Source organism: Camelus bactrianus, chromosome 3, assembly GCF_048773025.1.
Source record: "Camelus bactrianus isolate YW-2024 breed Bactrian camel chromosome 3, ASM4877302v1, whole genome shotgun sequence".
In the NCBI taxonomy this organism is placed as follows: Eukaryota; Metazoa; Chordata; class Mammalia; order Artiodactyla; family Camelidae; genus Camelus; species Camelus bactrianus.
This window is the reverse complement of record NC_133541.1, coordinates 117,204,817-117,480,591: the sequence shown is the minus strand read 5'-3', so window position 1 is coordinate 117,480,591 and position 275,775 is coordinate 117,204,817. Positions and strand designations below refer to the sequence as shown.

General features: G+C 47.0%; 6 protein-coding genes, 2 non-coding genes and 1 pseudogene across 26 annotated transcripts; 4 read left to right on the top strand and 5 right to left on the bottom strand.

Annotated features, from left to right (window-relative positions):
* Positions 1–52,103: 52,103 nt before the first annotated feature.
* On the bottom strand, positions 52,104–137,589 carry SNAP47 (synaptosome associated protein 47). 8 transcript variants are annotated; one of them, XM_074361084.1, is made up of 6 exons: positions 137,431–137,589; positions 126,377–126,921; positions 95,149–95,639; positions 87,669–87,793; positions 67,941–68,107; positions 63,407–67,408 (listed from the first exon to the last, which is right to left on the bottom strand). In XM_074361084.1, exons 2-5 carry the CDS (start codon positions 126,874–126,876, stop codon positions 67,961–67,963), a joined length of 1,263 nt encoding a protein of 420 aa, XP_074217185.1. In that variant the 5' UTR covers positions 126,877–126,921; positions 137,431–137,589; the 3' UTR covers positions 63,407–67,408; positions 67,941–67,960. The 8 variants fall into 8 exon arrangements, 5 of the variants coding, with proteins under 5 accessions (XP_074217185.1, XP_010951984.2, XP_074217187.1 ...); XR_012505741.1 differs by lacking the exon at positions 63,407–67,408 and adding an exon at positions 70,255–71,894 and having other exon boundaries at positions 67,968–68,107; XR_012505743.1 differs by lacking the exons at positions 63,407–67,408; positions 87,669–87,793 and adding an exon at positions 52,104–52,285.
* Positions 137,590–137,925: 336 nt separating this feature from the next.
* JMJD4 (jumonji domain containing 4) lies at positions 137,926–143,118 on the top strand. The gene is made up of 6 exons (XM_010953669.3): positions 137,926–138,382; positions 138,671–138,836; positions 140,804–140,929; positions 141,273–141,540; positions 142,101–142,247; positions 142,678–143,118. Exons 1-6 carry the CDS (start codon positions 138,118–138,120, stop codon positions 142,978–142,980), a joined length of 1,275 nt encoding a protein of 424 aa, XP_010951971.1. The 5' UTR covers positions 137,926–138,117; the 3' UTR covers positions 142,981–143,118.
* Positions 143,119–154,881: 11,763 nt separating this feature from the next.
* TRNAE-CUC (transfer RNA glutamic acid (anticodon CUC)) lies at positions 154,882–154,953 on the bottom strand. Its single transcript has one exon. It is a non-coding gene; the product is annotated as a tRNA-Glu (tRNA).
* Positions 154,954–155,233: 280 nt separating this feature from the next.
* TRNAL-CAA (transfer RNA leucine (anticodon CAA)) lies at positions 155,234–155,339 on the bottom strand. The gene is made up of 2 exons: positions 155,302–155,339; positions 155,234–155,279 (listed from the first exon to the last, which is right to left on the bottom strand). It is a non-coding gene; the product is annotated as a tRNA-Leu (tRNA).
* A 9,028-nt stretch (positions 155,340–164,367) lies between these two features.
* Positions 164,368–172,852, top strand: ZNF692 (zinc finger protein 692). 10 transcript variants are annotated; one of them, XM_074361078.1, is made up of 12 exons: positions 164,368–164,507; positions 165,190–165,384; positions 165,667–165,698; positions 166,037–166,300; positions 166,830–166,878; positions 166,961–167,086; positions 167,432–167,653; positions 167,741–167,818; positions 167,911–167,989; positions 169,351–169,465; positions 172,077–172,176; positions 172,358–172,852. In XM_074361078.1, the coding sequence occupies exons 2-12, from the start codon at positions 165,209–165,211 to the stop codon at positions 172,653–172,655; spliced, it is 1,539 nt and encodes a 512-aa protein (XP_074217179.1). In that variant the 5' UTR covers positions 164,368–164,507; positions 165,190–165,208; the 3' UTR covers positions 172,656–172,852. The 10 variants fall into 10 exon arrangements, with proteins under 10 accessions (XP_074217179.1, XP_074217176.1, XP_074217175.1 ...); XM_074361075.1 differs by having other exon boundaries at positions 167,429–167,653; XM_074361076.1 differs by having other exon boundaries at positions 164,467–164,600; positions 167,429–167,653.
* On the bottom strand, positions 168,709–182,100 carry ZNF672 (zinc finger protein 672). 2 transcript variants are annotated; one of them, XR_012505740.1, is made up of 5 exons: positions 181,799–182,100; positions 177,898–178,056; positions 177,071–177,174; positions 175,595–175,787; positions 168,709–173,288 (listed from the first exon to the last, which is right to left on the bottom strand). XR_012505740.1 is itself a non-coding variant. In XM_010953654.3 (4 exons), exon 4 carries the CDS (start codon positions 175,544–175,546, stop codon positions 174,146–174,148), a length of 1,401 nt encoding a protein of 466 aa, XP_010951956.2. In that variant the 5' UTR covers positions 175,547–175,787; positions 177,071–177,174; positions 177,898–178,056; positions 181,799–182,100; the 3' UTR covers positions 173,211–174,145. The 2 variants fall into 2 exon arrangements, 1 of the variants encoding a protein (XP_010951956.2); XM_010953654.3 differs by having other exon boundaries at positions 173,211–175,787.
* A 10,462-nt stretch (positions 182,101–192,562) lies between these two features.
* SH3BP5L (SH3 binding domain protein 5 like) lies at positions 192,563–206,285 on the top strand. Of its 2 annotated transcripts, none has more exons than XM_074361070.1 (7): positions 192,563–192,702; positions 193,154–193,762; positions 200,117–200,179; positions 200,339–200,467; positions 202,028–202,189; positions 203,668–203,841; positions 204,406–206,285. In XM_074361070.1, exons 2-7 carry the CDS (start codon positions 193,580–193,582, stop codon positions 204,874–204,876), a joined length of 1,182 nt encoding a protein of 393 aa, XP_074217171.1. In that variant the 5' UTR covers positions 192,563–192,702; positions 193,154–193,579; the 3' UTR covers positions 204,877–206,285. The 2 variants fall into 2 exon arrangements, with proteins under 2 accessions (XP_074217171.1, XP_074217172.1); XM_074361071.1 differs by having other exon boundaries at positions 192,591–192,692.
* Positions 206,286–252,137: 45,852 nt separating this feature from the next.
* On the top strand, positions 252,138–262,376 carry LYPD8 (LY6/PLAUR domain containing 8). The gene is made up of 6 exons (XM_074354508.1): positions 252,138–252,269; positions 254,648–254,757; positions 255,139–255,258; positions 256,966–257,124; positions 258,447–258,581; positions 261,304–262,376. The coding sequence occupies exons 2-6, from the start codon at positions 254,703–254,705 to the stop codon at positions 261,555–261,557; spliced, it is 723 nt and encodes a 240-aa protein (XP_074210609.1). The 5' UTR covers positions 252,138–252,269; positions 254,648–254,702; the 3' UTR covers positions 261,558–262,376.
* A 2,500-nt stretch (positions 262,377–264,876) lies between these two features.
* On the bottom strand, positions 264,877–268,798 carry LOC141575612 (TGF-beta-activated kinase 1 and MAP3K7-binding protein 2-like; annotated as a pseudogene).
* Between the last annotated feature and the right edge of the window lie 6,977 nt (positions 268,799–275,775).

The following is a 275,775-nucleotide window of genomic DNA, read 5'->3' as shown; positions in this document are numbered from 1 at the left end:
AAAATTGGTGGTTTGCTATTGGCATCTAGTGGGTTATCCAGGGGTACTGCTATACATCCTGTAATGCACAGGACGCCCTTCCAGGACAAAGGCTTTTCCAGCCCCAAATGTCAATAATGCTAGGCTCACAGTTTCCATGAGGACCACCTTATTGCAATGGGAAAGAGTTGGAACATATCTTCTCATTGATGAACTCAGTGTCTGCATTGCCTGTTAAGGAACAGAGGGTGAAGCTCTCCACATGTTTGCCTCAAGAACAAGCAGGATGGTAAAAAGTTTTCTGTTATTGTGGGCAAGACTTTCCTGGCCCTTTGGCTTTTCTTAAGGCGTGTGTGTGTGTGTGTGTGTGTGTGTGTGTCTGTGTCTGTGTGTCTGTGTGTGTTGGTGAGGCTTCTCTAACCCTGAGTTAGATACATTGGAGGAAAGAAAACCCCAGGAAACTCCCCACTGGGTTAGTCTTTGAGTTCTGAAGTCCCTAGTTAATCTACTTCCTTTTGTCTATATTTCAAAATCTTCTGATGGGTGACTTGTGGAGTTATGATCAGTGGGAGGAATAAAATGAAATGTAGTCATTCTTGTCTAAACTTTAAGAAATTCTATGTCCTTAATGACTTTTTTAAAAAAAATATTTTTATTTATTTTTTTATTGAAGGATAGTAAGTTACAATGTGTCATTTTCTCGTGTACAGCACGATGTCCCAGTCATGCATTTACATGCATATATTTGTTTCCATATTCGTTTTCATTAAAGGTTATTACAAGATATTGAACATAGTACCCTGTATTATACAGAAGAAACTTTTTAAAATCTATTTTTATATATAGTGGCTAATATTTGTAAATACCAAACTCCAAAATTTATCCCTCCCCACACCCTATCTCTGGTAACCATAAGATTGTTTACTATGTCTGCGAGTCTGTCTGTTTTGTAGATGAGTTCATAGTGACTTTTCTTTTTTCCTTTTTTAGATTCCACGTATAGGCAATATCATATGGTATTTTTCTTTCTCTTTCTGGCTTTCTTCACTTAGAATGATGATCTCTAGGTCCATTCATGTTGCTGCAAATGGCATTATTTTATTCTTTTTATGGCTGAGTAGTATTCTATTGTATAAATATACCACAACTCCTTTATCCAGTCATCTGTCGATGGACATTTAGGTTGCTTCCATGTCTTGGCTATTGTATATAGTGATGCTATGAACCCTTAATGACTTTTAATTTTTTTTCTTTTCTCATCTGAATCTCTTTCCTCCAAATTACTATTTTCAACTTTATTGATTTGGTGATTATTTTCTGCATTTAGGGGCTTTCCCTGAATATCTGGTCTCCTATTTGAAATTATAACTATTGGAATAAAAAGTGATTGGAAACTCTGGGATATGGACATACCTTGTTTACTTTCAGCTTCCTAGTGAGACAACTGGACGAATCATGGGTGAGCCGCTAATGTGACTATCTTTAGGACATCCCTTTTGGGCTTATCAACTTCTCCAGAGGATCCCAATGGTGGGGGTCTTACTGCAGGGTTCTGGAGGCTCAAGGTGAAGGTGGCTGTGTCTTAACATTCTGCATTAAATATTTACACCATCTCCTAACCTTCCAGGTTTGGCATCCAGGGCCCTAAACTAGCCTGAGACTCCTCAACACGAGTGATCTGTTTTACTCTCGGCAGAAAACATAACTCCAGATTTCTTCAATAGCCGGTAAGGTACATTAATCTATATAAGTGGAGTGGGGAGAAGATTTAGGGATAAAACTGCTTTCTCACACAGCTTCCCTCCCAGTATTCCTAGCTTTAGCATTCCTTCCTGTAGTCAGATCAAGACATCCTGTTTTTTTCTTTGTTTCTTTTTTTTTTTTTTGAGAATTCTGTGTTATAGATCATTATATTTTCGGCTTTCTCCATGGCCCACTAAGTTCTTTTTTTATTTTTATTTTATTTTAATAGCCTTTATTCTTTTAGAGCAGTTTCAGGTTCACAGCAGAATTGAGCAGAAAATACAGAGAGTTTGCACATAGCCCTCCCCATCCACACATACATACTCTCCTACCCTCAGCATCCCTCCTCAGTGGCATCCCTCATTTGGTACAATCAATGAACCAACATGGACGCATTATTATCAACCAAAGTCCATAGTTTACATTAGGGTTCACTCTGGATGTCGTACATTCTAGGGCTTTGACAAATGAATAATGACATGTAGCCACCACTATAGTAGCATACAGAATAATTTCATTGCCCTAAAAATCCCTTGTGCTCCATCTGTTCATTCCTCCCTCCCTCCCTCCCTCTCCCCAAACCCCTGGAAACCACGATGTTTTTATTGTTTCTGTAGCTGTGCCTTTTCCAGAATGTCATTTGGTTGGAATCGTACAGTTTGTAGCCTTTTCAGACTGGCTTCTTTCTTTTAGTAATATGTCTTTTAAGTTTCTTCCATGTCTTTCATGGCCCACTAAATTCTTATAGCTCAATTACTATTTACAGATCTGCCATTCAGTTTTCAAAACTTTTTAAATTAAGAAATAAGTTACAAACAGTAAAATGTATCCAATCTTGCAAGTTTTGACAAATGCATACAGTAGTGTTGCAAACCACCACCAAGCTATAGAAAAGTTCCACTGTCCTCACCCGCCACCATGTCCCCTGTGCCCCTTAATTGTCAACCCCTCCTTCTTCGCCCAGTCCCTTTAAATCACTAATCTAGTTTTCCACCCATATAATTTGGCCTTTTCCAGAATGTCACATACATAGTCTTCTAAGTCTGGTTTCCTCTGCTTAGAATAATGCATTAGAGATTCATCCATATGATGGCCAGTGAAACCACTGGGCCTAGAATTTTCTTTTATGAAGGGTTTTAACCAAGAATTCAACTTCTGTAATACATATAGTACTACTCACGTGTTAGGTTTCTTCTCAAGTGAGTTTTGGCACTTTGTATCTTTTAAGGAAAGTGTCCATTTCACTTGAGTTGTTGAATTTATGGCCATAAAGTTAGTAAATATTCCATTATTATTCTTTCAATGCCCCTAGTAATGACCCATCTTCATTCTTGATATTAGTATCTCCTAACTTGGTAGAAGGCGATTGGGATTTTTGTATGCTATTCACTGAATATTCTTCCCATTTGTGATGGTTTCACATTGCTTCTTTTTTTTGTTGTTACTGAGTTGTAAGAGTGCTTTATAAATTCTTGATACAAGTCTACCAGATCATGGTTTGCAAATATCTTCTCACAGCAGGTGGGCTGTCTTTTCACTGTCCTGAATGTGTTTTATGACATAAAAGTTTTTAATTTTGAAGTCCAATTTATCTGTTTTCTTTTGCTATTTGTATCTTTGATGTCACTCTAAGAAACTGTTGCTTAACTTATGGTCTTAAAGTTTTGCTACTGTGTTTTCTTACAAGCTTTTTATAATTTTAACTCTTACATTTAGGTCTGTGATCCATTTTGAGTTTAAATTTTGTGTATGGTGTTAAGTAGGACATCCAACTTCATTCTTTTGCATGTGGATATTCAGTTGTCCCAGCATCATTTGTTGAACAGACTAATCTCTTCTCACTGATTATGTTGGAATCCTTGACAAAAACAATTGACAATAAATGTAAGGGTTTTTCCCTAGACTCTTAATTCTACTCTATTGATGTATATTTCTATCCTTACGCCAGTTTGACATTATCTCAATTACTGTAGGCTTGTAGTAAGTTTGAAATTACGAAATATAAATCCTCCAACTTTGTTTATTCTTCTACAAGATTGTTTTGGCTAGTGTGAATCCATTTCCATATGAATTTTAGGGTCAGCTTGTTAATTTCTGTGGGAAATCCAGCTGGAATTTTGATAAGGAGGCAATCAATCTGTAGATCAAGTTGGAGAGTGTTACCATCTGTTATGGATTGAATTGTGTCCCCCCGCAACAGACATGTTAAAGTCCTACTCCCAGTATCTGGGAATTTGACTTCATTTGGAAATAGGGTCATGGCAAGTGTAATTAAAGTCAAGATGAGGCCAAACTGGAGTAGGGTGGGCCCTTAACCCGGCATAACTTGTGTCTTTATGAGGAGCAGAGAGAGAGGCATATAGGGAAAAGATTTCCATGTGAAGACATAGAGATGCACAGAGAACACGACGTGAAGGTGAAGGCAGAGATTGGAGTGATGCGTGTACAAGAAAAGGAAGGCCAAGGATTGCTGGTAATCGCCAGCAAGTAAGAAAGAGACACGGAGCTGATACTCCCTCAGAGCCCTCAGAAGGAACCAATTCTGCCGATACCTTGATTTTGAACTTCTGGCCTCCAGAACTGTGAGAGAATACATTTCTGTTGTTTTACGCCACCCAGTGTGTGGTACTTTGTTACGGTAGCCCCAGGAAACAAATACAGATTTTGGTAACTGGAGTTGGTCTGGCAAACCCAAAATCTATGAGGCAAGCAGTAGCCTTGAGGCTCTGGCAAGAGCTGATACTGTAGTTTTGACTTTGAACTCTGGGTGGGGAGGTTGGCAGGCTAGAAACTCAGATGGGGTTTCTATGTTGTGGTTTTGAGGCAGGATTCCTTCTTCTTCAGGAAGCCTTAGTTTTTTTGCTCATTAAGTCTTCAATTGACCAGATAATGCCCACTCACATATCAAGGATAATCTCCTTTATTTAAAGTCAATTGACTGTACTAACTACTATATATAAAATAGATTAAAAAAGCAAATTTCTTCTGTATATCACAAGGAACTATATTCAATATCTAGTAGTAACCTAAATGAAAAATAATATCAAAACGAATATATGTATGTATGTGTATGACTGAAACATTATGCTGTACCCCAGAAATTGACACAACCTTGTAAGCTGACTATACTTCAATTAAAAAAGTCAACTGATTGTAAATGTTAATTACATCTACAAAACACCTTTACAGCAATGCCTAAACAACATTTGAACAAACAATTGTAGCCAAGTTGACACATAAAATTCACCATGACAGTCATCCCTTGTTCACTTGGCACCTACACACAGCTCCCAAGCCATATTTAATCTCCAAATAAGGACAATAACAAAGTCACACTTCTGTCTAACCTGATGCAGCCATGCTGAGTATAATTGAAAATTCAGTCGTCCTTTCCCCAGGAGAGAATGCAAAGCCCTGAAGTGATGTTGCCTCTTCTCTTTGGCATCCTATAACACACACACACACACACACACACATGCACGCACACATTCATGACAAAATGAGGAAAAATACTCAACACCTACAGTCCTACTTTCTGCAGATAGTCATGTGGTCCTCGGTGGTATTTGTAACTTCCTTCCTCTAATACTCATTCCATATTCCCTGTGTCCTCAGCAAGCACTTCAAATGGTCATGGTTCTTTACCTCATGAGGTGACTCAGACTTTCATTCCTGAAGGGTCTGGGCCAGTGGTAGTCCTGCCTGAGGTGGGTTGTTGTAGTTTTCCATTGATAATCATGGCGTGGTAATACTGAGAGACACAGTGTGGTAATAATGAGGAAGGGTTCTTCTGGGTCCCAGACATATTCTTCTTCATCTCCATTGTGGAGTAGCAGTCCAGTTTCCCTTTGGTGATTGGGATCAATCATCCCAGCTAGTACAATAACTCTTTTTTTTTTTTTTTTTTTGCCTATTGATTCAGAGGCATGTGGAGCAAAAACTAGCTGGGTGACAGTCTTAAATTCCAATCCAGTGACATCACTGATGTGTTTCCTTATAGAAGCATTTCTTCCTGTGGAACTAAGACCTCTAGATCAGGATTAGGAAACTAGTACACAACCTTAACAATATTTATTGACCCATGAACATCTTTTTATTTATCTAGATCTTTAATTTCTTTCAAGGTTACTCAGAAATCTTGCATTTTTTTTTATTAAATTTATTCTTAAGTGTTTGTTCTTTTTGATGCTGTTATAAATTGAGTTATATTCTTAATTTCATTTTTATTTTATTTGTTGCTAGTGTACAGAAATACAATTGATTGTTGTCTTTTGATCTTATGTCCTGCAACTATTATTGGTTATAGCAGGTTTTTTAATGGCTTCCTTAGGAATTTTGTATATACAAGATCATGTCATCTCCAAGTGTAGATCATCTTTCTTCTTCCTTTCAATCTGGATGAAACTTTTAATTGTCTTTTGTTTCTTTTTCTCACCTAATTTTAAATAGAAGTGGCGAAAGCAGACATCTTTGTCTTGTTTTTGATCTTAGGGGGAAATCTTCTAGCATTTCATTATCAACTATGATGCTACCTGTGGGTTTTTCCTAGATGCCTTTTATCAAGATAAGAAAATTTTCTTATATTTCTAGTTTGTTGAGTATTTTTTAATCTTGAAAGGATGTTGGATTTTGTGAAATGCTTTTTCTGCATCTATAAGATAATCATGTGGGGTTTTTGCTTTTATTCTATTAATACGTTATCTTATGTTTAGTTAACTTTTGGATGTTAATCCAACTTTGCATTCCCAGGACAAACACCACTTGGTCATGGTATATAATCCTTTTATTATGTTGTTGAATTCAATTTAATTTAATAGCATTTTGTTGAGAATTTTTGTGTCTATGTTATAAGAGATAATAATCCATAGTTTTCTTGTGATGTCTTTGTCTGATTTTGATATCAGAGAAATTCTAGCCTCAAATAATGAGTTAAGGAATGTTTTCTCCTCTTCTGTTTTTTGGAAGAGTTTATGAAGTATTGGTATTGATTTTTTCTTCAAATATCAGATATAATTTATCATTGAAGCCATCGGGACCTACACATTTATTAGTGAGAGTTTTCTAAATTACTAATTCAGTCTCTCTACTTGTTGTACATATATTCGTATTTTATATTTCTTCTTGAGTCAATTTTAAGAAATTGTTCAGTTCATACATGCTATCTCATTTGTTGGTGTGGTTGTTCTTGGTTTCCCGTATAATCCTTCTTATCCTGAGTTTAGTAATCTGAGTCTTCTCTCTTTGTCTTTCTTGGTCAGTCTAGCTAAATAACATTGATTCTTAATGGATGACCTATATATTTAAATTACAGCCTAAATGTCCATCAACAGGTGACTGAATAAAGAAGATGTGGTATATTTATGCAATGGAATACTACTCAGCCATAAAATCTGACAACATAATGCCATTTGCAGCAACATGGATGCTCCTGGAGAATGTCATTCTAAGTGAAGTAAGCCAGAAAGAGAAAGAAAAATACCATATGAGATCACTCATATGTAGAATCTAAACAAACAAAAACAAAAACAAACAAACAAACAAAAACAAAGCATAAATGCAGGACAGAAATAGACTCATAGACAGAGAATACAGACTTGTGGTTGCCAGGGGGGCGGAGGGTGGGAAGGGATAGACTGGGATTTCAAAATTGTAGAATAGATAAACAAGATTATACTGTATAGCACAGGGAAATATACACAAAATGTTATGGTCGCTCACAGAGAAAAAAAATGTGACAATGAGTGTGTATATGTCCATGTATGACTGAAAAATTGTGCTGAACACTGGAATTCGACACAACATTGTAAAATGATTATAAATCAATAAAAAATGTTAAAAAAAATTATCAGCAAGAGACAGCTTATAACCATTTTTCCCAATTCCTCAGATTATTCTCTTCTGTTTAATGTTGGGCTATTAATTTCATAACAGGGTTATACAGTGGAATTACTTCATGGGGAACGCATCTGGAATTTTCTCTTAACAATATGATGAATATTATGCATCCATTAATTCCCATTTTAAAGTGTTTTAATGAGAAATACATTGTACATTTAATGTAGCAGCCATCACTTTATTTCTATGGTGATGCAATTTTGATTCTTCTTTCATCCTTTCAATGAGAGGAGAAAATGCACCTGTGTTTCACCTTTTAAGTTTAGAGGGAAATCAGTTCTGTCATTTCAACACACTAGTGGTGTAATTTAAAAGGTTTGCTGCACAGACCTCCTCTTCTCATTTCAAGCTGCGTTACTGGGTTCTCACAAGGTTCCTGTGGATACATGTATAGACCCTATTCATGCGTATGCTAAGGAATCATGGAGTCCTGGTCGTATAAAGTCAAATACAGAAATCCTACTGTCTCTCATTTTGTAAAACTTTAAGGAATCTAGCAGTACCTCAGGGGTAATTATCATGAAGTAAAAACTCTTCTCTCTTACTTCCAGTCCCACCAGTGGGCTTCAGGACCACTGCCCTTTAAGGCTTTCCAGACCCATACCCTACTTTCAGGTGTGTCTGAAATCTTGAACTCTCACTCTCTCTCTCTCAATCCCTCCCCAGACCCCAAGGCTGGAACACTCACTCTTATGGATGGCCCTGACTCCTCAGACAGTCCATGAGATTGACAGAAAACAAACAACAATTTGGAAAAGAAAGCCAATATTATTTGAAAAGACAAGGGCAAGAAAGGGATAGGGAAGAAACCTGGGAAGGAAGGTCTTGTGAAAGGTAAATGAGCCCTTCACATCGTGGTGAAGAGACAAATGCAGTCACTGGGTGTTGAATTTGCCTGCAGGGCCAAGGCCTGCATTTTTAGTGGGTTGGATGGAACAGGTGGGTAGGGCCACAACCCTTGCAGTCACACTGACCCATTCAATGTGGCTGGCAGCATTGAAGAAACATATGGATATAGCATGTTTCCATTTAATCCTTGAGCAATTTGGCCCAGATTTTCATTCCAATTTGTAGTTATTTTCTATAGGTACAGCACCCAGAGGAGAAAGAAGGAGTTTGCTTTGAGCTGGAAAAGAATTGGGCTTTCCTATCTCCCACACCCACAGCTCAGTCTCCAGGATTTCATGGCCAAGTGCTCAGTGATGCTGTGCTGGAAACCAACCAAGGTCTGGATCTGGCCAGTGTATGAGGTGTCACTTTCCATATATTCCTGTCCTAGATACATGTCTCACCTCTCCTCACCTCATCTAACCGGCCCACAGAGTCTAGGGGTTATGTTTCTCTGCATGCAGTGTTCACCAACACTATCCTGCAGAGCTAGAAATCCCAAAGGAGAACTGAGGAAGAGAGGACACTTGGAAGCCCTTTTGCCACAGAACAACAGGCCAGGGTTGCCCATGGCTGCAGTTCCCACACCCTTGGGTCATCTTGATTTTGTAGCCTAGGCTGCTCTCATTAGCTCTAGGCCTCAGGACAGTGGCCTTTCTGCTTGTGCTTCCTTGCTCCAGGTAAATCCCTCCAGAGGCTTTTCCATAATCCAGACCAGAGTGTGGAGTTGTATTCCTGGGGCCAATGACCAGCGTCCCATACTTAGACCCCAAAGCAAGCTACTATCTGGAGAAAACAGTCCCTTAAGAGCTAAACCTCTTCACGATCATTAGCTTTCACCTCTCATTTCTGACACAAAACATCTGTACTATTTGGTGGCACTCACTTCACAAGAAACCCTTTCCCTGTTATCTTGGGACATAGCATGTTACCTTGGACTCTTCTTAGGTGAAGACTATAAAAACTGCTAAAAAGAGCAACAGGATACATGTGAATTTCAATCTCCTAGAAAAATTCTGAATTTATGCCTGTTGGAAAAAGGGCTCAGGGCTAACAGACAAGATAACACTTCCGTTTATTTCTCCAAGCCCCTGTGGAAAACATGAGGTGCAACCAACAAACCAGGAGTACTCATCATTGAGAGCGAAGGACGTAAGGCACGCTAAGGCGACACGCATTCGTGTGCCAAGGCTTATCCACGCACTCATGTTTCATGGTGGAGACGAAGGTGCTTAAATCCTCACTTCTCAAAAATGAACGCGTTATCAAGCACAGCAGCAATCATGGCTGAAGTTGACAGGGATCAGTGCTGAGTAGAGTCAGCTGAGGCGCTCCAAAGCAATGTGAGATAGACTGGTGACAGCACCCATTCCTAGCGCCAATTTCAGAGTGAATGCCCTAGCTTGTTCCCAATGTCAAATAGAACGGGGTGATAGAATCCTTTTCCATTTTCAATTTTAAAGTGAATGTTCCTAGCTTCTCCTCAAAGTCAAATAAAACAATGATAGCATTCTTCCTATTCTTGATTTAAGAGTGAATGCTCCTAGTTTCTCCTCCATTGTCCTATGTGGTGATACTACCCTTTCCTATTCCTGATTTTAGAGTGAATCACTTTGAGCGTCTCCCCAGTGTCAGATAGAATAGTGGCAGCACCCTCACTATCCCTGATTTTAGAGTGAAGACCTTAGCATCTTCCCAGTGTTAAATAGAGCTATGAAAGCATACTTTCCCATCCTGCTTTTATAATGAATGCTCAGAACTCCTCCTCAATTATAATAATGTTTGCTGCAGGCTTTGTTGTTGGTTTTGGGGGGGATACTCTCCATCAAATTAGGAAATTTCCCTTCTGTTTCCACTTTACTAAGATTTTTAGTCATGTATTTATAATGACCATTATTAAATGTCTTCTCTATTGAAATGAGCTGCTTCTTTTTATTCTATTAATGGGATTATTATTCTAATAATGGTTCTATAATTTCTATCATTCCATTCCTGCAATAAATTAACTAAGAAAATCAAAGGCAAAGGAGTGGAAGAGAGTGTCATATGACAAATAAGTGTGTCATGGCCTAGTTTTCCACACTGAAAACCCAGAAGAATCTAAAGACAAGTTATTCTAGTGGTAGAAGAATTTAGAAAATTGGCTGAATTGAAGAACAAATATAAACAATCTTGTGTATATATATATATAAGCAACAAACATCTGGGACACAAATTTTAAAAGTTGACAACATTTAACACACAACAAAAATATTCAAGTATTTTGAATAAACCAACAAAGGAAAGATAAATTATAAAAAATTTTGAGATGTTAAAAACAAATAAATGGTGAGATATCCAGTGTTCATGGATATGAAAGCTTGATGTCATAAATATAATTATCTTCAAAACAATCTACAGATTTAATAAAATTCTAATCCAAATTCTGGCATAATTTTAAAATGTACATTATAAATTTGTTTTAAAAGTACAATTCATGTGGAAGGATAAGGCCCAAGAATAATTTGGCAAATAAATTTCCCCCTTAAATACCAAATCTTATTATGATGCTATAATAATTAAAATTCAGTGGTGCATATACAGGAAAAAAATAGATTGGTAATGGATAATTGATAACTGAGCCCAAGATTAAAGCCTATGAATATGGACCTTTGATACATAACTGAGATAGCACAGGAAATCAGTAGGGAGAGGAAGAGTTATTCAATAAGAAGTTCTTGGAAAAGTGGCTATCCACAAGAGGAAGAGTAAAATAAGAACTCTACTTTATACCTTGTACAAAAAATAAATGTAGAAGACAAGGAAAAGACTTTAAAACGTTTGGTTTAAAATGTGGATGTTTCCAATAATAGCAGACAATGGAGGCAACTTGATGGAGAGAACTAAAATTCATGGCAAAATAGAAAAGATATCTTCATAGAAGCTGAAAATACCTAAAACATGGTGATGAACCACCAGATCCAGGGGCACAAGGAGATTCAGTAAGTTAGGCATTCAAGGCTATTTATGCCTTCAGAAATGGCAGCTAAGTGATTTTGTGTCATTTCTGACAGTAATTTGCAATTAGGGAAACAAAAGTGGGAGACCAGGATTCACCAAGGGTGTAGACCATGGCAAACCACACCTGCTTTGGGCTGAAATAAGAAGGGATTCACCCTAGGAGTGAATCAGCAATAGGACAGCTGCCCAGCCTTGAATCACACAGGTGGTTCAGGAAACCTCAAAACTGAACTTCACGTAAGTTAGCTCCAGACTGACAGTGCACCCTGTACCTAGCAGAAGCAAGCAAAATTCCAATTAGAATAATGATAATATCACTTTTAGCCTTAAATAATTTCTAAAAGTAACATTTAAATATCTTTCCAGCACATAAACAAAGATGATCCGAAACTTGAGACCATATACTATGACTGAGAACCAGAAGAAAAAGAGCCCTGAAGAGAACCCAGGATGGCAGAGTAGGAGGACATGGAACTCACTTCCCCCCATGGACACATAAAAAAATACACCTACATGGGGGAAAATCCTTACTGAAAATTAACTGGAGACAAGCAGAAAAACTCCTGTATAACGAAGGCTGTAAGAAAGATTCATACGGAATTAGATCAGAAGGGAAGAGAACTGATCAGGTCAGGACCTGTAACCCTGGGAAGGACTTAGAAGAAAAGGTGGAGACTCTCCCTGGGGAGTGAAGTGTTTGAGCCACAAATTGGGTACCTGAGCCCAGGGGTACAACAAAGGGAAGATGAACCCCCTTGGCTGGTTGGAGGGCTGGTAGGACTAACCGGAGGGCAGTGGGAAGCCAGGACTCCATCTATGAAGGTTGTACAGACACTTACTTGCTCCCAAAGCAGGGCAGAGAAGGAAGATTGAGACAGAAAGTGTGCATCTGGATAACTTGTTACCTGCAACCACCCCCATGCATGCCCCAGCCTGAGCCAAATGAATGTTCCAGCACTGAGTTCCTCATGTCACAGCTCCACACTAGAGCAAGGGCTACTATGACCAAGGAAAGAGTTCAGTCAGCTGTAAGATGCTGAGGTAGCTGAAACCCTAAACAGTGTCCGAACAGGGAGAGGGCAATCATTACTAGTGATTACATAGATGGATTTCTAAGGGTGCCCAGACCACCACAGCATATACCTTGGCCTTTGCTAAATACCTACATCTACCCTTCTTGCTCCAGCAGTGCTCCCCTCTGTGGCAAGAGTACTGGTGTGGGGAGGGGAAAGGTCACACACTTAAAAGAAACTGAGCCAGCTAGGACCCAACCCTCAGGTCTTCTGCTCTCGCAACTTGAGACCTGATCCATTCCTGATATGGTGGTGACAGCCACTGAGCAGAGGGGAAGACCCGCCTCACACTTGGCTTCAGCCCTAACCCCTCCAACTTGAGCCAAATCTCCTGCTAAGGTGATAGCTTTAAGCACACCCTGTGGGAAGACATGGCTTGTGTTCATGTCAAATCCAGCTCTCCCACTAAAGACAATGGGCACACACAGACTGTATAGGGATCCTACAAGACCACCATAGGTAACTGTGTCACTTAATTTCATAGAGACAGAGAAAAAAAAACAAAAAAACAAAATGAGGAGACAGAGGAACAAATTTGTCTCAATTGGAAGAGCAACAGAAAACCCCTGAAAAAGCAACTAATGCACAGAAAAAAAATTTTTACCAGATAAAGATTCACAGCATTAGTAATAAGAATGATGACTGAGTTAAGGAAAAATAAATTAACACAGTGAGAACTTTAATAAGGAATAGAAAATATAAAAAAAGAACCAAACAGAACTGAAAAATACAGTAACTGAAATAAAAACAAAACACATTAGAAGGAATGAACAGCAGACTAGGTGACAGAGAAGAATGTACAAGTGATCTGGAAGACAGAATAATGAAAATCACCCAGTAAGAACAGCAAAAAGAAAAGCAAATAAAAATGAAGGCAGTTTAAGGAATCTTTGGGATAACACCAAGCATAGTAACATTCACATTATGGGGGTCTCAGAAAGAGAAGAGAGAGAGAAGACATCAGACAATGTATTTATAAAATTATGAAATATTCCCAAGCCTGAAGAAAGAAACACATATTTTAGGTACAGGGTGTACAGAGAGTCTTAAAGAGGATGAACTCAAACAGAACCACACCGAGAAAAATCATAATTAAATTGGCAAAAGTGAAAGAGAGAGTTTTAAAGGCAGCAAGAGAAAAATAGGATCATATACAAGGGAATTACAATAAGGCTGTAAGATGATTTTTCTGCAGAAACTTTGCAGGCTAGAGGGGAGAGGCATGATATATTCAAAGGCCTGGAAGGGGGAAAATTGCAACCTAGGATACTCTATTCAGCAAGACTAACATTTAAATTGAAAAAAAGATAAAGAACTTCTCAGACAAGCAAACACTAAAAGAGTTCATTAATACTAAACCAACCCTAAAACAAACGTTAAAGGGTCTTCTCTAAGTAGAAAAGAAAAGACTGTAAAAATAATTAAGTATCCATAGGAAAGGAAAAATCCCACTAGTAAAGTCTGAAGATCAACCACTTAAATAATTTAGGACAAAGATTAATAGATGAAAAGTTGTAAAATCAGATATAAATACAGTGGGATAAACATGAAGATGTAAAATATAACATCAAAAACACAAAGCATGGGGGAAAGATGTTCTCTTCTGAACTAAAGACACATACACATTGAATATAAGGGGATGGAAAAAGACATTGCATGCAAATAGAAATAAAAAAGTGGGTGTAGCAATATTCAGACAAAATAAACTTTAAAACAAAGAAGGGCATTACATAAGGATAAAGAGATTAACACAAGAAGAAGATATTATACCCAATACAGCAGCACCTAAATATATAAAGCAAATATTAACAGATATAAAGGGAGAAACTGACAGGAATGCACTCATAGTAGAGAACTTTAACACCCCACTTACATCAACAGACAGATCATCCAGATAGAAAATCAGTAAGGTAATAGTGGTCTTAAATGACACAATAGGCCAGTTGGACTTAATAGATATCTGCAGGACATTCCATCCAAAAAGATACATTTTTTCCAAGTATACCCAGAATATTCTCTTCTCCAAGATAGATCACATGCTAGGCTACAAAACACATCCAACAAATTTAAGAGGATAGAAATTATATAAAGCATTTTTTTCCAACCACAAATTGAATTCTAATATAAAACCAGAAATCAGTTACAGAAGAAAAATAGGAAAAGCACAAATACATGGAGACTAAACAACGTGCTATTAAAAAAAAAAAACCAGTGGATCAATGAAGAAATCAACAAGGACATCAGAAAATATCTTGAAACAAATGGAGGGGACAGACAACTTTCCAAAATCTATGGGATGCGGCAAAATCTGTTCTAATAGGTGAGTTTTAGCAATGCAGGCCTTCTTCGAGAAACAAGTAAAATCTCCAATGAACAATGTAACTGAGATCTATACAACACTTCATTCAACAACAGAAGAATGCACATTCTTCTCTAGAACACAAGGCATGATCTCTAGAATAGACCACATGCTAAATCAAAAAATAAGCCTCAATAAATTTAAAGAATTGAAATCATACATTTTATGTTTTTTAGCCAAAATGGAATAAAATCTGAAATGAATAATAGAACAAAATCTGAGAAATTCACAAATATGTGGAAAGTAAATAACACACCTGTAAATAACAAATAGATCAAAGAAAATATGACAAGGTAAGTTAGAAAACTTTGAGATATTTTGAGGTGAATGAAAATAAAGTACAACATCACAACATATCAAAACATGACAAGTAGCTAAAGCAGCTCTTAAAAGTAACTTCATAGAGATTTTTCCAGTCAAGATGGTGGAATGGTAAGACCACAAACTCACCTTTCCTTGTGACTACAATGAAACCACAACTGAATGCTAAACAACCATCCAAAAAAGAAAAAGACTGAAAACTAGCAAAACAGATCTTCTGCAACTGGAATATAAAGAGGGAATCACAGCAGGATGGTAGGAAGGGTGTGCTCAAGATATAATTGGACCCCATACCCCCTATGTGGGCGACCCACAAGCTGGAGAATAGTTAAGTTGCAGGGGCCCTCCCACAGAAGTGAGAGATCTGAGCCCCACATCAGGCTCCCCAGCCCAGGGTCCGAGCATTGGGAGGAGGAGACCCCAGGACATCTGGCTTTGAAGGCCAGTGGGGTTTGGCTCTGGGACCCCCATGGGGCTGGGGGAACTAGAGACTTCATTCACTTGGGAAGCATACACAGAAACTTGTATGCACCAGGTCCAAGGGCAGAAGCAGTGATTTCATAGGAACCTGGGCCAGGCCTGCGTGTTGATTTTGGGTCTTTTGGGAACATGGGGGAACGGCTGTGGCTCACCTAGGGGACATAAAAGCTGGTGGCAGACACTCCAGAAGTGTTCATCTACATGAGCTTTCCTGGAGGCTGACATCTAATTGGATCATTAGCACCAAAACCTAGCATCATCCAACAACCTGTAGGAAAGCCTCAGGCCAAACAACATACAGAGTGGGAACACAGCCCTACCCATCATCGACTTCCTAAGCCACAAAGGCCTCTAGACACAGCCCTACCCACCAGAGGTCCAGGAACAAACTTCACCCAGCAGTGGGCAGGCACAGGCTCCTCCTGCCAGGAAACCTGCATAAGCCTCTAGTCCAGCCTCATCCAGCAGGGGCAGATACTAGAAATAAGAAAACAATAATCCCAAAGCCTGCGGAAGGAATCTACAATCACAGGTCAGACTCTACACTGGGACTGGCTGGACCCTGGCCCTTGGGTGACAAGAGAGAAGTGTACTGCTGGGACACATAAGACGTCTCCCACAGAGGGACAGCCACCTCTCCAAGGTTGAGAAACATAACTAACCTACTTAAAAACACAAATAGAAAAATAGATGATATGAGAGGGCAGAGGAATATCTCCCAGGCCAAGGCACAAGATAAAACCCCAGAAGAAGAAATAAGCGATGAGGAGATCGACAATTTATCTGAGAAAGAGTTTAAAGTAATGATGGCCAGGATGTTCAGAGAACTCAAGAGGGGTACAGATGCACAGAGTGAAGTTTTTAGCAAAGAGTTGGAAAATATAAAGAACACCCAAACAGAGTTGAAGAATAAAATCACTGAAATGAATAAAACACTAGAAGGAACCAGGAAGTGACTAAATGAAGCAGAAGAACAGATCAGTGAGCTAGAAGACAGATTAGTGGAAATCACTTCTTCAGAACAGAAAAAAGAAAAAAAGAATGAAAAGAAGTGAGAATAGTTTAAGACAACTTTGGGACAACAATAAGCACTCTAATATTCGCATTATAAGGATCCCAGAAAGAGAAAGGACCTGAGAAAATTTTGGGAGAGATAATAACTGAAAACTTCCCCAACTTGGGGAAGGAAACAGTCACCCAAGTCCAGGAAGCACAGAGAGTTCCACACAGGATCAACCCACAGAGGAACACACCAAGGCACACAGTCATCAAATTGACAATTAAGGATAAGAAGAAAGCATTAAAATTAGTAAGAGAAAAGCAATAAATAATATACAAGGGAACTCCCATACGGTTATCAGCTGATTTTTTTCAGAAGAAACTCTACAGGCTAGAGGGGAGTGGCATGATATATTTAAAGTGATTAAAGGGAAAAACTTACAACCAAGAATACGCTATCCAGAAAGGCTCTCATTCAGATTTGATGGAGAAATCAAAAGCTTCACAGATAAACAGAAGCTAAAAGAATTCAGCACCACCAAACCAGCTTTACAACAAATGTTAAAGGACCTTCTCTAGTCATCAAACTGTAAGAAAAGAGAACAAAAAGAAGAAAAGACCTACAAAAGAATGTTTTGGCTGTTTGGGGTCTTTTGTGGTTCCTTATAAATTTTGGAATTGTTTGTTCTAGTTCTGTGAGGAATGCCATGAGTATTCTGATAGCAGTTGCATTGGATCTGTGGGTCGCTTTGGGTAGTATGGCCATTTTGATAGTGTTGATTTTTCCAGTCCAAGAGCACAAGAAATCTTTCCATTTCTTTGTGTCATTTCGGTTTTTGGTTTTCAGAGTATAGGTAACCTCCTTGGATAAGTTTATTTCTAGGTATCTTGTTGTTTTTGATGCAATGGAAATGTTTATTCCAATTATAAAATTCTGGTTTTTGAAGTGGAAAAAAAAAGTGAATGAAGGGCTGCAGATGGCAACATACCCTTCTTTCTTATGGGTGAGCTATATTCCATTACATATGTATGTGCTGCATTTCTTTATCCATTCATCTGTTGATGTGTACTTGAGATGCTTCCATGTCTTGGCAATTGTAAATAGTGTTGCTGTTAATAGCGGGGTGTATGTATCTTTCTGAATTAATTCTTATTTTGTGGTTGGCTTTATTCCTTTGATAACTATGTAAGTTTAAAAAGGTAAAGCTCTAAACGTTCTTAGAAACAATGAACAGTACATACATGTAAATTTTTTAAAATATGTGCAGTAAAAAATGTCATATTAGTTTCTGGTGTACAGTATGAATGGACTTGGAGGGCATTATGCTAAGTGAAATAAGTCAGACAGAGAAAGACAAATACTGTAAGATATCACTTATATGTGGAATCTAAAAAAATACAATAAACTAGTGAATATAACAGAAAACAAACCAACTCACAGATGTAGAGAAGGAGCTAATGGTACCATTGGGAAGAGGGAAGGGGGAGGGGCAGTATGGAGGTGGAGGGATTAAGAGGTAAAAATTATCAGGTATAAAATAAGCTACAAGGATGTATTGTGCAACATGGGGAATATAGCCAATATTTTATAATAACTATAAATGGAGCATAACTTTTAAAAATTTGTGACATTATATTGTATACCTGTAACATATAATATTGTACATCAACTATACTGCAATTTTTTAAAAATATGAATAGTAAAAAAATAAACAAAAAGGTAACTTTATAGCTTTAAATGCCTGCATGAAAAAAGCTCTCAAATCAATAATGACCTTAAGCAACAAGAAAGAACAGAAACTAAAACCAAAGCAAACAAAAGGAAGGATATGATAAAGATTAGAGGGAACCAATGAAATAAAAATAGAATATAAAATTGAGACAATCAACAAAACCAAACATTTGTTCTTTGAAAATATCAACAAAATTGACAAATCTTTAGCCACAGTGAAAAAGAAAAAAAAGGACTCACATTACTATAATCAGGAATGATTTACCAAAAAAGGTTCATGGGGAGATATTATGAACAACTGTATGCCAACAAATGAGATAATTCAGATAAAATGGACAGGTTTATCTAAAGACTTTCCACAAAGAAAAGCCCAGAACTAGATAGCTCCAATGGTGAATTCTACCATCATTTAAAGAAGTATTAATATCACTCATTTACAAACTCTTCCAAAAATAGATTTAGAAGGAACACTTCTCAACTCATTCTTTGAAGCCAGTATTTCCCTGATACCAAATACAGACAACACCAACACAAGAAAACCATAGACTGTTATCTCTTATAATACAGACACAAAAACCCTTGGTAAAATAGTGTCAAACTGAATCCAGCAACAAATGAAATGAATTATATACCATGACCAAGTGGGATTTATGCCAGAAATTGGTTAATAGCCCCAAATCAATTAATGTAATAAACCATATTAATAGATTAAGAAAAAAGTCCACATAATAATCTCAGATACAAAAAAAGAATTTCAAAAAATTCAACACCCTTTCATAATAAAATACTCCACAAAGTAGGAATATGAAGGACTTTCTCAACCTGATAAAGAGTGTCTGCAAAAACCTCACAGCTAACATCATACTTAATGGTGAATGACTGGATGATATAAGATTAGGAACACAACAAAGATGTCTGCTCTCACCACTTCTGTTCAGCATTTTGCTGGAGGCTCCAGCCAGGGAAATTAGGCAAGAAAAGAAATAAAAAGCATCAAGATTGGAAAATAAGAAGTACTGAACAATTAAAAATAAAATTAATAAAACAATTCCATTTACAATATTACCAAAAAGAACAAAACACTTAGGAATAAATTAAATAGGAGAAGTGGCTGCTTTGTACATTGAAAGTCATTAAGCCTTCTAGAAAGAATATTTTAAATATCTAAATAAATAGAAAGAAATTCAATGTTCATGGGTCAGAAGACTTAATGTTGTTATGATGCTCCCCAAACTGATCTACAGAGTCAATGAAATTCCTATCAAAATCTCAGCTGCCTATTTTTTTTTTTTTGCAGAATTCAGCAAAATGATCCTAAAATTTATATAAAACTGAAGGATTCAGATTTGCCAAAACAATTTTGAAAACAAAAAGAGCCCCAAAGTTGGAAGACTCATACTTTCTGATTTTAAGGCTACAAAATTACACAAAGACAGTGTGGTGTTGGCATAAGGATACCACACACAAAAATTAGCTCAAAACGATCATAAAAACCTGAATGTAAGAGCTAAAACTGTAAAACTCTTAGAAGAAAACATGAGAGTAAATCTCCATGATTTTGAGTTAGCCAGTGTTTTCTTAAATATGATATAAATCGCACCTCATTTATGGTGTATAATCCTTTTCATGTATTTTCCTTTATTAAATGCTCTTTGGGCTGTGGCAAACTTTTGATTAGTTTCCAGAGTTCTGAGAAAGTTGATTTTGACAACTTTTGATATTGCTTTATAGAGAAGTGGGTTTTCAGGGAGGTATGAGTATAAAGGGGCAGTATTAGAGCTCCTTTGTGGTGATGGAACAGTTCTATACCATGATGGTGGTTATGCGAATCTATTCATGAAATCCAGTTGCAAAGAACTACACACACACACACACGTAGGTTTTTAAAAAGGTGAAAATTGACTAAGGTCTGTAATTTAGTTCTCTGTATTGCATCAGTGTCAATTTTCTGGTTTTGACATTATACTACAATTGTAAAAGATGTCACTCTTATATGAAAGGTAGCTGAGTTACTTTGCACTATAACTGCAGCTTCCCATTAAGTCTATAATCACTTCACAATAAAAAATTAAAAAGTAAACAAATATCTTCCCCAAAAAAAGCATTTTAAAATTCCTATATTATCAGAAAACAAGAAAAGTATTTTTTAAAAAAGAAAGAAAAAAAAAAGAACAGAAAAGTAAAAAAGTAAACAAAAAAGAGATAATTTTTAAATTTCCAAAATATTTAAAGTGTATAAAGTGGCAAAAATTAAAGCACACACTATTGATGGGATTGAAATAGGATTTGGTTGGACTACAGAGAAAAAAGTGATCTGCCATTTCATTACTCAGGCCTGCATGTTACCTACATGTGTGCATAAAATACATAAAATGATTAGTTTTGACTTTGTTTTTGGTTCTTCTCTGTGGGTCATAAACATATAGGCTAATCATTATAGGGAAAAAGTTTAACCTGAATTATGTAAAAACTTGTGCTTAATTTCAAGAACTAAATTAATCCTCCCAAATTAGAAAAAAATATTATTAGGAATGAGGTACCAATAATAACAGAAATCATGAAATGTTGGGGTATAAAGAATGTTGAGCCATAAATGTCATCAGAGATGGCAAATGTTTTTAGCTTTCCTCTTTAATGTTCAATGCCCCACTGCATGCTTTTCAGAGTTCATTGATTGATATACATTTATTTTAATATTTCATTACTACAAATGATGTTTTAGTGAATTTTCTTATTACATCTTCTTATTGTAATAAAATATACATAAAATAAATTTTACCATTTCAGCCATTTATAAGTGTACAATTCAGTGGCGTTAAGTACGTTCACGATGCTGTGTAACTATCACCACCATTTGTTTCCAGAAATTTTTCATCACACCAAGTAGAAACTGAGTATCCATTAAATTATTTCTTGTTACTCACTCCCACCCCCTGGTGACCTCTATTCTACTTTTATGTCTATGAATTTGCCTGTTCTGGGAAGCTCATGTAAGTAGGAGATGATATTTGTCCTTTTGTGTCTGGCTTAATTCACTTAGCATAATGTTTGCAAGATTTATCCATGCTGTAGTATGTGTCAGAATTTCATTTCTATTTAAGGCTGAATAATATTCTATTGAATGGATATACCACATCTTGTTTATCCATTCATCCACTGATGAGCAGTTGGGTTGTTTCCACCTTTTGGCTCTTGTGAATAGTGCTACTGTGAATGAACACAGATGTGCAAATATCTGTCTGTTCCCCTGTTTTCAATTCTGGGCTTATACCTAGAACAGAATTGCTGAATCACAATTCTAAGTTTAGCCTTTTGAGGAACCACCAGACCGTTTTCCACATCAGCTGCACTATTTTATATTCTCACCAGCAATGCACAAGGGTCCCAGGTTTTCCATATCCTCACCAGCACTTGTTATTTTCTGTTTTGTTTTGTTTTGCTTTATTTTTACTTTTTATAATATCCATCCCGATGGGTGTGAAGTGATATCTCATTGTGGTTTGGGTTTGCATTTCCCTAATGACTAGTGATGTTGAGCATCTTTTTCATGTGCTTGTTGGCCATTCGTGTGTCTTCTTTGGAGAAATGTCTCTTCAAGTCCTTTACTAGTTTTTCAATTGGGTTTTTGTCTTTTGTTGTTGAGTTTTAGGAGGTCCTCTGTATATTCCGGATATTAATTCCTAATCAGATATGTGATTTACAAATATTTTCTTCCACTCTCTCTTAAAGAGTCTTTTCGCTCTTTTGATAGTGTCCTTTGATGCACAAATTTTTAAAATTTTGATAAAGTCTGGCAAATGATTCTTTTGAATTTGGATTCTTAGGAAACTTTCATTGCTTCCCACATCCCAGATATATTCCTCAGCCTGACGCACCCTCCTGACTCTGGACTCCTTTCTCCAGCCCACATCCAGGCCTGACTATGTCATTTCTCCCAGTCTCACCCACCACCTCTCCTTCCTCAACTGTTCTCTTTAGCCTACCTCTCCTGTCCACATCTGGGCTATGCCATCCTTGAGGGACTCCAAGGAGACTTCCAAGCCGCTGGCCACTCTGGGTCTCACCTCAGTGGCTTGGACCCCAGCCCTACCCCTGAGTTCCCACCTAGGACTGCACCCCTCACTCCTCTGTGTCCTGGGTTGAGCACATTCCCTCCTGTGGCCCTCATCATCCTGGTGGAGGCTCATCTTTGCAACTGAACCCTGAGCTCTCTGAGGGTAGCAACCTTGGCCTGAGATCCAGGTGTTCTGCAGGACCTCACCCTCTGCTCTGCTTTGTTCCACTGCAAAACACCATGCAGTAAGACCAGCCTTATCAATGGAATGGGGAGATGGCTGGCAGCCGGGCACAGAGAGGGGCATTGCTGAAGATGTCCTACCTTGACAGTGACCAAGTCACCTCCAAAGTCTTCCAGAAAGTTAGGTGCATGCAGCCTGTTGTCATCTGTCATCTCTGAAGGATCTGCAGCAACCTCCCATCTGATTTATTAAAGTTATACAGCTGGCCAGCAAGAGAGCTGCCCCACAAGGACTCATGAGGACCTAATGTAGCATTAGCAGAGAACTTGGGGATCTCAAAGAGCAGGAAACCCTCCATCACAGGTTCTGAGGACTGAAACCCAGCTTTGAATCTCAGGATCTAGGGGTCTAGGAGAATCACACAGGCTTTGAGTCTGAAGTGACTCCCCACTGCCAAGTAGGGAAGCCACCCAGCAGTCCGAGGCACAGGGCTGTCACCAGGCCCATGGTTAGCAACGTAGAGCATCCTTGATTGCTCTCGACCATCAGAGCAGGAGTTGCCTAGCATCTGCACCCATGGAGATCAGCAAAATCCATGAGACCACGTCCTCCTGCAGCCGACACAAAGCAGGAAATACTGCAGTCACATGGCCTGACCCATCTAGAGGGGCAGGGAGTTTCTAGGACAGGACTGCAAGAGGCAGGGAAGGGCAAGGAGTCTAGGAGAGGCCTGGGGAGGCAGAGACTTCTAGAATAGGCCTGGGGGAAGGCAGAAAGTTCTAGAACAGAACTTCAGAAAGCAAGGAGTTCTAGGACAGGCCAGGGAAGGGAGACAGGATGTTCTGGACAGGCACGATTGATACGAAGAGTTCCTGGATAGCCTGGGGTTGGCAGGGAGTTCTGAATTTGCCTGGGAGGGAGTAAGGGAGAGAGAGTTAAGGAAAGAGGTGGGAATTTAGGCCACTTAAGCTCAAAGGATGGTAGGTCCTCTTTGTAACTGCCATGTGGCGACACCTCATAATATTCTTTTATGGGTGAGGGGACCATGGTGAACAGGACTGTGGAGGCTTGAACTCTGAATTTTAGGTTAGCACAGAGGTCTGGGAGGATCTGCTGAGAAGCTCTGAGAGCCGGGAGGCCCTAACTGTGGGTCAGCCAGGAGCTGAGTCAGTACAGAGCACCATGTGCTGGCATCCAGCTGAGCCAGAGCTGCTCCAAGCTGCCCGGCACCTAAAGCAAGTCTGCTGCTGAGGCCGCTGTTGGAGGGCTCCTGCTGCACGTTCGTGGGTCAGGGCCCTTCAGCGGGAGCAGAGCAATGGGCAGACAGCACAGAGCAGAGCTCCTCTCCTCTCAGGCCAGTACACTGAGACCCGGGATCCAGGAGCAGCAGGGGACGGGCACACCCACATCAGCCATCTGCCTTTGAACTTGGGAAAATGGGAGGCAGATTCCTGTGGTCAGAGAAGCGTCGGTCAGTGGACAAGTGGAGACGGCGGCTGGCCCAGCTGACCGCTCCTGGCGCCTTCACCACCGGTGTCCGCCAGGCCTCTGTGTGTCCTGGGAGGTTGGGACCTGGACTGCGGTGATAACAAAACCCCACGACCACAGAGTGATTGTGAGGGCATCTCCTACCCCGAGGGCTGGCAGCGGGACCCGAGAGGCTTGCCGAGGCGCCAGACTGGGTTCTGCACGCTGCTCTGGTCTATGTCCTCTCACCCAGGACACCTGCCAGGGATTCAAGGGAGCCGTCAGTGACCACTGTCCCTAGGGGACTACAGTAGAGCTGTGCTGGTGACCTGTCCCCGGCTGCCCTCCGACCCCTCACCCCGGGACTGGGGAGCTCCTCTGGGCAGGGTCTTACTCCCCTCGCTGCGCTGGCCCCTCCCCGAGGGCGTTCCCGGGATGAGCATCCACTTGGTTGCGGGCAGGGGCCTGGCCAGGTGCACGCAGATGGGAATTCCGGGCTGCCTTCCGGGAGGAGCTGGGTCAGCCAGAGGTCTCAGAAGGCTGCCGCCAGCCCGGCCAGAAAGGCCGGGCAGCAGAGTTCATGGAATGTTCTCTAATCCGCCTCCCGGCCCAGCCAGGGCGGCCACGGATGAGGCACCCCCTCCCCGTGCCTCTCCATCTCCACAGCCTTGCAACTAAGACTGTCCCAGCGTCTCCACGATGAGGGAGAGGCCCCAGCCCTTGCGCCCACCAGGAGGGGAGTATGTGCAGCTACAGGCGGAAATGGATGTGAACCCACTTAGTATACAGAAGGATGCACCACACAACCAACACATCCTTTCACAGATGCTAACTATCCCAGCAACCCCCAAAAAAATCAGTTTTCCAATGCTGCATTCTGGCACTCTCAACACGTATTCCTATGGGATGGATTTTTTTTTTTTTAATGCAATTGCTGGTTGGAAGGTCAGCGTGTTTAAAAGTTGAAGGGCACTGTCAAATTCCCCTAAAAAGACTTTACTAGCTTAAACTCTCACCATTACACTGCCAAGGAGTTTCCTAGAAGAATCTGGGGTGCCTGACAGCACTTGCCAGCAGTGCACACAGTTGCCCATCTCAATGGCCAGCTGATTATCGCATATTATTTTATTTGCACGTTATTATTTTTAAAAAGCTTCATCACTCTAGCTCAAGAGTCAGCCCTCTGGTTTACATCTGCTTTGGGATTGCCTGCCATCTAAGAATGGTTTTATGCTTTTCAGTGAATGGGGGGGGGGGGAAGTAGATTATATCATGACATGTGAAAATTATATGAAATTTCAAATTTCAGTATGCATGAAAAGAGTTTTATTGAAATTTAGTCAGGCTCAATCATTTATGGATCATCCTGGCTGCTTTTCTGAGCCAACCATAGAGATGAGGGTTGTTTCTCTGCCCAGGCCTCTGGCCCTTCAGAGAAAATGTTTGCTGGCTTCTGCCACAGCTCATGAAAACCATGGGAATTTACTGTTGTTTGTAAAGGTGGATCCTTGTGTAAAGGCTGCTTCTTCCATCCCCCATGTCCCTCTCTTGTCCCCTCATCCGTTCCCCATAGGCCTGCTCATTCTAGCCCCACTGACTGTTCGCCACAGGCTTATGCCCCCCTCTCACCCCATCCCAAGTCCCTTCTTGCATCCTTTGTCTTCCTTGGCCATGTTCCCTCCTGCATCCTTCATGTCTCCTTCTGTCCTCCCATGGGCTGCCTCTTCCAATGCCATGACCCGTCTTGCACCCCTGGGCTGTCCCCCCCCAGGCCCTCTCCTCTTACCATCATGTCCCCTTCTACACCCACAGATGTCCCCCATAGGCCTGCTTCTTTCATCCTCTATGTCCCTTCCTCCTCTTCCCACTTGTCCCCCATTGACCTGCTCCTTCCATCCCCCCAAGTTCCCTCCTACATCTCGGGCTGTCCCCACTAGTACTTCACACCCCCTGCATTTATGCCTCTTCCTCTGTTCATCTTGGCCCAGAGTGCCCTGTGGCCCCACAGAACCCCCTTGACTGTTCTTTCCATTTCATGGGCCTGGGTGGGTGGGGCCTCACCCTTGTTTCTGCAGAGCCACCTGGCCCCCAGCTGGCATGGACAGTGCCCCTGGGTGGGGGGACTCAGGCCGTCCCCAGGGATCTGCCTTGTGGGGGCTTTCTCTGCCCCCAGCCCTGTGTTCTGCTGGATATCCTCTCCCAGGAGCCATTCTGAGGATTCCCCACCCCACATGCAGGGCAGTGTGGGCCTCTGTCAGGGTCCATGCGGTGGATAAGCCACAAGGTAGGCTCAGATCAGGCTACCTATAATCCCCTGGAGTTGCTATCTGAGGCCAGCATAGCAGGAAAATGTCGGCAACAGTACTGGGCTTCTGCCCAGGGACCAGCCTACTCACATCTTGGACCATGCCCTCAGTGTCCCCTATCCACCCTTAGACCCCATAAGCTCCATGCCAGACAGACAGACCCAGGACACACCTAGGAGTCCAGGAAGGAGAAGCCTGGCCCTGCAACAGACCCAGAGTGACTGCAAGTGGCTATGGGGTCCTGGGGCCAGGCGTCAGCCCCAGGTGTGGTCATCATTGCCCCTCGGGTCTGATCCATGCCCCTAAGCTCAGAGCCTGGGCCTAGCAGCTCAGTCCTGTCCCCTGCCTAAAGCCTCTGTCAGGCCTAAACCAGGCCATGGGCAGCCTTTCTCTACCTCTCACCACACCACTGTCCCTCATCACAGGCCCCAACCCTTTCCAGGAAAGCTTGGCCAAACTTGAAGCCCCACTGAGCTGTAACTCCATTACCACCCAGGCCCCTGACCCCTGTCCTGGCCCTGTCTAGACACCTGAGTGAGGCCATCCTAATAACTCAGCTCCAGTCAAGCCACATAGGAAACCAAAGATTTGTGAGAAATGAGACATATCTGACCTAAACCACCAAGTTTGGGGATGTTTTGTTATGCGGCAAATTTAACTGATACATAGTTAGTACAAGGTAGTCAGAGCTGGATTTGAGGATGTGTAGGGCTAAAGATCGTGTGGTAGGGTTAGATCAGGCAGCTGGGATAAGCCTGCATTCTTCTACTGCCGGTGGCAGGCTGCTGGGGTTACACTCCCCACACCAAGGCTACCATCTTTCCCAGAAACAATTGTAGCCTGACAGACATGTGAATTATTCCCAATATACAAGGCCTGTGTGCCCCCAAGACCTGGCATGGGAAGAAACACTCCTCACTCCTGAGTGCCCTGGCCAGAGGGGAAGCTATGACTGTACTAAAGGGAAGGGAAGCAAATGAGGGCAAGCCAGAACATCAGGTCTTACCCCAGGGTTCATGGAGACCAGACTGGTAGGTTCTGGGCAAGGAGGGCTGGGTGGGAAGCACACAGATCAGGAGCTGGGTCAGCCTTGTTGAGTGAGGAGCTTTGCCTGGACCTGAGGACAGTTACTCTGGGCAGTGACCTAAAGGAGTAGCTGTCTGCATGCCCAAGGATCCCCAGTTGCTGTCTGTGTGGAGGAGCCCTGGACATGGGTCTGCTGTGGCCCACCTCCCTGGGTCTGAGTTTCCCCAGCTCTAGAAGGAGGGCTACACTGGGACTTCCCTGGGAGATGACTTGAGGATGGAGTACGTGGCCTATGCTCCTTCCAGACGCAGCTTCCCCCTCCCACAGCTGGTTCCCATTAGAGCAGGGCTCAGCTCCCACTGGTTAAGTGAACTTGTCAAGCAAATGAGGAAACCTGATCCTTTGCTCATTCCACATTCCAGCCCTGGGAGCAGGCGGAGCAGCATGCTCCTGTCTCCTCAGCCCTGCCCTCCTGGGTCTTTAGTCTCAACCAGATCCAGAGGGCAGGCGGGGACTCCCAGGAAGAGGAGACTTGGATGTGGCCCATTCCAACCAGAGAGCTATTTGGTGAACCCCCCGTCTCATGGCCTATCTTCTAAGGCCACTGACTTTTGGCTGGAGTCCTGCTGACCTAAAACAAATGGACTGCCAGTTATTTCTCCAGCAAAGATGAGTTTATTTGGGATCAGCAAAGAATTGAAAGTCAGGGTCTGCAACCATGGCAAGCCACGTGCAAGTTCCTGCACAGCCGAGGGAAAGGAAATTGGGAGAGCTATGGTAAACAAGAAGTCTATAGCTTTCCTTTGGCTGAGTCCTTGCCAGGAAAGAAGAAGAGTCTTTCTTCTTCCTATTGGGCTGCGCTATTGTCACAAGGCATGAGAGCCCCCCTTTCTGATCTCCCAGCTCTGTTTGGTTGATATTTCTGTTTATTAATTTTTTTTTTACATTTCTCCCCCTTTGATCAAGATCCTTCTCTGAAAGCATTCCAGATCAAGAGTCAAGTTTTCCGGCATCAGGAGCTTTTTTTCCCTAAGTGCCAGGAAGGACCTTTCCTGGGTGTAATGTTTCACACTGGAGGGAAAGGGCACTGATTGGAAACCTACTGAGGTCACGTTCAAGTAATAAGGAGCTGTAGAAAGGAGAAATCTTGAGCAATTTTTATCAAGATAACAGACCTTGGAGATTATCTGAGTCATTATGTCATGATCAAAGGTTTGGTGACAAACTCCAAACAGACCTGGTCCAGATATCTTAGAAAAGCTGTCTCATCATATATTATCTGCTTCAGTTCCAGGAACTCTTTACTTTCAGGTCACCAGATGATGTGCGGTTCAAGTTAGTGTTTGATGCTTTCTTTGGGTGTGTTATATGAATCCAAGGGTCTATTCCCTGGAATTTGGTGGCACAGCGTTGGTTACAAGTGCCTGATGGGGCCTTTTTAGTGAGGCTAATGTGAGTCTTTCTGGAGGTACATTTTCCAATAGACAGAGTCTCCCTGTTCCAAGGTATGATACTTGAGGTAGTCATCTCTTGAGAATGCAGTGGGAAAAGACTGTGCTACCAGAACATGGTTATTTTTAATAGAAGCAATTAGGTCTTTGCAATATTGAAGTAGCTCTCCTTTTATCAGTAGTGGGTCAAAAGAGGCAGGAGGCGAGTACATTGGGCATCCTGTGACTATCTTAATGGGTGAGAGTTTATGAATTCCAAAAGGAGTGGGTATGAGATTTAAAAGAACCAACAGCAATGCTTTTGGCCAAGGTGTTTGGAAGGCCTCTACAAATTTTCCCTCCTGAGTCTTAATAATGCCATTAGTGTGTTCAACTAAACCAGAGGCCTGAGGGTGGTAAGCATAGTAAAATCCAACCAGTATAGACCTGTCAAAGTACCTGAGCAGTAAGATGGGCTCCTTGATCACTGTGGGTTCCAGAGGAGTTCCCCAGGTAGGGGTAATTTTTTCCAAAAGGGCTTTAGCCACAGAAGAGGCTGTAGCCGGTCTGCAAGGGAAGGCTTCAGTCCACTGTGCAAACATACAGACCATGACTAAAACATATTTATATCCACTAGATGGAGGAAGTCATATGAAATCCATTTTCCAGACCTCAAATTGTCCATTAGGTAGTTTAAAATGTCCAGGAGCGGTACCAACAGGCTTTCCTGGGTTGTGTTTTGGACAAGCAGGGCAAGTGAGGTAGGCAATTTTTGCAGCCCTGTTAATGTTTCCCCACCAACATCGACTCCTGAAGGCTATCATTTTGTCAGTAGACAGATGGTTTCATGCATGTACAGTGGTGACGAGTGGGAATTTTAGAGCCTCTGGTAGGACTGGGCTGTTATTTGGTCGGAACCAGAGTTTTCTCTTTTTATTGAACCAATAATTGTTGGATTTCCAATCTTGTTTTTCCTCTTCTGAGCCCAATTGTTGGGATTCTCTGGCCAGTTTTTCAAAGTTATCATTTGGGGCAATATTCCTTTGGACCACAGCAGAGGTTTGGCTGCAGTTTGTTCCTTTAAGTACAACATTCCTTGCAGGAGTGTCAGTAAGGTGCTTTCCCTTAGCTTCCAGAGAGTGAAGTTTAGTATGCTCCAGAATCTTAATAATAGCTAAAGCATCAGGTAAAATTGTTGTATCCAATAATTCCTAAACATAGGGGCCATTTTAAGTTTTATTTCTACTGGAAGTAAGGAAGCCACATTGCTTCCACCAATATTTCAAAGTCATGGGCTACTCTGGAAGTGTTGCTGAAAATCTGCCTCCCTACCCTGATTACTGAATTGAGACTCAAGGATAGGGTTTTGTACGAAGCAGAAATAACAGCTTTATTTCTTTGCCAGGCAAAGGAGGTCACAGTGGTCTAATGCCTCTAAGACTATGAGTCTGCTGGGGAGAAAAGGAAGGAGGTTTTATAACAAAATTTCAAGGGATGGTGCTGGTTTCCATAGAGATCACACACAGGGTAACAAATTGTTGCAATGTTGTTCTTGATTTTGCAGATGCAATGATCTCCTTCTGGTCCCCTTCCTTCAGCTGGGCATGTTGTTTATCTCTGGACTTGGGAATCAATGACCTGTATCTCTTAATATTCTTGTGCCTGGGACAGAGGGTGCTTAGGAAGGGGGCCTGTGGAAAAGTGCTCTGAAGAAAAACTTGTGCAGATTAAAGTCAGGTTGATATATGTTTCTAGTACCGAGGCAGGCTGAGACCTGGGATCTCTTGCTGCAAAGCTTGCACAGGCTGGGACCTGCATCTCAAGCAAAAAATACAAGGAAACTATAAGGGACTAAAAAATGACTGCATGCATGCACAGCTGGGACGAATTATGGACAACAAGATACAGAAACCAGAAATCCAACTTCCACTTGGGAGGTGTCAGGAGTGAAATCAGGGTATGGCACCTGGTCCCTGCATGTAGCACCATGAAGGCGTTGGGCAGACCACCCAAGCTCCCCACTCCAGCCCAACCCTGGTTGGCAACAGCATGAGAAAAGCCACCTAAACTATTAGACAGGTAAGCAGTTACAATTACAATATGGTCACCAATGACAGAAGCATATCTACCGTCAGCATAAATACTGGCAGTTTCATCGTTGGCTAGAGCGCAAGCCCATGTAAGGGTGTGTTGGGCTGAGGTCGCCATAGGTAAAGATGCTGTCTCAATAATGTAAAAACGAGTTGCAATAGCAGATCCAGCACAATATGTACCATCGTCACCTTTTAAAGAAGAAGCATCAACCATGGACCGTGAGACTCAGCTTTACATGGGGGAGCTTCAGGCAGGTCTTCATGAGGAGTCAGGATGTGGTCCACCAGCATTAAGCCATGGAGGACTTTGTTGGTGATGGAAGAAGAGTAGCAGGGTTAAAGTTACTACAATGTAAAGGTACCACGTGAGGAGAAGCTAACAGAAGGACTTCACAGGTGTGATGAGAATTCGGGAGGACTTCTACTCTATCAGGTACGAAAATGGTTAAAGGGGGTCCACGGTGACCTTTCTCAGTGGCCTTACCCAAAAGGGCGTTGGCAGTTTGGGCTCTAAGGCAAAGTGGGTTATCCCCATGCCACAGGGTCCAGCTGCTGACTACAATACTTTGTGAGTTGACGGTGGTCCCTTTGTTTTTTGGGTGAGAACTCCAAGGGATTGCCTTCCTTTTCATATACAAAAAAGAGAGGGAGATTCTGATAATTACGATGCCTAAGGGCAGGTGGGTTTATCAGACTTTCCTTTAGGGCCTTAAAGGTTATGTTGTTCAGTTCTCCCCCATAAAATTGGGTTGGGGTTGATATTGTTTAGTAAAACATACAGAGGTTTGGCATAAGTGAGGAATTTGGAATCCAGCTTCACCAATAACTAACTAGCCCGAGAAAACCTTGCAGTTGACCCTTAGTTTTGGGTTTGGGGAAACTCAGGATACCATGAAGCCTATTAGGATCTAGGTGTACCCCTTATTCTGATGTCAGATGCCCTAAATATCAAAGCTGGGTTTGGTCAAACGGTAATTTTTCTTTGGTGACCTTACATCTCTTTAAGGCTAAAAGCTTTAATTAATGAGTGGATGCTGTCTCTCTGCGAGGAGGCTTGAGAAAAGCAATAAAGCAGATCATCCACACATTGCAATTTAGTAGAATCCCTACAGAATTTTATATCATCCAGATCAGCCTTCAGGATTCATGAGAAATAAGGACCCTCAGTAAAACCCTGAGGCATTACTGACCAGGTGAATTGTTTTTCTTCCCAAGAGAAGGCAAAAAGGTATTGGATAGCTTTATCAACTGGAGTACTAAAGAATGCACTGTAAAAATCAGTTACAGTAAAGAATTTGCTCCTGGTGGGAATGGATGCTAGTATGAAGATTAGGAACAAAAGGGTGTCAAGGGATTTAACAATGCGGTTTATTGCTCAGAGGTCCTGGACAAACCTCCACCCTTGGCTCTTAGATTTTATCAATAAAACAGGAGTGCTACAGGGGCTAGTAAAAGGAGCAATAAGGTCTTGAGCTTTGTAATCTTCTATTACGGACTTTGTGCCTTAAAGAGCTTCTTTATTTATATTACTACATGTGTACATTCTGGGAAGAGATTTGGAAGGATATATTTGATCTTGATATGAATTTTGCCAAAATCTGTTGGAGATTTTACCCAAAAGTGGATGATAGTTGACTCAATAAGGACAACTGATCACTATTTCCAGTTCTACCATCAGAGACACCAAATAAAAAGTGTCAGAAGGTCATTCAACTCACCTGGTTGGTTTCTTTTATGACCACTGTTTAATTCCAGAATTATTTCATCCTTTTTGGAGAAAGAAATTCCAGCATGATACTTCTTTAAGAAGTCTTTGCCTAATAAATGGGTGGGGGCAGAGGAACTAAAGAGAAAAGGGTGTGGCCCTCCCAGAAGACCTAAACAAAAGGGGATAGGTTCAGAAATAGGAACCTGATGAGGTTCAGAAGAGATCTCCACTATGTGAGCTGTTTTGTTGCTCCAAGTCAAGGGCTGCTTTATAGTAGTGGGTTAGCAGTGAAAGCGTGGCTCTGTTGTCAGTTAGAACTGGAGGAGATTCATCCCTAATCTGGAGAAGTGTTTCTCCAAGCTGATTAGGAGACAAGATCGGGAGGAACCCTCTGTAGTTCCTTGGAGCCTCATCACTGAGAACTGGAGGGACGTTGGAAATGTTGGTTAAAGGGCTAAAGGTGCCTGAAGCACTTAAATTTGTAACAGTCTCTTTTCCAATATTATTGCTTTGCAATAACAGCAGAAATTAGGAGGGTTTTGATTTCCTTTAGGGGCCTTTATTTGCTGGAGTTGAAAATGAAGAATTTTAGCAATCTTCCTTTTTGGCGACTCATCTAGAGTGTGAAAAAATGTGTTTGCATATTAACTAAATGTGGAGTACACATAGTTTCCCATTCCATCCTGGCCTTTTTTAACTAGAAGGGAAAGGCCCTGATTCAGTCATAAATAAACGGAGTTAAAAGCTACCCCGGTGGAATCAACATCTGAAAGAAGACCAGAATTTTTTTTTAAATAATCTGAAGTCAATTATAAAAGTCATGAATATGTTCATTAGATTTCGGTGTATAAGCCTGAATTTTGTTACAATCAACAGGCTTTGGACAAGCCCTAGGAATTGTCCAATAAGGTTGCCGAGTGATTGCCTGAGCCTGATCATATAATAGGTTAGTAGGCCGATCTTCTAGTTGTAATATTAGAGACCTTTCAAGGTTTTCCCAGTTAGCAGTATTCATCTAATACTGGGCCTGGGCTTTACTGACGAGCATATGAATTAGCTGGTGTCAGAGAAGCCAAGTTGGTAAAGTTGAATGACTATATTAACTTCCTCAGAAAATATGTGAGATCTTTCATTGCTTTGGGAGATTCTTTGACCATGGCTTGTAGTTCAGCTTTAGTCCAGAGAATATAAAAAAATTAAGAATTTACCCTCTGGATCCTCAGAAGGCTTAATTTTAAAGAAATGGACTCCGATAAATTCAGAGGAAAAGGGAGTGGAGAGAGTTTCAGAGCAAAATGAAATTCTTTGAGAGAATGAAGCTAAGGGAACTTATTTAAGGGAATCGCCTTAAAATACCAATCGAAATAGGCATTCCATTCAGTTTTGGGAATTTTAGAGCTATGGTAGTCTAATTCAGTTTTAAGAAAATTAAATTTGGGGATTTCAAAATTTCCCATAATGGTCATTGAAATTCTAAATTGCCTTTGGTTAGGTTGATTCACTTATTCAGAACTGTACATGAGGGAGGACTGTGGGGTTTTTTGTTTTTTTGTTTTTAAGTACAAAATCAGCCAAAGTCCTTGTGTGCAGGGGACAACCTCAAAATGTTTAGTTAACTGGGATCCCATTTATCAGAGTTTCTTCTCTAGAGGGAAAGAATAATTTTCAAATGGCCTACACAGATAACAGTTCAAACAGTTTAAACAGATCTGATAGCTCAGACAGCTTGCAACTCAAACAGCCTGCAGGCTTAACACCAGCCACTTCTAAGGGAAGAGCTTGGTACTGGAGAAGCCAGGCTTAAGGCTCAGAAAGGAATGGGCTGAAGGCTGAATTGGCATAGTTCCAATGAACCAGCCCTCTTCAACCACCCCCACCCCTACTTCCAAAGGAATGGGTTGAAGACTAGCCAGTTCCAGGAGAAATAGTCCCCGTTCCAAAGGGAATGGATTGGAGGTTAGCACAGTTCCAGCGCAACACTCTGATTTCAAAATCAGACTGAAGTGCCAAATGAATACTCACATACAGAACAAAGCCTTAACCAGAAAGGACCAAACCTTAAAATAGATCCCAAATAAAACCTGGAGAGCTGCAAAATGCAAAGAGAGCATAAGCTCAGATCCAGGAGAAAAATGTACCTTCAAACCCCAGTGTCAGCAGGAAAAGTAGTGAACTACAATGAAGTCCCACACCTGTTTCCTTACCAACCTCAGAGCCTTCAGGGGACTTTTCTGATCCCCATGTGGGCCACCAAAATGTTGACCTAAAATAGACTGCCAGTTATTTCTCCAGCAAAAATGTGTTTGTTCAGGATCAGCAGAGAATTGGAATTTGAGGTCTGCAACCATGATGAGCCACGTGCCAGCCCCCGCAAGGCTAGGTAGGGGAATGCTTTTATAGAAGGGAAAAGGAAGTTGGGAGGGCTACAGTAAACAAAGAGTCTATGCCTTTTCATTGGCTGAGCCCTTGCCAGGAAAGAAGAGCAGTAGCAGGTCATTAGAGCTCCCTCTTCTGGTCTTCTGACTCTATTTAGTTGGGGTTTCTTCTTTTTTAAAAATTTGGTTTATTTTTTGTTGTTGTTGAAGTATAGTCAGTTTACAATGCTGTGTCAACTTTTGGCATACAGTATAATCTTTCAGTTATACATATACACACATATATTCCTCTCCATATTTTTTTCATCATACATTACTATAAGATATTAAATAAAGTTCCCTGTGCTATACAGTAAAAACTTGTTTATTTCATATATAGTAGTATCTGCAAATTTGAACTCCCAATTTATCCCTTTTCACCTGCATCCCCCCGGTAACAAGTTTATCTGTGAGTCTGTTTCTGTTTTGTAAATAAGTTCATTTCTGCCTTTAAAAAACACCTCTTAAATATATATATTTTATTGACATATTGTCAGTTTACAATGTTGTGTCAATTTCTGGTGTACAGAACAATGCTTCAGTCATACATGAACATACACATTCATTTTCATATTCTTTTTTGCCATGTTACTACAAGATATCAAATATAGTTTCCTGAGCTATACAGCATGAACTAAGTTGTTTATTCTATATATATTAGTTAATACCTGCAAATCTCAAACTCCCAATTTATCCCTTCCCACCCCCTTTTCCACCCCTGGAACCATAACTTTGTTTTCTATGTCCGTGAGTTAGTTTCTGTTTTGTAAATAAGTTCGTTTGTCTTTTGTCTTTCTTTTTTTTTAGATTCCACATATAATGAAATTCCACCATCATATGGTATTTTTCTGGTTTGATAATTTTCTTTTGTATTAGCTTGGTTTCTTTTTGGGTATTGTGGTTACCTTGTTTTTCAAGTATGTTAACCCCTTTCTATATCTGTTTGCTTTAGGTTGGTAGTCATGAAGCCTCAAACACATCCTAAAAAGAGTTAAGAAAAAAAAGGGAAAGAATAGAGAGAAAAAAAATCTATATTGTCTTGCTCTCCTCTCTGAATTTTTATGATTTTGATGTCTTTGTTTTTTTTTAACATCTTCATGTTTATTCTCCTGCCACTCATTGTAGTTATCACATTTCCACTTACGTTTTTCTCATTTCTATAGCTTCCTGCTTCTTTTCTATTTAGAGATGACCTTTCAATATTTCTTTCAGAATAGGTTTACTATTGCTGAACTCTTTTAGTTTTTTCTTGTCTCTGAAATTCTTTATCTCTCCTTCTATTCTAAAGGATAGTCTTGCTGGGTAGAGTATCACAGGCTGCTGCTTTTTCTCATTCGGGACTTTGAATATGTCTCACCACTCCCTTCTGGCCAGCAATGTTGTGTAGAGAAATCAGCTGATAGCCTTTTAGGGGGTTCCCTTGTAACTAACTCTTTGTTTTTCTTTTGCTGCCTTTAGAATCATTTCTTTAACTTTGGCCATTTTAATTATAATATGTCTTGGTGTGGGTCCGTTTGGGCTTATCTTATTTGGGACCCTCTATGCTTCCTGTATTTGGATATCTGTTTCCTTCTTTAGGTTTGGGAAGTTTTCCATCATGATTTCTTCAAATACCTTTTTGATCCCCCTTTCTCTTTCTTCTCCTTCTGGGAGCCCTATTATGCATAGAATGGCACAAATTATATTATCCCATAGGTCCCTTATATTGCTTTCATTTGTTTTCATTTGCTTTTCTGTCTGCTGTTCTGATTGGGTGATTTCCATTATCTTGTCTTCTAAATCATTTATTTGTTCTTCTGCATTATTTAGTCTATTGACTTCTTTTAGTTCAGCTTTTACCTCAACAATTGAGTTTTCTTCTCCTAATTGGCTCCTCTTTATAGTTTCTTTTCCCTTTTTATATTATTCTGCATTTGTATTGATAGACTCATTTCCTTCACTGCTTTTATCACCTCCTTTTTGAGCTTAGGATCTAATAGACTGTATGGTCTATTTCATTTTTTTTTTATTTCAGGGGACTTCTCTTGATCTTTTAATTGGGAGGGGTTCCTCTGATTCTTCATTTTATTTATATTTCTCTGACTCTATGAATTTAGGAGTAATAGTTATCTACTGTGGTCTTGAATGGCTTTTTTTTTTTTTTTCATGTGGGAGCATCCCTGTGTAGACTGTTCATGTCTAATACTTTTGTTGCAAGGGCTGTTTTTTCAGCATGGGTGGTTCCCACAGCATGTGTGCTGGCTATTACCCTTTGATTCAGGGTACGGTTGGTGTTGTGGTGACCAGAGCCTGCCCTGGTTGTTGAGCGGGACCTCCTCTTTTCTCTTTGGTTGTCACAGCCCTGACAGGGGATGGGTCTGTTTCCCTGTTATTAGAATAGAGGCTTCCAGACCCATTTCTGACCTGCATATGGTGTGTGGTAGGTGGGATTGGAAGAGGAGCTGCAGAGTCTCCCTCTGTTGGAGATGTCCACCAGCAAGTGCCCTTGGTGGTGTCATCTGTCACTTGTTATGGGGGCTTACAAAGTACACTTTGTGGATGCTGCCCTTGTCCCTGCTCAGCTGCAGGAATGTTGGCAACCTACCCTGGTGACTTCCAGACTCTGCATCTGCAGATCCACCAGGGCTGATCTACATATGTCAAGCACTAGGACCTGCTATAGTGCACGTGCATTCACAAACTTGGATACACTGTGTGCCACAGTGTCAGCCCAGACCCCAGCCCCATACACAGGCCTGCTGTTAACCCCAGACCTGCCCCCACCATGCACCAGGACTCTGTTCATTTGTCTCAGAGTTATGGGTCCACAAATGCTCCAGCAGTGCAAATCTGCCACTGCCACCTGGGGCTTGAAGCAAATCTCAGTCCTGCCTGAGAAGTCGTGGGACCCCTGGATATGGATTCAAGTTTCAGCCTCATCTCCACCTGGGAGCTGTGCACCAGCTATTTGGCCCCTCCAGAGCAAGCCGAGAAGACCACTGTGTCTGAACCCTGCCCTTCTGCTTGTGAGAACGTGCGCCAACAATGATGCTGAGCAATGCCCTCTGAACTAGTGGAGAGGGTTGTTATGTCTAGGCTGCTTTGAAAGCCTCCCACTACATGCACCAGTAATGGTGCTCTTTTGGGGGGCATGTAGGCTGTTCTGTTCTGCACACACTTCCAGCCCCAGCTCACACCACACTCCAGCCATCTGAGGCTGCCTCTGCATAATCAGCCCCAGCCCTCTCCCCAGGCTCATCCACAGAAGCCCAAGCTCCAGCACCTTGTCCCAACCCACTCCCACCTGCTCGCGTCTCAGTCCAGTGATTGCAGGGACCCTCTGTGCTAGTCTCTCTCAGTTCTGCCTGCCAGGTGGCCACTGCTTTCTATCTGAGCTCCCTTTCTGTCCCTGTTGACCTCCCCACTGGAAAGGGGAGGGGGCTCCCCAGAGTGAGGGCAATTTTCCTCCTTTGCTGCTCCTTCCCCATGGACAGGTCCTACAGCAATTTCCTCCTTTTTTTTTTTTTTTTTTCCTACTTGGTTTTGTGAGAATTTCCTTGTATTTCTAACTGCAAGAGATGTTCTGCCAAAGTTCAGTACATATTCTGTGAGACTTGTTCCATGTGTAAAAGTAGTCTTCGCTGTATTCATCGGAGAGGGTGAGCACAGTGTCCTGCTACTCGGCCATCTTGGTGATCTCCCCCTGAGTTTTCTGTTTATTAATTTTTTAAAATTGAGTTATAGTCAGTTTACAATGTTGTGTCAATTTCCAGTGTAGAGCACAATTTTTCAGTTATACATGAACATACATATATTAATTGTCACACTCTTTTTTGCTGTGAGCTACCACAAGATCTTGTATATATTTCCCTGTGCTATACAGTATAATCTTGTTTATCTTTTCTACATATGCCTGTCAGTATCTACAAATTTCAAACTCCCAGTTGTTTATTAACTTTTTATAGCCCTGAGAGAGGTGGGGCTGCCTTCCCCCCACCTTCCAGGACCAAAGACTACCCTGTCCTCTGATCCTGACTCTGTAGATGGGGCTCCAAGTGATGTGAGAGATATATATCCATCCCCTCATCTTGTGAGGGCTCACCCAGTGAGAAGCTGCCCCAGGACCCCCAAAAGCCCAACCTACTTCTGCCTCTGGAGTTGTAACTCTGAGTGCTGCACACACCCCAAATTTTCACCTGCCCCAGCCTTTCTTTCCTCATTCTGCCAGGCTGGCCTGTGTCTGCCCCTAGCCTGGCCAAACATGAGGCATCATCTCTTTTCCAGGAGATCCAAGCTGTAATGAGCCAGGACCAAGTGTCCTTGCTTCCTGTAGAGCTCCCTGCCCAATCTACCTGGGGGTTGCTGAGTCCTCCCTCCACCACTGTGGCTGCTTGGCATTGCAGAGATGAAAATTAAAGGGACAGAGAAGGTCTGACGCTAGGAAGGCTAGTCCTCAGGTCATGTCCTGCATGCATAGCAGGGATTGTAGCCATGTTCTTCACTCATGTATGGACTGTGTATGGATACCGTGAGTGGGTGGAAAGATTGTGCCTTATAATCTTTGGGGGGGGGGCACCACAAAGGAGCCATTGGTGCCTATATGCTGGTTCTCAGTCCCCAGACTATCCCTGGAGAAGGGGGAGGCTTACACTCATGTCCCTCCAGAGTGCAGGGTCCTCGATCCACTCCCTCTGAGGCCCATGAAGAAAGCCGCCATGAGTCTTCATTCTTTAGAACAGGAAATTAAGCTTGCACCTGGCCAGACATGTTGCCCATCCTCTCAGACCTGGCCTCACTCCTCACTCTGCGACCTCTTAGTGAGGCCTGCTGGGAGAAGAGGGGGTGGGAGCAGAGGGTATTGAGCTCCTTTTCCAAGCTGGGCCTCATGCCCACTGTACACTTCTCCTCATTCCCCACCTGCCCTGGGGCACACCCCTTAGGGCTTCCTCAGCCCAGGGCCTCCTGTGGCTGACTTGGTCTGGCTGAGGAGGAAGCTGGAGACTGCTCCAGATGCTGAGGACACTTCTCCTCCATGACCAAGGGCTCTTGTAGCTGTAAGGGAGGCCCCGAGGCAGCACAGTTGGGTGGCTGGTGGCCCTGGGAGGTCCTGATCATGAGACTCAGGACCCTGGGACAAGAGCCAGGCAGGTTGTGCTGGAGGAGTGGCCCAAACCTTAGCTGAGACCGACAGGGATCCAGGAGGCAGGGCTAGCCTCAGTCCGCCCTGCCCCACACTCTGGAGCCAGCCAGGACCCCTCCTTGAGTGGGACTCTCATGGAGTCTCAGGCCAGCCATGGGGTTCTGTGGTTCCAGGTTACCTGGAACCTGGCAGGGCAGAGTCTCTTGCTCCCAAGTCCCGAGAACTCTTGATTCTCAGCTAAGGGTCACCACTGCCTAGGGATTCTGCTCAAATATCCATCTTTCCTTGGGTACCCACCTGTCTGTCCATTTCATCTGTGCTCTTGGCTTGTCCCTGTTACTGCTAAGACCAATGCCCTCAGACTCCATCTGACCCTGGTCCCATCACCTGGCTCCTAGGAGCCTACCTGCACCAATCCATAGGAATTCTGCTCCACACCCTAGGAGGCCTCACGGATGCTTTAGGATGCCCACCTTGAGGGCTGCTGGAGCCCCTGCCCTTTATCAAACATCTAGGGCATTGGTCCATTCTGGACACCCAAGTAGGCACTCAGGAGTGCACACATGCACACACACTCATACATATGCCCTCACACACTTAAACTCACACACGTGCGCACATACAAATGAACACTTGCATATGCACACACATGCACTTGTATGTGGACTTGCCCAATACACTCACACACTTGTATTCCCACCCTCATACACACGCACTCCCTTGCTCACGCTGGCATACGTGCAGTCACCTGCACACAATACACACATAAGCATTTGTACACATGCATTCATATACATGAACACATACACATTGCACACACACTAGTGTGCTTGCACAATGCAATCACATGCATACGATGCACCCGCACACACGCACAGACACTTGCATATGTGTGCATGTGTACACATATGCACAGATATGCACATGCACTTGCACCCTTGCACACATGTGATGACACTCACAGGAACTCATAAGAATCCAGGTTCAAATGGGCTCTGGCCACACCAGCTGTGCCCACCTTCACCCACACAAGCCATCCTCTTTCCTTCTCTGGACTTTGAGTTTCAGCTCCCACTATACCCTCCCTGTCCCCTCTATACGGTCAGCTGGTGGCAGCCCTTAGGGTCCAGGGCTTTGCAATGCCAAGCCCCTGATGTGATCCCCCATGGCCTTAGCAGTGGTCATTGTCTTCATATGCCTCTTGAGGGCAGGACTGTTCCAGACATATAACCCCACCCAGAAAACGCCTTCCCAGCTCAATCAGCAGTGACTCACCCTGGCTGCAATCTTCCCAGGGTCTCTGTGGGTTTGGGCTCAGGTGGGGCAGGAAAGATGGGCTCAGCCTCAGCCTAGGTCACCCTACACCACAAGCGTGGGCGGCCAGCTCAGGGTCAGACCACGGAAGTGGTCGAGTTGGGAGCTGAGCCCGTGGAGGTGGGTTTCAGAACTGGGTCTTCACACAGGCATACACAGGCTCACCAGTAAGTGCTTCATTCCTAGAGCTGGGGCCACCCCACAGCCCCAGGGCTTTGATGGGGACACACTCCTGACCAAGGTGGCTCACAAATGAGGGATGCTGGGCCTGCGCTCTGGGTCGTGAACATGGAAAAAGGACCCGAGCTTAGCCACACTCAGGAAAGGACCAGCAGCATGGAGATGGGAAGAGGGCAGGAGGATGAGAAGGAACCGGTGCTCCCCGCATTAGTGGGGCATCACCCAGGATGGACACAGGTAACACTGTGGTGGTGAAGGGCCGTCATGGATACCTGCCAGCTGCAGCTGGAGTGGACTTAGAGTGAAGCATCTTGCAGATGGGAAGAATGAGAGTCCTGGTGAGGCTGAGGGAACAGTGGTAGTTCAAACACAGGGCAGTCCCTGGCATAGGGACAGACATAGGACCAATGGGATGGAACCGGGAGTCCAAGGACTCACCAAGCATTGATGGCCGATGGATTTCACCAGGAGTGCAAAGGCCATTTGGGAGAAAGAAGAGTCTCAACAACAAATGGTGCTGGGACAACTGGATAGCCACACACAAAATGGAGCTGGATCCCTATCGCATACCAACCTCCCCCAGTTAACCAAAATGGACTGTAGACTTAAAACTATAAAACTCATAGAAGAAAACGCAGGGGAGAACCTTCATGATCTGGGATTTGACAATGGCTTCTCAGATATGACGCCAAAAGCACAAGCAATAAAAGAAAAACAGACTTCATCAAAATTAAAAATGTTTGTGCATCAGAGGACATTAATAAGGTGAAAAGATCATGTCCAGAATGGGAAAAACTTGCAAGTCCTATATCTGAAAAGAGTCTAGCATACAGAATATATAAGGAATTCTTTCAATTCACCAGCAAAAGGAGAAACAACCCGGCTAAAAAATGGGCAAAGGACTTCAATAGATATTTTAAAGAAGATACACAAATGACCAGCAAGCATATGAAAGACTGTCCATCATTATCAGTCATTAAGGGTGTGTAAATGAAGGCCACAACCAAATACTACTTTGTAACTGCTGAGATGCAGAAAGGAAGCAGAAAATAACAAGTGTCAGCGAGGATGTTCAGAAATGGGAATCTGTGTGCACTGCTGGTGAAAATGTGAAGCGGTGCATCCACTATGGGAAACAGAAGGATGGTTTCTCAAAAAGTGAAGTATAGAATTACCATATGATTCAGCCGCTTGACTCCTAGGGGACGGAGTCCCTAGGGTTGAAAACAGGGACTTGGAGAGGGCAGGTTAAAGGAGGCGATGGGTATGTCAGTCCCAGCCAGCTCAGGGGTTACCCGAGCACAAGGAAAATCCTGACTGCAGAGCCCAGGCCCGACTGCCCTGGAGACAGCGTATCTCCTCGGGCCCAAAACACCCAGAAACCCAAGGCCGGGACTGACTGTGAGCCTTGAGTCCTCCTGTGAGTCATCTCTGGTGGCCCCAGTGGTCCTGAATTACCCTCACAGGGAAAAGAGGGCAAATCCACCCTTCCAGGAAGCAGCAGTCCAGTCCAGTTTGGTGACGCCATGAGGATTTTCTAAATTATGTTTCTCGGTCCACCACGTGGGTCAGAGGAGGCCACATGACAGGCCAGGAGCTGGTCCCTGCCCTCTATTCTCCTGTCTGCTGCCCAGCCTCCAGCCTCCGGCATCTCACCTCTGCTACTCTGCCCCATGGAGCCTACCAAGTGCCCCTCTAGCATCTAGGGACCTGGGCTGGATTCTGCCAAGAGGAACTGGAATTCAGGGCAGCTTCCTGGACCCGGGGCCTGGCCTTCTCTGCCACCTCTGACCAGAGAAGCTCCAACATGTCCTCCTGAGCCAAGGCCCTCTGCCACCCACTGCCAGCCCTGTCACATCCCAGCAGTTTGTCAACACTCTGGGCATCCAGGGTTTCATGGCATGTGAATCAGATCACCCCTTGGTCAGCACCCAGAGTCCGCCCTGGTCAGGAGACCCCAGGTCTCCCTTTTCTCACTGCAAAGAACCTGACTGTGAGTGTGCACAGAGCTCCCACTTCCCATGGGCCTCTGTGCAGGGGTGAGTCTGCCCTTCATCCTGTTGTTCGGGCCCCTCCCAGGACATCGCAGGTAGAATGATATGTAGGTGGAAGCCTCCAAGGACCGCACAGGCAGATCTCAGGTGTCAGCGAGTAGCAGGGACAGGAGTCTGTCTGGAGGGAGAGATTCCTGGGTGGTGGTTGGGGGGCAATCACAGGGGAGAGTTTAGAGCCTCTTGGAGAAGCAGTAAGTGGAGAGGACACTGGGGATGTGGGGAGGGGGTTTGTCTGTTTTAAGGTGGTCTTAGAGCACATGTGCAAACTGATGAGCTGATCCAGGACAGGGGCTGGTAAACCATGGCCCACAGGCCAAGGCTGGCTGCCCCCTGCTTTATAAATGAAGTCATATTGAAACAGCCACATTCCAGCAATTCCACTCCTGGGCATATATCCAGAGAAAAATAAAATTCAAAAAGACACCTGTACCCCAATGTTCATAGCAGCACTATTTACAATAGCCAAGACATGGAAACAACCTAAATATCCATCAACAGGTGACTGGATAAAGGAAAATGGAATACTACTCGGGCATAAAAAAGAATAATATAACGCCATTTGCAGCAATGTAGATGGACCTGAATGTTGTCATTCTAAGTGAAGTGGGCCAGAAAGAGAAAGAAAAATGCCATATGACATCATTTATATGAGGAATCTAAAAATTAATAACAGTAATAATAAGGACAAAATGAACTAATTATTATTTTCATTTCTTGAATATGTGTAAGCACATTTGACTGTCTTTTATGGTTGGATTACCATGTTCTGTTGATTCTTATTTTGTAGTTGGCTTTATTCCTTTGGTAGCTATGTAAGTTTGAAAAGCTAAAGCTCTAATCTGTTCTCAGAAACAATGACCAGTACATATATGAAAACTAAAAAAAATGTGCAGTGTACTGTTTATATGTATTTACATGCGATATAATGTGTGTGTGCAGTCGAACTGTAATAATTCTACATAATAAAACTGAAAAAGGGGTGTAAAAAGAAACAGCCACACCTTTTCATTTCTGAATTGTCGCTGGCTGCTTCTACTCTATAACGGCAGAGTTGAGTATGTACTTGTAACAGAGACCATAATCAGCTGGATTAAAATCACCAGAGCCACTGGGGAGGCTGGGAAAGATTTATACAATCTGCACTGTTCTCATTAAAGGAAACTCGTGGTTGATGGGGCTTGGATGGAAACAACCAAGTGTGACAGCTCAACAGCCTTCAAATTGTCCCTTGGGAGGCCATAGCTGTGACCCAAATCCAACATGCTGTTTCTCGGAGAATGATGTGTACATTACTTCTCCACCTCACCTGGGCTGCTCCACCTCATCTGGGCTACTCCACCTCACCCGGGCTACTCCACCTCACCCAGGCTGCTCCCTCTCACTTTTGCTGCTCCATCTTATTTGGGCTGTTCCACCTCACTCAGGCTGGCAAATGAGGCCCTTACATGCACCTGAGATGAAGCCTCCAGCTCAATCATCAATAATTTTGGAGAAAGTCCTAGATTTTATGGCTTTTACACCCCAGTTGCTGGGTGGGGACAGACAGGCAAGGATTTAAACAAACAGGAGACCCTCAGACAGTATGAGTCCTACAAAGGCTGGCAGGATCCTGATCATGCATCTGTCCCATAAGGATCCTGTTTTACCTGAGTTTTTGCTTCTCTTCCACTCTAGCTCTTCCAGGCTGCCAGATGGCATCTAATCAGTTGAGAATTTGCACCTGTTCTGCTCTGACGTCCCAGCTGTGGTTTCTGTCCCTACCATGTGAATGCAGAGGCTGCCTGACCAGAAAAAAACAAACTCACTTAAATGACCCAAGACGCAGCGGCCCTTACTGACTTGAGAGCCAAGCTGGAAAGGCCCGGAGAGGGAAGGAACTGTCTGGGACCCCATGGCCACAGCTGGGACAGGTCTCTTGGCTGCCAGTCCTTTCTCGGAACAAACAAAGGGCAGAGATGGTGATACAGGGGGTGTCCAGACATGAGCTTCCCAAACCCTCCTCAAAGTACCCTCTCTGATTTCCAAACTGTATCTGGCCCCAAGAGAACAGCCCACAATGATTCAGCTATGGCCCTTGTAAATGCCAAAGCCATAGCATTCATCTGGGGTGTGACAGACACCAGACACGGGCTGTGGGAGCAGAGCACAGCCACAGAGGCCTCAGGAGGGAAGCCTGTTCTGTCACGCAGAGGCACTGACGTGCGCCAGGCATCGCCTGTTGCTGGTCATAGATGCAGCTCCGAGGGGTTCCTGACGGGGGGAGGTTCCTGGTGGAGGGTTCTGTGCCTCACATGGTGATGCCATGCAAAGATCCCAGAACAGGCAACCGGGCATGCAACCTCTCACCTGTGCAATGCAGGATGATCATACACCCCTCAGCCTCGGCACATGCTGAGTGATGTCAGAGCTTTCACTGCATTATCATCATTATGCTTTCTGTTAGCTTCTATCCCTACTTCCACTGATATCACTGTCCTTTTCCCAAATTTTCCTTCTTGTAACTAATCTATTTTCTGAAATATTTTATGCAGCCTTTAGAAGCTGTTCTAAAACCTTTTGGAACAAGGTGCATTGAGTGTAGCCTGTGTACGTGTGCCTGTCTGCATGTGCCTGCATGTTTCCATGTGTCTTCATGGTTCCATGTGTCCGTGTGTTTCCATGTGTCTGCGTGTTTCTGCGTGGGACTGCAGGTCTCCACGTGTGTGTGTCTCCATGTGCATTGCTTGTGCTTCAGTCTGTCTGCACCTGTATGTCTATCTGCCCATGTGTGTGCACACACACTCACATATGAATAAATAACTGCATAATTACATCTGAGTTGGTGGGGGACAAAGTCCCAGAGCAACTTTCCCACATTGGTTTTAGTGGGTTGGCACATGCTTCAGGAGCCCAGCCACGCTGCCATGGAGTGGCCACCAAAGGTGATTGAGACACGACCTCCTCCTCCTGGGCCCAGTTCCATGGGAAAGAAGTTTGTGGGACAAATTCCTGAACATATAGAAATGTTGCACAACATTACAAACGCACCTGACTTCATAGAAAGCCATGAAACTGGCCAGCAGCCCAGGGCAGGCATTGCTCCACAGGGCGAGCGTGGCCAAAGTTCTCCTGATGGTTCTTGCAGTGTGGGCTTTCAGACCCACAAACCCTGTGTCTGCAATCAGAGTTTTGCCTGCAAATAACCTCCTTTTCCTTCTGTAGATTAAAAAATAACTAGAGAAGAAAACAATTTTTCCAATGTTAATTTCTTCTCTTCCTTCCCTTCACAAAGAATATCTACTAACATAGGTTTGAGAATATCACCCCAGGGCGTACTAAAAAGGAAAGTTCCAGAGGGGAGGCACACAGGCTCCCAACCCGTTGGGCACCTGGTGAACACGTGTCTGCATAGTGACCACTGCAAATGGTTCTCCAGGACCAGTTATTATTATAGGAATTGGTGTTCAACGGTCAACTCATGAATAAGATAAAAATTACGACTGAAGAAGAATCCCAGAGAGGAGATCACGGCTTTCCAGCTTGATTTCAAATCAGTCTAATGATACATTTGCTACAGTGGATGAAAAATACTGCCTGCCATATGAGTGAACAAAGTGCGCAGCCACCAAGACTTCAGCCCCTGTGGCCACCCTGCCGCTCCCAGCTCACCGCCTCCGGTGAGCGGGGGGGGGGGGGGGGGAGCTCAGGATGGAGACGAGCAGGCTGCCCTCTGACAAGTCCTCAGCCACGGCAGCCACCTGCAGCGATGCCCCCTGAAAAGATGCAGGCTGGAAAGCATGGGATGCTGGCCCTAGACGGCTAAGGTGCTTATCAAAGGAATGGTTTCGGTGAGCCCAGATTTTTGGATCTTCCTGTACCTAGAAAAGTACTAAATTACTTAACTTGAGCTATCTGGTTTTCTTTAATTAACAGTAATCTTTTGATGTTCTGACTACCTGGTCTTTGTTACAATGACTCTTACGTATCCTGGCTCCTCCCCTGCCTCTTTGGAGCAGCCTCTGCCATCCCAAGCTTTAAGTTCACCAAATAAAACATAACTCTCTCTATATAAAATAAACAACAAGTTTAGCATACTGTTTAGCAGATGGAACTATATTTAATATCTTATAGTAACCTATAATGAAAAAGAATATGAAAAATAATATAAGCAAAACCGAATCACTATGCTGTACACCAGAAACTAATAACATTGTAAATTGGCTATGCCTCAATTAAAAATTAAAAAAAAATAACTCTCAACTTTTCGGTTGTGCAATTTTTTACAGAGGACACTACTACGTATTTAAACTGTGACTTTTACGAAGGTAATCAAGGAAGAGGCTGTTTTACGGTCAGTATCAGCTACCATTTATTTTGTTGGTTGTGCAGCAAATTCAATATTTTGTTTTTAAGCTTGCTTTGCAATATCAAGACACCTTTAAATTAAATTGATCCAGAAGCTCCAGAGAAGGAAAACTTGGCTTGCAAAGCTCAATACAGCTGCTTGCTTTTTAATTATAAATAATAAAAGTCAGCAAGAAGCACCCATCACTTGCAAGGAATCTGGAGCCATCCCTAATCTATGCAGACATTTAGTTCCACTGGTTGTGGGTCATGGAAACACCAGAAGGGTCTAGAATTGCAGGCTGCAGTTAGCACCTGCCCTGCCCCTGCCTCAGAGAAGGACCCCAGACAGCTCTATGTGGAAGGTGGTGCATGGAAAAAAACTGGTTTCTCCTGTGAACTCAGCCTGCCCACATTCATCTGGAAATATGACACAAGCACATATTTACAGGGCCATTTGGCATTGGCCCAGCCTCCCGAGGTGACGCCACCCAGTTTCCTAGTTTGTTCCCTCCTCCACAAAATGGTTAGAGTTCCCTAAGCATTTTTTCTAGTTTTAAGCATTCCATATCCATGTATTTTTTTCTCTGTGTGTATATGTATTTTATTGAAGTATAGTCAGTTTACAGTGCTGTGTCAATTTCTGGTGTACAGCACGATGCTTCAGTCATACATGAACATACGTATGTTCATTTTCATATTCTTTTTCACCACAAGTTACTACAAGATATCAAATATAGTTTCCTGTGCTCTACAGTACGAACTCTTTGTTTATCTATTCTATATATATCAGTATCTGCAAATCTCAGCCTCCCAGTTTATCCCCTCCCGCCCTCCTCCCCCTCTGGTAACCACAAGTCTGTTCTCTATGTCTGAGAGTCTGTTTCTGTTTTGCAAATAAGTTTGTCATTTTTTTAGATTCCACATGTAAGTGATATCAAATGGTATTTTTCTTTCTCTTTCTGGCTTATTTCACTTAGAATGACATTCTCTAGATCCATCCATATTGCTGCAAATGGCATTATTTTATTCTTTTTGTGGCTGAATAGTATTCCATTGTATAAATATACCACAGCTTCTTTATCCAGTCATCTGTCGATGGACAGTTAGATTGTTTCCATGTCTTGGCTGTTGTAAATAGTGCTGCTGTGAACACTGGGGTGCATGTATCTCTTTGAATTAAGGTTCCCTCTGGATATATGCCCAGGAGTGGGATTGCTGGATCATGTGGTAAGTCTATTTTTAGTCTTTTGAGGAATCTCCATACTGTTTTCCACAATGGCTACAGCAAACTGCATTCCCACCAGCAGTGTAAGAGGGTTCCCTTTTCTCCACAGCCTCTCCAGCATTTTGTCATTTGTGGACTTTTGAATGATGGCCATTCTGATTGGTGCGAGGTGATACCTCATTGTAGTTTTGATTTGCATTTCTCTGATAATTAGCGATATTGAGCATTTTATCATGTGCCTATTGGCCATGTGTATGCTTCATTGGAGAACAGTTTGTTTAGGTCTTCTGTCCATTTTCAGATTGGGTTGTTTGTTTTTCATTATTAAGTTGTATGATCTGTTTATACATTCTGGAAATTAAGCCCTTGTCAGTGTCATCTTTTGCAAATATTTTCTCCCATTCCATAGGTTGTCTTTTTGTTTTGCTTATGGTTTCCTTTGCTGTGCAAAAGTTGATAAGTTTAATTAGGGTTCCATTTGTTTATTTTTGCTCTTATATCTACTGCCTGGGTAGACCGCCCTAGGAGAACATTGCTGAGATTTATATCAGATAATGTTTTGCCTATGTTTTCTTATAAGAGGTTTATAGTGTCTTGTCTTATTTTAAGTCTTTAAGCCATTTGAGTTTATTTTTGTCTATGGTGTGAGGGACTGTTCTAACTTCATTGATTTACATGCAGCTGTCCAGTTTTCCCAACACTATTTGCTGAAGAGACTGGCTTTACTCCATTGTATATTCTTGCCTCCTTCGTCAAAGATTGATCGACCAAAAGTTTGTGGATTTATTGCTGGGCTCTCTATTCAGTTCCATCGATCCATATGTCTGTTTTTGTACCAACATCATGCTGTTTTGATTATGTAGCTCTATAGTATTATCTGAAGTCTAGGAGGGTTATTCCTCCAGCTTCATTCTTTTTCTTCAGTATTGCTTTGGCAATTCTGGGTCTTTTGTGATTCCGTACAAATTTTAGGATTATTTGTTCCAGTTCTGTGAAAAATGTCCTGGGTAATTTGATAGGGATCACATTAATTTTGTAGATTGCTTTAGGTAGTATGGCCATTTTAACAATATTAATTCTTCCAATCCAAGAACACGGGATATCTTTCCATTGCTTTAAGTCATCTTTAATTTCTATACCCTCTTGGGTTAGAGCTTTTATCATAATTGGATGTTGAATTTTATCAAATGCTTTTTCTGCATCTATTGAGATGATCATGTAATTTTAGTCCTTTCTCTTGGTGTGTGGTATTACCTTGATTACTTTGCATATGTTGAACCATCTTTGTGTCCCTGGGATGAACCCAACTTGATCATGGTGTTTGATCTTTTTTATGTGTGGTTGGATTCTGTTTGCTAATATTTTGTTGAGGATTTTTGCATCTATGCTCATCAACGATATTGGCTGATAGTTTTTTTTGTTTTTGTTTTTGTTTTTGTTTTTTTTGGCATATACAGTATTTTTATTTTAAGCCAGCACAATCCTTTTTTAGAGAAAGTAAACACAAACCATTAATTAATTGATTGGCATTTTCATTAATTATAGTGGATCCTCCTTATTTGCAGATTCTGTGCTTGTGAATTTTTCTACTTTAAAATCTTGATTTCCTTAAACTTTTTGAAACTTATTTGTCATCCTTCAGCAAAGACCTGAAAACACAGGACTGGAGTTGGGGAGAAATGACTGATCTCCTGGGCAGGATAGTTCTTCCCAGAGGGTGGACTCAGAAATTGTCTGCCCTGTGCTCCGTCTCAGGGTAAGACTGTATGTTTTTGGCTCTCACTACAGCGGGGCCCCTGGCAGCCTAGGGGATGCAACACTCTCCCTCTGGCCTCAACTTCTGTTCCCCTCAGTCAGGTGGTGGGGATTAAACCAGGGGCCTCACTTCATCCTAAATCCTCCTCAGCGGCCTCTCCCTCAGCCCTGTGCAGTGTCATCCGTCACTACAGGAGAAGATGAGCCAGGCTCAGGAAGGGAGGATGGACAGCAGCCTCCCTTTCCTCAGTGGAAAGCTGGCCCAAAGCCTCCTTGTGGCTGCGACAAGGCATCACATACACTGCAGTGGGGATTGGGACCAACGGCAACCGGGGAGGAACTGACCGCACTCAGGGAGGGTGGGGCTGAGAGATGAGGCTGTGAGGGTGATTCTGCCCCTTGGGGTGGGAAGCTGGCTATGGGTCCACCTGCGGAAGCCACCATCCCCATCTGGAGCCTCGGCCTGGGTGAGCTGGTGTAGCTGTCTCATTGCACGTTCCCCCCTCCCAGGTGCCAAAAGCCTGGCCAGCTAGGCGTGGCACCCTACCCTGGGCGGCAGGAGGGTGGGGCAATACTGGGGAACATGGACTCCTGCTGCCCCGCAGAGACCTTGGGGCACCACAGTTCCTGACCTTCCAGGAGAAATCCCATGTCTGATCCAGCCTCCTCAGCCCTTCCAGAGGCCAGAGCTCACCCCAAGTTTCTGTGGGCAGTGCATCAGGAACAGGGCCCCTGTCACGTGGGCCCCTCAAAGCTAGCAGCCAATGAGCCGAAGGGAGCCCCGCAGCTGTGTGCGTCCCATGCCCTTCCCAGCCAGCCCTTGGAGCCCTCTGATGAGCATGTGGTCCCTCTCCCACGGAGGGAGGAAGCTGCTGGAGTGGAGCTGGGAGAGCACAGGAAACTAGTATAGGATGCCCCCACCAAGGATCCGTGTGCCTTGCTTATTTGAGCAACACAGGTGGGAGGTTTAACACTGTGAAGCCACTTTGGCTGATGAATTTCTTTATTGCTGTGCCTCTCCAGCCGGGGAGACCACGTGGACCCTACATTCATTAAGGTCCCTCAGGTCCCAGGATTTGGAAGCACCTTCCTCGTGTTCGTGCCAAAGTCCCACATCCTGGGAATCTCCTCCTTGGGGTGTGAAATGTCCAGGACCTGTGGCTGAGGCAGAAGACCGGGAGAAGAGTAAGAAGTTCATATAGTGTCACAAAAACCTGGTGAAGCAACTCTATTTAGTGTCCAGTGGGTAGGACACAGATTGCTGGCCTTCCATAGTTACTGCTTGCTGTGACCCGTGACTTACACTGATGGGCCACTCAGATGGCATGATGCAGTACAAGGATTCACTGTTGTGGTCGGTCCTGAGGTGGTGCTAATTAACTGTTGCATAGGGAGTTCACAGAGAATGAAAAAGGGAATGATGACTCCTAGTTCCAGTACAACCTGGCTGTCACCAAAAGGAAGACTTCAACATTGCATGACAAGTCCGCATACTTGGATGGGAAGCCAGAGCCCACACAGCATATGCACCATATGCTGGACTGGAGTGGGCAAGGAGCAAGGTTGATCACACACATGGAGACCAAACTCAAGTCCTGCTGAGATGGCAACACTTCTGCCCAGACACAGGTTTCCATCTCCCTAAAAGATGCCAATGTGCAGCTGAGAGTAGTGGCAGCTAAGTGGCTTTGGCACGCCACCCAAAGGAACACCATTCCTTTAACTATCCTGGCTGATAATACTCACATCTCCTAATTCAGGCCCTATAACTAATGTCCTGTGGGTGGAGAGAGTTTGGAGCTGACAGCCTCAGAACCATCCCTGCCTTGGGCTGCATAGCATCTTGCGGAGGGTATGGGGGTACTTCCCGACAACAGAACAGGACATGGGTGGACTCACCCATCAGGAGGCAGAACTCCTAGTCCTGGAACTGGACACCCTGGGCCAGGCTCCTAGCCCACAACAGCACCAAGGGAGCCTGGTGAGCTACTGGTCAGAACATTCTCTCCGACTGGATCCTCTGTTCTGAAGCCAGACCAGCCCTCCGTCTTCTATCTCACAAGGCTGGTCCCACTGTGCCCTTGGATAGCCCCAGGCATGTGTCCCCTGACCAAACCTAGCCCTGGACTTGGGAGGGAAAGAGGCCAGCCCTGGACAGGGCTCCTGGTCAGTCTCCTGTGCAAATCCTGGGGACCAAGGGCTGAGGAGCAGGAGGTTAGGGAGTGAAGAGGCCACAGATCTGCTTGGAAGGTGGGAGCCTCAGCAAGGGGCTGGCAGCCTCCCAAGGTCAGCTGAAGGTTGCCGAGGCTGTGGGCAGCCTGCATGCAGACGTGCTTGTCTGGGAGGCGACACCGCGTGTGCCGGTACCGCTGTATCACCTCACTTATTGTTCCCAGAAACCCCCCTGGGGCTTCGCCGTGTCTCCCTGCCTAGGCCTGGTGTCTGGAGGGTGCGGGTCTTTTGCTCCCCTGGCCCTGGTGCTTACTGAAGACCTCTCTCATAAAGAGAGACCGCTCAGAGTCCACCCTCTTCCCGCCTTCCATACACTTCAGATTTTAGCTGCCGGGAGATGCCACCTGAGCTCTGGACCGGGCCCATCCAGGAGCCAATCCCCTGCTCTCTGACTACTGCCTGGCCCATGCCGCCCAGCCCCTTCTGCCTCGCTGAGGCGAGCAACTTACTCTCACACCTTCCCGGGGGGCTGGAGTGTGGGGTTCTGAGGGTGGGGCCCAGGCATCTCCACACTCAGAAGCCAGCGTGCTCAACAAATGAATGAGCAGAATACTTCTTTCTGCACAAAATGTATCTTGATCGTTTCAGCACCATCCCGATAGCAGGGCTGTATTAAAACGAGCCTCAATCTGTATCTCATTTTTATCAGACTCTAAACATAAGGAAAGAATTAAGCTTTGGAGGAGGTATCATTCCCAAATCTAAGCAGATTTTTGTTTTGGAACTTTCTCCCTTGAAAATCACGAAAGCCAATACTGACAGGCATGCTTTCCTCTGAAATTGCAGCGTAATTTATTTATTTATTCAGGCTATGTGCTCGCTGGGATGGCATCTGGAGATAAACATCTGCTTTTGGTGAGAGACGGGGATTTAGTCATGCCCAGCACATACAGCGAATTCAGCCGTACAAATGCACAAAGTGCCCGTCCCTCTTTCTGAAAGAGACTGGTCAGAGGTGGGTGCCAAGCATGGAGTCCTTCCACAGGGACAGTTGACATCTTCCTGGGGGACCTTACCTGTCCCGGGCATGGGGCCCTCCTTACAGGAAGGGGCCCTAGGACCTCCCACGCCTTCCTCTCCCCAGGACCCTGTCCCAGGCCTTCTGCTTTTTGCTTCTTCGTTCCCATCACTCCACGAGATACTCCCCTGCTCAGGGACACCCCCAAGCTGGGGGCTTCAAAGTCTAGGGCAATAAAAAGTAACTTCTCCCAGCCGCACAGCCCTCAGGGGTCCTCCCCTATACCACCCAACTGGACCTTATGCAATCACGACCCTAAATGGGGTTTGGTGCCAACTGTGTGCCAGGCATGCCCTTTGGGTACAAATGGTACTCCCTTGATCCCTGGTGGGCCTCACTGGAAGGGTGGAGGAGCCCAGCCACAGGAGGTTATAGCTGATGCAGCCAGACCCTAACACGGGCTCCGGCATCACCTCTGGGCCTGCCTAGGGCTCCCTCTGGTCACAGCTTTCCTGCGATGCTGAAAACAGGGAGGGGCAGATCCTAAGATACCCTCAAAATTCCTGCCTTGGTGTACACACGGTCTCTCCCAGTTATTTAATCAAGTGCTAATAAGGTACTGCTGCAAAGGGATTTTGCCAACAGAATCAAGGTCCCAGATCAGGGGACCTTAAGACAGGGAGATATCCAGGTGGGCCTGACCTAATCACATGACTCCCTTTAAAAGCAGTTTTCTCCAGCTAGCTGCAGAAGGGGGGCCTAGATTCACAGCATGCGAAGGATTTGGCTGGCAGCTGCTAGTGTAAAGATGGAGGGAGCCATGGGGCAAGGAACAGGGGTGACCCAGAAGGGCTCAGAGCGGCCCAGCTGACAGCCAGAAAGGAAATGGGGACCTCAGTCTCATGGCTGCAGGGAGCTCAGTTCTGCCAACAACCTGGATACACTTGGAAGAGCCCCAGATGAGCCCAGATGAAGATGCAGCCCAGCCAACACCATGATTTCAGAATTCTGGCCTCCAAACCTGTAAGAGAGTGAATTTCTGTTGTTTCAAGCCACCCAGTTTGTGGTCCTTTGTTATGGTGGCCCCAGGAAACGAATAGAGATGTTATTACCCGGGGGTGGGGTGCCATTCAATAGATGCTTGCAAATATGGAAGTGGCTTTAGAATTAGGTAGTGGCTTGAAAAGTTTTGAGACCCATGATAGAAGCAGCCTAAACTGCCTTGGAGAGACTATGGTATAAATATGGATGTGCAAACCTCTGCCAGCGAGTGCCCAGAAGGAAATGAGTAACATGTTATTGGAAACTGGAGCAAACTTGTAAAGTGGCAGAGAACTCAGCCGGACTGTGTTCTACACAGAACTTGTAAACAAACAAGAGGAGATTTCTAAGCAAAGTTTTGAAGGTGTATCCTGGTTTCCCTTGCCATGTGTAAGTAACATTTGAGAGGGAAGACAGAAATTGAGGATTTGGGAAATTCTCAGCCTGTTCAGACAGCAAAAGATGCTACCATTGGGAGATTCATGGTTAGCAAAGTGTGCACTGGTGAGAAAGCCAACAGTGTGGCTGAAGAGACTGAGGGTGTGTCTCATGGACGCACTCAGCCATCTCAGCAGAAACCAGCCTAGAGATGGGGTTACCCAGGAAAGATCTATGGAGGACCTTCTTGTCTGATGGTGTGGATCTCCATGACAAACACAGGAGACCCACAAGTTTTTGGGAGAATGTTAATCAGCAGAAACACTGCCAGTTTAGACAGAAAGAGACAGAGTGAGAAAGGGCTCTTGGACTTCTGAAATCCTACAGGCAGGAAACAGGCTGATAGTTAATGAGTTGCTGACATGTTCTGTCCTTCAAGAGAAAGAATGACTCCAAGAGTGGAGTCTTGGGCCCAGAGGGCAAAGCCTTGAATCACAGAGGATTATTCTCAGGTCTTGAAACTGAACAGAATTTGCCCTGCTGGATTTTGGTATTGCTTGGACCAGAGACTCCTTTCTTTCCTTCCTTCCTTCTTCCCTCTCTCCTTCCCTTCCTATTTTTTTTTTTAAAGTAATTTTTCTTTCTTAGAGCAGTTTCAGGTTCACAGCAAAATTGAGCGTGAAGTACAGAGAAGGTATGCCCTCTCCCCACAGTGTCTCGCCACTATCAAAATCCCACAACAGAGGGGTACGTATGTTATAATCGATACGCCTACATTGACACATCATTGTCGCCCAAAGTCCATAGCTTACATTAGGGTTCACTTTTTTTTTTAAATTTTATTTTACTGAGTTATAGTCAGTTTACAATGTTGTGTTAATTTCCAGTGTAGAGCACAATTTTTCAGTCATACATGAACATACACATATTCATTGCCACATTCTTTTTCACTGTGAGCTACCACAGATCTTGTATATATTTCCCTGTGCTGTACAGTATAATCTTGTTTATCTATTCTATATATACCTGTCAGTATCTACAAATTTTGAACTCCCAGTCTCTCCCTTCCCACCCTCCTCCCCCATGGCAACCACAAGTTTGTATTCTATGTCTATGAGTCTGTTTCTGTTTTGTATTTATGTTCATTTGTCTTTTTCTTTTCTTTTCTTTTTATTAGATTCCACATATAAGCAATCTCATATGGTATTTTTCTTTCTCTTTCTAGCTTACTTCACTTAGAATGACATTCTCCAGGAGCATCCATGTTGCTGCAAATGGCGTTATGTTGTCATTTTTTACAGCTGAATAGTATTCCGTTGTATAAATATACCACAACTTCTTTATCCAGTCATCTGTCAAAGAACATTTAGGCTGTTTCCATGTCTTGGCTATTGTAAATAGTGCTGCTATGAACATTGGGGTGCAGGTGTCTTTTTGAAGTAGGGTTCCGTCTGGATATATGCCCAGGAGCAGGATTACTGGGTCATATGGTAAGTCTATTTTTAGTCTTTCGAGGAATCTCCATACTGGTTCACTTGATGCTCTATATTCTATGGGTTTTGACAGATGTATCCACTATTATAGTAGATTCACTGCCCTAAAAATCTCGTGCTTTGCCTATGCATCTCTCTCTCCCCTCCCAGTCCCTGGAAACCATTCGTCTTTTTTTCTGTCTCCACAGTCTTGCCCTTTCCAGAACATCATAGAGTTGGAATCATATAGTATGCAGCCTTCTCAGATTGTTTTCTTTCACTTAGTAATACACATTCATGTCTCTTTCATGTCTTTTCATGACTTGACAGCTCATTTCTTTTTAGTGCTGAATGACATTCCATTGTCTAGCTATACCACAGTTCACTCAGTGCTTTGGACAACAGTCATTTATCAGGTATGTCTCCTGCAAATATTTTCTCCTAGTCTGTGGCTTGGCTTCTCATTCTCTTTACATTGCCTTTCACAGAGCAGAAATTTTAGATTTTAATGACGTCTACTTTATCAGTTCTTTCTTTCATGTATCATGACGTTGTTGTTGTATCTAAAAAGGCAACACTACGCCCAAGGTCGTCTAGGTTTTCTCCTGTGTTATCTTCCAGGTATAGTTGTATCTTTTCCATTTAGGTTTATGATCAGTTTTGAGTTAATTTTTCTGAAAGATGTAAGATTCATTTTTTTTGGTGGCGAGAGGTATGTGGATATCCAGTTGTTCTTGGACCATTTCTTGAGAAGACTTTATTTGCTCCACTGTATTGCCATTTGCCCTTTTGTCAAAGATCTGATGACTACATTTGTGTGACTCTCTGTTTCTGGGCTTTCTATTCTCTTTTACTCATTTGTCTACTCTTTTACCAGTGCCACACTGTCTTGAGTACTACAGCATTATAGTAGTCTTGAAGTCAAGTTACGTCGGTCCTTTGACTCTGTTCTCATTCAATACTGAGTCACCCATTCTTGGTCTTTTGCGTCTCTATACGGACTTTAGAATCAGTTTGTTGATAGCCACAGAATGACTTACTAGGACTTTGGAATTGCATTGAATTTATAGATCAAGTTGGGAAGTACTGACATCTTGACAATATTGAGTCTTCCTATCTGTGGATGCCAAATCTCTATTTAGCTCCTCTTTGATTTCCTTCATCAGTTTTTGTAGTTTTTCTCCTATAGATCTTGTACATATTTTGTTAGCTTTTTACCTAAATATTTCATCTGGGGGAGGGGTGCTAATATAAATGACATTGTGTTTTTAATTTCAACTGCCGTATGTTCATTGATGGTACATAGGAAAGTGATTCGCTTTTGTATATTAACACTGTATCCTGCAACCTTGCTATAATTGTCTATTAGTTCTGGCAGTTTTTTTGCAGAGGGGACGTCAGTTCTTTCAGATTTTCTACATAGACAATCATATCATCAGCAAGCAAAAACAGTTTCATTTTTCTCTTCCCATACAGTGTACATTTTATTTCCTTTTCTTGTCTTATTGCTTTAGCTAGGACTTTCGGTACAATGTTCAAAAGGAATAGTGAGAAGGAACACCTTTGCCTTCTTCCTGATCATAGCAGCAAAGCTTCTAGTTTCTCACCATTAAATATGATATTTGCAGTTGATTTTTTTGTAGATGTTCCTTATGAAATTGAGGAAGTTTCCCTCTGTTCCTAGTTTGCTGGGAGTTTTTATCATGAATGGGCATTGGATTTTGTCACATGCTTTTTCTATGGCTATTGATATGATCATGTGATTTTTCTTCTTTAGTCTGTTGATGTGATGGATTATATTGATTGAATTTTGAATGTTGAACCAGTCTTGCAAAAATGGGATAAATCCCACTTGGCCATTGTGTGAAATCAATTTATGTACTGTTGATTTGCTAATATTTTGTTGACGACTTTTGCATCTATGGTCATGAGAAATATTGGTCTGTAGTTTTCTTTTCTTTGAATGCCTTTGTCTGGTTTTGTGTTAAGGAAAAACTGGCCTCATAGAATGAATTAGAAAGTTTGCCCTGTGACCTCACTTCCTTGATGGATCTAGGAAGAGTTGTTGACTTTCAGTTTCTTCAGCCTTTAACTTGTTAGGATGGAGTATCAACTTCCCAGCTCCTCACGTGCCCGATAGGAAACAGTAACTCTTGTGACCCTTCCTAACTTCCATTCCCCAACTCCCTTTGGAGTAGGAACAGTCCGTCACTGGTATCATATGCCTGTCCTACCACTGTGTTTTGAAATCAGAAAATTTGTTTTCTGGTTTCCCAGGTCAGAGATGGAGAGGAACTTTGCCCCAGGATGGATCATACCAAGAGTGTCTCCAATACTGGGATTTAGATGATTCAAGTCATGAGACTGGAGCTGATGAGATTTTGGATTTAGAGCTGTTATGGAATGGGTTGAGACTTGTGGAGATGTTGGGATGGGATGAGTGTATTTTGTATGTGGCATGGATGTGAGTTGGGGACAAACAGAGGGCAGACTGTAACAGGCTGAATTGTTGCTTCCCAAAAGATATGTACAAACTCTAATTCCAGGAACCTGTAAATGTGACCTACTTAGAAAAAGTGCCTCTACATATGCAGTTAGATTAAGAACCTTGAGACGAGCAGATCACATAGAATTATCTGGTGGATGCTAAATCCACTGACAAGTGTCCTTATAAGAAAGAGGCAGATGGAATTTTGAGACAGACATACAAGAGGAAGAGGTGATACACAAATGCAGTGGAAATGAAGAGATGTGGCTTCAGGCCACCAGAAGGTGGAGAGGCAGTACGGATTCGCTCCTAGAGCCTCTGAAAGGAACAGGGTCCTGCGGACACCTTGATTTCAAGATTCTGGCCTCCAGAATTGTGAGAGCATAAATTCTGTTGCTTCAAGCCACCCAGTTTGTGGTATTTTGTCACAGCAGCCCCAGGAAAATCACATCCCCGTTTGCTCTTTTGTACAGTTTGCAGCCAGGCCAGCTGACTCCATGCTGTGAGGTCTAGCTAAGAGTGAAGGGTTGGGTGATGGGGAGACCCCACCCATGCTGAGGACTGCGGACTGTGAGAGCTGAGCAACAGGGAGACCCCACCCATCCATGCTGATGTTCTTGTGCTGGGCAGTGTGACAAGGGAGAGCTGAGCAAGCAGGAGTGGGTGGTGCTGTGAGCAGCTTCAGGCTAGTGTGTGACGCCAGGAGGGCAGAGCGATTACTTCACAGGACCCAGAGGTCAGAGTCGGCTCAAAAAAGATGTCTTTCCTCATGACCTGCATGCTCCAACCAGGGCACAAAGCAAGGGAGGCTTCAGGTTCAGACAAATCCTGATTTTGGGTTAAGCTGGAGGGGTCAGGACACAAGAGTCCCCTGGGCATTTCCCCCTCACCCCCCAACCCCACTCCCATGCCCAGCTATTGCTCCAGTCCCCTCTGTGACCCTCCTGTGTCAGGCAAGGCAACGTCCTGCATGGACAAGCCAATTGTAAGAATGGTAGTCTGTGAGCTTAGCAGGCAGCTGCTGCTTCCAAGAGGAAACCCATTTTCTACGAGATAGGGCATAAATGGGTGGGTCTGGGTCTGCGGCTGGTATCTGCACCCTGAGGAGCCCTGGCTCACCCAGACTGGGCCCCACAACCTGAGACATTCTCCCTTCTCCCCACACTGTCCTCTCTGTGAGCTCTCTCCTCTTTCCTGCGGGCTCACTCGCGTCAGGCAGCCAGGATCTCAGCAGGCCTTAGAGGCTTGAGTGCTGACCCTATGTGGGTGTTAAGTGTTTGTTTCCTCGCCTGTAAGAAGGGTAAACACAGCTCCCCTCTGGGGAGCTTCTGTGAGCACTCAGAGCAAGGCCAGCACACAGGAGCAGACTTGTGTTTTGCTCAAGATGACTCACTTACTGGGCACTTGGGAGCGGGCCCCCAGGCTTGCCCTCTGACCCACCCCCGTCATCTCCATTCCTAATCTTCATTCCCAAGAGGCGCATCTCAACACTACCGTCACATTAGGAAACAAACCATCCCGTAGAGCATCGCTTCCACTGGAAAATGCAGCCCAAGGTCCAAACAGCTGCATCTAAGGGATCTTCCGAGTCTGCACATTCTCTGCTTGTCCTCACCTTCCACGGCCCCCTGCCCCCTTCCAGGGCATCTGCCCCGAAAGCCTCTAAAAAAGGGCCAGCCTCATTAGCCTCTCAGCACCAGATCCACGGGCTAGGCATGGGAATGGGGCAGCCACTACTGGTGGGCAGGGGCGCCCCAAACCGTGGAGGAGGAGGCCCCCCGGGCAGCAGCCTCAGGTTGTCTGTGCATCTTCAAGACGCCTGTGGGGCCTTGGCCCTCCTCCACGTACGGCTGGGTTTCTGCACCCTGCCCTTTACTCATTCTAGGGAACACGCCCCTTTCCCTAACACTCCAGCCTTCAGGAGGGACGGATGGGGGAAGTGAGTTGCCCACTATCTTAGCTCACACTTGCTCCCTCAGGGCGAGAGAAAGGGGCAAAGTCTGTGACAGGAGACAAGAGTGAAATGCAGAGGACCCTAGGAAAAAGTGCTGCTTCAGACCCGGTGGGAGAACGTGCTGGAAAGTCAGTGCGTGCCAGCGCAGCCCAGGAGAGTAGCCACTCGTGATGGGATGATGCGGGACATGGTAGTCCTCGCAAGCGGGAGCCCGGCCCGCAGAGCACAGCCTGGACCCTGGTCCTGCTCATGGCTCCCTGCCCCTGCAGCCGGGGTCTCCTCCCCTGGGCACTGCACGTGGCCCCTGGATGGCTCTCCTGGGTTGGTGAGCAGCTCCCATTGTCTTTGAATCGATACCTTCCCCACTCTGCCCCTGCGGGCCTGCTTCCCTCTGAGGAAGCTGAGGGATGAGACAGAGCAGCCCTTCTGGGAAGCGGGACCACCCCTGCCTTCAGACTGGCTGGAGGACCAGCCCTGTGGCTTTTCACTTTCAAAATGAATCAGGGAAAATTACCTCCTGGGCAAACCCACTGCTATTCCAAGTTTCCAGATGGGTGCCAAAAGCCGGAGATATTATGTGGATATGGAAATCAGTTGCAAATGTGAAAACTGACTGCAATTTGCATGTCTTTCAAGTTTGATTCAAACCCACAGCTAATAATTAAACTGGCAATAGTGAGAGGAGAGGGAGCTCCTCACAGGTGAGGCCAGTGGGCATCAGAGGTGCATCCGTGAAGTGTGGTCTCACACCAGGGTTGATGCCCCAACCAACACAGCTGCCTCCAAGAGGGCATTGCATCAAATCGCAAACCAAACCAGAGCCCCCGCCCCAAGTGACCGCATACAGTGCGGTTTTCTGTGGTATTTGAAAATGTCCGAAGGACTGATTTTTATTTTTCCCTCTCTCCTAAAATGTGTGTGTGTGCTGATTTTGGGGGCCTTCAGAGAAGATGACTTGTGGAAACCAGCACCAGCCATTTCCCATCTCACTCCCCTCTCTCCACTGTCCCCTTTTTCTGCCTTTAAAAGGAACAGGATTGACTTTGTCTCACTGATGCGGGATGTGGGCTTCGAGGCTCTCGACAGCTGAGCACAGTCAGGAAACGAGCTGGCGGATGTCCAGTATTTTTGCTGTAAACATCTTTGCTGTAAGCAGTTCCACCGCACAACTGATTGGCTGTAGGGCAATTTTGCCGTAAGAGATAAAATAACTGTGATTCACAGTAGTCTTTGGGAGGACTAATTATCGATTCTTTAGCTGATTTAGATACAACTTGTTCTCTAATACTTTCTTTACCAAATTTATCATGAGATACTAGAAGCCTAAGGGAAAAGAAGAGTCAACGGCCTCCTAGCCCCCAAAAAGAAATGGCTATGTGATTCCTGATGAGGGTAACTGCTTTTTTTTTTAATTAATTAATTTTTTAAAAGTTTTTTTTGGGGGGGGGGGGAGGTAAGTAGGTTTATTTATTTATTTGTTCTTAGAGGAGGTACTGGGGATTGAACCCAGGACCTCATGCAGGCTAAGCATGCGCTCGACCACTTGAGCTGTACCCTCCCACCTAAGCTTCTTGAAAATGGTGAAAACTTCTTGCTATTTGATAATGGAGTACATGATGTAGACAGAATTTGGGTATTTGGCACAGAATCTGGTTTAGATTATTTGGCAAAATATAAGGACTGGAACACGTGATGGAACATTTAAATGAAGTCCAGACATGTATTACCATTTATACACAATAAATATATTGATAAGACATAGCATCCTTCATCTGCTCATTTTATTTCCAGAGAAATCTGAAGAGACTCAACAGTTTTTTCATATCATAAAGAACTTATATCTGACATTAGATCCTGAATCCTTAATGATCAACTTTGAGAAAGTGTCACTTTCCCTAAGACATACCCAAATACAACCATAACCATGAATCTACACACATTCAAATGTATTCAAACATTTTTCTTTTTTCTTTTGGGTTTTTTTGGGGGGTGGGGGTAGGTAATTAGGTTTATTTATTTACTAATGGAGGTGCTGGGGATTGAACCCACGACCTCGTGCGTGCTCCACAGTCACTGTACCACTGAGCTATCCCCCCCCATCAAACAGTTTTCATATCTCCATTTTTTTCACAATAGACTCTTTTAAAGATTTTGTCATTAATTTCTCATGTTTCATTATGTTCTTTTTGTCTTTTTCATTATGTCCTTTTTCATCTTTTATAGCGAGAATACCAAGAAGCCTCCCAGCCACGAGCCTAGGTTCAGCTCTGGCCACTGGCAGCAGTGCTATGTGACGGGCTCGGGCCATGCTCGGGCTGAGGAGGGAAGGACGCTGCCCTCCAGGGCAGCCCAGGCTGCACAACTCTGATGTGAAACCTCAAAAGGAACACACCCACCTGGGCAGGTGGCTACAGTCACCTGCAGCCTGTTCTCACAACCTGCAAGCTAAGGACATGCCTGAATTTTCAAATGGCTTAAAGAAGAAAATCAAAGCGAGAAAACATTTCACAACACATGAAATACACGTTCTAATCTCACAGGCAGTTTTATTGGGAGCATAGCATGTCCGTCTGCTCAGAAGCCCAGGCTGCCTTCATTTAACAGCAGGCCTGAGACATTTCAACAGACGTCATGATGGCTTGAAAAATGAAGTATTATTTTCTACCTGGCCTTTTATAGACAAAGTCTGCTGACCTCTGCCCTAAACAAATGAAAGATTCAGCCATTTTTGATGAAATGTCAAAGCAGCTTCATTTCAGCTCCATGTTGGTCTCACAGCTGCATCAGACGTGGGTCTTGCATTTTGCCCACCTTTACAGAGTGTAAAACTGAGCTCAAAGCATTTGGTATTTTAGGAAGTGCAAACGCCTTAAGGAGTGACAACAAACTAACAGAATCCATTCCCTCCGCCACAGGTTAAGGGGCAAACAGATTTTGGTGCTGAAATAAAGCACACGGGTGAGCTTGACCCTGTACACAAACCAATCAATGTCAGAGGGCAAGCTCCATAACAGGAAAGTAAAAAAACAAAACAGGAGACACAACAGGTCCTGAGCCAAACACTGGCGATGATGGTGAGACAATGGGATTGTGCGCCATTCCTGCCAGTCTCTTGAGGGTCTGCTCACCTGATGGGATCCACTGGGTTCCAGGCATCGTGACACTTAGTTCCTGGGCTGCCTGAGGATGGCAGGAGATCCCCAGCCTACCTGCTCCTCTCCTTCCCCCGGTATTCCCAGTGTCCGATCCCCCTCGTGCCCCTCCCGTGCCCAGAATGTGGAGGCAGAGCCGGAGCACCAAGAGTTGAGGGAGCGGTGGGAGGTGGAGTCAGTGCACCTGGGCTGGGGACCAGTGTGCTGTGGGAGTCACTGCCTGGCTTTACAGGGTTCTTGGCAACTTTGTTTCAGCCTTAGTGACTAACAGTCTGACAGATGGATTTTCTGCTACTTCCTGGAAGGGGTTATGCTTAAAAAAACTTAACTCTGGGGCCAAGGTTTAAAAAATAGCGTAAAATGGCTCTTGATGGCTTTTTTTTTTTTTTTAACTCTCTTTAAGTCTCCACATAGACAGACCATAGTCTCTAACAATTATTCATGGGAGAGAAAAGTCCTGGAGAATAATCCTGTTGTGGTACAATGTCTTCAGTACCACACACCTGCATGCCCAGAGTGTCGGGGCTTTATGCGTTCCCAAGTGATGGATAAGGAGAAGGTGAGGCCCAGAGCGCTCAGCGCTAACTCACAGGCACAGGCCACCAGCCGGGTCCCACTCCCTGCTTTCTAGAGGCCTGTTACCAGCCGAGGTGTGTGCAGCCCTGATGCCCCATGAGTGCTGGATGGTATCTGTTTTCAGGACAAGGAGGTGCCAACGGGCCACTGAAGGGTGAGCTGAGAACCCCTGAGCGGGGTCTGCCTGGATTCAGAACAGCATTACGAATGGAACAGATTCACTTTCATTTTAGCTGCCCAGGGCTCTCCAAGCTAGATGGAGAGAGAGAGAAAATAGGCCTGGTGGTAGCTAAGTCCCTTGGCCTGTGGATCTTGTCCTGTGTGCTCCTTAGAAACATCTGTGGAGCGTGTGTGCCCACAGAGATGCTGACTGAGGGGCCCGGGGTCGGTGTGTGCACGCACATGTGTTGGTGTCTTCTGAGGCCCTGGCCCGAGCCCAGTGTGTGGCCATGGTGAGAACCAGGCACTCGGCCTCGGGGAAACTTGCTCCTCATGGGCTGCCCCGCCCCCAGCACTGCTCCAAGTTCCACGAGGACAAGGATCCAGCCGCTGCCGCCTCCGGGCATGAGCTCTCGGTAACTGTCCTTTCTGACACATTGTCACATCTGTTGCGCCCTCGCTGCCCCTCCCTGTCAAGGATAAGGAGAAGAGGCCACCCGGGGGCCAGACCGCCCCTGAAATGGGCCTGAACTCTGAGGGCCCCAACCCCTGATGTGCCAGGCACTGTCAAGGGCAGCCGCTCACACGCCTGCATTGCAGTAAGGAACCTTGAGAGAACAGGCCCACCTCTCATTTTGGAGGCTGGTAAGTACAAACCAAATGAGACGAACAGAGACTAGGGATGTAAGTTAGCAAGTTAAAAAAAGAATCAAAAGCCCTTATGAACGTGACTTTCTAGAAGGGCTACTTTCCATGTCTTCTTGGAATAGGTCAGCTTCCCAAGGCTGCACATCCCTAGACGGCCCCAAATTCATGCCCACTGAGAACCTCAGCACGTGCCCTTATCTGGAAATAGGGTCTTTGTAGATGTCATCAAGGTAAGTACCTTGCAAAGAGATCACCCTGGATTAGGTGAGCCCTGACTCCAATGACAGGTGTCCTTACAGGAGAAAGGAGAGGCAGACTTGAGACACAGAGACAAAGGAAGACGGCCAGGTGAAACGGAGGCAGAAATTAGGGTGATGTAGCCACAAGCCCAGGGACACCAGAGGCACCAGCAGCTGGCAGGGGCAGGAAAGAGCCTCCCCTAGAGCCTCCAGAAGGACACAGCGTGCTCACACCTTGACCCTGGCCTCCAGACTTGGGAGAGAGTGCATTCGCATCGCAGTAAGCCCCGTTTGCGGTACTTCGTTAGGGCAGCCCCAGAAAGCTAACACTGCACCTGTGAACTCATTCTTAAAAACATCCAGGGCTTAGGACGCAAGTGGAGCAGTGCTGCGGGGCGGCGCACGGCCTGGAGGCTCCTTCCTGGCAGGGCTGTAGGAGAGGTACTTTAAAGTACCATCTCTGGGAGGTCTCAGTGAGCCCCTTGTGCGTAGTTCTTTGAGGGGCTACTGCAGAGCAGTCTGGGGTGGCCTGTGGTGAGAAGGAAAGGGGATCGCCCACTTCTCCACTTTCCCCTTGTCTTCCCATGAGGGGCTTTCCCAGGGACACACTAAGACACCCCAAACCAAGCGGAAAGCAGCATCAATGCATATCTTCAAAAAATGTCTTAAAATTAGCACTTGTCTTTTGTTTCTGAATAGAAATGGGGCAGAAAAGCAAAAATTACTTTTTAAAATAGGTAGTTTGTACTATTTTCATGTTTGACTAAAAACTGGGCAGTGAAAGAGTATTTATAGGATGACCTTGAGGTGACTGGACTCTCAGCTTTGGTTGGAAGATCACAATATAACCAGACACTGACCTGTCTACCAGAGGGAAATGGAACGAAAGGAAAGGCCGTGGGGTCTAGGCCGAGCGGTCCACGTAGGAGAGGCGGCTCAGGCCTGAATGTGGCCCCAGAGGAGAGATTCTGTTCACACGGGGTACGCCTGCAGTGTTCAGATGGGCAGAGAGTTAGAAATAAGTAGACCGCTTTCACAGAGACAACTCATCCTTTTATGCTTATCAAGAATGGAGAAAGGATGAAAGCGCGGTTAGCTGTGCTGCTGGAGGCCTGGGGTTGTGACCATGCAGTGGCCCCTGAGTACTGGGTGCAGCCTACCCTCAGGGGAAGAGCCACCGTGCTGCGGTGGCCGCCTCAGTAGGGCTGAGCCCCAGATCCGAATGCACATGTGCTCCTGGCTCCCCGCGCAGCCCGAGAGCGCCTTGTGGGAAGGCTGCTCACTGCGTTTGCAGGAAGAACTCCCCTCCTGTAGCTTTACCTTCAGATCCCTTGGTGCAGCCATGATTACCCCAAGCTAAGCTGCCCACCGCCCTCACAGCCGCCTTCCATCCTGAGGCAGCCGTGCACCTCCTGGGACAGGGCCCTTGGAATGACTTCCTGGGGTCTTCATTTCAAGGAAGCATGCAGGGGTTGAGAACAACATATTCAGAGAAGTGATTCTCATTAAAAGCAGTCACCTCTATGGTTTCTTTTCCTCCTATGTTAGTTTTTTCATTCGTCGATTGTGCTTGTCAATGGTTAAGGTTGTCCGGTCCACCGCTGCAGTGAGGTCGTCCAGGGCCTCATCCTGTCTCTCCAGCTCCGTCTCGGCATCCAAGGCAAGATCCTTCAGTTTCTTCAGGATCTGCAAGAGAGGCACAGATGACAGGAAGGGCTGCCTTTTCTTCTCACAAAAACAGAGACTATTTCTTTCCATCAGTTTTACAACACTTAAGAAATTCGGTGACAATGAGGGTGATGAAGACCCTGAGCACAGAGCCAGAGCCTGCGGCTCTGAGCCTGGGTGCGGGTCTCAGCTCGGCCACTTTCTGGCACTAGCTGCTGGGAGATGACGTATCTGCCTTCTGGCCCCGGCTCCAGGTTATCGGCAAGGAGACTGACCACACAGCCCAGGAGGTGCACCCCTCGGGCACTGCTACATCCAGCCCATGGTTCGCTGTTTCACTTGATGCTGACAGCCTTGCTGCGGATGTTACCACATTCATGTGGAATTCCTGCAAACAGTAGCATGGCAGGCTGGCACAGGGCGGAACCAGGGACCTGGAGCCTACAACTTAGATCTGGGTTCCAGCTCTCGCCTAATCACTGTTTTCATTACTTGTCTAAACCCAAGCACCTAGGTGCAGACTAAAGCTGGAAAAACAAAATTGAAAAAGAAAAACAAAATCCTTTTTCTCTGTATGTTTGAAATACTGTATATACAAATACAAAAGGTGGAACAAAACAGCAGAAATAACACAAGGCAATGAAGCAGTTACACGACACAACCCCATGAGCCTAGCGGCAAGTGCTGGGAGACGGCCCTGGGGTTCTGCAGGGAGGAACGGGCAGCACCAGCAGGCACAGACGTGTGGAAGACACACAGAAATGCATAAACCACGGCGATGCCGCAGGGGAGGGTGGTGCAGGGGAGGGTGGTGCCCGCAGGGTGGAGGGCACAGCCAGATCAAGGAAGCTGGATGGCAGCCCCTCGCCCCCAGAGTTGGGACTCATGTCATACTTCATACAGTTCCATGAACTGGGTGAGAGCAGCCATTTTATTACAATCCTTTTGAGACTAGCTGCATTGTGAAATGTGCTTTTAATTACACAGTTACTGAACCTGGGTTTAAAAATTCAATGTCCTTAAGCTGACAGCAAAAAGAAATGATTTTACGAGAAATCTTAGTGACCAACTACTTGCAATAAATGTTAATACCTCTTCTCTTTTAGAGAAAGTTTCAGATCATTGGTTAGATCAAGAAAAAGGCACTGCAGAATCTAAATGATTAAGATGAGCCCTTGGTGCCCTGTTTACTAACTCCCAGTGGATCAACCCGCCTACAGACCCATTCAAAGTCCTCTGTCACATGGGATGGATATCAGTAGTGAACAGCCTGGGTGACTACCACAAAGGACCCCGAGTGCAATCTATTGATAACAGATCATGCTTCACACTGGAGTCGCCCCTCTCCCTAGCAGTTCCCATCAGGTGACACAGGCAAGAAAGCTCTAGGTTCCACCAGGAGGCCTGGGACAGCCCTGAGCAGTGCTACTGCCTGGGAGAGGAGGCCACTCCTCAAGGGGAGTAAAGTGCATCCCATGTGTTGTCTCAGAAGGCATGACAGTAGCCATGTGGTCAAAGGAAAGCAGCTCTGCGAACACAGTCGAAAGGGACTCCTGACCACCTGGCCCACCACCCACTGCCTGGAAGAACTGCTTCGTCTGATTAACAGGAAACAGGATAAAGGCAGGGAGATGGCCCAGAGGATAGCAAGACCAACTCCTTTCCTAAGAATGAAGAGGTTCAAATGAGATCACAAATGTGAACAAGCTGTGAAAACTATACAGCGCTATGTAAGGTGCCACCGCCAAGTCTCAGAGCCCAGCCACGCACCCCCGCTTTGCAGAGGGGGGCATGGTGACGAGGCGAGCTGAGGTCATCCATCCGCAGTTACACGCAAGTTAGTGACAGAGACAGGATTTACCCCCACATCTCTTTCCAAACAAAGCATCACTGCTGGGATCTTTGTCATGAGACAGAAGACTAAGTCCTGGTCCAAGTTAGCAGTCTCAGACACCACCTTTTTGCATCCTCTGGGAACTGGTGGAAACTCCATCAGCTGAGTCACTTGAAAAACTGGACGGAGCTCTGGAAAGTATACTGTGGGGTCAGTCAGCTCTGGAGGGGATGGGCTGGATGACCTAATACAGGAGGTCTTTTCCATCTCTTATTTCTATGATCTCATACGGCTGAGGCCCAGACAGCATAATAAAAAAGTCAGCACTCACCACCACGATAGGCAGGTCGTTCCACGCTGCTCTCTCTGGTCAACTATTCCTTCCTCGTTACCTCCACGTCAGTGTGATAATAGGGCCGTTCCATCAGGAACTTGCACAGGATGTCCCCTGGAAGCCCAGCTCTGGCCACGCAGCTGTGTCTGATCCGACACGCTTGCTTGAGGTCTCTCTCCTGTGCTGGGTGACCGGCTGCACAAACCCCCTGCAGCTCTCTCTGCACCCTCTATGTCCCTGTCAGTCATATCCAAATGTGGTCAAGTTTATTTCCAATTGAACTGTCTTTCTGGACCACAAGGTCCCCAACTGTAAACAATCACCATTTGTACATGTGCTGATGGCAGGAGACAAGTTTTCAGCAAGACAGCCATGTGTTCCCTTTAGGCAGATTGTCAGCTGTCTTGTTCTGTTCCAGTAATAACTGTGCACATAGAAAACTCGGAAACAGAACTTAGAGGAGAAAATAAAAGTCCTCCAACATCCAATTCCGAATTAGTGCCTGTCAGATAAGCAGTGCTGATAACGTGGCGCAGCCTTTCTCATCCCAATGTCCACACACTCTCAGAGAAGAGCAAAACTGGGGATTAAAGCATATGTATACGTGGTTCTGTTTCCTGGGTTCCCATCCCCCAGTTATCCTATAGAAGGGTAGGAGTTATGGGACCCTGAGATGTGCCCTAACTATTCTGTTAATCTTCAATCTAACTCTTTCACAAACAAGGCTAAGAGGGGGTGGGCAACTTGCCCGAGCTCCCGGGGTCCAGCTCCTGGTGCGGCCCTGACGTGACCACTGCATGGACAGCAGATGTCATGACGAGGACGCAGAGGTCACATCACTGAGACACTGACAGAAACTGCACAAGACCCTTAAAAATTGGCAAAAGGGCTCTCACTAGGGATGGGCAGTCTATTCACACACCCAAGGGAGGCCACGCCCCAGAACCTGGGCCAGCTCTTAGAGCCCCGGGCAGCTATGGCAAGGTGTGCCGTGTAAGGAGGGCCACCCCTGTAATTTTAAATTTTCTGATACTCACATTTTAAAAAAGTGAAAAGTGTGATTAATTTTAATAACATAGTTTATTTAAACCAATCAACCCCGTGTTATTATTTTAACATGAAGTCAATATAAACAATTATTATCATTATTATTTATGACTAGTATGAATGTTATACTTAAGGGACATCTTGACTCGGACCAGCTGCTTTTTAAGTGCCCGGAAGCCACGTGTGTGGACAGCACAGGGCCACATGGCCTCACGACAGCACTTCCATCAGGGGCCCTCTGTGTGACTGACCCTGTGTGTCGTACGCTTCCATCAGCGATCTTTCCCTAGAGCAGGAGTCAGCTGCCTCTTCCCCAGCCCAGAGTGGAACAGTGGCCAGAGCGAGACAACCTGCACTCCTGAGTCTGTGCACGGCGCTCACAGTAGTAAGAGGTGTGCAGAGATTCAGTCTGTGAGCTGGAGCGGCTGGCACGCCTGCAGAAGCTGAGCGTTCCACTGAGCGTGCAGTCCAAATAAAGGCTGGTTCCTGTTGAATTTTATTTGGGAAAAGCTTCACCAAATGATGGCCTTAAGAACAGCACTCAGTCTCCGCAGCCTGTTGAGCCCCGCGGTCACCCTGCCAAAGCTGCACTGAAACCAATCAACACGGCGAAAACACAGGTGAGCTCCTTACAGCTACTAAGTCTGCAAAGAAAATCACTGAGTAAACGCTCAGACTACTGGTTCCCCTGGAATATGGTCCAGTGTCTTCTTCCTTTAAGAAAGGGACTGAAGTAATTAAATGGCAATTAAATTAAATCTTGTGCATTCCATATAACATGGGATGGAAGGAATGGAGTATATAAAGTCTGGCCAAAACAGCTGTTACCTCTGTGGCCTGGCATGACAAGCTGTCTCGCCACCAAATGTGCCGTGCCCTAGCCCCGGAACATCAACGGGCCTCGCAGACGAGCCTTCACTCGGCTCCCAGTCAAGGCCCAGGGTCAAAGAGACTCCTCCCCAAGTCTCTACTCCACTAATGAACAGCCCCAGGAGAAGCTATTGTTGCAGCCACATTTGTAACTACACAGAAGTTAGCTGATTAAGAGTGCACTGAGTTTTAGGTGAAGCTAACTTTTATAAAGTCCAAAGAAATGTGCAGTGCACATCAGCACAAGTAAGACATAAAAGCACATGTGCTAGTGCCTCTGGGAGCAGAACCTCGAGGAAAACCACAGACACAGCCAGTGCTTTGCTGCTCAGGGGCCGCAGGCCCTCAACAAAGCCGGTGCAGGAGGCCCGGCCGCCCACAGGCAGGATGCTGGGCTCGCTCACCAGCGTCAGTAGCTGGGAAGGAGGACAGCCGACATGACTCAGGCAGGAAGTGGGGGCACCATGTGGGCCCCAGGACAGAGTGGGGAGGGCCTCCTGCATTGGCCACATGTTATTAGTGACCTCCATCCCTGCAATACCACAGACTCATAACAGCGGCACAAACACTGGGTTGACATAAGAGCAGATATGGGACATCTTAGTCTCCCAACCATTTCCCTTTTGTTTATAAAAACAGAAAAGAAATTATAGAGAAACAGCTCATCCCATAGAGTAGGTCCACTTACAAAACCAGACGTCGTAACTGTCTGCCTCATGCCAGCGACCAAGGTGTAAAAGTCGGGAGCAGAGGCCCCAGCTCTGCTGTGAGCGACACCTCCAGGGGGCTCTGAAATGTCCAGTGTGGGCTCCCACTGTGTCACTGTGTCAGGGAAAGACACAGTCCGCACAAGTGCAGGCCATAACATTTCTGAAGTGCCTGTAGTATGCTAGTTGTTGTCTCAGCTGATAGTCTGAAAACAGAAAATGCCCCACTCTACTTTATGACAAAACTCCAGGATTTAGAGCATTAGAATATTAACATTCACCACCTAAAGTGAGTTGGTATTAGCTAGCCTGTCTGCCCTGATCTTGTTATTAAACTGACCCACTAAAAACCGAAATTTTCTTGCAGTGAGAAATTAGCAACCGTTTAAGAATAGGGCTGGGATAAATCAAGCTGTCTGCAGTTCTACCAGTTGGGGCCATTAATATGCTACAGAGAAGGTGAAGAGGGAAAAATTGGCTCTCTCTCAGCCAAAGCTCTGGAGGCTGTAAAGAAGGTTCTAGGCCACAATCTGTCACATTCAGCACTTACAGAGCCCCCTTGCATCCCCCCTGTCCCCTCTGCTGCATTCCTGGGGGCTCTGAGGTGATCTGTGCATGAACAGGGGCAGTACAGGGTTCTCTTTTAAGGAGCCCCCCGCATGGGGCTCCCCTCCTCATGACCCCCTCTCAGAGCAGAGGGTGGAGGAACTGAGCACAGACTTGCCTTGTGCACCAGCATGTGTCTGCACATCCCAAGTCTGCAGGGGTCTGTTGGCCCTCAAAGTCTGACTAGCCTCCAGTTACAAACAGCCCTGATGGCCCACAGCAAGAGCATGGCCCCTCTCACTCAAGGTCTGGGAAGGGAAAGCACATGTGAGCACCTCCCAGGACTAGAGCGGGGGTCCTGGGAACCAACGTGCCATCAGACCAAAAACAGAGCTTCCCAGTGATGAGAACCACGTCTTTAAGAGGGCAATGGAATCCCAGCCAAGTGAAGTGCTCAAGAAACTGGAGGTTCGTCTTACAATGTGGAAGTAGATGCCTCAGCAGGGACATTCTCAGAATATGGAACATACAGAAAATGCATTAAGTTTGGGGCTCTTCAGAATTGACTGGGTCAACAGACATTCGGGGCCCCACTGATACATTTGTTTAGAACTTGCTATGCGCCAGAATTCTGTTCCATGTGGTACAGGCCTCATCCTCAGGTCATCCCCGTGCAAGCCTCGAGGCAGGACCCTGTTCTGTAAAATATGGCAGTAGCACTTTTTTGGGGAAATGTGCAGTTTGATGAAGGCCACACAGCTAATGCGCCAAAGGCACTTACTGGCCACCAGAAGTCATGCTTCCAACAGCCCTCGGCCCTCATGCTGCAGATGAGGTGGACAGGCACGGGCTGCCCACGGCCACGCAGCTGAGCTGCCTCCCCAACACTGTGTTCACGCATTAAGTCCAATTTTACATTTAAAACCTGCACAAAACCAACGTACCAGTCTGAACCCAAAATCACCTAATACCTGCTATTTTTAAAAGTTAATTTAAAAATGTTGGTAATGGGTAAGATATCTGGATAGAAGATCAATAAGGAAACAGACGGCTTGAACAACACCATAGACCCACCACACCCAACAGCGGACACGGAACAGCCCACCTGCAGCAGCAGCGCACACATTCTGCTCAAGCACACGTGGCACAACCTCCAGGACAGACCACACGGGAGACCACAAAACAAGCCACACGCTTAAAAAGACTGACGTACCAGAAAGCACCTTCTCTGGCCATACTGGAATGAAACTAGAAATCTGGGCAACTAAAAAATTCACAGACATGTAGAAATCAAAAACATACTCTTGAAAAAAAAAAAAAAGAAAAGAAAAGAAAAACACACTCTTAAACAACCAGTGGGTCAGAGGGAAATTCTTTGAGACAAATGAAAAGAAAAACACAACAGACTAAAACACTAGCAAATGGAATCCAAGTAGGATTTATCTCAGAATACAAGGGTAGTTCAGTGTTAGAAAAGCAACTGATTAACACATTATTAGAACAAAGAGAAAAAAAAACACATAATCAACTCACTTGATGTGGAGAAGGCAATGACAAAAGCCAACATCCTTTCATGATAAAAACTCAGAAAACTAGGACTACAAGAGAACTTCTTCAACATAATAACAGGTACTTACGAACAATTCAGCTAATAGCAGACTCAACAGGGAAAGACGGAAAGCATTTCCCCTCGGGTCAGGAAAAGACAAGAACGCCCACTGTCACCACTGCTACACAGTCTGCTACTCACTGCAAGTCCGAGCTGGAGCAATTAGGCAACTAAAAGGAATAAAAGGCACCCAAATCGGAAAGGAAGATACAAAACTATCTCTATTTGTAGATGACATGATCCCATGTAAAGAATACCCCCAAAATTCCACAATTAACATGGAACTAATTAACAAATTTGGTAAAGTATAAGATACAAGATCAACATAAACACACCTGCTCTGTGTTTCCAAACAGCAGCAATAAAGGATCAGAAAAAGAAATTAAGAAAATAATCCCATTTCTAGTAGCATCCAAAAGAATAAAATACCTAGGAATACATTTAACCAAGGAGGTGGAAGACTGAAAATTATGAACTATGCTGAAATAAATTAAAGACTACCTAAATAAATAAAAGACATTCTGCGTTCCTGGATTGCAAGGCAATATTGGCAAGAGAGCAATACTTCTCAAAGCGATATACAGATTCAACACAAACCCTATCAAATTTCCAACAGCTCCCCTGCCCTTTTTCTTCCTCAGAAATGGAAAAGCTGACCCTCAAACTCATGTAGAATTGCAAGGGGCCCCAAATAGTCAAAACAACTTGAAAAAGAAGAATGAAACTGGAAAACTCACACTACGATGTTACAGTAATAAAGACAGTACGGCACCAGCGTAAGAACAGACACACATAGACCAATGGAACAGAATGGGGAGTCTTCAGAGAAACCGAAGGATCTATGGCCAGTGGGCTCTGACAAGGGAGCCAGGTCTACGCAACGGAGCAAGAGTAGTCTGCTCAGTCAGCAGCGTTAGGACAACCGGACACCCACGTGCAAAAGAATGAAGCTGGACCTCACTTCATATACAAGAACTAACTCAAAATGGATCAATGACTTTCAGAAGAAAACACAGGCAAACTTCAAGACCTTGGATTTGGCAATGAATTCTTATATATGCCACCAGAAGCGTGAGCAAGGAAAGCAAAATGGATAAATGGGATTTCATCAGAATTCAAAACTTCTGTGCACCTGTTGTAGTAGAAAGAATGTGACTGGCCTTTGTCCTTGGCTCCTGGGAGATGGACTCTAAATCTTTGGACTCTTCCAAGTGCCTTTGTTACCCATGAGCCCCTGGGACCACATCTGAGTTTAGGCTCCTAGACAGTTTCGGGATGGAAGCTGCCCATGCTTCAAAGACCAGCCATTTGATTGGAGGGTAGGGACTGTGACCTCAGGGGGAAGGAGGGAGACTGGTGACTAAGCTCAGTCACTTGACCAGTGATTCCCACAATCATGCCTACATAAGGAAGCAATAAAAACTCTGGACACTTGAGGCTCAGTGGAGCTATCTGGTTGTTAAACAGGTAAAACCCATTACCTGTAAGACAGGTTAAAAATGTGCCAGGAGGGTGATGTGTCCATTCACTGGGAGAGAGCACAGAAGCTCTGCACCTGGGACCACTCAGACCTCGCCCTCTGGGTCTCTTCATCTGGCTGTTTCCTGGTCTGATTTGGATCTTTCATAATCATGACTAGAATGCTCTCCTGAGTTCTGTGAGTTGCTCTAATGAATGATCAAACCCAAGAGGTGTCATGGGAACCCCCCCCAGATTTGTAAGCAGCTGGTCCGAACTGCAAGTGGCCTTGGGACACCACTGTGTCTGGTGTCTCAAGGAGTCTGTGTTGGGGACTAGGCCGTTTAACGTGCGGGGTCTGCTCTAACAGTGAGTGGTTAGTGCCAGAACTGAATCATGGTATACCAGCTCGGGGCTGGTGTCAGAATTGCATCAAAGGACATTATCAGGAAAGCCAAAAAGAAAAAAGAAAAAAAAAACCTACAGAATGGGACAGTCATTTGCAAGCCAGCTTTAAGGGCTTAATATCCACAATGCAAGGAACTCCTACAACTTAACAAACAAAAAGACAAACAACCCAATTAATAAACAGGGAAAGAACTTGACTACGCATTTCTCCAGACGCACGGATGGCTAATAAGCACATGAAATGATGCTCAGCGTCATCAGCCATCAGGGAAATGCAAGTCAAAACTACAATGAGGTACCACTTCGTATCCACCAGGATAGAATAATTTTAGAATTTTCAAAAGAGAAAATAAATGTTGGCAAGGATGTGGAGAAAGTAGAACCCTCATACACAGCTGGTGAGAATGTAAAATGGTGCAGCTGCTGAGGAAACAATTTGGCAGCTCATCAAAAAGCTAAACAGAACTGTCCTATAGCCGAGCGATTCCAGCCGGAGGTGTACGCCCAAAGGAACTGAAAGCAGGGGCTCAGATACCCGTACATGAACGTGCAGGGCAGCTGTGTTCACAACAGCCAAGAGGTGGAAACAGGCCGAGTGACCATCAATGATGAATGTAAACAAAACGTGTATAACCATCCAACTATTGTTCACGGAATTACGAGTTCAGGTGAGTTGGAGAGATCAGAGGTGCCAAGGAAGGAGGCAGAATGTGGAGTTAGTGCTTCACCGTAACTGAGTTTCTGTTTGGGGTGACGAAACAGCTTTGGAAATAGATGGTGGGGATGGTTGCACACATTTTGAATGTAATTACTACTACTGACTTTTACACTTAAAATAGTTAAAGTGGCAAAATTTATATTATATATATTTTACCACCTAGAAAACAAGGTTGTAATACAAATATGCTGCTACAGCCAGGCACTCAATAACAATACAATCAGACACTTGATTTCAAGATGTGAGGTTCATTTAAATGCTGGTGGAGACCGCAGGGAAATGTTCCAAACAAGAACAAGCCCTCCTCTCGATCAAGATGCCTGAGCGTCTCGTTTTGGCCTCTGGCATCCTACCTTCTGCCCAGCCAGGCAGCGGCTCTGGAAGTTGCTCACTGGGATGCTGGTGTTTTCTGGAACCCCGTCCTTGGCACAAGACCTCAGAGCTCCTTATCTGGCAGCTTCCTCCCTGTCCACAGTTCCCGAGGGCAGCAGAAGAGACGGAAAGCACCCCCGGGATTCATCCACATGGACATCTGGACCTGAAGGGCAGACGCCCCCTCCAGGCAGCGTGGGTTCATGCCACAGCTTCCATGTGAGGGGGTGTGGCGCGTCCGCCCAGCACCTCTCTCGTGGGCAGAGAGCACAGCCCCTGCTGACGGGCCCTCCTACCCCGACAAGCACCGCCCACACACCGTGGGCCTGGGCTGGAGCGGAGACCACAGCCAACATGACGGGAGGCCTGAGGCTGCTGTGGAGCAGAGCTGGTCATCTGGGGCAATCTCACAGGGCAGCAGTGGGAGGCACAGGAAACCACAGCAGGCAGGGCTGGGCTGGGGCACCACGTGTCTGTCCAAGCAATGCTCACGCTCACCAGTGACCCTAGTTAACCAACCGGGCAGACAGGAAAACCATGAACGAGTATTTCAAAGGAAGGCATGGCATATTCCTGCAACTCGGCTTTCATTTCTTTGAGGTAGATTCTACGTTAGATGGTAGGTACTGGAACATGTTACAAGTCAGTACCCTTGTTTCTCTGAGGTAGAGACCCAGGCCGGGGGAGGGGAGCAGCCTCCCCAGGACTGCAGAGCTGCAGGCGGGACCAGTGCGAGGACACACTTCCTAGTCCAGGGCTCATCCCAGGACACACGTTCTCTTACTGAAATGCCCACTGTGTGTGGACAGCAAGAGTTACTAGGAACCTCGTCCCGGTTACCAAGTCTCTTCTTACGGTTTAACATTTAGAAATGACATAGGATATGATGTCAGGAACACTTATTAATAACTCACAATTAAAGTACCATACATTTAAATACATAACCTAGCTCATTGTTAATCTCTGGATGGGTATCAAAGCCGTAAATAAAAACACAACTTTCTAACTGTGCCCCGGAATTAATGAATGAAATAAACAGTCTGAAACAGATTTAGAAGGTAGCAGAGGATAGTAACAGAACCTGAGGAGAACGGGTTAAAATCTGAAATTATCCCACCACTCCCTGCCTAAACTCTTTCAATGATTCTCAACTGCTTACAGCACAAAATCCTGGCAGGAAGGTACTGAAAAGTTAGTGGCCACATCCAGCTCTCTGTCCCCAGACCCCCCCACAGAGCCTGCTCCAACAAAGGTGCCTGCAAGTCCTCCCCGCACTGGTCAGTGGTCCTGCAGGCTGGAATACATCGCCCTTGCCTTTTCACTGTTGAGGGCCTAACCGTATAGCCATCTCTTCTTCCTAAGACACGTCAGTCCTGGAATGTGGCCTAACCCACAGCCACAGGGGATGGCAAGCACCATGGACCCACCCCTTGCTCATGATCTCACGACTTTGTCCTGACAGTCATCAAGGAAACCCAGGTCTGTCATCTCTCCAAACAGACAGTTAACGCACTGAAGCCAGGGCTAAACAATTCATTTATTCAGGTATTTATTTTGGGCCGAAGAGTACTGTTAAACACAATTCTTTTACATAGATTAGTTATGCAAGAAATGACCGATTTTTTTTTTTTCCTGACTAGGAGAGGAGACAGATTAATCAGGACAAATTTAAATACCTGGAAACAGAGTATGGGGGAAAAAAAGCAGAATGGTGGAGTTACTGAAGGTGAAATGTATTCCATAATTTCTAAAAAAGAAAGAAAAAAAGAAAAGAAGGACATGAATTTCTTAAGATAGCTTCACAGCAAGCAGAGAACTGCCCTAGAACTATTTCAGGAAGGCTCCAGTGAGTTTGCCTGTCCACGTGGAGCGTGGCTCCGCTAAGCAAGCAGAGTGGGCAGACACACAGAATCTAAAGCGCAGGGCCTCGCTCATTTCCCCAGCGTGGACAGCTACAGAGACGCCTTTTCGGTAAACCTCTCCATGCCAGCTGACTGGCTATGTTTTCTAGTCAACAAACCTTCTGATTGGGGTGATTGAGTCACCTCATTTTCTTTTCATTTTTGTGCATTTTTGTGTTTTATTGTTTATAAAGGTATCACATACAATATAGGCAGACTAAATGCCTGAATATAATCAAACAGAAAGTTCAAAACTATGACCTAAAAATTTGCCACGAGTCCACACTCTGTGCGTCCCTCTTTATGGGAAATGACGAGAGCGTCCTGTGCAAGCCTCCCCTCACTGCTGTCCCAGAGTTCACACAGCGCTGGTCCCCGCAACCAGGCTGGTGCCTGATAAACCAGGAGATGAGACCTGGGCCAGCTTTTTCTCTGAATCCTTTTGGCTGAAAGAGGGAGGCAGGATGAAAAAAACACCAAACACAGGGCAAGACAGAGAACTGGAGATTAAGAAATCAGGAAGACACTTTACATATTCTAGGGGTGGAGCCTGGCCGCTTGTGTTTGACACTTCCAAATGCTGTATCAAATGTTTGGTAGCCAAAGACTTGGAAACGAAAGAGTAGCAGTTCTGAGGCAGGAAAGGTGAGTGCATCAAACACTGGAAAATGATTCGAGAGACTCTGCCAAACCCATCTCAGGGACTCTGATTCCTCTCCCGGCCGTCCGCACCACGTGCCCTCCCACAGCGGAGGGTGGACGGCCACAGCCGCAGCAGCCGGAGCCACACACCCGCTGCAGGGGCCCAGCACGCAGGGGGCGGCCGCACAGCCCTGAGCATGGCTGTCCCTCAGGGAAATCGTGACTGATCTTCTCTCTGGCACCCCAGATGCAGTTTAGGTCACCGAGACCCATTTCCACATGATGACTTTAATAGCGTCTGCACTGAAACCACAGATGAATGGAGGCAGATTTTCCTGCATTTTCGTTCCCCCCGGAAATTTAGCTCATTCCTACTTAGGCCTGAGCTTCAACTACACAGCTCAGAATTCTTCTCTAAATATGAAACATGTGTTTTACCTCAAAAAGACAATCTCTTAGGAAACCAGGTTCTCCCTGCAGGGAAGGAGAACGAGGCAGCTACCTAGCACGAAGCCCTGCCCCTCCTGTGCATGGGGCTTCCCGGCCCAGCTGCTCAGGGATCACCACTTCCTCTGTCCTGAAGCCAGCATCCTGATTCATGACCACGGCATCCACTGTTCCCAGCATGCAAGCCACAGGGCCCACTAAGACTTGTTGATGACAGTCAGAATCAACCACACAGACACACTCTTTCACGGGAAAGAAGGGCAATCTCAGTGGTCACCGAGGAATCTTATTCTACTCATTGCTGTTGGTGCATTCATCCTGACCCCTTGCATTCCACCATGGCTTTTATGGGAAGGGCACATTGGACATGGTGGTAGAGACTGGGTATTTGAAACTGGAAGGGTCCTCTCCAACTACATGTCCACCATCAGAATTAACAGATAAAATTCCCATATTTCCCATGAAAAAGCCATCATATTGCTTCAGCCTCAACACAGCTCTGGGACACAGAAGAGCTCATCTCAGCCACAGACGCTTTTGTTGGAGGGTGGGGGGTCCAAGATCCTACCAGCCCGAGGCCTATATGCGCTCTCATTCACTCTCAGGAGGACAGGTACATGTGTCTTTATAGTACGAGGGTTTCTCAAGCCCCAACGCAGAGATCTACAGTGTTCTGGAGTCAATAAGCCTATCAAAAGAAGTGATTAGTTATCAGTTGATTTTTCAGTAGAAACCCTTCAGGCCAGAAGGGAGTGGCACCATATAAGGGAAAAACTTACAACCAAGAATACTCTATCCAGCAAGCCTTTCATTTAGATTTGATGGAGAAATCAAAAGCTTCACAGGTAAGCAAAAGTTAAAAGAACTCAGCACCTCCAAACCAGATTTACAACAAAGGTTAAAGGAACTTCTCTAGTCATCCAAGCACAAAAAAAGAAAAAGAAAGAGAAAAAATAAAAGACCTACAAAAATAAACCCAAAACAATAAACAAAATGGCAATAAGAACATACTTATTGATAATTACCTTAAATGTAAATGGATTAAACACTCCAACCAAAAGACACAGACTGGTTGAATGGATACAAAACCAAGACCCATATATATGCTGTCTACAAGAGACCCATTTCAGAGCTAGAGACACATGCAGGCTGAAAATAAGAGGACGGAAAAAGATATTCCATGCAAATGGAAACCAAAGGAAAGCTGGAGTTAGCAACACTTATATCGGACAAAGTAGATTTTAAAATAAAGACTGTTACAAGAGACAAAGAAGGACACTACAGAATGCATAAGGGATCAATCCAAGAAGAGGATGTAATAATTGTAAATACATATGCACCCAACATAGGAGCACCTCAACATATAAGGCAGTTGTTATCAGACATAAAAAGAGAAATCCCTTACACAGTGACCATAGCACAATAATAGTGGGGGACCTAAACACCCCACTTACATCAATGGACATATCATCCAGACAGAAAATCAATAAGGAAACACAGGCCCTAAATAACACATTAGACCAGACAGACTTAATTGATATCTATAGAGCATTCCATCCGAAAGCAACAGAACACACATTCTCCCCAAGTGCACATGGAACATTCTTCAGAACTGACCACATGCTGGCCCACAGAGCTAGCCTCAGCAAATTTAAGAAAATTAAAATCGTACCAAGCATCTTTCTGACCACAAGGCTATAAGGCTAGAAATCAACTACAAGAAAAACACTGCAAAAACTTTAAACACGTGGAGGCTAAATAATATGCTACTAAACAACTAGTGGCTCACTGCAGGAATCAGAGAAGACATCAGAAAATACTTTGAGGCAAATGAAAATGAAAACACAACAATCCAAAACCTCTGGGACACAGCAAAAGCAGTTCTCAGAGGGAACTTTATAGCGATACGTTTACCTCAGGAAACAAGGAAAATCTCAAGTAAACAGCCTAATCTTATACGTAAAGTAGCTGCAAAAGGAAGAACAAACAAACCCCAAAGTTAGTAGAAGAAAAGAAATCATAAGGATTAGAGCAGAAATAAATGAAACAGAGACTAAAAAACAAAACAAAACAACAGAAACTAAAAGCTGGCTCTTTGAAAAGCTAAACTAATAAACCTTTAGTCAGACTCATTAAGAAAAAAAGGGAGGGGGCCCAAATTAATAAAATCAGAAATGAAAAAGGAGAAGTTACAACCAATACCACAGAAATGTAAGGGATCACAAGAGGCTACTATGAGGAGCTAGATGCCAACAAAAAGGACAACATAGAAGAAATGGACAATTTCTTAGAAAGGTACAATTCACCAAGACTGAACCCGGAAGAAATGGACTGTATGAACAGACCAATTACCAGCACTGAAATTGAATCAGTAATTAAAAAACTCCCAACAAACAAAAGTCCAGGACCAGGTGGCTTCACAGTGGAGTCTACCAAACATTTAGAGATGAGTTAACACCTATCCTTCTGAAACTATTTCAAAAAATCGCAGAGGAAGGAACACTTCCAAACTCACTCTGTGAGGCCACCATCACCCTGATAAGCAAAAACAGACAAAGATATCACACAAGAAAGAAAATTATAGGCCAATACCAGTCATGAATATAGATGCAAAAATCCTCAACAAAATACTAGCAAATTGACTCTACAACACATTAAAGGATCACAAACCATGATCAAGTGGGATTTATCCCAGGGATGCAGGGATTTTTCAGTATCCACAAATCAATCAGAGTGATACACCACAGTAACAAGTTGAAGAATAAAAACCATATGATCATCTCAACAGATGAAGAAAAAACTTTTGATAAAATTCAACATCCATTTCTGATAAAAACTCTCCAGAATGTGAGCACAGACGGAGCATACCTCAACATACTAAAGGCCACATATGACAAACCCACAGCTAACATCATACTTAACGGGGAAAAGCTGAAAGCACTTCCTCTAAGATCAGGAACAAGACAAGGATGCCAACTCTTGCCACTTTATTCAATATAATTTTGGAAGTCCTAGCCACAGCAATCAGAGAAGAAAAAGAAATAAAAGGAATCCAAATTGGAAAGGAAGAAGGAAAACTGTCACTGTTTGCAGATGACATGATACTATACACAGAAAATCCTAAAGAAGCAGCCAGAAAACTACTAGAATTTATCAGTGAATTTGGTAAAGTTGCAGGATACACAATTAATATACAAAAATCAGTTGCATTTGTATACACTAACAATGAAACAGCAAAAAGGGAAATTAAGGAAATGATACCATTAACCATTGCACCAAAAAGAATAACATACCTAGGAATAAAACTACCCAAGGAGGCAAAAGTCCTGTACTCTGTAAACTGTAAGACACTGATGAAGGAAAGGGAAGATGACATAAGCAAATGGAATGATATACTGTGTTCTTGGATTGGAAGAATCAATATTGTTAAAATGGCCGTAGTACCCAAGGCAATATACAGATTCAATGCAGTCCCTATCAAATTACCAAAGACATTCTTCACAGAGCTGGAACAAAAAATGTTAAAATCTGTATGGAAACACAAAAGATCCCAAATACCCAAAACAATCTTGAAAAAGACCAGAGCTGGGGGAATCATGCTCCCTGACTTCAGACTATACTACAAAGCTACAGTAATCAAAACAGCGTGGCACTGCCACAAAAACAGACACAGATCAATGGAACAGGATAGAAAGTCCAGAAATAAATCCACACACTTATGGTCAATTAATCTACAACAAAGGAGGCAAAAATATACAATTGAGAAAAGACAGTCTCTTCAACAAGTGGTGCTGGGAAACTGGACAGCTACTGTGAAAAACTGAAATTAGAACATTCTCTAACATGATATACAAATATAAACTCAAAATGGATTAAAGACTTAAATGTAAGACCAGATACTATAAAAGTTCTAGAGGAAAACACAGGCAGAACACTCTCAGACATAAATCACAGCAATATATTTTTTGAACCAGCTCATGGAAATAAAAGCAAAACTTAACAAATAGGATCTAATTAAACTTAAAACCTTTTGCACAGCTAAGGATACCATCAACAAAATGAAAAGACAATCTATCAAATGAGAGAAAATATTTGCAAATGAAGCGACCGACAAGGGACTAATTTCCATAGTAAACAGCTCATACATCTTAATATCAAAAAAGCAAGCAACCCAGCCAAAAAGTGGGCAGAAGACCTAAGGAAGCAATTCTCCAATGAAGACATATAAATGGCCAACAGGCACATGAGAAAATGCTCAGCATCACTAATTGTCAGAAAAATGGAGATCAAAACTACAATGAGGTATCACCTCATACCATCCAGAGTGACATCATTAAAAAGTCTACAGATGATAAATGCTAGAGAGTGTGTGGAGAAAAGGGAACCCTCCTACACTGCTGATGGGAATGTAGTTTGGTGTAGCCACCATGGAGGACAGTATGGAGGTTCCTTAAAAAACTAAAAAAAGACTTACTATGTGATTCAGCAATCCCACTCCTGGGCATATACATGGAGAAAAATGTAATTCCAAAAGACACATGCACCCCAATGTTCATAGCAGCACTATTTATAATGATGAAGGCATGGAAACAACTCAAATGTGCATCAATGGATGACTGGTTAAAAAAGATGTGGTATATATATGCAATGGAATACTACTCAGGCATAAAAAAGAATAAAATAATGCCATTCAAAGCAACATGAATGGACCCGGAGATCATCATTCTAAGTGAAGTGGGCCGAAAAGAGAAAGAAAAATGCTATATGACATCACTTATATGTGGAATCTAAAAAAAAAAAAAAAGAACTACTTATTATTTATAACTTAAATGATTGATTTCTTAAATATGTGTAAGCACACTTGATTGTCCTTTATGACTGGATTACTGCATTCTGTTGATTCTTATTTTGTGGTTGGCTTTATTCCTTTGATAATTAAAAAGCTAAAGCTCTAAACTGTTCTCAGAAACAGTGAACAGCACAGATATGCAAACTAAAAAAATACATGCAGTATATTGTATAAATGTATTTACATACAATATATTGTGTATGTGCAGTCAAATTGTAACAACTCTACCTAATAAAACTGAAAAATGAAAAGAAGTGATTAGTAACCTGCAGAATCTGCTCGTTGTCACTAGAAAGCAGCACTTCTGTGTGTCATTACTAAAAGTGATTAAGTTAGATCAGAAGGGAAAAAGTGACAGATCATGTATATTTCAAATACCTCATAGCAAAGATGAACACTTTTTCCCAAATAGGAAAAGACAGAACTTATAGGAGTCTGTGCCTACAAAGACACATAAAAAATGTGTTTAAAAACAAGTTTCAAAGACACACGCATGCCTTGATGCAAGTGTGCAGTCCACCGAGGAAACAGTCTCTCCAAGATGGAGCCCGAATCTCACGGCACCTCTAGAGCTATGAACTGACCTGCAGGAAGCCCAGGGCAGGGAGCCGGCAGCTCACCACCAGGGAACCAAGCCAGGAAGATGCAAACTACAAAATCTCGACAGAGAAACAATTTAGTTTTTTCACCAAATAAACTGCAAAGGAAAAAGACCAGATAGTAGAGGAAAGCTACCCATTAAAGGCACTTCACTGAGGGCAACGTTTGGGCCTCATGAGGATTCTGGTTGGAACAAACATGCAACAGATTTTCCTAAATGAGGTGACTAGGGAAATCTGAGCACTGACTCGATGACTGATGATATCAAGGAATTTACTTTTTCCTTTTTAAAGGTCAGCATGGTATTGTGTTGATTTTTTAAAAAACAGTCTTATCTTTTAAAGCTACATACTGAAATATTTATGAATGAAATGATACATCTAGGTATCTGCTATATAATTATTAAAAAAAAAAGCCACTGTGTTGTCCAACATTTTTTTAAATTTCTTTTTATATACTTTCATTTATTTATTTTTATTGCAGGGGGTAATTTAGGTTCATTTACTTATTTTTAGAGGAGGTACTGGGGATTGAACCCAGGATCTTCTGTGTGCTAAGCATGTGCTCCTCCACCTGAGCTATGCTCTCCCCCTTGCCCAACAGTAACACAGGAAAATAAGTTGAAAAATCTTTCTATCATATATTACTTAAACTTCACCTTCCTGGTCAAAAAGTGGCAAGCTGCCTCAAGAACCCAGTGTTGAGCACTTGAGAGAGATCTGAGAGAGCAAGCACCCTCAACTGTACACACACAGGTGGTGTGCACACACAGCACATATTTGTTCAGGCACTGCACATGCACACACGGCACACACACAGCATACACTTACAGGTGCTGCATACATGTGCACACACAGCACACATACCACACACGCATACATGTGCATATGTCACACACCCACAGCCCCCACACATGCCAGACCCACATATGCATGTGTGTGCGTGTGGCATGTACACAGCACACATGCGCACACATACACACATGTACAACAGGTGGAGGTGGCTGCCAGGACTACTGTGTGCACAGGAGGGCTGTGCGTCTGCATGACACAGAATGCTAGGACTCAGATGGGTGCTGCCCTTTCTCTCCTTCTCCAGCCACAGGTAGCTGAGCAATTCAGATGCATAGCCTAGCAGTTCCTTGTAGGTGAGAGGCAAGCATAAACCAGTGGAGAGTTGTTTTCAGGCAGGAAAGAGAAATGAGTCACCTGGAGGTGGCACCACGAATGCATGTTACCTGTCTCAGTTCCTGGGCGTCCCCGTCGGAAATTAACAGCTCGCTCGTCTGTAGCTGAAGTGACCTGTCTTCCTGGCTCCCTGAGGAGGGCTCGCTGTGCATGGCATGGTCCGTCCGTCCAGATGCTGAAATGGAAAGTCAAACAGCAGTGGCATCTTCCAGAAGGTGTGAACAACGCAAGAGCACTCAGAACTTTACAAAAAGTGGTGTTTAAGACCATCAGAGCTCTTTGGGTTGACGAAGTATTTTCATAGGCATCTGCTGGTTTCATGCCTCTGCCCTTGCTGGGGCAGTGGGTGTGGTGGGTCTGCCCCCCCAGCCTCTGCTAAGCTGACTGCATGTGAAACCTGCCTGAACTTTGCCTTCTACCCTAATCCAGGGCTGCTTCCTTACCCGACACTGATCAGAGGGTGCGACACTGTAAATACTCAGGGTCTAGCTCCATAACTGAATTTTAGAAGAAAAGTCCTTTATCCAGGAGTCTTTTTTTTCTCTGGAGAAGATTATAGATTTGGAGTATGAAACAATACTTGTTGAACCCTGGTGAAATGTACATGAAATACACTACTAGGAACTGTAGTGCCATCTGATTGTCCCATGAAACACTGTGGTTCTAGAGAGCACGGAAATGGTCGGGTCAAGCAAAACTGAATGTGGAGTGTGCTGAGGTTGGGGTGAGCCAGAGAACTGGATGTGGCGAGGCACTGCTCAGGGGTGTTTTTGCTCACACACCAGCTCCTGGGGAATCTCGCTAAGGAGCAGAAGGGCAGCTTGGCGAGAAATGGTGATAATCATTTATTTAAAGAGCTGCCTCCAACTGCAGCCCTGGTACTTTGGGGCCCAGAGAAGAACACAGATTAGTCTGTTGCCTCTTCTCCATAATACAGGCCACCTCAGGTATGTCGTATGGCTATGTTTATTCATCAGGACACTGGGAAGCAGCAAGCACACTGGGCTGAGAACCAGCAGTCTGGATTTCTGCACCAAGTCTTTTCAGCAGCCTTCTCTGCGTCAACAAAATGGGGGGGGAGCACAGGTGGGACCCCCACTTCCTTCCTAGGAGCAGCTGATAAACACACTGTGAGGAGAGGAAATCCATCTCAGCATAAAGTCCTCACTGGGCCTGAAAAGCAGAAGCGCATGCGGTACCTCCAGGACGGGCCAACCGCGCAAGTTCGTCCTCCTGGGGAGAGACCAGCCACCTCCAACGTGCACACAAACATCCCCTTGATTCTTACTTCTTAAAAAAATTCTTACAAATTAACACTTCCTGAGAGTGCCTGGCTGAGCAAAGAAGGCCTGGCCTCACCTCGGATAAACGCAGGCTGGAATGAGGACAAGAAAGCACGTTTCTCGCAATCCTAGAGAGAAGTAGGGCCTAATAAGCCAGACAGAGTGAGTTCAGGAACCAGCTGATGTGAAGCCAAACCTGCATGGAGGCAAGACCCCAGGGTCCCACACCTGTGGGCCGACCCCTCCCCGGGCCCATCTCCCCAGGGAAGGAGGCCCTGTGAGAGCCTTCACATCCTGTAACAGTGCGCCACCGTGAGGAGACGACACAGGACAGCGGCATCCTCACGTGCGCCTCGGAGGGCTGAAGACGTCTCCTAAGACAGAACCCTTAGCACACGCCACGCACTCACACGTGCTTTCCTGTGCTGTTCTTTACGTAAGAGCTGCTTGTCTGTACCTCAGAAACTGACACAGATTGTAAACTGACTATAACTCAATAAAAAATAAAATAAAATTCTAAGCTAAAAAAAAAAAGCCGGTTGTAATCAACCAAATTGTTTTCACAGCCTGTGTTCTAGAATCTCCAAAGCGCCACCCTCCTCCAACACGCTTATTAATTAGCACAGAATTCTCCATCGCACACCACTCATTGCTGCTTTGTCTTCCATGATCTAAAAATGTCACTCAGATGGTGCGTAATGAAAAGCACTCTTCCAGAACAGCAACAGAACACTCAGCATCAGAGCTGTGCTGGACAACATGATGGCTGGAACAGAGTCTGCGTTCTACCAGTTATTATTAGCCTACAGGAAAGGCCAGCTCAGCACACGACGTGAAAATGTTACTAGTGACAACGTGATGGCGAATTACACTTCACTCGTCTACGGCAACGGTGGTTCTATGGCCTGATGGGTGAGAGCAAACCCCTCCCTCAGCCTGTGCCCCCTTCCTAACTCTGCTCCCTGACCCTGCAGACTCCTGTTCCAGCCACTCTGCCCACCCTGCACCCACCCGGTACGTGTCGTGCAGACAGATGTCCCCCAGCTCAAGTATGGAGGAGGCAAGTTCTCCTCTTGGCCCTTCCATCAGAAGCAATCTTCCCTCGTCTGAGCTGGTATCATTCAGTTTGCACACCTTTGACAGCAACGTCTGTGGTACTGCACTGCTTTTTTTTTTCTGTATCTTTTCAACCTGGGACCCCCCAGCTAGCTTCTCTGAGAGCAAGCCGTGCATCTGATTCACACTGCGCTCCTGTTCTCTCACTCTGGTGTCCATTTTAACACCTATTATTACAGAGACATACTGTCTTTGAATGTTTAACAAAAGGGATTGCTTAAACAACCAGAAAGCCAAAATTGAGGATTTTTCTTCCTGGAATACACTAATCAGGGATGTTTTACGCAACGAGCCGTGGGATCAGCAGGTTCCTGGCGAGGCTCGGCCACTCCCAGGCCTCTGTGCTGAGACCTGAGTGGCTGACTCAGTTACTTCAGTGCTTTGAAATATCTTCTGAAACAAATTAACTTGGCTCAGTATTAGGTGATTTTTATCTCAAAAGTCATTAGTTATCTCAGTGAAACAAAATAAGCACAAACTGCTCAAGCCACATGGGAATTTAGAGATGATGCCACTTTCCAAGAACAAGGAGGCATCTGGGGGAAACCTGAGCGCGGGCTGGGCTGGCGGGGCCGGCGCCAGGACACCCTTATGCATCAGACACAGACTCCAGACTTCACCATAAGTGCTGCGCAAAGACCACCAGGACCTGGCCTGAGAGCAGAAAAACCGCTCCAAGCCGGTCCAGCCATGGGCAAAGCTCTGTCCTTGTCTCTGGGCCCCAAACCCTCCACTGATGACACAGGAAAACGGCAGCTTTACCCAGGGATGGACCCAGAAGCTTATATAACCAGGGTGGAAGCCCCTTCAGAAAAAAACACAAAATGCCCCAAGTCCTCAACACAACAGGGATTATAAGAGAGAGAAAGCTGAAATGGAGAGACAGCAATCTCCACCGACTACACTTTAAAAAACTTAACTTCACAAATTTACAAAATTATATGGTGTGCAGCTTAGACTCACGGGGCCTTGGAAGGATCAAGCAGATGGGGGCCACGCAGCCCCCAGGGGTCTGTCGGTCGTCAGGGGGTCACATCCTAGTGCCCACATGGGGCCTGTCTGTAGTCAGTGAGTCAGTGCAGTGGTGCATCCTGGTGACCACATGGAGGGGTCTGCTGGTGCTCAGCCTCAAACCCACGTCCTAGTGACCACATGGAGTCTGCTGGTCAAGCGTGGTGCCATATCCCAGAACCAGAACTTCACTGCTTCAAAAGATGGTTTTAAATTAATGACCCTGTACAGAGGCTTCAATGCCCCAGAAGTTTACCATCACACAGAGATGCGAGTGCCTTCTGGTTACCCAGGTCTGTCCTTGGTGCTAGAGGTGGGGTGGGAGAAGACAGACTTGGGTCCGATTCTGGAGCACACGTCCCAGGGTGGAAAGCCAAGCAGCAAACCCAAGGGCGGTGGCACCAGAGGGCACGTGCGAGGCGAGATGCCTGCAAGGTCCATGAGCGGGTGACCAGAGTCCTCCTATACCAGGTGAAGGCCCCTCAGAAGGTACAGTTGGCAAACGGCGAAAACAAAAATCAGCACAAAAAAACTCTTAAAACATGTTATGCACAGCCCTTGCTCTCATATGATGAGAACACTGTGGCCTTCCTCCCGAAACTCATTGCCCCAGTGGATCATGAGGCAACACGAGACAAAGTCCAACTGGGGGAGGGTCTACAAAAACCTGACCACCACCCCTAAAGCTCTTCCAGATCATCAAAACAAGGAGTATCAGACAAACTGCCACAGTCAAGAAGAGTCCAAGGAGACGAGATGCCGAAATGTCACGTGGGATCCTGGATGGGATTCGGGAACAGTAAAACATATGGAAATGTGGATAAAATACGGACTTCAGTGAATAGAGACGTATCAGGGCAGGTGCACTAGTTGTGACAATGAACGACACGAACGCAAGGTGACATTTACATTAGGGGAAACAAGGTGTGGGAGACAGGGGAACTGTCTGCACTATCCTCTTTTTCTCAAGTCTGAAACTACTGTAAAATTTAAAAGATTATTTTAAAGCTGCTCTGCAGAAAAACAGCAATCTGTAACTTCCCTACGATGAAATCTGTCCACCTGAGCCATTTCCAGCTCTTGAAGCCCAGGGGACTTCCTCCTCCCCCAGCTGCTGGCCGGGCCACCCCAGGCCCTCACCTGTCCACACTATACGTTACTACACAGCTCTCTGGAAAGTTCTTCTAGACACTGACTCCTGGCAAACACTGGTCCCCTGTTACTAGACCGCCACCTTCTGGCCACACTTTTTACAAAATAGCTCATCAAGGAGAAGAATGTATTTGTGAGATTTCAAAGTCATGGTTTCCACCTCCACTGCTTCTGTAGTTTCCAACGTAGAACAGTAAAAATAGAGGTGCCGACAGACACAACGAGAGAGGCCACAGCGGGAAGGACGCTCTCATCACCGGGCTGACAGCACTGTGAAGGTCCAAGCAAATTAGATACCATCTTGCTGACTGAACTCAGCATGCTGGCTTCTTTCAAACATAGCTCCTTGTCACCTGTGTCTCTCCAAATTCACAGCTGTAAGGTACACCTGCCTCACCCAGGCAGGGCGGCCTCACAAGGGGAGGATGGCACTTCTGGCTCGGTCTAGATTCACACGTGCTATAGAAATCCTACCCAGAGGCTAAAGTTAGCACTGAGATGAAAATCCATCTGTCACCCTGGATGTGGCTCAGCTCATTCCACACACATACAAGCTCTTACTGTGATGGGTGAGGCCATAGTCCCCAGTTACTCAATCCCACTCGAATCTAGATGTTGCTGGGAAGGTGTCTAGATGTGGTGAAGGCTCACCATTGGCTGACTTTAGGTAAGGGAGTCTGTCCTAAACAATCTGGTGGGCCTGGTTTAATCAGTTGTAAGATCTCAAAAGTGTATCTGCAGCTTCCCTGAGGAGAAGGTGTTCAGCCTGTCGTCAGCAGCCTCAGGTTGTGCCTAAGAGGCCCATTCACTTCTTCCTGATGGGTGGCCCTGCACAATCCACACTCACCCAGCTTCCTGCCGTCTCACCACAGCTGCAGAGGTGCTGGCACTCACGCCCTGCTCCTCTCCTGCCCCATCTGCCACCTGGATGCTCAGGGTCAGAGCCCAGCACCCCACCTCCCGCTGGCCAGCACCCACAACAGTGAGGCCCAGCAAGCGTGTGCTCTTCTTACTTGTACAGTGCGGTTTTCTGCACCACACGGTACGTGCTTGCGTTGCCATCTCATCTGTAACACTCTGGACCATTTCTCTCGCTGAAACCATCATGCCTGATGCAGAACCCACGGAGGCGGCAGAGCTCCACAGCCAAGGGCTGCGGGTTTTACTGTATTTAGCTTTGTTTTCAGGATTATGGGCACCTGGTGCCACGCCTGGCACAGACGGATTCTCCAAAAGCAACAGCAAAAGCAATGGCCCACGGTGCTCTGCATCTGGTACCACCAGCCAGGACCTGCTAAGGCCCCTCTTAGAGAAAATCAGCCGCAAGGGGAACTCAGAGACCTGGGGTATCAGAGCGGCTGCCCGGGCTAGGCTTGCAGATGGCCTTTCCTGAAGGGTCTTTCTGCTCAGGGTCTCATGTTGGCTGGTACAGTCCTCCCTTCTTGTCCCTTTTATACACCAGCCTCTGAGTCCTGCCTTAAATGACGAGCCAAAGAAAAATGTGCAAATGCCAGGAAAGTAAGTTTATAAATTTGTACATTAACATTTGCAATATTTTGATACCTAAGGGACCAGATCTATTATCAAGTATATTTCTTTTTGAAACCTGAAGCCATCTAGAGTAACATTAAAATATTCATGTGTTAGAGAAACAGGTTACATATTGGAATTGAAATCAATCACTAAAGAGGATAAAAGAAAGGAACTGGAATAGTAACAAACACATTTTTTACGTTAAACACTCCAGCAACCAAAGTTAGTAAGAAAAGGCTAACACTTGTTAGAAACATCACTGTAACACAGAAGTAATGTCACCTGTGGTGCTACTATTAGGAAATAGCAGGTACTTTGTGACTTGGGGATTTCTTATGTAGGGCTCAAAAAATAAACTTAAGGGGAAGACGGGTGGACTTGACCGCAGCAAAATGAGAGATTTCTGTAACAGAGCTGGCAGTCTGCAAGAAGTACCGGTAGCCTCTCAAGTCAAAAGGGATAAATACCTAGAATGAATAGTGAACTCCTGCAAATCAGGAAGAAAAAAAAAAAAAAAAGACAGCCCAATAGGACAAATAAAACACAAAAACCAAAGCAACAAAACCCCCCAAAACAAAACCAGAACAGGCAACCCACACAGCAAAACCTGAGGCCTGGGACCAAAAAGTAGATAAAAGGCATCCGATGCTCCATCTCACAATCAATCAAAACTGATAATAAAAATACCACCAAGATGTCACTTGACATCCATCAGAATGACAAAGCTAAGAAGTCAGATAACACCAATTTACCTTATGCTCAGGAGGAAGCTGAGACCTGGGGACGTGTCCACACACCCTGCCGCCCACACTCGCGCCCAGGGCCATACTCAGCTGTACCCTCCATGTCCCACAGAGACCTGCAAGAGGACCCGACAGTCACACTGCCAGGAAAAGCAAGAGTTTCACGGTATCTTGTGGATGCTACAAACACGATGCTGCGTACTTTCCACAAATCTCAGCACCCAAATGTACATCTGGAAGGTGGGCTGGGAAGACCTCGATTAAATGCCAAGAAAACCACGAGTGATGCGGGGTCGGGGTGGAGGGATTGGAGACACACCAGAGCAGGCAGGGATGATGCAAGTTAAGACCCTGAAGTGCTGGTGCTCAAATCAAACAGAGGAAAGGGGTGAAGACACCTAACCTGGAGCCTTCCTTTGTTCTGAAAGTCACCCAAACCATTTCTGACTTATTTGGGAACCCACAAAGCTCTCAAGTGTATAATAAGCCTGAGTGATTTGAGATTCACAGGGCAAGTACTAAGGAAAACGGTCTGAAATTATTTCTCTTTACAAGCAAATGGGCGGGTGCTAGTGAGCTGAAGCCAGCAGCCGCTCCACGTGACGCATCACGGTGGGTACCGATCATGGGCGCGCTGAGCGTGGCTGTGAAATGAGCGGTCTTGCGCACAGGCTGTTCTGATGATCACTCACCTGCAAGCCAGACTGAGTAGCCCTTCTCTGCTGGGGAAGCGGTTGCAGTGCTTCCGAACATCCAGGCATCCTCTAACAACTCGATCTTCTTGCTGAACTGCACTTCCAAAACGGGGATAACCTCTGGCATCTTGGCAGATATCAGACGATAAGCTATGTCTGGCTTCCCAATGAACCGCTGACGGATGCTGACTTCATAAGGTGTGTGAACCTTGATGTCATCTACATCTTCTCTTTCAAATCTGTGCATGAGCAAGGAGTCTGAGTCGTGGATTTCCAACCCAGAAACAAGGACGGTGAACTTTCCTGGTTTAACCCGAGATTCTGTTCTTTGGGAAATAACAGCAGGAATTCTGATCACTATCCCTTCTCTTCCAGAAGCTTTGGAACTAGCCACGGAGGCGCCCGCGCTGCGTTTTGTTTCTGATGGCACCTTCCAAAGCCTGGAGCTAAAGGGCCACCAAGAAGGAGATTCCAGCTCTGTCAGCAACCTAAAAAAGCAAACGAAACATAGAAACTAGTCAATCAGTTGTTATTTATTTTTTGAAAATTGCTTTGACTTTTATAAAGAATGTTACCTTTTTCTAGTTTTCTTTTTCACAAACACTTTTTTCCACCTCAGAAAGAGCAGAAATTATCATCCCTGTGCTTTAGAGAAGAAAACTAAGGCCAAGAGCAGTGGGATGTTTCGCCTGTAGATACACAGCTAATCCGAACTGTAGACACACAATTGAAACACACAGCTTCTGACTAGAATGTTGCTCTTTTCTCACTTGACCTGGGGTAATTCTGGCCAAAATAAATTTTGATCTTAATCTCTACAAAACTGTCTAATAGCACTTTCTGCAGTAATTTGCATTGCCTAATACAGTAATGGGGCAGGTGGCTGCTGAGCACCTGAAATGCAGCTGCTGCAATGATGAACTGAGTTTCAAACTTAATTTTAATGTGGCTAGTGGCTACCATATTGGACAGCACAACTCTAACCCCTAATAGCATCAAGAAATACTATCTAAAAACCCAATGAAAGAGGAAAAAGTAGAAGCAGGAAAGGAAAAGCAAAGGAGTAAAGATCAAAGGGAATAAACAGAAAACAAGAAACAACAAGGTGGAATTGTCTCAACCATATTAGTAGTCGAACTAAATGTAAGTGGTCTAAATTCTCTAATTAAAAGGCACATTGTGAGTCTCGGTAAAGAAGCAAGACACAGCTATATCCTGTTTACAAGAAACAATGTTAAATTCAAAGACACAGATACACTGAAAGGAAGGGAATTGGAGAAAAGATATGCGAAAAGTAAACATTAAGACATGGGTCGTTACTGGGGACAAAGAGGGACAATGTTTAATAATAAGAGGGTTAATCTAAAAGAAAATTTACTGATAGTAAATACGTATGTATCCAATAACAGAACTCCAAAATTCATTAGCAAAAACTAAAAAAAATAAATAATCATCATTGTAGATTTTAACAAATTTCTCTCCATGATTCATACATCAGAAGATAAAATTACTACAAATATAGAAATTTTAAACAACCCTATTTAACCAACTCAACCTGACTGATATTTACAGAAAACATCATCCAAATGGTGAGTGTACACTCTTTTTAAGTGTATTCAGAACACAAACAATAACAACAAAGAGTATAAAAGAGTGGACAAGATGGCAGAGTAGTGAGACCCTGAGCTCACCTCCTCCCATGGGCACACCAAAATTACAACTATTTTCAGAGCAACTATCCTGCTGAGAAGGAACTAAAGACTAGCAGAGACGATTTTCCACAACTAAAGATATTAAGAAGGAACTACGATGAGATGGGTAGGAGGGGCAGAGACGCAGTATATTTCATGGCCCACATCTCCAGGTAGGCAACGTACAAACGGGAGGATGATCACAATTGCAGAAGTTCTCCCCGTGGAGCGAGGGGCCCAGACCCCACATCAGGATCCCCAGTCCAGGGGTATTACGCTGGAAGATGAGCCCCTATAATGTCTGACATTGAAGGCCAGTGGAATTTGTAAAAGAGAGAGCTGGAGGGCTGTAGCAAGCAGAAAGTCTGCCCTTAAACAACACAAGCAAAATCTCAGACGCTCCCAGACCCAGCACAGAGGGAGTAATTTGAAAGGAGCCTAGGTCAGACCCACTTTTTGAACTTGGAGAAGCCTGACAGAGAGGTGGGAGGCCAGCAGAACTCCCCTTGGGGACACAGATGCGGGTGGCAGCCATTTATGGGAGCCTGTTCTACCACCCTGGAGGACACTGGTGCTGGCAAGGGCCATTCTGGAGTCGAGACTCTCTGCACCAGGACCAGGCCCCGTCCACCAGCAGGCTGGCAGCAGTCCCTGGGCACCCTGTACGGAGCAGCCAGTCCCATGGGGAAACAACTCTGCCTGCCACCCCCAGACCCATGGCCCTGTAGCCAGCCACACAAGGACCTGGCACTGCTCACCAACAGACTGGGGCCAGCCCTGGGACCCCAGGTCCTACAGCCAGCCACACTGGGACTGGCCCTGCCCACAGGCAGGCCGGCATCAGCCCCAGGAGTTCCAAGGCCCTTGCTCCACACACTAGCAGGCCAGCACCAGCCCTGGGACTTGCCGGCACCTACAGCCAACAGTCCCAGGACCCCCGAGGCCCAAAGCCAACTGCACAGTGAGTGGGTTACCCACCAGCAGGCTGAGACAAGCCCTAGGAACCCCTGCGGCCACTCAGTCGGCAGCTCTGGGACCCAGACTTGCCCATCAGTGGCCAGCAGACTCTGCATAAGGCAAGGCTTGGCAGCAGCTAACTGGGCGAAGACCAGCCCTTCCTGCCTGCGCACCCACAGCAGCTGGCCCAGCCACGACAGAAGAACCCGCTCACATGATGAGGGGGGCACCCCTAGATTATGTAACTCAGGTGACCAGAGCGGGGTGTGCTGCTGGGCACCAAACAATGTCTCCCACACAAACCTAGTTCTCCAAGATCAGAAAACATAACCGATCTACTTAATTCTTAGAAATAAACACAGAGAATTAGGCAAAAGGAGGCAAGAGAGGAATATACTCCAAACGAAGGGAAAGATAAAATCCCAGGAGAACTCAGTCAAGTGGAGATAAGCAATCTCCTAAGTAAAGAGTTCAAGGTAATGATCACAAAGAAGTTCAGCAAACTCAGGGAAAGAATGAATGATCATAGCAAGGAGTTTAAAAAGATTTAGACAATATAAAGAAAAACCAAACAGAGATGAAGAATTCAGTAAGTGAAATTTGAAAATATACTAGGAGGAACCAACAGTAGAACATCTAGATGATACAGAGGAACAGATCAGCGATCTGGAAGACACAGTGGCTGAAGTCACCCAAGCTGAACAGAAAAAAAAAAGAAATTTTAAAAAAGCAAGGGCAGTTTAAGATACCTCTAGTCTTATGCCACAACACTGTGAGACTAGAAATCAAGTATAAGAAAAAAAAAAACTGCAAAAAACACAAGCACATGGAAGCCAAACAGAACGCTACTGAAAACAAATGGGTTACAGGAGAAATTAAAGAACAAATTAAAAAATGCTTGGAGACAAAAGGAAACAAAAACACAACAATCCAGAATCTATAGGATGCAGCAAAAGCAGTACTAGGAGGGAAATTTATAGAGATACAGGCCACTTCAGGAAACAAGAAAAAGCTCAAGAGAATCACCTAACTTTACACTTGAAGGGAGGAGAAAATGAAGAACAAACGAAACCCAAAGTTAGAAGGAAAGAAGTCATAAAGATCAGAGTGGAAATTAATGAAACAGAGACAACAACAAAAAAAACACACAATAGAAAAGGTCAATGAAACTAAGAGCTGGTTCTTTGAAAAGATAAAATTGATAAACCTTTAGCCAGACTCATCAAGAAAAAAAGGAGAGGACCCAAATAGATAAAAACAGAAATGAAAAAGGGGAGGTTACAATTGAGACCACAGAAATGCAAAGAATCATGGAAGATTACTACAAAAAATCATGCCAATAAGATGGACAATCTAGAAGAAATGGATAAATTCCTAGAAACATACAATCTTCCAAGACTGAATCAGGAAGACATACAAAATATAACCAGATCAATTACCACTGATGAAACTGAATCATTAAAAATAAACAAACAAAAACCCAAAAAAACTCCCAACAAACAAAAGTCCAAGACCAGACGGCTTCAGAGGTAAATTCTACAGAACATTTAAAGAAGAGTTAATGCCCATCCTTCTCAAAGTATTCAAAACGTTAAAAAGGAAAAAATGCATCCCAACTCATTCTACAAGCCCAGCATCACTTGATACAAACCAAACAGATGCTTCAAAACAACAGAACTACAGGCCAATATCACTGAGGAACAGAGATGTAAAAATCCTCCACAAAATACATTCAAAGAAAACTTAACAACATACTGAAAGGACCAAACTCCATGATCAGCTGGGATTTATCCCAGGGATGCAAGATGGCTTGATATCCACAAACCAGTCACTGTGATGCACCATATTAACAAATTAAAGACCAAAAATTGTACGAGCATCTCAACAGATGCAGAAAAACCTTTTGACAAAATTCATCACCTATTTATGATAAAAACACTCAACAAAGCAGGTATAGGGGGAACATACCTCAACATAATAAAGACCACGTAAGACAAACCTACAGCCAACATCGCACTCGGCAGTGAAAAGCTGAGCACATTTCCTCTAGGATCGGGAACAAGACAAGGATGCCTGCTCTTGGCACTTCTCTTCTTTGAAGAACTGAGTTCTTTCTCTATTCACCATATCCTGGATTGAGTCCTGAAGAAGCCAGAACCCTGGATAAGCAGACAAAAATAAATACATAAAAGGAAGGCTGCTCTCTCTACCCTATGGACAAGGGGAAACCTGCTGAGAGAGAACTTTCAGTCAATAACAGCTCTACTCCAGCCAAATTCCCCCCAGAGAAGTGCAGCCCACTACTGCCTTCATCAGCAAACACCACAGAGGAGCCTCGACATGGACACTCACCCAGCTGCTCTCAGGCTACGTCCTTCCCACTAACTGGGACAGAGTCAGAGAAGGCCATGTGAATGGCCTAGATGCCCACCCGCACCTAGCTGCGCTGAGGGGAACGTCTCTCAACTAGCGTGGTGTCAGAGGAGGCCATGCGAGGGGCCAGCAGTATAAGGGAAATCTTACAAGTCAGTAGAGGCCAAGAGGGGATGGTGACAAGACAATTCTCATCCTCCCAGTTAGGGCAGTGTTGGCAGAGGCAGATGGGGAAGCCTGAAATTCCACCCCTAGTCAGTAGTAGCAAATGTCTTTCCCATCTCAAGGCATAAATGAGGGCCAGGTGGCCAATCTGGACTCTCACTCCCATGTGACAGTAAAAAACAATTAGCTTCTAACTCCCAAGAGCACTATGTCAGGGGAAGACCTGCTAAAATAGAAGATAATGCCAAGAGTTTCCTTTAAGATAATACCCCAAATGTCCAGGATACAACGAAAATTCACCACCAGACCAAGAACCAGAAAAATTTGAACTTGAGTAAAAAAAAGACAAGCAACAGATGCCAAAACCAGGAAGAAATTGATAGGATACCTTGACAAGGATTCCGAAGGGGCCATCATAAAGATACCTCGACAATTATGAACATGCTGGAAACAAATGGAAACACAGGAAGTCACAGGAAAGAAACAGAAGACACAAAAGTAGTACCACACAGGACTTTAAGCACTGAGAAATACAGTAACATTAAACAAAAAAAAGTCTGGACGAGATAAACTGCATGCAGCATAGTTTGACAGATAAAAGAATCAGTGAAATTAAAGATCAAAGGATAGAAATTACCCAAACTGAAAAACAGAGAAAAAATTAAAAAAAAAAGAGTCTGAGTTTCTGAGTGATTAAAATGAAAGATCTAATACTTATATCATTGGCATTCCAGGAGGAGATGAAAAGAATATGGGACTGAAAAAGTGTTCAAAGAAATAATGGCTGGCAATTTCCCAAATTAGGCCAAAATACATAAACCCTTAGATTAAAAAAAAATGAATAGTCCCACACATAAAGATATACTAAATAGACAAAGGAAAAACCCTGACAGCAGCAAGAGAGACAGGAAACCTTATTTATATAAGAAAAATAATTCAAATGACAGTGGATGTTTCATCAGAAACCATGGAGGCAGAAAGAAGGTATATAACGTTTTTCGAATGCTGCAAGAAAAGAACTGTCCATTCAAAATGCTTTATCCAGTAAAACTATCCTCCAGGAATGAAGAGGCAATCAAGCTATCCTCAGAGGAAAGGAAACTACAGAGAATTTGCTGCCAGCAGGTCTGCCTTAAAAAAAATGCCTCAAAGAAGTGGCTGGATTAGAAAGGAACTGATGAGGACAGGAATCCTGGAATATCAGGAAGGAGAGTAGAAAAACAGAAAAGGAAATACAGGGAAATAAAATAGACTTGCCCTCTTTTCTTGAGCTTGCTAAAATATGTATGATGCTTGAAATAAAACAGTACAACCTTGATGTGTTATCAAAGAATGTATGACGTTAAGATGACTGTGTTATCTTAACATAATTTATACAAATCAGGTGAAGAGACACAAAGGTAGGTAAAGTTTCTATATCCAACTCAAACTGGTAAAATGTTAACAACAGTAAAAAGCGATGAATTATGTTTATATAATGTAATACCTAAAGTGACCAATGAAGAATCTATATATTTTTAAAATTTTTTGTTGAAGTACAGTTACAATGTGTCAATTTGTGGTGCACAGCAAAATGTCCTAGTCATGCACATACATACATACATCAGTTTTCATATTCTTTTTCATTAAAGGTTATTACAATATATTGAACATAGTTCCCTGTGCTACACAGAAGAAACTTTTTAAATCTATTTTTATACATAGTGGCTAACATTTCCAAATCTCAAGCTCCCAAATTTATCCCTTCCCACCCCCTTTACCCCGTAACCATAAGATTGTTCACTATGTCTGTGAGTCTGTTTCTGTTTTGTAGATGAGTTTATAGTGTCGTTTTTTTTTTTAAGATTAGCCATATGAGTGGTATCATGTGGTATTTTTCTTTCTCTTTCTGGCTTACTTCACTTAGAATGACAATCTCTAGGTCCATCCATGTTGCTGCAAATGGCATTATTTTATTCCTTTTATGGCTGAGTAGTATTCCATTACATAGATATACCACAACTCTAATGAAGAATCTATATAAGGAGATACATTCAAAACATATAATCACAAAGCGATTCTGAAATAATATTCAGGTAACCCACAGGAAGGCAGAAAAAGAACCAGAAATGAACAACAGAGGGAACAAATAACACAAAAAATAAAATAGGAAGCTTAAGTCGCTTTATAACACATCATGGTTAAGATGGCAAAACTCTCCCAAAATGATCTACAGCTTCAATCCAATTTCTATCAAAATCCCAGCTGGCCATTGTGCAGAAATTGGCTACTTGATACTAAAATTCATATGAAAATGCAAGCAACCCAGAAGAGCCAAAACAATCTTGAGAAAGAACAAAGTCTGTGGATTTCTACTACTTGATTGCAAAATGTACTACAAAGCTATAGAAATAAAGATGGTGTGGTACTGGCATAAGGTGACACATATGGATCACTGAAATAGAATTCAGAGTTCAGAAACAAGCCTTGACATTTACGGGCAACTGGTTTTCAACAAGGGTGACAAGACAATTCAATGGGGAAACAAACAAGTCTTTTCAACGAATGTTGCTGATAGAACTGGATATCCACATCCCAGAAAAAGAATTTGGACTCATTTCACATATCATTCACAGAAGCGAACACAAAAGGAATCACAGACCTAAATATAATAGCCAAAACAATAGAATTCTTAGAAAAAAGCACAAGAGTAAACCTTTGTAACCTTGGACTAGGCAATGGATTCTTAGATGTAACACCAAAAGAGAAGCAATAACAAAAGATACATTAGACTTCATCAAAATTCAAAATTTTCATACTTCAAAGAACACAAGCAAGAAAGTGAAATGACAATCCACAGAATGGGAGAAAATATTCGCAAATCAGGTATATGATAAAGAGACTTGTATCCAGAATACATGACGAACTCTTACAACTCCGTAATAACAATTTAACCTTTAACCATAAAAAATGGTCAAAGGATTTGGAAATAAAAACACATATGAACAAAAAAAACACAGGAGAAGATGCTCATTATCATTAGGAAGTGAAAATGACTGCCACAGTGAGATGCCACTTCACGCCCGCTGGGATGGTTATAATAAGAAAGACAGGCTAAAACAAGCACTGGCGAGCATGCGGAGAAAACGGAGCCCTCACACATCATGGCAGGAATGCAAAGTGGTGCAGCTACTTTAGAAAACAATCTCTCAGTTTCTCAGCATGTTAAACAGAGACCCAGCAATCTCCCTCTCAAGGAAAATGAAAATATATGTCCATACAAACATCTGTACATGAGTGTCCACAGGAGCACTCCTCATGGTAACCGCAAAGTAAAAACAACGTGTCCATCAAAACCGGTCAGTGGGCGAACAGCATGTGACAGACCCATACAGCAGAGTTCTTGTTCAGAAATATACAGGAATGTACTTTATCCTCCAACAGGGATGAACCTCACAAACAACAACGCTAGGTGAAAGAAGCCAGGCACACATTAATTCTCCAGAAAAGACAAACCTAAACAATACAGACAGAGAGGAGATGGGTGGTGACCTGGGCTAGGGTGAGAACAGAGAGTGACGGCAGACGGGCTTGAAGCAACCTTAGGGGGTGATGGAAAGGTCCTAAAATTGGATTATAATGATGTTTGTCCAACTGTAAATTTACTAAAAATTACCGACTGTGCACATAAAGCAAGTGAATTTTTTGGTACGTAAACTAGAAAGCTGTTCTAAAAAATCTACAGACACATTAGAGTGAAAAAGAGGACAACAGAAAAACATCTTCAAAATGCTGAGCTCAATTTGGTTCAATTGTGAAGAGTGAAATTATCATTCAGAGTGTAAAATAAAGGTATTTTCCAACATATAAAGATTGAGACAATACTACTTACTCGTAGATCCCAATGAAAACACAATCAGATCAATTATTTCCCTAGCAAACTCCCGTGATCAAACCTGGGTCACCAGCTTGTCTTCATTTCATTTAAAAAGAGCCACATGTGACCTGTGTGCTTAACTGAACAGGTTCCATTTTTGGATTCAAACTCCATCTTGTGCTGATAAAGCAGGAACTAAACTTAACTCTTGAACTGGGCTAAGGCGGATGGCGAAACACACAACTGCTGCGTTCACATTTTTAAGATAAAATCTGGACACCCTAACAACAGATTTCCTGGTAACCTATGCAAAGTGCTCAGACACCCAATGAAATGTAAACTGTGACTGTATCTTCCAACCATAATTTTGGACAAAAAACTGAGGTGATGATTCTAAACTCTCCTCTTCTTGCTAATGAAAACCTCTGACTTTTACCCCTCAGTGGGACAAAGTTTAGGTTGCTACCTGAATCTGTGCTCCCTGAGTTGCAATTCCAAGACACCAAATAAATTCTTTTGCTTATTTTAGCTACGCCCCCTTTCTTGGTTGACGTACATAATACCAAAAAGTAGGATGTGTATAACTCAGAATTTTATTATTATGTAAATAAATTCTGTTTTCTAAAAATTCACTGTGTAGTCCTATTTTACCACAGAATGTGAAGTGGTAAAGGTCTGACTGGAGAATCGCATGGCTGCTGAATGAGCTGTGGGCAACCAGGGCTGGGAACTTCCTCCCAAGAGGCTGCTGCACACACATTCCCTGGAGGCTGACCTTGCTGACGAGACTTGCTCTTTCTCTGTCTTCCCTTTCTGCTGCTCTGTAACGTGGGCTCCACCTGGAATCTGTCTGCAGAACATTCCCCCAACGTGGTTATATTTAAAGATGTAACTAAGAGTCACATAAGCTGTCAAGGAACTCATGATATTGTATAATTTAAGGTTTACAATCTTAGACATTGCTCCTTGCTATATTATTGGATTAAAAATGTCACAACATGCTCAAAGATGGGACAGTTTAAAGTTCAGTGAGACACTGAGCTTTCTCGTCAAGATGGCAGAGTAGAAGGACCCCCCGCTTGCCTCTCCTTGTGACTACAACAAAACCACAACTGAACAACAATTAAAAAAAAAAAGACTGGAACCTAGCAATAAAGATCTTCTTCAACTGGAAACACACAGAGGGAGCCACAGCAGGATGGTAGGAGGTGGGTGCTGGTGATATAATTGGGCCCCATACCCCACCGGGTGGCTAGCCCACAAGCTGAAAGATAATTAAGTCACAGAGGCCTTCCCATAGAATTGAGAGTTCTAAGCCCCATGTCAGGCTCCCCAGCCCAGGCTTCTGGCATTAGGAGGAGGAGGAGACCCAGGACATCTGTTTTTGAAAGCCAGTGGGGCTTAACTCCAGGAGCTCCATGGGACTGGGGGAAAATAGAGATTTCATTCCCTTGGGAAGTGTACACAGAATTTCACATGTGCCAGGTCCAAGGGCAAAGGCACTTATTTCATAGGAACCTGGTCCAGGCCTGCCTCCTGGTTTTGGAGGGTCTCCTGGGGAGGCAGAGAATGGCTGCAGTTCACCCAGGGAACATAAAAGCTGGTGGTAGACATTCCAGGAGTGTTCACCTACATGAGCTTTCCTGGAGGCTATCTTCACTGGATCATTAGCACCAAGACCTCGCCCCACCCAGCAGCCTGTAGAGAAGCCTCGGGCCAAACAACACACTGGGTGGGAACACAGCCCCACCCATCAGCAGACTTCCTGATCCTCTAGATAGGGCCCTACCCACCAGAGGTCCAGGACCAGGCTTCACCCAGCAGTGTGAAATAGGAAAACAACAATCCCAAAGCCTGTGGAAGGAGCCCACAAACACAGGCCAGACTCTACACTGGAGCCGGCTGGACCCTGGCCCTGGGTGACAAGAGAGGAGAGCACTGCTGGGATGCATAGGACCTCTCCCACAGAGGGCCACTTCACCAAGGTCAAGAAACATAACTAACCTACCTAAAAATACAAATAGAAAGATGGACAATATGAGGCAGCAGAGGAGTATCTTCCAGGCCAAGGCAAAAGATAAAATTCCTGAAGAAATAAGTGATGAGGAAATAGGCAATTTATCTAAGAAAGAGTTTAAAGTAATGATGTCCAAGATGTTCAGAGAAATCAAAAGGAGTATAGATGGACTAAGTGAAGTATTTAGCAAAGAGCTGGAAAATACAAAGAATACCCAGAGTTGAATAAAATCACTAAAATGAGTAACATACTAGAAGGAACCAAGAATAGACTAAATGAGGCAGAAGAACAGACCAGTGAGCTAGAAGACAGATTAGTGGAAATCACTACTTCAGAACAGAAAAAAGAAAAAAAGAACGACAAGAAATGAGGATAGTTTAAAAGAACTCTGGGACAACATGAAGCGTGCTAACATTTGCATTATAGAGGTCCCAGAAAGAGAAAGGACCTGAGAAAATTTGTGAAGAGAAAATAACTGAAAACTTTCCCAACTTAGGAAAGGAAACAGTCATCCAAATTCGAGAAGCTCCAAGAGTTCCACACAGGATCAATCCAAAGAGGAACACACCAAGGCACACAGTCATCAAATTGAAAAAAAAGTAAGTACAAGGAGAAAATACTAAAATGATCAAGAGAAAAGCAACAAATAACATACAAGGGGACTCCCATAAGGTTATCAGCTGATTTTTCAGCAGACATTCTATAGGCCAGAAGGGAGTGGCACAATATATTTAAAGTGATAAAAGAGAAAAAACTTACAACCAAAAATACTCTATCCAGAAAGGCTCTCATTCAGATTTGATGGAGAAATCAAAAGCTTCACAAACAAGCAAAAGCTAAAAGAATTCAGCACCACCAAATCAGCTTTACAACAAATGTTAAAGGAACTTCTCTAGTCATCAAACCATAACAGAACAAAAAAGAGAGAGAAAAAAAAAAAAAAGACCTACAAAAGATTGCTTTGGCAATGTAGGGTCCTTCATGGCTCCATATAAATTTTGGAATTGTTTGTTTCAATTCTGTGAAAAATGTCATGAACATTTCGACAGCAGTCACACTGGATCTGTAGACTACTTTAGGTAGTACCACCATTTTGATAATATGATTCTTCCAATCCAAGAGCACAAGATATCTTTCCATTTCTTTGTATCATCTTAAATTTCCATCACCAATGTTTTACAGTTTTCAGAGTACAGGTAACCTCCTTGGTTAAGTTTATTTCTGGGTATTTGGTTGTTCTTGATACAATGGAAATGTTTATCCCAGTTACAAAATTCTGGTTTTTTGAAGTGAAAAAAAAAAGTGAATGAAGGGCCACAAAAAAAGATCCTTTTTTATCAGTGAGTTGTATTCCATTGCATATATATGCTACATCTTCTCTATCCATTCATCTAGTGATGCGCACTTAAGGTACTTCCATATCTTGGCAATTATAATAATAATGCTATTAATAGTGGGGTGTATGTATCTTTTTGAATTAATGTTTTTGTTTTTCTCAGATATATGTCCAGGGTGGAATTGCTGGGCCACATGGTGGTCTATTTTTAGGTTTTTGAGAAACCTCCATATTGTTTTTTTATAGTGGCTGCACCAATTTGCATTCCTACCAACAGTGTACAAGGGTTCCCTTTTCTCCACATCCTTGCTAACATTTGTTATTTGTGTTCTTTTTTATGACGGCCATTCTGGTTGGTCTGAGGTGATGCCTCATTGTGGTTTTGATTTGCATTTCCCTGACATTAGTGATGCGGAGCAGCTTTTCATATTTCTGTTGGCCATTTGCACTTCCTCTTTTGGAAAAATTCTGTTCAGTTCTTCTGCCCATGTTTTAAATGGGTGGGTTGGTTGTTTTAATTGAAGTACAGTTGATTAAAAAAATTAAGTTCAATAGGATTCTAATTGCAATGGATTGAAACCCATCAAAAATTTAAAATCCATAAATTCAAAAGGACATAAACATAACAACTGAACATCTTTTGAAGATGATAAAGAACAAACTCATTACCTTGAAAAAACTGCTAAATACAGAAAAGCAGCAAACATCTAAGAGATGTGCCGTGGAATGAAATGGTACAAAAGTGCAGCATCTATTCATAAAAGCCATTTAACTAGTGACAGCAGGGAAGATGGTGGAATAGGAAGCTGCAGGAATCTGCCCCTCTAGCAAAACGACTGAACTGGCAGAAACTGTCTAAAGCAAGTGTTTTGGAACTCTGGGTCAGGGAGAACATTTGGAGCATCCAGCGGGGACTTTGAAGGAGAAACCAGTAAATTTAAATTTCTGCTCTCAAGCAGTAGCAGCTATCATCCACCATCCACAGCAGCTGGCAGCTGTGGGACAGCAGCAAGTATTCCTAGTATGGCCTGCTGGAGGCAATAAAGATCTTTCCTCCAAAAATCTGGGTTGTGAGTTCTGACTGGCACTTCTGATTGCCGAGAGGCTGGCACAGAGGTTTCTACCATGAGCTGAGGTGGCTTTCCAGCCAGAACATTTAACAAGACAGACCTATTTCTTTTTCCCTTCTTGGGAGCTTCAGTGACCACACATAACAAAGAATACACGCTTTGCGAAAATAGTCTGGAAAAGTCACAAAATGTCAGTTCCAATCCTTAACATGCAAAGGCCAACGATCCCTGACACATAAGAGAGTTAGATTACCAGAGTGTTACCAGTCAGCTTGGGCTGCCACAGAATGCATAGCTTAAGCAACAGATATTTACTTTCTACAGTTCTGGAAGTTGCAAAGCCCAAGATCAGGGCACCAACAGATTTGGGTTTTGGTGAGAGTTCTCTCCCTGGCTTGCAGATGGCCAGTTTCTCTCCAGCCTCTTCCTCTTCATAGAAGGACACTAATCCCATCATGGGGGCTCTACTCCCATGACCTAATCTAAACTTAATGACCTCACAAAGGCCTCACCTCCTAATACCATCATATTGGGGGTTAGGACTTAATACATAAATTTCAGGGACACAAACATTCAGTCCATAACAGAGTTACCACAACATAATATTTAGAATGTGTAGTTCTAAAGAGAAGATTATAAAACATACAAAGAAAGAGGAAAGTATAGCCCATTCACAGAAAATTTTAAAAAACTGATAGAAATCATCTTTGAAGAAGCCCTGAAATTTGAATTATTAGATAAAGATATACTAACTGTCTTAAATATGTGCAATGAGCTAAAGGAAACTATGGACAAAGAGCTGAAAGAAATCAGAAAAACAAAACAAGAATCTCAGTAAAAAGACAGAAATTACGAAAAGGAACCAAACAAATTCAAGAGCTGAAAGGTACAATAACTGAAATGAAAAACTCACTGGAGGGAGTCAACAGCAGATCTGAGCAAGGAGAATAAAGGAGTAGCAAATTTGAAGGTCACACATTTGAAATTATCCAGTCTGAGTAGAAAGAAAAAAGAATAAAAATGAACAGAACTTGAAGGACCTATGGGACGCCATCAAGCAGATCAACATGTATTACCGGAATTTCAGATGGACAAAAAAGAAAGGTGCAGAAAATCTATTTGAAGAAACATTGGTTGAAAACTTCCCAAATCTGATGAAAGACAAGAATGGACACATCCAAGAAGCTCAACAAATTTCAAGTAGGATCAACAAAAAGAGACACATTTTAGTCAAATTGTTGAAACCTAAAGATAAAAAAGAGAAGACTGACTTGCCACAAGTCAGTAATTCACAGTAAAAAGTAGTCTACTGTAATCAACCAGCCACCACGTAGCTGGCTGAACACCCTGGAGAATGGTGCCACATTAGAGACCAGGTACTGATCCCTGCTGCTATCAGACTGGGCACGCAACAGTGGCTATAGCCAAGCTGGTCTCAATAAATAGAAGTCCATGTTGCTGAGCCCAAACATGACCTCCATCCCTGTCACCACGGCCACTTTGTTCACGGGCCCATCGGGCAATAACAGGACAGACTGGACAAAACAGGCTGACTAGGATCCAGAGAATGGGTTTTCCTATCCATTTGGTTATTACAACCCTCTTCTGCTGAGCTTTGGTGAACATTCACGTGGGACATACCTTCACCTTTTTGCCCATTCAGAGAGATCTATGCATACACTTCTAGACCTCTTTGTCATGAAATTTCCCAATCAGCTTTCTTCCAGTCCCTGAATGTCCAGCCAAACCACTGGCCACAGACAATCAGTATACAATTCTGTGTCTGGCCATTGCCTCTTCCAAGCAAATTTTGACCAAAGTACTACTCATCAGCCACCAATCCCAGGCGAGGACTCCAAACAGTTCTCCCCATATCACCTTAGTATTGGAGTCACCATGAAACACAACACGGTCAAACACTGGATGGAGCAACACTTTATTAAGCTTTATTCATATAGAGGAGACAGAGCAAGATCAGCTCCAATAGTGGGCACTGGTCCCTCATGGCCAGCAGGTCCCCCTAGCAGCCAATGCACAGCAACCAGCCTATGCACATCCTTCTAGTGCCATAGTGGAGGGACCCCTCCCCCTCCCCACGGAGTCTAAAGTACTGAAAGCTGGGGGTGCGCCTGAGGGCCGCTAATGTACACACTTAAGCAGAACAAGAGAACTGGTGGAGATCATAACAGCTTAAACTATTTATTCCCCCACAATATAATAAGCCTGGCATAGGCTGTGTGGGCTCTTTATCTCTTGGTAAGAAAGTGGTCCAGTCCCAAGGCCCATCCTTAGGAGGCCAAGGCGGGGTAAAAAGACTGCATGCGGCAAGACCACCTCTCCTAACACAACTGAAAGACCAGGAGCACTGCCTGCGGTTCTGCCCACTGAAGGGTTTCCCTTCATCGTGTCCTTCAGGATGTCCCAGAGAGGAACTGTCATGCCACTACTGTCCACTTCTGGGTAGTGGCCTGCATATTGCACAAAATCCTCTGTAAACCAGGCCCCAGTGTTTCCTCCTTAGTTGACTGTAGGGCATTCCCCAGTAGGGAACGCACTGTAGATGCAGGCTGGGAGAGAGAAGGCAATGTAGTAGGAGTGGGGCCATGTCATTTGGGCCAATTCTTCATGCAACTTCAACTGTGCCTTCAGGGCCTGTTTGAGCTTGATCTTTTATATCCCACTTCCATTTGATGATGGCATGTTGCTAAGCATGCCCAACTTCGTGGCTTGGTGGGTCAGATAACACCCACTTCATGATGGACAGCTCAGGTCACATGGTAGCTTGGTGGCCTATGGTTAAGTATTCAGTCTCTACTAAGGCCCAGTAGCAGGCCAAGAGCTGTTTCTCAAAAGGAAAGTGGTTTCCTACAGAGGATCGAGGGCTTTATGCCAAAATTCTAAGGGCACGCACTGTGATTCCCTAAAGAGGTCTGCCAAAGGCTCCAGAGAGCTCCTCTATCTGCCACTGACACATCCCACCACTGGATATGCTGGGTATGACGGCCCAAGTGGGAGGGCAGCTCTGTGTTAGTCTGGATCCATTTCAGAGCCTTCTTTTGTTCTAGGTCCCACTCAAAAGCTTCAGCTTTCAAATCACCTGGTAAATGTGCCAGAATAACACCACCAGATGAGAAATGTGTTGCTTCCAAAATGCTACGAGGCCCACTAGGCATTGTGCTTCCTTTCTGTCTGTAGGAAGAGCCATATGCAACAACTTATCCTTCACCACAGAGATACTTCAATGAGCCACACATCACTGGATCCCGGAAACCTTCACTGATGTAGGAGGCCCTTGAAATTCTGTCAGATTTATTTCCTACCTTCTGATAGGCACACATCTTATTAATGAGTCTAAAGTAGTTGCTACTTCTTACTCACTCAGTCCAGTCAGCATTAATATCATGGTATCCTGTGGAAAAGAAAGGCATCGAGATCTCTGTGAACTGAATTAAGACACAGGGCTGAAAAGTCGGTATACTCTTGAAGGAAGACTGTGAGGGTGCACTGCTGGCCTTGTCAGCTGATCAAAACTGCTTCTGGTGGTCTTTACTAAAAGGGGTGGGGAAAAGCACGTGCCAGATCAGCTGCTGCATACCAGGTATCAGGATGCGTTAATCTTCTCAAGCCATGAAACTACATCTGAAACAGCAACTGCAGTTCCGGTCACCACTGACTAAGTCTGAGACAATCCACTGTCCTCCAAGATCCACCTTTCTCTGCACAGCCAAATAAGTGAGCTGAGTGGAGACACGGCAGGACTCACTATCCATGCATCCTTCAAGTCCCTGAAGGTGGGACTAATCTCCACAATCCCTCTAGGGATGCACAATTGCTTCTGGTTTACTATTTTTCTAGGTAGAAGCAGTTCTAGTGGCTTTCACTTGGTTTTCCTACCACAATATCTGTCACTCCAGGGATTAGGGAAACAAGATGGGGATTCCACCAGTTGCTGAGTACTTCTATTCCAACTAGATGCCCCAGAACTGGGAAAAATAACCACAGGATGGGTTTGGGGGCCCACTGCACCCACTGTGAGACAAACCTGAGCTAAAACTCGACTGATCACTTAACCTCCAGAAGCCCCTAGGTGGGTCTCCTAGGATCAGTGTCAGTTCAGAGCCATTGTCCAGTAGTCCCTGAGGAGTCTGATTACTTTTTCCCCCAGTGCATGGTCACCCAGGTAAATGTCACAGATCTCCCTGAGGAAGGCTGAGAGAAGGATTAACAGTATAAAATTTGGCAGCACACTGGGGTCCTTTCACAAGGGTGTTGCAGGAAAATGGGACGCTAGAGGATGGTCACATCACAGGTCTCAGGCACCTAAGTCCCTGGGAAGCTCCCCACCAAGTAAGAGTCCTTGGCTTCGCACAGGGAAGAACTCAAGAGTGAGCCATGGTGAAGTGAAAACAAGTTTATTTACAGAGATACATATTCCATAGACAGAATTTAGTCTGTCTCAGAAGGGAGGGTGGCCCTGCAGCGCAGGAGGCATTAGTTTTTATGAACTGGGTAATTTCACAGCCTAACAACCACTTTGGGGAAGGGGCGGGGACTTCCTGGATTGGGCCACTGCCCACTTTCTGGCCTCTTATGGTCAGCCTCGGAACTGTCATGGTGCCTGTGGGCTGCATTTAGCATACTCATGTACTACAATGAGCATAGAATGAAGCTCAAGGTCTACTGGAAGTCGAATCTTCCACCATCTTGGGCCTAGTAGATTCTAACCAGTTTTTGTCATATCTTCAATGGCTATGTCATTCTTTTAAAGGTTGTGCCCTGCCCCCTTCCCTCATGCCTCAAGAGGGAATGAATGACATCTTCCCTGTCATTCAAGGGGTCTGGGCCTGTAAAATGGTTCAAGTCTGGAAATCAACTGAGGGGCCATGACTTTTTAAAATTCAAGTTAGATGCTTATTCATATAACCGAGAACTCTTCTGCTTACATAGATCAAGTAAGAATTGAGTAGACTGCCCATCTATTTCTATTCCAGGGACACACAACTAACCAGCCAACGCCACCGGTCTCTGGGCATCAGGCTACCCTGATTGCTGCTTTGACTCTGCTGTCCATTACAATAACCGTCCCCACTTGTCTTTGGTGATTAAGTGCTACCACTTAGCCTTGCCACCCAGGATCCAATTATCCCTGCTGCTCTTAAGGATCCCAGCTCAGCGGCAGCAGTTCCCACTGTAATTTCTGATCTACCGAGAAAATCTACCACACGACTCTTCAAGGATGCTGGCACGCCCCTTAACAGTTTACTTCTCAGTCATGGTAAAAGGTGTGTCCTCTTGGACTCTGCCAAGGTGGGTAAGCAGGTCTCACATCATGAAGCTACTCTATCATTCCAATCCTCATCAGTCTGGGACCCTTCCTCTGGAGTACACCAAGGCAGTTCTGACATTTCAAACTCCAATGTAGGCCACCTTTCAGTCCACATCGCAGTCAACCAACAGAAACTGCTACAGCCTTTCTAACTCCTCGAGCCATAGCACCAAGTCAAGGATCTCTGCTTAATGGGCACATTTTGGTAACCTTGTCCTGATCCAACTTTATATTCCTTTCACTACTACCCCAACACCCTAGATATCCATTCCCACACACATTCTCCCGATTTCTGTCTGTATAAATTAGAAAATCATGCAGTTCTTTCAAAGTGTAGCGCAATGCTTTCTGGGTCACACTGTGTGTCTCATCTTTTGGAATCTTCTGAGACTTGAGTCTAACAATACACCTAGAAGCAAAGGGTGTTGGGGAGTAGGTCTTGAGGACAATCTCTGCATTGTCTTGCAAAGTAATTACCTCGGGGGAGGCCATTACACCTCAGATAGGGGTGTAAGGGTTTTTACTGGCAAAGACTCATCAGAATTGAGGGGCTCTATTTTCCCAGTTTCATCAGGATCTTCCCATATTTTCACGTTCCAATTTTCAGGATCCCATTTCTTTCCTATCGATGCCCTTGGTGTAACAGCACACACCATGTGAAGTTAGGATTTCAATTTACATTATAATTCAGCCACTGATAGGCTGACGCTCTGGATCCGGCTTTCAGAAATCTCAGTGCTGTTGCTATGGGAGCTAAGGTTTTCTTTCAGGGCACGTACAGAAATGTTCAAGTCCTCACGGGGCACCCTGAACTCATCCTTCCCTTTCTACACGTTGTCCAGTGGAGTCAGGGCAGCCAGCCAATCTCATTACACTCATTAGTTTGACAGAAGTGTTATCAGGTATCAAATACATGGTCACGCAGTGCCCTGCCTCTCTGAAATATCTGGCTAGGAGCAGCCCGGGACGGGATGCCATGTATCACCACTGCCACACCACCAGTGCCCTCCACACCGCCGGGGGAAGAGTTACTAGTTTTCCTTGTCTCTAATCAGACCAGAGATTCCAAAACTTGTAGAATTCAGAACTCCCTCTTCACTCTCAGTACCAGACTCTTTATCAGTCAGGGTTCTCCAGGGAGACAAAGCCACCAGGATACACACACACATACACACACACACAGACAAATGTGGAGAGAAAGAGAAATAAAAAGGGAGGGGGGCAGAAAGGGAGACAGAGAAGGAAGAAAGGAAGAAGGGGCAGAGAAACAGAAAGAAAGGGAGAGGAGGACCACATTTTGCGAGGACTCCCGAAGGCACTATGACTGCTTAAATTTTGAACTGTCATGGGAAGAGGACCAGATGTTCTCAGACCACAGGTTTCAAACACTATGACCACAAATAGCCCTTTACAGCAGAACCAAAACCTTCACAGTCCAGGCTTTCCCATACAAGACCATCCACAACATCCTAAGACAAGGCTACCCATAACATCCCAAGAGAGCAGCAAATAGGGCATTCCAGAAGCAGTGACAGGCTGCTATTCAAATAGAGCATCTGGAGAACAGAAAATAATTCTTGGAAATTTAAAAATATGATAACAGAAATAGAAAGTGTCGACTGGAAAAAAAAAGTACAACCTAAAAGTTGAGAACTATATTAGGTGGACTTTCTGAGGACTTCAGGCCCCGGAGGCAGCCTCTCAGATAGCTCTGAGGGACTGCTCTGAAGAAGGGAGTGGGGAGCCAGGATAAACGGGATTCTGCAACAAGGACCAGGCAGTCGGAACATCAAAAGACTACTGGTAATTAAAGAAAGCCAGGTTATCCCAAGTTAATGGACTTGGTGCTTCCCCATTTATGGGAAGATGCAAGAGTCTGGGCTCACTGAAATCAGTCCTCCGATGTGCACCTCCTCCACCACGGGCCGCGATCCTGATCTTCCCCGTCCCGAGCCCCCTCAGGGGGCGCCATCGGGGCGGCTGCAGGGGCTGAGGGCCTGGCAGTGGGCATGGCTGCCCCCATCCTGCGTTCCCCGAGGCTCTCCTTTGGGGGCTGCGGCACTGGCTGATGCAGCATCCTGTGTTTGCCGACATGGCAGGCGACATTTTTCATTCACCAAGGGTAGGAACATAAAATTCAAGAAGTCAGAGTAGAACAAAAGGCCAAGGAGAAAGGAAAATGAGAACAGTATTAGAAGGTCAGTCCAAGAAGTCAGATAACAACAAAAAAAGAGGCGTTCTGAAAGGAACACACTTTAAAAACCGAGGGAAAAAGATCATCAGAGAAATAACTGAGGCAATTTCCCAGCTCCGACGGACAAACTGAGGGCTACCACAGCAGACTGCAAAGGCTTCGCACCGAGGAGCGTCCCGCACCACGAGAACACCGCTCTGGGCACACCGGCCCGCCGAGCTCTGGCTAAGTCACCCCGAGGCTGCGGAGCGTGGGGCCCTGCATGCACCCTCCCTGTTCATGTTGTCATATTTTAACTCTATATTTTTCCTGTAAAACACTTTAAAAACATCTTATAAATGACAATCTGCTGTATACATCTCTTTGCAACTTGCTGTTGGTTTTTTAAGCACTGCTTTGGGATTTATCCAAGTTGATGTGCATAGATCTAACACATAATAGTTAACATAAAAGAATGAGTCTATTTTGTGACTAAAACACAGCTTATCCTCCTTAGCTTATCCCATCCTCCTTCAGAAGCAAGTGACTGCAATTGTTCTTTACTGTCCATAGTCCTTTAATGAATGTTCACATCCACACACGCTGTGCACAAGTGCCAGTGTGTCTCTAGGACACACACCGGAAAGGGAAAGGGCACGGTCGTGGGGTGTGTGCACCTCTGGCTTCACTAGTTTTGACAACTGCTCTAAGTGGTTGAACTAATTTATATTATTGACAGAAACATCAGAGTTCTCATCACCCCAATTCTTAACCAACAGCTGGTGCTGCTCAACTGATACTTCCCCTCATCACGGGGGATGCTGAAATCCTTTTTGCAGTTCATTGGTCTTTGGGGATTTCTCATTTGTGAGGCACTGTGGCAGAGATGAATGGTCCCCAGCATCCACTCTCCTCTTCTTTGTTTCCTAATGGGACACGTGAGTAATCTCTCACAACGACCCAGCTTCTCTGTTCCTAGGTGTAGCTATGTGATTCAGTCCTGCCAGCAGGATATGAGCAGAAGTGATATGTGCAACTCTGGGGTCATCTTCTTAAAGATAAGACTGCGTGCCCTGGCCTCCCTCTCTGTTCCCCCTTCCCTGGGAGTGAGGGCCACCAGCAACTTTTGCTACAGTGATGCTGCCATGTGATAAGATGGGAGATTCTCTAGCTAATGCGTAGCCTTAGGTGATGACCTGAAGCAGAGCTTTCCATCTGCCTGGGACACCTTCTTTCCTTTGGACCCTTATATGGAGGGAAATAAACTTCTCGCTTATTTCAGCTACAGTATTTTTGGATCTGTTATAGCAGCTCATTAGCCTAAATGCCAGTCAACAGCCTTTATAAAGTTTTCTGTTGAGTTCTCTTTTTCTCATTTTGTCTTAACTAGCTGGATATTAACCCTTTGTTGGGATACGGGCAGATATCACAAATATTTTCTCCCAACCTCAGGTTCATCCTTTTGCTTTCTCTTTTGTCAAAAGATACAAATCACCTGATCGTTCTCCTGAAGAATTACACCAACTGCCGCACCTCACGAGCAGTGGGACAAAATGCTGATTCACTGTCCTCAGGTGGTTCTGTGTATTCTTTTAATCTTTGTTAATTTGACATTGAAACCTAGATGTTTGTTATCTTAATGTGCATCTCTTTGATTTCCAGTGCATATGAACAGTCTTCTGAAATTCTAGTCTCTATATTCTGATACGTATTGAAGATACATTAAACATCCCTGACGTACTTTACACACCTCATAGTCAGTGCAGTGCTTCTCAAAGTGTGGTCTTTGGACCCTGCAAGGGAGCCTGGGGGGTCAAAATTGCTTCCTCCAGCGCCACAACGCCATTTGGCTTGCTAGCTCTCATTCTCTCATGAGTGCAGAGCGGAGTTTCCAGAGGCCACACGACCTGTGACATTAAGCAGACTGACCGCAGAAGCAGGCAAGAGAATGCAGCCGTCTTCTAAGCCTCACCTTAAACAGACGAGCAGAAAACTCACACGGCGCCACTCCTCTCACTGACCATGCTTTGCTTTATGAAAGTTACTTTTCATTAAAAAATGTTATCTATGTTACTACATCATTGGTTTATCATTGTACTTTCAAAATGAATAATTATTTGATTTCTTAGTTTAAAAAAGCATACGGTACAGAACCACACAGATCCTGGGCCCTAGACTAGGCTTTGCCCTGTGAGGCCCCCGGGGGGACCTACTTTCAGATCAGCTCCTAGAACTGGAATTTCTGAGTCAAATACTTTGAGGCTTTGGATACATACTGCTGAACTTCCTTCTTTCTCAGTATTCATTCCTACCAACTTTTCTCAGGTGAATTTAAAATTTCAGCTTGGGGCAGCACAGAGTGGAAGAGGAAGACGGCAGAGCAGAAAGACCCTGAGCTCACCTCCCCTCGCACAAGCACATCAGAATCAGAACTATCTGCAGAACAGCCATCAGTGAAAAGACTGGAACCTACCAGAAAAAAATCTTCTGCAACTAAAGACATAAAGAAGGCATCACAACAAGATGGGTAGGAAGGGAGAAATCGTGATATAACCAAATCCCATACCGCCCTGGGTGGGCGACCCCCAAACTAGAGGAAAATTACAAGGCGGATGAGAGCTTTGAGCCCCACATAGGTTCCCTAGCTCGGGGGTCCAGCACCAGGAAGAAGAGCCCTCAGACCGTTTGGCTTTGAAGGCCAGTAGGCCGTACCTGCGGGAGCCCCTCGTGGCTGGGGGAGACAGAGACTCCACTCTTACAGGGCGCACACAAAACCTCACGCCTGCCAGGACCCAGGGCAAAAGCAGTAACCTGATAGAAGCGTGGGTCAGATCTACCTGTTGGTCCTGTAGAGTGTCTCCTGGAGATGTGGGAGGCTGGCCGTGGCTCACCCTGGGGGCACAGACACTGGTGGCAGACATACTGGGGTACATTCAACCCCAGGAGCACTCCTGGCAGCTGACAGAGTGGATCATTAGCGCCAAGAATCGGCACCAACCAACAGCCTCCAGTAGGCTCCAGTACCGGGACACCTCAGGTAAAACAACTCCCCAGGCAGGAACACAGCCCCACCCATCAGCAGACAGGCTGCCTTGGACTTCTAAGGCCCACAGCTGGCTCTAGACACGTCCCTAGGCATGGCCCTGCCCACCTGAGGGCGAAGACACAGTTCCACCTACTAGAGGGCAGTACCAGCCCTCCCGCCAGGAAGCCTGCTCAAGTCTCTAGAGCAGTGTCACGCCCCAGGGAGCAGACACTAGAAGAAAGAAAACTACAATCCCGCAACAAAGGCCAGACCCTGCCCTGGGACCAGCTGGGCTCCGGCCCTGCCCACTAGCAAGACAGCACAATCTTCAAGACACCCCGTCCCCCAAACGAACTGTGTCAGGAACCAGACCCCCTCCCCCAACCAACAGTGTGAAATGAGTTCCAGGATCCCTCGGCCCTGCAGCCAGAATCCAGCAACCAGCTCTGCCTGCCAGTAGTCCAACCAACACTAAGCCCAGGACGTGGCTTCAGCTGCCAGTGGGCAGGCAACAGCCTCAGATTCCTCAGGACCCTGACTCTGCCCACCCGTGCGCCATCACTAGCCCCAGGACCCCCAGGGTTCTGCAGCCAGCAACCACGCACACGGGCCCTGCTAAACAGCAGCCAGCACCATCCGCACAAAGGCGGGGCCCACAACCAACCAGACGAGGGGCCAACCAAGCCTACCAGACAACCTATAGAGTCAGCGTGCCGTAACAGAAGGACACATGCAGCCCCCTTAGGGGAAGCCCTAGAGCATGTATCTTGGGTGGTGAGAGGGGAGTGCACTGCTGGATGCATAGGACGTCTCCTACAGAGGGCCACGTCTCCAAGGTCAAGAAATGTAACTAACCTGCCACATACACAAAAATACAAATAGTAACATAGACAAAATGAGGCAGCAGGGGACTATGTTCCAGACAAAGGAACAAGATAAAACCCAAGAAGAAAAACTGAGTGAAGCAGAGATAGGCAATCTATCTGAGAAGTTCAGAGTAATGATTGCAAAGATGATCAAAGAACTCAGGAAAAGAATGGATGCACAGAGCGAGAAGTTTTACATCTTTAACAAGGAGTTAGAAAATATAAACACAACCAAACAGAGATGAAGAATAATGCAAATGAAAACTACACTAGAAGGAATCAGTAGTGGACTAAATAACACAAAAGAATGGATCAGGGAGCTGGAAGACAGAGTAGTGGAAATCACTACCTCAGAACAAAGAAATGAGGACAGTTTAAGAGACCTCTGGGATGACATCACACTAATACTTGCATTATGGGGGTCCCAGAAGTAGATGAAGACAGGAAAGGGCCTGAAAAAACATTTAAAGAAATAATAGCTGAAAACTTCCCTAAACCTGGGAAAGGAAACAGGTACCCAAGTCCAGGAAGTGCAGAGTCCTCACTGGATTAACCCAAAGGAGAACAAACGAAGGCACATAATCAAAACTGCAAAAATTAGAAATAAAGAGAGAATACTAAAAGCAGCAAGGGAAAAGCAACCAGTAACATGCAAGGGACTCCCGCAAGGCTATCAGCTGACTTCTCAGCAGAAACTCTGCAGGCCCAAAGGGAGTGGCGCAACATACGGAAAGTGACGAAGGGGTAAAACCTGTAGCCAAGAACAATCCCACAGCACAGCGCTCATTCAGATTTCATGGAAAATCAAAAGCTTCACACACAAGCAAAAGCGAAAAGAATTCAGCACCATGAAGCCAGCTTTACAACACATGGTAAAGGAACTTCTGTAGGCAAAAGAGAAAAGGCCACAACTATAAACAAGAAAATTACAAAATGAAACAGCTCACCAGTAAAGGCAGGCACACAGTAAAGGCAGGTAAACATCCACACAAAAAGACGTAGGGCGGTTAAAACACAGGAGTAGTAACATCACCTGTATCCACAATAAGCAGTTAAGGGATACGCAAAACAATTAGATGTAAAACAATAACCACGGCTGGCTCCTTCTCAGCTGGATCTTCTGCTGCTCACACTCCTCCTCCTGCTCCCCACCTGTGCCCCTTGTCAGCCCACCACGGTATGGCTTCAAATAAAATATAAAGGCAGTAATCATCAGGGGAGGAGAGTATACATGCAGGGTACTTAAAACACATTTGAAATTAAGAGAGCAGCAACTTAAAACAATCACGTACATGGAGAGACTGCTAAGCAATGCCTTACGGTAACTGCAAACCACAAATCTGTAATAGATATACACACACACAAAAATCCAAAATAACACTAAAGATAGTTATCAAATCACAAGATGACAAAAGAATAAAGGAGGGGAAAAAGACCTACAAAAATATCCAAAACAATTCACAAAATGGCAGTAAGAACAGACACATCAATAGTTACCTTAAATGTACACAAGCTACATCATCAAAGGACACAGACCAGCTGAATGGATACAAAACTAAGACCTGTATGTACACTGCCTACAGGAGACTCACTTCACGTCTAGAGACATGCACAGACTGAAAGAGGTGATAGAAAAAGGTATATTCCACGCAAATGGAAATCAAAAGAAAGCTGGAGTAGCAATACTTGTATCAGAAAAAACAGACTTTAAAATGCTGTTCCAAAAGACAAAGGACACTACATAATGATCAAGGGATCAATCCAAGAAGATAGAACAATTGTAAATAAATATGCACCTAACACAGGACACCTCAATATATAAGACAAATATTAACAAACATAAAAGGGGTGGGCTTTAACAGCCCACTTACATCAATGGGCAGATCATCCAGATAGAAAATCAATAAGGAAACACAGCCCTTAAATAACACATTAGACCAAGTAGACTTAATTGATATTTACAGAGCATTCCATCAGAGAGCAGCAGAATACCTACTCTTCTCAAGTGCACGTGCAACATTCTCCAGGATATACCACATACTAGTAGAGGCTACGAAACAAGCCTCTGTAAGTTTAAGAAAATTGAAATCATATCAAACATCTTTTTGGACCACAGCGCTATGAGACTAGAAATCAATTACAAGAAAAAAAAGGCAGAAAACACAAATACGTGGAGGTTACACAATGTGCTACTTAACAACCAATGGATCACTGAAGAAATCAGAGGAAATCAAAAAACACCTAGAGACCAATAAAAAAGAAACCATGGTGATCCAGACCTGTGAGGTGCAGGAAAAGCAGTTCCAAGAGGGAAGTTTGTAGTGGTACAAGCTTACCTCAGTAAACAAACAAACAGAATCTCAAGTAAACCACCTAATCTTACACCTAAAGCAAAAAGAACAAACAAAACTCCAAGTCAGCAAAAGAAAGAAATCATAAAGATCAGAATAAACGAAATGGAGACTTAAAAACCAATAGAAAAATAGAAAAAATTCTCTGGAAGCTACAATCTCCCAAGACTGAACCGGGAAGAAATAGAAAATATGAATAGACCAATTACCAGCCCTGAAATTATATCAATAATTTAAGACCTCCCAACAAACAGAAGTCCAGGCCCAGAGGGCTTCCCAAGGGAACTCTACCAAACATGTGGGGAAGAGTTAACACCTATTCTTCTGAAACTATTCCCAAAAATGCAGAGGAAGGAACACTTCTGAACTCATTCTATGAGCCACCATCACCTGATACCAAAACCAGGCAAGCACATCACACACACACACACACACACAAACTACAGGCCAATATCACTGAACGCAGATGCAACAATCCTCAACAAAATACTAGCAAACCAATTCCAACAATACATTAAAAGGGTCATACAGGATTTACCCCAGGAATGCAAGGATTTTTCAATATCCACAAATCACTCAATGTGAATTCACAAATTGAAGACTGAAAGCCATATTATCATCTCAATAGATGCAGAAAAAGCTTTTGATAAAATTCAACATCCATTTATGATAAAAACTCAGCAGAAATTGGGCACAGAGGGAACACAACTCAACATAACAAAGGCCGTATGTGACAAACCCTCAGCTAACATCATACTTAGTAGCCAAAAGCTGAAAGCACTCCCCCTAAGATCAGGAACAAGACAGGGAGGCCCACTCTCACTCCTCTTCTTTAAAGCAGTTTTGGATGTCCTAGCCACAGCAATCAGAGAACAGAAACAAATGAAAAGAATCCAAAGAGGGAAGAAAGAATTAAAACCGCATGTTTGCAGATGACGATACTATACATAGAAAATCCTAAAGATGCCAACAGAAAACCACTAGAGCTCATCAGTGAGTTCTGTAAAGTTGGAGGATACAAAATCAACATACAGAAGTCTGCTGCATTTCTACGCACTAACAACAAATATCAGAAAAAGAAATTGAGGAAACAATCCCATTTACCATCACATCAAAAAGAATACAACACCTAGGAATAAACCTACCTAAGGAGGTAAAAGACCTGCACTCCAAAGCCTGTAAGATGTGATGAAAGAAACTGAAGATGACACAGGTAGGAAGATACACCATGTTCCCTGGATTGGAAGAATTAATATTGTTAAAATGGCCATAAAATTCAAGGCATTCTACAAATTCAATACAATTCCTATCAAATTACCAATGGCATTTTTCACAGAACTAGAACAAAAATTTTTAAATCCAGAGTTTATTTGGATATATATTTATATCCAAATATTTATTTGGATATTGAGTACCCACAACAATCTTGAGAAAGAACAGAGCTGGAGGAATCATGCTCCCTGACTTCCGACTATACAACCAAGCTACAGTAATCAAAACAGTATGGAACTGTTACAAAAACAGACACACAGATCAATGGAACAGGACAGAAAGCCCCAAAATAAACCCATGCACTTATGGTCAATCAGTCTTTGACAAAGGGGACAAGAATATACAATAGAGAAAACCATCTCTTTGATAAGTGGTGCTGGGAAAACTGGGCAGCTACATGTAAAAAAGTGAAATTAGAACATTTTCTCACACCATATTCAAAAATAAACTCAAACTGGATTAAAGACCTAAATGTAAGACTGGATACTATAGAACTCCTAGAGGAAAAAAATAGGCAGAACAATCTTTGACATAAATTGCAACAATATTTTTTTGGACCCGTCTCCTAGAGTAATGAAAACAAAAGCAAAAAAAAAAAGACAAAAAAAACCAAAACAAAACAAAAAAAACAAACAAACAAACAAAAAGAATTTAATTAAACTTAAAATCTTTTGCACAGCATTGGAAACCACAGCAAAATTAAAAGATTACCTACAGAATGGTAGAAAATACATGCAGATGATGCAACTGACAAGGCATTAATATCCAAAATATACAAACAGCTCATACAGCTCAATATCAATAAAACAACCCAATCGAAAAATGGACATTAGATCTAAATAGACATTTCCCCAAAGAAGACATCCAACAGGACAACAGGCACATGAAAAGATGCTCATTTAGTGATGTGCTAATTAGAGAAATGCAAATCAAAACCTGACTGATGTGTCATCTCACAATGGTCAGAATGGCCATTATCAGAGAGTCTACAAATAAATGCTGGAGAAGGTATGGAGAAAAAGGGAACTCTCTTACAGTGTTGTTGGGAACGTAGTCTGGTGCAGCCAGTATGGAAAACAGTACGGAGAGTCCTCAAAAACTAAAAATAGATTTATCATGTGATCCAGCAATCCCACTCCTGGGCATATATCAGGAGGGAACTCTAATTCAAAAAGAAACATGCACCCCAATGTTCACAGCTGCACTATTTACAATAGCCAAGACATGGAAACAACCTAAATGTCCAGTAACAGATGACTGGATAAAGCAGTTGTGGTGTATACATACAATGGAATATTGTATATATTACTCAGCTATAAGAAAGAATAAAATAATGCCATGTACAGTAACATGGATGGACCTGGAGATTGTCATTCTAAGTGAAGCCAGAAAGAGAAAAAAAATACCATAAGACATTACTTACATGTGGAATCTAAAAAAAAAAAAAAAAAAAAAAAAAAAAAAGACACAAATGAACTTATTTACAAACAGAAACAGACTCACAGACATAGAAAACAAACTTATGATTACCAGGGGTGGAAGGGAGTGGGAAGAGATAAATTGGGAGTTTGAGATTTGCAGATACTGACTACTATATATAAAATAGATAAACAACAAGTTTTTACACTTCATAGCACATGGGACTATATTCAGCATCTTGTAGTAACCTATAATAAAAAAGAATATGAGAAGGAATGTACGTCTGTATGTGTATGACTAAAACATTATGTGGTACACCAGAAACTGACACATTGTAAACTGACTCTACTCCAATTTTTTTAAAACGTAGCAACATGGATAGACCTAGAGATGGTCATACTAAGTGAATTCAGTCAGTCAGAGAAAGACAAATATCGTATGATATAACTTGTATGTGGAATCTAAAAAAATGAAACAAATGACCTTATATACAAAATAGAAATAGACTCACTGATATAGAGAAGAAACTGATGGTTACCAAGGGGGAACAAAAGGCAATAAATTAGAAGTCTGGAATTAACAGATACATACTAACATGTGTAAAACAGATAAACAACAAGGACCTACTTACAGCCCAGGGAACTATATTCAGCATCTTGTAATAAACTCTAAAGGAAAAGAATCTGAGAGAGAACACACGTGCATGTATAACTGAATCACTCTGCTGCACACCTGAAGCTAACATAAGACTGTAAATCAAACATACTTCAACTAACAACAGTATGGTACACACTGGTGTATATAACCCATGTAAACAAAAGCTCTCCGGGTCCTCAACTTTTACAAGCGGGGAGGGGCAGTCCCCGAGACTAAAGGTTTGGGAGTGGTCGGGGCAGCACCAAAGACGGCAGCTTCTGAGGCTAAAATGCTTCCGCTCAAACCTTGCTCGTCCACAGCTGTGTAAAAGAAATAGGTAAACTATGCTAGTGAACGTAGTGTGCGTGACCTTGGACAACTTACCTGACCGCGCAGCCTCACTGTACCCGTGGGTAAAAGGATGTGAAGAACAGCACATTCTTCTTGGCTCGCCTGGTGATTAAATGAGGCAATCCTCACTAACACTGACAACTGCACTCAGCACACACCGTACCCTCAGTAAACACTGGCCCTCGTTATCTGTACACCCAGAGCAGCCTGCCCAAAGTCAGCGTCCCCCACTGGGGCCTAATCTGCATTGTCAGAATGCTGAACGCACAGTAAACGTGGGATGACGGAGAAGAGACCACACCACAGCCATCCAAGGGTCGGGCCAGGGTTACAGGGCTTACCTGTCAGCCACGTCCAGGTCAGACTCCATCTTGTCCAGGCCTCTGGCTATGCTGTCGAGCTGCTCTCCCTGATGGTGGAGGACTCTGGTTGTGTCTTCCAGACGCTTCTGGGAACAGGCCATCAGACAAGTCAGCTCCTTCCCCTTGGTCGCGGGGGAGGAGGAACCCTCGACAGCAGCTCCAGGCTGGGACAGCAGCAGCTCTCTCCAGAAATGCTCGATGATGCTGAAAACAACATTTCGACTAGGCTGCAAGGAACTGAACCAGTGCTTGATGTGGTCCTTCTCCAGGATGGTGATAGAACTGAAGATAAAATGAGAAGCCTCTTTCTTGATCTCAATTATACTAGAAAGCGGAAAGTTGACAAGAATCTCTCCAGTTTTATCAGTCATAAATTTTAGTGAGAGAGGAGTTAATGAAAGTTTTCCAGGGATCCATCGCTTCTCAAGTTCTAAATAATAGGAACATGGCCAGGTGTGGACGCAGATGTCTCTGCTCATCTGGTTCCTGGGTCGGTTTGCACGTTGGCCAAGGCCACTCTGCCTCTGAAGAAGAGGGGACAAATTAGTGGGTGGGCGAGACTAAACGTATCATCACACTTGGACTAGAGAAACCTGGACACCGACAGCAGGGGTGTGACTGGGATTCTGAGCACCAGAGACTCCAGCACGTGGCCAGGTCTGCCCGGCAAAGGCTTGACACCACTTGTGACAGGCGGGATGAAGACCTTGCCTTACCAAGCAGAGGCGAGGGCCAGGACCAGATCTGTGCTTGTCCCCAGGCATCAAGGCCCCCAGAGCCCCCAGATGGCCCACACCCACCAGAGCACCCGCATTGGGACCAGGGTCCAAAGACGGACGTGACTGAAGGAAGGAATTCACTGGAAACCATCGCCCTAGAATTCTTCACAGGAAAGCCATTCTGGCTGGGATGACCCCCATCAACTACACACTACATACAAGTTTCTAAACATTTTCCTCTTGAAATTTTTATAAATTTACTTATGTTATAGAGAAAATAATCCTACAGACAAATTTTCCCCCTTTTCGTAAGCCCAACTAATCTTATAGAGTTCTGCCTAGTTATATAATTATGTATACATACTTTTATAGACACTTTTACAAAGTTATATGTATTGAGATGTACTATTTATATCTACAGTTTGCATTTATCAATGCACTTTTAAAAGTAATGATTCAAAATGTAGAATAGATGGACAGGATTATACGGTCTGGCACAGGGAAATATATACAAGACCTTATGGTCGCTCACAGCGAAGAAAATGTAACAATGAATATATGTATGTTCATGTATGACTGAAAAATTGTGCTCTACACTGGAATTTGACACAGCATTGTAAAATGATTATAGCTCAATAAAAAATGTTAAAAACAACAACAACAAAAAAGACATGATTGACAGGCTTGAAACAACCCTGTAGAACGCTTAGTTCAAGTAAATATAAGACCAAGAAAGGGCGAGGGCCTTGTACAGAGCCAGTCCAGAAGCTCATGACATCAGCGTGGCCGGAACTAAGCCTGGAAACGCCTGAAGTTCAGTGCCCTTCCCAGGAGAGGTCCCCCTGCAATCAGGCATCCCTTCTACTTCTTCTTTCCTTCCTTTCTTTTCCTTCCTTCTTTCTCTCCCTCCCTCCTTTCTTCCTTCCTTCTTCCCTCCTTCTTTCTCTCCCTCCCTTTCTTCCTTCCTCCTTCTCTCTCTCCCTATTCTCTCTCACACACAAACATTAATTATGACATGACCTCACTCACAAAAATAGAAGAAATATTATCTCTAAAAACATTGACATGTGTGGGCTTTCAAAGAATGGGCACAAGGATTGGCTGCGTTTGTTCAGCAGGTTTCACGCTCCCCCCACGTGCCAGGCTGGGCTGCAGGTAGAAAAGAAACAACAATGACACAGTCCTTGCCTCAGGGAGCTCAGAGTCCATCGGAATTCTACGAACTTCCTCACTGAGCTGTGTTCTGAAGACTCGGATTCCTCAGTGTCATTACCGTACTGGGCACTGCCTCAGGCAACACAAGGCCAGACAGCAAAAAAAGGCAGTACCCGCCCCTGAAAACTTGTACTGAACTGAGATCCCGAACTATACAGAAGCACAGTGATTTGAGATTAGGTAACGTACCGTCAAATATGAAGTGAGTTAATGCAAACAAAACCCCAAAGCTCTCAGGGCTGGAGGCGTGGTCAAGAAACGTAAGGAAGTCTTCACCGGCCCACAGCAGCAGTCGAATTGGTCCCCTGCCACTGGGACGCCAAAGTGCCCCCACTGCCACCACGGCCTTCCTTCCAGAGTTCGAGGGCCCCCACCAGCCCCTGCCTCCCCCGCCTTGTGGGGCTGTGTAGGCCTTGCGTCTCCTTACTGTGCCTGCTCAGCGGCAGGATGACCACTTGCTATTTGACTGCAAGCTCGCAAAGGGCGATGACCAGGTTTTACTCATAATCCTAACTCAGGAAACGCTTTGTGACTGAAACGAACAGGACAGACGCTCACGGTTTATGGTGTTTGCCCAGCTGAGACCCTCAGCACAGCTGAAGCCAATGCTGCAGGCTGGCCTCAGCCCACCGCTTAGAGTCCTGCCGGTGGTGGCCTTAGTTAAACACTGTTGGAGACAAACCGCACTGACCTGGTCCTGGCCAAATCAATCAGAGCGGTTGATGGATTGGGGAAAATTCACTGAAGCCAAGATGATATAGAAACAAGGTGTAGACATTACTGGGAGGCAGTTCTCCATGGTGTTTCTCCATACCTTATGTCCATTTTTGTCCCAGACTATCTTTCATGGAACTGTGGACAGCGTCCCCCTCTTGGTTGAAAGATGTTTCCTGACCAGGATAACAGGTGGGGTCCCCTTGGCGGCAAGAGGCTGGCAGGTCTGCTAGCAGTCCCCCACAAGCTGTGATACGAACCCAAGGTATGTGCGGCACCCACCGGGGACGGGCAAGGGGAGCAGGTGCACACATGACACTGCGGGGCCATGGTAACAGGCCCTGTCTCTCTGGCCGAGGGGCTCCTGTCTCCTGCCACGGCTACCAATCTGTGCCAGGCTCACGCCTCAGCCTGCAGTAAAGTCCCAGACGCTCCACGGTTCCTGACAGTGACATGCACCAGAAAGACCCTCCTGCTCTTGGGCATGGGTTCTTCATACCAGAATCTTCCTATTAAAACTAAATGTTTAGGAAGCAAACTCCAAGAACCCCCTCTATCAATGAACAACACCTAGGATGTTTCTACTTGACTTAAGGGAATTACGAAAACTTTCCCCAAACTTTTCTACTTTAAAAATAAGTATAAGAAAATCTCAGGAACAAGAAATCAGAATAGTGGTTCTAACTGGGGAGGAGGGAGGCCCTGTGGTGTTGGAATGTTCCATTTCTTGCTCGGGGTGTGCCCATTTTGTGTTAATTAAAGATTTGTGCATTTTCTGTTCTAATGATTTGTTCATTTTTTGCATTAATACTTCAATGAAAGACTGAGTATTTATTAACAATATAAAATTGTATTAAAAATTAATAATGAACTTACACATGAGGTACATACCAAACCTGCATCTCAGCCGAGCAGCGAGCACAATTGCAGAAACGCCTGCGATCACCGCCTCGGGCAGCAGCGCAGCTGGAAGGCTGCACGTGCGCCTCTCCTGGGGACGCGGCAGGTGCTGCCGCTCACCTGTGTCACCCCGGCTGCCCGCCCCTCTGCCTCCGCTTCCCGATCTGCAAGTGAGGATGACAACGGTACCTGCTACCCCACACTGCGGGTGTAAAGCTTAACTGAACTGGTATTTGAAAGGAGCTCAGGAGAGTGTCCGGCACCTACCAGACGCTGCATGTGTTACTGCAAGCACCACGAACAGCACACAGCCTGCACAGAACCGACCCAGCTCGTTGAGCAGGACTTGAGGAGCTTACAGTCTCCTCAATCCCGTTCCTTTAACGACCCCTAGAGCATCGCCATGCCCAGAACCTGCCATCTAATCTCATTCACCGACTGATCAGAGTTGAAAGGACCTGGTCACAAACACAAACAAACAAACATGACAGTGAAAAAAGAGGAGATGAAGGAAGAACGTGCCCAATGTAAACAAAATTAAGGTTAAAGCAAAGCAACCTGATTCCAAAACATAAGAAATATATTTAACCCTTACAGCAATCAGAATGAAGTATTCCCCAAGTCCATCCTAGAACTTAATCACAAAAGTGAGGGCAGGCCTGAGCTTCCCAGGTGCGCATCCCGCCAAGCAGCTCCTGTCACTCATGCTACAAACCAGCCCCGCGTACCAGCTCTGCTCACTACGAACACCTAAAATTTGGGCAAGCCTAAAAGAGAGCTGCCATATTAAGCCTGAGAAGTTTGTCATCATTGCAAAACAAAACATGGAACTTGGAAGTAATAAATACAAAGACATCAGGGCTGGAAGGCTCACAGAGGTCATCTACCCAACCCGCCACACTTACAGGCGAGCGAGCACAGCCCAGCCACGGCGGCAGCAGTGGCAGAAGTCCACCGACAGCCTGGCCAACACTCTTGCAGGAGTATTAGCATCTTCAAGTGTTTTGCATTAGCTTCAATTCTGACAAAGTAATGGCCTTAGAACCTACATATTTAAGGAGTTACAAAATCATGCAGGCACAAGAGGGGTATGGACGTAAGGAGACAGAACACACACACTTAAAGATAAGCAACAAGATTGCATATTCTTATACTGAAAAGGACAAAGAGTAAGTGGAAAAAGGACTGCTCCAGATGAAGACCACACGGAAGGCAAGCCCCCTCCATGGAGGATGTAACAGGCCTGGGGCAGGAAGAAGCAGAGACTTCCTGCTCTCAGGCCCGGTGCCACCTTCTCAAGCATCGGTTCACATGACCACCCTGCGTCACAGAGGAGCCTGAGGCTTATGGGGTCAGAAACCTGCTCAAAAAGACAGGAACCCAAGAACCCGCCTTCTTAGCCAGCATGAAGATGAATGTCGGGCCAAGGGAAACCTCAACACTGAAAACACACTGAGCAAACAAACAACCTCGTGCCCTCAGCTCAGCAGCCTCTGTGAAGGAGCCAGGAGACCCATGCTCCTATGTCACTGGGAAGCTAACGAAGATCTCCTCACTGTTGAAAACTCCTGACCTTCTCTGCACAGAAGACTGGCGTCATCCTTTCGAGGGGCTCTGCCCGTGAGATCTCTGCACACACCCCCCGGCACACCCTGGAGCGTGGGGAAGCTCACCGCGTGCGGCAGAGCAGCTGGGAGCGCGCCTTCCTCCGGAACCACAGTCCACGCGAGACAAAAGGAACCGCGAGGCCGAGGTGCCTTCATCGGACCCTTCTCCCTAGTGAGGGGAACACTCAGCCGGACACTGGAAACAACGTCAGACAGACTAGCGTGTGGCTGGCCCGGCCCGCTCACAGGACAGGGCAGTGACGTGCACACCTGCGGCGGGCTACGACCCACACACCTGCCGGCCCCCACGAGCCGCGAGGCCCCCAGTGAGCCACTCGCCCAGCCCGCCAGCCCTGCTCAGCCGTCAGGCCGCTCGGCAGTCGTTCAGACGTGCGTAACAGAGAAGGCCTCCACTCTCAGAATTAGGGGCGAACTCACTCCATCAATTTAACCACGGGTTCCAGTGTGTCCACGGCCAAGACAAACGTCGGAGGCAGGTACGTCGGGCCCCGCCGCTGCAGTGTGCTCGCAGGCCTGGTCGGCACTTGAAACCAGCTGGGCCCTGGTCCTTCTGGCTGAAAAGAGCCTCCTGCCACTTGGCCGCTCCCCGTTTGCCATACACCATCCCCAATACCCCAGAAGTACCAAAGAGGGGTCACACCTTATTTACCTCTGCTCCCCACACTTCGAAAGTTTGATTTAGCCTGGAAATTGAATTTATATTAACAATTGCCTGGCCCGAGCCGTCGTTCCCGAGCTTGTATTCTGGGAGGTGCTCCCTGAGCACTGCGTGAGATTATGCACACACTCCTCAAAGAATCACCGAGTCTGGCACTGCAGCATCCAAGGAAGCACGCTGAAGTTCCAACTCCAGCTGTGCCACATGCTTTACGACTGTGGAAAAGTTACTTCATCTTCTGGGCCTCTGTTTAACCAATAAATTAACTAAAACATCTAAGGACAAAAATCAGCTCTGAAATATTCTAAAATTTCAAGAAGAGAGAAAAGTAAGAGGAAAGATTTAAGAGAAGCACAAAACACTTCTCATTACAGCACCGTAGACAAGAAACAGGAGAAAAGTGCTCAGGTGTCACAGTCACCGAGGAAAAGGCACAACGACCTCGGGTCACCTGTGGCCACAACTGTTCCTACCACAGATTTCCATGCAGCTTTCCCAACAGACCAGAATAAATGAGGATTCCATGGACAGGCCAGAGCGAGAACAACACTGCCGTGTGTACTGCAGAGACCCAACCCACACACGGCCTGTCCCTCAGCCGAGGACTCAGACACTGCACCTGTCCTGTCCCCGGGGGCTTGCCTTTCCTCTGGTCCCCCTGTACAGTGTGCAGGAAGCAGTGTCTCTGCTCCCTCAAAGGCCAGACTCATGCACCCTGGATCTCAACCTCCTCCCTCTCCAGCAACGTCAACCTGTCCATCCTTCCGCCACCAGGGGAGGGCACGCTTTTTCTGACAATGGCCAGGTAGTAAATATTTTATGCTTTGTGACCATGTGGGCTCTGTTACACTGCTCCACTGTTTTGGCAGAGCAGAAGGAGCCAGAGACAATACAGAAATAAAGGGGTGTGGCTGTTTCATTAAAACTTCATTTATAAAGCAGGGGGCAGCCAGCCTTGGCCTGTGGGCCACGGTTTACCAGCCCCTGTCCTGGATCAGCTCATCAGTTTGCACATGTGCTCTAAGACCACCTTAAAAGGGACAAACCCCCTCCCTACATCCCCACAGTCCTCTCTACTTCCTGCTCTTCCAAGAGGCTCTAAACTCTCCCGTGATTGCCCATCCCCCACCACCCAGGAACCGCCCCCTCCAGACAGACTCCTGTCCCCACCGCGCACTGACACTGCTCTGCCCCGGCCCCCAGGGAGCCAGATCCCACGCCCACGTTTACCCTAACCTCTGTTCAGCACAGCTGCCCCACTCCTGAGAGACGTCACATCCTGGCTTCCTGGATACTATGCTCCCCTGGCCTCCCACTCCCCAAGGGCCTGTTTTCAGCCTCCTCTGCTGGTGCTTCCTCGTCCACCTGACTGCTGACTGCTAGAATGGCTCAGTCTCGGCCTTGGTCTTAATGACTACTCTCCTCCCAAGCGAGTCAACACAGTTTCACGGCGTTAGTATCACCTCCAGGCCGATGCCTCCCAAACCTTCCCCTCCAGCCCAGACTCTCTGGGACTTGAGTACTGACGGGGCCTCTCTGCCTGACCATCCAACGGGCACTTCCAACTTAGCAAGCAACTCCGTCTGCTCCTGCAGCTCAGTGAAGGCACTGCCAGGTGAGTTCTCCTGGATCCCCCTTCCTCACCCCTCCCAACGAGCCATCAGCCAGTCCTGGCAGTCGTACCTCCCATCTGCCCTCTGCTTCCCCATCCCCGCAGACACAACACTATGCAAAGGTGTCATTACTCTCCTGGACAGCCTCCCAACTGGCCTGCTTGTTTCATTCTGCCCCCACCACACACTGTCCATCCAGCAGCCGATGTGACAGTTAAAAAGCAAAATTAGAAAATGCCACTCTTCTGCTGAAACCCTTCCCCACGTGCCTCGAGTAAAATCCAAAGTCCCCACCCCAGCCATGCAGGCTTTACTAACTACAGCCTCACCACCCAGCCCCTCCTCTCTCCTCTGTTCCTGCCTCAGGGCTCCCCACCCTGCTGCTCCTGGGACACTAAATGGCCAGCTCCATCTTGCTCCCCAGGTCGCTGCTCCAGTGGCATCCTCTCCCCCGTAACAGACCCTTCTCCGACCACAGCACTCCCCTTAACTCCACAGAGCCTGTGACTGTGCTTACATGGTGCCAACTCGGCGACACACTGGAGAAGGCAAGCAACACAAGGAGGGTGCCCTGTGCACAATGCCAGCACATCACAGGAACCCAGTAAGTATGTGCTGAGTGAACCACATATGACACGAAAACATCAACCGTGTCCCCTTTAAACAGTTTTCTTCCTTCTACACGCTGACCTCGGTCTCCGTTCTAAGCTAAGTTCCTGGAGGCCTTATTCGGTCTTCACCTGCTGTAACCTGGAACCCGCATCTCCCAGTGAAAAGACCCGTAGACTCGTGCTGCCCCTGTGGGTAGAGCTGGGCTAGGGAGAGGAGGTAACGGTAAGGCACCCCAGGAGTGTCTGAGGCTGGTCCACACAGTGACGCTCCCGGGAAAGAAACAAGTGGTCCCAGGGACTGAACTCCTAACACACGGCAGTTAGTATAATGGGTCTCTCTTAGCACTGGCACAGACCTGTGCCCTGGAGTAGACGCAGTATCAGGTAAACACCCTATTTTTAGTTAATTTCCAAAGTAACAGACCAAACGACATTTTACACACCTTCCAGTAACTCCTGACCACAAGAAGGCTTAGAGTCAGAACAGTGGGAGCAGTGTCTCCAGGCACCAGTGGCCAGTCTTTTCCATTACCTTCACCTCCTGCTCCTCAGAGGCTCCCACTCTCAACCTGGGAGGTTCAAACGTGCCGTTTGGGGGTGTTCCGTTGCAATCGCATGGCCTATTCACATGGTACACACTGTCTTTCTAACCTCTCAGAGCAGAGAGCTAGAATTTCGTTATTCCCACTGCATTTCCAACAAAGTGCTGACTTTTGATCCCCTCTCCTACCATTTCCCTTTTCTGGCCCTCTGTGGGGTATGTCCCACCCCAGGTTCTGACTCAGGTCTGGGTGGGGCCCAGGAGTGCGCAGTGCTCAACACTTCCCAGGTGACGCCAGGGCTGCCGTCTAGGGGCCTCGGAGGGATACAGACCTGAGTTCCAGTCCCAACTCTGATCATGCTCCTTAAGCTGAAGCCTCATGTGCACAGTGGAGGTAACGCTGCCAACATCAGAGGGCCACTGTGTGAACGAGGACAAATACCACACAAAATGTCTGGCCCAGGGCAAATGCTCAAGAAAGGAGACTTCCTCTCCAACTCAGAGTTACTGGGTCAGTTGTCCCAACAATCCTGGGGAGCGTGTGGACCTGCTGGCCTAAAACCTCTCCTTCCTTACAAAACTTAGTCTCAACCACAGAGCTTCAGGAGCTGAAATCCTGGGGTTCCTCTGAGGCAATGACTACCTGAATTTCCTATCTCCCCTATGAGGCAAACTTTGAGCCATAGTTCCCAAATCTTAGACAACTGTGAAAACTCTGCTTCCCACACACTTCCTATTTGCCTTCCATGATCTCAACTTACAACTTAAATCAAGTAATTGAGGAGCTCCTGGTCAACAAGCAGCAAGAAGCTGACCATGTACCATTAATCTTTTTTAAAAAGCTAAAAGCAGAGAAAGCTTACATACATAAACTTGCATATATGTAAAATAGAGAGACCCTGTGTCTATGTGTGTGCAGAGAGGGAGAGAGAGAAAAAAATTAACATGTGGTGAAAAAGAATATGAAAACGAATATACGTATGTTCCTATATGACTGAAGCATTGCGCCGTACACCAGAAATTGACACAACATTGTAAATGGACTATAGTTCAATTAAATTTTTTTAAATTAAAAAACAGAAAAACAAACAAATAAGTGCCTGGAAGGATAACTCTGTATCAAGAATGAAAAGTGCTCATCTCTTGATGGGATTAAAGGTGACTCTTTTTCTCTATTGTAGCTTCCCAGAGCATTCTCACTTTCTGCCCCACACTGGCCCAATGAAGAATTCCACAGCCTGACCACATGAGGCACAAGGAGCCAGACTGGGAAGGGAGCACAGTGCACACTGAGTCACACAACCCCTCACACTGGTCTGCTTGCCACAAACTCGCCACCGCCTGTCCTATCTAGCCCATGTTCTCAGCTCCCACTTTTGGCCCCCTCCTCTGCCTGGACTCCAGACTCTCCCAAACTCACTGTCTTCCTAGTCTTCCCCTCCTCTGCCTTTCCCCACTTCTGGTCCTCGCTGTTGTCCTGATGCATGAGCTTCATATCCCTGGGAACTACTCTTAGCAAGCTCCTCTCCAAAGCTCAGGGCCTCAGTATCCTCAGAATCTCCCTTATGACACCTATAGGGGTAAATAAACAAGATTACATCTTCACTGCTTACTAAAGAGGAGGGAGTTGCCCCTCCCCTTCCCTTTGGCTATTTCCTTTGGTCAGGAATGAAACAAACTCAGTGTTCAGATTTTACAAGGCACAGTCACCACCTGCTGACTCAGAGATGCAAACACACACCTCCAGAACTGAGGCAGGGGTCGCTCGTGCATCTATTTTACCCTCAAGGAGACAGGAGACAGCGGTGGGGGTGGGGGGTGGGGGTCATACCTAGTCTTTCTTCTGCTTCTTGTGTGTGAAATGTCTGAAGTTCTGCCCACCTCTGTACTCTCCTGCAGATGCCTAGCATGCATGTAATCTGCCCATACAATAACAGACCTATTTTCTTCCTTCCATATTGATGTGGGGAGGTTTGTGTTGGAAGGACATCTATTTCTCAAACATGCTGAAACCCTGACGTGTCACCCCCACCCAAGTCCCCCTCTGATGGCCCCCCATTTCAGGTCTGCTGGTGTGCACAGCCTCATGTCCCCACCCCTGTCCCCCACACCTGCACGTCAGAGCATCCCTAGTCCCCCAGCATGTCCTCCAGGTCCCACCAACCTCTCCTGGCCCCCAACATCCCCCTTAGCCCCCAGCGTCCCCTCCAGGCCCTCAGCATCGCCTTAGACACCCAGCATCTCCCAGGACCCCTCCTTTGGCCCTTGTGCCTCTTTGTTAGCCCAGCCCACATGCCACCACCTTCTGCGTCCTTGGAGCACTGGAAAGAGGAGGGGTCCTCACCCAGGCATTAGCGGCGGGAGAAATTGTGCTGAGGGACCAGCGGAGGGGCTTGGGACACAGGCCCAGCTGCAGACTAGGGACACCGCTTACCTGAGTCACTGGGGAGGTGCGAAGACAGCGAGACCCGGGGCCCGCACCGTTCGAAAACCTCTGAAGCGGGGAGGACCCGGCGCGGGGCCCAAGGCACCGTAGCCCCTCAGTGCCTGCGCCAGGTGAGGGCCGCTGCCTGTGTGAGCATGCGCCCGGGGCCCGGCGCGCGGCGTTTCGACTCCGGCGGGAACTGCGCCCGCGGAATCTTGGTTCCCCCCGACTGCGCCGAGACGACTGCGCCAGGACGACTGGCCCGGGACGACTGCGCCGGGACGACTGGCCGGGACGACGCGCCGGGACGACTGCGCACTACCGGTTCCTGTACTTCGCCTTCTTCGTGCTGGCGGGCGCTGGGCGCCAAGCCGCGGATGCCCAGAGCGTCTACGCCGGTACTACTTTTAGGAAGCACTTCCTTTTTCACCTCCCAGTTTAAAGAGCAGAGAAGTGGAAATCCGGAAGCCGGATTTTGGGCCCCCGCTCTCCGCCGGGCCGTGGCCGCTGCTCCGCCCCCAGCGGCCCCTCCGGTCCAAGGAGGCTCCTCTGGCCGCCCGGCAACCCCCCACCTTGTCCGCAGCAGCTCCTCCGAGCCCCCCCGACCCTTGCCCCATTCCCAGCAGCCCTCCCGACCCCCCGGCAGGCCCCCACCCTACGCGCTCCGCGCCCCACGGAGGCGGGGCCTGGCTCGGGATGGACAGGGACACGCGCGTGTTCGCCGAGAGCCACTTCCGAGGGCTTCGGGGGCGCCTACCCGGCAGGGTCTGCCCCAAACTGGACCGCGTGGACTTCATCGAGAAGCCAGACGCCTTCTCCTACGCGGACTTCTTCAAGGGCTACCTGCTCCCCAACTTGCCCTGTGTTTTCTCCAGCGCTTTCACCGAGGACTGGGGCAGTAGGAGGCTCTGGGTGACGCCCGGCGGAAAGCCCAACTTCGATTATCTGCTTCAGAACTATGGTGAGGAGCGCAAGTGCCTGGGCAGGGCAGCGACATCATGGACTAGCAAACACAGGACTAGAGCCAGTGTCCTTTGACTCTCGCCCTGCTAAATTCCCTTGGGTCAGACTGTGAGGGCGCTAATGAGGTAAGCCGCGGAAGGCTTGAGGGAGGCAGGGCATGAGTCGGTCCCCAGAAGAATTCATCTGGAGACGTGTGTACCAATGAGTTGGAGGGCGGACAGGGTCAGGGAGGATGGACAGGCTGGAGCACTCTCAGAAAAGTCTGTGCCTGACCCTTGCCTTTCAGGAGACCTGGTTGTACCTGTTGCAAACTGTGGGGTCCAAGAATACAACTCCAACCCCAAAGAACACATGCCCCTCAGAGACTACATCAGCTACTGGAAAGAGTACATTCAGGGGAACTACTCCTCTCCACGGGGCTGTCTCTATCTCAAAGACTGGCATCTGTGCAGGTAAAGGAGCCTGGAGCACTGGCCCCAGCACTGCTTTTCCTGCCCTGAGTGAGTCCTGGCTGCACACAGGGGAGCTCGTCTTTTCCCCAGCTAAGAATTTAATTAGTATAAAACCTGCTCTCTTCAGAGTGGTTGGAAGTGTCATTCTGTCCCGTCGTGGCCATTTCACCGTGCCTGGACAGGGCTGGCTGCTGTGAGGAGTGTGGGCCTGGCAGTGGCCCAGATGGGCTGTGCTTGCTACCTTTTTTTTTTTTTTTTTTTTGGTCACATTTGCCCATAACTGTCCTTGTCAGCTTCATCTAAAAAATCTAACTGGCACCATCTAGCTTTTGCCTGTCCTCTCGGATGCTCCTGGGATCAGCCTGCCCTCTCCCAACCTGCTTCTCCAAGTCAGGCTTGCTCTCATCCACCTTGGCTGCTGCCAGTCTCCAGACTAGCTGCCCCAGCTCAAATCCCGCACCCTGCTGCTAGACTCACTGAAGTCCCAAAGATCTTTCCGGCAGGACTGTGTCCTGCCCGTTTAAGGTCTCCATTGCTAACAAGCAATGAGGCCAACACTTTAACGAGGCCTTCTGAGGTCTGTCCCCGTCGACCACAAACTTCTTCCTCCTGAGGAGCTTGAAGGACGCTGCTTTAAGAAACCTCTCGCTTCCTTGGGCAGCTCCACGCCTTCTGCTGGCACTCATACTCTGAGGTGGCCCTCAGAATTTTGTGTCCCTCTTCCTTGCCAGGGCTGTGCTTTTCACTAGCAGAGAGGGGATCACAGTCAGACCCCCACCTACTGGCACCACCTGGCACAGAGTGGGTGCTCCAATAACGAATGAGTGAACAGTCAAATTCTTGTTTTGCTCAAGCAGGAACTAAGACTCAAAAAAAAAAAAAAAAAAAAAAAAAAAAACTTAGATCCTAGTGAGTCCCAAGATGAATCCGAGAGTGCACGAGGGGCACGAGCATCCTGCTCAAAGCTTGCCCTGGGTGCTGTCTGCCACACAACTGCTTGCTTGGCAGAGAGAGCCGGACCAACAGACAGTGGGTGAGATGCAGCCAGACTCTGGTCCTAGAGCTCAGGAGCTCGTTCCAGGAACGCAGATGAGCTCAGAGACGCAGACGCTCACGCGCGGTGAGTTCGGGCTTCAGATAAGCTGTGAGGGGTTTTCAGGTGCAGGTGTGTCCCAGGTGTCACAGGGGGCACACTTAGCCTGGAAGCGCGTTCGTTGTTTATTTGAATTTCAGTCTTGATGGAGTGCCCTGCATTTCCTTTGGCAACCCTAAAATAAAAGGTCTGGATCAGGCAGGCTGGGGTGGCCACAGGGGAGTTGATACCTGAGCCTTGTTTTGAAGGATGAGCAGGCGCCTGTCAGTGCACAAAGACATGGCAACAGAGGGCCTGCACAGTGTCTTAGGGAACTGCGGGTGACTTGGTGCTGAGGCTCCCCCGCCACGGCCTCTGACTGCGAGTGACGTGGGACCGTGCTGTTGGCAGAGCTGCACCTCTCCTTGGGCTAACTTAGAATGCTCCTCTGTTTGGGAGCCCATTGGTTGGGTTGTGGGGATGGACTAGGGAGTGAGAGCTTGAGAGACGAGGTACAAAGGACCTTGGTGTACATGCCTGTGAATCCACTTGGCAGAGTCAAGGTCCCTGGTGTGGGTGAAAAAGTAGAGGAGGCCCCCAAAGTTGGGAAACCAGCATGACGCAGACAATGCATTTAGAACCAGAGGCTGAAGGCCTGGAGCGCGTCCGGGAGGGGCCCAGAACGGCTGGGTCACTGCCTGTGCTTGTTGGCTAGGCTGTGGCTGGATGGCCTGATGTGGCCCACTCAGCCTGGCAGTTGGCGCTGGCTCCAGAGGCAGGTCAGCATCATTCACATAACTTCAAACCTCTCAGGGTCTCTCATGGCCTCAGGACCTGGGTGCTGGGAGGTGGGCTGGCAGCGCCTTCGGCTGCAGCCTCACGCCTCTTTGTGAAGGGACTCCTCAGCGGAGGACGTGTTCACCCTACCCGTGTACTTCTCGTCCGACTGGCTCAACGAGTACTGGGACGTCCTGGACGTGGATGACTACCGCTTCGTCTACATGGGGCCCAGCGGCACCTGGTAACCGCCTGTCTGCTCCCACCGCCGTCCTGTACCCTGACCCCCGTCACCCTCCTGTTCCTGCTGGTGTGTCGGTCCTCGGCCAGAGCCTCTCAGATTTCCGTCAGCCAGGTCATGGAGGTGGCTGCCAGGTCTGGCATTCCTAAGCCCACTTACCCTCTTTGCTCTGTGGCAAGAGCCCAGGCACCTGCTCTGGGGTGGGGGAGGTCTGGCCCTCCCACCTGGCCCACAGGCCGGGTCTGAGAACTGGGGACCAGTGAGGCCTCTGAGCGTGGCCTGTGTAATTCAGAAGGCGCACAGCCCACATTTGAGCCACAAGACACCAACAGGAGCTCTTGTGCAGGTCACCGTTCCACGCCGACATTTTCCGCTCCTTCAGCTGGTCTGTCAACATCTGCGGGAGGAAAAAGTGGTTCTTCTTCCCACCGGGGCAAGAAGAATTCCTGCGGGATAGCCGCGGTGGCCTGCCCTACGATGTGACCTCCCCCACACTCCTAGATGGCCACCTACACGCCAGGCTCGATCTCTGTAATCCACCACTGGAGGTCACACAGGAGGCTGGCGAGATGGTGTTTGTACCCAGTGGGTGGCACCACCAAGTCCACAACCTGGTAGGGTGGGCCCTCCCTGCCCCACATGCTGTGGTCCTGAGGGCTCAGGGAGACAGGCCACAGGGCTTCCCGACTCAGCTGTGCCCCGTGGCCTGCCAGGTGGCCCTCCTCATCCTCAGTGCCTTCCTAGACGCCTCCCTGCAGAGAGCGGGGTGAGCCCGCCCCTCCTGGTCCCACAGAGTGGGCAGGCTGTTCCTCTGGGAGAGCCCGGATGTGGGACACGGCAGGCCACGGGCAAGGCTGGTCCTGCCTGTGGCCACGCTGGCTCCTGCACGCAGCACTGCTGAGGGCCCCCAGCCTCTTTCCCTCCCTCCCGTGTTGCTTTCCTGGGCAGCAATGGGCAAGGGGTCTACAAGCCATGGGGTTGTCCCAGCCCCCGGGGAGCCCCACTCTGGGTTAACTGTGGATTCAGATGATCACAGCCCCGGCTCCCTCTTCCCTTCTGGCACCCATCGGGAGATGGGAACAGCCCTTTCCAGCTTGAGAAGACCTCAGGACACGGGGAGGGGACAGTGCCCCCTGTGGGCTAGTGGGGACAGCCTGCGCCCTGCCCTTTCCAGGAGGACACCATCTCCATCAACCACAACTGGGTCAACGGCTGTAACCTGGCCAACATGTGGCACTTCCTGCAGCAGGAGCTCTGCGCGGTGCAGCGGGAGATCATCGAGTGGAGGGACACCATGTCCGACTGGCACCGCCACTGCCAGGTGGGACGGCTGGTCTGAGCAGGAGCGGGGCGCGCGGAAAGGCTCACCGGGGCTACAGTGGGAGGACGGGTAGGGGCCTCACCAGGGCCGAGGCCTCAGCGGGGGGAGGGTGTGGAGGAGCCCCCAGGACAGCCTGCGGTCCCACGGGAGGGTGTGGTCTCCTAGGGCCAGAGCTGCAGTCTTTGGGAGGGTGGGGGGTGGCCACCGGACCTGCCTCTGTGAGCGAGAGTCTGGGACCGAGGCAGGTCACTGGGCCTTCCAGACTGCAGGACTCAGACACGCTTGAGTCCGGCCCCTGGGTGTCTTCCTCCATCCTGAGGGCTAGGCCGTGCCCAGGGCCCTTCATAGCCTAAATTCTGTACAAGGTGGGCAAGAGCTTGCCCAGAGCCGTGCGTGAGTGGCGGCTCACTGGCCGCTCTTTCTGACCCAGGTCATGATGAAGTCGTGCTCCGGCATCAATTTCAAGGACTTTTATCACTTCCTCAAGGTCATCGCTGAAAGGAGGCTGCGCTTCCTGGCTGAGGGCGTGGACCCTGGCCAGGTGGGGGGTAGCAAGGGCTGTGGGCTGGGCCCCCAGCAGGCCGCTTTTGACGTCGGCCGCATAGCTGAGGTGCTGGAGTGCGTGGTGGCCCACGCTGACTTCCAGAGAGTGGACACCAGCGCGTTCTCACCACAGCCAGAGGAGCTCCTGCAGCAGCTGGAGGAAGTCGTGGCCGCCACCGTGTCCCTTTAGTGCGGGTCGTGAGAACTGGCTGCAACATGTCCTGGGGGGACGCTGGAGGCACCAGTGTGGAAGGCATTCACCCTGCTCCAGAGTCCCTTCTAGCAATAAAGCTCTGTTCTGTGTGGCCCAGGACATGTCACCTCTCCACTGAAACTTGTCACCTCAGTGTCTCAGGCACAGTGTCTGCTTTTTGGGGTCTAATACGTCCTGTCTGTTGGACCTTGATGCTTGTGCAGAGGGTCCAGGTTCCTTGTGAGGCCCAGCCAGGACTGGGCACTCTGGATCCATTGAGAGGGTGGGTGAGGAGGCGCTGTTCACTTGGACCCACAGCGAGGAGGCTGGGAATGTGCTGGGGATTTCGAAGTGGGGGTGACGTGGCTGGGTTTTCTTGGTTCCCCACCCCCCGGCCTTCTCTCAGCAAAGGCCAGCACCCAAGCTGATAGGCCTCCCATCCTTAGCACTGCAGGGCAGGTGGCTTGTCTCGCAGGGCCCCCTCTGCCCTAGCACCACATCCTTGCCTAAGTCCCACTAGAGCAAGGCCCCCAGGGTGGGGGGAGACACTCGGGCCCAGGTCAGCCCCAGGACCCAAGGCCTGTGTCTCTGTCCAACACTAGACAGTATTTAAATACAGCCCGCCCTCCCTCCACTGGCCGGTACCTCCCTCCTCCCCCACAGGATCCTGAGCCAGAGATGTCTCTTGGTCAGGGCTCTAGGCAGATCTCACGCGCTGTCCCGCATGCAGGCCCCCCAGGTGTCACAGGTATATCATGCAGCTGCCATTTGGGCCTTGTTGGCAGCAGGTAAGCAAGACAGAGCACCAGTGAGTTCATCGTCCTCATGCTCACCGCAGCACCGCCTTCGCCCTCTGGAGACCCCAATCCCGCCCTTGAAGCTGCGTGCGCAGTGAGGGAGAGGGTCTTGTGCCAGTCCTGCAGGCCAGGTGGGACCCGAGAGGCCGGCTGGAACCCGGGCCTCTTCCACACCTCGTACACCTGTTCAGCACCATCCAGCGTCTACTCCTTGCACACCCCTTACTCGCCATTTAACAAAGTGATTTGTGCACTCATCCTGCCCCATCCAACTTCCAAACCTAGCTTCTCACGCCTGTGCCAAACAAAACTCAATCACTGCACACTATTCTAGTTTTTAAACTCTGCACACTTGCGTGGGCCATGCAGTTTCTACATAAGCCTTGCACACCTGTGTGCTGCTACTCAGTCATCAGTTTCAGGGATCTCCAGAGAAATGGAACCAACAGAATAGGTGTATGTGTATAGAGAGAGAGGGAGAGAGAGGGGGAGAGGGAGAGGTGTTGGGGGATGGCGAGTGTGAAGTCTGCAGGGCAGGCTGGAGACCCAGGGAAGAGTAGACACTGCAGTCTTGAGGCTGAAGGCTAGACACTCAGGCGGGGTTTCTGGGTTGCAGCCTGAAGGCAGAATCACTTTGGGGAACCTAGGTCCCTTGCTATTAAGACCTTCAACTTACTGGATGAGGCCCACCCACACTGTGCTGAATTAAATATCAGTCACATATAAAAGATGCCTTCACAGCAACGTCCAGACTGGCTAAATTTAGCCAAACAACCTGGCACCATGACCTGGCCACACTGGCACATAAGGTGGAACATTGCAATTACCCCCTGCACAGTCAGTGGTCAGTCTGCTTCAGCCAGTGCCCACTTCCCACAGGCCCACTCTGACGCTCAGCGACGTCTGCCGGCACACGCGCTGTGTAGTTCAAAAGCCAGTGTCTGGCATTTCCAGTTCACTTCACACTCTGCACACCTATTTGCCTTTCAGAGTCACTGTCTACACACTCCATTTGCAGTTCAAAAACCAGTCTAATGTGTGTGCGCCCCGATTTCGCTCCAGCACACTCCTGCAGCATTTAACAATTGCTTCTCCCATGCTCACCACCAGGCTTTCTATTCTCACAACCCACTGTGTGCTATTCGGCCATGTCTTGTTGCACACTCACTGCAAGAGGCACTTTGAACACTCACTGACGCCAGGTTATCAACCATTCTTCACTATCCTGCTCCTTCTGGCTTCTCCTGCATCCCACCATGTACCATTTGAGAGTCAATGTTTGCACACTCACTGCAAAACAACCACTCTTTGCCCGTTTGTGCTGATTTATTAGTCTTTCCTTGCACATTAATTCTGCAGAATCCAAATTCCACTAAGCCATCAATAATCAACTCCATTACAATCTCTGTGTGGCGCAACAATCATTTGCTCCATTTTGCTCTTTTCTGTGTCTGCTTCTTGCACACCCATTTGCCTTCAACAATATCCTTGCACAATCACTTGGGGCCTGGCAGAGGTGAGCCTTGCTGTGTGTCTGAGTGACACCTATAGCCATTGAGGAGGAAAGGGTAACTCAGAATTGCCCCACCATTTGTCTATCTCTTGCCCTTACAGGCTGTGTATTCTGACAGGGTGCAGGCTGAAGGCTGTGTAAGGTCCTGGGACCTCCTGCTGTGCCTGGTGTTAATCCTTTAGCTTTCAGTCCTGGGAGAAGGCCCCGGAGGGCGCTTGGGTGAGCTCAGGGCAGTGTGTGTTTCCCACCTGGGTTGGAAACGCTCCGGTGTCTGACGGGGAGAGCTGTGTCTGTGCCGCCCACGTATCGCTGGTCCTGGCGGTACACCCCCTCCCCGTCCATCTGGCTGCATCTTTCCCCTCCCTGCAGGAAGGATTTACATCCCTGTGACATAAACAAAGGACGTTCACAGGGCCCCACCCAGCCAGAGGAGGGTTACCAGGGTGTACCCGACGGGGGACAGGTGGCATCTAGGGCATGTCTGGGTTAAAATGGTTGCACAAGGCGTTGCGGGGGTGCGGGAAATCCCTGTACACAGGCAGCAGGGACACTTACAGAATGACACCCAGCTGTAGCCCTAAACTCTGTATCACAGATCTTTCCCCTGGATTTAAAAAAAAAAAAACAAAAAACAAAACAAGGAAAGGAATTCTGAGGTCAGAGGAGTATTCAAGTTCAGGTGAAGTGCTGACCTTGGGAGAAGGGGGACTATGATGGAAAGCCCTGTCTGCCCTCAGCCTGGTTGCCAGTAATCTTACTCTGGCTTGTTCTTTTCCACGTTGTATGTTTTTGTCTTGTATACGTTTCCCCCACTTGGGCTCGTGGAATTGCAGAGTTTGATCTACAGTTTTCCCAACTGGTGGTCAAAGGACACCTCAGCAGGAGAAGTAGAAAGCTTCTCTTCCTCTGAAGTGTAGAAAGGCAGCCATTGTCCGGGGGCGGGAAACGGCCCGGGCAAGGGTTACTTTTAAAGATGCTCAGATTTCAGCGGCTGCTGCTGTGCCTGTGCAAGTGCCTTCAACCTCTGAATCCCCTGGGTTCTGAGGCGCTGCCTCAGCTCCTCGTTCAGCTTAATGACACTGAAATAAAAGTTTCTGTGGAAGGTGGACGTGGGCACGTCCTTCAGAGAAGGCTGGCCTTTCTCACTTCTGCACACAATAAACTAATGACCCTGCAAGACACTGAATGAGGACTGAGCGTGTCTATCTCATATTAAACACAAGAAATGAAAGAACACAAAACCACATCTCCCAGGCTGTAGCGAAAGTGGGATTTTGATATAATTTTCAAGTGCAAGTTTTGCTGTTTACAATAATAGTAAACTTTAACCTTTTATACAAAAAATCAATCACCCTCTCACCTCCTCTGAAATCTCCCCTTCCCACCGGCCCCACCTCCTGTGGTCTCACAAAGTCCTTGATGCCTGGCACTTACAGTGGCACCAGGTAACCTCAGTGGGACTCGGCTGCCCCTCCTCACCTGGTGAAGAGCAAGGTATGTGAGGGGGGGCCTCTCCTTTACCAGGGGGGGTGCAGTGCAGGGTGGGGAGGTAGATAAGACTCTGACTCTCAGCTGGCCTTGAGCATGGAGTCTCTGAGATCCCATCTAGCCTGAGAAAGGCTGGAGCGGTAGGAGACAGGGCCAGGACCCCTAGGAGGGTCACGGGCAGGTGCTGTTATGACATAAGAGAGCTGCCATTGTCAGACCCAGAGAGTGAGTGGGTGCTCTAGGCTGCCTGTGGGCCCAGATGGTGATGACCAGCACCTGTGAAGGAATGAAGGAAGTGTACAGGGGGCAGCACCTGGCAGCAGGCAGGGCAGTATGCCCACTGGCAGTGGTCCTGAGCTAAGGTTAGCTAGTCCTCTGAGTCCCAGAGAGCAGAAGGCATCTAAGGCAGCAAAGTGGTCCACAGGAGTCTGGGGCAGCCTGTCCACTGTCAGGAATCGTGCCCGGCCAGAAGGGAGGGTCAGTAGTGAGCCAAACCCGGGGGTGGTCTGGGCTGGCAGGTTGGGAGCGAGGTGCCTGGCGAGCCCGGGCCACTCCCCGCGGAGAGGGGGCTCCTGAGGCTGGCTATTGCTAGGAGTTAGTTAGAAGGTACCCTTGGTGAAAAAGAGCAAAGTAAACCTAAAAAATAAAAGTTAGAAAAGAACGTAACAGAGATACCAGAGCTGGCTCTAGCTCACATGACGCGCTGGCTCTGAGCCTGGAACTGGAGCTGGGTCTGGATCTGGACACGATGCGAGGACCGGTGCTGAAGTCGGCTCTGGCTCAGAAGCAGGTGCTGGGGGGGCTCCAGCTGCGGCTGCCACTGAAGCAGCTGGAGCTCGAGGTGCGGCTGGATCTGATGGTGGAGCTGCTGCTGTCGCTGGTCACGGACCTGGCGCAGGGCTGCGAGGCGTCTCTAGCTCTGGGCTGGCTGTGTCTCTGCTCTCCAAATTGGTTCCGGGTGTAAAGCGCGCAGCAGCTCTAGCTCTGGGGCTGCTGCCGGGGCTGGTGCTGGACCAGCTAAGGCTGAAGCTGGCGTGGGAGTCAGTGAGAGAGCTGCGTCCGTCTCCAGAGTTCTTTGTAGAGCTGGTGCTGGTGCTGGAGTCGGCGCTCCAGCTGGTTGCAGTTCTGGAACCGACACTGGCCGTAACTCCAGCTCATGCCGGAGCTGGCTCTGGTTCCGAGCTGGGGCAGAAGTTGACGCTGGTGTGCGCTCCGGCTCATGACTTAGCGCTAGAGCTGGAGCTGGTAAGGCTCAGAACTTAGTGTGGATCCTACGTCTGTAATTACCTTGGGAGGTGGTTCTAAATCTGCAGCTGATGCTAGAGCAGTTGCCGCAGCAGACACGGAAGTGGATCATACACAGCAGTCCCTGTCCTGGAGCTGGTGCCAGAGCTGGTGGTGGAGCCGGCTGGAGCTCAGGGGACGTGGTGGCCCCGACTCTGGAAGCAGCCCTGGCGGTGGTACCAGAGCTAGCTCTAACTCAGGGGGGGGCTGGTACGAGAGCGGGTGCTGAAGTTGCTTCTAGTTCTGGATCTGGCCCTGGATCCAGCCCTGCAGGTGGTGCTCCCTCCAGCTCTGGCAAAGATGCTAGAGACGGCGCTAGCTCCAGAGAGAGTTCTAGAGCTGGTCCTGGAGCTGGCTGGCCTCAGATGTGACTCTGAAGGGAAATTGTTACCAGAGCTGCCCTTGGCTCTTTTCTGGACCTGGCAGTGAGGCCAGCTGTAACACTGGAGGTGGTGTGGAGCTAGCATTTAGTTTTAGGATTTGTACTGGAGCTGGGCTAGCTCTGGAGTTGGCCCTGGAGCTTGCTCTGTGCTGGGAGTTGGTGCTGGCTTGGGATGTGGCTGTAGCTCTGGAGCCAGATGGCCCTTGAGCTGGTTCTAGCTCTGGAGCTGGTACTGGAGCTGATGTGATGCGAGCACAGAGCTGGGCTAGAGCTGACTGGACCTCTGGAGCAGGTACTGCCCCCACATCTGGAAGTGGCACTGGAACCAGAACCAGAAGTGGCTTCGGCTTGGGCACTGGTGCTGGAGTGGGTGCGAGCACTGGCCGTGCAGCTGACCTGCCCTAGAGCGGGCATTACAGCTGCCCCTGGAGCTGTCTAACAACACAGCTACCTATCAGTGCCACCGCAAAAACGTAAAAGACCCCAATTGCTGTTAAGGGAAATTCAAGCCCAAGGTCCACATCCCAGGAAGGGTTTCCAAACTGAAGTGCACCAGAGGAGTAAGCTGGGACTGCTCTCTGCTCGTCTCTGTGGCCCAGCCGCATCCCTCTTGACAGCAGCCCCTCCCAGCCCTCCTGACCCTCTGGCTCGGACTCTGGGCTCCAGAGCTCCAACTGCGTGGTGCTCCAGATCCAAGTGAGACGTGTTGAACTGTGTGTAGTCCATCAGCCTCTTGGGAAGAGAAGTATGGAAGCTGACAGACACCCTCTGGTGACTAGTCCAGACTGGGGCCCAGGATTGATGATAAGGCACTGGGGGAAGGCAGGAGGGCAGCAGAGTTAGAGGAACCCCCTGTCAGAGGTCCGAAGCAGCACCCACACAAACCTCTTACCCCAAACAGTCCATGCTGGGAGGTCCAGCCCCTCCATTGAGGAGGGAGAGCCCTCCTCCTGAAGCAGGAAACTGAAACAGATGCCCATTTTCCTTCCCCTGCCTCACACACCCCTCCCTAGCCTAGCAAGTTACTCTTGAGGAGAGCCAAGATGGGACCTGGAGGGCTACTGTCTACCTTCAGGATCAGGGCCTGACTCCCAGCTTGCCTCTGCAAAGGCCACCAGCTCAGCTGGAAGGGTCTGCCCTTTCCCAGAGCTCACTCCTGTCCCCTGTTCCATTCAGGGGTTTGGGATCCCCTGGGTCCCAACAGACCCTGCCAGCTTTCAGGGACAAGAGGAAGCATGGATGTTGAGAGGAGAATCACCCAAACACCCCCTTCCAGGCAACACACGGACTCTGCCCCCACCCCTGCAGCCCCAGCCTTTCAGGCCACCAAACTCGCTATGCTAGGCCTAGTCACCGCCCTGTGAGCAGCCGTGACGTGGGGCCTGAGCGAGCAGTCAGTGAGCACCGCTGCCCGGCAGCACTGGCACCATCACAGACCTCCACTCCTGGCTTTCAGGTCACATGACCCCTCCTTGGGGAAGCCTTCTCTGACCCCTTCACCCCTCTCCCCAGACAGATATGGCCCATCTGAGTGGCACTAGACTTAACAACTTGCTGCTAACTGCAAGTACTACAAAAGTGATGGATATCACTTGCCAGACGCAGTTATAAGAAGTCTGTGGTTTCCATCTCATTCACTCGCTCCTGTGTACCCCCACCCCTGTCTTTTAATGTCTCAATTTCTCTGTCTCTCAATCTATCTCTGTCTCTGTCTCTCTTCCTCTTCCCTCCATCCCTCTCTGCCCACACCCTTCTTTAATAGAAATGGCAGCCCAGAGCCTAAGGGAATGTAACTGATACCTTGGACAGACAGCCAGTCAACCCAGCAGGTAGGCATCCTGGGCTAAGTTCAGGTTGCCTGGGATTGACAAATGGTTGGCCTGGCAGCTAGGCTCTCAAGGCCAAGTTCAGGACACCCAGGATGGACAGCTGGTTGACAGCAGCTTGTCATGTGAGGCAAAATTTGGGATGCATAGGACCCCTTATATGAAGAGCTAGTCAACTTGACAGCACAGCACCCAATGTCAAGCCCAGGATACCCAGGATGCCCAGGACAGACAGGTGGCTGGCCTGGCAGCCTGGTGCCTGAGGGAAAGTTCAGGACACATGGGATGGCAGGAATGAACAGCTTTTCCCAACAGCCTTGCACTGAGGCCAAAACTGGGACATGTGGGACAGACAGCTATTTGACCCAGCAGCCTGGTGCTCAAAACCACATTTGGAATGCCCCAGACAGAGAGCTGTTTGATCCAGTAATCTGGGGCCAGAGACCAGGTCTGGGATGCCCTGAGCAGACAACTGGTCGAACTGGCAGCCCAGTGCTGAAGTAAATCTGAGTCAAGTAGGTAGAACTGCTGGTCCAACAATTGCTTCTGGGTCAGAAGCCTGATGCCCAATGCAAAGCTGGGTGCCTAGGATGGACAGCTAGTCAAACTGGCTGCCCAGTGCTTGAGGACACTTTGGAGATGCAAGGGATACTCAAGACAGATTGGTGGTTGACCCAGCAGCCTGACACTCAAGGCCAACACCAGGACATTCAGAATGCCCAGGATGAACAGCTAGTTAACCCAGCCATTAAGGGCCTGAGGCCAAGTCTGGGATGCACAAGACACCCAGGATTGACAGCTGTCACCAGGAAGTACAGCTCCTGAGGCCAAGTCTGAGATCCCTGAGACAAACAGCTGGTCAACCCAGCAGCCTGTCACCTGAGGCCAAGTGTGGAATGTCCAGGATGCCCAAGATAAAAACCTGATCATCCAGGAGCTTGGCACTAAGGCTGACACTGGGAATGCCTGAGACAGACAACTGCTTGACCTGACAGCCCATCACCAAGGGCTATGTCCAGGACAGCTGGGATGAACAGTTGGTCTCTCAGCAACCCAGTGCCTGAGGCCAATCTGGGATGCCCTGGATGGACAGCTAGCTAATAAACCCAGTAGCCCAGCACCCGAGGCCAAGTTTGTGATTCCTGGGATGGACATCTTATGAACCTTGCAGCCTGGTGCCAAAGACCAACTTTTGATGCATGGGATACCTGGGATGAACAGCTGGTCTGTGCAGCAGTCTGGCCATCAAACCAAATCTGGGATGCCCCCCTCCAAATGACTGGACAGCCAAGTGATCAGTGATATGTTCAGGATGTTTGGGATGCCTGGGACAGACAGCTAATCAATCTGGCAGCCCAGTGCTGAGGCCAAGACAAGAACATTCTGATGAACAGCTGGTTGACCCAGTAGACTCCAGCACCCAAGGCCAAGTCCAGAATGCCCAAGAAACCCCAAACAAACAACTGACTGACTTGGCAGCCCAGTGCCTGAGGCCAAATCTTGGATGCTCAGGAGCCCAAATCAGACTGCTGGTCACCAGGAAACCTAGAACCCAAGGCCAAGTCCTGGGTGCTTGGGATGCCCAGGATGGATAACTAGTCAACCCAGCAGCATAGTGCTCAAGGTCAAGTCTGGGAAAACATACAAACAACGCTTGACCCAGCAGCCTGGAACCCTAGGACAAGACTGCGATCCTCTGGGTGGACAGCTGGTTGACATAATTGTCTGAAGTCCATGGACAAGTCTGGGACACCCAGGAAGCTCAGGATGAATAGCCAGTCTACTTGGCAGCCTGTAAACTGTGCCCAAGTCAGGGTTACACAGAATAAACAGCTGGTAGGCCCAGTGGCCTGCGCCTGAGGTAAAGTTCAGAAGGCCCAGGATGGACAGCTGGTCGATTTGGTAGTTCAGCGCTCCAGACCAAGTGTGGCACACCTGAAATAAAACACTGGTTGATGTGACAGCCTGAATCCAGAGGCCAAGTTTGAGATGCCCATGACAGACAGCTAGACAGCCCAGTATCCTAGTGCCCAAGGCCAACTCCTGGATGCCCAAATGGACACGTATTCACCCTGGCAACCCAACACCTGAGGTCAAGTTTACAATGCCTGAGATGAGCAGATGGTTGAGCCAGCAACCTGGTGTGGGAGGCCGCTTCTACCTAGCAGCTCAGCATGCAAGACAAAATCTGGCACACCAGGGACTCCCAGAACAGGCAACTGGTCATCCCAGCAGCCTGGCACCTGAGGCTAAGTTGAGATGCCCAGACCAACAGCTGGCTGAGCTAGCCTCTTGATACCCAAAGCCAGCTTTGGATTCCCCATATGGACAGCTAGCTGAACTAGCAGCCTGGGGCCCAAGACGAAGTCTGAAACACCTAGAACAAACAGCTGGTCAACATGGCAGCCTGGCAGCCTGGTCAAGTTTGGGATCCATGAGACACCTGGGGAAAACAGCTTATTGACTCAGCAGCCTGGCGCCAATGCCAAAGCAGGGACCCTCAGAACAGATGACTGGCAAACCTAGTAGCCCAGTGCCTGAGACCAAGTCCTAAATTCCCTGAACGAACAGTTGATCCACCTGGCATCCTAATGCCTGACACCAATTCATGACACCTGGGACAGAAAAACGGTCCACTTAACAGCCAGGTGCCCAAGGAGAGTTTTGAATGTGCAGGACACACATCTGGTTGACTTGGCAGCCCCATGCCCAGGGCCAAGTCCAAGATGTCCAGATTGCCTGGGATGAACAGTTGTTTTATTCAGCAGCCTGGTACCTGAGGCAAGTTCAGGACACCTGGGATGGCAGCTGGTTGGCCTAAAGGATGCTTGTCACCTAATGCCAAATATGGCAAGCCCAGGACAAACTAATGGCCAACGTGGCAGCTCAATTCAGAAGCCAAGCCTGGGATAGACAGCTGGTTGACCAGGCAGCCCAGGGCCAAGGCCAAGGCTGGAACACCTTGGAAAGATAGGTGACTGACCTGGCAGCCAATCCAGATTTGGCTAGATTTGGCTAGAGGCCAAATCTAGGGTGATCAGATCAGGAAGAAAGTCAGCCTGGCAGCCCAATTCCTGAGGCCAAGTCCAGGATTTCTGGAAGGTCTGTCTCGTGGCACATTGGCTCTAGAGGTCAAGTCCAGGATGCCTGGGACAGCTAGTTGACATGCCAGCCTGGCACAAAAGGCCAAGTCTGGAATATCCTGGAGAGACAGCTGGTCAGCCCAGCAATCTGGTGACCAAGGCCAAGTCTGGGATGCTCAGGACGAATAGTTCTTCTAGCTCTAATACAAGTACCCAAGTCCAAGTCTAGCAGGCCTGGGGAAAACAGCTGGTAGACCCAGCAATTTTGCACCCAAGGCCAAGTCTAGAACACCTGGTACAAAGAGCTGGGTAACCCAGCACCCCAGCTCCCCAGCACCCTAGACTAAGTCTGGGAGGCCCAAGACATACAGTTGGCCAACTGCAGCCTGGTACTAGAGGCCAAGTCCAGGACTCTTGGGATGGACAGCTGGTTGATCCAGCAGTATAGTGCCCAAGGCCAAGTTCAGGAAGCCTGAGATGCTGGTGACAACTTGTCGACCTGGTAGCTCAGTGCCAAGGCCAAGTCCAAGACACACAGGACACCCAAGATGAATAGCAGGTCAACCCAGCAGCCTAAGGCCTGATGCCAAGTCTGGGGCGCCTAAGATGGACAGCTGGTTTACTCGGCAGTCTGACACACAAGGCCAGGTCTAGGATACCTGGGATGCCCAGGATTGACATCTGATTGACCTAGAAACTTGACACTTGAGGCCTAATCCAGAATGCCCAAACAGACAGCCAGTTACCTGCCAGAACATCACCTGAGACCAAGTTTGGGACGCCTGAGTCAAACAGCTGGTGGACCTGCCAGCCTGGCACTGGAGGCCAATCTGGGAAGCCCGAAATGGACACCTTATTGATCTGGCAGTTTGGCACGCAAAGCCAAGTCCAGGACACTCAGGACACCTCAGATGAATAACTGGACAGTTCAGGAGCCACAGACAATTTGGGGACAAAGAGGATGACTAGCTTATCTACCTGGCAGCCCAGCACCAGAAAACAAGTCTGAGGCACCCAGGATGGACATTATCATTACCAGCCTGGTGTCAGAGGTAGAGTCTGGAATGCTCTGGATGAACAACTGGTTGATTTGGCAATCACTCCTGAGGCCAATTCTGACTCTTCTAGGATGAACAGTTGGTCACCCTGGCAGCCCAGCACCCAAGGCAAAGTCTGGGATGTCTGTTCAGAGCAAAATTTGCCCAAGCCATTGTGAGGAGCTAAGATCTTCTTGAGCCACCCCGCTAGGCGACATGTGCTGTTCTAATGGTCTTCTAGACACTGGCGAGACTTTTTAACCCCGGTCAGTAGAAGACCTACCCTTTGTGGCAGCCCCAGGTTTCTCTCTTTGGATCATATAGCTCTTCCCGCATTGTTCTTCCCTTCATAATTAAGGTATTGCAGGCATAGGACAAAGATTCAAACGCAGCCGGCCCTCACTAACCACATTAACGCCCGCTTCCGATTATTACATTCTCCTCTAAGTAAAAGGTTGAAAACGTTAATTAAAAAAAGAAAAGCAGTTTTCCCTGACCGGGAATCGAACCCGGGCCGCGGCGGTGAGAGCGCCGAATCCTAACCACTAGACCACCAGGGAGCACACAGAGAGCGTTTCCTTAGTGAGCTAGACTAAATGTAAAAGGTGTGACGTAGACAGGATATAGTCATGTGAGTCTATGAACCTTAGGTATTTAACCCGCCTTCCTCATCCACCTAGGCGGCCATTCAACCACTGCAAATCAGAAAAATAGGCAGTGGGGAACGGCAGCTATCGATAGTCTGAGTGTGGCCGCCTTCCCAGAAAACAAAACGAAAAGGCGGAGAAAAGGGCTCAAGAAGGATCAAAGATCCCTGCAGGGAAGAGGGTAAAAAGCGCCTGTCAGAAGTGGGATTCGAACCCACGCCTCCATTCGGAGACCAGAATGCCCACAGGCAAGGTGAACACCTTGAGTCTGGCGCCTTAGACCACTCGGCCATCCTGACACGCTGGTTGGGGGTGCCCTGCACTGAGCCTGCTTCCTGCGCCTGCCTGCTGCGCTGCGTCCCTGAGCCCTCCAGGCAGGCTGTCCCAGGATCCACCCAGCCGGAGCGCTGGAGAACTGCGCTCTGAGCTCTAGAGGGTGCCGGGTCTGCGATGCACTCCAGACTTCCCAGCTTCGCTCATCTTTCCGCTCGGGCCGGGCATCTTACCGAACCTACAGAAGCAAGGAGAATCCCGCCGGAAAACCAGAGGGGTTTGTGACCGCCTGGCTCAGTAAAGGCAGGAAACTGTAGCATCAAAGGCAAAGAGAAAAGCGCCGGACTGCAGCCCATCCAGGCAACCCGCCACTGCCAGATCCTGGGTTCCCGCCGCACATTCCCGACCCGCGTTGGGGAAACTGGCTAGTTGAGGGAATACATGGAAAGCACGTAGAAATAGGCTTGCCACAGAGTGACAGTGATTGCTGTTGTTTCATTATCATTAGGGCTTTCTGCCTTATTGTCCTTGGCATATCCATCCTTAAACGTCCACCCTTCTTCCTCTGCCAAGTCACACAGCTGTGGTTAAGAGATAATGGGGGATCGGTGTTTAAAAAAAAAAAAGTTACTCATCCACGACACTTGTTAAAGCACTGAAAGGAAGACTTTATTCAAGGGCTCTATCCCGATAGGTGTAGACACCACTGCAATGGGGTCTTGCAGTTGGGGAGAGAGATTGGATTTAACCCGAAGTACAAGGGAGAGTGGAAATTTATAGCCAAAGAGTGGTGGTGGGGTCAGTGAATGGAAAATTACTAAGGGGGAATTCTATCCAAACCGATCTAACATGGTTCTTGCTGAAAGTAAGCTAGCATATGAGACATCACCTGGGGGATGGTAGAGGACAAGGAACCCATTACATATTCAGGGTGATCAGATATCAAGGATGGGGCATTCTGGTTAAACATGTTTAACAGGATTCTTTCTAAAACTGGACAATGGAGACACAAACACCGAAGTCCAGAAGTCAGGCCTAATTGAAAAAGAATTCAGGGGAGCAGTTCTCAAAACAGTGCAAAGACAGTAAATGTGCTTTAGCATCACATGGAGAGTCCTGACTCCTGTGCTCCAGACCACATACTATTCATTCACTCATTCACTGACTCACTTGTTTATTCATTTAGTCTTTACTGATATAGCATCAAACAAACAGCAAGCCCCCTGCCCTGGCAAGCTGACTGCTAGTGAAGGGGACAGCACAAACATGCAGGCTGTGAGGACAAAAGCAGGGCCCTGAAAGGGTGGAGTTCTATTTTTAGACTCTGGTGGTCAAGTAAGGCCTCATTGAGGTAACTTCTCCTAAAAATAATTTTCGAAAAGTAGAACACAGGACTCCCATGAAAAATACATGAATGATGTATACATGTCAAGATTTTATTCAACTCATTAATGTGGGGCCCTGGATGCTGCTATAACCAATTCAAAGGAGATTTTTGAAGAGATTTTTGTTTTTAATATCAGCCAGCCAAAGGAATGTTGAAAATAGACTGCAGCAGGTGGAAGGCAGATTAATATACTAAGGGGATAATAAGCTGTGATGTTTAAGGTACGGTTTCTACTTTGGGGTTGTTTGTTTCTGCCAGAGGTAAATCAGATGCATCTCTTGACAAATTGTATTTGTATTGCTGTCAGTAGAAATCTTTGCCCTTGATCTCAGACAGAAACCATTGGCATTATTGTCAGTTTTCTACAAGTTAACTTCTACCCACACAGTATCATAAAATAGTCAAGTCAATAGAAGCCAATCAAAGGTGTACATGGAATCAGATACTCCCCAAAAGATCTGCTAGACTACGCTAAGCACTCCACTGTAAGGACACCTAGAATCCAAGAGAATCAGAGCCGAACAGTAGTTAGAGCTGTAAAAACAGGTTTTATCCAGGAACTATTGCAATAGGGGAAAAGAGACTTCATATAGAATTGGGTTCAGTTCCAAATACAGCAAGGAAAAGTGGGGACTTACAGCCAAGGAGCAGGTTGGGGGTCAGTGGATGGAAAATGGTTAAGAAGAGTCATCAAGGGTAGAGAGACCCTTGCTAAACGGATGTAACAGGATTTCTGCTGAAGGCGGGCCAGGGTCATCAGATACCACCTGGGGAATGGTGGGGCATGAGGAACTTGATTAGTTGTGGAGAGTGATCAGGTATTAAGAGTGGGGGGATTCTCACTAGACTGATCTAGCAGGATTCTTATTAAAATCAGACTCCGCAAGGCAGGACATGGAAACCCAAGGTCAAGGCCTAGTTGAAAGGAAGGTTCAGGGAGGGGGGTGGGAAGGGACAGACTGGGAGTTCGAAATTTGTAGATACTGACAGATACATATAGAATAGAAAAACAAGTTTATACTGTATAGCACAGGGGAATATATACAAGATCTTGTGGTAGCTCATGGGGAAAAAGAATGTGACAACGAATATATGTATGTTCATGTATAACTGAAACATTGTGCGCTACACTGGAAATTGACACCACGTTGTAAACTGACTACAACTCAATAAAATAAAAAAACAAAAGAAAAAAAGAAAGGAAGGTTCAGAGGAGCCTGACTACATTTTGATCAAGAGGGAATCTTTGTCACTAATAATCTCTTTTTCACTTCCAAATTTGGGGTGATCATATCTCTCACATTGGAGCCTTCACTGGAAGGAGGACACAGGCATTGAAAGAAGGGGAAGAGCATTTTCCACAACCCTCAAAATAATATACTAATTCCTCTGGTGGCCTCCTTGGCCCTCAGGAACTTCTGCCCAGCCTGACCTTACCTCACAGTCTGCCAGTGAGTTAGCTGCCTTTTCCACACTTGATCTGCCTTCATCCCTCCTAGCTCACCCCGAAAATCCTCTGAGACCCTGGAGGGCAAGGACCAGGGTTGTAGCAGAGAAGATGATGAAATATCTGTGCTCAAGAAGCTCACACTCCAGGGAAGGAAGATGTAAAGAATAAGAATAAGAATAAGAATAAGAATAAGAATAAGAATAAGAATAAGAATAAGAATAAGAATAAGTTGGGAGTGATAAGTACTGTGAAGAAAAATAGAGAAAGAAGGGTAGAGGGAGATATAGGTAGTTCAGAAACCTCTCAGTTTTGCTTTCTAGTCTGAAACTATTGCCTTCGGAAAGTCAAGACTTCAGTTAATAAACTTGAAACAGTCGTCTCAACAGATACAATAGCCAGACTCGGGTTTTCCTGGTGGAGAAGGCTGAGGGGCAAGCATTTTGTTTTAGGCATTATGCTAGGAGTCTTCACACTCCAGGGAGAGGTTTGGCATAACCAGAGGCAGGCCTTACAACAGAAGTTTTTCCCATCACGTGTCCTCACCTATTAAATACATTTTTCACCTTGCTTTACTACTGGGCTGTTTGAAGTTTATTTCCTTTCCTTTCCCAGGACTTCTAGATACACAGGGCTATGGGAAGGACACTGATGGGGACCATTTTTGCATACAGCTATGGCAAGCTTCTGGGATTCCTGAGAGCTCGTTTGGAGGTTCTAGCAGGGGGTAGCAGCTACTCGTATACCCTTGACCGAGAAAAAGGGTCCTCCTCTATCGGAGATGGTTGTCCTCTTCGACTGGGCGCACAGCTTCAGGAGGGATGCACATGGAGTGGTGAGGGAGGAAGGGGACACCCGCTTAGCCAGCCAGATCAGCCAAATCAACCCTGGCGATCAATGGAGTGACAGATGTCGCAGCCAGATCACCCTCACATCCAAGCTTCTGGGATTCTTAAGAATTGCTTGTGATCGAGTCCTGTCTACTTAGCTCTCAAGGTAGAGCATCTTTCATTAGGGTTTTGGCCTAGGAGATGAGAGATGATGTGATTAGCCTCTGCATGAATTTCAGAGAAAGCCTATAGAGTGTCAAGGCTGATGAGGCATGAAGCCCAACAGTTTAACCCAGCAGAATGCAGTCTCTGCTCAGGGCTCCAAATGGGAAGTTCAGCCCCAAGCTGTTTTAGATACTCCTGGAGAAAGTAAACTGAAGACTGATGATGAGGGAATTCCAACCGTGTTTCCCAGTTCTCACCGGTGGAAGTGGCTTCAGTTCTCAACTAGGAGAAGACTTTGGTTAGAAGTCTGATTATGTGGTTAGAATGGACAGTCTTGGGGGGGAGGGGGGCAAAATTCACCAGGTGCTGATGGGTGGAAGCAAGGAAAGATGGTTCATTTTGAGAACCACCCAAAAATGGTCTCGTGAGTGGATTGAACAGACAAGGAAGGGAATGCAACAAGAACAGAATTAGGAGAAAGGACTTCAGAATGTTGGTAGCTCACCAATTCTTCTGTATTAGAAGCCTGATGCTGGAAGATCGCAGTGGAAGATGGCAGTAGAATATCGGTTGGATCCATTTTTGGCCCAAATGTGAAATTTTCTAGGTACAGAGGAAGAAACATAAAGACTGAGGCAAGGAAAAGAGAAGACAGAAAACAAAAGGAGGCAAGAATAGGCACTGAGGGCCAGAAAGGAGGAAAAGGGGACAGTTAGAAATAAAACAGAAGAAATGACAGTAAGTGGAGAGAATAAAACAGGAATGGGAGAGAACAGAGATGAGGGGGAAAGAACAAACACAGGAAGTGGAGCAGGAGCAGGGAATTCTAGATGGAGAGTCCCAGCTTGCTAGAAAATAGCAGGAGAAAAATGTAGGGGGCCTATGTGGGGGTGGGGAAGATTGCCCCTTAACCTCAATTCTAATCTCAGGCTCCTCTTTCCCTAGTAAGCCTGGCTTAGGTGGCCAGTGTTTTGTCAACACCCCCTACTTGCCCTTCTGACTTTACCTCTCATCTCCATTTGAATACGCAAGGGCAACAGTGCAATGGGAATGAAGATGACTAAGACGAGAAATGCTCGACTGCGGATGGAGGAGACAGGGCACTTCCCCTACTGGAGGAACCCTATCTTTGTCTGAGCTCTTCTCACCCATCACATCCAGCCAGGGAAGACCTCCACTCCCACAAAGCAGCGCACAAGAAGCCAGGTTCTACTGACAGCAAATCAGATTTCTCTTTATTTCCATCTTCAACAGGGGATGAGACATAAGGAGTGGTCCAGGTGCCTGGATTCTAACCTCCCACGTCTGCTTGGACCTTTGCCTGAACCCATGACATCCCTGCCTGATTTTCAAATGTCCCTTCCTTTACTCTGGAAACACCTTCATTTCTTCTGCAATAAACCAAAGGCCCAGGTGCATGTACCCCTGCTACAGCCTGGATGATAACCGAGCTGTATCTGTAAACCCGCGATTTCCCGCAAGCATTCGGCAGCGGGGCCTGTTCCGAAGGGACCACCGGCAGGGCCCCCTCCTGCGGACTAGAGCGGACAGCAAGCGGGCCACCCGCCGGCCACGCGCCTGTAAGGAAGATGAGCGGGCATGAAGCGCAGCTCTCGGGGACAGTAACGACCGGAGTGCGGCGCTGATCTCAGCAGTACTGGTGGCCCGGCGCTCGCCGTGTACATCCGCGTCCTCTCGCCTAAGCCGGGTCACCCCGCGCGCCATCTGGTTGAAGAGGTCCCGCTCCATCACGTGCAGTACGACCACTGCGTCGCTGGACACCTGCTGCTTCAGCACCTGGAACACAGTGTCGCCCCTCGATCGGCGCCTTGTGCTCCGCCGTGTCCCCTGCCGCAGCGGCGGAGAGCACCCCTGCTGCTGCTGCGACATCTCCGACGGCGAGTCACCCGGCTGCCGGCTTCCTTCTCCTTCATGTCCTGCGCCCTTCTGGGCTGGACTTCAGGACTACAAGAGATGGGCGGGCAGCTCACCAGGCCCCAAGCGGAGAGGCGCCCCGCATCTCTTATATACCGTCCCGCCCCGCCCACATGGCGTCACAGGGGGCCCTGGCGGGCCAAGCCCAGCTGTGATTGACCGCGGGACGCAGGCACCGCCCACTGATGGGCAGAGGGCGAGGACAAAAGGCATTGGACTCCTGGAGATAGTAATTGGCTGGAGAAAACAGACGCCGCACGCTGATTGGATGACGGGGAGAGCAAAGGGGCGGGAAAGTCTCTTGCATAGACGTGGGGCCTGGGCAGGATTGATGATGTCTTGGGGACTCGAAATTTAAGGCAGAAACTACCTGTAGAGTGCTCCTTCTCCGCTCCAAATGAGTCTTCTCAGGATTTCGGAGCAGCGGGTTGATAATACAACACTGGAGCAATCTGGCTGTTCCCTGCTTGGACTAGGGGAGTGGAAGGTGGTTTTCTATTTGGGGAGACGATATTGAGAACTCAGAGGGTACTGCAATATTATTAAATTTGGCTTTTCCCAGGGCAGAAGATAAGGAGGCTAAGGTGCCGTCTAGAGTCCCAGAAAAATAAATGCCAGTCTCAGATTGGGCTAAGGTAGAGGACAAATATAGAGAATCCCTTCTTCCCCTCCAAGCCAAAGAAGTTAGTGCTTCTCTGCAGGACATAACAAAAGAGGGTGACTGTTTTGAGAGACCTGGCTCATCTGTTACTTCAGTGATGTAAGAAACTGAAGAGAGGCTGAAAGAAAAAAAAAAAAAGAAAAGAGGATTTCTTTGGAGAGGGTTATAGGAGAATTAAGGAGTTTAGAATTTTATTATTTTGAACAGTATCAGACTGAGAGAACAAAGAGTGTTCTTGGGTCTCACATCAAGTAAAGGACTTTTTATTATCTAAGAGTGACTGAGAGTTATGGAACCTGCTCTGATTTCATCCACGGGACAGAGGAACCAGGATTTTGCAGATGTCTATTAAGGGACCGTGAAGGGAAAGAATAAAGTTTTTTTCTGTTTGTCCGCTATGGAGTTCTCCTGTTATGATTCATGAAGGACTTTCATTAATGAGTAAAGTTTCTGGAATAAGGTGGTTAATCTTTCTTTCTACCTTAGACCAGGCAGATGAGTATCTTGTTGAGTCACTGGTACCATAATTCAAGAGTATGATACGGGCAGGATGTACTGGGTTCATCCTAAGGGTAGCTTATGAGTGGACACCATGTCATTTGGGCTGTTTAGGCCATAGAGAAGGAAAGCATGGGACAGCAACAATCATCATATACCAACAACAAACACACAAGCAAATAAGTTCCTAAAATGATTTCAGACTACTATGAGTACTATGAAGGAGATAGAAGAGGGCGGTGGGGCAGAAAATGATAAAAAGAATCTGAATGGGTGATCTTGGAGCTGAGATTTACTTAGGAAGGAAACAACCACATGAGAAGCTGGGGAGTGGGTGCTCCAGAGAGAAGGAACTCCCCCTCCTGCACGCTTGGAACCCTTGAGAAACAGCAAAAAGGTGTGGGAGGCCAGAGAAGCAGCACAGGGCCAGGCCACATAGGCCTTGAGGTCATGGTGAGGGTTTTGGGTTGCCCTGGTGACCACTGAAAGGTTTTAAGCAGGTTTGTTCCTCCCTGCTTTGTGAGAGTGGAAGGAAGCAGATCAATCTGGCAAACACTTTGCAGATGTGACTGTTTTAGGGTATCAAGATGAGGCGATTATTTGGATTATCTAGGTGGGTCTAAATGTCTTCTCAAATGTTCTATAAAAGAGAAGCACAGGGAGATTTGATACAGGCAAAAGAAGAGGCAGCAATGCGACCAGGGAGACAGAGATTGGAGTGATGTGGCCACAAGTCTGGGAATGCCAGGTCACCACTAGAAGCTACAAGAGGCAAGTAAAGGATTGTCCCCTAGAACGCTTACAGAGGATATGGCCCCGGTGACACCCTGACACTAAGACTTCTGACCTGCACAGCTATGAGTGAAAAAATTTCTGCTGTTTTTAACCACCAAGTTTGTGGTAATGTTATGGCAACCACAGAAAACTAATACAGGTGACTTGGAATAAGGTTTTAGCAGTGGAGAGGGCCAGAAGGGATTGGATTCAAGATCTATTTCTGCAGACAGTATCATCAGGACTAGCTGATGTATGTGATGTTAATATCACAGAAGAGTCAATTAGGATTCCCAGGTTTTTATCCTGAAAAGTGGATGGATGATGGCAAAATTTACTGAGATAGGAGAGGGGGCAAGGATTGTTAAATGTTATGTGTTGGCCACAGTCATGTTTGAGAAAATAGTATCCACTAGCTTTTGTCACTGCTATGTGCCAGGCACTGTTCTCTAAGTTTGTAACTCAGTTATCAATGTAGAGCGGGCAGTTAGATGTATGAGTCTGGAGCTTAAAAGTTAGGCTGGAAATATAAATATGGGAGTCATCACTGCATTTGAAGCCATGGGGCCAAATAGATCAAACAAGATGAAAGAAACGAGAAGACTTGGTTCTGGGACCAAACCCAAGCCAGAGGACACTCAGTCTATATTTTGCTGGGACAGTGGATGAGGATCCAAAAAAGGAAAAGAGAAGCCAATGAGGAGGGGGGAAAACGAGAAGTGTGTGAAGTCACAGAAGCTAGTCTGGCGTGGGGGATGGGGGGTGAGGTGCATGGAGGGAAATATCTAACATTGTCAGATGTTCCTCTAAGGGTAGAGAGGCAGACAGAGAACTGACCACTGCCTTTAGCAAAGTGGCTGCCCCAAGTGGCCTTGAGAAGCACCATTCCAGTGGCTCGGTGGAGAGAAAAGCTTCATCGGAGTCAACTGAAGAGAGAATGGAAGGTGCGGAAGAGTCCACAGCAAATCTAGGCAAATTTTCGGACGACTTCTGACGGGAGCAGAGGGAATAGGCTATAGGTGGTGGTTGCCTTGGGGGTCCAGGGAAGGCTCTAATTGGTTTTTAAGGTAGCCGATTTTCCCGCACGTGTTAGCTTGTCGGTGGCAATTGGGAGGGGGGCCTGAAGTTGAAGTACAAAGTAGGAACAATTGCAGAGACCATGTCCCTGGGCAGGCTGGACGGGCAGGGGTTGGCGAATGGGAGGAGAGCTTGGCCCTAATTATTCCATTTTCCTAAACTTTTGGTCACCAATGATCGGTGCTCGTCAAGGAAGCGACCCGCCCACAAACCCCCAAAGGCTCGGCGACCAGCGTGGGCTTCTTGCGGGAACCACGGCTCCCAGCAGGCGTTGCGCTGGGCGGCCAGTGCGCATGCGCCCGCCGCCTGCCTCCGACCCTCCCCTCCCCCGCAAGCCCTGGCCCCAGTTCCGGGCTGGAGCCACCGACGCGAAGGGGGACGGGTTCCTCTTAAAAGAGAAACGGCGGCCGCGCGCGCGAGGTGGGCCCCTGTCCTCCCGCCGCTCTCCGGGCCTGCGCGCGAGGCGGGGGAGGCGCAGGCGCAGTCGGGATGAGGGCGGGTGGGGGCGCACAGGTAAGGCCGGGGTGGGGGTGGGCCGCGGCGGGAGCTCCGGGCGGCCTGCGAGCTGTCTTTAGAATTGGCCCGTCCCACGAACTGTGAGCGATCAGTGGGGCCGCCGGAGACGGGGTGGGGGGCACCCTCCCGACCCCCGCCCCGCCCTCCCCGGGCTCCACCCACATCATCCCGACTCTAAGGAGCTCTCGCAATGCACACGACCTGGTCCTTCCCTCATCAACCAGTAAAGGCCTGCGCCCTTTTCAAGATGGAACTGTTACCTTACCCCCTCCCCCCAGCCCCTCCCCAGTTGAAATTTCCTTACCCATAGCTCCAGGTCTACACTTCAGTGGGCCTGGGATCGGGTCATTCTGACTTTTATGCTGACCCCGTAACTCCCATCCCCTCGATACCCACCCCATAGCGCTGGTTCACACGCCCTGTAATACAAGCAAAGGTTGTTTTGGCCCAGTGGTAGCGAATCCTATTGCAATGGTTTATTTAGTTCTGTCCCGACTCATTGATGAGGAAACTGAGGCCCTGGCGGATGATGGAGCCGGGGACTCTGGCCCCAGATGAGGTCGGCCCACACGCATGTCTCCTCCAGTCTGCAGGCCCTGGCGCTCATGGCTGCGTCGCCTGCGGACGCGTCCCGCAGGCGGCGGGAGAAGCGGCGGCAGCTGGATGCCCGTCGCAGCAAGTGCCGCATCCGCCTGGGCGGCCACATGGAGCAGTGGTGCCTCCTCAAGGAGCAGCTGGGCTTCTCCCTGCACTCGCAGCTGGCCAAGTTCCTGCTGGACCGGTTAGGGGCTGGGTCAAGGGCTCTGGGGGAGGGCATCCAGGCTGCATCACCTAGAACCCTACCTGTCTCCCCCCAGTTCCCAGTGGTGGCCCGCTGTTCCTTATCACCAACCGATTTATCACTTCAGCAATAAGGCCAGTGTGATTTGTGTCCTCCCAGGGTCCCGTCCCGCTCCACTTGGTCCCCAGAGGATAGGGGACCCTTTAAGTGTGTGAGTGCCCAGAGCTGAAGGCAGTTGGCTACATGGGCCTCCAACTGACCTACCTTTTATCCCCTTGGCAGGTACACTTCGTCAGGCTGCAAGCTCTGTGCAGGTGGGTAGGGAATGACTAAGGGTAGGGGGTCAGGAGCCAGAGAGGGAAGAGGGGGTAACCGGGAGTGTTGTGACCCAGAAATTAGATTAGAGAGAACTTTGAGTGAGTTTGGGAAGAGATGAGGGAATTGGGGAGTCCAAGGTAGTTTGATGGGGGCAGCCTGTGGAGAAGGGAGCACTATCTCAAAGTCTTGGGGTCTGGGCTCTGAAGAATGGTAAACTGGATTAGGGACCAGGGTTGCCCAGGGGGTTGGGGTACAGGGCTGTCTGGGTGTGAGCTCTCCAGGATGAGAGTGGGGGCTTCCTAGCTCACCCTGACTGTTGCCTCCCCTGCTCCAGGTCCTGAGCCCGTGCCCCCGAAGGGTCTGCAGTATCTGGTGCTCCTGTCTCATGCTCACAGCCGAGAGTGCAGCCTGGTGCCTGGGCTGCGGGGACCTGGGGGCCAAGATGGGGGGCTTGTGTGGGAGTGCTCAGCAGGCCACACCTTCTCCTGGGGCCCCTCTTCAGGCCCCACACCTCCAGAGGAGTCCAGTCCGGTCCCCCTAACAAGTGTTGGTCAGAGAAGCTGGTGCCCAGAGGCCGGGAATGGGCAGGACCCTGCAGGTAGGCTGGGGGAAAGATGAGTTATGGAGGAAAGAAAAGGGTTCCCATCTCTGTAGCTCAGCACCCCATTCTTTAAAAACAATCCTTTCTCAATGGAAAAACGCTATGCTGACAAGGAAATATGTCCTCAAATTTTTTTTAGGTATGAAAAGCAAAATATGGAATAGGATGTATGGTATTTTACCATTAGTAGAAAAATAAGGAGAGAAAGAATATATATTTGTATGTACTTATGAATGTATAAAATATCTCAGGAAGGGAAACCAGGTTACCTGCAGGAAGAACGAGGTGGCTGGGGTATAGTATCGGAAAGGAGACTTTTCCACGGTGTACCTTTTTATATGTTGTTTTTGAGGGGGAATCATGTGAATGTACCATCTCTAAAATAGCCCCTCCCACTCCAGTGGCCTCTGTCCCTTCTTCCTCAGAGGTCCCCCCCCCCGACACTTCAGACCTTAGAACTGCACTTGTTCTCACCCCCCCCCCAAGTCCCAAATTCCTTGCTCTTTGACCCTATTTGTGCCAACAGGTTTGGAATCTGAGTGTGATGAGAGGACTCCGGAGGCCAGGTTGCCCAGGTGAGTCTGAGGTTGGGTAGACCTGGGTGGACAACAGGAGTGAGGGAGCAGGACCTCAGGCTTGCCTTCCTTGGACCTGCAGAGGGGTGGGACCCCCACCGGAGACCTTCCCCTCCCTAGGAGAAGGAGACGGAGAAGAGGAAGATGAGGATGAAGAGGAGATGCTCAGTGATGCCAGCCCGTGGACCTACAGCTCCTCCCCAGATGAGCAAGTTGGGGCCCAGGGAGGATGCTGAGCAGAGTGGGAGGAGGGAGGGAGTGGCTGGTTGGGGAACGTAGAACTTTGCAGATTTGAGGGAAGGCCTTGTTGGGGGAGACAGGGTAGGCTTTAGGGAAGGCAAAAAGAACTAGAGGCTTTGAATTGGGTGGAAAGAGGTGAAGTTAGGCTCTGGGAGAGAATCAAGGCTGAAAGCAGGTATGAATAGGGATCCTGGGGTAGGGGTAGGGTTGGTCTGAGTTGGGATCTTTGCAATTTAGGGGTTGGGAGTGGGCTGGGGCTGGCTGAGGATCCAGGGAGATAATACCCCCCTCCTCTTCATTCTCCTTTCAGCAGTGAGCCCGATGCCCCCAGACCACCCCCTTCCCCTGTCACCCATGCACTTAAGGAGGGGGAGACACTCCCGGCCCCTGCAACCGTCCCAGCTCCTCTTGCTGCTGCGCCATCCTCATCAGCACCCTCTTTGGGTCCTGGAGCTCCTCTGCCTGTGGAAGCCAGCACGCAGCCGGAGCTCAGTGGGACGCCTCAAGCAGCCCAGCAGACTGAGCCCCTGGCCAGGTAACCTGATGGCTGAGACAGAGGGCAGGGGCATCCTGGGACATGGCCCTCCCTCGAGGCCCTCCGCTCCCTCTTTGCTGCCCGTAGCCCTGGGAGTCAGGCTCAGTCTGCTCTGGCCTCGGCATGGGATGAGGACACTGCTCAGATTGGCCCCAAGAGAATTAGGTAGGACTGAGGGAAGGGGCTCTGGGGAGGGGGCGGAGAGGAGGGACATGGAGGAGAGCCCGTCAGAGTCCTCATGCTTCCTATTCCCCCAGGAAAGCTGCCAAAAGAGAGCTGCTGCCCTGTGACTTCCCTGGCTGTGGAAGGATCTTCTCCAACCGGCAGTATTTGAATGTGAGGGTGTGAGGGGCGCGCATTGGGTTCTGTGTAGCCTCACGGGTGGAGGAGGAGGGCTGAAGGAGGGGTGTTAGCAGGGGGATTCAGAGCCAGGAAAAGAGCTTGGCTACAGTTAATAATCACTAAACCAGCGACTGGGAGCTAAGGCAGCAAACCAAGCCTCAGGCACACAGCTACCACCCTCTGCCACCTGCTGCACGGGCCCTCTGAGGGCCACATGGAGATGATGGTGGCATTCCTGGTGCTAGTGACTGTCCTAAGGAGATGTGATATGTGTGTCAAGTCTTTTGATCTTCTCAACATTCCTACAGAGTAGGTGCTGATACGATTTGTGCTTTGCAGATGAGGAAACCGAGGAACACAGAAAGGTTAAGTGTTGCCCAAGGCTCCCCGGCTAGTGTGTGATGGTGCCGGGGTGCCTCAGTCCATCGGGCTGCCTTGCCCTGCTGGCTCAAGTGGGTGGTCCTCACTCCAGGAGGACTGAGAGACAGTGCTGTCCCCAGCCTCACTGCAGGAGGGGTTTGAGGCACAGAGAAGGAAGAGTCTCAGCCAGAGCCCTCACAGGGCAGATCCTGAGGCTGGGAGAGGACCCAGACCAGAGGGCTGGTGAGGCCTGGGTGGATGGGATTTGGAAGAGGGGGAAGGTCCCCTAGTGGTGGTGAAGCTCTGGGCTGAGAAGAACATTCAGCAGGGCTGGTCAGACATACTGGAGTCTGTTAACAAAGGAGACAGTTTAATTATGGGAAAGTCAGACTATGGAGAAGGGGAAAACCCATGCAACTGAGTGAGCCAGGATGCGAAATTAGGCCAGATAAAGAGAGAAATATTTCCCAGAAATACCAGGAGTTAAGGCTGAAGAACACATACCCTTAAAATTGTTCCAGGTTGAGAGAAAGAGTGTGTGTGTATGTGTGTGTTTCCAAAACAGACTTAGGTCAAAATGTTATAATCCCGTGGTGAAGTATTAATAAAAAACCAATCTGAATGATATGGTTGTATGTTAATACTGATATCAAAGAGGGTAATCAGGTCTACCCAAAATGTGTTCCCATCCCTGGCAGATGACAAGTCCATGGTTAGGGGACCAAGAGTATCACCAGAATGGCCCATTGTTCAGGAAACTGGGCTTTGCAAGGTGCCGTTGTGACAAGGTGATGAGATAATGGAAGTTGAGGGCAGGATAGAGTGAGGGCAGAGTTTGGGGTCAGGAAGGGATGGGATCGGGGTGCTCACGTGTAGGTGAGACCTGGCCGGGATGATGTGAGCTGGTGGTGACCAAGGAGAACTGCCTGGGGAGAGGACAGAGGAGCCCCGCCTGCTGGGTCAGCTCTGGTGGTCTCCCTTGCTTCCTTCCCTAGCACCACAAGAAGTACCAGCACATCCACCAAAAGTCCTTCTCCTGCCCAGAGCCAGCCTGCGGGAAGTCCTTCAACTTTAAGAAACACCTAAAGGAGCATGTGAAGCTGCACAGTGGTGAGTGGTGGAAATGCCTCCTCACCTCCCTCTGTGCGTCCCTTCACCCCCCAGTGGGGCCCATCACCTCCTATCTCCAGGTCTTGCCACAACTCTCTGTGGGGTAACTCTCGCTGAACTAAACACCCATCTTGCATTCTCTGTGTTGAGCACCCGCCTGCTTTAAACTGTTCTAGATGCTGGGATACAGCAGTGAATAAAGCCCTCATTTTATAAGGTGTCCACTCTAGTGATACCGTGCTCCGAAGAGATGTGAAAGCAGGGGAAGGAAGGAGAGCAAGAGGGAGGAGCTGGTTTTGGAGAAACGGAAGGTGCTTTGAGCAAAGACCTAAGTGAAGGGAGGGAGGAATGGAGGCTTCACCACATTCACTGGCAGCGTGTGAGGGCCCCTAAACTGGTATCTATCTGTGTGTCATGTTCCAGGAGTGGTGAGGAGGCCAGGAGGTTAGAAAGGAAGCGAGAGAGGTCAGATAGGTAGTGGGGGCCTCTAAGACCACCATCAGGATGGCTTGGCTCCTGGCCAGATGAATTTGGTACCATCTCAGGGTCTTGAACAGCAGAAGGACACTGAATTTAAAAAAGAGCATTGTGGCTGTCATGTGGAGGATAGGGGACATTACAGGAAATGTGCAGTGCGTAACGATGCCAACCTGGACGCATGGAGCCAAGTTGGTGGGAAGTGGCTGGAGGCTGACAGGAGAGTGAAGAGGGAACCAGGACTGCTGTAGGAAGGACAGATTGCCCACAGGTAGGACTGGCAGCGGGGAGTCGGGGGTGACTTGGAGGACTGGTGATGGGATTTCCTGAAAATGTGGGAGAAGCAGGTTTCAAGGAAGGGACGTTTTTTGGAAACATGCTAATTAGGTATCCCAGAAAATGTGAATCTGGAGTTCAGAGGAGATGTTGGGCGAAAGAAGAAGATATGTTCATCATGAGCACATGGGTGGTATTTGGAGCCGTGGGCGGATGGTACCTACAGGGAGGGAGTGAACGTGGGCAGAGAAGATGTCTGAGTGGGGCAGGTGGGAAGGGCAGCCGCAGAGGAGCCAGTGAGGCAGACGAAGGAGCCAAGTGGAGAAAGTGCTCCAGGAGGAGGGAGGGCTGAGCTGCGCCAGTGCCTCAGAGCTGCATAAGAGGAGGATGTGGACAGGCCCCCAGAAAGGCTGGGGGGAAGCCATCCTTGACCAGATGACCAAATGGTATGTGCCAAGGGAGGTGACAGGCAGAACAGAGAGGGGTCAAAGCAGAGAGGAGCTAAAGAAGTGAAGACAGCAGGCATGGACCACTCTTTGGAGCTTTGCTATGAAGACAAGCAGAGAAATGGGTCCAAGCTGGAGGGCTGTGGGCTTGGGGCACAGAGATGGGAATGAGCCCACAGGGAGGAAAGGCTTCCTGCTGCCAGAGGGGCGGGCAACCTCAGGTCGGTGAGGCGGGGTGTGTCTGGGCACAGCGGGAGGGCAGCCGCAGGGGAGCAGGGACCATGCGCACACAGGCACAGAAGCAGGCTGGCTGGTGGATTAGGTGGGAAGAGGGCGTGGGCATCCTCTCCTGGGTTCTCTCTTCTTGGTGGCTTATAAAACGAGGTCACTGCTGAGCGAGGCTGGTGGAGAGAGGAAGTCCTGTGGCAAATGCCCTTGTGGACTCTAGAAAGTGGGGAACGGACCAGGGAAATGCAGAGGCATTCCAGGGGGTGGGATGGGGGGGGCGTGAGACTTGTGGTTGTGATTTAAAGTAGAGCTGGGGAGGATGGTGGGGGGGGTGGGGGCGATTTGTAGTTTGTGTTTCTGGCCCCCAATCCCCACCCCACCTCGCCATCCCACTCCATGCCCACCAGCACACACGTGCCGGCCTGGAGCTGGCCAGGGGTTGTATTTATCCTGGTTTGGGTCTTAGTGTGAGTCAAGGAAGGCTACAAAGATACAAGCTGGGTGAGGAGGGGAATAGGAGGATGGTGGGAAGGCAGCGGGCCGCTGGACTGGCAGCCCGGAAGCATGGGACAGGCTGTAACAGGAAAAGGTAGGAGGCCCTGGCTGGAACTGGGATGCTTGAAATTGTGATTTCAAGGTGGTGCAGTAATGGGGCTTGACCTGGGAGTGGTGGCTGAGAAGGGATGGGGAGACCAGGTCAGTGAAGGTCAGGGAGAAGGGGAGTGGAGCGCCCGACACGTAGAAAACAAACTGACAGCAGTGGTGGTGGCTGCGGAGAGGACCTGGAGCCTGAGCTGCACAGGAGAGTGATGGGGATGGAGGCCGACGGTGTGCCTGTGTGGTTGGGTGGCAGGGCGGACAGTGTAGTGGCGGGTCAGGGGTCTACAGGATGGCCTCTCTGCTGCAGGCCCTGAGGCGTGGAGGTGTAGGGGGCCTGTGAGATCTGCTCTATATGGGCAATGGGCAGGTGCTGTTAGAGCTGGCGGGGGGGGGGGGCAGGCTCGGGGGAAAGGGAGAGGGGTAGGCTCTTGACACCTGCAGGGCGGCTGACAGTTCACAGGGCACTGCTGGGGGGCTGGGAGAAGTGTGATAGGCAGGCTGAACGGGGGCCGTATTCCTTTGGTGGTCCAAGGAGGGCCCACAGCCTGGGGATGGGTGCTGGGGTCTCCCCCATCTGCCCACAGATACCCGAGACTACATCTGCGAGTTCTGCGCCCGGTCTTTCCGCACCAGCAGCAACCTGGTCATCCATCGGCGCATCCACACCGGAGAGAAACCCCTGCAGTGAGTGTGGGGAGGGGAGCCTGGGGAGGGGCCGGGGTGGGGGTGGGGGGGGTTTGTTGGGGGGATAGGTGGGAATGGGGAGGTGCTGGCAGGACACCTGGGAGGCTGGGAGCAGGAGGAAGCCCTAGGGAAGCCAAGATGCTCTGAGGCCCCTTCCTTCCCTCTGCTGTCCCTGGCCCAGGTGTGAGATCTGTGGGTTCACCTGCCGCCAGAAGGCCTCCCTGAACTGGCACCGGCGCAAGCATGCGGAGACGGTGGCCGCCTTGCGCTTCCCCTGTGAGTTCTGCGGCAAGCGCTTCGAGAAGCCGGACAGTGTGGCAGCTCACCGCAGCAAAAGCCACCCAGCCTTGCTCCTGGCTCCACAAGAATCATCTGGTCCATTGGAGTCCTGTTCCAGCATCTCTGCCCCTGCATCCCTGGGGGCAGAGGAGGGGTCCAGCCCCCCTCTGGCTCCTCAGGCTTCCACGCTGCTCCCTTAGCAGAGGGCATTCCCTGGAATTTGTGGAGCCAGGCCCCAGGGACTGAAAAGCAGCAAAAAAAAAAAAAAAAGCCAGATGCCTGGTCCCTGGGAACTAGGGTGATGGGGAGTGCAGGGTAGGGGCAAGATAGGGCTCTAGGGGAGCCAGGCAACTTTAGTCTTCCTAAAGGACACAATAAACCCAGTATTTTACATGAACTTGTGTGGGCAAAGCAAGTGTTTTTGGCACCTCAGGTGCAGGAATCTTGATTCCTTTGGAAGCAGGCTTGGCTAGAATGTGCCTGATTGCAGGCCCCCAGCTGCCCTCACCCCGAGGACCCAGCCTTCTTTCTGAGTTTGCACTGGCACTTTGCAGTGCCTTTCCTGTGGAGTGTCACGCCTGCTCTTGCACTCAAGCAAGGCAGGCCGATAGTATGGAGAGTGCTTGGTCATTCCAGGGGATGTGCTGGGGTGGGGATACAGGCGTGTGATGGGCCCCGCTGGTACTCTCCTGTAACCAAATGTATAAGCCCCTGAAGGGTCTTGCCTTCCAGTGCAAAAATGAGGGAGCCACACATGCAAGATTGCTGGGCCTCAAGTTTGACAAAGGGAAGCCCTTGGCATCTGGAACCCAGACAACTCTTTATTTCACCACCTGCAAGCAAAAAAAAAAAAAAAAAAAAAAAAAATCACTGGCTAATTCCAGGGAATTTTCCACCCTGCACTGTCACCTCTGTGGAGCTCAGTTTCACCATGGCTCCAAGCTTGATAGGGCTAAAACATTCATACTCCATGTGGCAGTGCCAGGCTTTGTAGACCCCTGTGTTCTTGGCCCGGGTCCCAGGGCTAATGTGCTGAGAGGCACCTTGATTTGTACACCATCAGGTCTGGCCCATGGGCCATGCTGAGAGCTTCTGCCCACCTTCACGTGGTGTGAAGTACCCTTCTGGGTGCTTCTGGTGGGGAGATAACCGTTTAGTGAGGTGAGCTCTCTCACTATCTCTTTGCCTGCAAAGTCCCTATGTCTCAGAAGCTGAGGGAGAGAGCAGCAGAGAGACTGAGAGTAAAATTGGAAGGAAGAGGCAGGAAGGCCACGGGGCGGGAGGGATGTGATTCTGGCCACGTCTGTGATGACCATTACCTGAAGCAGCAGGACATCAGGAGTACCCGGAAAGGAGAGGTAGCGGACACTCGGGGCTGGAAAAATGAGATGGGACAAGAAAAGACAGAACCCTGGTAGATAACAGGAGACGCCTGAGAGCAGAGAAACAGCGCTAGGACACACCAGTACTTGGGGTCCGGGAGGTTCTCCTGGCACCTACACCCAGAGCTGGCGAAGAAGGGCTGAGAATAGGCAAAGAGCTGACCAGGAAAGGAGGCGTAGGGGCGCAGCAACAGAGATGGAGAAAGGCAACGGGCCACACTGCCTTTCCACAGACCCCCATCTGCAAGTTGTTCCCCCGCCCCGTCTCAGTATGTAAGTGCTTGTCTAGCCCACTCCTGAGAACCCTCTCAGCAAGTCTCTCTCAACTGAGACACAAAGAGTCCCGGCTTTTCCTGTTCAGCTTGGCCAGCATAGATAAGGGCAGTGCCTGCCATGGCCTGGGTGGCGGTGGCAGAGGCGGCGGCGGCAGCGCGAGCCCGTGTGTGCGCCCGCTGGTGCTGTGACAGTGAGCGGCTGTGGCTGAAGCACTTGCCACACTCCGCACACTGGGCCGGCCGCTCGCCTAGGTGCGTCTTGCGGTGCAGCGTCAGCTTGGAGCCCACGCTGAAGGCCTTGCCACACTCAGGGCACTTGTGCGGCTTGTGACCGGCGTGGTTGCGCCGGTGCACGTTGAGGTTGGACACGCACGTGAAGCGCCGGCCGCACACCTCGCAGCGGTAGGGCTTCTCGCCGGTGTGCGTGCGCCGGTGCTTGGTGAGGTCGGAGCGGTCGCTGAAGCAGCGGCCACACTCCGGGCACGGGAAGGGCCTCTCGCCCGTGTGGATGCGCTGGTGCACCACCAGGTCGGAGCGCTGCCCGAAGCCCTTGCCGCACGTGCCGCAGGCGTGGGGCCGCTCGCCCTGGTGGCTGCGCTGATGGCGCAGCAGCGTGGAGCTCTCGCTGAAGCGGCGGCCGCAGGCGCCGCAGGCGTAGGGCTTCTCGCCCGTGTGCGTGCGCTGGTGGCGCACCAGCGTGGCGCTCTCCAGGAAGCCCTTGCCGCACTCTGGGCACTTGAAGGGCTTCTCGCCCGAGTGGGTCTGCACGTGTCGCGTCAGCGTGGAGCTCTTGCCGAAGCTCTTGCCGCACACGCCACACTGGTGCGCGTCCGGAGCACGCGACTGCCGGCGCGGCGAGTCACCGGCGCGCTCGGCCAGGTGCGCACGCGCGTGGCTCCGAAGTCCCGCGCCACTGCGGAAGGCCCGTGGGCACTGCGGGCAGCGGTGGGGCGCGGCCGCGGGCGCGGCGGGTGTCCCCCACGGGTGCGCCCGCGCCTGGTGGAAGCGCAGCGCGCTCTGGCGGAAGGCACGAGGGCACAGCGGGCAGCGACAGGGCCGCTCGGGCGGGTGCCAGTGGCGCCGGTGCAGCAGCAGAGCGGGGAGGTGCGGGAAGCGGCGGCCGCAAGCGCGGCAGCGACAGAGGCGGCCGCGGCGCCGCTGGTGCGCGCTCTGGTGCAGGTCGAGGTGGCCGCTGTGGCGGAAGCTCTGGCCACACTCGCTGCAGATGTAGAGCGTCTGGCCCGCGTGGGCGCGTCGGTGAGCCCGGAGGTCCTTGGCCTGCAGGCAGCGCTCTCCGCATTCTAGGCAGAGGAAGCGGCTGTCCCCACCGTGGGCGCGCTCGTGCCGCAGCAGCACGGAACTGTAGCGGAAGCTCTTGCCACACTCACTGCACGCGTAAGGCCTGCCCACTGCGGCCTGGGATGCGGCCAGCATGGCGACGGCCAGGCCCCCGGCGCCCTCCCGGTGCGGTGTCCCACTCACACTCCAGGGTCCACGTCCTGGAGCTGTGAGTTACTTTCACTTTTCTTAAGGCCTTGAAAGGGACCTGTAGCAGGGGGGAGAGGGAGAGGCCTGGACAACTGGTCTGCGGATCCCAGGGCTCCTTCTCTCATGAGCAGGTGCTGTGGCTTTTTCGAAGGTGAGCTGCAGCTAGATGTGCCATGTACCGTGAGCCCTGCAGGGAGAAGGTCACTGTCACCCCAGCTACACCCTGGGGAATGGAAGGGCAAGTACAGGCTCCCTGTTTTTTGTAACTTCCTCAGCTACGGCATCCCCTGAATTCCCATTCTCCAAGAGGAGGCAAAGCCTCGAGGGTCCTAGATACATGGGGAGGGGGTCCTTGCGCCACTAGGAAGGGCAGAAGGGACTCAGAGGGGAGCTTGCCTCCAGTACACTGTGAGGAAGGAGATGAGGAGGAGGGCCTAGCCTATTTTATGGTCTTAGACCAGGGATCTTGGCCTCAAGATGCCCTAGGAAATGACCAAGGAAGGATAGGCAATGAGAAGTCCCCTGGACCTAGACCACACCAGCACCTTCTTCTAGAGACCTGGCTTTCCTGAGTCACCAGTGCAAACCCAGCCAGGCCTGGGCTGGAAAGACAGGAAGGGCCTTAGATGAAGCCTAAACTTATCCAGCAGCAGGAGCCTGGGCAAAAGGTTCAGAAAGGGCGGGGGCCTGAGCAAGGGAAGGTGTCTGAGAAACCCTAAAAGTACTACTCCTTGGCTCTGGGCAGCACACCTTACAGTCACATCACACCAGTGCACAATCCGAGTCCCCTGGCCTAGCCTTGAGAAAGCATCTCACGACCCAGGAAAGGCATGAAAAGGAAGCATAAATAACTCACAAAGAATATTATCAAAAGTTCATGGCGTTATCCAGGAAGTGCTTTTCACATTTTTAGGGAAGGCTGAGGAGAAGGAAGGGACAGCCTTTCCAATTCTCAGAGCATCCTGGTTGTTTGGAAACATTCTGCAGACATTCCTCATTGCCCCACCTCCAGGGATCTGAGAACCCGGAGTAGCAAAGAAGCCCCTTTATGGGGATGGGATCTGCTCTGTCCTCTTGATCTCAAACGGCATCCCTGACTCCATCTGACAAGTTGGTCCAGGTAGCTACCTAGCAGCAGGGTCAGCCTTTGTGCCCTCTATTTAGAGCACAAATAGGGCTGCCCTCCTCACCTGGCCGGCCTCACCACTGACTCCAGCCCTCGGGACCCGTGGATCTATCCCCAACCCAGTTCAGTGGGACACTGGAGATGAGATGCAGTCGTTATCGGTTATAGGCCATGTCACCCAACAGATCAGAGAGAGGAAGCAAACAAAATAGTCACGATTTTCTTCTTAGCAGTTGGAAATTCATCCTAAATACAGAGCTGTCATTAAAACAGCCCATAGACGGGGTCCTCATCTTTTGAATCCAAATGGGATCAACTGAAAAAAAGCCTTTATAGCCACAAACCTGCAGGGGTGGGCTCTGGAGCTTCTGCTCCCCTCTGCACTGGACGGGAGTGGCGGATGCAGGATGCTTCCTTCCTGTACTTCTGGAGCAGGATGTGCTCTGCCCTGCAGGAGCAGTGAAGTAAGAGGGACAATGTGAATTTAAACTAATTAGAGGAGACAGACACAGGAGGAGAAAGAAGAGGGAAGTATTTCCTGGAAGAGGGTAGTTTTTTAAATGGACACTTGCAAATATAAAAACGTACCAAGAATAGTATCACAAGTCACTCCCTCACCTGCAGCGTCTATCTGCATTTTGCATTTTGTTTCATCTGTGACACTCCCCTTACCCGACTCCACCCCACACACTTTCTTTTTTTGGTGTGCGTGTGGTGGGTGGATCTGGAGTATTTTAAATCCCAGATATCTTATTCAAAGAGGATGAGCTTTAAACAAACTCTGCAAGCAGAGACAGGAGCCTCTCTACAACCTGAGAGCAGACTTTAGAGGGAGCCTCTCGGATCTTCCAGACGGAACTTTCAGCCAAGACACTTGCTTCGGCTGCTGATTTCTAGCTGGTCAAATTCAAAGGAATGCTGGCCCTCCTATGAATAAAACCTTCCTTCAAGAGTCAGTGGTTGATCCCAAATGCCAAAGAGGCCAATGCTTATGCCTAGGTGAGTGTTCCCCCTCACCTGGGGGTCTCTGGAGACAATTGCTCCTCTCAGGCCATGTTTCTGGAAACACACCCTCTGCCAGGATACTGCCTTCCAGGGCACATGCCCAAGGAAGTAAGACACATGCACAAACATAAACACGCATACACAAATGACATATAAACAAACATACCACTTCCCCCCATTACAGATGTGGAGTAAGAGAGCCCGGTCTAGGGTGCAGGTTTGCTGCTTGAGTGCCAGCCAGGCTGTATCCTTCTGGTCTCTCTTCTGTACCTCACCCCATGCTGGAGCTTGCCTGGAAGGAAAGGGTCTATGCCCGGCAGGAAATCTAAAAGAAAAATAAAACATCACTGTGCCAAACGAAGAACAATTTCTGAACTGTCCTAAAGATTTTCCTGATTGAATTTTTAAGTTATACCATCAAATTTCTTTGGAGAAAAAAATAAGTACCAGGAGACAAACATTACACTGTTCACCAGAAATTGACACACGTTGTAAACTGACTATACTTCAATAAAAAAGAACACAAAAAAAAAAAAACAAACCCCATAAGTACAGGGAAGGCTTGGAAAGAGGGAACGGGGTCATTATGTATGAAATGTTAAAAGGTCCTAATTGTTCAATACTATAGTAGTTTAGTACCTTCCAAGCATTTAATAAAGACAGATATTTATAAATACTACACATATAACCAATAAAAACACGTACTAAGAAGATAAGCTAATGGCAAAAATATTCGTAATGAAGATAAACTTCCGAGTTTCGTATATCACTTTATTTTTGTTCCTTAATAGATCTTGCAGGCATCTCATGCCATATCTAACTGTTCACAAGAGTGCTGGACTTAAGTCAGGGTTCAGTGCATTTACTAACAATCTACTGTGAGAGCAGTGCAGTTCTTTTTCTTCTGAGTTGTGCTGTTCAGCCAACATAAGATTTTCTTCCCTGGTTATCTTTTCTACCAGGCCAGCATTTCTGGGGTGTGATGAAGAGGCAAGTGATCATCTCACAATTTCTCCATCTTTTTTTTTGTGTGTGTGGGGGGGAGGTAATTAGGTTTATTTATGTCTTTAATGGAGGTACCAGGGATCGAACCCAGGACCTCATGCATGCTAAGCATGCACTCTATCACTTGAACTATACCCTCCCCCCTGCAATTCCTCCGTCTTGAAACCAGAGATGGATAAAACTGATTTGGGCTGCAAGAGTGGGGCTGAGAGTTGTCCCAGCTGTGCTGTCCACTACAGTAGCCCCAAGCCACCTGTGGCAACTGAACACTTGAAGTGCGTTTGGTCCAAACTGAGATGTGCTGTAAGGGTCAAATACACTCCTGATTTCAAAGACCTAGTAGGAAAAAAAAGTGCAAAATCGCTCATTAATAATGTTTAATGTTGGCTATTCGTTGAATTGATAATATTTTGGATATACTGGGTTTAAGTGAAATATATTTTTAAAATTTATTCCACCTGTTTTTAAGAAAAGTGATGAGTACAAATGTAGCTCACGTTTTATTTCTATTGGATAGTGTTTGCCAAATGGCTGTTCCAAATTCTGGAATAATATACAAAGGGAGGCTGGCCACCTCACAGTCCCTGGAGAGGTTTGCATAGGAAGAGGTCACTGACCGCTCTGATCCTTAGAGCCGCAGTAATCAGAGTACACAGCCACTTTTCTCATCTCCCAAGATATGAGGCCCTGGCCACCCTCTCCAGAGGGCCCAGCTGCTCTTCAGGAAAGTGAATGTCTGAAAGAAGACCTGGGTGGGACTTGGGCACTACATGACGTGGGTACTCCTGGTTATCCCTATGTGACCTGAGGTTCCCTGCGGGTAGGCAGAGCCATCTAGCTCAAGGGTGCTAAGCAGGTCCAGGGACAGGAGGGGGATGGCAGGCTGGGTGGCCCATCTCTGGCTCTCCCCGACAGTCCCCAGCCACTCCTGGCCCTAGCCAGTGACAGACAGCAGCGCAGCAGGAAGCCCCAGGCAGCCCCGGGGACCAGGGCTCACTCTGTGCGCTCCACTGTGGATCACCCTTGCGGAGAGTGGTAGCTGCATTCTGGAGAGGAGACTCTTTGCTGGCCTTTCTATACATCCTCCGTATCTCCTCAACCCCTACCGCTGCCCCAGCCCTAAAGTCCGTTGCCCCAGCCTTCAAGACATTGCAGTCTCTAGACTCTAAGACACCCCTAAAGACGGCTGAAATGTACATCCAGATAGAAGCAAATAATCCACTTTTCACTCTCCTGGGGGGAAGTGGCGGGAGCAATCAGGTGGATGGAAAAGTTTAACTGGCCCTTTTTGGGGCCCTTCGACTTCCTGAAAGCCCTTCCCCCACCCTTCATTCAAGGCTCTCCTCCCGTACTACCTCCTCACCCTCACTCCTCCAGCCCCCTACTTGCCTTTATTCTGAATAATCAGGGAAAGTAACAGGAAACAGTGATTCCCAATCCACTCTGAAAAGGTTTCAGCCTCTTTTCTAGGTGAGGATGGGGTATGAAATCTAGGGCACCAAAGTGGCCACTCCTCACTTCCCTCTTCCCCAGAACAGAAACAAGGTCCAGTACTTTAGAAGAAGCTGCCCTTTCCAGCTTCAGATCCAGTGTGACATGTTTAAGGAGTTGGTGGAAATAGGAATGACAGCTCCCCCCACCCCCATCCTAAGTGCCCAAGCCTGATCACGATTCAAATGGATCTTTTTGCAGGTTTCTTCTGCAAAGATTTTCCTGTGAAATCTGAGAAGTGTGGAGAAGTTATGCATATTGATAGGGGGAGAACATACATAGTGGGATAGTTTATGCTCTAGGTCCCTTTGACACACGGGCAGGACTACAGCCCAGAGGGGCCAGAGCAGCCCAAAACTGGGATGAGGGAAGGGTTATATGGTGTTTTGCACCCTCCCTGGGCCTAGCAAGAAGCTGGACTTTATTATTTTTTTTTAAACGATGTATTAATCTGGGAATACAATTCTTTCAAACATTATGTTCCTGGAGGAAAGGCTGTCTCTCTAGTCCTCTGATCTTCCATAGCCCTATCCACTGCATATACTGCAAATACTGTACCTTGGTTTATTAAGTGGGAACCAGAGAGGCAAGCCTTCAAATTCTGGGTCTTCAATTACCAGCTCTATGACCTTGGACAGGGGGCTTTGTATGGCTAACACTGCTGCCTGAGAAAACTCAGCAAAGAAAACTACTATAATGCTTCATATGGAAAGAGGGAAGGTGTTAAGTCTGAGAACTGCGGTTGCCGAGTTTTTAGGATTTTCTCTGCTCAGGACAGTTCCTCTGAGGAGGGACCCTGAATTAGGGGTTGACTCCTACCCCTACTTCCAAGGCATCCTAAGCGTTCTGCAAGAGCTTTTAAGTCCTTCCCCCGACCCCCCAAAGAAGCCTCCTTCATAGGATCAGAGCAGCGTGGGCCTTTTGTGGACCCACTCCGCATCCCGGGAGCTTTGAGAGTAAGTAGTGACGTTGGTTACTCATTTTAAGACCTGGTGCCTAGTAGGGAGAAGGGTATAGTTCAGTGGTAGACTGCGTGCTTAGCATGCATGAGGTCCTGGGTTCATTAAAGTAAAAAACAATAATAAATAAACCCAATTAACCTCCCCCCCCCCCCAAATAAACAAAATACTTGGTGCCTAGTACTGGAGAACGGGGCCTCGGTCAGAAACTCCCCACCCCGCAACTCGGGCCCAGGCGCCAGCCCACCCGAAGGGCAAGTGGAGAGTAGCGGGCGTTTAGCATCGACTGAGCCTGGTGGCTGCCGCTGCCCTTTTAATCCGGCTCAGCCTAGCGATGTCTGCGTCGTGGCGCCGCCGGCCACGAAGGTCACCGAGGGCGGCCTGCTGAGGACAGACGGAGGGCAAGGCCTGGGAGGAGCAAGCCGCGCGGCGGCCGCGGGCATGCGCCGGCCAATCGCTCGCTCCGCGGCGCCTCCGCGTCACTCGTTGCCGGGGCGGCGTTCTCGATGGCTGCAGACGCGAGCAGCCTGGGACGAAGGGAAGAAGCCGGGCGACAGTTTGGGGACCACTGCCCCGTGCCAACCCTCCCTCCCAGCCCCTCGGTCCCCTCACCGGTCGCCGCCTGGCTCCTCGGACACCGCGCGTCTCCACTCAGCCGGCTCGCCGACCCCCGGATTTGCCGGGCTGGGGCGGGGAAGGAGAGAAGGAGCTGGCGGAGCGCGCGGCCGCCGAGTGGGGAGAGCTGGGAGGCGCCTCGGGAAAGGGGATCACGCTCTAGCCCTGCTCTCCCGGGTTGGCCAGTGGTCGGCCGCACGCGGGTCGCGTCAGCGGTTGCTGGAAGACTGGATGACTTTAAGAACGCTCCGCGGGAACAGCTAGCCTCGCCGGCCCAGGCCGCAGTCCCAGTGAGGGGGCGGGGCTCACGGGGGGAACCTAGGACTCTCTTGCCAAGGCCCTGCCTTCTCCCCAGGCTTAACCAATCACTGCCTCGTCCTTTGTTCTCGTCTCCGCCCGCTGGCCTCTTCTCGCCCAATCAGAGGGAAAGGCACTGAGCCATACTCACCGCCTCGCCGCCCGGTGGCGGAGTCAGGGGTGCAGCCTCAGGTCTTCCTGAGGCTCGCGCGCGCCCCTCTGGGCAGCCGAAATTGTGACCCTGCGGGTGCTGCTGCAGGGGTAGCGGGCGTCCGGCGCGGAGTGGCCTCCGGGTCCACGCACCGGAACAGTCCCGGCAGTAAATTAATGACTTCTTACAGTGAGGCCAGACTTAATACCTGTTGGCTTAATCCTCGCCACTGCCCTGCCAAGGAGGCTCCCACAGGTTAACGGATCCCTCTAAATTGCACTGCCTTGGCTCGGGGTACTCCTGGTCCACTTGGCAGCTATCTCTCCAAGTGCTTGCTGGCTGAGCTCTCTATGCAGTGTCGTCTTCCACCGAGAGGTGCTGTTAGTGTTGTTTTCCAGAAACGCATTTGGAAAGTGACCGTCCCCTGTTCAGGGCTGCCTATCAGACGCCAGATGATGGCTCTCAGTACACTTCTTTACCAGCCCTTATCTTCCTCTCGAGGTCACTTAGTACCACATATTCTGTCACCCATCCAGAACTCTTAACCCTTTGCTCTGCTCAGTGGTTCCCTAAATGAGTATACAGTTAAATCCCTCAAGTCTTCCCCCGGGTTCAGCCGGGAACACTCATCTGCCCCCTTTTTTCTTTCTTTCTACTTTTTATTGAAATATACATACATGCAGGAACATATGCAATTCATAAGTGTACAGATCAAATATTTTTATCACCTGAAAAAGACCTATGCAATCCGTTCCCATATTAAGAACTGGAATATTTCCAGAACCCCAAAAGACCTTTGGCCCACTTCTTGTCTCTGCTCCCATACAGAGAGTAACCATAATCCTGACACCATAAATTAGTTTTGACTAATTTATATAGTTTTGACTTCATATACATGGAATCGTGCTATTAAGTCTTGAGTCTTTTGCTTAACATTTTTAAATTCATGTTGTTGAGTGTGGTTGTGGCTAGTTCATTTTTGTTACTATAAGGTATTCTATTGTGTGATATACCATACTTGATTTATCTGTTTTACTGAATAAATACAGTTGATGGACATCTGGGTTGTTCCTAGTTTGGGGCTTCTATTAGTTTCCTAGAGCTGCTATAACAAAGTACCACAAACTAAGTGGCTTAAGCAACAGAAATTTATTTCCTCACAGTTCTGGAGGCTAGAAGTCTAAAGCCAAGTGTCAGCAGGTTTAGCCCTTTTGGGAAGAGGAAGAATGGAAGAGGAAGGATGAGGAACAATCTGCTCCACGCCTCTCCCCCTAGCTTCTGGTGAATTTGGAATGCTCTTCTACTCTGCGTTTAATTCCACCCATTCTTAAAATGTTGGCCAAATGCCATCTCCATAAACCTATGCTGGAATGCCCGTCTCCATCCTCAGCCCTGGGTGTGAGTCTGTGCTACAGTGCACCCCTCTGCATATTGTCACAGCTGAGTGAAGGCTTTGCCTTCCTCATAAACATCACAAAGGCTCAGTGAGTGTCTGCTGACCCACACATGGCAGCATGGGGTAAGAGGACAGGTCTGGAAGCAGCAGGCAAGGAAGTGGAAAAGGGGGACACAGGATGCAGGCCTAGGCAGATGAGGGACTGAACTGGGAAGGGATGGAGGTAGGAGATGCAGAAACGGGAAATGTGCCTGAAGTAAAATACCGGACATTTTAAGGTAGTTTTAGGTAGAAGATGACTAGTTGAGGATCATTCCAGAGACTTTAGAGCCAGAGAAATGGACTAATTAGGACATTTCTGGACTTACTGTTCAATATTGATGTCATGTGTTTAAGGGACATTGCCACACTTAGCCAATTCCAGAGGAGTGACGAGGATGGTGATAAATACATCGTATAGTTGAACGGGCTGAGGACTTTTCACCTGGAAAAGAGAAACCTGTACATGATGACTGTTCACAAGGTTTGACATGATGACTGTTCACAAGGCTTGACACACTGTCGTGTGAACAATGGCTGGATCAGACAACTTTATTTTGTGTAGCTATGGAGGGAAGAACTCAAACAGTGAAGAGGACATACAGGAAGGTGGATTTTTGTTTCTAATGGGAGTCATCACAGAGAAGAATGATAGTTGGAACAGTAATCACAAATGTAGTGAGAGAAAGAAAGTTAAGGAAGTTACGGGCATTTTTGTCAACTTAAAAATACTGGATCCAAATGGTTGTCCTTCCCTACAAATCTACATCAATAAATGACAGCTCTCAGTGTGGTCCCATAAATATTCAAGGCATTTATGGAGGGCCTACTGTGTGCCAGGCAGTAGTCTGGGCACTGGGGGATCCAGCTGTGAACTGTGACATCAGTTTCCCTAAAATAAGCTGTGTGTGTGTGTCATACTCCCACTCAAAAAACTGCTGAAGGTTTGGATTAACTACAAAATGAAGTTTACTCTCCTGGTGTGACACGAAGGCCATCTTCCACCTGTTCCAACCCACCTTTGCAGTCGGTCCTCTCCAACCCTCTAGTAAACTGGATGACTACCCACCCACCTTCTACATTTCTCTAAGCCTGGAATACACTCCTCTCACTCCTTTGCCTCTCCTTGTCTGTAAAAATACTGCTTATCCTTCATGGCTCTATTCCAATGTTAACCCACCTCAAAATTAAAGCCGTATCTCCTTCCCAACTGCAAAAACTGTTCATCCATAAATTCTCTATCTATTGAAAATCTGTTGTCCTTTCAGGCCACAAAGGGACATAAGACACTGTCCCTGTATTTACCATCCTTTGCCACATACTTCAGAATCATGTACGTATCTTACCTCCCCTACCAAATTGTAAGCTTGAGGGCACAGTCTTACTGAGTGTACATTTCTGAATCCCTGCTTACGGCCTAGGGAGTGAGCTGAGGGTTGGACACAAAACAGAGACTGAGTTCTTTGAGAACACACTGTGGGAGGGCAGACCTCCACAGACTCCTGGCCATCCCACCATGGGCCACGTATAAAGTGATACAAATATAGAACAGGAAGAAAAGGGTAATTCTTACGTAGGTCATCTGCAAACGTCATAGATTCAACATGCAGGCAAGATTTTTGTATCAGGGTTTGTGGATGATGGTGATAATAATTTTCCACCTCTTGGGACCTTTCTGCCAGTGTAGGCACTGGATTGAGGCAGATGGATTGAATGAACAAGAAAGGAGTGGACATTCTCTTGCTCTAGACCGACTACACAGTATGAGTAGATAAGGGTCAGAATCCTGAGTAGGGCAGGGCAAGAGTTCTAGGAAGAAGAGGGGGTAGAAAGGAAACTCAAAGAAATTTGGTTAGTTAGAGGAATGTCTCCTTTCCACAAGCCTTTACCAAGGGCCCACTGAGTCTGCACCTGGCTGGATAATGTGAATTTAAAGATGAGTAAGACATCGTGTGCCCTTATAGTGTGGTTAGAGGCATCTATGCCACAATCAAGAGTTTGGGTTTCCCTCAGTGGGCAGGGGAGGAGGCATGGTGCATGTGGGTTTGTAAACACTAGGCAGTTAGAGGTGAAAAAGCTGTGAGAGTGGATGGCATTTCCCAGAGAGGCTGCAGGTGGATGTGAAGGGGGCTGAGAGTGGAACCCTAGAAAACCAATCTCCAAAAGGAGGCAGCTGCAGAATGGGCAACCAGGAAAGGCTTCATGGGGGAGGAAGAGGGTCAGGATGGGGTCAGGCACTGGTACCGTCTGAGAAAGTAGTGGCCTGTGCCCAATGCTGGAATGAGTCAGATAACATCATGGCAGCATCAGTCTGTTGAGGTGGGCTGGAGGGCACTGTCTGTGGTTCAAAAAGAGGGATAAGGACAGAATGGAGGGATGTAAAAGTAAAGAATCCTGGGTTATGGGCACATGAAGCAAGCACATAGGACGCGATTTACACGGCAGTTGAGAGGCAACTGAAAAAGCTAATGATTCAGAGCGCTATTTCAAACCTCTTGCTGGAAATGTGAGCCCAAGTGGTATTCAAAATGTCTAAAATCAGATTTGGAAGGCTTGCTGGGTTACTAGGGATATACAGACAGAGGATACTGTTTCATTTGTTCCTTTCTTACTATATACAATGTTTTCATTCAAGCATTCCAATTGCAGTCCCATATTCAACAAAAACATTGGCCTCTTAAACACAGGCAAAACATTCTCTGATATAAATCACAGTAATGTCCTCCTAGGGCAGTCTGCTGAGGCAACAGAAATAAAAGCAAAAATAAACAAATGGGACCTAATTAAACTTATAAGCTTTTGCACAGCAAAGGAAACCATAAATAAAAGGAAAAGACAACCTATGGATGGGAGAAAATATCTGCAAACAATGCAACTGACAAGGACTTAATTTCCAGAATATACAAACAGCTCATACAACTCAATGACAAAAAACAAAACAAAACAAAACAACTCAACCCCAAAATGGGCAGAAGACCTAAATAAACATTTCTCCAGTGAAGACATACTAACGGCCAATAGGCACATGAAAAAATGCTCAATATCATTAATTATCAAAGAAATGCAAATCAAAACTACAATGAGGTATCACCTCACACCAATCAGAATGGCCATCATTAAAAAGTTCACAAACTATAAATGCCAGAGAGGGTGTGCAGAAAAGGGAACCCTCCTACACTGCTGGTGGGAATGTAGTTTGGCACAGCCATTATGGAAAACAGTATGGAGATTTTTAAAGAAACTGGAAACAGCCTTACCATATGATCCAGCAATCCCAGTCCTGGGCATACATTTGGAGGAAACTCTAATTTGAAAAGACACATGCACCCAAATGTTCATAGCAGCACTATTTACAATAGCCAAGACATGGAAGCAACCTAAATGTCTATCAATAGATGACTGGATAAAGAAGATGTGGTATACATACATGTATAAATACATGCGTGCGTGCGATGGAGTACTACTCAACCATAAAAAAGAATAAAATAATGCCATTTGCAGCAACATGGACGGACCTGGAGATGGTCATACTAAGTGAAGTAAGCCAGAAAGAGAAAGAAAAATACCATAATATCACTTATATGTGGAATCTTAAAAAAAAAGGAGGGACACAAATGAACTTATTTACAAAACAGAGACAGACTCATAGACATAGAAAATGAACTTATCATTATCGGGAGGAGAGGGGGTGAGGAGGGATAAATTGGGAGTTTGGGACTTGCAGATACACACCACTATGTATAAAATAGATAAACAACAAGGTCCTACTGTACAGCACAGGGAACTATATGCAATACCTTGTAGTGGCCTATAATAAAAAAAACCCAAAAGGAATATATATGTATAAACGAATCACTATGCTGTACACCAGAAATTAACACAACATTGTAACTAGACTATACTTCAGTTAAAAAAAAACCTTGGCCTCTAGAACATGGTAGATTCTAGTGTTTTCCCAAATAACTTCACAGATGTCAACTGTGAAGAGCTATACTAAACTAGATACAGGTAAACTGGATAAACTTGGTACAGTATAGCATAAAAACAGAATATTTGTTGAGAGGATTTTAAACATCAACTTTCTTTAAAATACAAACTTTTTTTTCTTAGTCTTTAATGATGTCCTAGTCCTTAATGATGACATTTCTTAGTCCTAATACAACATTTTTTTTAAAAAGTTATGTTAGATCAAAGTCATGTTCAAAATTCACATCTAGGAATCAGTGGTTCACAAAATAAGATATAGAAAATGAACACTGGAAATTGACACAACATTGTAAACTGACTATAACTCAATAAAATAAAGTAAAATAACAAAAAAATAAAATAACGTATTCAAAAGGCAATGACAAAAATTTAAATTCTTCATTTTAATATAACTTTGCACTGTCATAGTTTTTAATAAGATTTTTATCTTATCAAAAAACAAACAAAAAACAAACTAAGATATAGAAAATGAGATTATGAAGCAGAACTTTCAGGGAAAATGAGTTTCCAAGTAAAATACAAGGTAGGGATAAAATCAGTTTTTATGACTGAAGCTACTTTAAAGGCTAAGTAAGAGCAATAATACAGATATTACTAGTGTCACATGCTAACTTGTAGCATCTTGAGAAAATATTTTGAAATTTTGGGTTATTTTCACAGATTAGGGTATTTAAATTCTAAGCAGATATATTTAAATTAACATATAATGTGCTGTTGAAAAGATTTTAAATAATCCTAAATACTTTTCCTCATGAAGCTTAATTGAGGCAGTCTATTATTGTGCCTAAGGACCAGGACTGTCTGAGTTCAAAGACTGGCACCACTACGACCGCAGCGCCAGGAGTATGACCTTAGATAAGTTATTTAACCTCGTGTCCCCTCGATTGTAAAATGGAGGTACAATATACCTCAGCTGGTTGTGATGAGGATCAAATGGATAGATATAAACCATGCAGAACAGTGCCTGGTACGAGATAAACACAACTGTTTTATTATCAAATGAGATCAGCAAGTAAGGGGGAAAAACTTACTTCTGGACTGAAAAACTCAGTTGATTTAACAAGGGAAGAAATAATTCAGAGATTTGACAATTATAGGCTGTCCCTTTCATTAACCTTTATTAGTAAGTTACATGATATATTTCTGGGAGCAAGTATTCAACCAGACTTTTTAAAAAACAGCTTTACTGAGGTATGATTGACATACCAAGTCTCACATATTGAAATGTACAGTTTGAAAACTTCTGACATGTGTACACAAATCAAATCTTCACTACAATCAAGACAGAGAACATACCAACTGCCCACAAGTTTATGTGTGCCACTTTGTAATCCCTCCCACCTCTCTCCTAGGCATCCACTGAATCTGCTATCACTATACATTAGTCAACTAATGTGTTTAATTAGCAACTGATGGTAGTATTTATTACATATTTGATTGATGGTGGGGGGGTAAAAATCGAAGAACATAAAAAAGTAGTTTCTGTTGGTAGGAAAAAACAAACTAAAAAAAAGTTTTTAAACATGAAGGTAATTTACACTATTTCTGTGAAGAGATTAAGTTACCAGTAAGAATTTATGAGAAAACTTTATTTCACTGAGACATGACCTAGTAACTGATAGTGTTACTAACCTCTTTACGTGGCTTTCGTATTTTCATGTCATTCACTAGTTTAGTCAACAGGGGTTAGCTGGTTATTTGTTTCAGGGACTAGAAGCGGGTACACTTGTGGTGGAGAGATTATTAGACTTGTGCTGTCCAATACATTAATCAGTAGCCACATATGGCTATCTAAACTTAAATTAAAACTTTAGTTCCTAAGTTGCACTAGCCACATTTTAAGTTCCCAAGCACCCCACACATGGCTGCCATATTGAACAGAATGGATGTAGAAATTTCCATCATCACTCAACGTTCTACTCTACAGAGCTAATTTAGGAGCCTCTTGAGGTATATTATCTATGTGGAGGTGAGGGTCTATGCTGAAGCAATGGCAGTGAAATGGAGAAGAGTGAGCTCTCTGAGATACTTAACGTCATGCACAGTGAAGACAGGGGATTCATTTAGAATGTCTTCTAGGTTTCTCCCTAGGGTAGATGGGTGGATGATTAGAACCATTCACCAAAAAAATAAATATAGTAGAAGCAGCAGGATTTGAGAAAAGGAGTGAAATCAGATTTGTACCCTACAAGAGGCAACCCTCGGACTGGCCAGTGGTCTGAGAAGCTGCTGGATCTCAAAATGTGACCTGTGGGGAATCTGGATGGAGACAGAGTTCCAAGGAAGGAGCCCTGGGTAGGAGCCAGAGCCATGCACTCAGGTGATGGCTTTCAGAGAAACTAGACAGCATGAGAAGGTCAGGGACTCGCATCAGAGTCTGGGAAGCACTGACATGTAGGGCAGGGTTTTTAAACTGTGAATCGCTCATGAAATCAACAGAATAGGTCTCCATCAGCATTAAAAAATAGTGCAGCAAATATTAACACGCTTTGAATATTAAGATTTTTTCCCTGAGACTTTTTGTTACAAATATATTTACAAACCTATATGTATACTGGGTTGCAAGGTGAAACTCGTTTCTGGGTTGCAGCCTGATTAGTTTGAGTATCACTGATTTATAAAATGAGCACCACAGACTATAAGCTACATGCAAACTCCTGGCACACTGCCTTCACCCAGGTGAGAACACTGCATGAAGGAATTAACCAACAGGTCAGAGAAATAAGAGGAAACCCACAAGTGTGATTCAGAAACTAAAGAAAGGTAAGAGAGAAGAGACAACCCAGTGTCAGGTATCAGTGATTTGGTGATATTCAGAGCTTCTCCCTGCAATTTCTGTGGATTGGCATGAGCAGAAGCCAGACTACGGAAGTAAATGGGAGGCGAGGAAGTGAAGATGAGACCAATGAAGGTGGAAATTGAGAGACACTTGTTTTGTTTTGTATTAAAGATGCGAAAGTTCAGTATGTGCCTGAAAGAGATTAGATGGGAAATGCCTTGCCCAATAATGAAATCACCGGCCACACGTGGCTATTTAAGTAAAAATGCAATTCCTTAATAATACTAGGTTCATTTCAAGTGCCCAATGGCTACATATGGCTAGTGGCTACCATGCCGCACAGAGCTCATACAGAACATTTCCATCACTGCAGGTAGATCTATTGGACAGTGCTGCTCTACAGAAAATTTTTAACTCATCGTGCCTATTCTGGCCTCAATAAAACAGGTCAGCGCACAGTGCTCCCCAACCTCTTCCTGCCTGAAACATTATCCAAACCCAGCAAAAAAAACTGCTGGGGGTTGTATTACAATCTATACAAGATGAGATCACATTTGGCCTGAGCGAGTGAGAGTTAACCCTGGCAGAGGCCAGTGGAGTCATCAGGGAGGCTACTGAACCCCGGGATGTGATCTAAGGGCTGTCTGGGCATTATATGTATTCGAGATGTTTTCTCACCAAATGCAAGAGATATGTGACAAAATGAAGTTCATGAAGGCTAAGGAATGAATACATAGAGGAAAAGATGATGTGGGACAAGGTATAAGGACAGTAGATACTGTAGTAGTGCTGAATAGGAAAGGTTCAGAAAGTTCAGGCTAGGGTACACAGAAGATGATGGGTAAAATGAAATACATTACAGTAAAATTCAGTTTTACAAAAGAAAAGAACAAATAAACAGCTTCCAATTTCCAATGTAATTTTCATGGCTTTTATATGGAAACTTAATAGCAAAATGGAATGTGATATAAGACTGAGGCATTATTATCCATCAGATCTGCCCACTTATAACTGTTACTCAGGGTCTCGCTGATTCACTGAAGTGAGAAAAGTCACTTCTGGAATTTTAAAAATAAAATTTTCAATTTTGTGAGAAAACTTCTTTTAAATCACTTTTTAAAGAATGTATTGAAAAAAAAGAATGTACTGGCTCTACTTAAAAAAAAAATTTTTTTTTAAATGTGGTTATTCATGGGACGAGGGGCTGGAAGGACAGGATCCAAAGGAAAGAAGGAAAATCCAGTCCATTTGCCTTCTTCACCCCAGGGAAAATCTTGAGCAGGCTCACAGGAGGTTAGATCTTTTTGGCAAAAATAAAACATCCATCCTGAAGCCTTTCCCTTAAGCGTCTGCTGGCGACACCTAGAAGTGGCGATTTCAGGTCAGGTTTTTTCACTGACGCACAATACCATGTAACAACTCCTCCTCCTCGCGGGCTGTTGAGCACTGAGCGCACAAGAACCCTGAATTCAGATTAATTAAGTTTCTAACGACTGCTCATGGGGGAGTCAGTGACCGCACTGCAACGACGTTCAGTTGGAAACGGCCTGGCTCGCTGAGGGGCCGTCGCCGTCGTGTTGGCGGCGGCAGGAGGCCTCGAGCAGAAGCATTTACCTATCAAAGTTGCCCTTTAGACACCGTTACTAACTGAGCGTACCGCATACTACAACTGCGTGCAGACGAGCACCCCACGTCCCAGCAGCGGAGACCTCAGGTGCCGACTCGGACCTCCAGGAGCACAGCCGCCGGAAGTCCACACGCCCACCTCCCACTTCCTGGGCGGGGCCGGAAGTGGCTTTGGGGGCCGTAAAGCAAGATGGCAGCGCTCTCTCTGAGGTGATTGTCCGCTCTCCGTTTTACTTCTAGCACTTCCCTGCCCACCAGGGACTCTCGACTTCCATCCCCTGCCCTAGTTTGTTCTCAGCACACACGCCCACATTTCAAGTTCATTTTGCCCTGGTGGAGGATGGGCTGGAGGCGACATACGGCGAACCTGCGCGCCGTGAGGCACCATTTTGTACGGAAACCGAAGGCTGGGCGGGACGAGTGTTGGGGATCCAGATGTGGCCGGGTTAGCAGGGGAGCGTGCGAGGGAGGGGCGCGAGGGCGGGGCGGGGGGGGCGTTGCTACCAGATTATGTATTTCCGCTTCCTATCGGCCACATCGTATTTGGTTGGACCGGCTTGTTGCGGGGAGGGCGGGGGAAGATTGTTTGCAGTGGAGAAGCTCGGCGCACGGGAAGGTAAACTGAGGTAAAACTGGAAAGGGTTCGCGGGGGGTGTGTGGGTTTGCGCCCGGCTGTGTAGCAGGTCTGGGGCCAGGGTCCTCGGGATTGCGGAAGAGTGGGGCTGGAAACGGGAGGCTCGGATTGTCCGCAGGGTTGGAGAGAGAAGAGGAGATGGGGTGGGGCTGGGGGTTACAAGGTGATTTGCAAAGCCGGGGGAGGGGGGAGTGGAATGGGGCGGGCAGAAGAGAAGCCGGGGGATAGTGGGGAGGATGAGAGCACGGAGGGAAGTCTGGGAGGTGCTAGTGGGGGAGGGGCTGGGGCGAGAGATCCTGGAACGCGGGAAAGTTCAGGGGTTGGTCTGAACGTGGGGGTGTGCCGGGAAGAGAGTGGAGTCCTTGGGAGGTTAAGGGATTGAAAGGAGCTGGTGGCCGACGTTCTAGTGCTAACTATGGACTGGGCCTTTGTTTCCCCTGCAGCTCCCCAGAGACGCATCCCGCAGCCTCTGCTCAGGCCCAGCCGTCTCTCTCCAGTTGCCACCACAGCCTGGAGGCGCCTGCCTCCGCCCTCCCGAATGGTGCTCCTTCTCACAGGCCTCGGCCCAGGATCCAGGCCCCCTTTGCCCCCTGCCTCGGAGCTGTTGCTCCGGGTCTTTCCTAGTGGACTCCTTGGGACGGGGAGGGAAGAACTTTTGCACATACAAGGCTGTAGCTCTAGGGACCCCACCGACAACTTGAATCTTGGTCTCTAACCGAGTGTGAAATCCCTCCTGTGCCCTCTCTATCTGCCCTTTGAGAAGAGAAACCCTTCTGTCCACCCAGAGCCCAGTAAGCCCCAAGCTGGGGCCCTGGTCCCAGCATGTCAATCCTCTCTTATGCATAGGGCTCTGCCCTCTCCCTGTCAGCATGGCTGAACTCAGGCAGGTTCCAGGGGGGCGGGAGACCCCACAGGGGGAGCTTCGGCCGGAAGTTGTAGAGGATGAAGTCCCTCGGAGCCCTGTCGCAGAGGAGCCCGGAGGAGGCGGAAGCAACAGCAGTGAAGCCAAATTGTCCCCAAGAGAAGAAGAAGAGCTGGATCCTAGAATACAGGTGAGAAGACTGAGCTAGGGGAGACATAGGGAGCTTAGATCCCAGCATTTCTGAAGAGCTGTCCGATAAATGAGGGGTTGGACTTAACTCTTTTCCCAGTGCACTTAGGCAGGAATGGAAAACAAGTTTGTCAACAAATCATTGCAACATAGTGTGACTAGCACCACAAGAGTTGTGTGCAGTGGGAGTACAGAGAAAGGCCGGGCCTGAGTGCCTGGGGCATGTTGCTGAAGGCTTCCCTGATGAAGTGAAGAGACAAATTGGCAGCAGATGCAGGAAGCACACTTTAGGTCAGGAGACAGTCGAACTGTTGTTTCTTTTCCGAGTAAACAAAGGGAGATACATAACAAGTTTCTACTGTATAGCACAGGGAACTATAATTAATATCGTGTAATAACTTATGGCTAAAAAGAATATGAAAACAAATATATGTATATTTTTACATGACTGAGGTATTGTGCTGTACACCAGAAATTGACACATTGTAAATTGACTATACTTAAATAAAAACATTAAAAAAAAAACGCAAAGGGGCTGTTGGCTTGGAGATGCAGCGTGAGTGGGATGTGAGATGACTTTGAGATCAGAAGGCAGTTTTGAATCTTTTCCCTTCTTTCACCTCATCAGTGCCTCCCAGGGACATTCACATTTGTGAAAGGTGAGACTTTTCATGTCTCATAAAGGTGACATCAGGCTTAGGCCTCTGAGGAAATCTATGTGTTCAGAGACATGTATGAGCTGTGGTCAGTCCTTCATAATACAGATTTCTGGTTCTGAGGATGCTGGGTCTATCAGATGAATGAAAGAGCTGATTTATTGTCTTGGAGCATTAATTGGCTAGTTGGTAGAGGGGCAGAACTTTGTGAAGGAGACCTGGGAGCAGTGGATGAGGACAGGCACCATGTGGAGTAGATAACATGGCCAGCTGAGCTGGATTGCAGTTTCCGGGCGGCGACAGAGAAGGGCTCCCTGGAGAAGCTGCTTCGGCAGGTGAAGGTCAGGATTGTCCTGTGTATTTGGGGCCTGAGCCTGCCATTTGGTATGGTAGCATCTTCAGGATTCTGACGTGGAGGTGGCTCACGTCTCTGTAAGTGAGGAGGAGTGTCCCAGGGCTCACACTCCCAGGCTTCTCTGTCAACAGACCTTTATTAGAGTACTTCAGTGAGTCAAGAAGAAATCAAAGCTGGTTCTAGCATCCTTCCTGCCCTCTCATGGTTGGGGTTCCCAGGATGTGTGTGGGGAAGCTGTGTCCATGTTTACAGTGGAGCAGTGGTGAACTATTTGCTGGCATGAGTCAGTAATTTATTTCTGCTGTGTTTCATGGGCATTACATTGAAAACAGCTCAGTTTCTCCTGCTGGTTCTGTAGATTCTTTGTGCACCAAGGAAACAAGTTGTAGTGAAAAAAGCCTTGGGCTGAGATTCAAGGAACCTCTAGTCCAATGATGTGTGATTTTCATGCAAGTTACATAACCTTTCCGAGCCTCAGTTTCTTTATCTGTAAAGTGAATGGTTGATCTAGCTAATTTGCACAGCTCCTTCCCGCTCTGATTCTTTTCTTTCACAAGCTCCCTTTTCCTGTCTCTTGGTGGAAGTTTGTAGGTCACGCTTTGGGAAAGAGACCCCTGCGTGTCAGGGAGGAGGGCTTTGCTGAAGCCCTTCACACACTTCCCTGCAGCATTCCTTGCCCCACTCCAGAGGAGAATCCACTCCCGCTTCTTTGCTCAGTCTCTCCTGCTCCTGCATATTTTTCCAGTGCCCACACAGGCAAAGGTGGTAGGATGAAAAGGCACCCTCATGCTGCGCTGTCCAATAAAGTAGCCACCAGCCGCGTGTGGGTAACTTAAATAAAATCAATTACGATTAAATAAAAAGCAAAAGTGCCTTTCCCCAGGTGCTGTTGGCAGTGCACAAGCAGAACATCTCTGTCCCCGTAGACAGTTGTCTGGTGTGAGCTCTGTGAGGGCCAGAGAATGCTGAGCAGGAGAAAGATTCACCCGGCCGTCAGTGACCTTGCAGTGTTACTGGAACAGGGGGGGCAGGCAGACCCTAGTCTCTTGCTAAACTGGGAGACACATTGTGGAGTGTTGTGGGTTATGTAGGGAGGCAAAGTCTTGCAGAGGCCTCCCTCATTGATGAGGCTGGGCCGGGCCGGTGCTCTGTTCTCAGCTGGGTTTCAGCGTCTCCCTGCTGCGTGGGAAAGCCAGCCTTGTGTGAGGGGCACCCTTCATGGAGGAGGCCGGTGGCATTTGGGCCTTCTGGGTTTGGGCTCTTTTGGATGAGAGAAAGATAGAGGTGTGTGTCTGGAGGTCCCTTTTAGTGTTGACAGTGTACAGGATCGTGTTATCCTGGTACTGCGTTTCAGAACTTTGGATCAGTGCATTCAGTGGGTCTCTACCCACAGCTCCATCAGAACCCCCCTGGGGCTTGAAAAACACCCATTCCTGAGCCGTGCCAGACTTGTGAATTCTCCTTCTGGGTGGGGCGAGAAGTGGTTCTAACATGCAGCCTGGGTGAGTCCGCTGAGCTGGAGATACCCTGTTCAGGTATTTTCTGGAACGGCCAGAAATGGTCCCTTAGGGTGAGGCTCTTTATGACGTGGGAAGTGGGGATTCTTGGCAGGCAGGCAGCTTGTGCCCCCCGTTGTCTGGTGGGATCCCTGTCGAAGCTGGAGGGAAGCCAGACCTGCACGGAGTGTGCTGTCTGCCAGGGAAGTCAACTGAATGTGTCTGTGTCTTGAAATGGACATACTTTCTGAGGCCTCCAGGCTGGTCCTCAGTTTTCTGAGAGCTCCAGGGTCCCAGGGGCAGGAAGGAGTGGAGGAGGGCAGTACTAGGAGGGGCCTGGTTCTCCTCCCCTGTGACTTCTCAGGCCTCTTTGTGATGGGCACATTCTTTCCCCAAGTAAGTGGATACGTCCACTGACCTCCTCCTCACACTTCAGGATGACTTTGTGGCTTCTGCCAAAGTGTCAGTTTAGCTTTTGCAGGGCAGTTGTTTTTACCTTATTTCTGAGTCTTCGGGTCATGGATCACCCTGGCCCTGCTGATTGACTGTGGGCTTGAGTTTTGTGTTTGTTTTTTTAATTGAGGTATAGTTGATTTACAATATTACCTAAGTTGTTTCAGGTGTACAATGTAGTGGTTCACAGTTTTTAAAGGTGATACTCCGTTTTGGGGTTGAGTATTTTAGTGGCCTGCCTGAGGTGGGCAGGAGCGTCTCTAGCCTGAGCACCCATGCCTTTGGCTCCATGGCCTGGTGTCCTGGTAGTGCGCCTGGTCTGCTCCGGGAAGGTCACCCTCCCTGCTGGCTGCAGGCTCTCTGATGGATGATGCACACTGACTCAGGCCTCATCCTCCTCGCATTCCATTTCAGCCAGATGCCAGGAGTCCCTGGTGAAGCAGACCAAATGGAACGTGGCGCCAACAGCCTAGAACAGAGCCCCGGGTGCTTGTTGGCTTCCTGCTCTGCTTTGCCCTGGGTCTGCCCCAGCCTGGCTGCTCCCACCCCGGCTCTCTTGCCCACCCTGGCCTCCAGCCCGCTCTGCTCGCCCGTCTCCTTGTCTTGTTAGAAAGAGCTTTGTGACTCTGAAGGGGCAGACCTCAGAGTCAACAAAAGGCTTTTTTTAATTGCTGGAGGTGCTTCGCAGGTATGAGTTTCTGTATTGAAAGACGTGCCTGCTTCTGTGGGCCAACAGCCAGAGCCTTTCACATTCATTTTCCAGTGAGGATGACTTGCATCGAGCTGTTCACTCCTCTAATGATCTTGTCAGGGTCTGGGAGCCCTTTGGGCTGTGGAACCAAGTGGGCTCCAGGCTTGGACCTTGGTTCACCCACAGGAATACTGCAGCATGCCCTCCGCCCACCTCCTTCTCTTCTCCCCCACAATCAGTGTTTTCTTACCAGGGCTGTGGTTCTCCTCGATGGTGGTACTGCTGTCTTTGAGACAGCCATTCACGGACATCCTTAGTCCTAGGAGGGTGGTCACCAGTATCAGGAGGGCCAGATAAAAGGTCAGGTCCTAGATCCAGTCCCACTTCTGTCTCTGATTCCCTGTCTTACTGTTCCCTGTCTATCAAATGTGAATGAGCTGAGAAAGAATATTCCATTGGGAGCTGCTGAAAGGACCGGTCACCTCCTCTCTTTGATTGTCTGAAACTCCCTGTGAGCCAAGTTTAGCCCCAGAAGGCTGGGCCCACAGGGGGAGGACTGCCCCTCACCCTGACAGGAATTGCCTTTTCTGAGGGCCCTTTGTGGTGATCTCATCAGATGAAGGTAACATCCTTGTTAGGACAGCACTGTGAAACGCAGCGCTTTGTGTGTTGGGGGGTGTTGGCACTGCCCTCGGGCTTCCTCTGGCGTCTTCTGGGCCTTGGAGGCTGCTCGTGGTTCCAGAGTGGCTTGCTGTTGCCTTATGAGCACCGGATTGTGTGGGTTGTGTGGCTGATCACACTGCCCATGTGCAGCAACTTGCCTGCACTTAAGTATTTTTTTTTAAACTGAGGTATAGTTAATTTACGTTATTACGTGAGTTTTGGAAGCCACACGCCGCTGTCCAAGTTCAGGTGTGCCCTAAGGTCAGATGCACGTGGGATTTCAAAGGCATAGTTTAAAAAAAAAGAATGTAGAAATATTAGTGGTAATTATTTTATGTTGCTATAACATGTTGAAAGTATGATATTTTGGATATGTTGGGTTAAATGAAATGTATTATTGCAGGCTCATCTCTTTGGTTTTGCTTTTTTAAAAAAAAAATACGGCATCTAGAAAACTACAGATTCCATAGGAGGCTCATAATATATTTCTGTTGGACAGCTCTGCTCTGGCAAGTTGAGAGCCACATTTGTGGCGCTCCCTGAGGCAGTGTCTACACTGCTGTGGTATGTGTATTCTCCTGTCTTTCTTCCTGGTTTTGTTACTTGTTTCCTCCATTGTGTTCCACCTCTTACTGTAATTAGGGTGAATAACTTGGTTTCTTGGATCCTTACTTGCTGACTCAGATCTTTTAGAGCTTGAACTGGGGTATAGAAAGAAAGATGACTAAAGGGGGATCAGACACTGGGTGGTTGGGAGGGCCAGATGCCGTGTGCGGGAGCAGCGCTGGCCCACTGCCAAGTGCAGGTTGCGCCTGGGCCAGGGGCAGCAGGCAGACAGACACCAGGCTGGCTGCCGCTGGCCTGTCCGTGGGCTGCAGGGCTCCGGGAGGGGAATCCTGTAGCTGGGCACTGGGCGTTTCTCTGGGCATTGCTCCTCCTCAGGAGTGTCCTCGGCTCCCTGGCCTCCAGGAACTTGACCGAGGGGAGGGGAAGGGAGGCGATTCAAGGCTGTGCCCTCCCTGCCCTCTGCCTTGACACTGAAGGGCCCTGGGAGATTCTGTCGCTGCTTTTGCCAGCCCTGGGGCCGCTGGGGCCCTCAGGCCAGCACGCCTGGTGACTTCCTCCTGAGGCTCTCCCTCCCTCCCACAGGATCTGCTGTGTGGGGACCTGGGGTCACTGTCACCACTGCCCAAGCAGGCCTGGAGGCTCTAATCTTAACCTGAATTGTCCACACAGCCATGGTGATTCTGCGTCCTGTACTTCCCTGGGCTCTCCCCTCCCCTCTCCCACCTACAGATGGCCTCCACTTTTGTCTCCCTGTCTCCTTGTCTCCAAGCTTTCCCTGCATGGCCCAGCTCGGCCTTCCTAAAGCACAGACCAGGTGGCGCCCGGCTCTGAGGGGTTCCCTCTGCCACTGGGACAAGCCCTAGTGTCCCCTCCCCTGTGCCTCAGCCTCTCCGGCTGCTCACCTCACAGCCTGCCTGCCTGAGCACCTGCTCTCCTGTAGATCCCCAGTTCCTGCCATGCCCACCCCTCACATGGTTCTTCACGCCCCGGAGGGCCTGTGGCTGTGAGCTGCCACCTCTCTGTGTTCTGAATTCTCAGGCCTCATGGTGCTGAGCTGTGCTAAGTGTGTGGTACATGTGTGCTGAGTGGGGTCTTGTCCTCTCTGGGTCAGAGACTTAGGTCTGAGGAGACTCCTGGCTGGGGAGTGAGAAGGAGGTGGTGCAGTCTGATGGAGAGACACAGGCTTGTTGCCACTTCACTACGTGTGTACATGTGTTCATTGTCTGAACCTCAGTCTTCTCATCTTTAAAATGGGGGCTTTTACTTCCTGATACAGAGGTGGAGTTGCAAGGGTCACAGGAGGCTGTATATTAGGTCTCTGACAAGGAGGCACTTGACAGTGACCTTCTCCCCTATCTCTCCCCTTCCCTGGTCAGCTGGGCCTTCCGTCTGTGCACTGTGCTTCTACCCTGCCTGGTTCATGGGAGGCTGCTTACCTCCACCTGCTCTAACTTGCTGCCCCTCTCTGTGGCAGGAGGAGCTGGAGCATCTGAACCAGGCCAGCGAGGAGATCAACCAGGTGGAGCTGCAGCTGGATGTGAGTGCTGCTCCTTTTCTTCATCCCTTGGGTTGGTTCTAGAGTTCACATCCCTCCTCTTTCTGTCCAGCAGCTGGGGAGGAGGCGTATATGAGAGATAAGAGGGGCTGGGACCCACATGCATGATCCCCTCTGCCCACATCCCTCTCCTTGTGCCAGGAGGCCAGGACCACCTACCGGAGGATCCTTCAGGAGTCAGCGAGGAAGCTCAACACACAGGGCTCCCACCTGGGGAGCTGCATCGAGAAGGCCCGGCCCTACTACGAGGCTCGGCGGCTGGCTAAGGAGGTACTTACTGCCCACTGACCCACCTCCCGGGGGGCTGCGTGCAGAGCTGGGCCCCACACCCTTATCTCTGTGTGGGGTGTGAGACGGAACACCTTTTCTAATATCTTTTCTCCCTTCTCTTCCCTGTGGTTCATGTCTCTGTTCTCTTGGCTTACCTCTCCACTCCTTGACCCTTCCTCCTTTATTTTTTCCTTTACACAAGTAATGTCAGTTCACTGTTGGAAGACCGTAACTGTAACCTGTAACTATAAAATAAGAAGAGAACTAAAATCTCCCCAAATCCTGCTACGTTTATGCTTCATGATTTTTGTACCTGGGGCTTGTGTTAGTCAAGTACGGTGAGGCGGCAGACACAGACAACTGCTTTGAAAGAAGAGCTTATTACTTACATTTCCTAAGGAGAAAGGACAGTCTGCATCGTGCAGGGCTGCGTGGGGAAGCACCTGGGTGGGCGAGGAGGCAGCAAACCTGAGGGGAACGCTTGGCCCAGAGCTTTTATTGTAGACCTTTACTGTGGTTGGTTTTCACGGGAAGGAATGGGTAAAGCAGTGTAGGCTAGTTTGAAACTAGTGGGCTCTGGGCTAGAGGGATGTTCTCTCAAGTTTTCTGGTACGTGGCCCTCTGGTGATTTAGGGCAGGGGAAACACGGGCTTGGTGTGTGAGAGTTAGATAAAAGCGGCTGCAAGCGAAGGTCTCAAGAAGACCAAAGAATACAGGAAACACTCAAAATGCCTTGAGCTTGACAAGCTTGTTCCTGGGTGTATTTGCTTCGCCCACTCTTCCCCTTGGCCTGAAACTCGCATCCTTGATGTGGGCTTTGGATTGGTTGATTTGCACATGAAAGGTGTGCTCGCAGGAGTTCACTGTCTCTGGGAGTTCGCTTGCCCTCGGAGGACCAGCGTGGCTTCCAAGGTGTCAAAGCATCATCAAATATAGAAAGTAAAAAATGTGGTTAATACAGCACAGATAACCCCTTAACTTTTTTTTTTTTTTGGTATATATTTCTGCCAAAACAGGATAACGTGTACTATTTTTATTCCTTTATTTTCCTTATGACACGGTTTCATGTCAGTCAGTATCCATCCATGCCATTATTTTTAAGGGCTGTTTAATATTTCCTTATATTTGGTGTACTGTTATTTTTTTAGCCAGTTCTCTGTAACTGAGAACTTGAGTTGGTGAGTTTCATTCACTTACCTGCTGGACTGGAGTGGATTGTATCAATCAGCAACTAAGCACCTTCCCACTGAAGTGGTGTGGGTTTTTCTTCTCTCCAGGGCAAAAGGCCAGCAGCCTTTGATGGTGCTGGATTTTACACACTCAGCCTCCTTTGGCAGTACCCTTCTCTGTGTACCCATATCTCTTCTCTTAGCTGTATCCTTACAAAATATTCTTTGTAGAGTTTTACTTTCTTGACACTTATCCTTAGTGCAGTTTAGGAAGTAAAGCCAGCATTGCAGTGGGCCTTCCTCCTTCTCTTGTCCTTGCCCAGGGTTGGTCTCCATGGGCAGTCAGGGGTCTCTTGTGGGGCTCCCTGTCCTGACGACCCTTTTCCCCCAGGCCCAGCAGGAGACACAGAAGGCAGCGCTGCGGTACGAGCGGGCCGTGAGCATGCACAACGCTGCCCGGGAGATGGTGTTTGTGGCCGAGCAGGGCGTCATGGCTGACAAGAACCGGCTGGACCCCACGTGGCAGGAGATGCTCAACCACGCCACCTGCAAGGTGAGCTAGGCAGTGCCAGCGGGTCCCCTCTGCTGGTTCCGGCACTTTCTTTGTCATCCCTTCATCTTTTCTCGCTCTCTCCTGCAGCCTTCCCTCAGCTTTGATTCTGTTTTAGGGAAAACCTGTTAGCTCTTTGCCCATTTTTGGCCTCCAGTGTGTCCCATGTACATTTCCTTCTGACTTAGGATGTCTTTCTGGGCTTTTCTTGAACCTTTGCCTCCAGATGTGGGACTAACCCAGCGGTTCATCCCTACTGAATGCCCTGGATTCAATGCCTTTGTTACGTTTAGCTGTGACCCGTCACTTCTGTTTTTCAGAATGTTCTCCCTTTCTTGCTTCTGAGCTCTGCCATTAGACCTTGATTTTTGAAGTGTAACTTGTATATCACTTCCGAACTGCCCTGTGGGGGACCAGGGAGCAGGAGGGCCCTTGGCATCCGCTCCAGCCTGCCACCTTCACCTCGTAAAGGGCAAGTGTCTTAGTCTTTTAGGGCCGTCACAACCCCACAGTGAGGCTGGGCAGCTTACACCACACATGTTCCATGTCTCTAACGTCAAGGCATAGGCAGATGTGGCGTCTGCTGAGGGCTTGCCTCCCAGCTCTTAGACAGCCAGCTGTCTTGTCACTGTGTTCCCACATGGCTGACGGGGCTAGGGAGCTCTACAAGGGCTCTTTCATAAGGAAACTAATTCCATTCGTGAGCTCTCTCCCCTCATGACCCCATCACATCTCAGAGGGCCCACCTCCAATGCCATCACCTCAGGATTAGGATTTCCACGCTAGAATTTTGGGGGTCACAGGCATTTAGTCCGTAGCAGTAAGTGTCAGCCTCTGAGGAGTGGTCCTGTCTCAAGGTTCTTTGTGTGCCCCTTAGTCCAGGCCCATGGCCTCGCCCAAAGCAGGAGCTCCGCTTCTACTCTGGAGCTCACACAGAGGGACGACACAGCACTGGGGGAGGGGTTGTCCAGGCTGCGTGGGGCAGGATGTGGTGCGGCTCTAGTGCAGGGTATGGTGAGGCCAGCTCCTTGGTCCTGGTGGATGCAGTGGCTGGAGCCTTTGCCTGCTGCCTGCTCAGGCACGGACGTCTGGAGAACGCAGTGCTGAGCGGTGGCTCCCCACAGTGAGGCTCTCCCCTTCCCCCAGCCCCAGCCCCCAGCACTGAGGGATCTCTGAGGACCGTGGCTGTGGCAGGTGTGCTCACAGACGGACATTCCCTACATGCTCACGAGTGGTCCAGAGGGCCCCCGCACCTCCTGGCGGCAGCAAGGCTGAGAGGCGGGTGGTGCAGGTAACAATAGGCAGGTATAAGAACTCACTGTTCTCTTGTGTCTCGGGAGCTCACTGCCCTCTCTGGGCTCTGCAGACAGTGGGGGATTCCTGCCAATGTAACATTCGGAGTGGCAGCCTGGGACAGACTACAGGGGCAGGAGTGTGGGTCTGAGCTCAGTGATGTGAGTCCTCCACCCTACCTGGGCCAGGTGAACGAAGCAGAGGAGGAGCGGCTTCGTGGCGAGCGGGAGCACCAGCGGGTGACGCGGCTGTGCCAGCAGGCCGAGGCCCGGGTTCAGGCCCTGCAGAAGACCCTCCGGCGCGCCATTGGCAAGAGCCGCCCCTACTTTGAGCTCAAGGCCCAGTTCAGCCAGATCCTGGAGGTAGCTGAGTGGGGGAGGGGGGATGGGTGGACATCTGGAGAGGGGGCAGGCATAGAAAGGGAGACAGGTTGGGGGGCACCAGTCTGCTTCTCTGGGCTATCCACCAGGCCAATGTGGTGGGACAGGTGGTGGCGCAAGAGCTCAGAATGACCCTGCGGGAGTGGGATGTGGGATGATGGGGAGGGTGGATGCTGGCGGAGAAGGGAAGTAAAGGGGAAGAAGTGAGAATTGGGGGGGGACAGGGAAGAGGAAAGGGAACAGTGGGGAGAGGAGGTGGAGTGGGTGGGAATGAAGACCTGGGAAGAAGGCCCTGGAAGGTCAGGCAGGAGCAGGGCAGGTCGGTGGGGAAGGAGGATCTGAGAAGGAGGACCTGAGAAGGAGGAGTGAAGAGGGGCTGGGTGTGGCCTTTGGAGCCCTGCGGATTGGTGACTGGTGGCGCGCAGGGTCGGGCCGGGCCTGGCAGAGGAGGCGCAGGATGCTGAGTGCAGCTGCCAGGACTCGGCATCGCTGGGGGCCTCGGAGAGTTGTCCAGAGGATTCCCCCGCTCTGTCCCTCCCTCTGCAGGAGCACAAGGCCAAGGTGACAGAGCTGGAGCAGCAGGTGGCCCAGGCTAAGACCCGCTACTCCGTCGCCCTGCGCAACCTGGAGCAGATCAGCGAGCAGATTCATGCGCGGCGCCGGGGCCAGCCCGCGCATCCCGCGGGCCAGCGGCGCTCCTCCCCCGTCGGGGCCGAGGCCGGGCCCGATGCTGGCGAGGATGGGGACAGCGGGATCATCGAGGGGGCCGAGGGCGGGGGTTTGGAGGAGGGTGTCAGCCTGGGGCCTGGGCCTGCGCGCGACACGGACACTCTGAGCCTACTGAGCCTGCGCACGGTGGCCTCGGACCTGCAGAAGTGCGACTCGGTGGAGCACCTGCGGGGCCTCTCCGACCACACCAGTCTGGACGGCCAGGAGCTGGGTCCCCGGGGTGGGGGTCGCCGGGGCAGTGACGGCGCAGGCCGCGGGGGCCGTCACCAGCGCAGTGTCAGCCTGTAGCCCCCCACCCCGCTCAGGGTGGCTGGTGCGACTCTTACCACCACTGGCCCAGGGAGGGCCCTCAGGCTCTCAGCTCCCCCTCCTCGGGGCCTTGCTTTCCTCAGAGGGTTCGGTGTGGCTGTGTCTGAGTCTGCTCTTCGTGTCTGGCTTTCCCGTGGGTGGCCCCTCTCTTTGCCTTACCCCCTCGGAAGGCTTGTCTTTGGCTCTCCCCTCCTGCTGGCTCCTCACCGTCTGTCTGACCCCCTTTGCTGTCCCCTTCTGACTTCTTCCATCTGTCTGGATTTTCCCCCCTCAGGGAAATTTATCTAGAAGGCACAGGGAAGCCATCAGAGAAAGTGGGTGCTGGACCTGAGTCCCCGCATCTTGGTTCCCCAGCTTTCAGTGAACGGACAGGTGCCCCTTCCACCTCCCCATCTCCCAGGTGGGCCCTACGGATGCTGCAGAGCTCTCCTGGCAGCCCGCTGTCCCGGTCCTCTGTCCCAGCCTGCCTGTGTGTAACATGTAAGATGTGCTGTGGGACTCTGTGCCTCTGGGAGACACCACTGGTCCCTTCAGCGCTCCCTCCTCGTGACCTAAGCTGCTTTGCTGTGTGTGCCTCAAAGCAGGACTTGAGGGGTACTGGGGTCAGGGAAGGTGAAACCAACCCCATTGTCAACATAGGGGACTCCCGTGTGCATCACGTTTCTAGGCTGGGCCCTTAACATTGCCAAGGTGCTAGCGGGTCCGTGTTGCGGGGTGGGGACATAGTGAAGTCCCGATGGCTGAAACCCTTGCCAGTCCTGCTGCGGAGTTAGGTTTAATTTACTTTTTCTGGGTAGAGGATGCAGAGCCAAGTCTCAGCACCCTCCTACAGGGTTGGAGTTAGGGAATTTGGTGCTCAATTGCTCTCCATTGCTCTTCCCCAAACCAAACAATACCTAGTCCAGGATCCCTTAAGGGGGAATGCTCAGGTTTGGCTGTAGATCCTCTGCTGATATGGGGAGGGGCTGGCCTGGGGTGAGGGGACTCGCCCTCGGCGGGGAGCAGCTCCAGGTGTCTGGCGGGGCTCCCACGCTGTGTATGGGGAAAGGTAGGGGAGCTACACTGGATCTGGGTGCCTTTGGAGGACTGATCCTCCTGTCCCACCCCGGGAGGGCTGAGAGCTGGACTCTGGGCAGGAGACCTTGTGCCTAGGCCTATGAGCTGCTGCCACTGACCAGGGGAGGAGTGGGCCTTCGCATGGAAGGTGTCCCCCTGTCCCAGGGTTGAGGTAGGATGGTCATGATGAGAACCGCCAGGTTTGAGGTGGCCATGGGTGGAGGGAAGAGTGGGAGGATGTGGGCGTGCGTGCGTGCATGCATGTGCCTGTGTGTATGGGGGAAAAGGTCTGCCCCGATTTTATTTAAATAAAATAGTTTATGTAACAGTAATGTTCATTGCCCCTGTTGGGAGGGAGAGGGAGAACGGCGAGGATGGAGAGCAGGGAGGAGCAGGGTAAAATGTGCTCTTCTGATGGGGGAAGTCAGGGAGGTGAAGGATGAGATGGACCAGACCCAGGGAGGGAAGGCTTATGGCCATGATGCTGGGGTGAGCACACACCAGGTCACCGGTGCCCTGCAGATCCCCTCCCCACCGGCCTGCTAGCCAGGAAGGCTCTGCAGGGTGGAGAGGATGTCAGCCACTGGTGGTGCAGAAGGCATCGGGGTGCCAATCCTGGATGTGAGTATGAGGAAAGGGGAGGGACGTACATAGGGTTGTGGGATTTAGCGAATAAACACGCAGGATGCTCAGGTAAACTTAGATTTCAGATAGTGTTTTTGCACCCCCACCCCCACCCCCGGGAATGTTTAGGACATACTTACACCAAGTTATTTGTTGTCTATCTGAAGTTAAAATTCAACATAGGTCATAGGTGACTCCCATGTCAGGACTTGACCCGTTGTGGGTCAGGAGGGTTTTGAGTACCTTTGGACCCACAGGCTGTGAAATGTCTGGTGGATCAGGTAGGGGAAGAGCTGAGGACTTCAGGAGCGGTGGAGGTGGAGAGTGAAGGCTTCGGACTGAGCGCCACCAGGCTGTACCTGCATGTACAACCAGGTGAGGGTGGAGTCAGCCAAGGGGTGGAGAAGGCGCTGCCAGTGAGGAACGGGGAGACCTGCTGATAGAACCCGGTGAGAAGTGGGCGTCCTGAGGACCCCTAAGAGTAGGAAGCCAGAAGCTGGAGGGACAGGAGGACAGAGGGGACACCCTGGTGAGCTCAGATGGTAGATAGGCCATTATGAGCCACTGTGCACCCTTTAACTAGGCTGTCCAGGTGTGAGACTGCCTGTCCTGACCTGAGTTCTTACCTTAATTGAGAAAGAAGTGAAGTGTGGTAAGGTGATGGGTGCCAAATACTTCCCTTTTCACTGGAAAAGCTGCAGGTAGTGCATGGCCTTTGCCCTTGGAAAGTGGGCTTTCTGAGACGACTCCCTGGGGTCATACTTCCCGCCCGTAAAGCTCCTGGTGCAAAGGAGCCCCAGAAAAGAAGGGCTGGTTGTGCTCACCCATTTTCTTGCAAAAGTCACCTACCAGGTAAGGCAACAGTGCAGAGAGAACGGGAGGGTTAGGGCTGACGGCACTTCCTTCATGTGGAGGAAAGCTGCCGTGGTGAATATGCCTACCCCCAGCCCTAACGTGACGGCAGTGGGTTGCACTCACCGTGTGTCTCATGTGCCAGGCAAATGCATCGACCCATTTAGTGCCCACAGCATTGCGGGGTAATGCGCAGTTGCTTTTTCACAGTTGAAAATACAGGCATGTAGGAGTGTGCAGTCTGCCCCTAGCCTTGTAGGAAGTGATACAGGCAGTCGGACTCTTGAGTCCAAACTCCTGAACACCTGAGTTAAGGAACTAGAGGTGAGAAAGAAGAGGGTAGATGTAGTCGGCTCTTAGGAAGTTTTATGGGGGGGAAGAGGAGCTGAGAAATACCAGGATGGTCAAGGAATTTTAAAGTAAGCAAGAGATGGTCAGTTTATGGGAGATGTGGAGTCTCTTCTTACCCATTTCTGTGCCATGTCATATGTCATAGTGGTAACGACTTCTTTTGAACTGTGTCCCCCTTAAGTAAGTAGCTGGGCTCAGAAAATATGCCTTTGTGACCCCTCTTCCCCAATCCAAATTTATTCAAGGTGGTTGTTGGTTTGTTTGTGGGGAGAGGTAATTAGATTTACTGATTTATTATTGAAAGAGGTACTGGGAATTGAACCCCGGAGCTCCTGTATGCTAAGCATGAGCTCTGCCACTTGAGCTATACCCTCCCCCACCCCCCACCCCCCAGGTTGTAGATGGTCCCCGACTTACAAGTTTGACTTGCTGATTTTTTGGCTTTAAAGTGGTGCGAGAGCAACACACGTTCAGCAGAAACAGTACTTTGAATTTTGCATCTTGATCTTCTGGGCTAGTGATTGGAGGCTTTGCAGTGGGTACCCCGCAGCTAGCTCCCAGTCAGCCACACAGCCTTGAAGGCGAACAGCAATGCACTTAACGGCTATTCTGTATCCACACAACCGTTCTGTGTTGCACTTTATCAGTAGAGTATTCAATTAGCCACATGAGGTACTCAGCACTTCACTATAAAGTAGGCTTTATGTTAGATGTGTTTGCCCAGCTGTAGGCTAATGTAAGTGTTCCGAGCACATTTAAGCTTGGTTAAGTGTATTAAGTGCATTTTTGATTTAGGACATTTTCAACTTAATGATGGGTTTATCGATTCGTAACCCCATTGTAAGTCTAGGAAGATCTGTACTTTGTTAGTACCACGGTTAGGAGGTCAGTGTCTGTATCCACAGCCCAGGCATGTTTATGACCTGTAAAATGAGAAAATCTCAGCGTGCTTAGCATGATGCCAGGTCAATGGATGATAGCTACAGTGATCCATGCTGCAGTTTCCTGAAGCTTCAGGATGCAGCGACATTCACGTAAGGAAGCCTCCTCCCATCTTGTGCTAGACAAGGACGCTCTTTATGAAGATCTCACTGAGGGTTGGTTTTCCCTCTTTAGGAATCATTTCGGTCTTTACTCCGCCTTGATGGGCTTCTCAGGCTGTCATGGTCCTGCTCTGTCGGCAGAGGGCAGCAACCACCAGAAAGCGGGCCAGGCGCGGTCTGGGTCTTCATCCCTGCACGCAATTACAATGTTAGTTTCGCAGGACTATGAGGTTCGCCTCCTGGACCCTTGACAGAGGGCCTGGGGACATGGTGGGGTGGGGGTTGGGATCCGTACCCCAGAGTTGAACCCTGTCTGGCCCCACAGGGGCCTCTTGTATCTCTGCATATCCTTGGAAAAGTCAGCTGTCTGAAAACTGGGCCAGGTCTTCTGGGGTGGCCGTCATTTGAGACAAGATATTCCGTGCCTGTTAACTTGCCCTGTCTCCTCAGAGCTCACTCACCTCCTGTGTCGTCCTCCCTAATGTCCCGTCCGTTGCCCTTCCTCAGCCCTCTTCCATATTCCCCTTTTGGGAAATCCCTTAGTCTTCTCCCTACCATCATTCCGGACCATAGCCTGAACTGAGGGGAACAGGGGACCACGTTTCACTGGCTTGCAAAAGGATGTGCATAGTTTATTAAGAAATATTTACCAGGATCTTCCAGAGTGCAAAACACTGGTGCACTGTGGTAGGGCTGATTTAGAAAGTATAATACTGTGGGTGGGATATCCAGATAAGGAACCTGGGGGTCCACACAGGTAATTGGTGACTTGGAGCAGTGAAAAACAGATAACTACTGAGGGCTGTAGTCAAGGAGGGCTCTGGGAGGTTAGGCAAGAAAGCAAGGGCATCGGAAATGGGGACCACTCTGAAGCTCTGAACCAGCCCCTGGCCGTAGGCTAGAGAGGAGGTAACAGGCAGCCCCTCACCCCCACCCTCTCCTCCCAGTCCTCCTATCCCATGCCTCACTCTTCTGAAATCTGTCCTGAGCTCTTCCAGCCAGGGCTTGTGTCTGCCCCATCTTGGTGTTCTCGGGGACTGTCACAAAGCACTCTCCATCAGACATTTGCCCACAGATGTGCTTATGCTCTTGGCACAAGTTTTCACACTTAACCTGTTAGATTTCTGCCTGTGACTTGATGCCCAGCTCATGTGGACATTTGACCAAAGGCCTTCCTGGTTCTGTTACAGAAACCTGAATCCCGTCGAGAGACCAAGCGACACTCAGAGGGTTGGAGAACTCAGGTTTATTTACGCCGGCGGGCCCAGAGGCGTTAATACTCTCGGCTCTGGACCCCGACTGCAAGTTCGTATGAGCTTTTATAGGGTTTTAGGAACAAAGAAATCACATGGTCTTAGGTTTTTCTGTGTGATGGGGAGGGGTTAGTTTCGGCTTCCTAGAAGCAGGCTGTTTTACAGAAGCACAAAAGCAAAGCACTAAGCAATGTCTCTGCCTGGGAGGCCCTGCTGATCCCTGTGGGCCTTTTGCCTCCAGTTCCCCCGCTCTCCAGCCAGGTCTGAATCAATGCCCCCACCTAAGTTCCTCAAGGCTCTTTTGACTTAATGGGGTCAATCCTGATTCCATCTCACTCAACAGTCAGTATAGCTCAGTAGGCATTGTGACTCCATGTCACTCAGTAGAGTGACTGTATGTCATGTATGATCTAAACGGGCACTCCAGTGTGAAGAGGGTAGATGTAACGCAGGACTGAACAGCACCTGATCGCGCTGTCCAGAGAGGGTATCACTGCCCTGCCCTGCCCTGCCACGAGGCTCTGTGCGCACGTTGGATGAGCCCACACAGCTCCTCTGTGCTTTGGTGTTCCAGTCTGCAAGAAGAGAGGCTGAACTGGATAGATAAGTTCTGAGGTTGTCTAAACCAAAATCACTAAAACTATATGGCCAGTGGAGAAGGCTGGGGCCTGTCAGAGGGGTTTTGGTGGAGAATGTGAGATAGTGGAGGGGTTCGAGGCCAGAGCATGAGAACTTCCGGGCTGGGGTTGATTAGGGCAGTGGAGGACGGCTGCACATTGCTGCTTTGGCTGTGAGGTGATGACTGTTCACTGTGGTGGAGGAACTTGCAATGCTGGGTGGTGGTGTGTCCTTCCCCACGGCCGGCAGGTGGTGCTCACAGCACAGCAGGGATAAACCAGCTGACATACATCACCGTAGTTCGGGGGAGGGGGTGGCAAGATGAGTTTCTTTTCCCATTTAGGATAGAGGAACATTGTGATCTAGGATAGAATGGCGATTGGGGCCGTGGAGTTTGGCAAGAGGAGACACTCCTTCCACAACTGCGGCTTCATCTCACAGGCCTTCTGCGCCGCCCTCTTCCTTTTCCTCTGCTTGTGACTTCTGTGATAACAGGCAGAAGGGCAGGGGCTTCTCCTCGTCCACCAGGAGGGGATTTCAGCCACGCCTTCTTCAGAGGTAAGACAGGATTTTTTTTATAGGGGTTGGGGGCTGGGGGAGGAGTGGGAGGAAGGGTGGGAGCTCCTGGCACGAAGGGCTTCCCAGGAGGAGGATCCTGGGGCCTGTCGGGAAGGATAAGGGGACCTCGGAGAGCATCTCCTCTCCCTCCTTCTAACCTCAGTGCTGCTGCTGGGGTTTCAGGCTCCCACTCTCCTTGGAGAGAGAGGCCAGGAGCCCACTGCCCCTGCACCCTGGGGTGAGAGCAGGCGTTCGTGCTTTTCTCCCACCTGGTCCTCGTCCAGCTGACCTTTACCCAAGCTCTGCTTCCACACTGGACATACTTTCTGAACCCTCGAATCACAAGTTCTTCCTTCTCCCTCAAACAGTCGCACTTAGCCGAGGGACCGTGGCTACTGTCAACTGAAATAAATGCGCAGCCTAAATTGAGAGTTGAGAGTTACATTTTATTTGGCGGGAGGACTCGGGCTGGGATGACAGCCTCTCAGATGGCTCTGAAGGACTGCTCCGAAGAGGTAGGGCAGGAGCTAGGATATATAATGGAGTTCTTACAACAAAGACCAGGTAGTAGGAACAGTAAAAGATTACTTGTTACCTAAAGAAAACCAGGCATCTCAAGGTAAAGAATTTAGTGCTTTTCTATGTATGGGAGGAAGCAAACATTTGGGCTCATTGAATTCATTCCTTTGACAAGCACCTAGCTATCTAGGGCCAGTGTCCTGTCCTTTCTTATTCTGGGTCCCCTCAGGGTGCACCCAGTTTTAGTGGCTGCAGAGGCCGGGCTGCAGGCTTGTCTTCACTGGCTGATGACTTGATGGCTTCAGCATTCTTTGTTTACTGATACGGTTTGCAGTAGTTTTCATTCACACCACCCAGTTGGAAGGGACCTGTCAATAACCAGAAAAGCATGAGGCCTTAGGATGGTCTCCGTTAGAGAGAGGGAAGCTGTGTCTGCAACAACAAAAAACCAAACTCAAGGTTAAAAGACATGCAGCCAGGTATTTAATTCTCCTGCCGTCTTGGATAAACTCTTTTGTTATTTATATTTTTTCCGAACTGAATTACTTTTTTAAAAATATGTTTTAAAGGCACAACCAGAGAGAATGTGACGGACAAAAAGGCAGAATCTGAAAGAGAGGCAAGTTGACCTGGAATCACAAATGGAAAATGTTTCATAAGAGAAAACATCACGAGAATTGGAGAAGATGAAAGGAGTTGAGTGGAAGAGGAGAGAGACGTGGAGGTACACAGGTGCACTCAGCTGGAGGGAGGGACCTCAGAGATAAGAAGGGGAAAACACGCCAGCTGACAGAACTTGTAGCAGAGACGGTGTGCAGAGGTGCCTGGACATTAATTGAGTCCAGTTCAGATTTATAGCCCTCCCTTATCTTGACCTGTCTTAAGGTGCCTAGGGGTGGGGCCATTCCTGGAGCTGCCTACGTTCTGCGGCTGCCTGCTGGACGGAGCTTTATGGCTCTGGTGTCAGAGAAATCAGTGGTAAATCTTGTCTCAGGCTGGCCCCACCCTCCTTTGGCTCCAACAGTGTTCGATATCCAATTAACAGGAAGCTGGATTCTATGAGCTGTTAAGAAACAAAATTCAACTGAGTAAATTTTAAAGACCTTACCGGCTTTATTCAGTGATTCATGAATTGGTCAGTATCCCATCCAGCAGATGGAAAAGAGCTCCAAGTCACTGTGCAGAATGAAGGACTTTTATAACCAGAAGGGAGAGGAACAATGAAGTTATACTAGCAAAAATTGGATTGGTTGTCACAAGGTCATCTTCCTTTAGAGGACTGTAGAGGTGTATCTTGGAAGTAGCTGTCCTATTACCAGGTAGAAGAGGACCAAGGGGGCGGGTGTGCCTTCAGATGTGTCCAAGGACCTCTTGGCAGCTCTGTACCATTAATTCCACGACGATTTGTGTGCCTGGAACCCAACCAAAGCTGAGCAAGCCATATTCTCTAATCAAAACAGTATTATCTTCTTGAGGACTTGTGCGTTTTGAGAATTCTATGCTTTGTGAGATGTGTTCTTTCACAGTTTTGGGCATGAAAATCTTCCAGTGAAATGAGAACAGAAGAAATATTTGCTTGTCACCCATCCTTTGTCTTAAACATGGCTCAATAAGGAGGTATCACTCAGAGACGCTGGCTCAGAGAGGATTTTTCTAGAACCTTGGTTCCTAAAGTATATTCTCCAGACCAGCAACAAAAAAAAAATCACCTGAAGCTTGTTAGAAATGAACATTCTCAGGCCCCAGCTCCCCAGAGGTACTGGATCAGAAGTTCTGGGGTGGCACCCAGGATCTGTTTAATAGGCCCTGCAGGTGATTCTGGTGCCCACTGGAGTTTGTGAATTGGCTGGCATAGGGGATGCAACAAATTGCACGCAGGGCTCCTAAAACTTGTCACTTCTTTCTCTTTTTATCTGCCAAGCAAGGTCACTTGGCCTAATTTCAGAGGAGTGGCAAGTGCAACTTAACAATGTGCCCAGGAAGAGGGGATTCTGGGTGTTTTAGGCCATAGATTGTGTTAAATGACAAAAAAATTCAACCAAGTACATTTTCAAGATCTAATTGGCTTTACTGAATGATTGATGAATTGGGCGGCATCTCTTCTAGCAAGTAGAGAGGAGCTCCAAGGAGCTGTACAAACTGGAAGGCTTTTGTGGGCAGACAGGGGAAGGCATAAGGGAAGAGCAGATTGCCTCATCTTCCTTTTGGAGATGGAAAGGGTCTGTGTGTGCTGACCAGAAAATTCCAAGCTGGCTGGTTCAGACTACGTTTGTGGGGAAGATTGGCAGTGCAATTAGGTGAGGCATTAAGCCATGGTTTGGCAGTGTGGGCTTAGCACAAGTGACTCCATTTTTGAAGGCCTCTGTCTTTTGAACAATAAAAAAAAAAACAAAAAAAAAAAACAGTGGCCATGAACATTATCAGGGGAGGTGGCAGAAGCTTGGGTTTGTGCTTTCTGTTTTCAGACCACGTCTGAAAAATAGTGCCTTTGCAACGTAAGCACAGTGCCATTGTAATTTCTTGGTTTTATCTATTAGGCCAAATTAGCATTTTCCCAATTGCCTCACAAAGGCCCCCTTTACACTGGGTGGTCTTCAGGCTCCAGCCAAGCTCTATACATTGCACTAGGGACGTTTAGTGGCTTTAGTCTGATCTGTGCCTCTGCGGTGGTCATTTCCACAAATCACATGGGGACATTATTAACACCCTATGGAATAAGATTCATATTTTAATAGCAAGAGAAGAAAAATTTAGACATAAAATTTTTCTGCCCTTTGACCGCCTCTCTCTCCTCTACTGTGCATTGTGTATCTATATGGATTATGCATTGACCAAACCTCCCCCATCAGCAGAAATGCCTGCTCAGTCCTAAGAAGAGCAACATTATCCTAACATCTACAAGACAACTCCTTAAAAGAGAGCCATCCTTCTAGATTTTGCAAGGAGGGGGTCACACGACCCCCCCCCCCCCACTTTCTACTTGCCGATCTGGATTGTGTAAACTGTCGATAATACATCATTTGATGTACATCCTTCTATCCCTAAAAACTGTGCTTTGACTTTTGATGGGCAGAACTTTTGTTTTTTTTTTTTTTTCTTTGAGATGCTGTTCCTGGGTTATAATCCTCAACTTGGCTCAAATAAAATTTTCCATTTCTTTCTAAGATCTACTGATTAACTTTTCATTGACAACAGAGGTTCAGATTTAGCGGGTCTGGGGCCAGAGTCCCTGAGCATCTGTGTCACACTTGGAGGGGTGAAGTCGTAAGTCCCCTGCAGAGCCCCTCTGCTGTGCCGCTGTGCATGCAACAACGTTCCTGCTAGAAAGGAGCTTCCACTTAATTATGCACCACACTGCCTGGTCTGTGTTATTAAAAAGACCCAGGAAGGTGAATATATTTGTGAACAAAGAGCATCTCCTGCTGTTTTAGTAAACAAAGGATGTTGTGCCATAAAGTCATCAGCCATTGCAGCCGCCCCCACTGGGGCACCCTGAGGGGAATTTAGGATGGAGAGTAACAGAATAAAGGCCCCAGATACTTAAGGTGCACATCAAAGGGACCATTTCAATGAGTCTGGTCTCTTGTGTCTTTTCACACACAGAAAAGCATTAAAATCATTAACTTGAGATGTCTGTTTTCTGTGATTAGCTGTAATCTTTTGATGTTTGACTATATGATTTTTTTTTTAGCAAAAACTCCTATATATCCTGGCTCCTCCCTTACTTCTTTGGAATAGTCCCTCAGAGCTATCTTAGAGGCTGTATCCTGGACTTAAGTCCTCAGTAAGTCCACTGAATAAAACAGAATTCTCAATGTTTAGGTTATGCACTTTTTCAGTTGATATATACATATCTGTTTTGGAAAACCTTGCTCCCGTTCCAGGCACAGAGCTCCTAAAACTCTTGGAATTTCCTAAGTGATAAGAGCTATAAAGATGTCTTTTGTTATGTTGATAAGGTGATTTTTGGAAAGCCCCTAGGTAACCCAAGGCTGCGAGCGAGTGAGCTAGTTGTCAGGGGGAACCAGCTCCATGATTAGAGGGCTGAAACTTTTAAGTCTGACCCACCCCGCAACCTCACTCCCAACCTTCTAGGAGGAGAGAGGGGCTGGAGATTGGGTTCAATCAATCAATCAATCACCAATCATGCCTGTATAATAAATCCTCCATAAAAACCAAATAGGATTTATGGAGAGCTTCTGTGTTGGTGAATGCATGGAGTTTTGGTGAGAAAGGAGATTCCAGAGAGCATGGAAACTCTGCATTACTTCCCACGTACCTTGCCCTATGTGTTTCTTCAACCTGGCTTTTCCTGAGTTATACCCTTTTATGATAAACTAGTAATCTAGTCAGTGAAATCTTTATCTGGGTTTGGTGAGGCACTCTAGTGTCAACTAAAAATTGGAACTTGCCATCTACCTCTACAAGGAGCAAATCATGAGCTGATGTATCTGCCGATCTCCAACATACACCGAAAGGAGTTCAGGATGGAGATCAGGAATGAGGCGCTCTGTGCTCTGGGAAAAACTCACAGAACAGGCCTTCAGATAGTTAGATGTTTTCAGCAGATTTTATGAGCCCCAATTGTTGCATCTCATATCTAGAGAAGCACTAAAATTCGTAATGGCGATAATCTGCTCCTTGTGACTAGTAGTGAGACTCTGCCAAAATGTGTGCTTGACTGCACGTGCCCCCCTTCACTACAATCACGTATAATACTGACCTCTCCCCCTACCTCTTCAGAGTGAGACAGGAGGGAAGGGGGCAGGGCACAGCCACTCAAGGAATGACAGCACTTTAACAATTTGACTTTGAAGAAGCCTAACATTTTGCAAAACAAATTAATACAGAAATACAATTCTTAGACCCAAATTGATTTATTAAATAAGTAAACAAAAACCAATTTCTTGAATATGTAGCAATATACTATTATTAAGATCCCTACCTTGGAAGGACTTTTTTAAATTGAAATATAGTTGGTTTACAATGTTGTGTTAGTTTCTGTTGTACAGCTTAGTGATTTAGTTATACAGATATATATATACACATATATAGTTTTTCATATTCATTTTTATTATAGGTTATTATAAGGTTTTGAATATAGTTTACTGTGCTATACAGTAGAACCTTGTTTATTTTATATATAGTAGTCAGTATCTGCAAATCTAGAAGACTTCTAATTTCAACTCGGACATGTAAAGAGCTTGGAGTTCTTACACTCCTATCCATGCACCAAGAAAAAGCAGGACAAGCTGAAAATCAATGACTTTTCTTAGATTCATCAGAGACCCGAGTTTTAGAGCAAACTGCTAACCAAAATCTGGAGAGACCGGCAAATCAGAGGATATAGCCAAGATCTGTTAACCTAGAGGGCACTGGAGCCACAACCTGGTAGGAACACTTAAACGGTAATTTCTTTTTTTTTTTTTTTTTTTGGAGGGGGGAGGTGATTAGATTATTTATTTAATGGAGGTACTGGGGATTGAACCCAGGACCTTGTGCATGCTAAGCATGTGCTCTACCACTGAGCTATACCCTCTTGCCCTTTAAACGGTAATTGTGATGGATTGCTGGACTTTTGCGTGTGGATCAGTGTGAGGCTGAGAGAATCCTGGGACCAGTCTTAGGGGACCCCTCTTACACTTGGGGGCTTTAGCTCCAGGAACCCCAAGAGGCTCATATGGTAAAGATCCAAGAATAATCTCTTTATGGCTCTGGCAGCAGGAAGGAAAGAGAAAACACTGTAAAATATGCCCAGAGAAAGAGACTCACAGACATAGAAAACTAACTTATGGTTACCAGTGGGGGAGGAGGGTGGGAAGGGATACACTGGGAGTTCGAGATTTGCAGATACTGACTGTTACATATAAAATAGATGAACAAGTGTATACTGTACAGCACAGGGAAATATATCCAAGATCTTGTAGTAGCTCACGGTGAAAAAGAATATGAAAATGGATATATGTATATTCATGTATGACTGAAGCATTGTGCTCTACACCAGAAATTGACACAACATTGTAAACTGACTATACCTCAATTAAAAAAAAAGAAGAAGAAAAAAAGGAAAGGCTAGATGTAACAGAAAATTTAGCAGAAAAAAATAAAAAGGAAAAGTGATGTAACAGAAATGAAGAATGGCACAACAGTAGTCTTGATTTTGTCCAATTTATAGGGACAGAAATCTGGGGAATATGTGTAGAAATGGATGTAAAGGGTATGGGATGATGGTGAAAGGAACTTAAAGCTGAATCAGTCCAAATTTACTGATAAGAGCCCACTAAGCAGAGATTCTGAATCAGTGTTGCAGTGTAGGGAGTTAGAATGGACTGTAAAAGTTTGGTTTGTTGACTGAAACATGGACCGAAAGGTGGCGCATAGTGAATAAACTTGAAGTGTTAGGCTTGCCTTGGTGTGCTTGTAGAGGGAGTGAGTAATCAAAGGTTTGGGGAGCTTGGAATGTTAAAGTGGATTTGATAACTATACAAGTTTAAAAAGCTAAAGCTCTAGACGTTCTTAGAAATAATGAACAGTACATATATGTAAATTAAAAAATATATGTGCAGTAAAAAAAAAAAAGATCTATCAAGCCACGAGAGACATAGAAGAAACTTAAAAGACGTATTACTAAATGAAAGAAGGCAGTGGGAAAAGGCTACAAACTATACGATTCTTTTCAAATTATAGTTAGATAGATCCAATATATACAGCCAGCAATTCCACTCCTGGGCATGTACCTGGAGGAAATATAAATTACAAAGCTGCTAGTTTCAAATGGAGCCTGGAGCAAGAGAAGTTTCTGTAGCAGACAGCATGCCAGGCAAACGACGCTGCCACTTAGGTCACGTGATCCAGCAGATCCATCGGTACTTGTGTCATTGGCAGACAGGGATGCAGTTTGGATCCTAGGCAGGTCTCTGTATGTGAATCAGAGCATAAACCCTTAAGATTCTGGAGCAAAGCCTTGACATCCTCTGTGGATAACTAGTCTCTGTTTCCCCCAGTCCCGTGGAGCTCCTGCAATTAAGCCCCACTGGCCTTCAAAACCAGATGTTCTGCGGGCTCCTCTTCCTGATGCTGGAACCCCAGGCTGGGAAGCCTGGTGTGGGGCTCAGAACCCTCTCTCCTGTGTGTGGGCCTCTGCAGTATAATTTTTCTCCAGCTTGTGAGTCGCCCACCCGGGGAGCATGGGGCCCAAGTATATCTCAAGTGCACCCCTCCTACCATCCTGATGTGGTTCCCTCTTTATGTTTCCAGTTGTAGATCTTTTTTGCTAGATTCCAGGTCCCCCCCCACCCCGCAATGGTTGTTTAGCAGCCAGTTGTGGTTTTGTTGTGATTGTGAGAGGAGGGCAGTTCATGGTCCTACTGCTTTGCCACCTTGACCAGAAATCCTCTTCCCTATCTTTCTTATCCTTTCTTACCTTCCTGTAATATAAGATGTATTGGCTTTATATGGCAGTATTTAAGTACTGTTAACATTAATGACGTTATGGAGCAGAGAAAGGCCAACCTTTGCAGGGCCAGCCAAGGAGAGGGGTGGCTCATGCTCAAAACCCCCAAACTACCTGATGGTTTTCCAGGAATAGTTTTCAGAGGCCATATTTGGGGTGTGGAATGCAAAGTGTGTGACTTTCTTCTGTTTATGGTGCGGTAACAGGGTGGTGTTCCGGGAATCCTGTGCTCAGCCTGAAGTTACCGTCCTCCACCTGGGTGGGGGCCCAGCTCCTGTAGAAAGACCCAGAGATATATTATTATGTACATCCTTTGAGGAGGAAGCAGAATCCTGCTTTATTGCCGCACTGTGTTTTTGGACTGCCCCTCCTTTGTTTCCGCATCCCCTCCCTTCCCTGATTGCATCTGCCCTTTGGAACTCAGAGAAGGCCTAGGAGGCTGAAGCCTTTCCCCTACAAACAAGAAGCTGAGGGCCAGAAAGGCTGTGGTACCCAGAAGGGTCCTGCATGGTTGCAGAATGAGTAAAACAGATAACCCACCATAATGTGCATGAGTCTCATCCAATCAGCCAAAGGCCTTAATAGGGAAAACCAACCTCCCAGAAGATGAGGGAATTCTGCCAGCAAGTCTTTTGGACTTGAACTGCAACTACCCCCCGGGGTATCCAGCTGGTGGCCTACCCTGCAGACTTTGGACTTGCCAAGACTCCACAATCACACAAGCAAATTCTTTAAAGTCAATCTTTGTCCCTATATATACCACCCGTTGGTTATGCTTTTTGGAGAACACTGACTGACATCATTAAAACAGGCAGCTTCTGTTGCCTGCGTTCTCTTCAGTGCATGGGTCATACTTTCCTGTTTCTTTGCATGTATCACTTTTTCCTTTTGCAAACAGTGCATTTAGATAATATATAATAGCAACTGAGTGCTACCCCACCCCTATCCCAGGGGTTTGTTATTATCATTGTGTATCACTTGTGTAGTGACTGGCTGGAGTATTTTCATGAAGTCTGTTTCCCCCTTTCTCCCCACGCCCACAGGGGGACGCCTCTAAGGCTGCAGGACATTATATATATGCCCTTGTGTACGGCCACATTCCCCCGGGAGGATGGTGGCAGTCTTTATTTGACTATTGCTTTTCCTGACTATGTCCAGTTCTCACACTGCCCTAACTGCAGGCTGATTATTGTTTTCAGCGAAGCCCTGGGAATAAACTGCCTCATAGACCCATCCAACCAGATTCAGGCTCCTTTTGTGAGGGGCCAGAGAGAGGAGGTGAAAATGCAGTTGCCTTCACTTGCGTAGTGACGAGCTAGAAGACGTCCATCGTCAGTGGAAAGCTTTTAAGGGTACTGATTATTGTTGCAATTCGATAGAATTGAAAACCCAGCTGAAAATATCAATGTGACACTATTGGAAGTGGTCGTAGTGGTGAAAGAATCTAAAATTTTCTCTCTCCTGGGAGGAAAAGAAACAATATCTAAAGTTAATCAAGAAATAGTGATTTAACTTTACCAAAAGAGATGGAGGTGACCATGAAAGAAACAAAATCAAGAGCCAGTTAAAGGTGGTTACCTCCAAGGAGCAAGTCTAAGATGTGGGGAAGTTCATAGACAAGCTCCCCTCCTCTACTATTTTATATGTTAAACATGTGCATTTATACTTTCATTACAATTTAAAATATTTAAAGATTTGCTAAGTAAACAGTAGAAATGAAATTACTCAAGAGAACAAGAGGTGTTTTTTGGTTTGTTTTTTTGAGTACTTGAGGGTCACTCAATTGTTAATTAGTGATACGGAAGTTACACAACATGCTTATCTATTTATTAAAGTGTGTCCCTATGTACCTGGCCTTAGGATGTGCTTAATGCGAGTCTTCATGGAGCATTGTCTGCCCTCGGGAATAAGAAAATTGCCTTGTTTGAAAAGATCAGCCCCCTCCCCCAAAAAACTCCAACCCCCACAAAGCAACTCTCCCCACAAACCAAACGCAATCTTCTTTGAAGGAATAGGTTCCAAAGTCAGTGTTTGAAATTTGCCCTGACTCAGGAGGGCTCTCCTCTCCATAGCGTTCTCTTTTCCTGTTCTCTCTGCAAACTGGCTGACCTGTAGCTTAGCCTGTATCTGCAATGAATGCATCAATTGCTTCCCAACTGCCTCTCACCACCACCTTCAACATTTCTCACTCTGTTGCAAATAAAGTCCATTTCTTTGGAGAGAAACTTGGAGCTTTCTGTTCTCTGGTCTTCTTTCTCTGTTCTCTGCCGTGCTTTTTTCCCCAGACAAAGATCTCTGAGCCACAGCCTTGGTCCTGGGGGTAGGGACAGTGACAGCCTTCTCTTTCTCTCTGAATGACACTCCTGCATTCGGAGCTGAGTGCTCAGTGGGGTGGTAGGCATCAATTTCAGAATTTCTCAGGTTGCTTCTCTTGGCATGGAAACCTGTCCCATGAGCGGGGACAGGGGTGACCAGGTATTTGCAGTATTCTCAAGGTAGAGCCTCCATCCCAGGAATGATGATTATGAAGAAAGGAATCCACACCTTTCAGCCATGCTCCCCTGGAACTTATCCTTTGCAAGAAGAGACTAAGAAATGCTGACTTCTGTCTCTCCCAGGAAGATAGTTCTCCTACTGGGAGCAGGGGTGGGAAGGAGCCCTGTGCTCTTGGCTGTACCCAGTCCAGACTGCGGCTTCCATCTCACTGAGCTGGGAGAGGGGTAGTGTTGCTGAAAGATCAGCCCCCTTCCCTGATGGGCTGAATAATTCAGAGACAAGGTCTTAGAGCTTAGAAGAAAAGAGGCAGCTTTATTGCTCTGCCTGGCAAAGTGCCTTCAAAGCTGTGAGCGCATCTTGGCGATGGGTGAGGGCGATCACATAGCCATAGCTTAAACAATAAAGCGCTGATAACAATCAACAGAATTACTTTCTTCTCATGAGACTCAGAGTGGCGTCATGGTGTCTCCAGGGCACTAGGTCGAGAGAGCCTAGTGGCTGTCGTTCTTCCCATCTCTTTATCTTGTAAGTGCCCAAGGCACGGTCTTCTTGGTCATTCAGGCTGTTTTGTAAGGTTACAGTCCTGCGACCTTCTCCCTGGAGATCAACTCAGAGACCAACCGTGATTATTACTTTCGATGACTGGCATAAAGTAGAAGCAGTGAGATCAACAGCTTTAGTTTTAACAATGGGCCTGGAACTGTGAGTAGCAACCGGTCAGTCAGGTCAGTTGACCATTCTAAGGGCAAGCATAAGAATAAGCAATCTGTTGGCCTAAGTGCGCCCATTTTATTAATGACTTTTCACTAGTGCATGGCTCTTGGTTCAAATAATGTTTGAACTGTTTTTACTGAATTTTAGTAGGTTTTCTTGAATAACTGTTTCTTCACTTACTGTATGTCCTTCGGGCCCTTTGTAGAGACTTACCTTTACAATTTAGTAATTTTCACTAGTTTACTTGTCTGCAGTGTTTTTTCACACTAGTGTGCTGGAAGTAGAACTCTCACCTGGGTGCCAGTGTAATTTGGTCTCAGGAGTACCCAGAACCTCCTGGACCCAGGGCATGATGATTACACATGAGTTCAGAATTAAACCACCATTTCCTGGTACGATTCTATGTGGGGAAGGATGGTGTTGGGAGACAGGGTCTTCCAGCTGCCTACTAGACCCAGAACGTGGCAGGTGACTCACACACATGGCTTCCTCCTCCCTCTCTCCCTCCCTTCTGCCCTCTTCCCACTCACACATCCACAGTGACCTATCTGGCCACGCTGACTCATGGTGACCCTACCTCACTCGGTCACCCAAGTTCAGTCTTGTCATCCCACACACCAGTTCTAGGATGCAGTCAGGTTTATGAGGTTCCAGTGAGGGTCCTAGCCTTGGAGAGGAGTAAGTTGACGGAGTCCCCTGGTTCTCCATCATGAGCCTCTCCCACTCCTGGCTGGGTGGCACTGTGGAAAGTTACAGGTCCCAGGGATCCTTCCATGACTGTGGCCCATCATACTGACTGCTACCAGCACAGAGGGGGACCAGGGTTCCCCATTTCCCAAGGAGGAGACGTCCCTGGAGATAATGATCTTTGAGTGATCAGGAATGGAGCATGCAGTCTCTTTGAATTTAAACGTTCTACCCTGGACACCTTAGAGGGTGGGCAAGGACCAAACCTCCGATCCAATCTGAGTCCTAGATTGTCTCTCAGTTTCAGGTGAGAATACTCCCCTCACGGCGCACAGACCCTGAGTCAGGGATGGCCCTTAACATTCTCCTCAGAGACTTCCATCTCTTTTTCAGCTCTACTACAAATAGCTTTTATGACAGAAATGTGTCAGGGCCGTGAGGTGTGACAGAGAACGAATGTGTCCAAGGTCAAAAGGGGGAGACATAAGCTCCTTCCAGGGCTTCCTCTCCCAAGTGTGTGGCCCTGGATACCAAATAAGGTCCCACAGTGCCCATCCATCTTGCCACAAACGGCAGGATCTCCTTCTTTTTAACAGCTGAATAGTCTGAATAGCATTTATCTATAATTATACATATAATTATATATATATATATATATTTACATATGTCATTTTCTTTTTTTTAATTGGAGTATTTTATTGAAGTATAGTTGATGTACAGTGTTATGTTATTTTTGGTTGAACAACATAGTGATTCAACAATCAAATATATTATGAAATAACCACAACAAATCCAAGAACCACCTCTCACCATACAAAATTATTGTAGTATTAGCAAATATATTCCTTGTGTGGTATATTACCTACCCATGGCATTTAATTTTGTAACTGGAAGTTTCTATCTCTTAAACCCCTTCACCTATTTTGCCCAACTGTACCCCCCCCCCCTTCTGGAAAACACCAGTTTTCTCTGTGTATCTATAAGTCTGTTTTGGTTTTGTTTTGTTTGTTTTGTTTTTCTGATCACCCATATAAGTGAGATCATATGTTTGTCTTTCTCTGCCTTACTTATTTCACTGAGCATAATACCCTGTAGGTCCAACCACATTGTCGCAAGTGGCAAGATTTCATTCTTTTTTATGGCTGATACTCCATTGTATATCTATGCTTCACCTCTTCTTCATTCATTCATCTGTTGATGAACATTTAAGTTGTTTTCATGTCTCGGCTATTGTAAACACTGTTGCAATGAACATAGGGGGGTGTGTATCTTTTTGAATTCGTGGGTTGTTGTTTTGGTTTTTTTTTTTTTTTTTCTCTTTAGGTAAATACCCAGACATAGAATTTCTGGATTGCACGGTAGTTCTATTTTTAATTTTTTGAGGAAATGTTTTTTTTTTTCACACAGTTTTTCACAGTGATTGTACCAATTTACATTCCCACCAACACTGCCTGGGGGTTCCCTTTTCTCCACATCTTAATCAACATTTGTTATTTGTTGCCTTTTTGGTGATAGCCGTTCTGACAGATGTGAGGTGATACCTCGTTGTAATTCTGATTTGCATTTAACTGATAAGGAGTGATACTGAGCGTCTTTTCATGTGTCTGTTGGTCATCTGTATGTTTTCTTTGGAGAAATGTCTTTTTAAGTCCTCTGCCCATTTTTAAACTGAGTAATTTGTTTTTTGATATTAAGTTGCATATCACATTTTCTTCATCCATCCACGGACACTTAGGTTGCTTCCATGTCTTGGCTGTTGTGAATAATGCAGAAATGAACATGGGAGTGCATGCATCTCTTTGAGATACAGATTTCATTTCCTTTGGGTATACACCCAGGAGTGGAATTGCTGCATCCTACGGTAGTTCTGTTTTTAAATTTTTTGAGGAAACTCCCTTCTGTTTTTCATAGTGGTTCTACTAATTTATATTCCAAGAGAGAGCACTTTCATACAGGAATGAGTGTGTCTGTGGGAGCGCAGCGCTCACTGTTTGAATGGGCACCAAAAAGGACAGAACTGAGGGACCGGAGGAGGGGGACTGGAGCACAGAGAGTGGGAAACTGAGGGGCTTATGTTCCTGTTACGGGTCCAGTTGTGTCCTCCAAGAGGGAACTGTTGAAGTGCTAACCCTTGATACCTCAGAACGTGCTCTCGTTTGGAAATAGGGTCATTGCTACTGTTACTAGTTCAGTTAAGATGAGGTCATCCTGGAGTAGGGAAGACCCCAATCCAATATGGCTAGCATCCTCATCAGAGGAGGAGAGGGACACACGGAGGAGGAGCTCCATGGGAAGATGGAGGCAAAGACTGGAGTGATACATCGACCAGCCAAGGGTTGCTCCAGCTGCCAGCTGCCAGGAGAAGCATGGGACAGACCTCTTCCTCAGAGCCTCCAGAAGGAGCCAACCCTGTCGATACCATGGTTTCAGACTTTTGGTCTCCACAGCTGTGAGAGAATACATTTCTTGCTGTTTAAGCTGCCAAGTTGGTGGCACTTTGTTATGGAAGCCTTAGGAAAGAAACTAAGACAGTTAGTTACCTTCATAGTTTAAATCTAAGACGCTTTCTTGCTCTTGCCTTCACACACCCACCACCCTGTCCAAACTGGTTCATTCATAGTCCCAGGCTTACTCTGTTATCTGGAAGACTTCCACATCTCCATCCTAACTCTGTAATAAGGAAGAGCAAATCTGATCCTGTTTTGAATCTGTTTCTTTTACTTTAAACTTTGCACCCTATTGCTTTCTTACTACAAGTTAATCACTAAAGGGATGTTGCTTGTAGATTAAAGTATTCATGATGGTCCATGTCTGAGAACCCTGCCTCCCATGCCTGACATTAAGCTAAAATACCTTTGTTTAGCTCACAGGAAACATCCTGATCAGACCCGCCTGTGGATGGCTGCAAGAAACAAGAAATTAACACATCCCCTCTGCAGTCTGAGTTTGGCCAGAACCAGGAAATACTTGTAACAATTTATCATCTTTTTACTATACCTCTTCACCTCCCCCGTATTTGTTCTATAAAAGAAACTAGCATCCAAACCTGGACAAGATGGTTCTTTGGGACACTAGTCTACCATCTTCTTGGTCTGCTGGTTTCCCAAATGAAGTCACTGTTCCTTGCCCCAACAACTCATCTCTTGATTTATTGGCCTGTCGTGCAGCAGGCAGTAAGAACTTGGACTCAACATTTCAAGTAACATTTCAAGTCACAATTCAAGTCCCCTACCCTGCTTCTGCTCCTTTCATGTTTATAATGGAAGCCAGAAAACACTTTCTGGTCCTGTGAATTAGTGAGTGGGGAAAAATGCTTTGAAACTAGTAGTAGAAGCTGTTGGGGTGACATTTTCCCTCTTTTACTCATCTCCTCTCACATCCCCATGGCAGTTGGATCCAGAGATTTGGCTCATATTAAGGAAGAGTCTCAGGAAAGCATCCTGCTGTGGGGCCCAGATTCCAGCCTGGACTGTCCCTGTAACCTTGGTCTCCGAGGGTTTCCTCGCAGGGTTGCTGAGGGTGGTGCAAGGTCGTGCACAGTGCCCTGCACATCAGGCCCTGCAGCCCTGCGCCTTCTCACCAGACCCGTGGCTGTACACCTTTATTTGACTCGTCCACTTCTCAGGTGAACAAACGTGGGCCTTTGAGATGACACCTCACTCCTGGCCCCATACGTGATGAATTCTGTCTCCACTTCTTGAACTAAACTAAAAAGCTGGGACTCAGGGATGGGATCCTCATGGTTGGCCTGGTGGTTTCTTCACACACGACAACCACCTCTTTATTCTCCCTCCAGGCCCCAGGCAGTAGGATTTCCACAGACCAAGGGTCCGTGCCCCCATCTGACTCTCACTTATTCCAGCCCTGCACATTTGTGCTCCTGGATCATGAGCTCCCTGGGAAATGATGGGTGGGAGTGCGGTGGCAGCAGCTGCTGTTAAGTCTTATTCAGACCTAGTCATGCCAGTGCTGTTCTAGCTACTTCAAACACAGGTGCTCTGGCTCCAGACTCCAGGTAAGAAAACCATCAGCTTTTATGCTTTCCTTATGCCCTTACATAGGCTCTTACCAAGGGCATAGTAGACATTGGTGGGTCTACCAGGAGCCCAGAGACCAAGGGGCGACGCATAACTGGTCACCCTTCTCCAGGGTGGCCTCCACTGTGGACGCTGCCCATGCTCTGCTTGACTCCGTCATTTACAGGTCCTTCCCTGGCTCCTTGAACTCTGACCCAAGTAATTTTTCATCCATTTCACATATTCAGGAAGAATGGGATTTTGATGAATTGGACAGCTGCCAGGTATATAAGTGGGTGCCATAAAGAGGGATTGAGTGTGTTTGTGGAGCCTTTATTTCCTCCTCCACCTTCACATGACACAAGTCTGTCCCTGAGAGAAGTAAACACCATCTGTCTCTTGTCAACAAGGGGCAGAGGCCCGGGATACCTAAGACCCTGTTCTCCTGGGTGGCAGGCTGCCAGGGGTTGTGCAAGTGGTGGGTGGTCCCAGGCGGGAACTGGACTTGACACCATCATATCTCTTTGCTACGTGTCTACCCGCATGTTAGCAGGGGTAGGCAGCAAAGAAACTTCTTGCCTGGGATGATAGTCAACGATTAAGAAACTCCTTTCCCCCTGCCCTAGCTTTCTTCCTCCTTGCCTTTCTCTTTCGATTGAGAAAACTGGATGCGACATCCTGCCTCAAAAGACTCCCTTCTCAAGAAAACCCTCCCTCCAAGGCCCAGAGAATCAGGTCATTTGAACATGCCCCGTGCTAATGAATACACTCATCCAGTTGTATGCATTTCCCCCTTGCTTTTCAGCAGTTCCATTCCTGGTCTGCATCCTGTATCTTGAGGTTTTAGAAGGTAGAAACAATATCTTCTACTTTTGGACAAGTCAGATGCTACGGCATGGGACCTTCATGGTCTTAGGCAGCAGTGTGGACAGCAAGTTGGAAACGACAGTGTGTTATCCTGCGTATCAGCTAGGAGAGGCTGGGTACTGCTGGTGCAACAAGCAAGCTCAAGATGCCAGAAGCTACAACCTCGAAGATACATTTCTTGCTCACAGTCAGCTGAATTTCTCCTCCATGTCATCTGAACCTGGGACCGAGGCTGATGTAGAAGATCCTATCTGAAAAATTCCTGGTTGTCATGGTGAAGGGAAATGAGAACATGGATATTAACACTACTGAACTATACAATTAAAGTTGGGTAATATGCGAAAACAGACTCATGGACATAGAAAACAAACTACGGTTAAAAGGGGAAAGGGAGGGGAGGGATAAATTAAGGGCTGGGGATTAACAGACACATATTATATATATAAAATAAATAAACAACAAGGACCTACTGTTTAGCACAGGAAACTATATTCGATTTCTCGTAATAACATATAATGGGAAAGAATCTGAAAATAAAATATATATGTATGTATGTGTCTAACTGAATCACTTTGCCGTACACCTGAAACTAACATTGTAAATCAATTACACTTCAATAAAAAATGGTTAATACAGTAAATTTTATCTTCTGTGTATTTTAACACAATAAAAAAAGAAAGAGAGAATGAGAGAGACAGAATGGAGAACCACACAGTAGTCACACACAGTGGCTTCTGCTGGAAAGTTTGCTCACATTTCATTGATCAGAGAAAGTCATATGGCCAAGCCTGCCCTCAGTGAGACAGAGTAGAGTAATCAACTCCAGGGAAGTTCCGTGAGTCTCTGGAGATATTAATACATTCTCCTAGACCCTGCTTGAATGCAAGAGCAAGCCCTTGTCTATTCCTCTCAGAACTGGGGAAGCGGGGCAGCTGCCAGGTAGAGGGACACCTGGCTCTCCTGGTTTGTTTTTTTAAACAGGGAAATTTTAATACAGAGTTACTAACTAGTGAAAGGTGGTGAGCTATTAAAAGAGGGAAATGGGACTGTAAGGGGTGCAGATGTAGCAAGTACAGAAAACAACAGGAACACGCAGCCAGTCGATGGCAGAGAAACTTGCCAGAGGGCAGGTGCTTGAGCGGGTCTATAGAAAAGCAATCCATTCTGGAGAAACTGGCCTGAGGGTCCATGTAAGCCAGAGGACTGACGGTCATTTTATTTTTTTCATTTATTTACTTAAAAAAATTTCATTGTTATTTTATTTTCATTTCCTTAATAGGGAAAAAAAAAACCCTGAAAAATAAAGGCTTATGATTACCAGGGGGAAGATACTAGTTAATAATAAGGATTAAAGGCATCAAGTTCGTGACTGTCAGTTTCATCCAATTCAGTTCCACTCAATTCCGTATCAGTATCGATTTCTCAGAATGCTTACTGGCCATCCTTGTAGACCATCTTCCAGACTGAAATGTCTTCGGCTCCAGCGTCTGTCTGTGTGACACGATGTTAGTAACATTTATCCCCATGAACCAGAGTGCACACAGCTCTCCATCCACCTGCCTCTCTCTTAGTCTTTTGTCTGTTTCCATCCATGCCAGGTTTCCGGTTGCTTTGGTCCTACTCCCTGGAGATCCCTCTCTTCCTCCCTCTCCTTCCCATACAGATACGGAAGGGGTCACTTGTCAAGGAGGGAGGGGGACAGAAGATGACTCTGATCGGGGCCCAGGGGCCATTACTGCCACTTCTTCAGTAAGTGGCTCTCCTGATGTTGATGGCAGTCAGTGGTGGGGACAATGGGTGTTACAGGGAACTGGACCTGGCTAGTTCTCATTCAGCAACGGCCAAGTTTTGCATCTTCTCTGAACCTCAGATTCCTCATCTAAAAAAGAAGAGACTGGATCAGACAAATGCTGAGTCTGGTGCTAGCTGGAGCTGATTACAACCATGCGAAGAGCCCAGATCCATCAGGGGAATGACTCATGGGGTGTCCCCAGATAGTAGAGGACAGCGTGGAAGAGCAGGAACCCTTCTCCGTGCCCTCACCAGCACATGACGCTAGAATCTCCACCTGTCTTCATATATTGGCTTACTTCCCCCGCCAGCGTGGCGTTCCCTCTTCTTTCTTCTCTACTTCCTCAAAACCTGCTAGTCCTCCGCAGAGAAATCCCACTCTCCCAGGGCAGAGAGACTGTCTCACGGTTTTCTGGTTCACATGCATGTCTTATCTTCCCAACTGTCTATAACCTTCTTGTAGGTGACGTCTATGTCCTCTACTTCTTTTTTTTTTTTTTCCTACTTCTTTTTTTGAGCTCCTCCTACCCTTCCTCTTCCCCACCTCCTACCATACCTTTCCCAGAGCTGGACTCAACTGTAGCATTTGAAGCAACTATGGTTTGTGTACATTAACTCATTTGGTTCTAATGACATTGCCATAAGAAAGATACTATTTCTCCCATGATAGCATCCTTCTCGTCACTCTTCATCAATCCAGTGAAACGTTAACACATTTAGCGCCATGCTTGGCATGTAGTAAATGACCAATGAGTAGCAGTTGCTGCTATTCTTGTTACTGTTACTGATTAAGAAATTGAAGTTTGAAAAAGCCGAATAATGAGCACATATTGCAGAGTTAATAAGTAGGGGCTGAGTTTGAATTCAGGTCTTTCTGATTCCAAAGCCCAGCACGGTGGTCCTTAAAGCCACACACTACATATTTCTGTTTCCAGCCCTCCTGGGTATAGCTGGATTGCCTGTCCCCACTCTGTATGCAGAAGTATGACCACGACACTTGCTTGGTAAGAGGTGACATTTGTCACACGTGCCCCCACGCAGCACGGACACTGCAGTTCTGAGAGTCAAAGGAGAAGGCTTTAGTAATGGGCTCTCATTTCAGGGCTCAAGGAATGTGAGCAATGCAATGTCTGTGTGTTTGTTGTTTCAGGAAGCTTCCCCCCCCCCCCCCGACTTCGACGATGGCATTCTCTCCTATCATCATTGTTACAGGGTCCATGCTAAGCCACTCAGGGCTGTGGGTCACCACAGTTTACAAAGCGCTTTGTTGGGCATGTGGTGTCTCTTTGTTCTGCCCATGCTTCCTGCAAACAGGGTGCTGCTCCCCGCACAGGGCAATGGTGTACCGCTGTATGCTGGCCTGCAGTAGCCTCTCCTGGAGGCAGGAGAGGGGACCCCTTCCATCCTGGAAACCTCCACAGTGACAGGTGAAGCCTCACGTGTGCAAGTCCCTGGGGCTGGGGAGGAACTCCACAGCTCTGATTCAGAGTGGTGTGAATGCAGATCTCAAATGGCTCCCAAGAGCAGTTTTGGTGGGAAGAAAGAAATTAGTGAGCTTCCATTGGATGGGTACCCATGTGGGTGCAGCTGGCAGGAAGGACCATATTTGGGTGCTGGCTATGAGAAGCGTAAGCTGGAGGCCTCGGAAACAAATTGTTTGGTCCCACAATGACACACATTCTGGTCGCGCCTTCTCTCACGGATGGGTGCGTGAACTTGTCTCCTCTGGTGCTCTCTGAGGACCCTGCTGTCCTCACCTTAATCTTCCAGGCAGGGTACATGAGTGGAAATAATTTGAGGGGAGTAACTGGCCAGCATGGGGATTGTTGCTGTTCAAACAAGTCTTAGCTCATGTCAGAAATGTGGGGTCAAGGGGGAGGCAGAGGGAGTGAGATGGAGGGTGGAGAGGCCACCACAGAGAAGGACAGGTACGTGCTGGCCCCTTTGGTTCTAGAAAGGAGCTCTTTGACCTTCTTCCCTCTTAAAGAGGGAAACATCAGCAGAAATTAAAACTGTGGGCTGGTGATCTGGCTTGGGGCAGTTATATGTCCCAGCTAAAAGGCCAGAAAGATTCATAGGAAGTGGAACAATTTACCGTGACTCTGCTTTCTGGTGTGGCTGACTGGCTGGATTATGTATCATTGCCTATAATGGTTGGGGGGATAGGGGAATGAGCAGATTTGAGAAGCAGAGAATGGAAAGCATTGAGCTTAGCTGGACTGGTATTGAGTTTCAGTTCCCCATCAATATCTCGGTTCAGCTGGAGATATGGAAATGGTACTCAGGAGAGAGACAGCTCTGGGATGGAGGCACAGACCTGAGGAGGGGGTGACCTTGAGTCCCCTTCCGTGGTGGGGGAGGCTATTCAGTTATTATTTGTTAAAGTCTGCTTTGGACACACCCCATAGCTCACTGGAAACCTGTAGAAAACACGGTGACAGTGTCTGCCCTAGGAGAAGGCTCAGTTTTCTGGGCTGAATGTGTGTGTTTGTATGATGTTGGGTTATTTTTTCCAGGTGATAGATGTCAACCTCAGCTGAGAGCACCCCTTTCCAAAAGAACAGTTGAGAGGGAGGACTGGCACTCTGCCCACCTCTCACCGCCACTGAGGAAGCCGGGTTTCCAGCGCTCTGTAACCTGACTGCAGGGTCGTTGCCAGGAATTCTCTGGAGATGGCCTTCTGTATGCTGGGGCCCCTGATTTTCACAGTAACTCCATCACAAATGTACAGGGAAACACTATTAATAATTAGCCTGCTCCTCAACCTACCCTTGGCCTTCCTGTAAGTAGATGCCACCCATATGGAAATGGTAAGGGGAGGGGGGTACCTAGAGTGCCTCCTGAGATCTCTGGAGTGGCCTGGGAACTACGCCAAGAGTGGGTAACACATGTGTTGGGACCACTGTCGAGTGTTCTGGAGACCCAAGCTGGGTCTGCTGGAGTGTGCATGCGGGGACAGGTGCTGGGGGTAAGCTGTGGTCTAGGGGGTGTTTGGAATCAGAAGCCTTGTTGTCGAGTCCTGCCTCTGCCCCTTCGCAGCTGCAGTGGGCTCCGGAGGCCCTGAACTGGTACATGTAGGGAAGACGGGACGTGACATGTTGGATTTGCTGCAAGGAGATGTCGCCATAGCTGGAGATACTTATGCCTGAAACAGAGACACAGAGGAGGAAATAATCGGGCTTCTCCCTTCATCCTGCCTCCAACATCCCTCCGTAGTTTCCCGTTGGCTGAACTTGATTGGTCAATGGGCAAAAAAAAAAAAAAAAAAAAAAGAATCCCAGAAAATGTGGTTTGCAGATGAATCCTCTTTTTGGAGCAGGAGAAGAGCATGGAATTGATCTATAAGAAAACACACTCTACGTGAGAGGCTTAAAGATACAGTGGTCTGCAATGATGACTCTCCAAAAAGGTCTGCTGGTATTAGAGCTGGTAACCAGAGAACAGTGTCCCAGCTCAGGGAATGGAGATGCTCCTGCCTGGGGATAGACCATTGCCCCTGGGGGCCAGTGGTTTGGAAAGTTGAAGCCAGGGGATTTGGTCAACATACATAACACCAGAAGGCCATGGAGAGTTCCACCCTGAATCCTGCCACTGAGCTCAGACTGCCAGACTCCTCCTTTCCCAAACCTGGAGAAGTCTGAGGGTTTTAGGAGGACCACAAGGAACTGGACTTCCATGTACAATGTGATAATTTATTTTTAAGTCTCTGAGTTTTTGTTAAACTTAAGATTAAGGGCTACACATCCTTACATTTGGAACTCCCTAAATGAGTTCTGAATGAAGAGTAAGATTTTGTAGTTTATGCACTCCTCCCCACAAGCAGCTGGAATTGGAAGGGTTGTTGAGATATTGGGATAATTACCTCATTCTTAGATGAGGAGTGTGAAGTCCAGTGGTGGGTCCAAGGCCACACAGAGAGTAAGAGCCCAAGCCTGGGGGGAAGTTCCCTTCTAACATTTCTCCCAGTGCCCATAAATTACCAGAGGGTGGTCCAGGGTCAGCCCCCGGGGTGGTGCCCAGGAGGGTGTGACATGGCGGAGGACAGCCAGGGTCAGCCCCGGGTGGCGTCCAGGAGGGTGTGACGTGGCGGAGGACAGCCAGGGCTTCCTGGGCTCACTGCAGCCAGGTCAGAAGTCAGCTTGACTTTCCGGGGCCACTGCTGCTGCCCTCCACCCCCGGCTCCTCAACACAGCACTGCCCATATCATCTGACCACATCCCCCTCCTCGCCCTGCTACCTTGCTCTTTGAACTCAGATGGTGCCTCACTTGCTCTGCCTAGAGAGAGAAACAAAATCCAGTGTTCCCCACTCCTGGCCACCCAACCCCAGGGAAGGGCGGATCCTGGTTCTGGGGCTTTCTCCTCCAGCCCCTCACGATGTGGGGCTCAGTGCAGAGAAGCCTTCCACCCTTCCTTTCCCCTCGGAACTCTGGAAACTCCCTTCCTCCTGGCCTCTCTCTCTTCCCAATAAGGAAAAAGTAAAGTTGTGCATCACAACTCACACCTCCCAGAATTCATCAGCAGAGAGGATTTCATATTGCCCGATGCCTGACGCACGCTATTTAATGCCCATGTCACTAATCTTATGACAACAAATGATTAGCCTTTTTTTTTTTTAAAAAACATAACAGTCAACAATCATCTAAATATTTGCACATGTGTTTAACAAATTACATTTTCCCAAATGCACAAACATCAACTGTAAAATGGACAAAACATTTCTGCATATTGAATTAGAGTCACAGCCTGATATGTCAGTTTCTTGTGAAATACTTCAATGTAAATTTCAATGTACTGAGAAGATACGCTCAGATTTATAGAATTACAGAGTCCACCAGGATGGGGACAGCTGCACCGCTCCTAACTGCTCTAATGCCAGGGATGGACTGACAATCATTTACCTTCTTATGCCTTCCTTTTAGTCCTACTGTTTCTTAGGGTTTGCCTCCCTTAGGTCTTAAGAATATCACTGTTCTCATTCCTCCCCATTGTGCTGTAATCTTACCAGAACTTTTAAAGCAGAAATGGTATCCTACCCGCCATGGTTCCGGGTCCGGGTAACTAAGCAGATAGCTCTCGTTGGATCCTGACATAGGTGTGTGGTCTCAGGTGGTTTGAAACTACCCCGCTGTTTTCTTTCCTTAGGCGATCTCCGTTAGACACGGCAGTAAGACTTCGAAGTCCACGCTGTCCTCATAGGTTTGTTTTGTTTTTGTTTTTGTTTTGTTTTGTTATACAACATAGTCTTTCCCCAGTTGTGTTCTTCTGGTGTTGACGTGGCTTGCACTGTGTGTCCAAGAATCCGATCAATACCATATGGAGACTTGACCTGCTATTAGAGGTAAACAAGCTGGACCCTTCCTCAGTCTTTTATTATAATAAGCAGGGTCCCTGAAAGATCCAGTCACCAAGAGGTGGAGGTGTCAAAGATAAAGAAAGCTAGGCACTAGCTAAACTAGTAAGGACAAACTTTATTCAGTAATGTACAATTTCAGTAGGGATAAGAGTCCAGCGTGGATTGGTCTTCAATTTGCTGAGAGGTGACATGGTGTTTTGAAGAGAGAATGAGGGGTTAGGGATGGAGAACTGAGGGGTGAGGGGCTTCAGCAGAGACAAGGAAGTGAAAAATTACAAAAGTAGTGAAAAGGGTGTTGGTCTATGTGAAACCCATCTGGGTTTGCTAACTGCTGCTTATGGAAGTTAGGTTGCTGCCCTCCCACCCGGGTTAGGGGTCAGGGATCCTACCTGCAGGTGCTGGCTAGAACTGTCAATTCTTTTGGCAGTTCTGAGTTTTCTCAGGCAGGCATTTTTAAGTTTAGGTCTCCCTAGGGATGTGGTGTTGAGCTGTTAGAAGCTATGTTGGTGCTTTGTGCGAGTCTTGAGAGGCCAGGGTTGAGGTCCAGTAGAGAAGAGAAGCCTGGAGAGAATCTTTGTCAGGAACTTGAGTCTGGGTGGTGAGCTCTCCTCTCAGGACTTGGCTCTTTTCTGCCTGTGGGACACACTCTTGAACCCTTCTCCTCCTGGTTCACCCTGTTTTATCTGCTTCTATTTGGTACATTTAGAGTTAGATTATAATCTTTTCCTCTTCTGCTTACACGCAAAAAAGACATGTGCAGCTTTCCCTCGACTTGCAATGGGGTTACGTCCTAGTAAACCCACTGTAAGCTGAAAATATCATAAGTAGAAAATGCATTTAATACGTCTGACCTACCAAACATCGTAGCTTAAGCCTAACCTACATTAAAGATGCTGAGAGCATTTACTTTAGCCTACAGTTGGGCAAAATCATCTAATACAAGACCTATTTTATAATAAAATGCTGAATAGCTCATGTAATTGATCAAATATAGTACTGGAAGTGAAAACCAGGATGACTGTCTGGGTACAGAATGGTCATAAGCATATCAGTTGTTTACCTTTGTGATTGCGTGGCTGACCGGGAGCTCGGTGCTGCTGACACCACCCAGCATCACGAGAGAGTGTTGTGCTGCAAATTGTTAGCCCAGGAAAAGTTCAAAATTCAAAATTCCAAGTATGGTTTCCACTGAAGGTGTATTTCTTTGTAAAACAATTACATTGTTAATTACATCACTTTACCATTGTAAAGTCGAAAAATCACAAGTCCAACTGTTGTAAGTCTGTACTTAGCAGAAGAAACAAAAATCTATTTCCTTCCTAGGAACGCTGCCTATATTGGCATTCTATGGCTGTTGTAACAAATTACCATACACTTGTGCTCCAAACAACATAAATTTATTCCCTCCTTGTTCTGGAGGCCAGCGGCCTGAAATCAGTTTCACTGGGTTGAAGTCAAAGTGTTGGGAGAGCCATGCCCCACCAGAGGCTCTGGGGGAGACTCCCTCTCTTGCCTCTTCCAGCTTCTTGTAGCTGCTGGCATCCCTTGGCTTGTGGCTGCCTCCCTCCAATCTCTGCGTCTGCCTCCACTGTTGCACTGCTGTGTCCTCTTCTCTGTATCAAATTTTCTACCTGTATCTTATTTTAAAAACACTTTTATTATAGTATAATCTCTGCACAGTAAACTACACATATTTCAGATATACAATTTGATGAATTTTGATAGATGTATACACCTATGAAACCACTACCACAATCAAGATAGCTGACATTTCCATTATTCTCCAAGAGATGCAAATCTCAAACTCCCGATTTATCCCTTCCCACGCCTTTTACCCCCTGGTAACCATAAGTTTGTTCTCTATGTCTGTGGGTCTGTTTTATTCTTAAACTGTGTTTGGGTATTCTTTATATTTTTGAACTCTCTGCTAAAACCTTTGCTCTGTGCATCTTTTCTCTTCCCGAGTTCTCTGAACATCTTCACAATCATTACTTGAAACTCTTTCTCAGGTAGATTGCCTGTTTCCTCATTACTTATTTTTTTCTTCTGGGATTTTATCTTGTAGTTTTGCCTAGAATGTATTCCTCTGCCACTTTATATTGTCTAGATTTCTATGTTTATTTTTATGTAGGTTAGTTACATTTTTCCACTTTGGAGAGTGGCCCTCTGTGGGGGAGGTCCTATGCATCCCAGCAGCACACTCCTCTCTTGTCACCCAAGGGCCAGGGTCCAGCTGGTCCCAAGGCAGAGACTGGCCTGTGTTTGCGGATTCCTTCCACAGGCTTTGAGATTGTTGTTTTCTTACTGGTGTCTGCCCCCTGGTGGGTGAGGCCAGACTCAAGGCTTGTGCAGGTTTCCTGGCAGGAGAAGAAAATAACGCCATTTGTAGCAACATGGATGGACCTGGAGGTCATCATTCTATTCAAGTAAACCAGAAAGAGAAAGAAAAAATACCATATAATGTCACTTATATGTGGATTCTAAAAAAAAAAAAAAAAAAAAAAAAAAAAAAGACACAAATGGACATATTTACCAAACAGAAATGGATTCACAGACACAGAGAACAAACTTATGGTTACCAAGGGTAAAGATGGTGGGAAGGGATAAATTAGGAGTTTGAAATTTGCACTTTTTTGGGGAATGATGAAAATGTTAAGTATATTGATTTTGCTGGTGGTTCCATAGGTATACACATCTATGAAAATTCATCAAATTGTATATCTGAAATATGTGTAGTTTACTGTACAGAAATTACACCACAGTAAAGTTGTTTTAAAAAATAAAATAAGAAACTGAAAATATTTCAGTTGTGTTCAAAATGAACTCAGGTCTGCTCACCCACCGTGAAGCAAAGCCAACATGACACTGGGTTGTGATAAAGGAAAGTACAGCATTTATTTCAGGGTGTTGAGCAAGGAGAACGGGCCGTTCATAAAGACCTGAATGGCTTTTAGGGAAGGGTTTTTAAAGACAGTCTGAGGGAGAGGGCCACAGAGAGCTTGGTCAACTTGGAGACAGTTTTCTGATTTGTTGGTGGTGAGGTAACAGCGTGATGTTTGCATATCATAATTATCAACTTCTTGGTTCCAACTGGTCTGGGGTCTACGTGCTAGTGGTCAGCACTGTGGTTAACTTTTTCCACTTGTTGGGGACTTTAGAATCTGCAAAACAACTCTAGGATATGGCTTAGGATATTATCTATAGCCCCTGAGGAGGAACTAAATGTCCTTGACTCTGTTTTATGGCTAAACTATTATTATTTTGTCTTACTTGGCTGCTTTCCTTCGTTTTTGCCTTTCTTAATTTTTCTGATTAAATTGCTCTTAGGAACTCAGGGAAGGCCTAGGAGGCTTAAGGTTTCTTTCTTTTTCTTTTTCACAAACAAGAAGTGACGGACCTACAGGGTCTTGCTCAGGTTTCAGTGTGTATGTATACATTGATTTGAAATGTGAAATCTATTTCTTAAAATTCGTCCTGGTCAAAAAATTTCAAAGGTCTTTTCTGGCGCAGAAGGAATTCTGTCTGATGTGAATTTATAAATATCTGGTTCAGCCCATTGCAGACAGAGCTTACGTTTTAACTCCCAGGTAGTGACGATAAGCAATAATATAATGGAACACAATGTCTTATGCTACTGCACCAGCAGCTACCATTATGGAGGCACACTGAATGCTAAGCACTTTGATCACATCTCCACAAGGTGGAAATGGGAATGGGAGGATGAGGTGGGTGTGGAACAAAGGGGCCAACATCATCTGAACCCCAGGACCTGCCTCTTATGGGGCTGTCCTCAGCAAGCTAGAGATTTCTCTCCAGAGATGATTTGATGTCTTAAAACTCTCTCAGTATTTCTTGGAAATTGACTTGACAGAAAAAATTGGCCAGAAAGTAGATCTTAGTGGATAACCCCTAAAATGTCAGCATACTCAGATATGTCTTTATCTCCTTACTCCCTGCCTCCTCTTCCCGTTCTTGGGAACTCCTACCAGCCTTGGGGTAGAAGGTCTGGCATTTTTCATTATTATCTGGGATGTTGGCTCCTCCTCTCCAGATTCATTGTGTCTTCTGCATCTTTTTTTTCTCATTTTCTTTGAAATTTTTAAATGGGATCCTCCCTTCCATTATTTTTATTGAGGTATAGTCAGCTTACAATGTTGTGTCAATTTTTGGTGTACAGCACAATGCTTTAGTCATACATGAATATACATATATTCATTTCCACATTCTTTTTTACCATAAGCTATTACAAGATATTGAATATAGTTCCCTGTGCCATACAGTATAAATTTGTTTATATATTTTATATATATTGGTCAATACCTACAAATCTCAAACTCCCAGTTTATCCCTTCTCACTCTCTTCCCCCCGGTAACCATAAGTTTGTTTTCTATGTCTGTGAGTCTGTTTCTGTTTTGTAAATAAGTTCATTTGTCTTTTTTTTTTTTTAAGGTTGCACATATAAGTGATGTCACATGGTATTTTTCTTTCTCTTTCTGGCTTACTTCACTTAGAATGACATGCTCCAGGGACATCCATGTTGCTGCAAATGGCATTATTTTATCATTTTTATGGCTGAGTAGTATTCCATTGTATAAATATATGACAACTTCTTTATCCAGTCATCTGTTGATGGCCATTTAGGTTGTTTCCATGTCTTGGCTTTTGTAAATAGTGCTGCTATGAACATTGGGGTGCAGGTGTATTTTTGAATTATGGTTCCTTTTGGATATATGCCCAGGAGCAGGATTCCTGGGTCATATGGTAAGTCTACTTTTACATCATTTGCATTCAGGCAAGCTAGTTCACCTCTGTGAGCCTCAGGTTTGCTTATCTTTACAGTGGAAATAATAATAATGCTTACCCTAGAGAACTTCTCTGAGTATTCACTGAGTATATAGAATCTATATACAGGCTTCCAGCTAACAAATGTAAACCTCTATGGAGAAAAATAAGCACTCAAACATATGAATTCTTATCAAAACACAGGATCTCTGGTGCCTGATCCAGTACTCTGAACATAAAGACGTTATTGAGGGAGGGGAGGAGGGTATAGGTCAGTGGTAGAGTGTATGCTTAGCATGCACGTGGTCTGGGGTTCAATTGTCCAGTATAAATAAATAAATAAATAAATAAATAAATAAATAAATAAATAAATACATACATACATACATACATACATACATACATACATACATACATACCTAATTACCTGCCCCCCTGAGATATTATTACTCAATGAGTACACTGTAGATTTATTAATGTAAGCATCCTATTTTTACCATTTTGCTTTCCCACTAGCAATTGAATGAGAGTTCCTGTTGTTCCACAACCTTGTCAGCATTTGGTGTTGTCAGTGTTTTGGATTTTAGCCATTCTAATAGATGTGTAGTGGTATCTCATTTTTGTTTTAATTTGCTTTTCTTTAATGACTTCTGATGTTGAGTATATTTTCATATGTTTATTTGTCATCTGCATATTTTCTTTGGTGAGATGTCTGTTCAGATCTCTTATCAATTTTTGAATTGGATGATTCATTTTCTTATTGTACCATTTTAAGAGTTCTTTGTATATTTTTGAAAACATTCCTTTATCAGGTAGCTGTTGGCAAATATTTCCTCCCACTATGTAGCTTCTCTTTTTATTCTCTTTACTGTGTCTTTTGCAGAGCAAATGTTTTTAATTTTAGTGAGTTCCAATTTACTCACTTTTTTCAATCATGGGCTGTGCTTTTGGTGTTGTATCTAAAAAAATCATCACCAAACCTATGGTTATTTACTTTTCTCTTATGTTATTTTCTAGGAGTTTCATAGTTTTGTGTTTTACACTTAGGTCTATGCTATGATCCGTTTTGAGTTAATTTTTATGAAAGGTGTAAGATCTGTATCCAGATTCATTTTTCTGCATGTGGAAGTCCATGTGTTTGCTGTTTTATTCTATTAATGTGGTGTATTACATAGACTGATATTCCTAGGTTGAACCAGCCTTATTTGGAATAAATCCTGCTTGGTCATGATATGAAAGCCTTTAAACATGCTGCTATATATAGTTTTCTATTATTTTGTTGAAGGTGTTTTTTTTTTGCTAATATTTATAAGCAATATTAGTATATAGTTGGGGTTTTCTTTGTGTGTGTGAAGTGATACCAGGATAATTTTGGTCTCACAATGAGTTCAGAAGTGCCCCCGCTTTTTCTATCTTTTGGAGGAGCTTGAGAAGAATTGGTGTTAATTCTTCTTTAAACATTTGGTGTAATTCACCAGTGAAGCCATTTGTCTTTGGCTTTTCTTTGTTGGAAATTTCTTTTTTTATTACCGACTTAATCTTCTTAATCTGTTATAGGTCTATTCATGTTTTCTATTTTTCTTGCATCAATTTTGGTAGTTTGTATGTTTCTATGAACTTAGACATTTTATTTCAGTATACAAATTTGTTGGTATACAATTGCTCATAGTATTCTCTCTCTCTCTCACAATAGGTCAGATAAAAAATATAGTCAGAGAGAGAGAGAGTAAGAGAGAGAAAAAGAGAGAGAGAAACACCTTGTAAGAAATTGGATTACATAATTGTGAAGGCTGGCAAGTCCAAAATTGTGTAAACCAGTAGGCTGCAGACCTGGGGAAGATTTTTTTTTAACTTTTATTTGCATTTATTTTTTGCTGGATTTATTCTCAGGCCATAAGGTTTTGCTTCTTCAGTTTCTTCTGGGATATCTTTTTCTTCTGTGCAACCTCCTCTTCTGGTTTGGGAACAACCTGCTCTTTTTCAGTAAGGATCATCTCAATGTAGCCGGGAGAGCGTGTGTAAGGGTCGATCCAACCATGAGCTCTGTAAGTCCTGCACCACATCTTGGGACCTTTGCTCACCTGGATGTGCTCAGTGACCAGAGAATCTACATCTAAGCCCTTAAGTTCAGCATTACTGTCTGCATTTTTGAGCATGTGCAGTAAAAATTCAGCACCCTTTTTGGGCCATCGTCCCTGCATCCAGCCCCACTGTTTTGCGTGGGCACAGCTACCAAGTCCACCATTGTAACAACGGAATGGCACACATTGCTTCTGTAAAGTGACATCCTTCAGATACATGGTGGCTTTTTGGATATGCATATCCTTAATGGCCTGGGCAGTTTCACAAGTGTTCTTAAAGTGAACGCAAAGATTTGAACCTCTCGATTTGCATGATTTTGGGGGGTTTTCTGGGTCAAGTGAATAGCGAACCCTTTTTAGAGGTTCATCTCAGGCCACCTACTAGAAAAGGTGTGGAAGATTAGATGCTGGCAGCTCAAGTCCAAAGGCAGTCTGCTTGCCGAGTTCCCTCTTCTTCAGGGAATCAGTCTTTTTCTTTCTTTCTTTTCTTTTTTTGGTTTATCAAAACCAATTTAATTTTAATTCAAGCTAAAAATCTAATTTGGTACAAATAGCTTAAAAATAACATAAGAAACCATGTACGAGATAGTCTTCACGTATATGAAAATATTACTTTTTTAGTCAGTTTTGCAAATACTGAAGGTATTAGTCTGGATCTATTATGGGATGTAGACTTGATACTCTGTGATGCTCTTCTCCCAAGAACTCTCATCCCTCCAAATCCATGCTTACATTAGAAAAGAAGGCTGTTTCTATGAACACAACACTGATGGGATCAGTCTTTTTCCATTCAGGCCTTCAACTTATTGGACAAGGCCCACCCACATTATGGAGGGTAATCTGCTTTCCTCAAAGTCTGCTGATTTAACTGTTAACCTTATCTAAAAAAAAAAAAAAATGCTTTCACAGAAACATCTAGAAAAATGTCTGGCCAAATGGTACCATGGCCCAGCCAAGTTGACGCAGCTGTTTAGAAGTTTATTATTTAAATTCCACACATTTAATGAGTGCCCCAAATTTCTTTGTTGTTGATTTCTAAATTCATTCCATTGTCTTTGGAGAACACAACTTAGATTATTTCTAGCATTTCAAATTTATTGAGGCTTGTTTTGGCGGCCTGGTATATGCTCTATCCTGGGGAATGTTCTGTATGCTCTTAAGTGGAAAATATATTCTGCTGGTGTTTTGTAGAGTCTTCTATAGAGATCTGGTTGATGTCCAGCATTGTTTAAGCCTTCTATTTCCTTCTTGATCTTCTCTCTAGCTTTCCTATCCATTATTAAAAGTGAGGCATTGGAGTTCTCTACTATTATTATTGAATTGTCATTTCTCTCTTTATTTTGTCGTTTTTTTTGCTACAAGTATCCTTTTTTTTTGAGATTGTATTCTTTCTTTTTTTTAATAGTCAAAGTGATTTTCATATAATTTAAAAAGCAGATTTTTTTGGTTGCAGATAATATGTATATTCATTTTGACACCATGGGAAAAGGCTTTATGAGAAAGAGAGATAAAGAGGGAAATTCAATAATTTCCAAGATCAATCTTCAATCTTTCATATGTCATTTATGGATCTTAAGTTATTTTATTTAGGAATATAAACTCTAATATTTTAAATTTATCTTGCTTATATTATATTTGGTATTTGTATAAATATATGTTAAATCTTTTAAAAGTTTTATGTTTTCTCTAGCATTTTTATATAAAACATTATGTGTGAATTGTTGCCACATTTAGAGTTAGTCCTTATTTTGGAAGCTGACTTAGAATATTGGATGATAACAATGTGTTTGTTGTCTCCAGACCTTTGGGTGTTTCCAGCTTGAAGTTGCCACCAAAGGCCAATGTTTTTGAAGATGGTAAAGAAGCTGGAAGGGCCTCAATTCAAATTTAATTTTTATCTGCTCTGAAAGGATTCCAGCCTCTCTTCAGAATGAAGGTATGTCGTGTTTCATTTAGAAACACCGGAGTCTTGACATTCTACGGGAGGACGGTGTGTGTGATTCCCTCCCTGAAATCTCGGTAATTCACACATTGCTTCTTCCCCAGTTCCTTGTAAATGCTTGTTGGCTGAGTCAGGGCTTAGGTGCCCTTTCTGTTGAATTACTGCAGCTTGAGGCAAGATGATGTCGACAAGTTCCTCTCCCTGGTGGGGTTTAATAATGTTAACAATGCTCATATGTAAGCACTACAGTCTAGCCAGCAAATTACTTTCATAGACATGTTAAGTTTGTTTTATATCATTTAATGGATTATTGGCTGATTTCCTTGTTGTGAATATTTCCCTCTGGTGCTCTGAACAAAAGGCAAACTCCAGGCTGGTCTATAATCGAGAATGTCGATACCTTCATTTGCCTATGTATGTATGTATGTATGTATGCATGCATGTGTGTGTGTATGTATGTATTGTTTCATCAGAAGCATCATAGCTAAAACCTTGAGTCAAAAAATAATCTTCAAAAACTGTTTTGGTAGCCAGGGGAAAGCAACTAGAAATTTTAAAAACAGCCTTGAATCATGAGTCCATGAAATTTAAGTTTACCATTCTCCACTTATCCAAATCTACTTTTCATTTTGAGAAGTAAAAACGTTTGTATTTCTTTGATTTTTCCCTTTGAAAAAATTTGTTACTGAACTATAGCTGACGTACAATATTATGTAAGTTACAGGTGTGCAATAAAGGGATTCACAATTTTCAAAGGTTAAACTCCATGTTTACTTATTGTAAATTATTGGCTAATATTCCTCACATTGTACGATATATCCTTGTATGTTCCATGTATTCTTTAGGTATCCATTTGTTCATTTCTATTGTATCTCCCTGAAATAGATCATATATATTCATCATTATGAAACTGTACCCTGATGGCCAAGTTGAGAGTCAGAGGCAGAGTCTTGGGAGGATGGAAAAGAACAGCATTATTGCTTTGCCAGGCAAAGGGCGTCATAGCAGGTGAATGCCTTGAAGACTCTGAGCCCATCTTGGGGTTGAGGTCTTGAAGTTTTATAGAAAAACTGGATGGAGCAGAAAAGGTGCTAACAGGGCATTTTACAGGGTGTTACATTCTCTTCATCTTGATAAGAACCTTGCTCTTGTTATGGAGGAATTTAAGAGGGGCTGCCCATTTTCTTGAGGTTAAGCCCATGACTGGCTTTCAAGACCTCTAGGGTCAAAAAGGACTAAGTTATTCTAAGAAAAAAGTGCACGGGGCGGGGGGAACCTGTTAGTCAGAAGATCAGTTTAGCTAAAAGGACAGGCCTGAACAACTCAATAGCCATCTTGTTAGTTTTCTGTTCTTTCAAAAGTCCCCATAGATCGCCAGCACTATTTTTAAGTTTAAAATCCTTTTTGTCTGATATTAATATAGCCACATTTCGACTTACTTATGGTTGCTATTCCAACTTATATTGGAATTTCAGAGATTTTTTTTTTACATGGTTGTAATTTTAATAACTTTATATTTAATAATATTTAATAATAATAATTTTAATAATTCTCACCAGTTATGTGTATTTCATTGGGGAGGGGGGGCCCACAGAGGTCCCAAGGTGTAATTACTGAAGTGGAACCCACTTTTTGAAATATGAATTTTCCTTGACTAGGTTTTCTTTTGATCAGGGATTGTCTTTTTTATTATTCCCCTGTGAACATTTTAAGCACATTTTAACCCATCGTTTTAAAAGGCCTTGTGTGATGGGTTTGCACATGGTCTGCAGTCAAGTCAGGTTGCCCAATCTCAACAGCCATATTTGTACTCAGAAGAGAGACTCAAATTCTGGGAACTGAAGCCTCAGAGCAGTTGGTTCTGTCAGAACAGTACACCTGCAACTAGACTGAATTCTGGACTTACTCGTGTCTTTCCTGGTGTACAAAAGGGGGAAGCACTTGGGTCAAAGTCACATAGCCCATGAAAGCCAGAAACAGAAAGCAGCCTTATATTCCATATTTCCTCATTGCCACCGACATCAGTGCAAACCCTTCACTCTTTCACTCTTTAGTAACTCGTTTCCCGTTTCTGAAACAGCATGATATTGCCTAAAAGAGCATGCCATTCGAATGAGTCCCAAGGGCATGGGCATCTTGCCCCTGTCCCAGTGAGCGAATAGATACAGCCTTGGCAGTGATGCAGGAATAGCCTCATGCGTGGCCCGTCTTCAGTAGCCCTTGTGCTTGGTTTTCTTCCTTTGGTCCTGCCAGTCACTCATAAGTCTTCACCATTCTACCTTCTGTCTTTAGGACGAACTGAGTAAAGGGTATGTCCCATGGTTTCCCAAGCTAATATTTGGAAGGTGCCGTAGAGTTTCTAGATTCCACGTTGAAAAGCACATATCATAAAAGAACAGCACTAATGTCTGTCACCAGCGTGATTAGAAAGTGATTGTCACACCCCTCTGAAGCAGTCTTGTCCCCTCGTGGAGGTGCATTCCATGACAGGTTGGTGGGCGTAGAAGACCACTACATCCAGAAGGAGCCTGGGTCAACTCATTTCTGTCTTGGGTCTCACAGAGGAGGCAGAAGGAAGGCAGGAGGGTCCTGGGTGATCCTTCTTTCATCTGAGTCTACCTCTTTCCACTCCTCTTTAGTATCCCTCCCTCTGTCTCCTGTGAAGCCTCCAGTGTTGTCTGTGTTCTCCCTTCTCCCCACTCCCCAGGGAAATTTGACTCCACTGCCTCCCAAGGGACACAGAGCCCCATCCTTTGTTCCCTTCTGGAATCTCACCAGAGCCATCACCTTGGGCTCTGGCCAGCTGTTAATGGAAGCTGGTTCTGAAGGGAGAAAGAATGAGATATGCAGGGGAGGGGTTAGCTGGGTCCAGTGCAGACGCCTCAACAGCTTAATATTAACAACAACAACAACAAAAAAAAAACCCAAAAACTGCAACCCAATTCAAAAATGGGCAGAAGACCTAAACAAGCAATTCTCCAATGAAGACATACAAATGGCCAATAGGCACATGAGAAAAGGCTCAATATCACTAATTATCAAAGAAATGCAAATCAAAACTACAATGAGATATCACCTCACACCAGTCAGAATGGCCATCATTCAAAAGTCCACAAACGATAAATGCTGGAGAGGCTGTGGAGAAAAGGGAACCCTCCTACGCTGCTGGTGGGAATGCAGTTTGGTGCAGCCATTGTGGAAAACAGTATGGAGATTCCTCAAAAGACTAAAAATAGACTTACCACATGATCCAGCAATCCCACTCCTGGGCATATATCTGGAGCAAAATATAATTCAAAAGACATATGCACCCCAATGTTCATAGCAGCACTATTTACAATAGCCAAGACATAGAAACAACCCAAATGTCCATCAGCAGATGACTGGATAAAGAAGGTATGGTATATATATACAGTGGAATACTACTCAGCCATAAAAAATAACGCCATTTGCAGCAACTTGGATAGACCTGGAGATTGTCATTCTAAATGAAGTAAGTCAGAAAGAAAAAGAAAAATATCATATGATATCACTTACATGTGGAATCTAAAAAAAAGGACACAAACTTATCTACAAAACAGAAATAGACTCACAGACATAGAGAACAAACTTATGGTTACCAGAGGGTAAAGGGGGTGGGAAAGGATAAACTGGAAATTCAAAATTTGCACCTCTTGGGGAGTGATGGAAATGTTAGGTATCTTGATTTGGCTGGTAGTTCCATTGGTGTACACATCTATCAAAATTCATCAAATTGTACATCTGAAGTATGTGTAGTTTACTGTACAGGAATCATACCATAATAAAGATGTTAAAAAAAAAAACAATGGGGATGCTTGCAGATTACCTCACTCATTGTTAGAAAGCAAAATTGAGTCTTAATATACTTCTCAAGGCACCATAATTCAGTCCTATATTAAAAGAGTTTATTCTTCCTGTGAACATGACTTTGACTCTGCTCCAAGAGGACGCAATACCCTTGGCATGATCTGTGAGGGATATTGGACTTGTTCCTGAGCCAGTGCTCAGCACCACATTTGTTAGGAATGGTAGATCTGGTGGTGACTTGTTTTTCTACTCTTTTTCACGCGTAAGGGGCAGAGGGTCACCATCCATTTTATCACTGGTACGTATTACTAATTTTACCATTTTGTAAGGACATTGTGACGCATGGAGAAAAGTTAATACACAGCTAGTAAATTGCAAAACTAGGTTCTGAACGCTCATTTCCTGCTATCAAAGACTGGTGCTATTTGTGCTTCATTTAAACTGCTTATGAACAGAACAAACATAAAATGTTGAAAAGAGCTCAGTCAGGTGTGATTCTGATCTCATGATTCTTCAGCACACTGGTGTTCCTTTGCTCAGTTCCTTCAGCAGGACGTGTTCTTTACTGATCAGCCTTTTAGGCTCATGTTTTTTGATCCTGTTCTAGGAACCATCTGACCTCCCTCTTCCCTTGCCTTGTTCCTCCTCACCTCTCGGAGAGGTCTTCCCACCTTGACCCCATTCCTTCTTATCTCAGTTTACCATTTTGTTTCCATCACAAATCTTCAAACCAGCAGAAGTCCACATTAGTAGACTGTATAGACAAACTAGTTTTACTTTTTTATTTATTTTATTTAATTTTTTAAATAGAGGTATAGTCAGTTTTCAATGTTGTGTCAATTTCTGGTGTACAGCACAATGCTTCAGTCACACATGAATATGCATATATTCATTTTCATATTCTTTTTCACCGTGAGCTACTACAAGATCTTGAATATAGTTCCCTGTGCTATGCACTATAAACTTGTTTATCTATTCTATACGTACCTGTCAGCATCTACAAATCTCAATTATTTTTTAATTTTATTGAGTTACAGTCAGTTTACAATGTTGTGTCTGTTTCTGGTGTCCGGGACAATTTTTCAGTCATACATGAACATACAAACTGGTTTTATACTGTTGGATGCAGCAATCCTTCAAATATACTTAGAGCCAAAAGTTTTTAGGAAAATGGTCACACTGAAAATTTCCTGAGATGATTACTGATTTGGTCCTAGACACATTCAATGACACGAAGGAAGCCCAGGTAAATTCCAGGGACTGAGTTGATGATAACAACAGCAAAATTTCCTTCAGCCAGATTTTTAATAGTGTATGCTCTGTGCAAGAGGATCATGTGTTTTCTTTTAATCTTTATGAAACGTTAGATGTAGGTGAGGAAACTGGAGGCTCAGAGAGTGTGCAACTTCTGTGTAACTGTCCAGGCTCAATCAGTTGGTAGGTGGCAGGTGTGTGCACTGGGGCTGGCCTCACCTTGGCCACTGCCCTGTGTGACCTGGTGTGTCCACTTGGGCTGCGGTGCATTGGTCCAAGCTCTTGGAGCAGGTGACTCTAATGGGAATCATTGTTTTGGGAGCTCCTACAACATGGTAAGTGTATACTGTGTCTGCCTGAGGTATCCCCTTTAACCCTGAGAATAACTCTCAAGAAGTGGGTGGCATTGCTCTTCCCGTTTGACAGATGGAGAACCCATGACTCAGTGGATCGTCATCTTACACAGGGCGCATGCCTCAGGGCATGCGCATCCCCCCCCCCCCCCCCCCCCCCGCAAAGTGCCTGCAGGTCCGGAATGTTAAAGACAGTAATTTCATTATTCTTATCTTGTTCTCACCTGGCCAAGCTGTAGGAATGAGCCAATCCATGAAAGCTCCCTGAAGCAAACACAGAGGGCAGATGGAGAAGGGATGGAGGTTCTCGACTGGACCCTTTGCCCAGTTCTCAACTTGGACATCTTGTTGGGGTTCCAGCTCTGACCATCCTGCTCCGATCCTGCACATCTCTCCATATTTATTCCGAAACAGAGTGGACTCCTCTAAGAGCTCACCTCCAAGCTTTGTCCGCTAACAGTCAAGGGAAACACTGGGAGAAGCCCATTTCCCACAGTGGTTCCGGGTTCACACCCCACCGTGACTCTCTGGAGTCTGAGTGATTTCCAGCTTGCCTGGCCTGGGTGGTCATGAGGACAGCCAGCCTTGTCCTCTTCTAAAGGGATAATGGAGCCAGGGTGCCGCAGGCATGTCCAGTGTCCTTAGTTTTAAGAACAAATGTTGGACTGTGTTGAGAGCCTGCTTCTCTTGGGTCCCTGGACTTCTTGGCTAGTCAGAGGGGGCTCTGCTTTAGAAGGGTGCTTTCATATAATACCTCGTGAATGCTCCCAGCCCTCCGACCCTGACAGCTCCTCAGTGATGACAGAGCGGTGACCCCGGAACAGGGAGGAAGAGAGCTGAGTCGTTGTTGTCAACCCCAGGGGCAGAGGCTGGTCCCACATAAGCCGTGTCAGAGTGGGAAGATTGTTGGCCCTGGTGTCTGAAGGCCTAGAGGTCAGAGTGGCCTCTCTGTAGCTCAGTCTCCCCAGCTGTCGAGGGGATAATGATATTCACCATGTCCAGGGCCTTGGGAGGGGCAGACCTGGCTCTGCTGCGAGTGGTCAGGCACAGCCCAGTTCATCACACATGATCAAGTGCCCCCGTGGCATTACTATTAAACGACACTGGAAAGACCACAGTGGAACGGGGTAAGGATTCCAGGAGGAAATGATGAGCAGGCCTTTCCTCAGGGTCCGGTGTTCCCATTTTACAGATGGGGAGCTCAGGCCCTGCAAACCAGGTTCATAAGTAACTTATGGGACAGGAGGAGGAAAGTGTGGATTCCGATCCAGATCTGCCTGGGTATCAGGTGTCTTCTGAGAAGAAGAACATTTTGATCAGCCTGATTTTCCGGTCCATCCTTGGCTTCAATACTGGAGTGGCCCCTGGGGCTATTATCCCAAAGGCAACACTTCCTCTATCCTCAGACCCTCGCTCCCACCTCCCCCACTGGGCCCTGCCAAGCGGCTGGAGTGAAGACTGAATAGGGTTCTGTTACAGAGGGAGCTGCCTTTTTTTAGGAAAATGTTATCATGGGCAGTGGGGGAGCTGCAGGGGGAGAGAAGAGAGAGTAAGAGATGGCCAGAGGCTCTGCTGATTGAAATGACCCAGATTTTGCATTTTGTGTGAGAACACCGCAGACCTCTCTATTTGAAACCGAACATGCCCCCCTCTCCTGCCCCCAGGACTGTCCATCCCTCACCTTCGCTCTTCTCTGTCTTTTCGCCAGATCAGTCACCACTTCTGGCCTACCCTGTAATTTGCTCATTTATCGCTTTATTTGTGTCAGATCTGCCCCTTTAGACTACACTCCAGGAAGGCAAAATTTCTGTCTCTTTGCTCAAATACCTCCCAAATGCCCGGAGCAGTCTTGACACATGGTGGGTGCTCCAAGAATGTTTGTTGAATGAATGCATGAGCCACAGAAAAGGTCAAAGTGGGCATCAGATGGACAAGAAGTATTTTCAAGAGCAGGGAACTCAGGTTTGACTGCCAGCTGGGGGTGTCGGTGTGATGCGCACCCCCCCAACCCCTGCATCCTCAGTTCCCTACCCGCTGTGTGTGTCTGTGTGCGTGCGTGCGTGCGTGTGTGAGGGTGAGCGTCTGACGTGGCAGGAACAGCAGAAAGATGAGGAGGGCAGGGAACTCAAGTTCGCACTCAAATCCAGGAGCAGGCACAGCACAGTAGCAGGGCTGGGAGGGACCTGGGCTGCCCCGAGCTCTCACCAGGACGGCACTGGCAGATGAACTGCCTGGGGTCTGGGAGGGGGCAACAGCTTGCACAGGGCATCCTGCAGGCAGAGGCTTCATGGCCCCTCCACCCTGCGAGGCTGCACCTCCTCATCTTGGCTGGAGGAGCCTGAGAATTAGTGAAGTTCAGACACTTGCCCGAGGGGACCCGAGCCCCTTTCGTGAGCTGCACAAACCCCATATGACCTGTTTCTGAGTTCTGACTCTGCCCCAGCGGTGTAACCTTGGACAAGCTGTTATGTTTCCCTCATGTGCCTTGGTGGTTCCCATCTGTAAATGGGCTAGTAAAGGCGGCTGCTTCACCAGGTTTGGGTAAGGTGGTGCTTGTGATCCATTAACCAGTCATGGAACCCGTTCAGTGGGCCTCAGTTAACATGAGATGGTACCAGGGACACACCTGGCTCCCTCGCACATTTTACCAAAGGCAGGTCTTGAGCAAAGTTGCTTTCAGTTCCTGGAGGCCTCAGCGAGTTGACCGGCATCACTTGTGGTTGGGCGGGGCCCAGTCTGGCTCAGAGGCCCCCCTCCCTGAAGGAGGCTGTACTTTCTGATCGCAGCTACCTGCTATATAAGGTCCCTCACACACCTGCTACAAGCTTCTGCCGGGACCCACCCTCTGGAGGGCAATCTCTGGGCCGAGACCGAGAAGGTGAGGGGCTGGGGCTGGGCTGTGGGACTCAGGCTGGGAGAAGCTGAAAGCAGAGGAGAGGCATTCAGGGCGGGCTGGGGGACAGCACATCTCATGGCTCCTGCTCCTTGGGCAGTGCTCAGGAGAGGGGCGGCTAGAGCAGAGAAGTGCTGGGGTTTGCTCCGTGTGTGTGATGCTCTGTCCTTCGCTTCTGTGAGCCCTCGCTCCTCTGTGTGGAAGGTGAGAGCCATTGTGGTAGGTCCCTCTCAGACTGTTGAAAATATCCAAGGATAGAAGGAGTGGGAAGGCCTTTGCAAAGCGGTGGACACACGCCCCTCGTTCTCACTTTCCCCAAGGGGCCCCCTGCCCCGACCCCCACCTCGCTGGCCCCTCTCTCCCCACGAGGTGGGGAGCCGGGCCCTGGGCCCGGGCCCCACCACCTCCAGGCGCTGTCTCTCTGCTGCCTGTCCCTGGAAAGGGTCCTGACCTCTCCGGGCCTCCAGTGTTTCCCCCTGGAAATGGGGCTAATAGTCAGGGCTACGCCCCAAGGGCTCAGTCGGTTTGTCTGCTTAACTGATGTCACTGCCTCTTTAAGGTCACCTCCTTCCCTCCCCTCTCCTCTTCCCCCATCCCCACAAGGCTTCCCCGTCCCTTCCCAGCAGGCCCGACCCCTGAACCTCTCTCTGTCCTGGGTTTCCGGGCCTGGAAGGTGACTGGGCCGGGAAGGATACAAGGTTCCGTGCACAGAGGAACTGCCACGCGCTCCACACCAGACGTGTTATTTGCTCTCCCTGGATCTCTAAGTGGCGGAGCCACTGGCTAACTGATAGGCCCTCTGTCCCCCTGATGGGCTGGTTTCTCCTCCTCCTTTTCACCAACCCCTGATGAGTTAACCAGGGGAGCATAGGTGCAGGGGTGCGCGTGCGTGCGTGTGTGTGTGTGTGTGTGGGTGTGGGTGTGTGTGTGTGTTTATGTGTGTGCTGTGTGTATATGTTGGTGTGTGTGGGGGTGTGCACGCGGTGTGTGGTGTGTGCACGTCTCGGTGAGGTGGGCGGCAGGAGGCGGGCTGGGGCTCCCAGGTGAAGACGGGGTGCTCCTTAGCAAGCGGGCAGCTATCACGGCGCAACTCGGCGTCGGACCAGGAAGGACCTGGAGCGCACCCAATGCTGGCCTCACAAGCTGGGTGAGCTCGGGCAGGTTCCATCACTCCTCCGTCGGCCAGTTCCGTCGCCCCTCCATCGGCCAGTTCCATCACCCCTCCATCGGCCAGTTCCATCGCCCCTCCATCGGCCAGTTCCGTCACCCCTCCGTCGGCCAGGTCCGGCTGCCCACCTGGGGGCTGGGCCGCAGCCTGCGCGGCAGCATCGCGCACCGGGGCTGTCTGCAGGGAAGGGTGTGTCCCATACCTGCACCGGCCCACACAGCGGCCACCTGTGCGCGTGGCTGGTGACTGAGAAACAGAATGTTTCCTTTTCATTCCTCCAATGAATCTGAACGTAAGTGGCCATCTGTGGCTCATGGCTACCGTTTATAGGATAAATGAGCTAACGATGAGGGAGGTTGGGTTCCCCTTCTGCACTGCTTTGATACAGGGGCAAGTGGAAATTCTGGGAGCTCTGATTCAGGATCCTGATAAATACAAATGAGTCTTAGCTATGAGTCGATTTGCAGGTGCAGAGAGATTGAAGGCTCGCCGGTCAGCGGTGTGCGCGGGCCTCTGATTCAGCCCTGTGGGTCGAGTGTGTCCAGGCCCAGGGCTTTGGGAGTCACGGAGACTGTGTGGAGTGGAGCTTAGGGGCCTGGGCCAAACCCAGCTCTAACACCTCCTAGGAGTGCGACCCTGACTTTGAGTGCTTCACTTAACCTTTCTGAGGCTTGATTTCCCCTTGAAATGAGGGTGATGCTCATAATAGTGCCTGCCTGCTGGGAGGGAGGAATTATATAAATCAATGCACCTCAGTGCTCGGAACAGAATATAGATGTCTGCCTGTTGGAGTGATGATGGCAGAGACAGAGCCTCGACGTGTGAACGTGGCAAGATCCCAACCACAGGATGGACATCACGCTCTGGGAGGGGAGAGCCAGCTTTCTTCCTGGACCCCCATCCTCAGTGGGTCCGCCTGCCCATTTTCTTCCCACAGAGGCTCTGTAGGAAGGCCCCGGGCTGTGTTTCCTGTCTCTGTGTAGATCCTTCTGCAGGCGTCTAGGATTGGGGAAATCCGGACTGTTGTAGGTCTATGGGCAGGGTGGACCCTGCAACGTGGCTCTGTGCCCCCCGCTGAGGATGCTGACTCTTTCTGTGACAAGGATGAAGCTGTGCACGTGTGATTCCAACCCTAGGGAATGTCACTCCCCAGTAGCCTCGGAACCCCCAGACTTCCTTCTTTATGTCTCTTAAGGCTTAAGGCTCTGCGGCCACAGTCCTCGTCCTCGGAAGACGTCAGGTCTGGCACCATGAAGGGCTTCCTCGTTGCGGGTATCACCGCACTGCTCACGGTTGCAGCTGTAGGTGAGGGAAAACACGTGGCCCCCTCTTGGGATGAAGACCCCTTTTCTTTCCTCTTGGTGCTCTGGGACCCTCTCATGTGACTTCTCATGTCAAGGTGTGGTCAGCGCGGAACATTCTCACTCTGTGCGCGCTGCTCCCGGTCGCACCACTCTGTGCGGTGGGTCAAGGCTGGGTCTTCCCATTGGGGAATGACGGATGGGGGGAGAAACTTAATGGGGGTGGCTCCATCTCACAGCCTGAAGTTTGTGGGGGGGGAGCCCACAGGGGAGGGATACCATCTGAGTTGTTTTTTGACCCTGAAGTTACTGCAATGCTTTGTCCAAAGTATACTCTGTAAATGTCTCCTGAATGTTGACGATGCCAGACATCTTGTGTCCCCAGAATCCCTGAAATGTCTGCAGTGTAATTCACGGAGAAACTCCTGTGTCAATGTAAATGCCACTGAATGTCCTGCAAATGTCAGCGCCAGCTGTACCTCCTTCTTGAGCACCGCTTCTGTAGGTGAGCCGAGGGGCGACCATCATTCCCACTTCCAACACTTGTGGAGGGCAGGAACTGGGGAGTTGGGCCAGGAAAGGAAGGCTGAGGGCAAGGCTGAGCTGCGCAAGGAGGGAGGGGGGCCATGAAGTCACCTCCCAGGAGAAGCAACAAGCCGGGGTCAGACGGTAACACAGTGGCAGAGCCAAGTGAGCGGACAAGTCCTGTGGCTCCTTGGAGTTGCTGTCCCCGACTGGGACCTCATTCTAGACCACCCTTCCTTCCTCTCGCTGTTCCTTTCTACCCCAGATCCAATATACTCTCTCACTCAGACTTTCTTTCAGGGTGTTCCGCTGGCATGGTTGTTACCTCTCTCTCAGCACACTTTGATTTATTTTTAACTTTTTATTATGGACATTTCACACATATACAAAAGCAGGAAGAAGCTATGATGAGCTGCCAAGTAACCATCATCCTGTGTCAACAACGAACATTTAGCTGGTTTTTTTCCCCGTAGTATATTAAAGCAAACCTAGATAACATGTTACTTCCCCTGTGAACAATTCACTACTCATCTCTGATAAGGACTTTTTCTTTCTTTCTTTTTTCTTTTTACGTAACTACCACACCACTATCACACCTAAGAAGATCAGCTGCAATCCTTTAATTTCTTCTAATACTCTCGCCACCTTAAAAATGTTCCAAATGTTTCAGAGGGGAGGGTATAGCTCAAGTGATAGAGCGCATGCTTAGCATGAACAAGGTCCTGGGTTCAATCCCCAGTACCTCCTCTAAAAATAAATAAATTAACGAACCTAATTACCCCCACCAAAACAAAAACATTAAAAAAAAAAAAGGAAAACAAACAAACAAAAATGTTCCAAATGTTTCAAAGATGTGTTATATATAGACGATGCGTTGGAATTTGGATCCAAACGAAGTCCTCACATTGCATTTTGTTGTTATGTCCACTGTGTCTATAATTCGTTGAATGATAGCTAACATCACTTTTTTTTTCTTTTCTTTTTTTTTTTTTTTTGCTCAATCCCATTGATTTGTTGGCGAAATAAGGCCATTTGTCCTGTAACTGTCTCACAGTCCAGCTTTGCTTCCTTGTGGTGTCATTTCTCTTGTTCTTCTATTTCTGGTATTTCTTGTAAACAGCACCCACACTGTCCAGTAGAACATTCCTCAGGGATGGAAATGTCTGTATCAGTGATGGCCTGTCATGCAGCCACATGTAGCTACCAATCAATCGAAATATGGTTAGTGTGACTGAGGAGCTGAATTTTAAACAGCAGCACAGGTAGCTAGTGGCTACCATACTGGCTAGCTCTGGTCTAGAAGCTTGACTAGCTTCAGGCTCAACCTTGTGCCGCACACTGGCCCATCCCATCTGCTTGTCTATATTTAGAGATTCTAAGACTGATCATGGGCTCTGGGGTATCAGTCTGAACCACCCATTTTTAGGCTCCCCACCAGCCTTCCACCTGGAATTTAATCTGCATCTCTGATAACACCCTGATAATACTATACTACCTCCTGGGGAAGGACTTTTTTTTTTTTTTTTTTTTTTACAGAAAACCCTCTCCAGTGTCCCCCATCCCCCAAATCGCATTGGGCTGAGGGGGGTGTTTTCTGCCCTTGGCTGAAGCAGTCACTCTTCAGGGACTCTGCCCTCCCTGAACTCTCTGCACCCAGGCCTGACGATCTGTGTTTGTCTTTGTGCAGGAGGGAACTTCATGTTTTACCAGAATTCGGCCTGCTCTGCACGCAACTGCAGTGGGCTGGAGGCTTACACTTTCAGTGTCCACACGGCTAACGAAAACTTTGTATTTGCAAGCCAGTGCTGCCAAGGAGGCCCGTGCGGTAACGTCACCGTCACCGGAGGTGGGTGCTGGCCGTGCGCGCCCCTTCCTCTGTCCTCCCAGCTCCGTCCCTTCCTTCACCACCTGTGTTCTCACAGGATATCTTAAGTCAAGGTGCGTCAGTGCATATTTGAGTAGCGTTAACCGCTGACATACAAGAATTCCTTAAGACACAAGTGAGGAAATCCAGCATTACTACCATGCTTTCCCCTTTCTCAGTAAGGACAGAAATCACAGCGCAGCACGCCAAGGTGTGTGCAAAGGATTAGATGCTCATTCGTAATCTCAACCCTGGTGGTCTCAGGCCCTCTTCTAAGACTCTAAGTCTTAAAAATTTTTGAGGCTCCCGAATAACTTGTGTTTAGTGGATTGTATCTATCAATATTTACTCTATTAAAAATCAAGGCTAAGAAATTTAGAAATCTCTATTAGTTGACTAAAAATAATAAAACCCATTACATGTTAACATTAATAACATTTTTTTTTTACACAGAAATAACTATTTTCCAAAACAAAAAAATAATTTAATGAGGAGAGTGGCATCGCTATATGTTTCCTCAAAGCTCTTTAATTTCTGGTTTAATGGAGTAGAGCTGGGTTCTCAGATTTGCTTGTTCATTTAGTCCGTTGCAATCTCACATGTCACTTGGCCCCTGGAAAACTTCATTGTATTTCCATGAGAGAAAGAAAGTAAAAAGAGGCAGAGAATATCTTAGTATTGCCATGAAAATGATTTTGACCTAGTAGACTCCCTGCAAGGGTCTCAGGGTTCCCCACGGGTTCCTGGACCCCAGTTTGAGAACTGCTGGTCGAGACCGAAGCCTTCTTTGTGAAGAAGAGAAAATGTGGCCATCGTCACAGAGTTCATTATTAGCAGAGCTGGGTCTCCGTATAATTCCTGCCCACCTCCCTCTCCCCAGTCACAGTCTTAAATAATGGCCTGTGTCCTTCTGTTCAGAGCAAGATTGAATGACAGTCGTACACCTGTTGGCTAGTGTTCAGAATAGCTGACTAATTCTGACATTGGCTACAGGTTGTTTTTAGCTCAAAATCTCACCTTTCCTGTCCCATCCCACCACACTCACTGACCACAGTTCTTGAAGACTGACTGGTGTGTAAAGGTAGGTGTATGAGGTTGTGTCTTGTAAATATTTTGCTGGGATGTGGGGGTGAGGTGACTGGTGTTTTTAAGGCAGGATCTGAGATTCCTGAGCACGCGATTGCTCCGTTCCTCGGGTCTCTGACTAGTGTCTTTGCCTATTCCCTTCCATCCCTTCCACTCTGGGCGGTACCAGGATCTCTGTCATAACACACTTCTGAGTTAATGACTCTTCTTCCACCCAGCTCCTCCACTGGTAAACGTGTCCAGCAACATAGAGTGCCCTGCATGTTTTGAACTTAATAGAGCTTCCTGTGATGGGAAACCCCTGAGATGTAATAACGGAGAAATGTGTGTCGATCTAGTCGCTGCATGGAATGGTATGTTTCAGCGTTCCAATTCCTTTTCATGGGACTTGAGTCATAAATTCTGGGTTAACATAGAAGGACTGGGGAAGGTTAGTAGGATGACGGGATAAAGTCAGATTCCTTTGAGATAGTGAGGCTGTTCATGTAGCCTTGAGCTGATAGCTGTTTCTGTCTCTTCAGCCTAGAGCCATCCCTCCTGGGCTGTCCCTCTCTCGAACGCGATTCACTGTGGCTTCTAAGCAAGCCAGTCTCGTTTTAGGCATCAGTTCCCTCCTGGCATTTACTTATTTACCAGGTTGAGCCATTTTGTAGATGTGGGTGCATCTAACTTAGTTCCTTTTATATGTACGCTTTCATTCTCGACCTGTCACTGAGAGGTGTTGGTTCATGACAGCTTGGGTCACCTGGAAGGAAGAGTCACACTGGGCTTTGATATCCAACCAGTTGATCTTTTCTATGAAAGTAATTTGATATTAACCAATACGAGACACAAAGCAACCATCGTACAATACAAAACTAATACGTGTAATTCTTTAAATATTCAGACAAGTGTTATTCATGCCTGAATACTTAAAGAATAATACATTTATTAATCAGAGTAAATTAATTACTGTGAAAGGGCAATCTCCAAACCCCATGGCTCAATACAGCAGACGTTTATTTGCTGTTCGTGCAACAGTTCATTGCAGAGTCCAGGACCTTCCTTCCATCCTGAGGCTTTGGCCCCTTCCCACCCACAGCTTGGCAGCTCTCTGCTGTATTCTTAGCATCTCGCTAGCAGATGGGGGAAGAAAGGGCATGGAGGAAGGCAGGAAGGCTTTTCCAGGCAGGGCTTACAAGTGAATGCATCACTCCCACGTTCCACTGGCTGGGCCCCAGACTGTACAGGAACCGAAGGTGGACATGTAACCCAGTGGGAGCCCAGTGGGAAAGGAAGAGGCGTGAAGCTAAAACGAACGGCCAGCTAGTCTTTGCCACAAATGTGGCTCCGAAGGATAAGGGTTTAAGAGCACCAACACCCAGGTACAATTTGATTCCAACTTTAAAATGGCAATTACAGTATCAGAAACCAATGCTTAATTATAGTTGGAGATTTCTTAGTGGGGCCCAACATCATACTTACCCTGAACTTCCCTTGACTTTTTTTTTTTTAAAAAATAGACTTTATTTTTTAGAGCAGTTTTAGATTCACAGGAAAATGTAGAGAAAGGTAGAGAGATTTCCCCTTCACCCCTTGCCCCCACACATACACAGCCTCTCTCACTATCAACATGCCCCACCAAAAAGGTACATTTGTTATCATCCATGAGTCTATGTTGGCACGTTGTTATCATCCAGGGTCCATTAGGGCTCACTGTTTGTGATGTACATCCTATGGGTGTTGGCAAATATGTAATGATACGAATCTACTGTTAAAGAGAGTAGTTTTACTGCCCTAAAATCTTCTGTGCTCTGTCAAATCATCCCTAACCACTGGCAACCCCTGCTTTTTTTTTTTTTTTTTTTCCCAAAACCCTGTCCAGAGTTTTGCCTTTATCAGAATGTCATATAACTGGAGTCATATAGTATGTAGCCTCTTCAGATGGATTCATTTCTCTTAGGATATGCATTTAAGGGTCTTTTTACTCTGAAAATCTCTGGGCTGTCTATGCAGCTCTGGTGTTTCATTCTAAAGCTGTGTCTGAGGGCAACCACGGAATCAGAAGGACTTGTTCTTCCTGTTCACCACGTTTGCAGGTGTCTGCGAAGTCCCAGGCTTTGGCTTGGTCTGGAAGCTAGACAGATCAAAGCTACCGTAAATGTAGGATTTTGTTTTTGTTTTTGACTTAAAAAAAATACTGTAGACATGTGCCAAGCAACACACCTTCCTAACCCACTCTAATTCAACCTCCAGCCCTGATATTTACTCTAAAGCAACAGTGGATTGCTTTTGTTTTTACTGGGATTTGGAAGTTTCTCCTTCTCAGAGCAAGTATGGAGTCAGCCTTGAACTCAAATTACAGCCCCGCCTCTGGCACATAGCCGGTCAGCTCCTCAGGCCCCTTCCTCCCCTATGACCGGCCTGTCCTCCAGGGCTGTTTGATTTGTGGCCTTCAGTAGATACATGGTAGGGACTCAATAAAAGGTAGCTGCAATCACAATTCTATCTTCTTTGCAAATTCCCTTGGTCTTTTTGTAGGACCTGCAGCTTAAAATGGGGTTAAATGGAACATAACATGTTTTTAGAGTAAAAACACAGTGGTCTCTCTGTATCCCCACTGGCTGTTATGCCCTCTTCTCAGGGAAAACTCAGGCAGGGTGAACTCAGATACAGGGAGGAGTAAGGATGGAAAACAGAGCCTAGAGGAAGGGAGCCCAGGAGTAGTCTAAATGGCTGACTCCCTCCTGGATTGAGAGCAGAAGACTATGGGTGGTCTGAGCCTGTCCCTAGATTTCACCACCTGCCAACTGCTCAGGAAAACACTGGAGATTTGAGTCCCAGGTCCAGCTCTGGCTCTCACCTGTGACCTCAGGCTCACATCCACCTCCGGAGACCCAGTTTCCTGTGGGACTATGGAGGGGAGGGGATCTCCATGGCATTACCATTTGGTGTTCATAGTCCTGGGCCCCTTCTCCAAGCTTCTGTGTCAGAAGCAGACCCGTTTCAGTTCTTGCAGGTCACTGAGAAGACCGGGGAGTGGGGGGCGTGGACAAAGGGGCTGTGATGTCCTTACTGTCTCTTTTGCATTCACAGAGACTAGCAAATTAGTGCTGAAAGGCTGCTCCAACATCAACGACGCCACCTGTCACATCCTGTCTACTAAAAAGCCAAAGCTTGGAGAATTCACTTTACAGAAGTTAGTGTGTGCGGACAAATCCACCACTGCCTCAACGACCAAAAACCCAAAGACCATTGCCCCTCACCGTCCCACCAGTGGCACTGGCTCTAAAGTCTTCTTCACCCCCGTGGCCCTTGCCAGCCTTCTCCTGCTGGGGCTGCTGCTCTGAGATCGGTGCCTCTCCAACCCTCCCCTCCCCTGTTTGACTGCTCAGTGAACAGCAGTCACAGCCTTCCCGGTCATGCCCTGTGGTAGCCACATCATTCTTTATTATTAAAACATTGGTTCACTCGCTGCCCAAATCTGTCACGATACGTTCTGGGCTAGGCTTCCTTCAAGCTGCTATCCAGCACCACTTCCCAGTTCCTTGCCTTTGCAATCCTTGCAGCTTTGCGTGTGGGCTCCCAGGACCTCCTTGATCCCTGCCCAGTTTGCTTTTGAGAAGCATACTCTTCCTTCCACCTTGCTGGCATCTTTTACCTACCTCCTTGCACTTCTGGGGACCGACTTGCCACTGTCCCCATCCTCACACTCAGGAGGTGCCCCAGCTGCGCCTCGTGATGCTGTGTGTTGACCCTCAGCATCGCTGTTTGACTCTTTAGCAGTCGTACTGGCTCTGGTCCACTGTGGCCCACAGTGACGTTGCTAGGGCCCTGCCACCACGGGACCCAAAGGAGGGTGCAGAGGGCTTGCTGAAGGCTGGCAGACTCTTCTGCTTAACCTCTCAGGCAGGGACATAACGCGGTCAGCACCTCGATGTCCAGGTGTCTCGTAGCCTTGTACGAAATGGAACACGGCTGGAGAGCCCCAGCCCCTCCTCTCAGAGAACTTACAATCCAATGCAGATTCCTCGACTCCAGACCAGCTAACCAGGGAACAAGGAAACCATTCAATTCCATATGGCCAGAAGCCCAGGTTTAGTAAATAAAGGGGGGCCTTGAGCTGGACTCGGAAGAATGGGGTTTTCTGTAATAAAAACTTTTAAAGGTATAAACCGCTGTGAGTCTTTATTGCCTGGGCTCACTGACAATGATTAAGAACAGAACCGCCAGAAAGGCCATCTTGCAGAAACTCATCACCGCATTCGTTCTTATTTAAGGTTTTTCATTTTGAAATAATTCTAGACTTATCAAAAAGTTTCATAAGTAGTTCAGAGAGTGCCAGTACCCCCACACCCATCTTCCTCTTTTGTTCACATTTTACTTAACGACGCTGCAATTACTGAAGCCAGGAAATTAGTACTGAAACAATACTGTTGACTAATAGGTCTCATTCAGCTTTTGCCAGGTTTTCGCTAATGTCCTTTTTTTTCCTGGTCCAGGATCCAGTCCTCTGCATTTGGTTGTTATGTCTCCTCAATCTTCCACAATCTGTGACAGTTCTGGAGTCTTTATTTTATTGGGTAGTTGTTTTTGAGAAATTTGAGCTTATCTGAAGTTTTCTCACGATAAGATTTGAGGTTATGCATTTTCGGTAAGAATCCCACAGAAAGGAGGTGCCCTTCTCAGTGCATCTTATTGGGAGTTAAGCGATGTTGGTACGTCTTATCAACTGGTGATGTTAACCTTGATCGCTTGGTTAAGGTGGATTCGGCCAGTTTTCTCCGCTAGAAAGTCACTGCTTTTTCCTTTGCAATTAGTAATAGGCTAAGTTCTGCTGCTGTAACAGATAGACCTTAGTAAAAAAAAAAAAAAAAAAATCTTAGGGGTTTAACACAAAGAAAGTTGATTTCTCAGTTACTTGAACCCAGGTAGATGTTTCTGACTGGGCAGCTGTCCTGGGCAGCTCCCCTCTGAGAGTGAGAAGGGGCCAGGCTCCTTCTATCCCATGGTTCTCCTATCCCCTGGGTTCTTCGGCTTTTAGTTAATTGTTCTGCAGCCAGCTGGCTGACAAGGAGAGAGAGCCCGGAGGCCACGCAGCACGCTCTAAGGGCCAAGCCTCAGTGACGTGGCCTAGGAGGAGGTGTTTATCCACATGCACCTTGCAGGATCTGCCTCACAGGCAGTATTGCTCAGTGGTCAGGGGCATGGCCTCTAGATCCAGAATCATGGCTTTAAATTCTAGCCCTGGAACCTTGGACAATTGATGTCATCTCTCCATGCCTCGGTTTCCCTCCTGTACTACAGGGATAGTGATAATGCCTGCTGCATGGGGTTGTTAAGAGCTGCCAACATAGTTCTCCTTGGCAAAGAGTAAATAGTAGCCATTAGCAGATGACTCCAGTTTGAAAGCACCCCCTCAACCCATGCTCTAGGGAGAGGGGGTGCCCACCAGAAAGAGGGATGTGGGAGGTATAGCCCTGGCCCACTTCCCTCAGACCATGCCAATCTCACTGAAATTATAGCTGTTTCTGTGTCCCAGGATCCTCTCTCCCTTTTCATCCCCTCCCCAGAATCTCCGTGGCTGCTGCCACCATGACCACACAGGCCACAGAGAAGCTTGTTAACATCTATCTTCACATGGCTGTTGACTCTGGGTAGCCAAGGGCACCACCAGATCTGACCTGCTCTTGGGACCTCCTGGAAGTCACCCTGCTCAGGGCTGATGTGGGGAAGAAGTGGTCCTTTGGGGGAACTGCAGACAGGAGTGAAAATCAGGGTGCTGATAATTGGGAAGGCGACTGAAGGGTGAGCAGGGCCAGATGCCAGGAGGTTCCACATGTTGGAAGGACTCGGGCCTTAGGCTGAGGGCTGAAGACAGAGGGCCACGGCAGAGATACGTGCACAAGAAGGAACAGGGTGGGATTTCCGTTCTGGGAGGCTTTCTCTCCCAGACTGAAGGGGGGAGGTAGAAAGACAGTGGAAGAACAGTACAAGGAGGGAGTTTAAATGGAGAAGTAGTGGGGATGGAGGCTCTCCATCATCCTGCTGTAACTGAGAGCAATTCACACCGTAGAAACAAACTTCTATTCGCACTGCGGGCTCCTGCCTCCTCACCCAGAGCAGGGCAGAGGGCAGTGCACCACTCCTGCTCAGTGTCTACGCTCCTTTCCTTGTCTGGCCAAACTTCACTCTGGAGTCCTGCCCTCTGACCCGGATCTAGGGCCTCCTACCCCGATAAAGCTCTTGGCTGCCAATTCTTCCTTAGTCTCAGCCTGAGCTCCAGGATAAGGCCTATGTCTGAGGAGCTCCAAAGAATTCTACACTCATGTTGTATAGCTGGACCAATGACAAATCACCGTCTTCCCACCGCACTCTACAGTTTCTAAAGCTGTTTTGCCCGGGTAATTTTATTTTCTTTAGAATCGGCTTTATTCAGGTATGATTTACATATAATAAAATATATGTGTGCCGACTAGTGAGTTTTGACAAAGGTGGCCGTGTAACAATTCCTCCAGTCCAGTCAAAGCCCTCTTTGAGTCTACCTCACTCTGGCCCCAGGCTCCCACCCGCATCCCCACTGTCCCATCCTGGAAGTTACAGGCAGCTCTTCTGCCCACATTCCACTGAGCTGAGCTGTTTGTTACTTGGTACCACGTGGACACAAAGCTACGGGCAGTTGAGGCCCTGGGGGATATCAGCTCCTCCCAGCAACAACTCTGCCCCATGGAAGGGGGAGGTCAGGGGACTGTTTCCACTGGACTCCAAGCCCTGCCAGCCCGCTCCCTTCTCCCCTACTTCCTGGGCCAGGAAGACAGAAGGATATAACACCTGCCCATTGAAAAAAAAAAAAAAAGCGCAACCTAAAAGTTGAGAATTATTTGGTAGACTTACTGAGGACTTAAACCTGGGATACAGCTGTGCTGATAGCTCTGAGGGACTGTTCCAAAGACGTAAAGGAGGACCCAGGATATATCAGAGTTCTTGCTGAAATAAAACTATGTAGTTGGACATCCAAAGATTGCTGCTAATCACAAAAAAACAGGCATCTCAAGTTAATGGTTCCAGTGCTTTTCCATGTATGGGAAGATGCAAGAGTCTGGGTTCATTGAAATCATTCCTTTGATCTGCACCTTAACTGTCCAGGGCAGTATTCCGTTTTCCTCTTGTCTAAACCACCAGCGGGGATGGGCAGAATGGCGGGGGTGGGCTGGTGGCATTATGGCCACAACATCCTTTGTTTACTCAGATGTCAGGTGACATTCTTTGTCCGCACACCTCTCGGTTGAATTATGATCTGAACTAAACCTTCAAATAATTCTTGATCTGAAATATGAACTAAAAAAGCTAAAGTCACTAATCACGTGAGTTTTTCCAATGTCTCTTTTTAACAGGGTTAGTGAATATGCCCTACGAGGCTGTGAGAGGGGTTTTTGGTCTCGAGATGCTCTGCAGGGGGCCTTAAGTGTCCCAGTGTGACTTTAGATCTGAGCATGGGAGTGTGGAGGGTTGAGAGAAGGGACAACCTGAGCAGGATGGGCAGTGGACTCAGGACATGGTTGTTCTTATGCTGGGGAGACCAGCTACTTGGGTCAAGTGATCCAGAAGTTCCAGTATTCCCAAACGTGCCCCCACCAGCCAAGTTACCAAGAGAAGTAAGTCTTCAAGTACAGCATCTCAGGAAGAGGGAAGAGTGACCATTGGCGCTCTGGTGCCAGGGTCTCACCGTGGGTCTTTCCCAGAAGATGAGGTGGGAGGCTTCCCTGAACATCAACCTTGAAGCGGGCAGAGGGTCCTTGGACTTCACAGGTGGACACCACAAGCAGATTAACAGTGGTGGCAGGGCTTGGCCAACACAGAAACCAGGGTCGCCTGCTGCTCAAATATCTCCCTGGGGACCGTCATGAAGTCTCGAATTCCAGCCATTCTCTTGGTCCTAAGAGCTACCAATTTCCCATGAGCTAATTGTCATTACCCTCACCTTACACCTTCTGGAGATGCTACCCAGATGGAGAGCCCAGGAAGAAGCAAAACTAGAAGATGAGCGAGAAAACCGGGAAGAGTCTGTGAAGGAGGTAGATAAGACTAAATCAGGGGGGCGAAGCATGTCAACAAGTCCTCATTCCCCAGCTGTCGGCCCAGGCCCCACTTCTGTGTGATTTGGCATCAACCCACCACCAGAACTGACCCCAGTGGTAACAGTGGAAATGGTACACAAGTCAGAGCGCCCCCTGAACAGCTGGCTCAGTGCCGCACTTAGTCTTCAAGGAGGTAGGATACTGCTGTATCCCTGTTGTCCAGGTCAGCAGACTGAGGCTTGCAGAGGCCGGATGCCTTGCATACAGCCAGCTAGGCAGGTCCTGGGGTGGGGCATCCAGTTCTCTCTGGCCATGAAAATCGTGGTCCATAGTGAGTGCTTGCTGCTCTGTCACTAACTTGCGCATTGCTGGTTGGGTCCCTCTTTGCTTCCTTGGCCTTGGGATGCCTCTGTTTTCTTCATCTCTGTGTCACTTTAGAATCTTGTAGCCATAGTGAGGACTCGGGCTCAGGCATCACCTTTTTCAGGCTTCAAGGCAGCTGTGAAGGGGCAACACAGGACTTGGGAGAACTCGGGGTCTCAAGTGAGCGCAGTAGCCTGGGGGCCTGGAGATGGTCAGGCTTCTTCCTCAGCTGAGAGATGGGCTGGGGGCCCATCGGAACTGGACACAGAATAGAACGAAATTTTATCTTTTATTTCTTACGTTGAATAGTTTCTATGGCTTCTCTGTACTAGTCACTTTTTACCTGGATGAATTTTGCTTCCGTTTGTTTGTTTGCTTGTTTATTTATTTTCCTTCTGAGGGTCAGAGATCTTCTTGGCAAAAGGATTCTCTGTTCCCCCACCCCCTTTCCCTAACCCCTTTGAAACCCAAGCACCCCAGGGAGCTCAGAAATAGTCTGAGTCGAGCTGCAGAGGGTTTGTGCTCTGCTTGAGGACCCAGGGCACCCTTCCAGAAGAATCCAGTCTGTACTTTGTAGGGGGCACAGGCCTTTCCACTGAAGAATCACAGATCTCCATTTCTTCCTTTGGATTTTTTTTTTTTTTTTTTTTTTTTTTTAGCTCCAACTGTGTGCTGGAAATTTCTCTGCTGGACTTCCAGACTTCCACAAAGGCACTCTTGTCTGTGGGCGATTGTCAAAATTAGCGTTCTTAAAGGGAAGACGTTAGAAAACTCTTGTTCTGCCACGGTGATGACGTCACTTCTCCTACATTTGGATGTGACTTTAGAGAACGTATTGAGCCTTTTGGCTCAGAAATGCCTTGGCAGGTCTCACTACTTACAATGGACTAAGGCTGGGTGATCACATAAGTAGCAGAAGCACAATTTTAATGGGTTCCCTTGCCATATTCTGCGTCTTGAGTCCAGAATAGATGGCTTGAAATACAGGAGTGTATTTTCTCACAATTCTGAAGGCTAGAAGTGCAAGATCAAAGTGTTGGTTGCAGGGTTGGTTTCTTCTGCGGTCCCTTTCCTTGACTTGTAGGTAGCTGTGTTTTCCCTGTGTCTTCACACGGTCTTCCTTCAGTGTATGTCTGTGTCCTAATCTCCTCTTCTTATAAGGACACCAGTCTTACTGGGTTAGGACCCACTCTAATGACCTCATTTTAACTTAACTACCCCTTTCATGGCACTATCTCCAAATATAGTCATATTTTGAGTAACGGGTATTAAGTCTTCAACATATGAATTTTTAAGGGACATAACACAGTCTATAACAACCAATAATGTTCAGGTTCCATGCTTCTATTTGTCTATCTTCATATGTGAAAATTGGGCCCATGAGCTTCTGAATACACTCTGTCTGTATTGAACAATCAGGGAGGTTTGGAAGACTTGAAGGTTCAGAAAGTTCAAAGATTGAGGACACCAGTTGGTAAAAGTTCAGGTCAGAAACTGCAATTTTGAAAGGATGTCTTGTGCTGAACTGGGGGACCCCTGCTCGAGGAGAAGTTGTAGAGTGGTTGCCAATTACTTGACATCTGGAAATGTGGCAACAAATAAAGGTAGAGTCTGTGATCACTTGTCCAGATGTATTTTTGGAGGCAACAGATGGTCCAGATTTTGTAGATACGAGACGTGTGGGCTGATTCTACGTAACCTGTTCTCTCTTTGTGTCTTTATCTGAAATATAGACTTTGTCTACTGTAAGACGTTGCCTCATAGAGGTTCAAAGCCCAGACAAATTCCATTTAAAAGAATTATTTCTTTGGGGGGGGTTTTCAAATTTAATTTAAATCTGTCTTGTTTTGAGGTTCTGTTGAAATATTCTGAATATTATATTGACTAATGCATAGATGATTTTGAGCTACCAGTTGGATGAACTGTTGGTGGTTGTGGGCTAAATGGTGAGCTGAGGGGCACGGATGAGAAGTCTGGTGGCTTTGTGGACCTGGCTGTTGGATTGTTGGGTTAGATGTGGGACGAAGAGTTCAGACCTCAGGCTGGAAAGGTAGACAGATTTCTTGAGGGTACATAGGATTAAGCGGAGACACCAGCCAGAATGCTGCTGGGCTATACAGTTGTGTTAATAAAATCAAATTTACCTCCATACTGTCAATACAGATGGAAGGAAACCATCTATATGAAAATACATTGGAACATTATGGCCGGTTAGGATATTTGGGGCTGAAGTTACTAAAATGGGATTGAATCTGGGAGTTTGTTGAGAAAGGCTAGAGTCTTTAGCTGCCTGAGTAAAATCCAAGATGTGGTGCTGAATTTGAAGCACCAGGTAGACTGGATATTCCAAAACCCTTAACGCCTTGGGGAACTTGAGCTGCTGCTGTCTGTGGCTCCTGCTAAAATCATTCAGTAGGGGACTGACCACCTTGAAGTTGCCGATCAGTGATGTTGCACATTCAACATCTTAACCTGCTTCCATGTTTAAATTTCCTTCTTGCCCATGGTTGTCAGCATTCTGGGACTACAAGTCCACATGTAATTGTGTAGACCATACATTTCAGAGCCAAATGCAACATTTGAGTCTCCTCTACAAACAGGCTAGTCAATCCTCCTGAAAGGCAAGCCAGGAGACTGTCACCTGTAACATGCTCCTGGCTACCACAACACCAGATACTTCAGAGCATTTTGCTGTAGGACCTGTAAGACCCAAAGATCAACTTGGTGGCTTTTTGGGCCATTTGAATATTGACTGATTGGACCTATTTGGACAGTGGGCAAGTCTAGGCCTTAACAGAAATAGTGCCTGTCTTTTCAGTCAAACATTTTCCTTTTCCAGGCACCTTGCTGGTCGTGTGGTCAAGGATGATGGCTGGGCAAGGCTGGCACTCCTGATACATTTTTCCCTCTCTCTGCCTCCATGCCCCATCTCATCCTCTTTCCTACATATATATATTTTTTAACATCTCACTTTTATATCTCATTATTCTTATTGTTTTTCTCTTATTTTGTGAAGTTTTCCTATTTTATAAGGTCTGCTTGCCCTGACTTCCTCACGTCCTTCCTTCCAATTCATCTCCTGAGTGTGTGAATGCATGTGCATGTGTGTGAGTGCATGTGAGAGTGTGCATTGCCTCTGCTTTCTGATATCTCTGTAGAGAGAACACCTCTTTCTAGAGGTCTTCCCATGCAGTATCCGAGCTCTTGTCGGTTCTGTCAGGAGTCAGGTGTCTGCCTGTTTAGACCTTCCAGACTCTGGTGAAAGGAGAGGGGAGATTTTAGATTTGTGCGTTTGCTTTGCCGGACAAGATACCGAGCTGTCAGGGCTGTGGGAGGATGTCTACTGAGGGAATTCAGGCTGGAGGTGGCCGCGGGGTAGAGTGCTTTGCCTGGAGCCGAACAGCTGTATGTTTGTAACGCCCTCAGTGTAGCTGGAGACCTGGCCACTTCTATAGTGGATACAGCTGGCTTCTAATTACAAAGTCAGGACCGTTAGGAAAAACCTAATGACTGCAGGTAACAGTAGCCCCTTTCAGGAATTCAGAAACTGTATTTTACACTTCCTTCAGAGAAATATCAAAGTATTATTAAAGGAAGAAAAGGCCAAACTCAGGACACATGGCCTGTAAAGTTGAAATCTATCATCACATGATGAGTACATGTTTCAGGAGTTAGATAGGAAGCATAAAATAATAGGAAATTTGTGTTCTCAGATCAAGAATAACGGGGATATTCATTCACCAATATTACTGAGCACTAACTTAGCACTGAAGATGCTGAGAACACAAGAGTAAACAAAGTGGATGCAAATGTTACTGAGTTACAAATGGAAACTCGTTCTGTTCCCTGCACAACAGGCCAATAAATTGGGAGACGAGGTGCTGGGGCAAGGAATAACGACTTTCTTCGGAAAGCCAGCAGACCAAGAAGGTAGCAGACTAACATCTTGGAGAATCATCTTTCTCAAGTCAGAATTCAGGCTCCTTTTATACTAAAAAGGGGAGAGGGTGTGGTTGGTTGGTGCAAACTTCTTGGTGTCGGAATCCTTTGTTCTTGCAGCCGTCCACGTGGGTCAGGTCATGGTGCCCCTGCAAAACCTCTAACAAAACAAAGGTTATTTTCTGTTCTGCAACTTGTCATCTTTATATAGGCACAAAAGTGTTCATATCCTTAAGGATGAGAGCCTTGAGAACAGGCTCTCCTGTCTATTTCAGGCTGAAGGCAACACTGTTTTCCAAAAGGTGTGGAGCCGGCAAGACTGAGCCTAGAAAACAGGGCACAGGGTTAAAACCACAGGAACAGATCTAATATGCAGTCAGATTTGTTCTCTTCTGTTACAGAAATGCTACCTCATGGAGCTTGTAGAAAGGAAGTTACAAGACTTTCCTAGATAACAAAGGCATTTTAATGGGAAAAATTCCCTAAATTGAAAGTTAAAAAACAGACTTTGAACCACATAACTGTAATGTGACAAAAGATTAGTATCTTTATATATGACTTTTATACATGTGTATGTTTTATAGAGACTGTCATAAACTTTTAGGGAAGGTGTCAAAGTGTTAATACATAAACGATCAAAGGGCTTGAACAAAAGTGAAGCCTCTCAGAAGTTGCTCTCTGCCTTGACCTGTGTACGAGTTGCTGATATTTGGCTTTCGGTTTCTGAAGAGAATAAAATCATTATTCAGAACCCATGGGTGAAACCTCAAATGCCTGGGCCATAAAAAGAGAGGCGAGAAGAGCTGATGGGGGAGGATAGTGGAGGTGGGGTCCTCTGCAGAGCACACTCTCCCCAGGACGGCCCGGCTGGCACTAGCTTTCCCGCCTGCTCTCTCAGCGCCTGCATCTGGCCCCAAGGGACCCCACCCAACAGTGTCCCCATCCCAACCATTTCACCCAGATGAGGAAGCCACAGATCCACATCCTGGGTGGTAAAGGTGCGACCGCCCCTCCCTGGGTCAGCTCTGGTCTATCCCAGAGGTGGCCTGGAGCCCAGTGCTACTGGCAGTTCATCTGGAGCCCAGATATCCTTGGACTTGTGGGCAGTGAGTTCTCTGGGCACCCTCCTGCTTCTTTCCTGGGGGTGGGGGGGGGTGGCTTTGTCAGGCCTCGTGGGCCCCAGGAAAAACCCTCTGCTCCTCCTGCTTGTGGGAGGTTGGCAGAGCTTCTGATTCCGAGGCTGTGTTTCAAACCTGCCAATGTGCTTTCCACTGGCCCTGCCCCTGGAATGTGGCACCCAAGAGTGTGAATCTGGCTTCCTTCACAGGACTCAACAGGCTTCGCCGTGTGTGGGCAGTGCCCAGGCTGGGTGAGCATCCTCCTTAGGATGCCCCTTATCCGCAGGGAACCTCTTCACCTACTCCCTTGTCCTTCTCTCTTACTCTCCCTCTTTGAAGTTAAGGTCTGTGTCCATTCACTCTTGCCTAGCATTTCAGATACAGCTGGTGCTCAGTAATAATAATAAATAATAGTAGCTGCTGTTAATAGAGGAGAACAAATCTGACTCCATATTGGATCTGCTCCTTTAGCTTTAACCACTGTGCTCTGCTTTTCTAGGTTTATTCTTGAGGGCTCTGCACCTTCTATAAATGAATGTTGCCTTTAGCCTGTCTGGTAAACAGGAGAGCCTTTTCCCAAGGCTCTGACCTCTAAGGATATTAACACTTCCGCACTTACATAAAGATAACAAGTTTCAGAATAGAAAATAAGCTTTGTTTTGTTGGAGGTTTTACAGGGGCACCATGACCTCGCCCACGTGGACAGCTGCAGGAACAGAGAATTCCTGCAGCAAGAATTTTGCAACAACCAACCACACCTCCTCCCCTGTTTTTGTTTTGTTTTGTTTTTTAATAAAAGGGGCCTGTATTCTGACTGCAGTAGGATGGCTCTCCAAGACATTAGTCTGCCATCCTTTCGGTCTGCCGGCTTTCCAAATAAAGTCACTATTCCTTGCCCCTTGTCTCCCTACTTATTGGCCTGTCGTGCAGCGAGCAGAACGAGTGTGGACTCGGTAACGCTACTTTCAGTGAACCAGGCGTTGTTTGCTCTGAGTGCTGTATATACGTTAATTCATGTAAGCCTCACAACCACCACAGAAAGATCACTTCCGTCTTATCCTTATTTTATAATTGAGGAACCTGAGGCACAGAGAGGTTGAGTCACCAGACTAGGGTCACAGAGCAGAACCAGTATGCAAACCTAGGCTGTCTGACTCCGCGGTCCCTAGGCTAGGGAGCAGGATGCTGTCTGATCTTTCTCAACACTATGGACCCAGGGAGCGGGGAGGGATAAGCAAGATTCACACTTGGGCCTCCCACTCTCATCCCACTCAGGACCAGCCTCGTGGCCAGAAAATGGGCATTCTAACATCATAGCCAGCAGGTAGAGACAGGGTTTCTAAGGGCAAATCTCATGGCATCAGAATCAACAAAAGTGACAAAAGTACCCTGGATGACTCTAGAAAGTACAATGTCAAGCAAGCCCCAGGTGGCAGCCCTGGAACTCCATCCATCTGTCCCCCACTCCTTGGATGGGGGGGGGTCTGCCACATGGAGACTCTGATATTTTTGCAGGTGACAGCTGCTGCACACGGCTGGCCTCCTCTCTGAGCTCTCAATGTGTTCACTGCAGCATTCTCCTCATCAAGGGAGCAGGTGACACTCTGGAGCTCCCCCGAGATTGGAAAAAGAAGCCAGAGAACAAAGAATGAGAGCAAGGGCAGTAATGGGGAGGACGGGCAGGCTGGTGAGGAGCCATCGGAGGGCTGAGACTGTGTTTATGTCTTGCTTGAACATGACAATGGCCTCGCATGCATGGGTGGTGGGTCAGACTTGGGTGCCATTTGTCCTGAGGCTCACAGGGGACCGGCTGATAAGCGATGAGGGCAGGGGCCATTTGTCTGCCATCCTGTGATGGTGCCACGCCCATGCTGCTTGTCTGAACACGGCGGTCAGCGAGGGGCTTAGGGCTGGGCCCGGGGCTAATTCTTCACCGAGGGTCACACACTGGAGCAAATGAGTCTCTGACACACCACATACCGAAACAAGACCGGGAAAGAAAAAGCTGAGTTGAAACCCAGCGTCCCAGGCCTCCTGGTCACACCCAGCATCCTTGAGCAACGCGGCGCTAGAAACCAGGACGACGGACCGGATGTTTGCTCCTTCCTCCCAGAACAACGCCCACTCCCCCTGCCTGCACCTTTCATTGTCAGAAGCCCCACCCTTCTGTCGTTTCTGTCTCTACCTGCTCGGGGCATTTCTGGCCCAAATCTTGAAGCCTTAACCAGGGGCTGGGTGCTGGCCCCTTGCTGAACCCAAAGGATAGAATCCAGCCCAAGTGAGAGCAGAGGGTCAATCCCTCTTGGTTGGTCACTCTGACTGGACTGGTCCCCATCGCTCTGCTCCTCCCTCCATCTCTCCTCAGCCCTCCTTTAGTGTCTCCTGTCTGTTGGGAATGGGGCTGGTCACTGTGCCTGTTCACTTCCTGAGTGCTCAGCCTTCTGGGGGAATCCAGGTCTCCCCTACAAACTACGAATGAGCATCAGCCCCTGTGGGGCTCTGCTCTGACATCTTCGTATGTCAGGCGCCTCCTGGGATGGAGCACACCTTTCCCTTGACCCACTGAGGACTTCTGGCTCAAGTGTCCAGTTCCTCCCTCAGGGGAAATGTGTCAAGAAGAGGAGGATATTATCCGAGGAAGGGGCTTCTTGGGGCTCACCCTGGGCCAGAAGCTCTCCTCCAACCTCAGGCTCCCCCAGGACACAGAGAGAGACCACAGTGTGTCTGGGTAAAGGGACTGCCACCTTCTTGTGACTGGCCTTGTGAGAAAGGCCATCCTGTAGCCCAGTGTCCAGTTGGTCTGGTTTGGAGTCTTTGGCTGACCTTTGGAACAGTCCAGGGACCTAGTCAGGAAGCAAATGCATCATAAGAAATACTGTCCGATTTCTAAGAGTAAAGAGAACAAACACGGAGTTGGTGCTGGTGCTGACAGCTGTTCCCAGAGGACAGTGGACAGCTGTCATCCTCAGGCTAAAGGCAGCGTTCTTTTACAAAAGGTGCAGAGCCGGCAAGACTGAGCCTAGAAAACAGGGCACAGGGTTAAAGCCAAAGGAACAGATCTCACATGGAGTCTGATTTGTTCTTTTCTGTTACGAGGCCACACTGTGAGCCAGGTGGCCAGCAGGCAGTTGAATTTAACTAGTGAACTTCTTGACCAAGACCACACTGTTTGACCTCAGGCCTCACACCTTCTCTGCCAGAAACTATCCTTATCTCCAGTCATCTCAGTTGGTCAAGAATTCATGGGCAAGAAGTATTAGCTTAATAAGAACAAATCTGACTCCGTATTAGATGTGTTCCTTTAGCTGTAACCCTGTGCTCTGCTTCCTGTGCTGAGTCATGCTGGTTCTGCACCTTTTGTAAAAAAAAAAAAAAAAGAATGTTGCCTATAGCCTGAAACATACAGGAGAGCCCATTCACAAGGCTCTGACCTTTAAAGGTATAAAACTTTCCCATTCATATAGAGATAAAAAGTTGCAGAACAGAGAATAACACTTGTCTTCGGGGTTTACAGGAACATCATGACCTGACCTAGATGGACAGCCGAAAGAACCAAGGATTCTGACATCAAGAAGTTTGCAACAACCAACCACACTCCCTCCCCTTTAGTACAAAAGGAGCCTGAATTCTGACTTGGGGAAGATGGTTCTCCAGGACATTAGTCCCCCACTGTCTCGGTCTCCTGGCTTTCTGAATAAAGTCATTATTCCTTGCCCCAGCACCTCGTCTCCTGATTTACTGGCCTGTCGTGCAGTGAACAGAATGAGTCTGGACTCGGTAACATTAGGAGAAAGGGAGAGGCTTAATGGGCTGAGGAAATAAGAGAATCATAAAATGTACAGCCTTGAGCCACACCTTCCTCCTGGGCATCAGGGCAGAGGGCCGCTTTGGAAGGGAGATCGTACTTTCGCTATTTCCGAAAGTGGGGTGACCATGTGTGTGATAGGGGACCGGGGCAGGACCCAGGGGAACCTATGGAGTCCTTCTCATGAAAACAACTAAACCACATAGTTTTATAATTATAGGTGACCTTTGAATAACATGAGGGTTAGGGATGCTGACCCTAAGCT

Bases quoted from the DNA above. Each gene is read 5' to 3' on its own strand.
- SNAP47 (XM_010953682.3), bottom strand. From the start codon at position 126,876: ATGAGCAGAGACATCTGCGTCCACACCTGGCCATGTTCCTATTATTTA. The intron at 87,794-95,148 runs GTGAGTGATCAT...TTTCCATTTCAG, and splicing joins CTACTCAGTCTGGCTTGCAG to CATCTGGACGGACGGACCAT. The intron at 68,108-87,668 runs GTAACATGCATT...CCTCTCTTGCAG, and splicing joins ACGCCCAGGAACTGAGACAG to ATCCTGAAGAAACTGAAGGA.
- JMJD4 (XM_010953669.3), top strand. From the start codon at position 138,118: ATGGACAGGGACACGCGCGTGTTCGCCGAGAGCCACTTCCGAGGGCTT. The intron at 138,837-140,803 runs GTAAAGGAGCCT...CTCTTTGTGAAG, and splicing joins AAAGACTGGCATCTGTGCAG to GGACTCCTCAGCGGAGGACG. The intron at 140,930-141,272 runs GTAACCGCCTGT...GCTCTTGTGCAG, and splicing joins ATGGGGCCCAGCGGCACCTG to GTCACCGTTCCACGCCGACA.
- ZNF692 (XM_074361075.1), top strand. From the start codon at position 165,209: ATGGCTGCGTCGCCTGCGGACGCGTCCCGCAGGCGGCGGGAGAAGCGG. The intron at 166,301-166,829 runs GTAGGCTGGGGG...TTGTGCCAACAG, and splicing joins GAATGGGCAGGACCCTGCAG to GTTTGGAATCTGAGTGTGAT. The intron at 167,990-169,350 runs GTGAGGGTGTGA...TTCCTTCCCTAG, and splicing joins CCAACCGGCAGTATTTGAAT to CACCACAAGAAGTACCAGCA.
- ZNF672 (XM_010953654.3), bottom strand. From the start codon at position 175,546: ATGCTGGCCGCATCCCAGGCCGCAGTGGGCAGGCCTTACGCGTGCAGT.
- SH3BP5L (XM_074361070.1), top strand. From the start codon at position 193,580: ATGGCTGAACTCAGGCAGGTTCCAGGGGGGCGGGAGACCCCACAGGGG. The intron at 200,180-200,338 runs GTGAGTGCTGCT...TCCTTGTGCCAG, and splicing joins AGGTGGAGCTGCAGCTGGAT to GAGGCCAGGACCACCTACCG. The intron at 203,842-204,405 runs GTAGCTGAGTGG...CTCCCTCTGCAG, and splicing joins AGTTCAGCCAGATCCTGGAG to GAGCACAAGGCCAAGGTGAC.
- LYPD8 (XM_074354508.1), top strand. From the start codon at position 254,703: ATGAAGGGCTTCCTCGTTGCGGGTATCACCGCACTGCTCACGGTTGCA. The intron at 254,758-255,138 runs GTGAGGGAAAAC...TTGTGTCCCCAG, and splicing joins GCTCACGGTTGCAGCTGTAG to AATCCCTGAAATGTCTGCAG. The intron at 258,582-261,303 runs GTATGTTTCAGC...TTGCATTCACAG, and splicing joins TCTAGTCGCTGCATGGAATG to AGACTAGCAAATTAGTGCTG.